This window comes from Hydractinia symbiolongicarpus, chromosome 9 (assembly GCF_029227915.1).
Source record: "Hydractinia symbiolongicarpus strain clone_291-10 chromosome 9, HSymV2.1, whole genome shotgun sequence".
NCBI lineage: Eukaryota > Metazoa > Cnidaria > Hydrozoa > Anthoathecata > Hydractiniidae > Hydractinia > Hydractinia symbiolongicarpus.
This window is the reverse complement of record NC_079883.1, coordinates 24,522,919-24,785,233: the sequence shown is the minus strand read 5'-3', so window position 1 is coordinate 24,785,233 and position 262,315 is coordinate 24,522,919. Positions and strand designations below refer to the sequence as shown.

Below are 262,315 nucleotides of genomic sequence, written 5' to 3'. Positions count from 1 at the left end.
GTCTGTCTGTCTGTCTGTCTGTCTGTCTGTCTGTCTGTCTGTCTGTCTGTCTGTCTGTCTGTCTGTCTGTCTGTCTGTCTGTCTGTCTGTCTGTCTGTCTGTCTGTCTGTCTGTCTGTCTGTCTGTCTGTCTGTCTGTCTGTCTGTCTGTCTGTCTGTCTGTCTGTCTGTCTGTCTGTCTGTCTGTCTGTCTGTCTGTCTGTCTGTCTGTCTGTCTGTCTGTCTGTCTGTCTGTCTGTCTGTCTGTCTGTCTGTCTGTCTGTCTGTCTGTCTGTCTGTCTGTCTGTCTGTCTGTCTGTCTGTCTGTCTGTCTGTCTGTCTGTCTGTCTGTCTGTCTGTCTGTCTGTCTGTCTGTCTGTCTGTCTGTCTGTCTGTCTGTCTGTCTGTCTGTCTGTCTGTCTGTCTGTCTGTCTGTCTGTCTGTCTGTCTGTCTGTCTGTCTGTCTGTCTGTCTGTCTGTCTGTCTGTCTGTCTGTCTGTCTGTCTGTCTGTCTGTCTGTCTGTCTGTCTGTCTGTCTGTCTGTCTGTCTGTCTGTCTGTCTGTCTGTCTGTCTGTCTGTCTGTCTGTCTGTCTGTCTGTCTGTCTGTCTGTCTGTCTGTCTGTCTGTCTGTCTGTCTGTCTGTCTGTCTGTCTGTCTGTCTGTCTGTCTGTCTGTCTGTCTGTCTGTCTGTCTGTCTGTCTGTCTGTCTGTCTGTCTGTCTGTCTGTCTGTCTGTCTGTCTGTCTGTCTGTCTGTCTGTCTGTCTGTCTGTCTGTCTGTCTGTCTGTCTGTCTGTCTGTCTGTCTGTCTGTCTGTCTGTCTGTCTGTCTGTCTGTCTGTCTGTCTGTCTGTCTGTCTGTCTGTCTGTCTGTCTGTCTGTCTGTCTGTCTGTCTGTCTGTCTGTCTGTCTGTCTGTCTGTCTGTCTGTCTGTCTGTCTGTCTGTCTGTCTGTCTGTCTGTCTGTCTGTCTGTCTGTCTGTCTGTCTGTCTGTCTGTCTGTCTGTCTGTCTGTCTGTCTGTCTGTCTGTCTGTCTGTCTGTCTGTCTGTCTGTCTGTCTGTCTGTCTGTCTGTCTGTCTGTCTGTCTGTCTGTCTGTCTGTCTGTCTGTCTGTCTGTCTGTCTGTCTGTCTGTCTGTCTGTCTGTCTGTCTGTCTGTCTGTCTGTCTGTCTGTCTGTCTGTCTGTCTGTCTGTCTGTCTGTCTGTCTGTCTGTCTGTCTGTCTGTCTGTCTGTCTGTCTGTCTGTCTGTCTGTCTGTCTGTCTGTCTGTCTGTCTGTCTGTCTGTCTGTCTGTCTGTCTGTCTGTCTGTCTGTCTGTCTGTCTGTCTGTCTGTCTGTCTGCCTGTCTGTCTGTCTGTCTGTCTGTCTGTCTGTCTGTCTGTCTGTCTGTCTGTCTGTCTGTCTGTCTGTCTGTCTGTCCGTTTTGCACGGGCTAAACGACTAGTATATAAGGAATTGCTCAACCCGAATTTGAATGTGTCAACATTAATTAGCACAAGGCAAACATGCAAGAACATAAATCAGTGTTATACTTATTTATTTGTTGAAAGCTAGGGACAAAATATTAGTAAAGCATTTGTTTAGGACAAAATGATACATTTGTAGCTTAGAAATCTACAAAGCCCCACCAAAATTCCCTCCTCCTCCTAATTCACAGTTGCGGGTGGTAGCTGCCTATGCTGAGCGAGTCTCCAGAAGGGCAACAATAATACAGGCGGTAGGGGATATAGAAACCCTAATTTTGATTTACTTTTGTAGTTTTCTCAACATATTTTGTGAAGGGTTGTAGCTCCATAGATCATCTCTCGAATGCATTTGATTTGAGTGTATTTGAAAACCTGCTTACATAAAGATCTTTTTTTTTTCTTTTGAAATTACCACGCACAATGGGATAGAGTGATATGTAATGTTTTAATACGTCTGGGTAAAACAAAGAAAATGATGCCTTAATTCGCGGTTTATTATTTCGATGTGTCAAAAAATTAAAGCTGTTTTAAAATTTCGATAAAGTGTTAATGACAACATGTTCAACTCTGTAAATTGTTTGTTTTTGTTTCAATAAACCTTTCCCGAATTTCATAAATTATAATAATTATGACGTCATCCAAAATTTTATAATGGTTCTATGCTCCTTAAATAACGAAATTCAGATAGAATATCAAATTATCATGACAAAACTGACGTTTTTAAAGCAATACAATATTCTGGTTAAATTTTATTAAGATTTGAAAACGAAGCTATTCTTGGAAACCTCGGCTATATGAAGGGATTAACTGTAACTTTCAGTTCGCAATTAAGGCACTTAACGAACAGAAATATTTACAAAATTAGGTAATTTGTACTACCTTTTGCTAAGTATCGACCTCTTTAATTGAGTTTGACATAGTTAGGAAATTCGGGAAAGGTCTGTTGTCTACTGTATATTTTTATCGCGCTGTTTGCATGGCTTTAACAGATAGATTTTCACAACTAGTACCGTTATTTTAACGTGAAAATACATCACAAGCTGCTTTAATGGACTTCTCTTTCGCTTAAGAAAATGTCGCAAGTTTATATCCAAGGTGGGCAATGCGAGATATGTGCTATTTATAATCTTCCGGTTTAGAGAATCAACCTTATCAGGCTTATCTAATACTAGTCGGTGACACGTGAATAAATCCACGGGTTCGCCCGTCCTTTTAATTTACCCGTTGCAACAAAGTGGATAAAAATATATCGCATTTGATATTCGTGTTTCCGTAGCACGTCTTTCTAACTTAGCGGGGGTCCGTGCAGAGACAGACAAAAAACGGCTTTCTATTAAAGAGACTAGTCGTTGCCCATCCTTTATATTTAACCGTCGCAACAAAGTGGATAAAAATATATCGCATGTGATTCTGTAACATCATTTTCTAACTCAGCGGGGGTCCGCGCAGAGACAGACAGACGACGGTTATTATTACAGAGATGCATTGGCCAGGTTTAAAATCAAGACTGAAAAACACGGACACTGAATAAAGTATTTTTGGATCGTGTACGTAAAAGGCTATAAACACATTTAAAAATTAAAATCACAGATAACAACTTAAATACTTACTTGAGAATATGCAGTAGAAAATGAAAACAGCATAAAAGTCAAAGTATGTATGCCATAATAACAATACATAAAATAAATTCCTGTTGAAAGCATAGTGGATAGACAAAAACCCTGGTTTAGAAAATCGGTAAACTTCAAAGAGCCAAAGATCAATTTTTCGCTGATGTTGAAAGTGCGCATTTTTAAGCTAACCGTGCACGCTGATTCAAAAATGGCAGAGCGACAAGAGAAAACATTGCATGAGGAAGAAACTTTGTACTATTTGGACGACGATTTTGATAAAAATTTTTAGAAGAAAATGAAATACCAGAAGATGAAATAGAATCTATCGCTGAAAATGTAAGTACTTTTTGTAATTTTTAAGAAAATGCATTATCATAAATTCACGCCTAGCAAGCTAGCTAGCTAACTTTATCTGACTTTTGTCACTAAATCTGTAGCTTTTAAAAAGATCCAGCTAATTTCTTATTCATTTATAGATTGAACCAGGTTCGTTTATGTCCGAAATTTGTGAATTTCTATCCTGAGGCCATTGAGTCTGAGTAAATAATCTTAGAATTTGTATGATTCTGAGTCTACAATTATTCTTATAAAAAGAGTTTATATTTCGGACCGCACAATATAATGTTTTGTAATTTTTCAAGGTACGCTACCTACATGTAATTATATCTTCCGCATGAAAATGTCTTTCGCAGGTGTAAACTCGATCGTTTTTTTTATCTACAGCTTAAAATTCTCATTGAGCTCACTACTTTTTGTTATCACATTCAACCACTTACTTAAATATCCCTACCCCTTTTTTTTTCTTCGACTACTATGACATCCAACTATGGAACAATTATCTCCCGGTATTTTATCGCATCTCGATAGCTACTTGAAAATCAATTTTTGTTCTAGTAAAAACAAATGAAAACACAGAAGTTAAAGTAACCAGAAGCTTTTTGGTTTATATTTACTTATAACACATCGCGATTTCGATGCGGTAGCTGCATGTGGGAACAGGTTATAGCATTATTATTTCCGCACTTACTTAAGCCTGATAATCTTGTTTCATAGACACAAAAATGAATTTATTCACGTTATTAAATTATATGTATGAACAGTCGAGAAAAATCGAAAATATTTTTCCCTTAACATTTTTTGTAATTATGCAAGAATAGCTGAACTTTACGTCTTAATTTTTTTGTAAAATTATAAGACATAACTCTCTTCATTATAACGAAAACATTTTATCTGTTAAAAAATACTTATATATCATAAAAATAATTACTTTAATGATATACTATTCTGAACTTCTTATGAAACTTTGCGTAATATGCGCAATGTGAAATTGAGTTGTGCACGGTCAGGAAAAAGAACAATAGAATAACGTTCTGAATAAGATATGAATGAGAAACTCGAAAGTTTCTAAACTAGGGTTTTTGCCTATCAACTATGTTGAAAGTTTTTCTTGCTTCCTTTTTTTTTTTGAAACATTTTTGAGGGACCTAGATTTTAAAGCAGGCGACGTTGCGCTAAATCGTTTAATAAAAACAAAGTCTTAACCACATAATTGAGAAAAGAGTGGTCACGCTTTTTAAGTAAACTCTACATCAGTTTAATGTCACTACTATCCCCTCACCTCCACCGAGATCCGTAATCATATCTTAACACTGACCACCTAAGTATGCAACCTGAATATGTAGCCGAGATCCGTATTTATACTTTAATAGTGACCACTTAAGTATTTAGCCAAGATCCATTATCATAATTTAATATTTCATATTTGTCTAAGGATACGGTAATACCAATAATCTATTTACTTATAATTAAAGAAAATTAATTCAAAAATCAGATTCCGTACGATGTTTTGCACCCATTCGGATTATTACAAGATAGCGGAGAATTAACACTCGTTGTCAGAACGCCAACCTATAATATCCTGGAAAATTTGAGATGGTGAAATATCTACGGGCCGAAGCCGTGATACAAATATACTGGTGACAGTTCTAGCTGTCGAAAGATGAATAACACTGGGCTTGTTCATGTGTGTCATCCATTATAAGCTAAATTGTCATTCATTTGTTCATTAAATATTAAACGTAATAATTAATAAATTGAAAGAAAAACTTTTAACCAAAAAACTTGTTATAGTAGGCTGTTCAGGTCAAATTTTTCTATGCGCCGCTCGACCTTCTAGCCGTATGCAACGTTTTCTACATTTCTATACGGTTTCAACGAGGGGTCGCGCAACTCCTAACTCCAAGCCATTCTCTAGTTATTGTTATTTTTATGATAGATAGTATAGCCCTTTTTTGTTGCGTTTTTCGGCCAATTTCGCAACAAAACACGGCACAAAGACGGGGGTCATGTATAGGTTTTTTTTCACAATTTCTATCTTTAAAAATCAATAACTCCAGATTGAGACATGGTAAGAACTTAAAATTTTTACAGTAGATAGTATATTTGTAAAAGAAAAAATATATTAATTTTTGATGGTTTATTTTTAGAAATGACGTAATGATGACGTCATAGCTCAAATATTACTACAAATTGCTCTAAAAGCGCAAGAAAGTATACAACAACCAGTAAACAATTTTATAAACTGTAATCTTAACGTTAAACAAAGTTCATTAGAGTGTACGAAATTTCGGACAAGGGTGTAAATTTGCAGACCAGATAGAAAAAATGACGTCATAGTTGAAAAAATCTTTCCAAATTGATGAAAATGCAAAAAAGTTCACAGGAACATAATAAAACACCACAAATTAGTAACTATTCAAAAATTATACAAACACTCTTAAGGAGTACAAATATCTGACAAGAGTGTAATTTGCAGACCAGATAGAAAAAATGACGTCATAGTTGAAAAAATCTTTCCAAATTGATGAAAATGCGAAAAAAATTCACAGGAACATAATAAAACACCACAAATTAGTAACTATTCAAAAATTTTACAAACACTCTTGAAGAGTACAAAATATTTGACAAGAGTGTAATTTGCAGACCAGATAGTAAAAATGATGCTGTAGCTCAAAAATAACATAAAATCAATGTATAAAAGCAAAACAATTATACAATAACCGGCAAAAATGTTTATAAACTGTAATCTTAACATTGAGAGACTTCATAGAAATGTACGAAATTTATATTTTTGCAGACCAGCCAGAGAAAATAACGTAATAGCTGAAAAGATATTTCAAATTTAAGGAAATGTAAAAAGAAAGTCCACAGGAACCACTGTAAAACACTAAGTTGGTAACTATAAAACTTTGACAAACACTCTTAAAGCTTGCAAAATATTTGACAGAGTATAAATATGCAGACCAGATGAAAATGGAACAACTGCACCTTTTAGCACCTAAATAAAAAAAAGAACGCAAAATATTAAGCTACCATAAGTGCTAAATGTTTTAATAGAACAATATATACCACATGTCACAAGTTGACAAAACAATGATCCTCAAAGGAAGAAGTTTTTGCCATAAAAAAGTTCCACGGTTTGAACGAAATACATTACCACAAAAATTTCTTCCCTCAAATATATAACTATACTATAACTAACTATATTCTAAGATAACATAATAACGTCTCCCTTCTCAAAATCTAAAATTATTGGAAAACTCCAAACTGTCTCAGGTTCTGACTCATATACTACATTAAACAACGTGCGTTTAGGATTGGAATGTCGTTTTGCTACACTTAGAATTTCCCCTTTACACCAATATGCATCCTCTTCATCTTCTTCCTTTAAATGATGCCGTATGTGTAAACCAACTAAACAATCAGGGTCTTTGATGAAGGAAGGGAGTTTGTTGCTTTTTTGTTGTTCAGACAGTTTTTTCATCCTTTCTTTCTTGATCTTTTCCATCAGTTCCTTTTTTTGGGTTGCAACTACTTCATCTCTATCTTCCTTCGACTTCAGGTTATCCTTTGTTACCTTTTCTGCAGATGATGAAAATGTTACATGCATGATTTTAACAAAGTTTTCAAGAAGCTCTTCCCAAGACATTTATCATCTCTGTTTTTAATTTTCTTTGATAAATTTCTCAATTTATCTGCCCTCGCTTTGCTATTATCTTTAAATTTCAATTCCACATTTCTAAGTTTTTCCTCTACTTCAAGATAATTGTTCTTTATACGACGATATTCTGCTGTCAACTTATTTTCATCCTTCATTGCTACAAATAACTCGTTACTAAGTTTCTTAACCTCTTTGACTTGTGTGTTGTATTGAATTTCTAATTCTTGAAAATTTTCGCACTTTCTTTTTAAACTTTTGTTTTCCTCCTTTAATTGTTTCATTTTCTCTTTAAACAAAACTTCATTTCTAGAACTAGCCGCATCAATAGATCGCTGATGTGGGGTAATTTGCACTGGAACACTAAACTCAGCTTCCAACAAAGTTTCTATAGCAGAATTAGCTTTCCTTTTTTTCAGACCATTTACTTTCTCTACTAGTCTTTTAACTTTTGTATATAACGCTTTTTCTGGACATGTTATTTCAACACCAAGTAAAACAAATCCATCACTTACTTCTTTAATGCTTTTTTCATTCAATGAAGAAAAAAGATCATAAACTTGTTTATTTTTAATACTCATTTTTAAAGCTGAAAATATATCAAGCGAAACTGCACTAATAATTTTATTGTCTAACATAAGCTGCAAAACTTTTAACCAATGCATATTATTTTTAAAATACCATTCCTACCTAGACTGTGTATTATCTGCCTTTCTAGTTTACGTCAGCAATTATGATATAGCTATACATACTAAACAATGGAATATTTACAAAAATAACATTATATAATCATTATCTCTTCAATTATTATCTAAATCTTGCTTTTTAAAACAGTATAAGCTAGCTATAAAGTAACCTACTCTGACTCTTAGCTAACTTTAGGCCTGGAAAGTTGGAAGAGAGGCGTTTTTGTAAAAAAGAATAATGGTAAACAGTAAACAGTTTGCAAGAACTGAGTGGGTAACAAATTGGTATCTGGAATCAACAAATTTCCAAGCCTAATACTTTAAGTGTTTAAAAACCAAATCACACTAGTAGTAAGCAAAATATACCTTTATCTATTAACCACACAGTGGTATGGAATAATTAAACACAACATCACACACTCCATCTTCTGGTCCACTACTTCGGCTAATATATATATAGCTAGGTAGCTAGCTAGCTTTGGTGCTTTAGTTTAGTAGCTGTGTCTAATGTTAACTGGAATATCTAGCACATAGCCATGATTAATAGCCATCATTCCAAGACTATAAATTATATAATAAAATAAAATAAATAAAAAGTCGAAATTCGTTGTTGCACTGCAGCAAGTCACATAGAACTTTAAGACGGGGGTTCGATATAAACAAAAAATGCTTTTTCTCCAGATTTGTCATGCAGGAAAGTTAGGAATAAGAATAGAAATTGAAAGTATATTTTTAATATAAACTAATTTCAAGTGAGACTACCTGATACGTCATGCACTTTCCTCTGTTTGCGCCAAGTTTACATTTCCCTCGTCGAAATCTGAATACACTGTTGGTCGTTTAAACAAGTCTCATTCAAAAAAACAAATTTAAGGTACTTAACAATCACTATCTGCCCATACACCATCTGTCTTAAGCGAAATAGGTGCCGAATTCGACGATTTAAAATAAGTGCCATCACGCGCAATAACAAAATACGCGTTGCCGTGTGCGAGCTTGTTTTAAGCTGAATTTCCGAACACGGCAAAAAGTCACGTGACTGAACAGCCTAGTTATAGGGTGGTTTTATACTAATCTGTCAGAATGAGTATAATAATTTATATTTCCTATATACTTTGTAAGTTTCAGGATCACGGCTTGGGAAAACCAGAGTTGAATGCCGAGTATAACATTTTTCCGCTCGATTTTTTCGTATTTTGTTTTAAATAGTAAGAATGCTACTTCAAAATGGAGCCTAGTTTTGTTCTTACATGACATTTATAGTCATTCGTAGGCCAGAATTTGGTCATTTTCAAGCATATGCTAAGTATTATATGAAGTAACTGGTTAGGCTATCCTGTGTAAATATTAACTACTAAATAAATAAATAAATAAATAAATAAATAAATAAATAAATAAATAAATAAATAAATAAATAAATAAATAAATAAATAAATAAATAAATAAATAAATAAATAAATAAATAAATAAATAAATAAATAAATAAATAAATAAATAAATAAATAAATAAATAAATAAATAAATAAATAAATAAATAAATAAATAAATAAATAAATAAATAAATAAATAAATAAATAAATAAATAAATAAATAAATAATAAGCCTGAGAAGGTGTTGTGGAATTTTTATGATTTTTATTTCATGAGTAACTTTTCTTAAATCTTAAATAAGGAGTTTACATTCTGGACTGTAATTTTATCGGGTGTTTTTCTTTTTCTATAAGACACCTAAGCTTTTGGTCGATCCTAGACTTTTTTATTTGACCCTGAAAATTTCTTTAAAATATATTTAATTTACAAGGCTTTTTTGATCAGGTTTTTGGTATAGCTATCGAACGATATTCTCTATTTTTGTTTTTCCTTCAAGGTACATGTAGAGATAGGAAAATGTATGTTCACCCCAACTCGTTCCTGCTCCAGGAGCATTTACACCAGATGCTTTGGATAAGAGATGGCAAAAACCCGTCCTATTAAGAGTAAGATTGAACCTCGACTCCCCACACCCGAAGCTATGAATGTTTTTGAACGCAACGAGATGGCGAGGACTCGTCCAGTAGTCAAGAGTAAGCTGCGCGAGTGGTCTGACTGGCTTGTGAACTATATACCAGAGGGTATTAGAAAGCCGGTGTAAAGTATATACGGATCAGCAAAAAATCGCATCCTTGCTCTTTATGATGGAGCTAAGAAGATCCAGATGGTTGAAGTTGAAGAAGAGGCAAGGGAGGATCATGCCGAAGACGAGCAGCAGCCGAAACAAGACTTCACACCTCAGGAACAAATGCATGCTCACCATAGAACCTTCAGAAGTTTTCGCATCCCTGGCATAGATGGTACGGATGTTGATGGGTACTTGGGGATGGTGCGATCACACGTGAAAACCTTGGTTAAGAAACAGGTTAAAGACATGGGGTCTGTTAAGGTGCAGTGTTCCCTTTGGATTTTATGGAAGAAGCCAGTGGAGGGTACCAACGAGTTTATCGAAGTCGATAAGGTCTTCCACAGCAACATGACACCAGTCTTTCAGGGTAGCGTCGTGGATGAAGTGCTGGATACGATGTTTGCCCAAGTCAGAACGCATGTGGAGAACCCAGCGCTGCCCAAAAGTGCCTTTACAATCAGTCAAATTATGCATCTCGACGTAGACTTTCATAAGCTACGGCTAACAAGGGGTTCCTCGTATATCGAAGCACCCAAGTGGATAGCCACCAAAAACGCTATCATTAACGCCGCGAACAAGGACGAGGAGTGCTTGAAGTGGAGTATCATCGCTGCACTGCATCATGAAGAGATAGCTAGGGATCCTCAAAGAATCAGCAAGCGGAAACCCTATGCAGAGCAGTATAACTGGCAGGGCATCGAGTTCCCCACAAGCATCAAGGACATCTCTAAATTTGAGAAGAATAATCCCGACATCGCGGTTAACGTCTTGTACGTGACGGGGAAGACTTTCAATATCCTACGCCGATCTACACACAACTAACGCGAGAAACAGGTTAATATGTTACTCCTCACGGATAACAAGAAGACCCACTATATAGCCGTCGAAGATCTCTCACGGCTATTGGGTAGTGAGACCTCAAAAAGTACGGCAAAAATGCACTTTTGCCTGAACTGCTTGCAAGCCTTACCCACAATCGAATCGCGTGATAAGCACTATAACTACTGCAGGGATAACGAAGCGGTCAAGACCACGATGCCAAGCGAAAAGGAAAAGTGGCTCTACTACAAGGATGGTCAGCAGCAGTTTAAAGTACCCTTCGCCATTTATGCGGACTTTGAATCCCTGCTCGTTCCCATTGCTGAAGATAAGAGGAAGACTAAGACGAAAAAGTTGAACAAGCACGTACCATGTGGCTGGTGCACATATAGCGCTTTTGCCTACGGACCCGTGCCAGACCCACTAACAGTCTACAGGGTGAGAAGTGTGTGAAGAGGCTCGTCGACCACCTAGAGCATGAGGTAAAGCGACTCTACAGCACCTACCAGGACATGTTACCACTAACGGAGGTACTAGAGAGGGAGCAGGACTCCGCTACAACTTGTCACATCTGCATGAAACCTTTTGACAATGACGAGTATAGCCGTAAAGTTCGAGACCACTGTCACTACACAGGGCTGTATAGAGGTGCAGCGCACGCGATTTGCAACCTCAGATACAAGATACCTAGCCACGTACACGTTATCTTCCATAATCTTTCAGGGTATGATGCCCACTTGTTCATACGAGAACTTGGAGAGAAGTTTGACACCCAGGATATTGACTGTATCGCTGAAAACACCGAAAATTACATCTCCTTCCACGTTAAAAATAGGGTGCCCATTGCATGCATGGGACACGATGATGGTGATACGTACAAGAGCATAGAGATCAGATTAAACAACAGCTGTCGCTTTATAGCACCAAGCCTGGAGAAATTGGCAAGCAACCTCATCGGTACAAACACGGCAGTTATGAAATGTCAGCAGTGCGCAGATACATGTCTGGAATTTCAAAGCACCGACGCCGAGTATGTAGCAAGCTTTTGGTGTAAAAATTGCGATTTGAATACCACGAAGCAGCTAGACAATAGCAGGTAAAGACAAACGTACCATCCATGGCTAAATTCATTGAAAAAGACGTCTTCAGGCTGATGCTGATGGTGTATACCCCTATGAGTACATGGATAGCCGGCAGCGATTCGATGAGACGGAACTACCTCCCAAGGAGGCTTTCTTTAGCAAATTGAACATGAAGGGGATCAGCGACAACGACTACAAGCATGCTCAAAAAGTATGGAAGCGCATCACTCCAGAGGGTGCTGTGGTCAGCATGGGAGACTATCACGACCTGTACCTTACTACAGACGTCCTGCTACTAGCCGATATCTTCCAGAGCTTTCAAAACGTGTGCTTAGAGAACTACAAGCTCGATCCTGTCCACTTCTACAGTGCACCAGGCTTGGCATGGAAAGCTGCGTTGAAGTACACAGAAATCAAACTGGAGCTCCTTACTGATCCTGACATGCTCCTGATGTTTGAAAGATGTATCCGTGGAGGCATAACCCAAGCTGTGCACAGATATGCCAGAGCCAACAACAAGTATATGGGGGATCAATACGATCCAGAGGTTGAGTCGTCCTACTTGCAGCACCTCGACGCCAACAATTTGTATGGCTGGGCCGTGCGTCAAGACCTGCTAACGAGAAACTCGTCGCTGACAACAAGCACGGCTACATCTTGGAGGTTGACATCGATTATCTAAATATACCTTTCCTACCGGAGTGCAAGGTGGTTCACAGGGTCGAGAAACTAATACCAAATCTCGAGCACAAGCGGAGGTACGTGATACATATCAGAGTCCTTCATCAAGCTCTAAAACACGGGCTCGAGCTCAAGAAGTTATACAGAGTCATCCAGTTTAACCAGAAGCCCTGGCTGAGGGGTTATATCGATCACAACACGTGGCTTAGAACCGCCGTGAAAACGAGTTCGAGAAGGACTTTTACAAGCTCATGAACCTTTCGGTGTTTGGTAAAACTATGGAGATCTTGAGGAACCATCACAACATCCAGTTGGTTACCAACAAAGAGTACACCAAGCTCGTCATGAAACCAAACTTCAAGGGCGGAAACTACTTCAGCAGCCACCTCATGGGCGTGGAAATGTATGAAGCAGAGGTAACAAGCCCGTGTGTATTGGCCAAGCCATTTTAGACAACTTGAAAATCGTAATGTACGACTTCCACTATGACTACATGCAGCCCAAGTACGACAGCAATCTGCGTATCTGCTATATGGATACTGATTCCTTCGTGTACCACATCAGAACAGAGGATTTTTATCGCGATATTGCTGATGATGTCGAGACACGTTTCGATACGAGCGCCTACAGCAAAGATGACAACAGACCTCTCCCCATCGGTAAAAACAAAAAGGTCGTAGGTCTAATGTAGGATTAGCTTAATGGTAAAATCATGACAGAATTCATCACTCTGAGAGCAAAGCTTTATGCTTCCAAGAGTCTCACGAAGGAGGGCGGCGATCGCAAAGCGAAAGGTGTGAAAAAGTGCGTCACGAAGAAATCCATCACCTTCGAAGACTATTAGCGCTGCTTGAAGGATGGTGTTGACATATACAAAACCTGGGTCTGTATCTAGAATAAAAGGCATCAAATCTACACGCAGAAAGTGAACAAGCTGGCACTCAATAGGTAAAATCCTGATTATATATAGGGAGAATGGAGAATACCTCAGCGAAGAAGTGCAACTCGAGAGGCTCCATTACACCAACATGCAGTCTATGTGGGTTGCAGATAATCAAAAGAAGGGTCGTCGATATATAGCCTAGTTAGAATGCAGTTTTGTGTGCTTGATCGAGTACACAAGACAAATGCACGTTGTGTTACTATTCGTCGTGCTATTGCCATACGCTCTGATCGTGCTCTGTTATCTGAAGTACAGGAGGCTATTAACATCTCTATTCTCGCTTTGAAAGATGCACATAAAGGTAAGGCACACCTCCTACCAAAGACGTGTACAGAAGCCTATATTGACAAAGCAACGGACGAGGTTGTTAATAAAGTGTACTCTGAGTATGTTCAGCGTGAGCTCCATCAAAAGGGTGAGAAGACGGCTAAGGCTCTATCCTCACAGGCTATCAGTCTATATACCAAGGCCGTGGGGAGTATGGTTCATTTGGATAGTGCCAAGGGTCTTAGGCAAGATATCGAAGAGGACCCCATCATCAAGAGTCCATGGCTGACCTGGGGATACTAGTCTATTCAGCTTTTGGCAAGTTTTTGACACCTCTTTTAGTCGCTGCGCATACGATTAATCACACCCAACTCTCAACGGCCAAGGTGGTTGAAGAGAAGGTTAATGAAGATCAAGAAAACAATGGGAAATAGTCTATCAAAGATACACATGGACAATCGTGAACGTTACGAGCGTTTAAAGAGCATGACACGAGATTTACACAAGTTACCATCCATGCGTTATTCGGATTGGTGTAGTACATCTGCTGATTTGGGTGTATATGATACCATCATCATAACACCCCCAGCGGCTCGCTTCCCGCCACACGTCTGTTTTTTAGAGACGAGATCTTATAAGAATTCACTGGAGTACGCGGGAAGATTTGGCCCTCCGGGATAAGTATTCCTTGATGATCAAGATCACAGGTTTGGAATGGTTCTTCTAAGCCTCGGAGCTTAGAATAAAATGGACGAAATTCAACCACAAGAAGTAACAGTCATAACAAAGCCAGTAAAGCACCCAGGGAGAGTCGCGCAAGGTCACAAGTTGGCGGCACTGATGAAGAAGAATAAGTAAGATCTGAAGCAGCAAGAGGGTGCTGTAGAATCTACAGTCAAAACTTCTTCTGGAGGCACTTCTTTCTTTCTTATAGCTGACGAGAGCCTGGATAAGAAGCGTCAACCCCAGCACGAGCTGGCCATCAGTGGGAGACATAGAAAGCATAGTCTCTGGTTGTTAACGCAGTGTTATACGGCCTTGCCAAAGAACCTAGCGGGTACAACTGAAATTGGAGCATTTTTTGCCTTGATTTTCAACTAATAACTATGTCTTGTATCGAAAAATTACGAGAGGGAGAGATGCAGAAAATGGAGAAAACAATCGAGGATTTGGAGCAAAAAATCGAGAACTTGGAAGCGAATAATGAGGAAAGAATTTGGAATCTGTATAAGATGAGTCGGAGGGTCAAACACAACGACCGGATCGCTTTAATCGCCTGCGTCTCGTCGGTGGCTCTTGCCATGATCCACTATATGATGAGATATTAAGACCCGGGTGTTACGGCGCTAGAAGTGTGAGCACAGTCCACATCCGACTGGTTGGAATTACTCTAAAAAGTACAAGATGAAAAATACCGTTGAGTCCAAGATAAATCGTCTTTTTAGAGCCCTTCCAGCCCGTTTTTAAAACACCAGCCAGCAGCCCGGAAATAACAACGGCAATCCTAACGATATCATCATATCACTCGAAGGACTCAAGTGGATGGAGGGTAATACAAGTGACCCCGATATTCAGGCGAGACTGCGAGCACTTATAGATGCATATAACACGACGTCCCGTTAGATGGTGCCCTGGGGTAAGGTACGTATTAAGGTGAGCCACAGGTTCACCTTAGCTGTCAGTATAAATCACGAGCACCGTCCTCGCAACATAATCCCCGGATCAAAAAAAATTACAAGTAGATATGTCTCTTGTAGTTAATTATTTTGAAGGAAAACAAGTGCGATCATTCCCTGTCCAGGGCATAGGTCAACGCATCGTGGCCACCGATGCTTGGAGAGCTGTAGGGTATGAACGAAGGGCTGGGGTGCAAGCCATTCAGAAACATATTCCGGAGAAGTATAAAATGGTATGGTATTTAGATCCAAGTACCTACACCCAGACACGGTGTTACTGACGGAAGCAGGCCTTTATTGCTTCCTCCTGAGGTGTGGCAGACCTGAAGCAGACCCATTCCTGGGTAGTAGAGGAGGTACTCCCCAGAGAAATGCGAAAGTTTACGGAAACCGTTGAAGAACAGCGTCAATCCATTGAGGAAAAGGACGTGACCATCGAAGAAAGATATATGGCCCTGGCACTGCTTAATGATGACCTCGAGGACAAGGATAGGTAGCTTGTGGTGTTGAATGACGATCTTGAGGAAAAGGATCGCCAGCTTGAAGCACAGTGCCAAGAAAATGCGAGACTCCGTGAACGCTACGTGCCACATGCTAAAGATCCTCAAAAGGACAATGTGATTATGATTTATCGTAAAAATAGGACTCCTGATGAGGATGAGTTTCACCACCTCCCGTATTACTGCGTACGCGTACAGAGACGTGCTTTGCCCACCAGAAGAAGATGGTTTAAGGATCAATAACCCAAGTCTGAAGGCCAATAGTATTCACGCGTTTAACAGATTTGCACAGAAGGGGCACGTGGAACGACACATATGCCACTTCAAGCTGTTCGAACAGCTGTTTGACATTGATATCAGGTAAGCGCGCACATGTTTTTTGTGGGTTATAAAAGCCACAATAATTACGCTCACAAGTATCAACTGAGCAAGTCCCCCTGCAGCGGGGGACTTGATGAAATGACTATCTGGCTCGAGAAATTTATCACTTTTTAACATGCTCCGGAGGTACGTCAACACCCTCTGGTACTAGCATCAACTCCCCCGCCACAAAACTACATTCGGGCCCATCTTTCAAATAGTAAAGGAGACGTGTACCTGTCCCAATACGGTCGAGTTTATACGTTTTCTTGCTCCACCAAGTGTCTGTTGCACGTCTTTTAGCATCACCATGCTCTTCTCCGAGCTGCAGCAAGTACAAGTATAGACCATCCTCGGGTAGAGGCTTTTCTTCAGGATGGCCTTCGCTTTTCGTAAGCGGCACATCCTCAAGCTTGATCGCTTTCGAAGGTTTCATACCAATCATCGCGGTTTTGGTGTTGTTCAACCCCTTGCCGATAGTAAGTGTTTAACGCATGTACTACTCTGTTCGTCAGTGACCAACTCTTGCGCATCTTGAGGTTCAAAGAGTCTCTCCGCAAGCACTTTGTTATACGATTCGACAAACGCCGTGAAAGTGTGGTGGTATTTGGTCGTTTCACGCTTTATCTTGACACCTTTGTTTTCTAGCAGCTTGCTCACGGCAGACTTGAACTCGCTACCGTTGTCGCATTGAAATATAATTGGATATCGTAAATTTCCGGCCTTGTATATGTCCCTAAGCATGTCCGCAACCTCGCTAGCCTTTTTGGTTCTCAATGGTCTCGCTACCTTGTACCTCGAAGCCACATCAATGCCCGTGAGTATAAATTTATACGTGTTGCTATACACTTCATCGTGGAGCATTTACAGCAAGTCAAATTGGTGCATTTCGTTGGGCTTTGTGATAGTGAAATGTGCGTAGTTGATGCGCTTAGGGCCTTTGTTATGTTTTAGCCACAGGAATTGATGAGTCAGCTTTGTCCACTTTGCGCAGTGAGTAGTTTGATGGCTTTTCGACCAGTCCAAAGATGTTCGGGTTGGTAATAGATACTTCTTAGTTTTTCCTTCTCTTCTTCTGTGAGGATATGTGCTTTTACTTTCGACATGTTTATTACATGTCAAAAATGTTCCTTACATATACTTGTATACCGCGAAACCGAGGATAGCCAGGGACCCTACGATGAACGTCAGCTCACCGTCTTGTTGCTGTTTGCTTGGTGTGTAGAAGTCGGATAACTTAAGGGTTTTCTCGATCGTCGCGATATAGTAGTCTCGCAAACCCTGATCTAGATTTTTTAAATTTTCGCCAGCTTGACGCTTAAGCTCTCGCTGCTGATTGTACCAGTCGATCTTTGCCTGTCTGTCACGTACCCAAGCTGCCTTGGCAGCCTGGAGTTGTTCGATCGATTTATCGTGCCTCTTACGTGCCTCGCCATGCCCCGACAGCTTGAAGAATAGGAAATTACTTCTTGAGAATGCCAGGGCGTTAATCAAGGCCCCTCTTGCCATTACAGCCAAGGTAGCCATTGTTTATTCTAGTATTCCACAGAGTGGAAGCGCCCATCCAAGATGTTCAACTGCGCATCTCGGAGCAAGTACACATAGCAGCGGATATCCCCACTTGTATCGTCATCTTTCTTGGTATTTTTCTTGCTCATGTGCAGCGTTATACCGTCTGACAACCTCTGTAATGGTCTTCCACTACCGTGGAGACTGTGATCGTGTGTCGCTCTGAAATCAATGAACTGTGCGTAACGTTGGCTGAAGAACTGACCGATGGTTACCTCCAAGTCGTGGCTACCAAAGAGTTCAACGACTTGTTCGAGATGATCCTTGTGTAGCATGGCGTGGCTATTCAGTTCATTCGGCTCACCTTCTACCGTGATCGAGATTTTCTCAATCTTGGGGTTGTAGAAAACCTCATTAACGCCGGAGTAAATTTGACCTTGCCGGGATCTACAAAAAACAGGAGCATACCCTTCAGAGACTTGGCTGAAGAATCGATCTGGAGGTTGTACCTCGTATCAGCTTTCTTCATCGTTATAACCTTGCTGCAGAGTACACGCTCATAGGGCAGGGCAAGACGGCTGTAGCGTGACATCATAGCACTCGCGAGGTCCTCGTTTGTCACTTTATCAAACTCGAAGCAGATGTTGGTGATCTTATAATCAGCATCAGCGGGCTTAGCTTCGATAGACCCTGATTTTGGTGTACCAGCATTTGATGACTTGGTCATATGGTGCGAAGTGCAGTACAAACTGCAACCTGTCATATAAGCCCGCTTGATAGAATGGCAGATCCCTCGTAAATTCGAACATTTTGCCAATTGGGATGCAAAAGGTGTTCCCATAGGCTGCCACGATCGCCTTTTCTTCATCGTTGCTTGCATGGCCGCTAGCTTTGACTTGAAGAGCTCTGGTGGTACCATCATTGAGATTGATGCCCTCAGGAATTAGATTGTTCTCACGCTCAAATTTGGGGAGCCACAAGTCCCGGTAGACTGCGATTACATTGTAGTCGCTAATGTTTTGCACTTTGTGGCCGTTTAAGCTTATGTAAAGGTTTTGAACCAGGGCTTTACCGATGTTGCCTTTACGAAGTGGAGGTGGAGCTGGAGATAAAGCAAACAGCGAGGTATTACGACGTTTTTGAGGAACGAGGAAACCAGCTTCTTTACGATGGAATAAAGCTTACAAAAAACAATGGTGAACTGAGGAAAGCTTCCGCGATAGAGAAGGATCTAGGTGTAGGCCGCCTACAAGACCTGGGCTTTACAGATTATACCAAGCCAAAAAAGGGTTGGGTGAAGAGGCTCATTAACAGGTACGAGAAAGTTGAGAACACCGAAAATATTTCGATGCAATCGTTGGGGGAGATCAGGACCGTCGTCGATGCCACCAATCGCGAAAGAAGGGGGCTTGACCTTAAACTTCAGACACTACAAGGTAACCTGAAAATCCTGACATGCAAGACAAGTTAGATGAAGATGACTGCCTGCTGGATGGTAAAAAATCCAAGATACTGGCTATGCTCCCCACCAAAGAGCTAAGCGCATGGGGAGGCATGCTTACGTGGAGTTTTGATAACCCTGTATACCTTCCCTTGAAAGGCTTCACCGATCGTCTCGAGTTCATGTTGACGGATGAGCATCACCATGATAAGAATGTTTCGTTCGTGGGAATTACGATCAATGAACGGGAACGACAGCAGCTTGTCGCGCAAGGACGTGAAGAGGGTAACAGGAGCTGATAAAAAAACTTGCAGTCTGTACAGTATGTTAGCGGTACTTAGAGGAGCTGCCAGCTTATTCATAGGTCTAATGTGTTGAAAACGCACTAGATGTCCGCTTACTCGATCTCGAGTACTTCTCCGCTGTCTCGATCGATCACCAAATCATCATCATATGCAACACGTCTCTGCTTTCCGGAGAGCTGTCTCGAGTATTGCTCGAGATTTTTCTGCCAAGCAATAGTACAACAAGGTACGCAATAGGGACCGTCTGTCTGTGTCGAAGCGTCCTTATACTTGAACTTACGGATCGCTTCGAGTAGGTCGGCCTTATTCATAGTTGAGTAGTTACGAGCCTTAAATGCTTTCGCTTCTTTTTTCAGTGCTTTAACGTCGTTCTTGTTTGTTTTGGTATGCTGGATCAACCAACATACCAAAACCTCTCACATCTAGTCTAGTACGGCGAAGGATTCGTCATCGTCGTCGGAATGGCTAAGGTAGCGGGAGCCATAAAACTCGACAACCTTATACTTACACTCCTCCAAGTAGGTTTGCATGTAGTAATTTGAACCTTGCCTATAGATGCCATATAGCTTGATGATGGCCTTGCACTCGCAGCTTTGTTTTAGTAGTACTTTTTTGGAATGGAAGTCGGTTCTGACTTTGCCCTCCCACTCCTTCACCTTGGTGGTGATGTACTTACCTTTTTTCACAGGAGGAGTGGTGAAGCAATGACCTTCCAAGGACTCTACCTTGGTCAGGATACTCTCATACTTCTCTAACTACTCGGGGTGGTTATAGATGTCGAATGACATGGTAAGAGAGCAGCCCTCATCGTAACGCGAGGCACCATTGGAATAGAGCTTTTCAGGTGTGTTGATCAATAGAGGGGATAGCTTGTTATCACTATTTTTATAGCCAATAACGAAGCGTTCATCTTTGCCCTTGTTTGCTAGGATAGGGTTGCTTAGCACGATATTTTCAATGTTTACATCTTCGATATTTAGTGGAGTCGCTTTGGCATAAAAGTCTCTTGAGTTAACATTCTCGTTACCGAATTTGAACATCCTTTTATTTTGTGATAAGGGAGTTCAACTAGCATCACGGGAGAGCTGCCACCAATAGACGTGATATACTCATGCCAGCAGTACCAGCAAAGCAGTTTACCTTTTATGAGGAATCTCCGTCCGCAGGAGCATCTGTCGTAGGTGTCGAGTACTCGTTCACAATCATCGCATTGTTCCATTTATCTTATAGCCCGGGGTTGTAAGATAGTCAGTGATCTCCATACCTTATGGTAAGTCCCACGAGGGGCCCCAGGGGCCACGTCCTGGGATCTGAAATGCTCCGGGACATACTCGAGCATCAAAGGCATGCGCCAAACAGCCTCGGCACACATTTCCAGGGTCTTGAGATGATCTGGGACATGCTCGAGCAGATGCGAGTGCTGCCCACCAGCCTCAGCACACATTTCCAGGGTCTTGAGATGATCCGGAACATGTTCGAGCAGATGCGGGTACTGCTACACATTTCTTGGGTATTGAAATGGTCTGGAACATCCTTAAGCGCTCTGGGATATTCTTGAACCGCCCGAGTACACATTTCCTGTGTCTTGAAATGATCCGGAAAATCCTGGAGTATCATCCAGGAGCGCTTCTGCGCTGCCCCAATACACATTTCTTGTGTCTTGAAATGGTCTGAAATACACTGCAATAACATGGGTGCCTCTTGAACAGTCCTGGTACATGATGTCGACTCATGTTTATTTATTATTATATCCCGAGTTCAATTAGCAATCACAACCCTATGGACTTTCCCCTACTCACTTGCGCAATCTCTATTTTTGTTGATGTCAGCATTATTCCCGCTAGTCGCTACTGCGCATGCGTGGGATTTTATCAGTATTTCCGGAATTGTCGGATTATATCGGATTCCGGATTTCGGATTTCGGAAATTGAGGGAATTTCCCTTGTCGTCCGTCGACTGCGCTAGAACATACATTTTCCTATCTCTTATGTAAGTGTTCAAGGAAATGGCGCAATTACCATATGAAAGCTCTTTAGTTGTAAGCAGGGGCGTAGCCAGAAAAAAATTAACCTTAGTCGAAGCATTGACCCGCAGGGTCAACATCGCACCTTCGGTGAGATATTAGGCAACTGGGGGTTTGGGGGGCGTTGTGAGCCCCCCAACGGGTCCAGGGCGCAGCCCTGGAAGCCAACGCCCTTTTACGCCCTTTAAGCACTAAAACGCCATAAAACCGACTCTCTAAGATACACGATACACGTTAAGTATTCTGAACAATTGATCAAAACGGGGGAATAAATGACAACATAAAATACATTACAATATTTATTAGCAAGGTTGTAATCAAACCAGCAATAAGACAGCATAACACCATAATAATGTTTTTTATAGATTGAAAGTTATTAATGCAATAACTAAAATCTTCATTCTTCTTTCTTCATATTCAGCACCAAAATAATGTTTTTTGCAGATTGGAGGTTATTAAAAATATAACCAAATCAAAATCTTCTTTCTTCATAACTATTAACAAAAATTTCAAAAATATAATGAAATGGAACCATGGACAAATTGAATCTAACATGAATGAATGAATAAAAACATGGCAAGGATCAGAGTTTCATACCCAAACCATGAATGAGTGAATCAATCAAATCAGATACATAAATATACATGTATATCTACCGGTCAAAATGACAGTAAAATGGAAAAAGGGGTGTTTACTTAATATTAGGCTAGAAATGGGGTATTTACTTAATATTAGGCTAGAGGTGGGGGTAAGTTGCTTATTTATTTAAATTTTTTATATATAAATACCTTACTTATAATACATCTTAATAAAGATTGAGATGGAAGTTAATCAAAAAAGTTGAAAAAAGAAAATGATTAGACAAAATCTAACCTGCGTGGTCCCTTGGCGGAAAACCTATTAATTATATCTTCTTTATTTATTTGAACACCCAGATGAACATGGAGTAGAGCAAGACCATTAAACCTTTCTTCTGTCATTGTTGATCTGCAATAGTTTTTTAGTCTCCTCATTGCAGAAAAGGATCTTTCACACTCGCATGAAGTCATGGGAATAGTGGCTAAAATTCTAAGGGCCACCTCTATGTTGCTAAAGACTCCATCTGCACGAGGGAAAGCTTTAAGAGTAGCTTCAATGGAGTTTGGAATGGATTCAGGATTTTCTTTTTCCATATTTTGCCAAAAGGTTACCCACACCTCTAGCTCATTTGAAATAGTTAAAGGGTTGGGAAAGTCGTTAAAATAGAAATTTACAAATGTGTCAAATTGATTTTTTGGATTGGAGACAAGTCTTTTTTGCAGCAAAACAAATCTTACTAAGATTTGTTTTGCTGCAAAAAAGACTTGTCTCCAATCTTTACAAAACTTTGGTGGGTGAAACAAAATGGTCTACTTCGAAATTAAACATATAATGTAAAGCTATATCTTATAAAAGCAACAGCTCTGCGAGCTGAAAACAAATATTCCAAAAACATGCAAAATCATAAAATTAAGGTCCAGGCTAGTGTTTACTCAGTTTACAAGTTAGATAATTAGGAAACTGACCGAAAAAGTCTTAAGTAAAGATGGTGTAGCGGACCGGATTTCGTCAAGATTAAGACACAATTTACAATACACAATACACAATTTTCTCCAAATGCGTCAAGTATATATCAAAAGGCTATCCGACAATTCCGTGATCTTCTTCTTAAGAAAGCAGTTGCGTAGCTATAAACACAATATCAACAAGCCAAAGATACACAAGTAATAGCTACAGTTATTTCTAGGATGTTAGCGGTAGAAGCTAAAAAGCTTTTAACTTAATATATTCGGTAATTTATGTAGTCAAATTAATAAAGCACACACTAAGACATTGAAAGTTATTTCACAAGTTTTCAATCAACAAATCAAACGGTGACCAGGAGACCCAGCATAATTTTTCTTGCCACTGAGAAATCGAAATAGTTAAGGTGGGAAAAATTACGCTGGATTGCAAACGAATTTTCTACGGATAGAAAAATGACCGCACTCTTTTATTGTTTACTTTATTGTCGTGAACATTGTCGGAAAATCCTTTTTTGTAATACTTTGAGCGCGAGTGGTCCCACTCACCTGAGCAAACATAATTTAACGTGTTTTAATCTGCTAGGAGAGCGAAGGCAGGTTTCCACTCAAACGAATGTGTAATGTAACAATTTTGTCTGAGTGGAAACCTGTGTACTTAAAAATGACCGTGAAAGTGTAGCGTTATTGAATTTCTGCGCCCGAAGGCGTAGGAAATTCTTTAAAGCCGTCGTTTTTTTCTTTCAGAGCAATTTTTGAGAAAAAATCGACCCTGGGATTTCACGTTGCTCTGAGAGGAGGATAGTTTGGTATAACTGACTAATTAACTAACCCTGTCCTAAATGGTCAATTGCAACGTCACAGATTTAAACTTCGTACCCAAGCTCCCTAAGTACTGGGAAGTCATCTAAATGACGTTTCAGGCCAAAATTCGTATTTGTTTTCGACAAAATTTGGCACAGTTCAACCTCGTCCCCAGGGCATCTTGTATATCTTTTCTGACCCCGGGACGGCGATACGAACATGGCCCTGGAGGAGGCCTCGTCACGTGACCCTCCAATACACAGTATTTCTGTGTGTAATATTTAATGAGATTTGTCTCAATGTACCAAAGTTTTAATATAACCTTGCAGAGCTAAGCGAGATCGGCCTTTTACGTCACAGATGCGTGCGGCGAGTTTGTTTTGATTCCTCTCATAGATAGATAGATAGATGTGCATATTTTACATGGCTAGCCTCACAAATATCGAGGGATATACCCTGTCTATTATTTCCAGGAGGGGCCATGGCGTAGATGGAGAGTCCTAGAGTATTTAATGCTCATTTTGAGCTACGCAGACCCAATTAGAGCCCGCGCTCTACCAGACAACTCCCGGCAACATCCAACGGCCCACACAGTGTGCCATCTTCCCAATTTCCCTCACATGGCTTGGGTTAACCCGGGGCTATGGTAACATTCACTCGCCCATGTTGAATCGCCGTCAAGAGGAATCGAACCCCGGTCTCCCGCACAGAGTACGAGAGCTATAACCACTAATCTACGGCGCCACAAACGCAACACACAAACTTCTCGCATATTGCCCTTGATTGTTTTGTGTAAATGTATAAATATACAATAATGTTATTTAGGCTGCTGTTTACTTGAAGAAATTCAAGCAATTTAGTTATGTGTATTTCACTGAATTGGTTGACTAGCAAGCACTGGGTTGCAAAACTTGTAGCTAGGGGAAACTTGGAAATTAGTAAATGATTTGCCCATCTGAACATAGCACTTCGTTGGTTCTCTAAGGTGCAGATATGGCTACATAATTTTCAAATGTTCGTATCATTCTAGGTGCCCGACTGAAAGTAGCTAGGCAGAAATTTAACCTCATATTAACATTTACATTTTTTATTCATTTTGGCTGAACTTTAGAATTCTCATTTACCGTGAGTTCATATCTGTGTCTGCATTACTGCTTTTATATGATGACAAAGATTTTGCTGTATTTAAACAATACTTAGCTGAAACTGAATTCAACTATGGTGGACTCACTGCTTGCAGTTATATTGGGTGAAAAAGGCTTCAGAAGAGTATTTACTTTAGAAGTATTTTTTTCTTTTACATTTGTGGCCTTAACATTTCCAAAAAGCCACCCATTACTGATAAATTCTGCTTTTTCTTTTCTTAATGACATGTTTTAAAACGCCTTGCAGCTTTTTTATTTTTTACTCAGCAAGCTCACATTTATTTTGTATATACACTTAATTTGCATCTAATTTATACAAAAACAAGGTTTTTTTCTGTTTAAAACATAAATAATTCAAAAATTTTATCAAAAGCATTATGCTGGTTTGAAAATCGAGAACGACAAGTCTGCGTGTGATCTGTTTTCTCGATTTAATGTATAACTGCCTTAATAGTTTAGAAAGAATTGATATACCTTGAGAAAAAAATGTTTCGGGAATAATTTTTTGAGGAAATTATTTTGGGGATTTTGGACCAAAATTAGTTTCATAAATTCGCACTTTTTAGAGCTCATCAAAATTTTGCTGCTGTTCAAAAATCGATTTTTATTGATATATACATCTATTTATTGTTATTATTCTGCTTGGAAAATATTTAAAATGCCAAACTAGCTAACCGTGAAGATTAATTCAGTATTCTCATAAGAGCATCCTATAACAAAAAGATGTCATCAAAGAGACATTCCTTGCAACTAAATTTTTTGTTTACTAGCATAATTTTAGGTTGAATCTTATCTGACATTTCTGAGGTTAGAATAGCTTTTAAAATTTTCTGAATCTGTATCTTGGTCAAAATTGATATGCTGTCAAAACGGCTTATCGGCGTCTTTGAAAAGGGCTAAATTCTGAAACTCAGAATGTATGATGATAATAGAACTATTTTTTGGCTCAATTTCATCAAACCAATCTAAAACCATATCATACCAAATCTCAAGTCAATATTTTAATTTTTACTGAAGTTATGGGACGCTTTATAAACTATATACTCGGTTTAGACTTTTTTTGTGATTTTTTATGTTCACTTCTTTGTAATTTGTATTAAAACTCTTGAGATAATATATCACAGTGGTGAGCTGTTAAATATCTACCACCATCTTCAATACATCCTGGATTTAACCATATGCCTAATTGAGCGCTCAATAAAATTTGATTGAGTTCGATTTTCTGAAATTTCTTCATAGCGTGTTAAAAAAGGCCTAGCAAGAATCAGTTTAAGAAAATCTTCCTACCTTTTTCTCTTCCTCAAAATGGCTTTTTAAATTTTTCATGCCTGGTGTAATTTTATATTTTATCAGATAGGTTTAAAGGTACTCCTTAACAAGTTTCAAGTCAATAACTTTATTTTTTTACTGAAGCTTTTGCAATTTGAATTTTCTTGAATTAGGCCGGATAAATGTGCATTCAATGATAAAATGGCTCCGACGGTTAACCTATTGGCTTTTTATATCTTTTATAGTAACCAAAGCATATAAGGTAATAAAACATGCCCACTAATAACAACCTGATATAATTTAAAACGTAATGTATATATATTTTGTAAAAAAAAAACATTTTCGATACTTTGTGCAAAATTATTTTGTCTATAAAGGACATGGGCGGCAATTTTATGCAACGTCAGTCTTTGCAAAAAGCTGCAAATCAAACCTGGCAACTTGGAAACAAATTGAGTTTCTTTCTTTTGTTCTTACCTTGATAGTGTGTTAGGTATAGTGTGCTAGCTAACAACTTTTCTAGCTTTATTAAACATTCCCAGCTATTGAAATATTGTCATGTAAGCAGTATTACTTTATGATGTCTTATTTTATACTCTCATTGCTTAGTAATGCTTTTTATTAAATTTTTCACTTTAAAAAAAACTTGATACTGCTGATACACCTCCGCCATTTTAAAACGAACAGCTTCCTCCTGTTGGTCACAGACTCGCCGCCTCGCCAAAATGTTTTGTATGACGCAATAATTATTTGACATATCCGCGCCAATCAGGTTTCATATCGGACCAGCCTCCTCCAGGGCCATGTTCGTATCGCCGTCCCGGGGTCAGAAAAGATACAAGATGCCCTGGGGACGAGGTTGGGCACAGTTAACAAAAAAAGTAAGCTGAACATAATGGTGACATCATAATTTTGATTGTTGTCACCTAAATGTCATTTTAGGCCAAAATTGGTCCAAAAATTAAAACTACTTTATTTTCGACAAAATTTAGAAGTTAACAAAAAAGTATGCTCAACATGATGGTGACATCATAATTTTGATTTTTTGCCACCTTAAATGTCATTTTAGGCCAAAATTTGTCCAAGAATCAAAACTACTTTATTTCCAACAAAAACTGGCAAACTTAACAAAAAAGGTATGCTGAACATATTGATGATCTCAAAATTTTGATTTTTGTCACCTAAATGTCATTCACGGCTGTTTCAGAGCGGAAACTAAGACTGCGCATGCGTCAATAATTACGGCCACGTTGAGGCGCAAGATGGCGGGCGCAAATAAAAACAATCATGATAAATAAGTAACTAACTTTTTGAAATCGCTTTTGCATGATAGAATCTATTTCAGTGGATTTAATTTAGTTTTTTAAAGCATTTCAACACGCTGGAAGCTAAATCTTTCTTTTACCTTTGCGACAAGCATGCTGTTGGAGTAATACTGTGGCAGTTTTGAAGGCATACTTTTTTTTGTTAAAATTAACATGGCAACTTGTTCCAACTAATTTTTGGTTTTGTGGACGTTGCGAAGTTATGTGGCTGGTGTATTATATATTTTTGGAAAGCTGAAAGGCTCATCTACAAGGTAAGAAAAACGAAAAAACTGTATCAGTACTTCTGAAAGAATGCTAGAGCGCTGAATTCTGGCAATAAAAGTTAGTGTAAAACCTGAAAATTTTAACTCCCTCTTTGACATAATCTACTGTATGATTTATTGTAGGCATTAAAACTGTTGTAGTTTACTAAGCTAATATTTCACAGAATAACAACACTAAACAACATTCTATATAAACAATTCTGTAACTCTAAATAAGGTTTCTGCGTCTCATACACTACTAACGTAAGCTCGACAAAAAGTCAAATAAAAATGAACTATGCATGTAGTAAGCTAATTAACTGTTCAATTCTTTTTCTTTCTAGACCAGCTGATCCACCTTTGAAATAATGCAAAGACTAAAGGAGCTTGCAAAGTAATGCTAATATGCAGTTAAAGATATAACTAGCTATCTAAGCTGTAAGTCTAAAAGTTATTCTTCACGTGCAATTTTTCTTTTTTTAATTTTTGGTTTTAATTGGCTCGATTCAGGATTTACATTAACAAAATGTTGCTTTAATGTATTTCGTAACCGCTCGACTGGGTTTTTGATGCAGCTGTACCTGCTCGACATCCTGTTGATTTCATGATGCAAGCTTTCTCCACCTTAAAAATGTTATAATTTGACATTTAAGCTAGCTAGCTACACATTTTCTGAAAAATAACACATTTTGGTAAAAAACACAAATTTTGGTGTTACCAGGTTACAAATTTAAGTGGCTGTTTACCTTGTTCGCCATAAAACCCAAATCCAACATTCCATTTTGCTATGAACTCAGTGACATGATCTTCAAGCATATGCAGTTTTGGTGAAATATTAACTTTTGGCCAGTTAGTTCGCAGATGCATCATGAATTTATTAATTGAAATTTCTAGAATTATGTACTATATGTATATTATTCTTTCTTTTTGTTTTGTTTTTGGCACATGAAATTTTAAAAAAAACTTATTTATTATTAAAAAAAGGAACAAGTTTCTCACCTAAAGCCAGTATTTCCTCACATGACAGATATTTTGCCGAATTGTAAATGTTATGAACTTCTGCAAAGTAAGTAAATAACATGTCGTACTTATCCATTTCTAAATTCACACTGTGAATAAGCTGGTCATCATGCTTTTGTGCTGCAACAATCTCTTTAATGCTGGATGTTAAATTTTGGATGTTTTCTTTCTATAAGAGCAAGATTGTTTTTTTAATTTTCTTTAAATATGTTATTTTTAAATTGCTACATTATTGTTAGTATTAACAAACCTTTAGCAATTTATGTACATGGTTGCCGATAAAACTTTGGCCATGGTAGGCCTGACGTTCAACACCCATTTTTTGCAGCGTTTTATCTATTGAAGAAGCACAAGGACCAACACCTAAAATAAGATGAACAAACTATTAAACATAGCTTTAGATTGGAGAGAATATAAGGCTTGCATCATAAGATCAGAATGAAAATTATAATTTTGGAAAGTTTTTTTTCGGGAATTAAATTTCTTGGAATTTCCAGACAAAAAAACATTTGCGAATATCACAAAAAATTACTTAGGTAATAAAAATGATCATACCCACTAAAATTCTTTTGTTGTTTCCCAAGGTTGAGATTTCTAATTCTAATTCTGTGATTTTCTTCTCAGTTTTTATTATACTTTTCTCGTACGTCAGTATATTTCGTTGTAAGCCACCAGATATTACAAGCCAGTTTAACTGATCTTGCTGGTTTGCTAATTTGGCTTTTTCATCTTCCAGCTTTTGCTGCAAGTCATTTGTTTCTTTAAGGACTTCGATGTAGTCACCATAATCTGAATCCAGTTCATTGTCTTCTGTTGCCAACAGCAGAGCTATTTTTACATCATAGTCTTGGCAAGAAGACTCAAACATTTTAAACATCTTTTGATATACACCCAAGGAAATATGAAGACCAGGAATACAGACCTAAAATTAGGTGTTTATATAGATTTTATTTTGGGATTATTAAATCAACTTGCAGTGGAAAAGCATAAAAATATGATGTATACTTGATCAATAGGTATGTCAAAAAATATGTTGTCAATGACATTATAAAATTCTTTCGCATTTTTAGGGCTCCCACCACTTTCACGGAAATCTGCTAAATTTTCTTCAAGTGTCGCCAGTGACCTTTTCTTAAATTTCTTGCGAGTAAACACTGGGATGTTCATTAGTTTTGAGGTAATGTTGCAAAACAAACAGCTGTGACGCCCTAAACACAAATGTTAAAGTATACATATTTTATTAGAAACTTTTAAAAATAAACCATTTTTAACTATGCATTTCCCATATCTGCGTAGTAAAAACCCATTGTTAAACTACAGGAACTTTATGAAGTTGCAAAAAAAGTTCTGTAAAAATTAATTAATTTTGATTATCAACTAGCAACTTGCCCCAGATCTTAAGTAATTAATATTTACCATTTGCACCAGTTATACCATACATTGCACACAGAAATTCGTAGTCGCCATACATAAATACACGGAATATCGACTCTTTATATTTGACTTGTTGCAGCATTTTTATTTGTGGTCAAAAATTAATTAATTTTGATTATCAACTAGCAACTTGCCCCAGATCTTAAGTAATTAATATTTACCATTTGCACCAGTTATACCATACATTGCACACAGAAATTCGTAGTCGCCATACATAAATACACGGAATATCGACTCTTTATATTTGACTTGTTGCAGCATTTTTATTTGTGGTCGAAACCGTTCAAGGCAGACTCTTAAGTTTGTTCTTGTGTCTTTCCCTAATTTAAAAAAAAAATATAAAAAATGTTTTGATTTCTACTTTAGATCACTTAGATCATTTCTACTTTAGATCACAATTAGACATCACATGCATAGAATTTTGGAAATTCCAGTTTTAATTTTTTTTTTTTCATATTTGTAATATATTGCATTAATGTTTGTTACCTTCAAAAATGCTAAACATTATTGTGTTTTCCTTCTTGTTTGGGTTTAGAACATTGCCTGTTTGATATGCCATTTTAAAACTATTTCCTCCATGGTCTCCACCAATTTTAACATGGATCTCATTGTCAGGAATGAAACTATGTTTTACAAGTAAATTGTGACATTCTAGCTTTTTGAGTTGATACAGAATGTGGCCAACTACATTATACAGATACCCCCAGGGCCTAGGTATAACGGATACCCTGTTTCCAACTGATAATTTGGTGAGAGGAGCCAGCTCAACTCTCAGTCCTTGGCCTACCCATTCAGCAGCGACACTTCTTGCTTTTTTTTCTGATTCAATTTTTATGTTGAATGTTTTCAACCAACGTGATATTTCACGTAGTTGATTCCATGGCATGTTTAAATTTGATTTCATTGCTGTGATGTGATTGGCTGGAATAATGACTTCTGTACCCAAATTTTTAATGATAGTATTTCTGTCACTTTCTTCCATAGACTTTAGCAGTGCTGTGGTCTGTTTTGTGACAGATTGGGTTTCTTCACCAGACATCAGATGGATTAACTCCTTGGCTGTATTTGCTCTTTTCCGCACATTCCTTTCACATGTTTCATCAGAAGACTTGCGAGGAATTCTAATGGGTGTTATTGTCAATGGCTAAAATATGGAACATATGTTATTAATTTGTTTTATGTAAAATGTAATATTACTATTAAAATTATCATATTGTTACAGACAATTATGTGTACATTATTTTTAATATAACATAGCATAGTTTTGTATTTTTGTATAAAGTAGTTATACACATTTTTTATATAAGATCACTTAACGATGTAGACGCCTTAGCATTTAGGGTGGGCACATCAAAATTTTAGTAAATCTCCTAATATATAGAATGGTTTTTATTGACCCCCAAAACTTCCTATATTCTGTGACCCCTCTAGCCACTTACTTATATTTATTATTATTTTTAATTATTTACTCTGAACATTTTAAAATTTGTCTTGTTCTTATTATGGCTTGTTTTTTGTATAAAAAATGTGTATAAGAAACATTTCACTGGAATTGTAAAAAAATGATAACCTAGGTATGCACATATATAGACATATACAAAAGCAACTTATTTTCAGTTTTGATTTCAGCCTTAAAATTGCTAAGATCAAAATTTTTTGCTTTATCAGCCGTTTGAAAATCAGTTGCTTGTTAAAAAAAGTCAATGTCAAATCACTTTTACTGAGTCCACTCCATACATAAGTAATCTTACTTGTGAACTTCCACTGGGCAATTGGACAGTTTTATTCGGCAAGTTTGACTGCTGCATTTTTATTCCAACCACATGAGCAATGCATTCTTCTACCTTTTTCGGTACAGGCTTGGAAGGGCTCAACTGCATCATCTCTAGTGTTGTAAATGACAATGCTGGAGAGCATGTGTGCGATTGTGCAGACAGCAGTTTAAATGAACAACCACATGTTCCCTTGACAACTCGTGTGTTTAAAATCCTGGAAATGCACAAACCAGGCGAGACATCCCCGGGTGTTGTTGGGATGCTGCAGGTGGGACATCTATTTGAATTTTCCAACCAATTTGTTAAACACAAGGCACAAAACACGTGGTTACATTGGTTTATCATTAATGGCCTTTTTAAAATATTGCTACACAAAGCACAAATCAGATGTTCCCAGTTGCCTTCACTGATATTTATGTCTGAGAGAACGTTTCCACTATAGTCAAAAAGTTCAGAGGTTTTTCTGTAAATTTTATTAAGTTCTAGGGGTGTCCAAGTTTTTTCTGCGGAATCCACAGCTTTGTGTGTTGGGTTACCACCGCCCCTTCTTTTCATAGGTTTGCCACCTCTCTTTTTTTGTGCACTTAATATGCATGTTTTGCACTCGGTGTCTTTATGTGTATACCATTTAACAGGCACAATAGCGGTAGCTGAGTCACGTTTTAGGACATTACTTATTGTAGCAAAGCACGAGTGACAGAATTTTTTTGGGTGAATGCCTGCCCGATCAGAATAAAAATCAGCTCTGAAAATACTGTCCAAGTTCTTTATGTGCTCTTGGACAATATGTGATCGTCCAGGCAGAGTGTTTCCACATATTCGACACAGCTTGTTCAACCGAGCTAGGTGTAAATCCCCAGTAGCCATCTTGAACTTTAACAAAAATTTTGAAAAAAAAGTACCTAATGTTTGATACAATATCAATTCGTAATGTACTGATACACCTACAGTTCTTTTTTTATTCGTATCTCGTAACTATCTTGGAATGATTTTTATAAAAATTATCTGTGGGATAACTTCGTATCTGAAAATATTTTGCTTTAAGTTGGCATGGTGTCCACAGTCTTCAAAATGGAGGTTGAAAGTTTTTGTTTTGTTTTAGCTAGGCAACAAGCGAATAGCTTTGTATTTGAATTAATCTTATTGGTATAGGACTATATTTTATTTAAACCACTTAGTTTCCAGTCCTTAAGTTGGTTTATGTGATTAAAATGCCTATTAAACCTGGTGCTAGCTACCCTAAAATTTGTTTACTTTTAAGCGCAACTCGCCCCAGTCCTTATTTTAAATTTTTTTTGGACATGCGCAGTCTGAGTTTCCGAAATCTCGCTAGCTGAAACAGCCGTGCATTTTAAGCAAAAATTGGTCCAAGAATCAAAACTACTTTTTTTCCAACAAAAACTGGCAAACTTAACAAAAAAGGTATGCTGAACATATTGGTGACATCAAAATTTTGATTTTTGTCACCTAAATGTCACTTTAGGCCAAAATTGGTCCAAAAATTAAAACCACTTCATTTTCGGCCGAATTTAGCACAGTTAACAAATAAAGTATGCTGAAAATGATGGTCACATTAAAATTTTGATTTTTTATCAACTAAATGGCGTTCAAGACCAAAAACGTTTCAATCGCAAGACTTTCAACCATGAATGATAGGCTGTATTTTTTGTTAGCAATTTCTTTTAAAATGTGAGTTTATTATGACACATTTCGTTTTGTTTGCGTTTGTTGTAAGATATAATGTCACTTGTGTGCTTTATCTTCAGAGCTTCATGCACTAAACCTTTTCGAATGTTTGGCACAAAAACACAACGAATTAGCAGGTTGTCATTAAATATTTTGGTAGCAAGCGGAAAGTTTTAGAGCCCCCAGGGCTTCTTGTTACTTTTTTATATTATGACGTCACACATAATATAATTTATATCTTATATTTTATTTTTTATTTTATTATATCAAGTAAGAAAGTATTTAACCTGAATTGCTTCATCGATTGTATTAAAAAAAATTAAAAATTAAAAATTAAAAAAATAATAAAAATCAATTATTTTAAAAACAACATGTTTTTACAACATCATTTATTTATTTATTCTTTAGTTCAAAAATAATATATTACAGTCAGATTTACGGAGATATATCTCTGTAAATCTGACTGTATTTTCCTAATTTTTGCACGAATACATCCCCCGTCAGCGTAAATTTAGATTTTCAAGTATTCTCGGTTTGGGTCTAATGAAATGCAGCTTATATTTCTAATAAGAAAACAAACTTGCATACGTCAGATTGCCAGTGGACAAAAATTCGAAAGAAAAAAGTACATAAGTGGAATGGGGATAAAAGAAGCTAGTTATACGAAGATTGAAAATGTTAGACATAGGTAATACTATGGGAAAAGATAGGACGTGTGTATGCGGCGAAAAAGAAACTACGGAACATATAATAGATTGTGAAAGAGTAAACTTGTGTGGGAAAAGAAGAGATATCGCAAAGGAATGGTTAAAGGAGACGAACGACATCGGCAGAATGAGATGAACAAATGAATGGATTGAAAAATATATGGAAAGAAGAGACAGAAGGGTAATGAAGCAAGAAGAGTAGAAACAAGAAATAAGAGAGAATAAGAGGGAAAAAAAGAGGAAAAAAAACAATTATTAAAAGAAAGGAAAAGAGAAAAAGGAAGAAATTAGCCTTGTAACTAGTCGATAATAAAGACAGCAATATTATGTATGTCAATATTATGTGTTTTGTCGTTTTTGACTAGGAGCTTGTTGGCAGCAACAACGTGTGTGCTTGAATGATTCAAAGATTCAATGTCTCCACACTGTGGCAACAGATATCGCGTAACGGTGCCTGCACCCGCCACCAAAGAAACACGTGGCTTTCTAATTTGTAACTAACAAATAAATAAACCAATCGGTGTGATTTTAGAGACACGGGGACGGAGATTCGCTGCGTCGCCATTCATTATGGTAGATTGGCTGTGGACTACATTTGGAAATCGCCACTCTTCAAAAACGCTTAAGAAAATCCGAAAAGAGTAAGAGGGTTTTACTTAGTTTCATTGTTCCACAAAACTAGATCCTTGTACATAAAAGAAAAACAACACTCCACTGCTGCCTCCGTTTTTAACTATACCTAATTTCTTGCTTTATGATTAACAAACTTTGATTCTTAGCTACGAGATTTTGCGTGTGGTTGTTTTTAAATGCTTTTATACAAAAACGTCAGCGTTATATTAACTAAAAGAGGAATTTTGTCTGTTTTTCATTGTGTTACTTCGTTTTACATTCTTTTGTTTTTGTCCTTCTTGACCCTGTTAAAAAATAGTCATGAAGGAGGGATATACATATGCATGTAGCTATGGAAATGGTTTCCCGTCGTAGCTATGTGGCAACTCTCAAATAAGAGAACTCAAAAACCAGTTCTTATGTGGGTTTTTTCTGTAAAAGAGAAATTATTTCTGACTTTGGAACTGTTTGTGATGAGGGTGCCCATAAGCCGCATTCGCCGTAGAAAGTGCGGGCGAGTTCGGCGTTTTAAAAAAATTTTAGGTATTTGCCCGAAAAAACCGCATAGTCCTGAACAATGCCCGAAAAAAAAAATTCACCATAAATGACTCTCGAAGAATTATTTAAAAAAGTATAGCTAAAAATTAAAATGAACTAACTATATGGTAGCTAATTTCTTAAAAGATTTTGATAAGATTTACTTAATAAATAACTTTATTACCTCCTTTCTCTTCACGCGCGTTCTTTCAACTGTCGTTCGCCATGTTTATGTTACAAGGTGTTGCATTTTGGGAATGTTCCGGGCGTGTTCGGAAAAGTGCGGGAGGTTTCGGCGGACAACCGTCAATTTAATTCGAACAGTCACCCAAACTCGCCCTTATATATGTGGGTGTTTGCGGCTTGTCAGCACCCTCTTCTGTTTGCGTTTGGCTTGTGGTATTTGGCTATTCAGCGATCCGGTTTGACATCATAACAATTTTTTTGGAGGTGAAAAGTTTTCGTATTTTAGGTGAGGAGAGTGCAGAGCTAAACACATTTTGAAGTTTTAAGAATAATGTTGAGAAGTTTGAGCAAAGATAATTTTTTTGAGTAAAATCTAGCTAGACAGCTAAGCATCATTTCCAGACAGATTTTTATTGTGGTTACCTTTCGTTAGCTAATTATTCTTCCATTTCCACATTTTTTTAGCATTCTTCCCCCCTATGAACTAGGTTTGTTTTCACCCAGTGAAATTTAAAAAATGGCACAAATGCGATTCGTCAATTAAGCATAATGTCAATTATCACTATGGCAACAAAGCTGAACCGAATCGCTGAGTTTAAACAGTTTCAGAGATGTGTGTTAAGCTTCTGTAGTGGTCTCTTGTCAATATCATTCTACCATGCACCTGACCTATTTTTACAGCAATTATATGCTTATTGATATAGATAATGAATGTCTCCTTATAACCTTTTGTATGCTGTTGATTATTAAATTTTTGTTTATATACATTATATACTATATTATATACTAATTATTTACTATTATTTCTAAAAATATTCTATATTTATTTGCGTAAAAAATTCAGTTACTTACAATAAATCATCCAGCAGCCCTTTTTATTATCTTTACAATGTGTCACAGCTTTATGAAGCAATTAACTGATGAACATCGTCCATTTAATTCTCAATGTTTCATTCGATGGCCCGAAAGTGCCATAAGGAGTGCAACAAATGGAACTGATAGCAAGGTTCGGCATGTGCCTGTAATTACTTTCTCACTTTGCACTAATGGCTGCAAAAAAATGCTGTTGTCACTTTTTTAGTGTCTTTCAATGAGATCAACAAATGGGCTCACAATAATAGTGTATTGGCACAAATTAAGTCGTCTTAACACAACAAATATTAATTACAGTAATATTATCAATCTGGTTTTGATAGTACAACTTTTATATGTATATGGGTTTGCTTTTTCAATTTTGATAAACTTTAGACAATTTTTATAGGTGTGTCCCTTATCAATTTTGTAACATCTTGTTTTAGAATAAAGAGTAGAATAAATCATAGCTTCTATGCCCAGTTAGGCCATGTGATCGTCATTTTATAACAATTTCAAGTATAACCATTTTATAACCATTTTCACACGTTAATGTCAAACAAAATATCTGTGTTATTTCAGCAATGACAAGTTTTTGCTCTTGTAGTACTGTCGTCTTACATCCCAACAATATCAAAAAAATTTAATTAAAAGTTTCCATCTTTGTAATCTTTAGATTTCCTTGACTGGAGTGTAGAGAATTTTCTTGTGTGTATATATTATATAAACTAAATGCTTCTTATTTTTATAAATCCATTTGTTTTTCTTGATTATCAATCCTGAGCTTGGTCGCTGTATTTGGAAAGCAAAAACGTGGGGACAATTAGAAGGTCACACAAAGTTTCTGGAAAATTGTGTTTTACGCTGCTTCAATCAACCAGCTCTGGGACAATTATCTTCTCTTCTGTGACCTAACAAACCTCATGTAGCAACATATGAATATCGAAATTTCCCTGCATTTTTGGAAATGTATAGGACAGGACACTGTGATGTAAATGCCCTGGGTCTAATTGTTTCTGACATATTATTGTACATTAAAGGGACTTAAAATCTTTATTTGTGATGTAATATTAAACAAATTTACTTTGCGAAATTTTAAATGTTAATGAAAAAATGTGATGGATTAATATTAACTAAAACTAACTGTTTTGTTTATAGAAAGATGTGTCTAAATATAAAATGGATGTTTTTATTTTTTGTTTGTCAACTTCCAACTGTATACCTTGTTGATCGTGGCAACTTTAAAACTTGCGATCAAAGTAGTTTTTGTAGGTAAGATCTCTTTCCTATATATGTTGTATGCTTTTATTTCTTATAGTCGGACTAAGTTCAAATTTTATGAACAATGCTCCTTTCTCAAGTAAGTAATTGCCATATCCACTGAATTTTGTTTTCATTTTATTCCAATGCGCTTTAATTTGAAATGTGCAGGATTGCTACTTATATGTTTATTGTTTCTATTTTAGGCGGAATCGTGCAATTCAACCTGGTTCATCACCATACGCAATCTTGCAATCTACAGTTAAGTTAGAAATTGGTACCATCTCTTGCGATGTAATCAACACCAATAACAATGTGTCTTTCAAGCTGACCATTGATACTCTCGCTAAAAATTCTGCAAGAATCCGAATAACTGAGTTGAGTCCCATCCGGCCAAGATATTTTGTAGATGATTCTTTGGTGAAAGAACCTCAAAAAATAAAGTAAGTAAAAACCTACTCAGGACATACCCTGACTTGATTGCCTGCTGTGACGTGTGGGAGAAAGAACTTCTGGACTTCCTTTTAATACAATATACAATCTTTTCAATTATTATTACTAGACATATTTGATTTCTCTTTCCCTTTTTAAAAAGATTTTTTAAACTTTATTCAACATGTTTTTTCTTTGGTATTACATTACGAGAACATTCGTCCGAAAGCTGTATTAAGGTACAGGACACCTAACCTCTCCCATGTTCTGGTTGTATTTAACTTACATGGGTGCACACTCCTCTCACAGTATTCTCTGCGACGATGAAGGTTGGACTGGCTTGTGGCATGGTCTTCTGTCTTTTGTTCGAGTCTCAGTATCATGTACCAGTCGAGCATAAGAGTGTCAGCATGGAGGAAATGGGCCGACTTTAATGTTCTCCATACGCTTAAGTCCAGCCTAATGGTCTAAAATCGAATGTAATTATTTTGTGGTCGCAATGAGTGAAAGTAGCTCAAACAAAACCGAAATTATTGTTATTTAAAAATTTCACAACAAAATTACTACGTCGGCAATTATGTCGGAAGTGCCAAATGCCGACGCTAATTTTAAGGTCTGTAGGCTAATCATATATACATGTTACGTTTTAGGTTTATGAAAGAGTCAGAAGATGGCAACTCCCTCAAAGTAAAATTTGAAGCAAATGTTGTAGAAATCACTTACAAACCCTTAAAAATTGATTTTTTCGATTCTGAAGGAGTTTTACTGGTGTCTGTAAACAATAAAGGATTGATGAATTTTGAGCACTACAGGAATAAACAGTAAGTGAATACCTATCATATTTTTATTGTTTTTTTAAAATAATAAAATAATTTTTTAAACATAAAAAAAAATTGACATGGTTATTACACACTTTTTTGAAGCATTTCTTTTGATTGCCAGAATTTGGACCATAAAAAGTTATCGTACCCCTATATATTTGGTCTCATCTACACAGTTTCGAATAATGTTTAGTTTGTTAAATGTGCCACATTAATTTGTTTGGTAGAGTTGCTAACGAAGAATCTAAACCAGCAGAGAATGACAATAGAAATGAGAATTCTGAAGAAACTAAATCAGAAGATGACAAAGATGAGGATGACAAAGAGCAGGATGAACCAGTGAGTTGTGGATTCAACATATGACCTTTCTCTTTGCCGTGTGTACAAAAACAGTCATTGTGACTTGCTTAGCAGTGAATATTTTACTGAGCTCAATTTTTATAGAAGGAGGCAACTTCAAATGAAAGTGAAAAAGGGTTATGGGAGGAAGATTTCAAAGAGCATCATGATTCCAAACCATATGGTGTGTACATTTTTTTCACTATTAATACCTATAAAGAGCTTCATCATTTCTAGAGAAAACACAATCTTCATTTCAGCATTTCTTTTTCTTTTTTTTTACTTTATGACCTTTTAACATGCTTCACTTTCTAAAATTACATCCTGATAGCTACTTTCCCCAAGTTGTTTTCCACTGCTTTATTTTCCAACTTTTAAAATGTTCACAATACTAATCTGTATTGTAAGAGAACTGTATTTAGTATATTTTTTCATGTGACGTAATTTTTTTTTGTTTGTTTTGTTGCATACAAAAAGAATATTGTTTGTTGTGGCAGATATAGATTTCTAATGTCTTGGTTACAGTCATATTGACCAAATAACTCGTGAAGATATCCCGTTTCCACATATTTTCATTGGAGATATACCGTTTAAAGTAGTATTCAAAGCTTTTATTAAAAAACCTATGCCAAGTCAGATTTTAATAAAACTTTTTTTTTGCTTGCTTACTATTAATTAATTGGCATTTTTGCGACTTCTGATGATACAGTTTTACATGTTCTCTATTAAAACAAATTTTGAACTGAATTTAGTTCTCGAAAATATTGCTTGTGATTGTGAAGCTTGGCTTCGAAAATATAAAAATTGATTTGTTGCACAACGGTCACGACTTTATTGGAAACACATGTTGTACAACGAAACTACACAAGAGATGTTGCACAATAAATTTACTGGAAGTTACGTGTTTCTGTGGAAACCAAGCTTAAATTCATAATACATCTGTTTGCAATTACTTATCTTATAAAGCTAAAGTACAGGTTACATTAACTACATTTTATTGTTTGCATAGGACCAAGTTCAGTTGGTTTAGATGTTTCATTTGTTGGATTTGAACATGTATATGGTATTCCAGAGCACGCAGATTCTTTGGCTCTCAAACACACCACGTAAGACACCTTCGAAACGAACGGCAGATTTTTTGATTTTTTTTATGGCTTCCAATTGCATAGTTATTTTTTTAGTAATCGTTAGCTTTAAGAATGAATGTTTAAACATGAGTCAAATCATTTAGAAATAATAAAAACAACTTTTCCTTTAGTGGTGGTGATCCTTATCGTCTGTACAACTTGGATGTGTTTGAGTACGAGCTGGATAATCCCATGGCCTTATATGGTTCAATCCCCTACATGATGGCTCACAATGCGTACAAAACTGTAGGCGTGTTTTGGAACAATGCTGCTGAAACTTGGGTTGACATTGCATCATCTAAGTCTGTGCTAAGCTCGTTGATATCGCTTTTCAAAACAGGCGATATTCCAGAAGTTGATACACACTGGATGTCTGAAAGTGGCATTATTGATTTATTTATCATGCTTGGACCCAAACCTCATGATGTATCACATCAATATTCTACACTAACTGGAACTACTACGCTACCACCGGTATATAAAAGCATGTATTATTCTTAGCTATGTCTTCACGATTCTCAGGCAATGTTATTTACATTTATAGCTACCATTTTAGTTGCAAAGGCTTTTTAGCCATTAGGCGCTGCGAGTTTCCTAAAAAAGCATGTTGAAAATAGCCATCAGTTAATATAAACATGTATTAGAGATTCTGTAGCGTGTTTCGCGCCAAACTGTAAACCATAAGGTTACAACGTTGACTAGTGTGAAACAGTGTCTTGTGTCATCCTATCAACATACAGTTCTATAAACACAAACGACTTTTCTTCAAGTAATGGCAATGACACGGAAAATTGTTGTATTTTTTGTTTTTGGTTTTTGCTTTTTTTTGCTTGCATTGACTTTTCTTTGAAATCGTATCAAACAAACAAAAGACCTGCCAGAATGGTCATATTAACAAGTAGTTTATGTTGTGTTATGTAGGAGCATTCGTTCAAATGCTTTTGATGTAATAACCACTAGATGAATTTCATTTAGATGTTTGGTATCGCTTACCACCAGTGTCGTTGGAATTACAACGATGAAGAAGATGTAAAACAAGTTGATGCCAACTTCGACAAGCATGATATACCTTACGATGTACTGTGGTTGGATATCGAACACACCGATGGTAAAAAATATATGACTTGGGACGTTGCTAAGTTTCCAGACTCGAAGAAAATGATTGAAAACGTTGCGTCGAAGGGACGCAAAATGGTGACCATTATTGATCCGCATATAAAGCGTGAATCTGGTTATCATATCCATACCGAAGCAACAGATAAGCAGTTGTATGTGAAAAAGAAGGACGGTAGTGACTATGAAGGCTGGTGCTGGCCAGGATCGTCTTCCTGGATTGATTTTGTCAACCCAGATGCACGTGCTTGGTGGGCTAGTAAATTTGCTTTGGACCAATATCAGGTATGCAAGCTCACTAACTCACAAGTTAAACGTGCAGGCAATGTTCAATAAAAATTTCTATAAGGATTTCAGACACACAATGAAGTTTGAGTATCATTAATGTAGGTGTGCGGCAATTTTGAACCTGTTCGAATTTAAATCTAAGGTTGGCACTTACAAAAAAACTTCATAACATTAGGCGCATGTGATACTTTAATTACTATGTTTACGGTTTTGCGATTATAAGTTGCATACTAATCGTTGATCTTGTCTGATAGGGTTCTACACTGAATCTCATGACCTGGAATGACATGAATGAGCCATCCGTCTTTAATGGGCCTGAAATAACAATGCACAAGGACGCTGTGCATTATGGAAATTGGGAACACCGTGATGTGCATAATCTTTATGGGATGTATCTTCATATGTCTACATTTGAAGGTCACCTGCAAAGATCAGATGGAAAAGAAAGACCATTTGTTTTGTCCAGGGCTTTCTTTGCAGGATCCCAGCGATATGGTAAGGAATTCTAAAAAGTTAGATAAATAATTTTCACCGTTTGGAACATCCTTTGATTTTTTTTCCTACTAAAGCGAATTTGTGACATATTGTAGAAAGTTACCACATAACGTTTGTAGTGGTAATAGTGACTTTTGAACTTGTTCGTTTTAGGACCAATTTGGACAGGTGACAATAAAGCAGATTGGTCTCATTTGAAAGCTTCCGTACCAATGTTGTTGTCACTTAATGTTGCAGGATTGCCCTTCTCTGGAGGTATTTTAAGTCTTGCGTTATTTTGATAATTTTTAAGATACCTTAAGGGAAGAAATTGTGGAAGAAAAGATTGCGAAGTCAGCTAGAAGTCAGGGTTGAACATTGAAAAGCTCAGATTGCGTGAAACGGAAACAACTTGTGTTTATTGATCTTATGTATTTCCAAATTATTATTTTCAGAGTTGTCGTCGGTTTTTATTTTGGTAATGTTTTGTTAATTATATGACCTTTCATATTTAATTATTTCAAATTTTCTTTTCTAGCTGACGTTGGTGGATTCTTTGGTAACCCAGAACCTGAACTTCTTGTTCGTTGGTATCAGGTCAGAGAAACTTTTTTCATTGCGTTATCGGTTTGGGTTCAGTATCGGTTTGGGAGTTACTTATTGCGACCGTGTTTTACCGAATTTTCAATTTTCTAGGCTGGTGCTTTTCAACCGTTTTTCCGTGGTCATGCTCACCTTGACACCCGTCGCCGAGAGCCATGGTTGTTTGGTGAGGAAAACACTAAACTAATTCGAACTGCAATCAGAAAGCGTTACGCAATTTTACCTTACCTTTACACCTTGCTGCGTAGAAGTTACGAAGAAGGCTTAGCTGTTATGAGGTAAGTGTTGTATTTCGCGACGGTAAGGAGGATATGAGGATTGATTACACCTACACGTCTACATTTAAACTGCAAAAAAAATTATTAAAATTAAAAAAAATTATTCGTCTCTATATTTGTGCACAATTTTATTACTGACCCCCTATAGTGATTTCATTGTTTTATGTCAGCAGGCAAACAAGAATGCACTAAATAACGATGCGGAAATACATGTGCGAATTCCACATGTGTAAATTTTTTCACGCCCTTACGACTAGAGTTTGTATATGTTTAAAAGTCCAGTCATACTAAAGGGAGAATTCCCATTGTTCAAATATGTCACAAAAGGATTATTTTTTGTTTTTAATAACTTTTAACTTTAGGCCTCTTTGGATGGAATTCCCCGAAGACACGAAGACGTTTTCTATGGATGATGAGTACCTATTAGGTATTTGTGATTTTTTGAACATGTTTTCTCATGGTTTCCCTTATCTATTATTTAGTAACACTAGTTGTTAGCCCGTGGAAAATCCACGGGTACGCCCGTCCTTTTTATACCGCATTGCGTGCTTCTCGCTATTGCGCAGCTAAGCTACCATTTTGCGTGACAGACAGACAGACGTATACGGGCATTATAATATAGATTAAAGTGTCGCTTCTATTTTTGTATGATCCTAAAAACATGGAATTCAATGATCTTGTAAGACTACATCCTTTTTTTTCTTTCTTACAGGAAGTGCTTTACTAGTGAAGCCTGTCACAGACTCTGGCAAAGATGATATTATTGTTTACTTCCCTGGAAAGGACACGCAGGTTTTTAGTGAAAATTAGTTTCCTATTTTTGTCGCCGTCGTCGTCTTGTTGCTAATGTTGTCGTATTTTTTGTTGTCGTCGATATTGTTTTTTAAATACCTGTCTTATCATTTTCAAAAACTAAAAATATTATTAATCCGGTATAATTTAGCCTTGGTATGACTTTGACTCGTTCGCAGTACATTACGGAGGCAAATCTGAAGCTATTCCCACACCAATGTATAAGGTATTGTAGTACACCTTTGAAGCAATTGTATTGTTAGTAATAAGTTTAGTGCTGCTGCTGTGTAAAGACATCTAACATGTATACTTATTTTAGCAGGAAGCAGTCAAAAGTAATTCGTCGGCTTTGCAATTTCTCTTCCTGTGTATTTTGTCAACTGTCATAATAATGCGGAAGTTAAAGAGTATATGTTATAATTTTTATGTTTATACTTAGATACCAGTGTTTATTCGTGGAGGAAGCATCCTTCCAGTTAAAGAACGTGTACGTCGCGCATCTTCCCTAATGGTTAATGATCCATACACAATAGTCATTGCCTTAAACCACGAGGTATTTTTCCTATATTTAATCATGTTTCCTTTGCAACGTATATACAATGATGGGGCAGGGTGAGGAAATCACTTCTAACACGCTAAGAACAGAAATATGTAACTTGGACTTTTTAATGCTTACTAGGGTAAAGCTGAAGGTGAATTATACATTGATGATGAGCACTCGTTGGATTATAAAAATGGAGAGTACATCTCTTCCAAGATTTCTATGAGTGGTCTAACTATCACAAAATGGTTAGTCAAATATTATGAATATTTCAAAAACCATGCCTGTTGCCAAAACTGAAACCACTTCTTTTTAGTTGTGGTTGCCGTTAATCGTATTTGTTTTTAAATCACTATTCGGTAGAATAACGTTTTTTTTTTCAATTGTAGGGATACTCATAGCAAATTTAGTACTAAATCTTGGGTTGAAAGAATAATAGTCGTTGGGTTAAAGACAAGACCATCTTACTGCACCATCATGTTAGACAGTAAGTTGTTTTTGTAGTTTGTTTTGTAACACACCGAAGTAGCATAAATGAATAGCTTTCTCTCTTGCTATTTGTTGATAGAGTCAACAGATAGATAGTCGTTTGTCTAGAGGTACATGTTTTTTATATAAGCAATGGAAATTCCAAAAGGCTTAAGGATGCTTATGAAAACTACTTTTTCAGGCTCAGAATATGTTTTATGGCAAAAAGATTTATTGGAATATGCTTATGAAAAACACATAATCTGGTTAAAAACATGCTTATTTGAAAAAAAAAATATTGCATTTAAATTTTGAAGATCAGTAATTACAACCTAAATCTCATTACACACTGGTTAATTCTGATATAAAGAATAAAAAAGAAAAACTGCTGAAGAAACAAAAAACAACTTTATAACATTTTCTTCATAGGCTTCACATAATGCTTAGCACATGCTTAAAAAATGATCAAATTTAAACCTACTGATGATTATAAATGTCATGCCAAAATATGTACCACAACAATGTGATTCAGTAAACTGTAATTTTGTTTTTATTTCAGATGATATGAAAAGTTTGGAATTCACTTACGATGCTGAGAAGCAGCTGTTGGTTATTAAGAAACCTGTTCCTTATATTGATGGTAACTTCACCATTACAATGGGTTGAAACGAACTAGAAAACGTTTTAGGAGAAATTTACTAATTTTTTTAAAGTACTGCCATTTTTCCGTCCTTTTATTTATTCGATTTGATACATATTTTGAAGCTGTGTTTTTGCGGTGTTATGGTGATTGAAAGATGAAAAAAAACTGGACTTTGAGATTCAGATGTGCGATTTTAAAAATATCGACGATATAGCGATGTAAGAATTTTTTAACAATTTTTGTGTATTGTTACTGTTCAATTTTGTGCGTTTCGATGCATGTCAAACTTGTTGTTTTCTTTTCGACGTTGTTTTTTCCCGTCACTTGTTTATAATCTACGCAGAGCAAATATTCTTAACAATGGTGATGGTAATGGTACCATGAAAATTTATAAAAAAAGAAAGTTTGTAAAAAATACCACGGGCCTAGTTGTGCTCTTTATCACATCGTGTAGTTTGATTTGGTCACTAAAACTTAGGTATTAATTAGGTAATAATTTTGTTTTCTTCATAGTTAGCTAGCTATATACTAGTTACCTTTCCTGGTAGCTCCGTGTGCTAGCTTTGTGGCTAGGCACACAAACCACACAGATCTAGCCACAGAGTTGGCTAGCCTAGCCACACGTAGCCACATAGCTACCAGAAAATTGCAACGTTTTACGGTTTGCCAACTTAACTCAACTCTTGAATTGTAGCTAGGAAAATATTTCTTTAAATTTTAGTAAACCTATCTAGTTATATACTTTATTACTTTGTTGGTTATCATAAACAACACAGACTAAAAGGTTCAACTCACGAACCAGGTACCCGATGATTTAGACATCAGATCCCTCCCCTCAAACCAAGGCTATTGTGGTTTTCTCGACAATGTTCGTGATTACAGCACAGTATATTAGCCATTCCGTGTTTTTGTCAAAGTTATGTGCAGGACTTTTGATACAAGGCTCGATGGCTTGGTATTGATAAACTGATACGCAATTCTTGCTTTGATTGACAAACAATGTTTAGTCAGTTAAGCATTGATGCTGTACTACAACTAAAAAGCGAGCACTTTGGAATTACACCATTAACAGTTAAGTTGTCATCGCAACAATGGGTTATAAAGGACCATCTTAAACAATGCAAGAACTACGTTTCGTCTGTAGATGATTTTGATATTCTTGTTCACGGAAGTAACTGCCTTGCACTTGAGGTCAAGGACAGTCCGTTTATCCAACGTGATAATCCCGTATTGAATATTAATATTAGATCAGTTCCTTTGTATTTATTTAATTAGACGTTTTATATTAATTGTATGTAAACATATTCGCTGCAAATTGGTAGGACAATGCAGAAGACTTGATAATGGGTGTACTGAACACGCTGTTTTTACTTCTCAAATATCCAAATGTTGAAAATATTGCTATTTGAATTGTTTGGTTCATTGTACTTTCTCATAAGTAACTGTTCGAATCAGCAATTTTACAAGATTTGGTAACATGGAATTTCCAGAATTTTTAAAATCGATTTCAAGGAGACTCAGTTGCTACTTTTCAAGTATTAATAGTACATGTAAGTGTATAACTGCATGTAGAGTCTGTGATTTTATTCAGATGTAATTGTATGTAATTTAAAAAAGTTAGATATGGCTTAAGGATACAGTTTATTGTCTATAATCGAGTGGGATAATTTGCCGATCTCCCAAGGTATTGGAAACTCTGTGTTGAATAGATATTTGCCAAACTCGTTCTTAGGCATCTTTATCTTTTCGTATGGTTGTCCAGATGCCAGAAAGATCAAGATGCCCTAGAGACAAGGTTGGATATTTTCGGAAGTAACTTTTGCGGTTTTTGTAATGTTGCAAAATACTATTCTCTCAATATGTTCCAATAAGAGAAATGGTCCATGAGGATCTCGCTGCTATAAGCAATCCATAAAAAACTAGTTGGAACTACATGAAAACAATCTCGTATTATACAACGACTGGTGTGGCCATTTAATAAAAATTAAACGCTAAAGTCATCGGAGTACAAATAAACGATGAAACATACCTTCTTTTTTATCAACCGCAAAAGTTTTCTATAAAAAAATATTATGCAAAAGGCGTGATTTTAAGTCGGTTGTGCTTCTTATTAATTTTCGCTAGATATCAAAACTTTAATGTGTCCCGTCAAATGGTAAGTTGATGAAATTTTATGCGTAAACTAAAACACCAGCTTCGTAGCATGACTAAATGCAAAAAGCGGTTGTTGCTTTCTGACTTTTCTGATCATTTCGGTACGCAAATTGGTCGGGTTTTGGAATTAAGTCATGTAAAAAAAATCGCTATTGCTTTGAAACCACTATCTCTTCCATCGGTCTACAAAAGACATAACGCCAAGGGGGGAGGGGTGCTTGACAAGACGATCATAATGACTGATGACTATAATTTGATAGATGTCAACCAGGACTTGTTAGTTAGGCTTTTTATATTTTGATGGCCTGAAGGACGAGGTTAGACAGATGTGTATATTTTACAAGGCTAGCCTCACAAATATCGAGGGATATACCCTGTATATTATTTCCAGTCAGAGCCATAGCTTAGATTGGGAGTCCTGAAGTATTTAATGCTCATTTTGAGCTACACGCAGACTCAATTTGGGTTCGCTTTCTACCAGAAAACTCCCAGCGCAATATGCCTATAAAGTGTCACAACTCTTCCATTTCCTTCACACATGGTTGGGGTTCACACTCACTCACTCACTCGCCCATATTGAAGAGGAGTCGAACCCCAGTCTCCAGCACAAAGTGCGAGAGTTATAACTACCAAGCTACGGCGCCACTGATTTGAATTAGCTAAACAGTTTTCTGCACCATTTATTATTTAGTTTAGTTTTTACTTGTATATTTGCTCTGAGAGTGTGGAAAATAGTAAATTAACAACTTGTTTACGTCTTTTCGAGGTGTTGCGGTCAAAGCAAAATTCAACCTACCTCCTCGATCCCAGGGCTTGTAGCAAAATCTGTGGTTGAGACGAGCGTTTAATCGCGGACTTGTCTGGAAACAACTTTTTATGTTGATTAAGCATTATTTCTCCGTACTTTCCAGAAATTTCGTTACTTTTTGCACGAGACCCCTTTTGATCAAAACATAAAGTGTAAAGTAAAAGGTCTGATTCAAAGTGACAGAAAACGTAGAGGAAACTATAAAAGAGTGACTTTTTATAATTACTATTATGTCGTCCAATCAGGTATGTTTAACTAGCTACACATCATTTTTTGTGTGTAAGAAATTTATAATTCCTTGTGTGGCGTTGTGTGTGCAAAGTATAAAATCGGTAATAATATAATCTACTGATCACTTGACCCAAGAACCTGAAAACGGTTTCATTTCTAACAGAATGGAGAAGGACAGTCAGAGACTGTCTAGACATGCGAAATCAGAAAAAAGGTCTTTTTACTCTTTGGTCAGTGCCCTTGTATTTGGGTCACGACTTTGTAAAATCAATATCGAAAAAATATAATGTTCGTCTCTTCCTAGGTCAGTAAGTCTCAGCTGCATATGATGTCAAGGAAATTTGTTTTATATTGCAGACAATTTCTCATCCACTGCTCACATGCTTCTGACCTGCATAAAAGTTAATTTGTTTCCGACATTTTTGTTATTTGTTTTGTGTTAAGCTACATATTAAACTTATATATAAATATACATTTTTCACACTACTATTTGACAATAACTTCATAATTTTTTTATCCAACACAAAATCCTTTCCTATTCTTAATAGTAGATTAATAAATTTTTTTTTGTGAAGCAAGGAATCGATTGCCGGTCAGTCTGACCGCTCGTAACGTTATCCTGACGGTCAATTAACAAAATTCGGCGATCATTGACTGTTGACCGACCGTTATTTTAAGCGCTGAAGAATTTACAGACCAGATGCCACTTAACTGGTTTCTTTTTCAACTGAGCTACTGTACCACATGTATAATACAACCAATTTTTTCGAGCTATCAAGGTTTAACTGTACGTGGTGTTGTGTAGTGAAACTCTTGTACAGCTAATAGCCTTGTTTCCATGTTATTTGGTCATTGTAAGGACAACTTAGGATAAAATTTGACATAAGAACCTTTCAAAATTATTTATATTTGAAAATATTGGCTAGCCATTTTTTGTGATTTAGTCCTTGATAGCACAACATATCCAGAAGATTTGCTATAAAATTCTTTCCGGGGATCTTTCCGTGTTATTTACATTTGAAAATTATAGCTTATAACTAATAGAAACCATCTAAGCTTATGACATGGTTTTCACTTTTAAACTGGAAGTCAGTGACAAAGGAGAGCACATAGTTATTTATCTGTAGAATAAATCTACTGCCTCAAATGTTACCCCAATTGGGATACCCCAAGTTTTCCATTAACCCACTTTATGCTTCTTACATGTTTAAAATATTATTAAGAATTAACAAATTGCTCATTGCGACAGTAGAATGTTTTAATAACAAGAAATAATTAAGATGTTAAAAACCCAGTATTGTCAGGACAAACCTATCAGTCTGATTAAGTTATTAAAAACTCACACACCACACTATACATTTATAAACTTGGCCAATGGAACTCGGTTATAAGTATAAAATGACATCTGTGCTAGCAAGACTGATGCACAACAAAAAATCTTGATATGGTGGAAAATCAAGGTTGGTAAACTCTTATATGTGGTACAACCAAAAAGCATGGATGCTTTTTTGGGTAAAAATTTGAATTAATTTATTATTCATATGTTTATACATTATTCATTTTTTTTTTTTTTTTTTTTTTTTCAATTTTGTGCAATCTAAATTTCGCACTACCTTAAATAAACTATTCTGTATCAAATTTGCACACAACCAGTTTATGATGTTTGCAATCTGCTCGTTTAAGCATAATTCTTAAACATACAAATAACATAAAGATAACAAATTAGCATGCTACCCACCCATTCTGAAACAGATGGTTGGCGACGTCATCAAAAAACCTTTAAACCCCAATATCTCTTTAACCTTTTGTCCAATCAATATAATCCTACACAATCGCTTGATTAGCATTTCAATGAATAATGAAAGCAACTGTTAAACAAATTTGTGAAAGAAGGTAGGGACATGTGTGGGTCTTTCTTGACCATAGCAAAATTTTTGAGCCCTTAGCCTTTTTGCCCTAGAAGAAGATTGATGGCTGCCTCAAAAAGTAGAAGAATATAAAAATTCCTGTTTGCAAGGTTTATTTTGATGCCCTGGGCAATTTGACGGAACAGAAATTGCAAACTATTGGTGTAAATCCTAATTACATGGTTTTTTTGTTTTGTTTTGTTAACTTTGTATAGGCCAACGAACTAAAAGACAAGGGAAACAAAGCTCTTCAAGCTGAAAAATTTGATGAGGCAATTACATTTTATACACAAGCAATAGAACTGGATGGGACGAATCATGTTTTTTACAGTAACAGATCTGCAGCCTATGCAAAAAAGGGAGAATATGAAAATGCCCTGCAAGATGCCAAGAAAACTGTAGAAATTAAACCAGATTGGGGAAAGGTATTATAATTTGTGCAATTTCAGGTAACATTAACAGTAGGAAAACGTTGAAAGTAATTTTATACATATATGTTTTTTAGGGTTACTCTAGATTAGGAGCTGCTTTGTGTTATCTGAACCAGGAAACCAAAGCTTTAGAGGCTTACCAAGAAGGTTTGAAGAAGGATCCTAATAATGCTCAACTGAAAACAGCCAAAGATGAACTTGAAAGAAAACTTAGTAAGCTATTGCTAGTTACCTAACTTTATGCGTTTCTTAAAAGACATTTTAACCACAGCTTATCCTAATTTGGGACATATATTATACAAGGTTGCCAAAACTTAATTCTCCTCAATTCGCCTATAACAAAACTATATGGTTTGACACACGTTTTTATCTTCAAATTGCATAGAAAAGGTACATGGTTTACAGAAATAATTTGTTCTTCGTTGTTGTAATACCTTAAGATCTCCTCAAATCTTTTTATTTTTTTTCTGAGAATACAGTAATATTCTTAAAAAAAGCGTGAGAATTGTCATGAAAAGTTTTCTAATCTTTTTATATTTGACTTCATAGAAAAGAGTGACAACCCTATAGTGTCTCCTCCAAAAAAAAAATTTTTCCAGCAATAAAACTGCATTTAAACAATTTTTTTCTTCAACAAAGAATTACTGAAACAGACCTTTTTGGTCCTTTATTACGCTAGGGCTAATTGATTTTTGCTTAAGCGTTGAATGGTTAAGAATCAGCATTAAAGAAATCATCAATAGTGAGAAAAGAAAAAGGTACTTAAGATGGAGTGCATTTTCTCCTATAAAGATGGCAGATTGTGCGTGTGCACGCCTAACAGTTTTGATAAACAAAAGACAAAGTTTTTAATGCAAGTATTTTGATTAGAAAAATATTTGTGATTAAGGACTTCAGACCCAACTCAAGATGCTAAAAATCAATGCCCTTGGGAAACATTCTTTTAAGTACATTAATATTTTTAACATCACAAAAGTTAACTTAAAAATGATGCATGTACCATGCTACCTAGAACTTGCTCAGGTCTGTTCGGCTTTTGATGTGCTCCTCAATTCTATAAGTCTATGTTTATTTTATGTGTTGTTGGTTAGGTAATAAGTAATATAGCAAGTTATGGAACATGGATATTAAGTTGAAATGTCTTTTATGTCAACGTATATATAATATCCATGTATGTCAAGTAACGAAGTTTCGTCCAACGCAGTGTGCATCCTCAGACTACAACTGTTTTCCCTGTAACAACAGAATTATAAACTATAAATTAAAAGGATGACACAGTAAACTAATCACCCATTCATTTGGTAAATTAATATAATGGTACTAGTGAGTTCTTATTGAGTCTAGACTTTACTCTTGAAAAAAAGGAGGAATTAAATAGGCAGTACATGGTCATACTTTAAAAAATGATCTGAGATAGCTGTTTTTTTACAAGATCAAATGTTTTTAGATCAACAACCTCTTTATGAAAAAGTTGTGAAGTTTGAGCAAAAAACAAACTAGAAATCAAACGTAAAACTTAGAGGAATGAAACTAAAATTAATCAGTAGTAGCTTAAGCAACAAATTTGTGTAATTCTCTAGAAGTTTTACCATCCAGGAAATAAGAACAACCTTTTTTCCAAATTTAGAAGTAAAATTTATGCTATCGTGTTTGGTGTTACAATATGATCAGGTGATTTAATACAAAAACATCACCTATATATCACCGATAAAATACAGGCTTAAATGCTAATGGACAACCATGGAGCTGTTTAGTAATTTACTGTGTCATAATTTTATAATTCATTATTTTATAAAATCTGTTGTAAAGGGGAAAAAAGTTGTAGGCTAAATGACCACTGTGCTGAGCGGAGCATCAATAATAAGTATATCGTAGAACTTTGTCGGTCTCGTTTTCCCAAGTTATGGATGTTATCTTTTAACAAATTTGGGCAAATACTTGAAATAGATATATGGTGTAATGGTTGTATTTAAGGTCAAATGAATAATCCATTTGCTGATCCCAACCTTGAAATGAAATTAGCAATGGACCAACGTACTCGCGAATTTATGAATGATCCATCATTTTGTATGATGCTTTCCGAGCTCAAAAAAGACGCATCAAAGCTAAGCATGTGGGTCCTTTTTTATTTGATTATGATTATTTTTGTTGTTTTGTTTTCTCATCTAAATTTAGTAAAAAAGCTCTAAAGCTTTCGTTTTTGATATTGTACCTTCTTAATTAGTGTCCCCATCTTTTAGGGTTAGGATTTTTTATTTCTTTAGGCTATACCTTTTTGACCGGGTCTTGGTAATTTAAATTAAGAACTTGAGTCAAATTAACGAGACCTTGTCAAAAAAGTAAAGTCTGTGTTAAACCACCCCATCTAAAAGTTAACATTCTCTTGAATGCAAAGTGTGCGAAGACAGGTTTGATCTGTGTTGATTGATGCTACCTTTACATTGGACGTCTATCGATAAGAACGATTTGTAGGATGAGGGACAAAAAAAATGTTTTTAGGAAAGCAAAACTTATTTTTAAGAATATATGTGCATGTCCTAAGCATGATTTTCTTTAAGAAAAACACTACAATGATAAAACATTACCAGTTCTACAATATGCTGTACTAACGTTCTAACTATAAGTTGTGTTTGTTTTCTTCTAGGTTTGCTAATGATCAACGTATAATGACAGTGCTTAGTGTATTACTTGGTATACCAATGGATTTTGCCAAGAAAGAAGGTTAGACACAAACCTAGGACATTTCTTGCGAGTGTCACAGAATTAAGATTGGTTAGCAAATGTGTTTTTTTTTTACATTTAGATGCTAAACCAGAAGAAAAAAAACCTAAGACGGAAACTAAAGAAACTACCCAATCACCTGAAAGCAAGTTGTCAGATGTGCAAAAGGAGGTATTGGAGTCACGTGTTTTGTGTCATTTTTGAAAATATTTTCTTTTTTAAAAAATCCAAACGTAAGAAAGAATGTCAAAGTCTAGTTACGAAAATGTAAAATAACATAAATTATTTTATTTGAATATCTTTAAAACTAAAATATCTTTATACAAGTTGATAAGCCAGCCGGTTTTCAAGCTTACCAATGAGATTTCATTTCTATTACAAAACATGACATATTTTGCGCTGCGCCGTCATGCATCTGCGCAGCACAATGTCCATTGCACGCAGAAATGCACGCACAAACTTTGAATGTTGACAATTCAAGCAAATTCATTCTTTAAAATCATAAAATTGTGTTATTATGCATTGCAGCACTTAAACGTGCGCCCTAAAGTGACAAAATGATTTTGACTTTTGAAGCAAAACGCACGGCTGTCCCTAAATATTTTGCAACATAGGGCACTTTAATGCGTGCTACCTAAACCAGACATGCTAGGATTTCAGTGGTCTCTAAATTCCAGCGGATTGAATTTGCTATACTGTATATGCCATGAAACGACATGTTTTTTTTATTTACATTGCACTGTTATTATTGTTCTGTAGGCGTTAAAAGAAAAAGAATTGGGAAATGCTGCTTACAAAAAGAAGGATTTCACTACAGCGCATTTGCATTACGATAAAGCGATCGAGCTTGAACCAACCAACATCACTTTCTACACAAACAAATCAGCTGTTTTATTTGAAGAAGACCGATTTGAGGAATGCATTCAACTTTGCGAGAAAGCAGTAGAAGTTGGCCGTCAAAACCGAGCTGATTTTTCACTGGTGGCAAAGTAAGATAATTTATCTATACTAAATACGCTCGAAAAATTAGCTCTCTCAGGATTTATTTTATTATAAGTTTTTTATATAATTGGTTGCATGGCATCTCTAAGAGCTAATTTAAAAAAACTTCTACAGTATAAAATATTAATAAAAAAAAGTTTAAATTTATTTTCTTTCGAAGTTGCGTAAAATGATAGTGTGGGGTTACCCTGCCTAAATCCTGGAAGCAGAGTATGAGGTTGGTTTTTTAGCATTCTTTAGACATGGACATAAAACATGTAACTTCGATCTCAGGAATACGCAATTTGTGAACGACAAAAAAACTCTAAAACGGATTATAAGAAGCCGTCAACTTCAGTCGCTAACTTAAAAAGAAAATGTGAAACTAAACCAAGAATATCTTCTGTTATCAAAAGTATTTAATTCCGCTAAATTTGCCACAACGGTTCTGTTAACTTTTGTTGTTGATATTGTTTTAAGTTTTTTTTTTTGTTTACATCTGAGCTGCTTTATTTTTTCTTCAGACCGTTAGCGAGAATTGGAAACGTATATTTCAAACAGAAAGACTACAACAAAGCTATTGAATATTTTCAAAAGTCGTTATCTGAGGTTCCCAACGACGCCGTGTCAAAAAAGATGAAACAAGCGCAGAAGATTTTAAAAGATGAGGAAATAAAAGCATACATTGATCCAGAAAAGGCTGAGACTGCAAGAGAAGAAGGGAACCAATTGTTCAAATCAGGTATGGGACAGAAAAAAAAACAAGTGAAATGATTGTTTTTCATTTTACTTACTTTGCTCTAAATTTTCGTTAAGTTTCCCCCAAACTTTTATTTTACCAAAAATTCATAAGCGAGGAATTCCTTTATTTGGATGAAAGAATCAGTTAGGATAAATTTTTATTTACAAGGACAAGATTAAATTTTTTTTTACCAGAGCTTAATTACCAGAGGTCCTGAGTCCCCATACGTTTCTCTATTTCGTAAGGCTTGCTTCTTACTAGCGTAAGTATAACAATTAGGTTGTTGTTTTAACGCAAAATAAGAGTCGATGTAAAGAGGGTTTTAAATAAATCTGCGTCTAAATTGCGACACTTTAGAGTAGTTTTATTTGCAAAACTTTTTCGATTAAGACAATTTGAACTTATTTTTACAATTTAGATTTTAAATTGTGTTGTATAATTGTTTTTTCGAAAACAGTTTCGGCATTCGTTTAGGTGATTTTCCCGGTGCGCTGAAATGTTACAACGAATCCGTAAAACGCAATCCTGCCGATGCACGCACGTTCAGTAATCGTGCAGCCTGCTACACGAAATTAGCTGAATTTAGCTTGGCATTGCGCGATGTGGATGAATGTCTACGATTAGATCCTAAATTCGTGAAGGCTTACCTGCGCAAAGGAGCGATATGTTTGACATTAAAGGAAACTGCTAAGGCCAAGCATGCTTACGAACAAGCCCTTGAAATCGACCCCAACTGTCAGGTGAGTTCAACATAGAATGTCAAAAAAAAATACTTGTCGAGCCTTAGCTGCCCTAATACCATATTTTACTGTTTTAATGTGCGTTCAGCTCTACGCTAGTTTGACACATTTGCAACGATAAATAGAGTTAATCTAACCTGGATGTAGGTTCAGCGTGTGTTTGATTTTTATCACCTTTTGAACTCCAACGTACGCTTGTAATAATGCTCCAGTCAATGTAAACTCGCATTAACTCCCGTCGTCAGTTTGGACCATTTATGTTATCGAACCTCACTTTTAAACTAAAACCAGTTTAACTTTCACCAAAACCCAACTTTTTACTTTCTTGACATGTTGCATTAGTACTGTACGGTTAAATGATTAGTTCTCTATTCAGGAAGCACGGGATGGTATTTACAATTGCATGCGTACAAACAGCACGTTGAATCCGGAGGAGCGTCGAAAACAAGCAATGTCTGATCCGGAGATTCAAAGTATTTTAATGGACCCAGCAATGAGGATGATTTTGGAACAAATGCAAGAAAATCCACAAGCTGTGGCGGAGTATGTTGTTGTTTTTGTTGTGGACTTAGTTGGTTTTTCTCGGAATTGTCGTAAAAGTTTATGTTCGCGAAAGGTTGCGCTCTTGTTCTACCTCAATCGTAATAATTTTCGCGCATATTAATTTTTGCCTAGCGAAAAAAAAACTAATTTTGCGCGCCTTAATTTTTGCCCTTATCTAAATTCTTTTACAAATAACAAGGAGGAAATAGTTGAATAGTTAAAATTTGTAAACGGGTAGGTGTAATCGCGTTGCCTTTATTTTAACTTATTTTGGCGTGTAATACGTTTCCTGCAGTACGTTTCTCGCGAAATTTTGGCATTAATTTTCTCGCGAAATTTCTGCACTAATTTTCTCGCTACTTCATAGCCAAATCAAAGAATTTGTACGAGTAAAACAGCGCGAGAAAGATAGAGTTTACTACTAGCGAGTTATATGTCATTCTTTTGTTTCAGACACATGAAAAATCCCGCAATTCGTGAAAAAATAGGCAAACTTGCCGAGGCAGGCATTTTACAGATGAGATAATTCAATCGTTTAACCAAACGAGATGTGTGAAAAAGGTGACTACAAAAACAACATTCGTGGTAATGTCGAAGATCGCGATGAAATTTCCCCTCTAACAACTTACTGAAAATATTTTACTGTTCTTGTTGGTGTAAGTCTGTTTATAGCAAATACAATGAAATTGATATAATCTTCTTTTTCGATTTTTACGCCATTTCGACATGCAAATCTCTTGCGACAGATTGAGATGACGAAGAAAGTCAGAGTAAGTTATAATCGACGTTACGCTGTAAACGCTTGAATTATACAGCGCATCCTAATAAATCTTTTAAAGCCATCTACAAACCGACAGAACAACAGTGCAATAGAAAAATTAAACAAAAACACCATTTCTATTCAGTCCTTTGTCATGGGGGATGTTGGGGCGCATATTCACTTTCGTGCCACTCATGAGGGACGGTTATTTGAGGAACTTTACCATATTTGCATTAACGGAAAAAGAAGGAAAAATATAAATTACTTAAAGTTTGAGTTTTTGCGTTTTTCTGAAAAATAGTCCCACAAACCAATTTGCTTGTATTGTTTAAATCATCTCTAAAAAACCGTCAACTTCCAGCATTGTTTTATGAGCGCATTTAAAAAAAATGCGCTTATTTGAGTAAAAAGAGTATGTTTTATGGGCTTTCATGAATTTCTTTATTTTATGACGTCATGGATGTTTTTGTCATGTTATGGGATGTTTTTGTCCTAACTGCATCCCAATGAGATAACAAATATTTTTTTGCTAAGTGACAATACCAAGTAAGCTAAAGTGCTTTTGGAGAAAAGATGCTTTTCAGGGATTTACAGAGCCTAACCCATTCCATAATTGGGCTAATTATCCAGTACTTGAAAGTATACGTTAAATCTTGGAGAAAAGGTTGCCACGCCTCCTTAAAACTCCTCAATTCTCCTCAATTTTACAAAGGCTTTTTAAAACTCCTTAAATCTCCTTTTAAAGTAGATTTCTAACTGCCTTCTTATTAATTCTCCTTTTACAAAACTATATTGTTTGTCATACGCTTTTATTTTCAATGTTGCAGAAATAATCTTTACTTGCGTTACTTTGAACATTTCAAATATTCTCAATTTGTTTTGGAAAATATAAAAATATTGTCACAAAAGCTTTAAACTTTTCATTGAAAGTTATTAAATCTGTTAAAAAGATTACCTCTGCTCAGAACTAAAGCAGAGCTTCTTCAACAGCTTTTTCTATCACTTTGCGCATAATTTTAATAAAACTAATTCGTTTGAGATAATCAAAAAAATGTCAAACAGCGAAAGAAATTCTGTTTTTATTTACGATACATGCATGGATGAACTTTCAATATGAGGTTATTAAGTTTACACAGCGTGTTAATGAATTTGGTATAAACACAAATTGAAGTTTAATTAAGCATGCAGAAGAAGAAAATAAACGTTAATGAACGCTATCGTTGCGCATGATATATGAAAATTAATGTTCACTAATTGATATAAACGAAACTAATTGAATTTAGTAGCTGTGCGCCGATTTTCTCAACGCAGTAAGAATATTTTTTTTATAAAGATTTTTGTCATGATTTTCGTAGTGTTTTTTTATATCAAGGCAATTTTGATATTATGGATTTAATACTTTTTGTCGTTCTGTTTTGTTTTTTTATTTGTTTGTTTCTTTGTTTCGTTAGTTTATGTCTTACAGTAATGTGTTTGTCAGGCAAAACGCTTTTGAAACTTCTTTAGGCTGCCTGTGTACACGAAGCACTGAAAATTTCATCTAAGGAATGCAGTGATGCTCGTTTTTCCTTAATTTTTGGATTGACATTTTTAAGGGTTGCGTACTATATACTCGCTATTTACCGAGTTGGCTATGCATCCTCAAAACTCTCTATTAGTCTGTAAAAATAGCAATATTTGGGGCTTTTTTCAGGTATCGTGTAATTTGGTTACTCAAAACTTCTTTTAAAAACGTTGCTAATTTAACAGTGATCAGTGAACGCATTATACAGAAATATACGCCTTGTTTATAATTGCAACAATTCCAACTTAATTACTTTTTTTTTTGTAATTTTGTTTCCCGAAAAAGGGTATACTTTGTCATTTCCCACAAAAATCAAAATTACCGGTTGTAATAAAGTAGAGACGTGAAAAACCTAAACGACCTTTAAACACAATCGTGGACAAAAAATAATAAAACCGAACAGCTAATTTTGAATTTACCACATTGGTTGTTTCTATATTAGGATCGTACATTTTGTACTTGTCAAAGTTTACAGCGGAATTACAACTTCGGATCTTATGTTATTTTGTTAAATCCATACACTTGAAACATGTTATTTACTGCTGACGCCAACGCGACCATTTTTTAAAGACCTTTGTGGGCCGAGACGTTAATTATTTCCCTGTGCGGGCGCGCTAACGAATATTGCGAATTTAACACCCAGTCTACCTGGCTTACCAGCTGCAGAGTAGCGACCATTTCACCGGTTTTGTCTGTCTTTAAAAATGACAAAAAATGCGTCTTTTCATTAATTTCGTCCATGATTGTAAAACGTTTTATTACAGGGCAAATAAATACAAACACTCCTTCTTTCTTATCTGCTCAGTTCCTTATACCATTCTTATTACTTTTTAGGTAGTATATAAGTTACGTTAATTCGTGCAATTTTCGCGCGGGTTTACACTTCGCGCACTCCTTTCAGGCGATATAAGAACGAACACCCAAATGTATTGAACACCTTTTAAAATAAGGTGTATGAAATTTTAACTTTTTTTATGAACGGATCGTTTTGCATGGTTGATTGGCTCTCAAAAGCTTCATAATTTTTAGGTTTTCGCTAAACAATAATAAGCAATGGGGAAGAGAACAACATCAATAACACGTTCATTTTATGCACGCCCTTCTTCCGCTCTACCATATTACTTCTTTCTACTTCCGGTTCACTGGATACATAACACCCTCCCCACTTTATCTAATCTTTAATTCCATAAAGTTTTACTGGCTGTCTTATGCGTCTATCTTGCGTGGTGGTATGCGATTTCTGATCCCCACAATATCTTAAATAATGGGATTGACAATTTGATTGTGTAAGTTTAAATCCCATGATATATCCTCATTTGCTTAGCGTAATAATATGTTTTTACGATTTAATACGAAGAGGTAGATGTGTTTTTTTTTAATTTCTTGCCCATCAAAAATTACGTACGTTCGATCGGAGGTTTTAATTTTCCAGCACCGGAAATCCATTTTGTTTATTTCGACAGTTTCTAACGTGTTTTCGGTAATTTCATTTTATTTAAAATTGCATTGTAATTTTGCATTTGTTAATTTCATCCCCTCTCGGCTATTTGTACGAATTTCTTTCGCCTCGTTTGAACATGGTTGATTAGTTGAAGATCCAATGTGTTTAATGCCATTCATTGTCATAAACTCCTGAAATTTCGTAGATGTTAAAGCAGTAATCCAAATTAAGAAAGCCTTCCCTTAAAACAGCTACCGCATACACTGTATTGGTGTTTTTAACTATATCTACTTCGATCCATTTGTTGTGACTATCTACAAGGATAATGTAGTCCTTCCTATAAAACCATAAAAATCGACATGGACCCAGTCAAATAGATTGGTTGGCCAATTCCATGGGTGTATATGCGCTTTTGCTGGTTCCTTTGTGATTGTGCACTCAGTGCAGTTTCTCCTCTACGCATTGTATTTTACTTAGTTCTTCACTGTACGATTCCAGGATGACTGCTGTGAAGCTATCTCATTATCTGCAATCAGTATTGTACCATATGATAACGCGCAGTCCCCATAATAACAATTGTCTTCAATTGATATTTTTTTCGTTTTTCGTAATTAATGTTCTAATTCTAGGTTATTTTCTTTTTTATTATCAGGCCATGTTCCATTTTGGTAGCACTCCAAAACGAGTTTTAAATTCTGTTATATTTTGATTAATGTTGATATTTAATTTTATGATTAATTTTTGGGTGAAAAAAAGGACCACGAAATTTTAATCTTAGAGAAACGCCCGGTGTCGCATTACAAAAAGACAAAATATGCGTATTATTAATTACGGTGCACTGCCCAAACCTTTTAGGCAGCCTTTACATAGAGCTGGCATGGACATGGTGACAGGGCAAACCCCCTTCCCCCTACACCTTATTGCCTTGGATAATTGCCCCTATTTGCGTCCCAATTTTTCTGACCAAAATTTTTAATGATTTTGTATTCAAATTTTATGGAGCCTGAGGAAAAAATCTTCTTAACTCGAGCTAGTATTTCATTTTTGTCTAAGTTCAAATTAACGAGAGCTTCTCGTAAGTCGAACATTCGTTAAGTTGAACTGTTTTCTCTGGTCTCTTGGAGGTTCGAGTTACCGGGAGTTAACTGTACCCGCTTTTGCATTACACCTTTGTATGATACCTTATGTTGCTTTCGTACCACTACAAGATGCTGAAAATGCATATATTTGAGCCAACACATTGATTATAAGTAGATAGAGGGATAGGTACTTTGGAGATGCTGATAAAGTTTTCGACAATCCAAGGATACATACATTGGCCGCTATTGTACCAATGTACGAGTAACGCCTCGACCTCGTTTGCCATAGGACTCTTTTACACAACAGATAGTGAGTTACCTCGCACGTAAGTTCTTAAACGTGTTGCTGGTCAATATTGTGGATTTATGGTTTCAACGTTATTTTTGTTAGATGAAAAACCGCTTTCTTTTATTTGAAACTTTATTTTTGGGTATTCTTTTCTTGCGAATTATGCGAAACATTTCAGCTGAGTCAGCAAAATATCTCCGAAGTTTAATCTCTCGCTACGCTGTTTCTTGTTTATAAGAATTAAATAATTCGACCAAAACCTTATGACTCTTAATGATTCGTCAAAAATGAGCCTACATATTATTAAGTGATTGTTAAAGACCCGCAAAATTTTGTAAAGGAAACGTGAAAAAATTCGTTTTGAACAGCTTGAACAATAATTAATTTTTGCTAGAAAAAAGAGCTTATTGGATTGTATATTAAACGACGCACCCTTCAACCATGTCGATGTCATCCTATCCAATATAGTCCTCCGTATCATCATCGAAGGGTTAAAAGCATGGCAAAATTATCAACAAGAGCGTCTCTTTACATACTTTAAGCCTCATGGTGATTCTTTAAGATATCCCTAAATTTTAAGCCTTGATATTCTTATAAAAAGAATTCTTATAAAAAAGAAACAGTGTATTGGGGATAAAATTACCGGGAATATATTTTTATGTTTTAAGAAATTACAAAAAACTTGATTAGGCATCTTTTTCCTAAAATAATAATTACTTCCTTTACACTTTATCAAGACGTGAAAAAAATTCGGGTGTCAGTTTGTGGGATTATCCAAGGGCAAAGCTTCCCAAATGTAAGTTATCTGGGACGGGGAGAATACTTATTACAATGGAAAGCGGAAATTTAGCGGGGTAATTATCCAAGGGGGTTTGTCCTAGGTGGAAATTTTTCAGGAGGGCAATTATGCAAGGAGGGGGGAGTTATGCAAAGTGAGAATCTTCCAGGAAGAAAATTATGCAGGGGGAGGGTGGTTAGCTTCCTGGTAAATAGCCCCTTAGTAGCTTATCACCCCCCTTCCTCCCTTAAGGCCGTGTAAAACTCACCATTACTGATCATATGCTTGTCACTGTCTGCTCATCGGAATTACACTTTGATTGAGAATTTGTCGAGTTCGAACTTTGCGTTTAAAAATAATTAAGGTACACACAATTGAATTGAACAAATTTAATAAAAAAAAACTGACACACGATCAAATTGGATTCGACAAAGAAGAATCAGGTACTTCGTTTACTAACTTGTAGCAACCACAAATGAAAGATTTCTGTTCATTTCAAAAACAAAAAACACGCTTTGGTAGTTTATGTTTGTAACAACTGAAATTAGCTATTGTTATATTGTTCAAAGCTGATCACCACCTCTTCTCACGTTTGTGTCAGATTTGAAATTGCCTGAAAGCCACTCTTCTTCATTTCACCATTGACATCGTGCACACTCCTCACCTTTTGTGTATGAGATAAACTGTCCCATTCGGTCCTTTCAACAGATCTCCGATACTCTTTTATCCACAGCGACAGACTTGGATTTGCTATTGATACTTCTAGAACAATAGCGTACCATGGTTAACTTTGCCAACTTGGTGTCAATACTAACATGGTAACTTTCTTTCTTTGCAATGATGCTATCATGGGGAATGGTGGAAACGCGTATGGAAATAGGCTTGACTGTGATTTTTTAATTGTCACTTCCTGCATGCCGAAGCCATAACTAACAAAGCAGAAAGCTATATAGAGGAAAAAACCAATTTATAGGGACAGTAAAAGCCTGAAGATCTTATTCGATGGGAAAACTACTACACGGTAGACAGTTCCACAGACAAACAGTGTGAGAGAAAATCATTGATGAGTAAAAAATTTCTTATGACGATTAGGAACCGTGAAAAGATAGATGTTGGACGAGAGTCGAATGTACTGTATTCCATCAATTCTGTTGCTTCCAACATCAAATCTCCAGGATATGAAAATTAGAACCTAGTGAGACGATCCCAAATTATACAGATATATTTCTGGTACAATATTTGCAAAAATGCGTCAAATTCGATCAGTCACAAAAATTCATTCTACGAAATTTTCAATACTTTTAAATCGTAAAAAATATTTTCTTTCACACTTTCACAAAAATAAATAAAAAAAATTCGTCCATTATGAGTCAACGCAAAAATTTAGTCCTTAAAATAATACCTTTTAGGTCTTGATTGCAAAAATTTATGGTTTTAAGGTATTAAGTGGCTCAAAATATACTCTGCAGCAATTGTGATCTTTTGTTGAATAGATACTACCCAGTAATCATGTTTAGTGTTTTACTTTCATTGGTTTCTCACTGAATATGACCAGGTAGACCATCTATCAAGATGATCTATCAAGAGATTTTTGTCCATTACTATTTTAGTACTGACAGGTCTTTAACCACTAGCTCTTGTGTTTGCTACACTTATTCACCATTACTCCCATGATGCTCTATCCGTTTTACCACTACTTGTGTTGCGAATGAAAATTGTCAAGTCTGTGAATAATACATCCAGGTATCTCAGTCGCCCAATACTCCTCTATCCGATTTACTGGTTGTATTAATAACCTTAATAAAAATTGGGACATTAATAGCGTGTGTTCAGAAACACAATCACCCTGATATTTGTGTGGAATTTACATACGTTTTGCTAATATTAGTTAAACCCGGACCAAAGCATATGCAAAGGAACCTGTACAAGTGTCTTTGCGCAATTATTCTTACCTCTTTCTCTTCTCATCATTATTTTGTTTTATCAGCAGTAATCTCCCTTTAGCTGGCAATTTCTCTCAGAAGTTGTTTAATTACTGGCTTCATACTAGTTACTCTACAGTTCGTTAAAGTTAGCTACAGTTTTTTGGCGCTAGATGATACTACAAAACCATTTCTCTGGCACTTTTTTTTTTGATGTATTTCTGAAAATGTCTTCAGTTCGTTCCTAAACATGCGTTTTTTTCACTGGCCCTGACTTTGAGTACATCACGTTAAGACAGTATTGTGAACTTATCGCGTTCGGTGTTAAGAGAATTTTTTCGCTATTTTATAGTAAAAAAAATAAATAAACAATTTTGCTATCTCGCATACTATTACCAGTAAAAAATGTGTTATTTTAAGAGGAGATAAAAAAGATTATTGCCTGATCATTGCCTAGCGCACTTTTTTTTTCCTTTTTAAGTTGAAAGATGAACTAAAGCTGTGGCGGGTCGCGCTTGTGCAGCTTAAATATTTAGCTAGAATAAAGCTGGGATATTCAGTTTTTTTGATTCAGTTTCTCCTCCTCCAAAAACCTTACAAAACTCTTCGATATAATGAACTCTCAGTTTAGGAACCTTTTTGCAACAATAAGCTGCGTAACCTATTGTTTGTGTTACTAAAGTCATGAAAAAAATAAGGAATGATGGGGATCGAATAAAGACCACGTGATTTAAAACAATAGATGTGACCAATCAGCTAGTGTGGCTAGTATTTGAAGAAAAATCACCCGCGACCCAGTGTTTCTCTGCCGGCCTCTTTTCTTGATCGCATTATTGTTTGATGGGAATGGATAACGCTGGTTTTTCTCGGTGAATTCTACGCAAATCTCGAAGTATACTCGATCACCCAGTATAGCAACATTTTTTCTTGCGATTTAAGGCTATTTAATGATGCACATATTTTTCCATTAAAATTCTATTTTTGTTTGTTAACGCGGTTTTTCAAAATTCGCGTTAATTTAATGACCGTTATTTAAATGCAGTGTTAATTTAAAAACTGTTAATTTTATGACTCGTTAATTAAAATAATGTTAATTTACTGACCTTTTTACAATATATAAAAGCCTAAAAAGCATAAAAAATACAATTTTTCTTTTCCACTATTTCCTCCTCATTGGACGATCGCTGACGGTGTTCTCTTTTTCAGCGATCTTTTTTAAAATAACTTTTGTATCATCTTCATACTCTGATTCAAGTGGAAAATTAACTGAAAGCACTTCTTCTTCCAAAATTTTTAAATTTTTAGCATTGTTTTTCCTAACAACGAAAATTTTCATTTCGATTTCCAAACCGCCTTGTAATACAGGAGACCGCTTCACTAACGTGGTTTCGACTGTTTCCGTCATTTTTGCATCGTGTGATATCGCATATTTTTAAATTCGCGTTAATTAAATGCATTTTTGAAAACAACCTTGCTCAAACGCGTATTTAAATGCCTTTTTCAAAATAATATCATTGAACCGTGTTAATTTCATGACCGTTAATTTAATTCGCGTTAATTTCATGACTCGTTAATTTCATGGAATAAGGTATTCATACCACGTCATTATTATAAAGCGTGTTTTATGACTCCTAAGGTATTAAAGGTTGACAATTTTGATGAAAGTAGCAGACATTTAAACTTGCTCATTTAAACATATGTAAGTTATTGATTCAAAACTTGCTACTCAGAGCTTCAAAATTTCGGTGTTTCGAAGGAGGGAAAATACAATTTTTCGTATCCTATACAATTGTAACCACCTCCTCGAATGGTGGTGCATGTATATTTTAAAATATATGAATATATATATGAAAATAAATCTACGCTGACCTTTAACACCGACCCGTCGTTTAATGGATCCCCGGTGTGACAGCTTTATATTTGTCGAGCCGTTGCTTAGAAATCTGTTAATATCAGGGCATTTAATTAACAAATGAAAATTCTCACAAATGTTTTGATAGACTATGGAGGTATTTTTACCTCCGCGGATAGACATAATTCGCGAGGATTTATCATTTTATTACACTGCCATGGTAAAATCAATTATTCTGAACATAAAATAACATTTTGTCAGAGGAATTTTACAAAATTATATTTCAGCTGTTGCCGCCAAATCGCAAAAGTAATTTTTTGCAAATCAAGCAACCCACGAAGATATATTTTAACTAATAATTTGGAAAGTTAAGTAACTGAGACCTACCCTAAATAATTTAACAAGCAACATACAGAACAGAAAAGAATAAAGAGACGGGCATTTTCTAATTAATAAAAACATTGAAGCGCAAAACCTAATTTAAACATTTCACTTAAACAAAATTTAAATATTTTGCTTGACAATTTTCTAGCAACTGAGGCTTGAATAAAAAAATGAAGCCAAAAAAGTTGGTACATCAAGGTTTTGCATCATTATGTATGGATCTTGAATTTTAGATTATGAAAATATGGAGTAAAATGTGCGGAGAAAAAAGCCATTACTGTTCTGAGCCGAAAAATGCCCTATTTTAGTTAAACATATCTATCTATAGCATATTCAGAACCAGTTTTAGAATGTTGTCAATAAAAGGGGTCTTTCTTGAAGAAAAGCCTCTTGAGAAGCAATTTTTTAAATTTTTATAACTCATAAAATTACAACTGCAATCCTTAATATTTAAAGCTATCTTCTTTAACTTACCCACTCTTCTATATTCTCCTAGTATCCACCAAGCATTTTATCGAGCTTGTATGTATGTATTTGCTGGTATGCCATTTTTTTTGCTATAAAACGAATTGGATTTGGCAAGAGGAAATACTCAACCACATAAAGTCTCTCTTTTATGCATTTGCAGCAACGAAGGACTATTTGCTTTTGGGATGTTCCAGAAAATAAACGTTTACATCTCTTTATAAACTTAATATTACACAACAGGGAGAAAAACATCACATGACCCAATTCTTATATAGCTCCAACAATTTTTATTTTCAACGACAAAGAAGATCAATGAGTAGAGGGTCGTTTTCTATCGTGCTGGGTGAAACAGTATTATTTTGGTTACAAATTAAATCTTTCTTCTACTTTCAACAAAATATTACAGTATAAAGCCAAAACAATCTATATTATAATACCCGTATACGTCTGCCCGTCCGTCCGTCTGTCTGTCACGCAAAATGGTAGCTTAGCTGCGACGGGAGAACCCGTGGATTTTTACCGAAATACCGAATATGCTGAGCGTGGTGGGTATGAACATCTACAATAATAAGTGTAAGAGAAGATGATAAAAAGAGATAAATGGTAACACCCTAAAATAGGATTTAGAATATTTTTTATTGAAAATTTCAATAATACTAAAGTTTAAGCCCTACTGGAGCAGTATTTTAGGAGTTATTGTGGAAAAGGGGCAGGGGGGTGGAGGGGGGATTACCACACCCCTGCCCCACTTAAACAAGTTTACACAAATTTAAGTTTATCAGAGGCAATAACGAAAAGAAGAGGTAAAGAAATAGAACTGGTATAACCAGTACTATAGTCTATTTCTACAATTTGTGTCATTTTTTATGTTCTTAATTTGTAGGGTATTGGTCAATTTTGCTACTATTTTCGCAACTTAAGTTTACTTACATAAGCTTTTTTCGTACATAGGGGATGTTTAGCTGGCCCAGTTAACCGAGCTGACTGACTTGCGGGCATGTTTTTAGTTTGTATTATGCGCACAAAATCTATCTCGATTAGGTTTGCTGTCTTTGAACAATAAAAACAAAAACGAATGGAGAAAAAAAAACACATTTTGATTAGGCGGGTTGACTCGATAAAATGTGTTTACATTAACCCCGCCGTGCCAGTCTCGCCGTATTCAACCGAAATCTCAATGAACTGAGCCTACTCGCTTTTCACATAAAAAAAGTTTATTAATAACAAAGGTTTATTGGAGTAGGTGAGATCGCCGATAGCTTAGCCAACCTGGACCAACTCACCTTATATAAAAACTCAAATATTAGCTCAAGCGCAAGCACCAAGCATTTATATTTTTTTAACCGTAAATCTGTTTTTAACAATTTTCGAAATGACATGTATATTCTACAGACTAGATCAGTTTCGCTTCATAACTGGGACTGAACTGAATTAACACTGATTTATGGTATTTTTCATGGAGACATTTTAGAAAACTCGGAGAGAGGAAATGTAAGAAATTTTTGCAATATTTTCACAAAATTTCTATAAAAAGGTTTTAGAGGTAAAATCATTTTTTGGATTTGTCGTTTAGCATTGTGTCTATGGGACGAATTTCTGTAACAATATAAACACTTAATTTAATTTTTATTCATATTGTCCTAAAAAAAATGATTAGCTACCGATAAAAACTGGCACAGTTGGACAAAATATAATTTTAGTTCGATTGATGTTGATCTCTTCGCACTTGAGCCGCCATTATGGAGTGACCAATATTTTTCCCATATCAAGCAAGATTGTCTGTTTACAAGCTTACTGTCATTGTCTTAAAAAGAATAATTTTGAGAATGTTGAAAGACTTGAACTCGATTGCTGAAACGCATTGTTGTTGTTTTTAGATGTTTTTTTGCGATGCGATGTTTTCTTTATGATGATTTGTTGTTTTTATAAGTAAAGCCCTGTGTAAAGTGTCGCACAGAGTCCAAAAATTAATAAGTGGGAAAGAATCTATAGGGGGGTGTATGGTATCTATAAAATCGACATTTAAATTAAGATTTCACACCCTACAAAAAAGGGAATCCCCTCTCACTCTTTTACTGAGGAATAAATAACACGTTGGAAAATGACCTAAAAAGGCTTAAGACTTAGCCTCACACGGGTTTTTAGGCCTAAATTTACTTGTAAATGCTGTGAAACATTATCTTTCTTATTTTTATATTTTTAGATACCGAATAATGAATATAAAAAAATAAGAATTATAGCATGATTTGTATATATTCATCGAATGAGAAGAAACCACATAAAGCTTCACATTCTTCTTCTATACTCCTCACAGTATGTGTCGTTGCTATCTTCTTTGTGTACATCTTCAAAAGGGAGACTTCGGAGTTGTTGACATGTTTCGCCCGACCAGAGTTATGTATATATACAACGCATGACGAAACAGAGGAAGAAAACAGTTTTTCAGAAAATGTATTTTTACAAACGTTTCCTAAAATAGCGAACGAAGACAAGAGGAGTAAGATATTAATCTATTCCCACGCTAGATCAGGATCGTCTTTTTTAGGCGAAATCTTCAATCGACACAAAAATGTATTTTACACCTACGAACCGCTGCATGCGTTAAATATTTTTGCAAAAGCAAATGTGTTCCCAGCCTACGAATATCAGCGTAAGGCTGTTGACACACTTGATGATTTATTTAACTGTGATTACAGTAATCAGGATAAATACTTAAATTTCATTTCATACCCAGAACTCAGCAATCCGCATTTTCGTTTGATGAGTAAAGTTTTATCTTCGCCGCCATTATGTGACCGCGTGGTAGCACAAAATATTACGGAAGCCGAATATCGTAAACATTGTAAATTGTTAGTTCCATACGTGGTCGAAAACTTTTGTAAACAGAAAAACCATGTCGTTATTAAAGAACTTGTTCACCGAATTCCTTCTGGAAGTTTGTCTGGCTTATCGAGACTGTTACTGGAGAGTTCATTCAAGGCTATATATTTAACTCGAGATCCCAGAGCAATCATATGGTCCCTGGCTAAAATCGGATGGATTGGTAAGCACGATGGTAGTTTTGCTGTATCTGTAAAAGCTGCAGTGAAGAAAGTTTGCCAAATTTTTGTAAATAATCACGCCTCTTTAACACAACTTACTCCAGTCACTCACAAGAAATTAACAGTACTGCGCTATGAGGACTTGGTTAGCCAACCTGTTGACGTGGTAACAAAACTATTTGACTTCTCACAACTGGAACTGAATGCAGATACAATTGACTGGGTGGTCGAGAATACACATGGACAACTAGACAGCGACAATACTAAAGAAAGTTTCTCAGTTTTATTGAGAAATGTGTCGTATTCGTTGAATTCGTGGAGAAAACATCTCTCCTTCGCAGAAATCTCTCTCGTACAAAGGGAATGTGGAGACACTATGAGGAAATTTGGTTATGTCCTGTTCTCTTCACCTGCTGAAGTTCAATATATGCATTTACCAGCTTTTACCAATGATATACCCCTTACAAATATTATCATGATAAAATAGATGAAAATGGAACTGCGGCCATTCCCTAAAGTTTAAATCTTATTCTTTTAAATCAATTGGTGGCGTTGAGTTTTCTCTTTAATTCACCCTTAAGTCACGCTAACAATTCTTTGTATCCACACAATGTATTTAATGGTAAAATTGTAAATTATGAGTTGTCAATCTGGCGCACCTCTAAGGGCTTCTCAACGCCTATGATATTCTGACATGATTGCCAGAGTTGCCACTTTAGAATAGACGTAGAAGAGCCCTGGGAAATGTATTGTTGGACCTGAGGTGTTCAGGTTATAGCTAATTACTGGCAACTTCATTTAATTTTAAACTGCTGGAACCATCAGGTTTTTTATTATAATCTCATTACATTATATTGTCTCTCGTCATCGCTATGAGCGAGGGATAGGGGGTGCGCTTTTAGTATGAACTGACCCATTTGTAAAGTGGAAACTAGCCCTAATACGGACAGTCAAAATGAATAAAATAATCAAATAAAGGCTGCCAGTTCCGTAAAGTTCCATTTTCAACTATTTTGACCTACAAACTTTGAGGGTATTTTTAACGAATATTGCCCTTGTTTTTTATGTCGCGTACATGAAGAACAAAACCACTCATAACAACAACAAAAACAAAAACAACGAGTAGAAAGGAAAACTATGTTTCGAGCACTCCTAAATACTTTATTTGTACAGACTTAAGGGGGTATTATCATTTGCGAAGCAAAAAAAAATTTAAATCGCGCGTTTAATTTTTGTATAATAGTAATGCTAATGTATTTCGCGCGTCTTAATTTTTCGTGTAATAAAGGGCATTATAAATTAATAAGAAACTTTGGTACAGACAAGGTAGGGACGATGTTCTAATGCACTGAACTGAAAAGCCATTTTCTTACCCACATTCAATCAAAAACTTAATCCTGTAAAACGTATGTTGAGAAATTTCGTTTGTTTTTTTAATTAGTTGTTTTTGTTGTTGTTGTTCACGCGCGCACTACGTAAGCGTACAAAACAACACACGTCACTAAATATCTGAATGTTCTTATTCTTGAACACCTTTTTAAAAGGTTTAAAAATGTATATAGATTACTGCATATTTTTTATTAAAGAAAACACGATACATGTCTTTGTCTTTGCCCTAGGGATGAGGTTGCCCTTTAGTGCTGTGAATCAGCACTAAAAGGCATCCTCATCCCCAGGGCTTTCCCACGCCTGTCATGTTCTGACAGGAGCGTTCCTTTTCAAATATTATAGGCGCAGAAGAGAATAGGAATGAGGTTGTACTAGAGGGATATATATGAGATAATAGCTAAAAATGGGTAAATCTGCACATCAACTTTAGCAGAAAGTTATGTCGCAAGAAGGACGCACATGGATTTTGTCTCCTTGCCTTACCTACGGCATGTGCTAAGATGTTGGTCGAGTTCAACCCAGTGCATCTTCTTTTCTAACATCGGACGGCGATACGAACATAGAAAAGAGACAACAGGCGCAGGGAACGAGGTTGGATGGAGTTATTGTTCGGCAAGCAAAAAGAGGATCAAGCCCCACTCGAATAATCAAATGGGAGCTAATGTGCAGATTTATCGCATAAAAATAGGTTCCAATGAAAGCTAAAATAAGAAGGTTTATGCTATTGATTATCTTTAGAGACTTTAAAATAATTTATCGAAAAAAAAATTTGTCGTCCCAAATTTTTGACTACTCTATTTTGAAATTGTTGTGTACCTGTTTTAACTCATTATAACCTTATACACCTTGATCGGTAAATTTTATGGAGAGGGACACATATTTTGAGGTTAAGGGTAAGTATGGCTGTTTTAACTTTAGAAAAAGATGCGCTTGGGACAAGAATGCTAAAATGAACTGAAGCAGGTCCTCGTCCACAGGATCTCTTGGCCAAATAAAAGGCAAATTGCCCTGGGAACAAGGTTGGATAAAGCGAGCACTGAGGACAGTAAAGAAAATGTTTTTGGATTATAAAGGAAATTTTTATGTAGTGAAAGCATATACAAAACTTAAGCTACAATAGTCGCCGTTTTTTTGAACACCAGTCACGAATATACCGTTCTCAAAGTTTTTGTACTTCCCTTAGATTCTGCTAGAATAGATACCAGTTGACACGAATACCATTATAAGTCGTATTCGTTATTTCGAACATTTCTTTTTTCATTACTTCAGAGAGATGTTATCAGATAAAGCCAAAAAATATTGTGTTTTCTTTCCAGCCTCAAAATTGTTATTAATGAATGAGAAATTTATCTATTTATCTAATTTATCAGAAAATTGAAAGGTCCCTAAGTTAGGTTCCGTACTTTACTCGCTGAATATATTAAAAATTATGTTAAACCTTTACGATATTTCATCTTCAAATCCCGAAAATTAGTCGAACTTTCAATGCCCCCCTTCAATTAGAAGGTTCGCGGTAAGCGGCGACTACTGTGTTAAAAAAACGCGACTATGAAGTAAAGTAACCAACACCCGACAACATTGTTGTTGTTTTTTGTTACATATAAAAATACCATTTACAGAATGGCATTTATATTACTACACAAAAATTGAGAAATAATAAAAGTCTTCTGTAGAGTATGAAGTATGAAGTTTACTTTAATCTCACATCAATTCGAACTTGAACTTTTGTGTAAAAGAATCGACAGGTCCTGGAGACGAGTTGGACTACACTACTAATACCGCTGTGTTCTTTATACATGTAGCATGTCATATAGTTGTTTCGTCTTCAAACCCCTTCTCTGACCAATGGATTTTGCTCTTCTCACTAAAACCAAACAAAAAAAAGTTTTGTGTTACGTATTTCGTTCCTAGCCTTATCAAAATATAGTACACAACAAAACATACACCATTTTCAGATGTTGTCGATAGAATTCATGCCAAGGAAGAAGTATTCCGGAAAATAATAAGAATGACTGGCTACAATAAATAGTCGGCTAATTCGTAGGAATCAGAATTTTAGAGGTGGTGTTTGTGTGGGGAGATGGATGGGGAAGAACCTTTTGCAAAATAAACTGTTTGCCGTTGCAGCCATCAGAACTAACTGTATTGTACATTTGTATTGGAATGAATATTTTCATTTTTGTGTAAAGATATAACTTATCTTTTATAACAGAATAGGGTACGAAATTTGTTTGGTTTCTTTCCGAAACATATGAACATCAACCTGAAGCCTGTCAACGCCTGGAAACTTTACAAGATACTAGTTGGTGGCCAGTGGAATAATGTACGCGTACGCACGTCCTTTTTACGCCGCATTGCATTGGTCTCGACGGGCATTATAAAAATCTATAAAAGCAGACCCAGAAACGCTTTTGAAACCTTTCTTGCTGAGCAAACAAACATGCGCTAATAAGAAATTTTTACGTTTTTTTAAAAAGGATACGAATTTAAAACAAATAAGTACTCGTTGATGAAGAATTGGACTTCAAGTTTCACAATAACATCTTCTGCAACAGTCAAATTACGGACGTCAGCGTTTTCGTTCAAAGCATATGGCTTGTTATTAACTGCTGTTACGATTAGACTTTAAGAGGAATATGCGAAAAATCTAATCTAGAATCTTATGTTTAACATGAACGTGTGGTTTAATCTCTTTGCTGAGGCTTTTAGATGTCGTGGCTGGAGAGAGAACTTTCTGCGAGAAATACTTACGTTTTATCAATTTTAAGTAATACCGACATGACAATGACACCAACAAGGACAAATATCTGCAGCATGAAAGTTGCCAACAACACAAGTGCTCCAGTTATATCTAAAAGTAAAAGCACTAAAGTTCAAACCAGCCGCCATTTTGATTTTCCTTTGTTTGTTTTTTTTGTCTCCACGGTGATTTCAACAACCTTATTCCGAGTATTTTTTGTCGTTTTGTGGTACGTGGTTGGCGCAGATTCTCTTATGATGAAGCTAACACGTTTCCAGTCAATCTTTCTTCCCGATCAAAATATTAGTCACGCGTACTAAGAACTTCCTAATATTCATTTGGTTATTTGGTTATAAGTCTCATGTAATTCTATTTAAAATTTCTATAGAAGTGGTCAAGAAAAACCAATCTCGTTCCCAGGGCTTCTTTTTCTCTTTCTGATATGTGGCTGGCGCGAAAGAAGTTCTTTTGCGTCAGCACGCATATCAGAAAGGGAAAAAGAAGCCCTGGGGACGAGATTGAAGAAAAACTTGTTATTTTGGAGGAACAAGATTTCAATCGAGAAAAGAGTTTGGTTTACCTCTGCTGTCCTGTGAAAACAAAATCGTAACAGTTTCGTTTACATGCATCGTCAAGTTTGTCGGTGCCGTCAAATTTGCCATCTGAACTTTTGATCTCCCGTTTCATTTACAATTAATGCTCTTCTTCCTTCTGGAGTAGGCCTGCTGAAAAATCTTCAACTTATGTTCTTATGCATTTCAATTAAAAAAAATCATCACTAATTTTTATTAAATTTTTACTCAATTTTTGTTTTTTATTTATTTGTGAATTAAAATTTTATATTTATTATTACACATAATAATACATTAAGAAAATTAGAAGTCAATTATTTATAATGTAAAATAAAAAATCTACTTTGACTTTCTTGTTTGGGGTGCAACTTCCTTCCTAGGACCTTCTTCATTTTTTTCTGCTGTCCTCATCATTTAAGATGCGAGAAAAAAGTATTGAGGAAAAATCTGATTTTGCTGATGATTTTAGTGGTTAGTCTAAAATAAATAAGATTAAAAATTTTTTTCATTACTATTATTGTTTTATTATTATTATTATTATTTGCTGCTTTTAAAGGTTTGTAACTTTACCGTCATTGTGGTTCTAGAAGTGACGAAGATAATTTTTCGTTAAAACAAGTCTGTAAAAAACACCGGGATGAGTGACTAATGTTTTTTGCCGAGAAAAACTTTTGACCGACTTTTTTTGCGATCAATTATTTATATTGACTTTAATTTTCGCCCACTTTTCTTTTGCTTTTTTTGTTGATGTTTTCTTTGTGCATTAAGAATCAAAATAACGGAAAAGTAAGAGAATACATTTCTTTGCATGTATTTTTAATTTTTTAAAAAACTAACAGGAATTTAAATTTTAAAAAGTTTCCTCAGATTTTGTATGGTCTAGCATTTATCAGTCAGTCCTGAAAGAGACACAACGCGATAATTCTCTATTCAAAACCACATTATTCAAACAAACAATGCGGAGGAGGCGCGTCACTGGGTTTCAGTTCTTTTTGCGTGTTTCTCGCGACCGATTCTTTCAGTACAGAATCCCGACAATTTCACTTTGTTTGTCGAAACTGCAATAATATAAGTTATTTACAAGTAAATGTTTTTCATATGAGCAAATCAATTTCCAGTCTCAGATTTGTAGGGAAAACTCAAGCTAGATCTAAATGTGGACACGTTTTTCATATAAGCAACGTTTTAAAAGCAATGACACACACACAAATCGAAGTTGACAAAAAAACTTTTCAAAAACTCATGCAATTCAAAAACATTGGTTCTTGGTTTAACGTTTTTACTATTTCGCTTTCGAGGATAGCAGCTGTTACTTTCCAACTCCTAACTATTTAAGCTAACTTACTACATTCGACTAAGTGATTTCTACGTCATTAACAAGTTTTTTTTACTCAAATTCTTTTTAGTAAATTTGCCTTCGGGGGATTATGACGCCTTAGCAACTGAGCCATTACGCCTTGAGTAACAACGTTTAATTCGACGGTTTTAATATTAATCTTTTGTAAAGCCGGTTGGCGAATTATGCCGCCAAACGCAAAGTAATTTTTCGAAGCCAAATACTTTTAGAATTTATTTTAATGATGTGTAATTTACATGCGAGATAGTTTATGCAACTCTTGCGTCTTATTTATTCTTGCAGCATAAAGTCTACACTCACATAAACAAGAATTCAGAAATAATTTGTGTTTATCATATGTTGAACCACTTAAACATTCACTAAGTACTGCCACTGGTGACAATATTTAATAAAATACGTGCAATGAATTGCGAGAAAAAAGGGTTAGTATCTCTAAAATAGTAGCCGTTTCGGAATAAACGGCTTGATGACGTCATCAAAAAAATCTTTAAACCCTAATATCTCTACAACCATTTGTCAAAAGAACATGATCCTATACATTTTCTTGATCATCGTTTCAAGATCTGTGCGATGAAGGTAACAGGTATGTAAATTTCTGAAAATTTTTTTTTGCGTTTTAACGGGCCATTGCTGACGTCAGCAAAATTTTTAAACCCTTTTATGTCCTTTGTCGTTCGTAGAAAAGTTATGATCCTATATATTATTTTGATCAGCGTTTCAACCTCTACACGTTCAATGAATAAACTAAATTTAGCCAATTTTTTTTGGATTTGCAATGCTGACGTCAGCAAACCAACTTTTTCAATGTCCTATTGTCTAAGTGGATTTTTTCACGGGTCTTTATCGACTAGTTGAGAATAATGAGGATAGCATTTGTCAAAAAAGTTAAGTTAAGTTACATCCTAGAGAAGAATTTACATAAAATGTAAAAAGTAATTTTTCCATTGTTACTGTTTTTAACACTACAGATTGTGTGATTCAGTGTTGATGTCGTTTTAAATAACCTAAACCTAAAACCTAAACTTAAATCAATGTTTACATCTGTTACCTTGCCGTTTGAAATATATTCGATTCTTAAATTCGAAAACGCTGCATTGTCATCTTCTTTGATTTTATGCCTGATTTTCTTGATTATAAGTTTGGGTTTGTTCTTTTAATATTTTGGATTGAAATATTTCGGTAGATATACAATATACCAAATGATTCAAGTTTTTATATTTCTCTTTTATGTGTTTTTAACTATTAATTTCTTATATTTTAAGTATAACTTTGGACTGAATAGCTGATTTTGTATGACATAACGAGAAATGTTGGATTTTTTTTAATGTTTGGTATCCCTTTTTTCCCTGGTTACTTCTGGAATGGCAAAGCAAGTATATAGTTTTAGCGTATTTCGCTTTTTACGTAACAGTTGTTAGACGCCTTAGATATTTTTTGACATTTACCATTTTTATTTTATAATTTTTTTTTGTTGCACATGCTTATATTTTTAGATGTTTTGTTTCAGCGGTTATAAACATAGAATAATGCAGATTGTGAGCAACCTCGATACTCTTTTTGCCATCCCGTTATAAAAGAGACAAAGAGCCCGGGGTCGAGGATGAATTGTGCGGTTTGAAATTCAAATTACTGTGTTGTATGTTTTGTTTGGTATCCCTTACATCAGTTTAATGAGAGATTCAGTGGATTCTTCCACGGGAATTCAGATAAATGTTAATTTCTTATATTTTGTGTAAAACTTTGAAAGGGTTGCTGTATGCAATAGACTGAATATTTGATTTTGGTATGACGTGTTACAAACTGTATTGACAAAATATGATGTCTGATATACTTTTCCCTGATGTACTTACGACAAGGCAGAGCAAGTATAATTTTTAGTATAATTCGCTTTTTAGGTAACGGTTGTTAGACGCCTTTGATTTTGTTGGACATTTTGCATTTTTTTGTTGTTGTTGTACCTGCTGAGATTTTCAACGTTTTGGTTTCCACGGGTATAAACATAAAGTAATGCAGACTGTGAGCAACCTCGATTCCAGGGCTTTTTCTCTCTTTCTTCCGTCCCGTTATACAAAGAGACAAAGCGCCGAGGTTGGGCTTTTTTGTTTGGTATCCCTTACATGTTGTCAATAAGAGATTCAGTGGATTCTTCCACGGGAATTCGGCTAGTCTATATAATAATACGGAGCTTCTGTCTGTCTGTCTGTCTGTCTGTGTGACTTTAACGAAGACGATACATTTTTACCACCCGAATGCGCGAGTTTTTCGAGTTTTTTTTTTGTCAATATCTTTTAACGTCAATATCTTATATTAAATTAATAAAGCCATTACGATGCACTTCAAACTTTGAGGCCAAATAACTTGGAAACGAGGTGGTGACGTCAATGATTTTTCACCGCGTGGGTAACTAGGGACCACCTAAGACCAATTTGGGTAATCTTCACAAACCTGGGTCCTCGAATCCATTTCGGAATAAACGAATTGATGACGTCATCAACAAACCTTCCAACATGATCCTATACATTTTCTTGACCAGTGTTACAAGATCTATGCGATGAAATAAACAGGTATACATTTTTTTTAAAAAAAATCAGGGTTTCACGGGTCTATGCTGACGCCAGCAAAAATTTTAATTCCTGATATCTTCTATGGTGTTTGTCGAGAACATATAATCCTGTACATTATTTTGACCAGCGTTTTAACCTCTACACATTAAAGATAAAGAATAAACAAATTTCGCGATTTTTTTATCTGCACTGCACTGCTGACGTCAGTCAAACATCTAAAACAACTTTTTTATTGACCTTTTGCCTAAGTGGATTTCTCCATGGGCTTAATCGACTAGTCTGTAATAAAATTCGAGAAGTTTAAGGTCAACCAAACTCTTTTCTAACAACATAAAGCTACACAAAGAGGAAACAGCTTTCGGAGAAAAGGAGAAACTCTTTTTTGACAGAGTAAGGCATGTTAACGCCCTTTTCTAAAAACTATCGAAGGTATTTGACACGCACCAAGACTTAAAGAATCCTTCCTTTTTCCTTGTATAAAACCTCATGAAAGTTAATAATAACTACCACCCCCACTAATAAGCGCCCCTTTTAGAACTGAAATTTTGCTAAGTACCACCTATCAGAAAAAAACGTTTAAAACAGGCAATCTTAGGCAGTCTAAGAAAAGACCCAAGATGAGCTCAAACTCATATGGGTATAGATGTGGAAGAAAATCTATAAATTTCCCCCATAAAAAATACTTCGACTTTTTAATAAGTGTCCTCCTTTTGATAAGAGCTCCCTCTACTGCGCCTACCCCCTGATTTCTTTAAAACGCTTCTTACTGTACGTGCGAAAGCTAGTCCATAATATAAAAACTTGATTCTCCTTAGAATATTCGGAAATACAGTATATCCACAAAAAGAACTAAAAGAACTATTTGAAAAGACGCAATAATTCACAAGATAATACAGATAAGAGAGATATAAAAATAAATACATTGAATAAAGATTAAACAAAAATGGCTATATACAAGAAATAAAGCAATGCACAAAAAATATTAAAAAATAAGTCCTTCTTTATAAAATATTGAAACTTATAATTATAATATAGTTTTATTCTACAAGGATTTTATCCTAAAATGGTTGTAAATTCATAAAAGATACATATACTCTGATATATATTTTTAAACAATAAAAATAAAATTCAAAAAATTATATCTGTTATTTATATACTATAAACCAGACCTTTTGTCTTTGAATCCTGTTTATATGAAACCTAGATCTTGAAGAAATTGTAATACAGATGTTGTTTGTAAATCTGTATAACAAATCCTCGCATTTTTGTGCTAAATGTAGCCTAGACAGTTTAAGTCGAATGTACTTAGTCATTTATGGTGTACATACACTCTAATACTAAGTAAGCGAATAATAAGAATGCTTTTCGTTACATAGCAACATCTTCAGATATACCTGAAGATACCTCAAGATGTTACTATGTAACGAAAAGCTTTGTTAAGAATGAAATATTTTATTTCATAGTGTTTTATGTTACTATTTGCGTTTGGCTTTTGAGAAATGAAGTCTAATAAGTCGCATGTACTCGGTGATCCATATTGTACATACAGTCTAATAAATCGTGACAATAAATTCTTGCAAATTCAATAAATTTCGCAAATGGTGTGATCCAGAAAAATTTCTTTTTGCTAAAATTTGTGACATGAAAGAAATATACTACCTCTAAAAAAAACCTGGGTCTGTTGCTGATATAGTGTTAAAGGTCGGTTTTCATTAACACAAAAATTCTTAAGCAACTATTCAACTGTTGCTGTCACAAGTTTATTGGAAACACATTTTTTACAACAAAACGACACAAGAGATGTTGCAAAACAAATGTTGTAGAGACAGAAGTTTTTCTATATTTTTCAATGATGCACAACAATACAGACTTTATTGGAAACTGAGCTTTTAATTAGATTATCCTTCAGATTCTTTGTGAACTAGAACGTTCTCAAGAATTTAATACATAATTTAATACATAATCTACATAAACTATATAAATTATATAATTAGGGTATATTTAATTTTCACTTATCAGATGTTTTGTCACCCGAACAATTTCTTCAAGCATGTCAATATCTTTCTGTAGCGTATCGTTCTTTTTAATCAATTGTGCCGTTTGCAATGTTATATCCAATATGCCAGCCCTTTCTAAAGCCGTCATTGTATTATTGTATTTTTTCTCTTTCTCCATAGGTCGATGAATTTTCCTTTTAGATTCATTTGTATTAGGAGTATTTTTCTCTTCTTGTTGAACATGCTGAGATGAAGGCATACTTGTCTGTTCTTCAAAAGATGATAAAGAGGAGGTTCCTGACTGGGAACCCAAAATGTTATTTTTATCCCTTCTGGTGAAATTTCTCTTCCTTGAATTTTTATCTAGTGCAAATTTGTGTGGAGTGGTATATGTGCCTGGCTGCTTAGGTACTTTGTGATGAAGTTGGTTAACTAAACTTTCACTTTCAGATGATAAACTGTCATGTTGTGAGTTTTCTAAAAACTTGTTTTTACTACAATAAAGTCTAGTATTATCTACTGCATTCAAGTCTGATTGCTGGGATGATGGCATTTGAAATTCAGAATTGTGATTGATTTGAGTTGTTGCCTGCTGATTTTCTTGTGAATAATAATTTGAATTTTGCATTGCTGGTGATAGCTGGTTATATCCCATTAAATTCTCATCACACCTGTGCTGCGAAGGATGTTGCATCCGAATTGGCAAATTTAATCCCCTTTCATAGGAAGCATTTGTTATGTAACTTCTGTTATGTGAATAATTTTGTTGAAGCTCAGTCTGTTCTTTCTCTACACTCCATTCATCAATATCACTACCAGACATATAATATTGTTCTGCATTGTTTGTAAACGTAAACAATGCTTCTGGCACTGGAAGCCATTCTGTTGTATGAGATCTTAAAGCACAATACACAATTTGAAATCAAAAAGTATTAAAAACAAACAAACAAACAAAGAAGAAGACTTACGATTGTGGGTAAAAATCTGATGAGTAAACTTGCTCTGAAGATATTGTTCCATTGTTGCTAAACAAGTGCACTTGGGATGTTGATTGGAGATCATAATCAGAATTATTTGTGTTCCATTCGTTACTCTCTGGACCAGGTGAGCAGGATTCTTCCATTTACTTTAACTATAATATAAACAAGAAACCCAGGGGCTTTAACATCATCATCATCATCATCATTCTCGGCTTAACGTCCGTTTTCCATGCTGGCATGGGTTGGACGGGGTATATTAATGACCCTCTTCCAATCTGATCTAGACTGTGTTAGATCTAAACTCAACTTCCTCTGTATCAAGTCTGTCCTTATAACCTCCTGCCAAGTCTTTCTCGGTCTACCGTATATATTAGTATTCCAGCACTGCATTTCAGGAGGTTTTGCATATATATACTAAATTTAGAGTCTAAGGTGAACCTGTAGCCATTATTAAATACAACTTTAATAACCACAAAAATTGCTTCATTACAATATTTCTGAGCTAAATAGAAGGCCTGGCATAAATATGCCATAAGTCCAACACAAAGTTTGGAATAAAGTTAAATTTGCTTTATGATCTTTTTATTATATATAATCAGCCTATCATAAAAGATCTTTGTTAAAAGCAATAACAGGTTTACACACATTAATTCACTGAACACATATGCTGCTGTGGCACTGAAGCTTAGTGGTTATAACTCTTGTTCTTTGTGCAGGAGGCCAGGGTTTGATTCCCCCTTAGCAGAGATTTAAAATGGCAAGTGAAGAATATTACTATAGTCCCGGGTTAACCCAAGCAATTGAGGACATGGCACACACTGTGTGGGCCATTTGGATGTTACAGGGAGTTGTCTGGTATAGCGTTTTGAGTAACTTTCTTGGACAACTCTCTTTTTCTCTTGTTATAATGTGAATGCAAGATGTGCATTAGGTCAAATTAACTATTTACCCTGGTTTTATATGGCATGTTAATTGCACATAAATTAGCGAAGTGGCTACAAGTACGTGACCGTATTTTTACTTTTCTTTGCTAGAAGTACGGCATTTACGTATTTTTACTTTCTTTTGCTGGAAGTACGGCACTCGCGTATTTCTTTTTTCTAGAAGTCACTTGGCCAGCGGGTTGGTTGGAGAGTTAGTGGACGATAAAAAGATATTTTCTTTTTAGGGTTCTCTGTACTAGGAGCTTTTATTTACATCTCTACAACTTTGACTACGTATGTTACAAGGCTGATTATATGTTTTCAGGCTACGGTCATGTTAAGAATATTATCAAGAAGATATGATGCTCATATTAGTCAAAAAACTAGAAATTAAAAAAAGGTTGCGTAGCATTTTGCAAGCCGCAAGCAAAATTAAACTATCCATTACTTTGTCCCTAGCGCTTCTTGTTTCTTTGGCGCTAACATCTTCCGAAATACATCAAAATTGAATATCATATAGAAGAACCCTGGGGACGAGGTAGGAAAATGAACGCTCTGCAGAACAATTCGTTGCACAAAAACAGGGTTTTTTTTTCGTATAGACTGCGCGAGTATTTGATGTGCGTGGGATATTCTTTTCAAAATGTGCGAGAAAATTAGATTACGCGAAACTAACAAAAACGAATAACGCGTGTTAAAATTTTGTACCGCCTTTTCCCACAGAATGATAAAAGTAAAGAGCGCAATACGAAATTACACTTTTAGCAGTATTCCGAAAGATATGTAATACATCGAGTTGTACAACCCGCAGAAGTTGGTCCTAACGTTAACGATTTCGTAAATGACCTTACAACAAAACAGTATTTTTTTCACGTAAAAATACCGGCAGTAGAAGCTGCAGAATCTGCTGGAACGAATTTCGAAAACTCACGGGAAACAATTAAAACAAAAACAAACAAATCAAAACAGTTTTTTAACTTTTCAAGATTTATTAAATAGCTTAAATTTGGGCAGAAAAACAATAACGGTTTCGCCTTCTTTTCGCCACACACATTAGAAGATTACATCACTCACTACCATTGTACACAATCTAAAAGAAAAAGAAAACATTTTCATATAGTGAAGCTTCCAGTGCCTTTAAGGGATGGTCAAGTTAATGGAATTGAAAGCACTGTTTTTCATCTCATAAATAATTAAGGCTAATTCAGAAAAGTATAAAAGAAAAAAACTAAACAATTTGGCAACTTTACTAATTTTATATGCAAAGTTCCAACCATACCAACAGTTTCCAAATCTGACAAAATCATTTTAGAAGTGTAAGTTTATTGTATTGTTTATTGTCCTAGACCCATTCAAAAACACATGCTTCTCATCATTCAGGTTTTTTTCAACCAACATTAATGTAATCACCCAGAGGAAATTATAATGTCTCTTGTGTGTGTTTTAGAAGCTGAGTTCACAAATACAAAAATATTACAAGTGCTTAACTTTGGCAATCATATTTTGCAATCAGACCCTTTTAAAAACTATGCTGAATCATGTCAATTATTAAATTCAGCACTAATAGAAAAGCACCTTGGATAGGATTCTTTGTTGGATGAATAAAATGACTGACAAATGGTTTATCGTGAATGAAATAGTAATTTTTACACAAATAATTCAAAAAATAATGAACTTTGCTATGTGGTTGTTCTCAAACACACGTGGGCGGTGGACAAGAAACTGTGATGTAATTTCTCTTGGCCTATTATTCCTGAGGTATACCAAGAGAATTATTGCGATTCTCAAAATTTCGATAGAAAAAATATCATATAAAATCAGCGTAAAGTCTAGTAAAAAATGCAATAAGTACGGCTCGTACCCCCCCCCCCCCCCCACCACCCCCGGATTTTGACCCCCCCGTCTTTTGGTCCAGATTATACGTCCCTCGAACTTGAACGCACATAGAGGAATATGCCGTGAACAAGAAACGGTAGTCGGCATTTTAGACACGTATATTTTACAAACCTAAAATATGCCTTATTTCTTTGTATTATAGCTAATTATTGTATAAGTAATTAATTAATTATTTTGCAATTTTGCTTCTAATACTATTATAGTTGTATTTTAATAAAAAATAATAGTATTAAAATGGTTTTCTTCTTTTGAAATAATTTATTTCTAGTCCTGTTTCTAATCGACTTTACTTGTGTATTTTAAGCTTTTTTGTTGCTGTGCTTTTTCTGGAGATTTGAGTTGGAATGGAAAGCTTCTGTGTAAGGTACCCTTTTCTAAAGAAATATTGAAGTATATTGTACAGTTATAACGCTCCGAGCTGTGTTTTATTTTACTGTTTCTAAGAAGATGTAAGAATACAATATTATCAATTTTAATTGGTTTTATCCAAATCAGGGTAAGGCTTAATCACACGAAAGGTAGTGTTCCGTACGAAATTGACCCGTTGTACTAGGTTGGTCATTCTTCGCGCAAGTACGAAGATGGGCAATTTTGTACGAAAATGGGCATTACAATTGCTGTACAAAAATTAGGCAACGAATAATTTGGTTTAGAAATGAATATCTAAACATTGTTAATTACATTCAGTAAACATAATAATATCTTAAATATTCTCTGAACGTTAATTTTTGACCATTATTTAATGATTGTACCAACTTCGTACAACTTAAATAACTGTGTACGAGGTTGGACCAACGTCACTTCTTCTACTTAACTTGAATTTTTCAGACTCGAACCAACTTTGTACAACTACTTAAAATACCAAGACACAGATGAAGACTACTATATATTATCATTTATGGTCTTTACATCGCTTTTTTTTTTGTTTACTCGATCAATAATTTCCACCAACAAAAACTGAATGCGGTTTAACGATAATCTCCCTATATCGAATTCGTATGGGTACTTCATCCGAAGGTAATTGGTGATGACTCCAGTTGGCTCTGCAATGTTCGAATCTTTCATCAGTTTTTGAAAAAATTGAGGATGTTTTTTCGCCAGTATTTCGTTATAAAATACTGACCTTTTTTGCAATATCTAAATATAGATCGATATAATATTACGCGGTTAAAGGATATACCAATATAGGTCTCATTGCATAAATGTTCAGAAGGTCTCTTTCAAAATTAAGAAAAATCCAAGCCGAACTTAAGATATTTTTTTGGCCTCGATAATACCTATTTCCTTGATTTGTGGAAAACGGAATGTGTAATTGCTCGGGAACAGTAGCCATGTCTATTGGGTCAATATCGCCTGCAACATCAACAACTAATAGTTGGGCCTTGTATATTCTGTTTCCGTTACAATATCTGTTCTTTATCCTATGGAAACAATAACATAATTAAAAAAATTAATAACATTTTTAACATCGAATACGAACATATTGGCGTACGAAAGAAAATTCGTCAGATATGTTCTAATTTACTTTCTTTCCACAAATTGATATTGTTGCTTCAAGAAACCACTTTTGGACATCATGGACAAAGGAACTTTTCACTGTTGCCGAAGGAAATGTGTTGAAGCAGGCTCTCGATTGTTTCATGCTACAATGCGGACTGTTGCAAGCTGACTCCACAATATGTTCCATGAATGGCGCAACGAAGTTTTTTATCATACATTCGTATTCTGCTCCAAAAAATGACAAGCATTGGTTGGTTGGTGTTATTTTTCGATAAATAGCAGTATGAAGTTTAGCAGCTTCATAAGCACCGTTTTCGTTTTCACAAACATAAAAAGCTGTTGTATGTTTTGTCGGTAACTTCATCTGTTATACTTCGTCTCATTACTATAACTGCTTTTAACACTGCCATCCATGTATCTAAAGCGCAAGTATTATGGAATGTGATCATTTCGTTCTCGTATTTAATTGAGCCACCAAAACTTCTTAAACGTAGAAATGTTTATAAAAAAAATAATTGTGACTTTAGTTTTTAATGTTCTTACATCGGGAAATGGAGAGCACAAAACATCCGATATACCAAGTGTAGGATAACTCATCACTTGGAATTTTTTTCTTTGCAATCTTCTTTTCATAGCACGTGGAACGTTGTCTATTCTTCCACATAGAAAATACACCATTGTTTTATAAGTTTAGTCCTTTTAACTTCCAACCATTCCTGAAATTTTTCTTCCGTGTACCTCTTTTCAATTTCCATTGTGCTGAACATAAAAACACGCGTTAAAAGTTTTAATGTAAATTTAAAAATGTGCGTTCGAAAAAGCACTCGAAAAGGTCGAAATTTACCTACCTTTTCCTTTATCGAAATAACTTATAAGGTTAAAAAAAATAATATATTGAAATTTTTTGCGTTCTTCTCCGTTCTCACTCAATTATTAACAAACAATGTTTACAAAAACAGTTTCGTACGAGCCGCGCAAAAGCACTGGGGACAAGGGTGATTTGCAGGTTTTTCGCACGAAAATTCAATATGGCATTAGAATTCAAATGTCACTACCATAAAAACCATAGAAAGGTTAATAAAAAAAATCAATAACAATATCATACCTGATATAACCTTATTTGAATCAAAGAGATCAAATTTATACTTGCGAGCACTAGTCCCATTTTTCAAAAACATCATTGTTTATTCTCTGTTAATATAAAACAAAGTATAAAAATATATATATATATGTATATATCATATTCAAACTTATCATACCATTTGCATAAAATTTAATGAGATCCAGACAGGAGCCTAATCTTCTCGCCTCATTAGTATTTTTCCAAAGAGGCATCCAGATCGTAAAACGAATGTGTTTTTTTTTAAAATGACTTAAAAGAAAAGAAGATATTTCAAAAAAGTTATTTTTTTATTATAGAAGTTTCATTTTTTGACGATATTCGCCGCTGTACGAAGATGGTCAGTTTTGTACGAGGATGGTCACTCTCAGCGCTGCTGCAAAAAAGCCCAACTTCGTACAATGAATGACATCGTACGGAACAGTAGCTCGCTAGAGCTCTGTTTTGTATAAAAGAATTGAAAGTAATTTGTAGAATACATATGGACAAGCTGTATTACTATCTAACTGATAGCCAGATATAGGAAAACCTGTAGCTAGGGCGCAGACAAAACAAATAGCTCTGAGTGCTAGAGTGAGCCGACCAACCGTTTTTTATCACAGTGTTTTATTTATTATATAAGTAACCTGTTACAGTAATTAAAAAAACGTGCAGGCGTTTTTGGGCAAGTTTAGCGTTTAGAAAAAAAATGAAGTATTCACCCCCAAAAAACCAGCATAGACTATAAAATAAACTATGTGGTAGCAAAGTTCTTAAAAGAACTGTTTTTGATGGTTTTTGATAAAATCTACTTGATAAATAACTTTTAAACTTTATTAACTCCTTTCTCTTTTTCCAACTATCGTCCACAAGGTATGTTACAAGGAATTGAATTTTGGAAATGCTCCAGGCAAGTTCGGAAAAGGGCGGGCGGTTTTTAAAAACAACCACTAATTTAATTCAAAAAGTTGCCCGAACTCGCCCTTATATATGTGGCTGTTGACACCCTCTTATTTTAGAATATTCTCAGGAATAATAGACCAAGAGAAATTACATCACAGTTTCTTGTCCACCGCCCACGTGTGTTTGAGAACAACCCACATAATTTTTTAAATTATTTGTGTAAAATATACTATTTCATTCACGATAAACCATTTGTCAGTCATTTTATTCATCCAACAAAGAATCCTATCCAAGGTGCTTTTCTATTAGTGCTGAATTTAATAATTGACATGATTCAGCATAGTTTTTAAAAGGGTCTGATTGCAAAATATGATTGCCAAAGTTAAGCACTTGTAATATTTTTGTATTTGTGAACTCAGCTTCTAAAACACACACAAGAGACATTATAATTTCCTCTGGGTGATTACATTAATGTTGGTTGAAAAAAACCTGAATGATGAGAAGCATGTGTTTTTGAATGGGTCTAGGACAATAAACTTATTTAATTTCCCTTGGCCTTGCATCAATCAAATTCTGAAAAAATAAACACTTCTAAAATGATTTTGTCAGATTTGGAAACTGTTGGTATGGTTGGAACTTTGCATATGAAATTAGTAAAGTTGCCAAATTGTTTAGTTTTTTCTTTTATACTTTTCCGAATTAGCCTTAATTATTTATGAGATGAAAAACAGCGTTTTCAATTCCATTGACTTGGCCATCCCTTAAAAGCACTGGAAGCTTCACTATATGAAAATGTTTTCTTTTTCTTTTAGATTGTGTACAATGGGAGTGAGTGATGTAATCTTCCAATCCGTATGGTGAAAAGAAGGCGGAACCGTTATTGTTTTTCTGCCCAAAATTGAAGCTATTTAATAAATCTTGATAAAGTTAAAAAAACTGTTTTGATTTGTTTGTTTTTGTTTTAATTGTTTCCCGTGAGTTTTCGAAATTCGTTTCAGCAGATTCTGTGGCTTCTAGTGCCGGTATTTTTACGTGAAAAAAAAAATTGTTTTGTTGTAAGGTCATTTACGAAATCGTTAACGTTAGGACCAACTTCTGCGGGTTGTACAACTCGATGTATTACATATCTTTCGGAATACTGCTAAAAGTGTAATTTTGTATTGCGCTCTTTACTTTTATCATTCTGTGGGAAAAGGCGGTACAAAATTTTAACACGCGTTATTCGTTTTTGTTAGTTTCGCGTAATCTAATTTTCTCGCACATTTTGAAAAGAATATCCCACGCACATCAAATACTCGCGCAGTCTATTCGCAAAAAAAAAACTGTTTTTGTGCAACGAATTGTTCTGCAGAGCGTTCATTTTCCTACCTCGTCCCCAGGGTTCTTCTATATGATATTCAATTTTGACGTATTTCGGAAGATGTTAGCGCCAAAAAAACAAGAAGCGCTAGGGACAAAGTATTGGATAGCTTAATTTTGCTTGCAACTTGCGAAATGTTTCGCAACCTTTTTTTTTTAATTTCTAGTTTCAAAAGAAGAAAACCGTTTTAATACTATTATGTTTCATTAAAATACAACTATAATACAATAATTAGCTATAATACAAAGAAATAAGGCATATTTTGAGTCTGTAAAATATACGTGTCTAAAATGCCGACTACCGTTTCTTGTTCACGGCATATTCCTCTTTGTGTGTTCAAGTTCGGCGGACGTATAATCTGGACCAAAAGACGGGGGGGTCAAAATCCGGGGGTGGGGGGGTACGAGCCGTACTTATTGCATATTTTACTAAACTTATACTTTAACCCCTCGGTCCAAACTTATTTGTTTTATTAGAAAAAAAATACCCCAGCTGTATGTGCAAAAATATCAGTCCTATTTCTTTACGCTGATTTTATATGATTTTTTTTCTATCGAAATTTTGAGAATCTCAATAATTCTCTTGGTATACCTCGCGTGTAGCAAACGTGCTCCACAATTTCGCTTCGCTCGCAAAGCTCAATTGCTTCGCAAAAAGAACATTGAGGCTGCAACGAAAATATGTGTACCTTTGTCAAATAGTTCAGCGTTAATGTGGGGAATGAAGAACACAGCCACTTTATGCATGTGTCTAATTGTGATTCAGTAAACGCTGCACTATGAAAGTAATGTGCCAGATGATATTTTTTAATTGTTTCGTCGCTGTGACGATTGAAATAAAGATTATGTCTCCAGCTACCACAGTTGCCCCTAAAGAAAATTTGTTAGTTATTATCTTACATTTATTTTCGCATCGGAATTTTTTATTATGGAAGAATAGTAACTACACTCACTTTCATTCAAATTTACCTGGCACACTTTTCATTTCTTCGAGTAGCTGTTGTACATTATTTCGGCCACTCTCGTTGTTTTTTGAGCTCATGTTATGAAGGTCTTTCAAGATAACATTTTTCCCACACAGATTGGAAATATGGTTTTGAATTAATTTTTTTGGCTTTCACTTTTAACATTTGTAATGCCTGCAGCGAAAGGTTTTCATCAAAACATTCCTGTAAGAAAAAACGGAATACTTGACTCGCCGCAAGTATGATATACGGTCGGATTTTTTTACAATTTTCATACAATCAAGGTGACTTACTTTAGTTACAGGATGATTATGTTCTCCTGTAATTGATTTCACATACAGTTTTTGTCCAGAACTTTTTACCCTCACTTTGATAAGGTATGTACATCCCATTTTGAAAGTTCTAAAATTTATAATTCAGAAGGTACAAGTAATGGCAAGTGCACTGGTAAAGAAATAACATAATCTAGTTATCCCAGGTAATAATTAATAAGTTGCAAAAAAAGTGATAGTAATGTAATCTTTTCACAAAAAATTATTTTTAAAACGAAAATTTGGATAGCAATATATATAAAAAAACTTGCGCATTATGTTTGCCCTTTCCAGTAAAGGCTGATTTAAATTCTCCCCCCCCCCCCCCCCCCCCCATGAATGCAAGCGTAGTCTATTTCTGCATACTTCAACTCTTCCTTAAAAACTTTCTTGCTAGCTCTTTTTGCTGCACTTTCTACTGATCTTGAACTTTTTACATACAGTTGTGTAAAAGTTGACTTTTCATGCTCGTTAATAGCTTTTAGCAATTCGTCAAAACTAGAAAACTACCAACATTCATTTTCAATAAATTAATTTTTTTAATCAACAGCAATTCTTTCACTTTTAAATAACTTTCGAGGAATGCTATTTCGCACCTTCTGCAATATTCTCCACGCCACGCACAATGGGCGTCGGCGGTGATTTTATGTACGCTGACCAGCATTTTACGCATTCACGTACTTGTACCTACTTCGATAAATAAGAGAGTCATAGCGTGTCATAGCTAACTAGGCTAACTAGCCTTAGGCCGTCATCAAAAATATGTTGTGTTCGCGTCCTCCGACCGACTCACTTTTGGTAATAAAAACCCGCATCGGTAAGTCAGAAAAAGACCGGGAAAAAATTTCGCGAGATATTTTTCAAAAAGAAAATTTTTTCCGCCAGAACTAATTTATGTAAAATTGACAAAAACTCGCGAAAATTACTTTCGGCAAAATTTAATTCCTTTAGGGCACTCCTGTGGCTACTGACAGTTTACAGGGCGGCGAAAAATGGTCTACAAACGATGTCGAGTGGCGCTATACTGTCTTGGCCCTGGGAACGAATTTGTTTGCTCTGATCTGAAAATCCCAGGAAAAAATACGCCCGACCGCCCGACCGACTCATTTTTGCGGGGTCTTCAGGACGCGAACACAACATATTTTTGATGGTGGCCTTACTACCTCATCCAAAGAATCTGCCATTATTATTCAAGGAAAAATTATTTGCCTCGATGTCTAAAGTTTTCTAAAAATTTAAGTTGTCTACAAATTTTATAGCCATGGAGGAGAGGGTTTATATTTTTTTGCAAAACTTGATACCTTTATCCCTTTAATATGGACCTTGAATTCGGCTCTCTGGAGTTGATACCAATAAGTTACGGACGTATATTAGAAATTGGAGGAGTAAGCTTGTGAGTGACATTACCATCAGTGATTTATAAAAAAGGCGGCTTCTGCAGTAAAGAACCTACACACATAACATAATTATAAATCCATGGAAATCCAAAGGCTTTTCATAGTTAAAACTGTTGTTCTTTTTTCTTATCTCCAAGAAATCTTCTTTTGAAAATCCATTTGTAGGTTGCGAATTCGTAAGTGTGTGCTTGACTTCTTTTTGGCTTGTTCTTTAAACTCACATAAGAAAGTACGTTTTTCCCAACCTCGAACCCAACCCTGTAGAGTTTTTTATATGAAAATGATCAAAAACGCTACAGGCCCTGGGCGGGTTCGAGGTTGCATTTTTCTGAAAGTAAAGGAAGTGGGTCACGAGATAAGGAACAAAAACGAACAAGGGAGAAAATTTCAGCGGCTCCCTGTTCGAATCCCGCTCGCTACAAGGCAGTATGTTAATAGTTCTACTTCAACATAATTGACACTGGGCACTGATTATGCTCACCCATGATATTGAAATGATTAAAAAGTTAAATTGATAGAATGACAAGGATCTTGCTGAAATGAACTTTAAGGATATGAAACATGGTTTGACTCTTTAAATTTTCTGAAAATCTGCTTTGAAGATATTTCTTATTATAAAAAACGTACAGATATAAAAAACTAAAAAGTTAAAACACTTTGTCTCTTTTATATAAGTTAAATACAACTCATTGAAACAGGCTTCTTCATGTTAACCATGGATGCAGATAATGTGTGTAAAGAAGTAACAGGACTGTTTTTTTTTATTGCAACAGTTAAACGTAGAAAGAACTAAATGTAATTAATCGACAATTCTCAATTTGACTTCAAAAGCACCCAGTGTGGATCCATCTCCATATTTCATCGTAACTTTTGAGGTTACCTTCATCTAAAAGAAAAAAGAAGTGAGCATAAAAAATAATTTTTCAAGTAATTCAATGACATAGAGAAATCTATTAGGGGTCCTAAATTTTGAACTTATTCTTATCCGCAGCAATGTGGTGAAATTACTGAATTGTGCAAATCTATCAGAATTTTACAAATCTATGGCTCTTGAAAACCCAGTAAACGTGAAGCAGCAAATAGATGTGTTGTTTCTTGAGAGACTCTCTTGCTTTGTAACAACCTGAAACCCGCTCCCGGGGCCTTTTTCGCTCTTTTAATACGAAGATAGCGCGAAGAAATTATTTATTCGCTTCTACTTTTTATATCGAAAAAAGCGAAAAAAAGCCCTAAAAACAAGGTTGAACATTCTTTGGAATTCTAAAATTCCCAATCTCAATCCCATGACCTGTATCCCTTTGCATATCGGACGGCAAGACGAACATTTTTCGTCAGACATCAATAAACGCAGGGCTGATGAGAGAAAAAAAAACCTAGGGACGAGGTTGTGAATTCCTGATTTTCTTATATAGCATATTCTTATAAAAGAAAAAGCGTGTAACAGCTTGAATTAAACAAAAAGATAAACGAAACAACATTACCTTTGGATAATGTTGATTGATCGGTAGAGACATTGTTAGTTTTTGCAGAATTTTCTTGTTATCTTTCAGTGGACATTTACTGCCAGATTTACAGAAATCATCTTCTTCCACCGACATTGGGATACAAAAGAAGAAATATCCACAGACTGAGAAGGTGATTTTTTCTGTGTTCTTTCCTTTCAAGTCTGAAAAAAGATTTAGTAAAGAATACGCTACCTATTTGGATTCATCAACAACATGGGGGGATAACATTATGTGTGACAAAAGGTTTTGCTTGTAGAAAAAAACAAAAAAATTAGAGCGTAAAGTTCAGGAGAGAGGATGCACTAGCTTCAGTGTTACAATTTATTCTTTCGCGATCTGCACAAGGATGTGTTTTCGCCTACTGATTCACATGTTGAAGAAGTGAATGTGAACTGTAATCTTCTGGATAAAAGATCCCGAGACGAGTTTGTAAATGTTAATTGATATTACGGAAATATATTTTTTTTTAAATATATGGAGAAAATTTTTTCGCGTCTCGAAAATGTTAATAAACGCCCAGGACGTTAATTAGAACATTTCTCGAGAAGAGTTATGAAAGTCATGAAGTATTAAGAAGAAAGAAACGTACTGAATAAAAATCCGAAGCAAGAGAGAAAAAATATGTTTAATACACTACTTGTAATAGATATAAATCAGCAGTTTATTTCACATTGATTTCCAGGGCGAAATATACAATGAAATTTCAGCAATTGTTAAACAACCCGCCTTCTACGTTTTTCAAAAATTTGTTAAGTGTGAAAATTCTGTTTTGATATCCGAGACTGCGCGAAAATATGAGGAAAAAATTGCCCTGGGAACGAGGTTGGATCATATATGCAAAAATAAGCTATTAACAAATAATTAAGATGTGGTTACATTAGAAGAACCTCTCTAAATCGGCATCTCATTCTACTCTTCGCCAAAATGGGGTCCCATTTACTCGTAACAAAAACTGTCGCAGGGGACAAAGTTTTCCATATAACACTAGTTAATTTTTTTTTCGTAGTATTTTAAGAAGTAAAATCGTATTTTCGTATTATTCATGTTAACGTCGTGCCTGTTTTCTTATCCCGCATTTAATGTAAACAAGACCTGCAATATGGTGTAAAAACACCTAACACAACTTGAACAGCAGCCTCTTCCAAGAACATGTTAGATATTTTTATGATTGTGGCGACCGTTTATACCGACTGATAGCCTTGTGGTAGAGCGTTCGCTTTCAGTGCGGGAGGTCTAGCGTTCAAACCCCGGCCGAGTCATGCCAGAGACTATAAAAGTGTGAATCTATCCTTTCTGCTTAGCGCTCAGCATGAGAATAGGATTGATATCTTAGGCGGTTGTCTAGTTGGGCAATTGCTGTGCTTCCACCACGGCTTTCGTAGCTCAAATGGGAGCTTTAAATGCGCTAGGACCCCCTTCGCATGACCCTCGTTGATAGGAGTACCAATAGAAACTGAAGAGGCTATCCTGGGTAAATAATAGTAATAATAATAATAATAATAATAATAATAACATAAAATAACAAATGGCTGATGTGGCTAACCAACCTCGTTTCTAGGGCGTGCTAAATTTTTATTCGTTTCAACAAACCGGCTCCTAGAAACGCGGTTAGCGCCTAACATTTATTAGGAAAATAATAAACAATGTATTGTTACAAACATTAAGCACTCTTGGCGCGAAAATAAAAGAAATTGCGTAAAACAACTGATGACACTTGCTAATATAATTATGATTATTATATGATGACACTTGCTAATATAATTGAATTTTGTTGCACCAACCTTCTATTTTTGTACTTAACCTCTTGTAATGTTTGTTAGTAGGTGCGTATTTATATCGCAGAGTCTAGCATACGAGATAACGGCAAGACAACTTCAATAGACAAAAACATATCACATTTTCCATACCACATTTAAAAAAATTGAGTGGTGCAATATGAAGAAAACTTGCTCAATAAAAATATCATTTTTGAGCTGGTCAGAGGGGCGTTTCTTCTGAATAAATTACGCGAACATCTAGGTTTTGGTGGTGAGAAAGCTACAGTTACATTGTGGAGAAAAAAGAAAATATGTCCTGGTAACAAAGTTGATTCCATACTTACCAATTGCTTGCAAATATATTGAAATTCTCGTTTCTGATCCACGAATGATTCCGCATCTTTCAATGACCGTATCGTTACCAGGATTTCCGTCTACTTTGCATTTAGTGATATCAACTTTTTTAATTACTACTCCATCTTTAAATAAAAATGGTAGCAAAGTTGTGTAAACAAGTAAAAAACAAAGGCGGTTGAAGTCCAACTACTAATGAATACTCTACACCACCAACTAAAAAAATACAAAATTGTTAAAAAAAATGAATACATACGCTGTTCAAGTACATTAATCTCAGTTCTTCTAGCTTTTGATACTGCAAGTAGTACAGTAAAATATACAAACAAGTATTTTAATAACGCCATTTTAAAAAATGCATAAGATAAAATAAGCTCTGAATCTTTTATGAGTGTTGTTCACTATGCACCAAAAATCCCTTGAAAAGTTTATTTTTATTTATTTTATCTCCAATTACAAATATTTTGCTGTCCCGCGACCCTAACCCTCTCAAAAAACAACATAGGCAGATGTCTCTATAAAGAAAGTTGTTGTACTTATTTAAAAAGCGTAGGCTCAAATTTCAAGAATAAGAGTAGCGCTTGTGGACCAATTTAAGATGACAAACCATTATCAAAACTTCTTCGGAGGTTTTGTATAATGCGCGTCTTCTTACCTTGATGCAATAACAAAATAACCGTAAGAACAGGGTCGGGGATCTATAACCATTTTACAAAATAAGCAAAAATACCTTACGATCAAAGTTTACTTTCATAATATTTCAATGTATGAAACTCCGCGTGGTTTTGTGACGTCATTGGTAAGATGAGAATTTCTTTGTTTAAATTGTTTATTGTTAGTAAGTTGCGATTGTATCACCTAAAATCTCAACAACAGAGCTACATTGTTACAAGCACAAACAACAACAACAAAACTAGGCGGGTGGCCATCTTACTGATTACACATATACATATTTGTTACCAAAACTTTTGTTTTCAACCTCGTCCTTTTGCCGTAAAAAAGAAGAAAAAAAGACCTGGGTTTGAGGCTGCTTTTGTTCTATTTTCCATTAAGTGTTTAATTATTTTGTTTCACAAATTCTAGGACCTCTTTTCGCTTTTTTGATATCGCTTCTTCTTCGCGCCGTCCCCTTTATGTTCCTTCTTCGTATTATTCGAAGTTTCAGACATGATATATGGTTTAAAGGAGAGAAAAACCTCGCAAAATTTTGTTTTATCTACAAAGGAATTTAGACTGAATAACATGTTCTTAATTTTCAAATCTCAACCTCGATGTTTTTATAGACTATGTTTATGAAAAACACATGTGTCTGTGCACGTTCTCAAAGTGCACCACTTACTTGGATTGACGTGGGTGATATTATATCTCAAATAATACAAAAATCTCCGTTTTAAGACACAGGAAAGAATTTGTGACTGTTGGACGTTTATACAATCTCGTTTTCAGGGCTGTTTTTTGTCGCTTTCTGATATACACAGCTGCTAGCTATCAGAAAGATAGAAAGAATCTCTGGGAACGAAATTGGTTAACCAAACAAAACAACAAACAATTTTTCAACAGTCCTGTAGCTCCGCACAGAGTTTTCTCTTTGTCTCTGCTTTAACGGTAAATGTTTTAACATAAAGTGTTTTAGTAAGTGTGACCCTTCCTAATTTGTATTTATATATTTCGTCCTCAAACAAAGACTACTGTGTAAAATGGGTTAGAGGTGAATAGCTTAAAAATGCGAAGAATTCCATTTGTTGCTGTTGTTTAAAACTTGATACGCCGCCATTAAAGTTTTATAGTTCACGGAAAGAAGTTTTGCTTGACTACCACCTCGTTCCCAGCGCTTTTTCCCTCATCAGTGCATCTCCGCACAGAATCAGATCTCGTTTTTACGCAACAACAAGGGGAAAACAGGCACCGGGATTGAGGTTGTTTGACTACAACTAAAACTATTCTGGTACATAACAAACAATAATTGTGGAGTGTTTTTCTCAATTTCTCTTTTGTTAAAACTTGAACAATAGTTTTAACAATTCCGTTTGTCTTTACTATGAAATATAAATAAACTTCCCGGTATATGTCGGAGGGACAGTGACTTGATTGAGCCTTTAAGCTAAATTCACACTGGATAAAAGTTTTGAAATAGAGGAAAAAGCATAACTACCCAAAATGTTGCTCTGCTTTGCTACGCAGAGCTGTTCAGAAAAAAAAAATTAAATTATCAATTTATTGGTATGTCCAATAATTATCTACAGGAGTTTGACTAAAAACTTCGCATTATAGACGAAACTTTTTTAAAATTACCTATTTTTAGATATAATGTCAGACATGTAGTTTGTAATATTGTAATTTTATGTTTTGCTGCGCGGTCACACAAGCGTGTCCGAGCGAAGGGTGGCAATAATACAGAGAACTTTTGACTGAAACCTGTGAAACGACACGTGAAACCGAGAGTTATCAGAACCAGAATTTAATTTACAAATTTTATAAAATTTATAAATCAGGATATTCATTTCATTAATGGTTTGTAACAATAAAAATTAATCGTGGACAAGTAAAAATATAAAACATGTAAATAAGAAATGACCTTTAAGTTAATATTCTTGCTACTTAATCTCCAAGTCTTGTTAATGGGGCGGGGGTGGGGGAGAAGAATAACTTGTCTACCTAATACACACTGACAGTGAATAATAATATCTGATAATTATATAGTTGTAGATATTAAATAGTTATGAATATTGATATGCCTATAGAAAATGGTGTGGATGAATTCCCATTCAGATTTATCATGACCGCTAAAATTTTAAATGATTTCTCTAACGACAAGAAAAAACACTTCATTTAAAGAAGGCAAAAACACAAAACACTTGTCTTGAAATAAAATAAGTGAGAGGGACATGAGAGAAGGAATACGCAAGCGCTTACCTGATCGCAGCAGTGTTAAGTATGTCTGCGGGATATTCGGCTGGATAATATTTTATTTTATTTACTTATTGCTCGGTGGTATATGTATGCTATATATTGAAAGGGATAACGATTCACAACTCAAATCTGAAATTCGCAAAAAACTGCTTGAAGTTTTGAGTAAACATAATTTAACAGCTAATAGTACGGCAACGAAGGAAATTATTAGTGCTGTTATACATGCTTCAGATGCCGATGCTATAAAAATAGAGAATATAAGCGAGGATGTAGATCCGTCATGGAATATTGCAGTTGCTGTGTTTTTTTGTAGTACAATCGTTACTACAATAGGTAAGAACTCTCCTAACCTCGTTCCCATTGCTTCTTTTTTCCTGTTAATAGCCGGCACACAAATCGGACTGAGACCGGCGTTGGTAACAACCTAGCTTTTCTGAGGAATTTTTTGAAAAGATAATAATTAAAAAGGTATCTCTAAATAAACACAAAAATAACTTACTCTAAAGATCACCGTTTAGCAAAAAAAGGTAGCGCCAAATTCTTTCTCGCCATTTGAAGTTGGGTTGAAATAGCCATCATAACTTATGTAGCAAAGAGGAGGTATTTGAAACCATATATTAACTAAAAATATTGCAAGATAGTCCTTAATCGTGCTTAAATCTTACAGGTTATGGCAACTTGGTACCAGTTACCGCGAATGGAAAGGTATTTACCATTCTCTACGCCATTGTTGGTATTCCAATCACTGGTTTTGTTCTCGCGAGAATAGGGGGTGCGTTACTCAAACTGATTGAAAAATGCGATGCATTCCTCGCCTCATATATCATTGCCGTCATTGGAAAACTAGTAAAAGAGGAGAAAGTCAAGATATATGTTCGCTTTACACAGTTAGGCATAATCGTGTTCATTTTCGTTTGTTGTTTCTGGCTCATTCCAGCTGCCATTATGACTAAAATCGAAAAATGGGATTTTATGACAGCCGTGTATTTTTGCTTTATCAGCATTTCTACCATTGGTTTGGGTGATGTTGTGCCTGGGACATCACGCACATATATGAAAAGTTTTGGATCGAATGCAAAGGCGGTTACTATACAGGTAGGTTCTGTTTTTGCGTTGATAATCAACCTCGGCCCTAGGGCATCATGTGCCTTTTTTAACAACGGGACGGCGATAAAAACACAAATACTTTAATTGTATGTATGGCGAATGCTCGACCTTAATACTTAGCCTTTTTTATCCAGTTACTGGGTTATAAACTTGACAATTGAGGAACAGAATTAAATAATGACTAACTTGACACTGATGAAGTTATTTTGTGTTTTTTTGTTGTTAGTTAACTGTGATGCTGTACTTGCTCATGGGGCTGGCTGCTTTATCAATCATCTTAAATTTAATCGGTTCCGTTTTAAAAATAATTGCTGACTCGACATTGAACACGGCGGGAAATGTCGTTTCAAACAATAGTAAAAAAATTCTCAGCATTGTGACAACAAAACCTTTCCGTAGCAACAAAGTGACGGCAAAAAATGAAAAGGATTTGACAGAAAAAACCGATGTTAACTCCCCCTCAGACGTTTTATACAATGGTGATGTAGATGAACCTAACACTGAGTATCCGGCAGACATCTGCAACGACGAAAGAGATCATGTTGAAAATAAGCGCGCGAGAAATGTAAAAAAATCAGTGTTTGAACGCATTATGGAAACTGACTTACTTCAAGGAAATTCAGAGCTGCAATTAAACATTGCAGTGGAAGAAAACACGGACGAAGAATACGTTGTAACAACAGTTCACGAAGAAAAATTTTTTGTAGAAGTTGGCGTGCAGACTGTAGAACTAGCTTTGTAAGAACACTACACGAGAAAAACTGAGCACACAACGCACCTATCCAGAAATGCACAATTTTGGTGCCAAACAAAATTATCGATATTTGGCATGCAATTCAGAATAAACGCCAGTTCAGTTTAAAAATTGAATATGCTTCGCATCTGGCATGTTAAAGTGTGGCAAATTTAAAAAAAATACAAGGCTAGTTGGCAAAACAACATTTTCGTGTTTACGGCTAATTTTAAAAAGACAAGGCTAGTTGCCAAGACAACATTTTCGTGTTTACGGCTGATTTTAAAAAGACAACCCTAGTTACCAAGACAACATTTTCGTGTTTACGGCTTTACTATTACATAATTACCTGGTCACAAGTACCATACATAGTATAAATAATTTTATGAGAGAATGAATGCGTTTAACGTTTGCAATCCAACCACGTAGTCAACTCCACTCTCCACATACGTAGGCACGTATTTTAAGCCAATGAGTGTCAAAACTTCATTGTTAAAATATTAATTACAGCGGTGCAGAGATATACATTAAATTATTTTAAGACATCAATAGCTATTTAACATAAACACGACCGTTTTCTTCATGGTGTTTTGTATACCAGATTTCTTCTTAAGGAAGGTTATAAGTTTTCTTATGAGGTTGTTGTCTCATTTCAATTCAAATTCTTAAAAGGGTTCAATTCGAAGAGATTGAACCAACACACAAGCCTGCTTTCACCATTAAGCAGGTATTTCAAAACTGTTCTGGAAAACGAAAACATTCCAACAGCTTCTCTAAAATATCTTTCAACATTGGCGAAGAATTTTTAACGGATTCAAGAATACTCTCTAACGCATTCCAGAACACCCTCCAGCGCATTTGAAAACACCTGCCAAAGCATTAGAGAACACCCTCCCACGCTTTTAACATCAGCAAACGCTATTCCTTTTTCTTTTTCGCAACGGGTGCAAATGGTTTATTTGTAGCGTTGCTTTCTGCTGAAGCCGCAATCATTTGAGCTATTGGTACCTGCTCTGGCGACTCGACTTTCATGCTATTCTTCAGTGAAGTTTCGTCTACCTGCATTTTACCAGCGCCGCCATTTTCTCCGTTTGTAATTCCATCTGCTTCTATGGCAAAAAAAAATAAATATTTTTTTACTAGGCTTGTTTTCAATAGGAAACGTCCAAAAAGCATTACTAGGTTCAAATAGGGAAGGTGCAAAAGAAGAAAAAAAAGTATCATCAAACAAAGTATTTTTCGATTAATGAAAAAATTCACAAAAAAACCTCAAAGGTAAATCATGAATGCAATTATTTTACTGGACAGATCCGCATACCGAAACGCAAATGTTAAATTAGCTTATGTATTTTCGTGTTTAACATATTGCATGTGCGTTTTTTCAACAAAAGAAATTCCGGATGATCATTTATTAATCCATCAACTTAGTATGCACCTTCATCTATCATTGGCGCACTTGCTCTCAATTCGTAAAAGGATGTGAAAGGAGAGGAGAGTATTCAAAAGGGTAGTATGTTTAAGGGGCAAGGAGTACTTAATGGGGGAAAACAGTACTTAGGGGTGAAGGGTATTGAAAGGGAGTAGGGGTATTTAAAAGGGTAATATTTAAGGGGTGAAGATTTTTTTAAGGGAAAGAGGAAGGGAGAGTATTTATTTAAAGGAAGAGTATTTAAGGAGTGGTTGTTCACGGGGTGGATTTATGTGTCTCCACTAAAAAAATTATTGTAGAAAAAATAAGGATTAACTCCTTACCACCTCCAGTCGCTTGTCTTGGCTAGAATAAATGAAACAAAAAAGAATTAGCGCCTCAGTAAATAATAACCACCAACAAAAAATCAGATGGAATTTACTGACTCCTGCGTAACAAGTCTGAAAGAAATAGGGGACAGAAAAGAAAGACAGAAAATTAGAGCAGGTAAAAATATTCCTACATTTCATCAAATTTTAGGCTCAGATTATGCTTAGTACATTTTTATCGTGTTTGGGATACGAGTATGAAGTAAATGAAAGCTTGTTAGAAGATCTAGACACATGCATTAACATAATTATTTAAGAAAGCGACACATTTGATGTGGATTGTAAATCCTAGCCTCACATTCTTATGAACCATATTCTTGTATAAGTTGAGAGAAAAAGGGACTGATCAAAAGACGAGTAACACGTTTAACGGTACACCATTCCCTATTTCTAACATTACTTGCACCTTCCTTTTTGTCCATAATAAAATTTAGACTAAAGGTTTATAAACTATAGTTACATAAAAAAATAATGACAGTTGGGATATCTTGAGGTTCAAATCCTTAAAATCACAAGCACAAAAATGTTTCTTATGATCTTCTTTCATGGTTTTAATCAGCGTAGCATTAAGTCATGGCTACAATGCATGCAGTAAACAAAGTGAACTAACAATGGCCCCAACATCCACCATCTTACCTGGACAGTTTTTGGCGGGAATTTTTGCGCAAAACCAGCGAGAAGTAGATCCACACGTTGACGTTGAAACACTGAACTGGCTTCAAGAGCTTTATTAGCCTTTTTTTCTTTTTTTAAAGCGTCTGCTGGTGCATCTAAAAAATATAGAGACATGTAATAAGTGACTCATTTTAACTATATCAATTGGTGAATTTAAAACTTAAAATTTGAATTTAAAATTATTCAATATTTTCACAGTACACCAAGATTAGCGCTTAGTATTGTTGACTAACAAACTACTACCTGGTTTCGGCCACTAGTAAGTAGAAGTTGCTGGTCAATTGTACAGTTTTGAAAATTATGTTAAAGAAGCGTCGGTGGTGCTAATTTTGAGTAATGTTAAAGCAGTTACAATATAATATAATTATATGCAAATTTAACTATAAATGCGCCTATCCAATTAATATGTACCTTTAAACTGCCACCAATATCCTTTTGATGGGCTGTATCTCGAGTATGACTGGGCTAAAAAAATATCATTAATAAAAATTAATAAAAAAATATGCAAATAAATCGTGAAATCTCCTGCTTTATCTTTGTGTTACCAGCACTCTTTTATATCAAATCTATGAGGGTTTATAAAAAAAGGCTTTTTTAAATCCTAACCTAGAGAATAAGCATTATAATGTAAATAATTGTAATATTTAAATTGATTACCAACCTTCTGCAAATGCAGACTGGAGTTTGCAAACTGTTGATAACTAAAAACACAATGAGAGGGTCACATAAACAATAGAAACAAAAAATTATGTTTTAATGCTTTTAAAGTAGTTGGTTTACAATTATGTTAATGGGAGTTTTAAATGTACTAGGACCCCTTCACAGGACCCTCGTTGATAGCAGTACCAATAGGAACCGAAGAGGCTATTCTGGGTAAATATTTTCAATAATAACAATAACAATAATAATAATTGATAATTCTTTTTAAAACAGAGCTTTTTGACCATCTTTCGAAATGGCTAAATACACTGCTTGTCAAATTTCAAAACCTTTCAGCTACGAAAGAAATCAAGAACATAGGCCATGGTGACATCAGCAAGAATTATACCAGTGTGAGGTTTTAAACCCAATTGAATAGCTCAGCACTGATGATCTGAAGTTCAAATCTGAACTATGAACATTGTGAAGGCCATAAATCATTGATGTTTAAAACTCAACAATTATTTCAATATTTTTTTACACACAACTGTTGCGTATCATCGACAATACAGTAATACTGAGATAAACTAAGAAAAACCCTTCCTATTAAGAATGAGCTCAATCCCTTACACATTTCAGTAACCTTTTTATATCTTGAACTTTTTATGCCAAACATATCCTTTTAAGAAACCAGCAAATGTGTTTGACTTATGCTACACAAAAAGCATTAATCAAAAACAAAAAATATCAACAAAAAACATACTAGTCGCGAATTTATTAAAGAGCCAACATCTGGGGCTTGGTATACAACACCAGCAAGGACGTAGTAAAATGCCAGAGGAGTTACTAAAGAAATGTTTTTCTTGTCCATCATAAAGTTTAAACGTTGTTGGGTTGATAGAATACATTAAAAATACAAAAATTAGGTTTGGGTACTATTTTAAAAAGAAAAATAAGTTATAATGAAGTTCTTAAATAATAGATTCAAATTATACATTCATCATCAAAAAGTTTTGATGTCCCATAACCAAACAAATTTACCTTGATTTGGTGAATGTCTCATCTGCTTTTTGATGACATATAGAATCGGATCTTGTGCATGAATGAGTTCATATTCAACACCAGTCATGTATCTAAGTAATTGAAAAACAACAAAAAATATGGAAAAATATTGTTGCCTTTACAGGTCAAGCCAACAGCAATCACAATACGAAAAAAATCTTTACATTGACATTATCTAGCAAAAAAAAATTATAAAAAATTAACATAGGAATGTAATATTCCGTTTTCGAAAATCAGAGGCACTAATAACTGCATTGATATTTTCATGTCAACTCGTTATTTTACTGGCTAAAAACAGCCAATTAGCATAAAACTTCCTCATTTGATCTGAAATATCCTTATGTGCATACAAATAAGAAATAATAGATGTACTATATTATTTTGCATTCAAAAACGGAAAAAGAACTACTTTACTTATATTTAACTATCTGAATATCAATTTCCTTGACTTGTACCTTCTATTTTGATCGATTTTGAATGCATTATACTTAATATAATTTAAGCAACTTGTGCTCAAAAAAAGAATATCTGCATAAAAAAAACTGATTGACATTTTGAGAAAACTTACTGTAACTGTCCAGGGTCAAGCCGTTGCATTTTCACATGTTCGTTGTTGCATGTTTTATCATAGAATGTATTGCTTCGTTGACAAAAATAATCCAACACATTGTCTGCATTTAAAATTGGTATCCAAGCGCTGTCGTGCCAGGATATTGAAAATTTATTGTCACTGGAATTTGCTGCCATAATTATACATAGGTCTAAAAACGCTAAAAAAAGACAATATTTTAAATGTCAATTAAAACTTCTATAAAAAACAGGAAGTTTAAAATGTTAATATGTAACAATATATATATTAAATACCAGGTTAAGATATTTCATCTACCTTTAGGCAAAGAAAAGTTGACTTTTTGTCTTAATAAAAGCTTTGGAGCTTTGAAATGCTGTGCACTTTATCACTGATGTATTCAGAGAGGATTTGCTACCGGTTTACCAGTATAGAATCCCAAATTCTTATCCCAAACAAATAAAAAATGCAAAGAAAAAAAAAATAGTAAATTAAGTATATAAATATAAGCTCTAAGTTGTATGTTTTTCTTCAGCAAATTTGCGATCCTTTAAAACGATTAAACTGCTTGGATTTGACGTACATGTGATTTGTAACATTTGAATGTTTTGAATTCACAAGCCATCTTTACTCACTCGGCCATTTCAAAATAACTTGAGTGAACAATAGCTTATGTTATAGACCCAACGCTACATCTGTGATCGCAAGCTAGCGAACGGTTTCCCGTCGAAATCAATACAGCCCTGGGGACAAGGTTAGTAATCACAATTTTAGTAGTCGATATTTGTATGTTTTCAGTGTTCAAACACGTGTATAACATAACATTTGTTTCACGATTGATAAAAACCTTTTTCAATGAACATCTGTTTTTAAAAAACAATTTGAATTACAACATTCCCATTGGAATACATTTCAAACGATAATTGTTCCATGATTGTTCTATTATGAAATTGACAAAATTTTTTATTAATTGCATTCTAAAAACAAAAAATATAAAACTATGTAATAAAATGCAAGTAATAACTGTACAAAATTTTGCTGTTTTGAGTGCCTCATTTTCCGGCAATCTGGGGACCTTAAAACCCAAAATTTCCCCTTCCTCACCAACCATAGTTGTGCGACACAGAGATATGAACCTAAGCGAAAGTTGGGTATAAGAAAACGGTAGTGCCAAAAAACCTCTGGATACGTCACTTTTTATGGACAATTAGAAAACAAAATTTGAAAATTTCATATTAGTGTTTTCTTTCCAAGAGTTAAAAAAAAACTCATGAAGAATCATCCAGTCTTAGTAACAGCAGGTAATTTGGGTGAATGTGATAAACTTATATATGGCTAATTAAATTATAAATTCCACTGTTCTTGTGATATCAATAGCAGCATAAGCCTTATCTTTTGTGCCCACAAGGACTATGCAAATAAATGTATATAATATTTAAATGAATTCCCTAGCCTTCTGCAAATTCTGCATGCTACGTAATTAATTTTATAGTTTCCGGTTAACGAAATCTAGGATATATAAGGTCCTTTTTAGCAAAATCACAAATATTTTTCTCCAGACAAACACACTATGAGTAATTGTGCAATCAGCATGTTTTTTAAAGAAAAATCTGAAAGAATCGAGCATTTCAATGGGAAAGAAAGAACTCTAATACAAGCACTAGATTCCATAAGAGTTGAAGCAAGTTATAAAAATATGCTAAAGTGTCAATGTCATTAAAAATGTTCATACGCGTTTTGCTCTGACTTGATTTTACAGGGGAGTTAAAGGATATATCTAGTCCCATCAGCAAAAGTAATGGAGAAAAAGGTGTCAAATTTATTGATTTTACAGAGGGTGTTGATGGATATATCAAGTTTGTTTGCCAGAATTCATAATGTGAGAAAGAGTTACAACATTTTGTTCCTGAAACGTGATGGTGAAAAATGTTATCAGATTTATTTCTATTAATTTTTTTCTAAATAACAATAAAGAGAGAAAGCATTTTTTAAGAAAAACTGTGCTGAACAAGAGGACATTTATTTAATCAACTGAGTTCAACTTGCTTTGTCTGTTAGTGTTTTTTCTTTATTGCACATTTATTTGACTTTTAATCATTTTTTTCACCCATCAAAATAGACCTCTTATGGAATTTCGTGATTATAACAATCATACTCAAAGACCTCACAGCATCCTAAGCTGATGGTAATCAACAAGAGAGAAAATTGACTGCTGTATGCAAAAACACAATTTACGTGCAATTACACCGATATTGATATCAAAATTACAAAACTACAACTTCATGACAAATATAATTTAAATATTCAATATTTTGATTTAGGTAAAAATCATTAAAATTATGAACTATTCAAATTTTCAATAATTCTAAGTCAGCAATTTTTAGGTGAAATTCGGCAATTCTCTTCCATGGCAAACTGTGCTTAAAAAACTACTTTCCGTCCTCTTTTAAATGATTGTATCCATTGCTCATAAAATTCGCCACAAAAATGCTGACAAAATGGATTATGTCAAACTTAGGCTTGTTTCAACATTTAAAGAATGTTCAGTAGTACAAGTAGTTTTTCAACTTATATGATTATGAATTTTATTTACTTTTCCTTAAAAGTTACCAGTTCCATTCACCTGGAATATAGCAGCAAATGGAAAATATATATAAATTTTTGTCTATAATATCTTACATAAGCATAATTTAAATATTTCCTACTTCCCAAATTTGGACCAGTAACTTTTAGTGCTCATGAAGCATAATTGCAAGTTATTTTAATGAAAATTATAAACATTATAAAAGATGTAAACAATTGTATTGCCAAATTTACTGCAAAAACAAAAACCTACAAAACGGTTTAGTTGCTCTTTTTTTAACTACTTTGCATTCCAGTTTTGTGATTTTCTTCATTATGGAAACCCATAAAAACTTTTTACAAAAATATATAATACTTGAAAAATACCATTTTTTGGCTTGTGAAAATAAATATATATGCATAAAATAAAAATTAAAATCATGTTTATCTCTTGTTAACAGATAATTTCTTTTTTCGTTTCTTTCTTTTTTTTTTACTCAAATTACCCAAACTTTTTAATTTTTCTAGTTTAATTCATTATAAGTAAAGTTACAAATTCTAAACACAAATGGGATAAGTATGATACATAATATAAACAATATATAATATGTAATATAAATATATTACATATAAGTGCATTTTTAAGGAATTGTATATATATAATAAAACAAATTCAAAAATTAATAGTGCAATGTTTCCAAATTAATTACCAATCGACATAACTAAATTTAAACTTAGTGTAAATCTCCAGACGATGCAGAATCAGCCACATTATTTCTGGAATTCTCAACTTTAACAGAAGCTGAATAGTTTACACAAGTTGAGTTGACTGTGTCCGGCATTTTCTCTAAGACAGGACTCGAGGGATCACTTAACTTCATCATTAACTCCTCCAATTTTTTTGCTTTTCGTATTTCATTTGCTTGGATAATGGAGTATAGATGTTCAGTTAATGACTCCTTTTGTTCTTTTTTATTAAAAAAATCAAGCTTCGCAGCTACGTATTCACTTTCAGCTTTTTCGTATCGTTTTTGAGCTTGTGAAAACAACAGGCATGACTCATCAATTTTATTACGTAGTACTTCAACATCAGTCTGCAGTGATTGGTCTAGATGATTTAATTGTTTTTGAATATCCTTAAGTTTCACTGATTCATTCTGTGTCTGTTTAAATTTTTGAAGAAGTGCTTGCTTTATAAGTTCCTGCTTTTTCTTGTTTTGGTTTTCAATTAGTTTTTGTTTCATCTGTAACTGTTCCAAGCTCGACATTTCTAGCTCAGCAACTTTCTCATCTGAAAGTACAATGACATCTAACTCTTTCTTCGTGGTACCATCACACTCTTTAACATTAACTTCACCAACACTTTTGCTGGCTCGAATTTCATTACCAGGGTCCTCCTTTTTTTCCACTTCAACATTTTCTTTGGCTGGTTTGGGAGCATTCTGTATTTTTTTTTCACGAACTTTTTTTCTTTGTGTTTTTCCAATATTTGATGTTTTAGGAGTTTCAGTTTGAACAGACATTTCATTTTCACCTTTTAGCCTTTCCAGCTCCTTGTCAGTAAAGCCACTCCAACCTGACATTTTCCTATAAAATGAGGGTTAAAAAATACACACTCCACCGATCCCCACCCCTTTATTTTCCATGGACCCTAGTTAGGTATCTCCTATTACGTTTTAGGGCCTATTCTCTAGTTTTACACCAATATCATATTAGCAACGCTGCAGCAAAATTTATAATTTGGAATGATAAATATGGTTGTGCATGGTGAGATGATAATCACTGATTTCAAATAAAAAACCACATGGAACTTTTCTGAAAATGCAAGCTGGCTCTCTGAATTAGGAATGAACCATGGCGCCAAAAAAATGTTATTGTAATCATGTTCACAATGGCAATTGTCAAAGCTACCTTATCTATTGCGAATAATAGCTAACTTCAAGATAGTAACAAGATAACATAGGAAAAAAATTTAAAACCAAATATTACTTTACACATAAGAACACAACAATGATATCACTTAAGACTTTCCAGCAATTTTTAATTTATAGGTTTACATCACACAAAAAATGTAAAAATGCTATAAAATTTTTAAAAGAACCTGCTCACTTACTATCGATAGGAAAAAAAAGCACACACACAAGAAATGGGGCACACGCGATTCTAAAATATAACAATTTGACAAAGGTTTAGTGTTCTTTTGGTTATTGAGCAGTCTTATAAGAAAATCTAAATTTAAGTGCAAAGTCTTTTTACGGACTATGAAAATATTTAAAGTCTTTCTCGGCATTAAAAATATTTATTTAAAATTCATTATGTAGGAGGGTGTTACAACAAGCTTATTCTACCTTGTTTTTATTATATTTCCTAAATGTTTTCTAAAAGTCTTGCAGTATTACATTTTAGCTAGAGTAATTTTAAATATATAATATCATAAAGAAGGAGGGTGTTACGACCATTATGTGTCTTGTTTTTTACTTGTATTGTAAATATTTTAGTGGAAGTAGCTAATTTTTGTTATAAATCACATACAAATTTAAACTTCTGTTTAACCACATAACTATTTTTGTAATTACAAAATTATCGCATCGCGCATTTCAGTTTCATTGGTACAAATTACCATGAACAAAGAATCAACTGCAAGTGGCCTTACCAATGGTGGTCCTAAAGTAACATTATTGATTCACCTTGTTTAGTATAATTGTAGATTGACATTCAACCAACAAAAAATAACACCATTGATTTTTTTTAAGTTTTTTGCTTGATATCAATATTTTTTTGTTTCCGTGAAAACTAGGGTTGGTTGGGCCCGAAAATAACTATTGAAGTTGGAGTTACTTATAAAAAAAAAAAAGTTGAAATGTAAAGTAACAAAATCCCTTTGTCCCTGTACACCGCACACAGGGGTTGCTGTTTTGGCATGTAGAACAAGAGTAATACAAGTTCCAGCAAAGTTCACAGCTGAGACAGATCGTTTTGTGACAGGCGTGCAATTACACATGCGCAGGCCCCCACACATGCGCAATCGCCCAAGCAACTCTTTGTTTTCTTAATGTCTGTGATAGCTCTCTTAAATTATTGAAATTACGAATCAAAGTCAGCAAATAATTTATTTCTTATTAATTATACTAAAAGCATCTTTTATATTAATACATCTGTACTTTGTGTCTTGAAAATGGTTGCACCTCATCCTCATTTGAAACCCTTGGGATAACTATTAACAAAAATCTAAGACCTAGTGACCTCATTATATTGTATGGACTGAGTCAGGAGAGGTGGAAATTACAAGAAATAATGAATAGAACCCTTAATTAGGAGAGGGGTAAAAGATTAATGGAGGGTGCATGATAATTTGTAAAAAAATAATACCAGCCAACAAGCACCCATCAATTAATAACAGATTTATTGTGAGAGGAAAAAGCGTTATTGTGGTTTTGTAGAGTATAAGATTATATTGTAAAGGTCTGTCTATGAGGAAATAAGTAAAGGTAAGGGATCGTCTCAAAATGTTTGTACGTAGTTCGTATAATTCGTATCAAAAACTTCGTATCGATTTTTTAAATCTTTTGTATCATTTTATTTTTAATACAAACTTTTTCGTAACATCAAAATTACAAGTTCGTATAAAGTTCCTATCATTTAAAATAAAGTTTGTATGTAGTTCGTATCATTTTAAAGAAGTTCATATTGCTTAAACGAAGTTCGTTTATTAGCTATAATTGGATTATTATCTCAAGCCTTTATATTAAAATTTTTTTAACAATTATAAACTTCGCTAATTTTAATTGGACTTATTATCTAAGGTCTTTAGGGATCGTCTCCATGGCATTGTAGAAAGCAAAAATATCGCCGTAGATCGTTTAAAAATCATGAAAACGGGATCGTATAAAGTGAGAAGATCGCTGTAGATTGTTTAAAATTTATGAAAATGATATCGTAGAAGCTAATAGATCGCTCTAGATTGTTTAAAAATCATGAAAACGGGATTGTATAAAGCGAGAAGATCACCGTAGATCGTTTAAAAATCATGAAAACGGGATCGTATAAAGTGAGAAGATCGCTGTAGATTGTTTAAAATTTATGAAAATGATATCGTAGAAGCTAATAGATCGCCTTAGATTGTTTAAAAATCATGAAAACGGGATTGTATAAAGCGAGAAGATCGCCGTAGATCGTTTAAAAATCATGAAAACGGGATCGTATAAAGTGAGAAGATCGCTGTAGATTGTTTAAAATTTATGAAAATGATATCGTAGAAGCTATAATAGATCGCCTTAGATTGTTTAAAAATCATGAAAACGGGATTTTATAAACAAGAAGATCGCCGTAGATCGTTTAAAATTCATGAAAACGAGATCGTAGAAAAACAAAAAAGTTCGCCGTGGATTGTGTAGATTGAACCTATGAATACGCAATTTTGCTAGTTGTTTCAAAGAAGTCAACCTTGTATATTTTGACTTCTTTTGTTTCTGGTTTCGTATTGAAATAATTATGCGCAATTACACCATTACTTTTGAAGTTCATTTCTAGATCGTATAGCAATTCACTTTGTTCAGAGTTTGTACCATTTCATAACTTTTATTAAGTTCATATCAGGTATTAAAAAAGTTTGTATAAACTTCGTTTATATTTTTTATCTTCGTATGACATTCGTTTAACGAAACGAAGTACTTCGAAGCGTTCGTATAATTATACGAAGAAAAAAAACATACAAACATTTTGAGAAATTATATTCTTAAATTTACATGGTAATTATATGTAATGGTTATATAGATAGCTTGCCAATGTTCAATTTTGCATGTGTGCAAGCATTTCTGCAGGTAGAAAATATACAACAGACCACAGTCAGTCAGGGAAAACAGCAAATTAGGTTACGTAACCTAATTAGGGTATCATCGACGGGTCAAGGAAATATTTAATTCCTGCCAGAATAACCTAATTAGGATATCATCATACAGTACAGTCCAGATGTAAGCGTACGCGTACGCTCAAGTTTCACACCTTTTTCTCGGAGGCGGTAGTTGTTTGTCTTTTGTTCTTATTAATTATCTTGCGAGTCTTGTAAGTCATTAACTTGCGCGTAATAAACAAAAGATTATCGAAGAAAAAATAGCTTATTATAACTGCGCGTAACTATTGTTAAATAGTGTTAACATAACTATTCCCAATAGCATAATTGCAAATGTTATCAACTCTATCAATGTGACACGAAGAGCCATTGTTTAATATTTTTATTAAACAATTGTTTTGCGTGGAAACTAAATAAACTAGCGAGAAGGCATTGTTGGTTGCGCAGGTTAAATAAAGCTTCTAAGCGATAGAAATTATTATATTTTAACAAAGATTGAAACTTTAATTTTAATAGAAATGTTTTTTTAGATTGCATTTTAAAACTTTAAAAACGAAAAACGGCGATAGAAATGTTTTTTTAGATCGCATTTTAGAAGTTTAAAAAACGGAAAACGGCGATAGAAATGTTTTTTTAGATCGCATTTTAAAATTTTAAAAACGAAAAACGGCGATAGAAATGTTTTTTTTAGATCGCATTTTAAAAGTTTAAAAACGAAAAACGGCGATAGAAATGTTTTTTTAGATCGCATTTTTAAAGTTTAAAAACTAAAAACGGCGATAGAAATGTTTTTTTAGATCGCATTTTAAAAGTATAAAAACGGCGATAGAAATGTTTTTTTTAGATCGCATTTTAAAAGTTTAAAAACGAAAAACGGCGATAGAATTGTTTTTTTAGATCGCATTTTTAAAGTTTTAAAACGGAAAACGGCGATAGAAATGTTTTTTTTAGATCGCATTTTAAAAGTTTAAAAACGAAAAACGGCGATAGAAATGTTTTTTTAGATCGCATTTTAAAAGTTTAAAAACGAAAAACGGCGATAGAATTGTTTTTTTAGATCGCATTTTTAAAGTTTTAAAACGGAAAACGGCGATAGAATGTTTTTTTTTAGATCGCATTTTAAAAGTTAAAAACAAAAAACGGCTATAGAAAAGATTCGTTATATCACATTTTAAAAGTTTAATAACGAAGAGCGGCGATAGAAATGATTTTTTAGAAAGTTACAGAACGAAGAACGGCGATAGGAAAGCTTCGTTAGATAGTGTTTAAAGTATTTAAAATGTTATCAACTCTATCAATGTGACATGGCGATCCATTGTTTGATAGTTTTATAAAATAAAAGATTTGCGCGAAAACTAAATAGACAGCGAGATGCATTGTTTAAATCTTTTAAGAGATAGAGCTGTTGCGCTGAAAAAAAACAAAGACAATGTTTTTAACAATAAAATGTAGGTTATACTATAAAACGTCAAAAGTTATATTTTTAGATTTTTTCTTTCTTCGGTATTAAAATTTAATTTGTTTTTGAAATCTTATCGCGAAGGGAAAAGTCCCGAACGTAGGGTTTTCCCGTTTGCGTTGCTAAACGTTGCTTTTTATAAAAAGAACTTTAAAGTTTCGCATGTTAAAAAATATGTTTCGACGATAAAGAAATATTACTAAAAGTTTTAAAAGTAGCATTAGTTTTTTTTTAAATATTTAGATCATTGCATTTCTTGTTTTTTAAAAGAGCTTGTGTTTTTTAAATATATCAGATTAAAATCGCGTTACTATAATTAGTTTCGTTGTTAAAAAAAAATTAAAATTCAATAGCCTTCGCGTTTAATTTTTTCTCGCGCAGAGTATTGTTTTTAAACAATGTTTCTTGCTATGCTTTTGTTTTTTACACGAAGCAATTATTTTCGCGCAATTTGAAAGGAACTCGCTATCCTATTGTTTTTTTTAATGAAAGCAATTATTTTTGCAAGTTGAGCGTACGCGTACGCTTACATCTGGACTGTACTGTAAGCTAATTAGACTATGTGCAAAATATTTTAACAATTTTGGTCAATATCTCTTAGTTCCGTCGTACAAATGCGACAATTTTTTCGAATATCAAAGTTTTGAAATTTGGCTGCACAAAGAGAGTGAAATAAAGATGCGGATAGCACGTTAACGGTGATTGTTTTGCTTTTAAAAAAAAATTCATAGCTAAATTAGGATAGCATAGCCAAGTTAGGGATCCCTCTCCTAATTTGGTGAATAGCCTAATTAGTTTATGATATCCTAATTTGCTGTTTTCCCTGACTGACAGTAATCAAATAAATCTTTTAAAGTGTTTTAAGAAGAATCAGAAGAATATAGCTAGCTATAATTAAAATTTAATTCCAGTTCCTCTTGGATAAAGCTACCTAAAAAATTCTACTCTTCATTAATAGCCATTTTACCCTGTGCAAGTCCTCTTTTGTTTACCTACACAAAAGTGCACATATACATGCCTATATTTATTCTTAAAATGAAATCAAAAGAACCAGCTAGCTATGTCACAAAGTGGTCTTTAGAGATGAAATCCTGCATGATATTATTTGTTAACTTTGCTTCAGGTTTTGCATCTGTGTGGCAGGAAATATTTTGAAAACTCAAATCAAATAGGGGGTTTGCACCACATTTGCCCACCACACCACACATTGACGTTTCTGGGATGAGTGCATTTCAGAACATGCTTGGGTAAAACACTGCTAAGAAAATTTGCTCACAACTGGCTCCGCTGTGGCTAGGTAATTTTCTTTAAATTTTTCTAAATATGAGAAACCATCTCTCTGGCGTTAGCTCCCAGCTGCAAAGTATTTTAGAAGAAGAACAAGACACTGCTTGTGCCGCCATGAATATACGCAATGGACCAAAGGGGACAAATGTGTAAGATTTGAGGAAAAGATGGCAGCCGCGTTTGCTGGAAAAAAACCTTATATAAATTGAGAGCGCGTGTGCTAGGGGTACAATGTGTGTTGAATTGAATTTAGTTTTCATCGCATCCCTTGCATAAATGACTCTTTTGTATCTGTTTCTAGTATTACTAGAGTACTAGTTTTCCCAGTTCAAAATTCGAGCTTTTCAAGGGGTTAGATGGTACTAGATTTGCTACGATGCGTTACAAGGGGTGCGAGGGGGTGGTAACATCCCCAGCAGGAGCTTTGCATAACAGCAAAGTGAAATGACATTACAACTGCCCTCTAGAACATTAAACTTCTTCTCTTTAACCAATCCTTTCTTGACATTATTTGAGAGAAAAATATATGGTGGAAACTTCTTTTGAACAATTAAAACATCTTGAGTTAAAAACTTTAATTTTTAGTACTTTTATAAAAACGAAAAATTCCTTTACCTCCCTTCCCTTCTGCTGGCACTACTCTTCAATATTGGCTATTTATTTAGCAATAGGTGAACAATGATAAATTTTGCCGGGCTTTTTCTTTATGTTCTTAATCTTTCTGTGCTGCACTACACATTATTAATTTACTAATAGAAATCGATTTGGCGCGTTCGAAAAACGAGCCTGCGTTTTTTTATGTATTTTTATGTATTTTTATGCACAAAAAAGAAACCACCCTTAACACACAACAAAGGATCATTTGTATATAATTTAAGTCCTGGATTAAGCCGCCAGAGCCGTCTGAACCAGAAAAAGAGAGGGGTATCTAGCGTTGAAAAAGGGGATTTATTCTGGAAAAGAGAAAAATGTGGTTTCTACACACAGATGTGTAACAATTGTTCAAGCTGAGAATGTGCTAGGCCCAACACACCTCTCCAGCCCAAAAAGGGTGGAATTGCTTGTCCAGATAACAAAACCACAGTAAATTCCTGCAAAAACAGCAACCAGAACCGTTACAACAAATCTGTTTTCAGCTATAGCATGCCCTTTTTATTATATTTTATGCTGATGGTTGCATCAATGCTGAAATAATCTTGTGCTCTTGGTCATGTGTTGTGCAAATTTAGTGTAGTTGTTTCACAATTTAAATATGTGAATTTATTTTCATTTGTTCTCCCCCTCTGCTTTTTCGTCAATTGTGATCATTCAGACTGCTTATTCTGTCATGATACTGTACGTCCACTGCTGGTTCTCTAGATAAGTTTAAAGGGGAAGTTAACCCAAAAATTATTTTTTGATATTTCATTCAACTAGTCCATAAAATCATGAAAATATATAACTTAGTTCCTGAATGTTGTGTTTTCTTTATGAACTAGCTGCTGTTTCGCCTCCAAGAATTGTCATTTTTTTGCGCAGCGCATTTTGTACCGATGGTCTGGGATCAAACAACGAAAATGACGTAAATGTGTTCAGAAACAAAAATTTGAGGTCAGGTATAGAAAAGCTTACTAGAATAAATTTCTACTGACATTATTTCTTCAAAGTATCATACGTAGTTTAAAATATTTTAAAACATGCTTGGAATAAATATTTATTTATTATGTGTGACAACAGCGACAAGAACTCTTGAATTTGTTGGCTATGCCAAAGCATGCAAACAAACGGAAAGTTTTGTTGCAACACTGGAGTAATTTTCCAAGGTAAAATAAACCAAATTTAATTAAGCAAAAAATAATATCTTTTCGAATATATTTTCTTCAGCTCTTTTTTTCCTCTAAAGTTTTTTCACTGCTAAATATTTTTCTAAACTTTTTAAAACTGCTCGTGTTGTTACCACAGTCTAATTTGGGTTTTTTGTATTGTGTTCCATCACTCAAGCGCATATTCAGAAAAAACATATATGACTTATTGTGAGATCCATCAGGGAGTTATTTATTTAATTTTTATTTCTTATTCAGAGAACGAGTGAATCACATAGTTGGACGATTTCAGAACGATTTGGCTTTATAAACCAGTGTTGATGACAACCATTGAGGTGTATAAGTAACAAGAAGAAAAACGTTTTACAATAAAAAATAAATTCAAAACAAGAATCTTGTTTTTGTGGTGCATACAGTTTCTGTTTTTTCTTGGCCTTGTACAGGTGCGATGTATTTTGGTACGTTGCTAAGATCTGGAACAGCCCATTCTTCTTGAGAAGACACTAAATACTCGACTTCCTCTACCAAATCTTCTGTATACCTCTTATCTTTTTTTGTCGAAATTTTTTTTACTACCCAGGTGCCAGAAACCTTCGAGTATTGGTGTTTAAACCGTGATTTGCCATCTTTCGTTTATGCGTGCTTTTTAATTCGGCTGTCGTCTTCACTGAGTTTGGTGTAGGCACACTTCTTGTAATAAGTGTTTCCTTCCCAGTGATGTCTATTACTTACATGGTGTAAAAGACTGAACCAATTTTCTTTACCCTCGGATGATGCACAGCACCGACAGGTTGTAAATCACGGGCACTTTTTTCCCCGCTGAGCTTCACTAATTTCTTTCTTATGCTCTTACTAACGTGCCATATATTAAATTGATGATTAATGTCATTCCGCTCCTCTTTTAAGTATTTCCTTATTTAAATTATGTCGATCGGTTGTATGGCTGTTAATGGATATTCCAGCATTACCGACACGCTCTAGTACTTTAATCATCCCAGCTTTTTCCATCCGCGATGAATTTTCCACTTCTCCCACATGTATCACATGGAAAGCCAAAATTTCTCCAGATTCCAAATTCATAAGGGTGTATGTACCATACCTCGCGTTATAACCCGGTGAATCACATCTCCCGTCGCCTATCAAATCAAGTTTATCCTCAGCATCAAGACAGCTTTGAAAACGAAGTTCCCTGTGTAATGTGTACACTTTATGGACAGCCGGAAAAAGAAAATGTTTTTGGATTCGCGAAAATGCGACTTTTGAAATAAACTTTATCTTGGAAATTTTCATAAATTCCTGAATTCGCTGGTAAGTATTGCCTGTTAGCTGCTGACACGAGTAAATTTACATGAGGTTGTCGCCGAATAAAAGGTTGCAAGCACCACTTGTGAGTGTGGCCAGCTGAGCATATCATATGTAAGATCAGCTGTGTCCCAACGATTATGGAGTTGGAAATGCTTACCGCTTTCATGCATGTGAAACAACGCAGTAGTGAAAGTATGCAAGACCAATGTACAATAAAGTTACTTGATTTGTAGTAATCAGTGAGTTCCCCAGATTCATTTTCATCACCATCATCACTTTCACTCTCCGTCACGCTATCCGGGTGGAACAGAGAATCTTGGTCATCATTGTACACGGATGCAGCTGGGTCGTCGTCATTGTTTTCCACGTTTCTTTCTTTAAATAACACAGTATGCATTTCAACTGTCACATGGAGTGGAAATGACATCATGGTGTTGCAACTCTTGTTCTTAAGAGACTTCTTCCTGGGGACTTTTACTAACAATGGTTTCTTGTGTGCTTGTAAGTCGTTTACTTCTACTGTTGAGATACCTTGAAAACAGTATTGAGTTTTCTTCAACTGCGTACTAGCAACAGCATTGACACCTTTATCCACAACATCAGGTTCAACTTGAGCAGTAAAATGTTGATATCTGTCTGAAGACACGTTTGCTTCGGAAAATGTGTCTTCGAGTACTAACTCTACCACCTAAATAATGAAAAGGCTGTGGAAACAAGTTTGACAAAATACAACATTTATCTTTTTTATGAGTGTTTTTCAACCTCGTCATCAGGACTTATTTGGCTTTTATATTATATTTACCTGTTTTTTCTCCCGTGATTTTATCCTTTCTTCTATGTGTTCTCGTTTTTTACATTCTGACGTGAATATAAAGACTGTTGGTACAGCATCTGACAACAATCTTCTACTCGGGTGGTACCAAGTAGTTCCGCCTAAAACGGCAAGTCTCGATCACGTTGTATGTTTTGCAACCATTTCTTGCGCAAGGTTTTGTTGTTTCTCGCTGAAGGAACTCTGTGGAAGCTCACATCTTTTTCACAAGACGATCTGCTTGCACATCCGAATGCTGAACAGTTGGGCATGTTTTATTTATGTAAGAATTATAATGTTATTAAACGTATTGCTAGCCAATCGACTCAGACATAAAATGAGACTTTGTAGCTTTGTTTATGAAAATTGCTTTCTGAACACATTTACGTCATAAACCGCGCTAGATCCAGTTTCTGAAGGGGTAGAGATAGCGGTCGTAATTTTCAGAGAAAGAGCGTGAGTTTTTAACTTTTCCTGTTAGAAGTTTGAAATAAAACTTGAACTTGTGTTCTATGAAATATCAAAAAAAATTTGTGTTAACTTCCCCTTTAAGATCAAACACAATTAACTATGTTTTGCAACTTTGTAACTGCAACTAAATTTGTAGCAAACTGTTGAAAGTTTTGTTGTTTTTTATGTAAGTTATAGTCCATGTCACATGCAATTTAAGCTGTGCCACCGAGATGTCTACTAAAAACAGTTTAATGAAATTCCTGTTTATGCTACCCTTTTGGCTTGGCTACCCTTTTTTACATTTTCTTTGTATTTTAGATAACTGTTACTTCTACCATTTTACTATTTATATGCAAGCTAACTTAAAATGGAAGAAAATGCAGACTTACTTCTGAATGAAGAAGCAGTGTTGTTTGAACAAGATCAAATTTCTAAAGAAATAGAATCTGCATTTTCAAATTTTTCGAATGAACGTCCGTTTGATTTGGAACAATGCACTGACATTGTGTTATCAGCACTTCCTGATACTGTTTTGTTAAAAATTTTCAGCAACTTAACCCACCCAGAGTTGTGCCATATTGCTTTGGTGTGCAAGCACTGGCTTTGGGTGGTTTATGATAGTGAATTATGGAAGTTTGTAGATTTCAGTAGATGTAATAAAGTAGATGAAAAAACTATTATACAGTTGATACAATCTCGCTTATCTCCTTTACTCAAGACATTGGATTTATCTAATTGCAGTTTCTCACCAAACATAGTTCAAGAATTAACTAATAGTTGTCAACAGCTTGATACTCTGGTATTACAGAATTGTGATTTAGCAAGCACTTTGGAAAACAAGTTAAATTGTCTTTCTGTTCCTGGGAATCTTACGCGATTAGATATTCGTAATTTTAAAGCAGGTTTTCAGTTTATGCACGTTATCTTAGAGGCTCAAGATATGAGTCATTTGGAGTGTTTTGGATTTGGAAACAACCATTTTTGTCCTGCATTCACCAATTTTCAGACTATGTTTAGTAAAATGCATGCCTTAAAAATATTAGAATGTGTTGATTGTGAATTTATCAGTGATTCTGAAGTGGTTATCTTTGCCAAGACCTTGAAAAATTTAGAATCCCTTGTGTTAAAGAATTGTAAAAATTTGAATGGCTCGTCATTGAGCCATTTAATAAATGGTGCTAAGGAATTAAAATCTCTTAATTTATCTGGTACTGGAGTAAATGATTTAGCACTTAGTAATGTTCCATGGGAAGCAAGTATCATTGAAGAGTTTGACCTTAGTTTTTGCGATGAAATAACATCAGCAGGATTGATTGTATCAATACCAAAAATGGATTTATTGGAAAGTTTATTGTTAAGTAACACTGGAAGAGGCAAAGCTGTAACTGGTGAAGTATTAGAGGCTGCTTATTCCGTAGGAAATTGGAAACACCTGAATGTGTTGAGCTTACACTTTGCTAATCGCTTATTTAATCAAGCCTTTTCATTTTTACAAAACTGTTCGAATTTGCAGTGGCTTTCACTACGTACATGTTACCGCATTGATTTTGAGTGTATTGCAGCTAACCTAAAGTTCTTTCCAAGACTTCTTGGTCTAGAATGTGGCTCATTATTTGCAACAGGGAACAGCACAAACCAATGGATGCAACTTCTTCAAAGTATCAGTATAAATTGTAAAAACATGAGACATCTAGTTTTATTAAAATGTGTTGGTCTTCCTTTATCTAGAGTCACCGAGTATAAAAATCTACTTTTGGGTTGTTTGGAGACGATGAAAAAATTAGAAACTATATCAGTCCTCTATTCTGAGGAAGCTATTTATAACCTTTTTGAAAGTTGCGTAAACCTAAGTAGCAGTCGAGCCAGTGTTAAAATGTCTTCTCCTGTGCCCGTCATTCCTCCATTCAGGCACAGCTTAGACTCAGAGATTAACAAGAGCAAATTCAGAAAATATTTTGGTTACTGATAATTCTTTAATTTTGTTTTTTTCAAATTATATAAATTTGCTTGTGAAATTAGGAGTGTGCTACCTTACTACTGGGTAGAGAAACAATGCATTAGCAAAAGTGCTGTATATTCAGCATTTGCACAGTCTTTATAATAATAACCTATTTTGTTCAAAATGGTAGCTGATTGTAACTTTGTGCTACAGATGCTTGAAATAGCGATGTGCAACAGACAATCTAAGGATTAACAGACCTGTGGATTCTTCCATGGGCTAATGAATAGTATATACGTAATTTTATTTTAAGGCAACTTTGAATGTTTAAACACAAAGTTGTTCTAAAAGTGCATAACAAAAAAAACTCAAGCCTGCTTATCTTACTCTTCATCTAATTATTGATTCAAATCTTGGCTCATAAACCTCTGGAACTCCATAATTGGAAATTTACTCTTTCTGACAACTCATTTCAATAGGAAACAACGAAACAATATTCCAGATGCATTAAGGAATTAATAATACTTTTAATATTTTATAACTTTACTGCTTTAGTAAAACAACAAGAGATCAAATTCAAATGAATTTTCATTAACTTTTCTGTTTGTTTTTTTGCTTGTTTCCTTTGGATAGTGTTTTGAACTTATCTGAGATTTCATGTCACAGTAACACACGATTGGACTTTGTGAATGTAAGATATCTAACATTGTTTATGGATTTATATGGATTTTAAACCCATTGCCCTTGTTATGCAGTAAAAAAGTTTAGATTGCCAAGCAATTTTACTTAGCACATAAGGCCTAAATAAGATGTACAATTTCACAACGCAACCCTCATTTTTGTTTGTGTATATTGCCTAACGAGCATGCTAATTCTATGTTTGATAATATTTTATTTTTTAATTATTTTTTATCCTGTATAATAATGTATATTTTATTAAAAAAGAGCAATTTCTAGTGGCCAAACTACATTTTGTAAGGTTGTTGAAACCACATTTTAAGAGGACTTGGTGAGCTGTTAATAATTTGAATTTGCTTCAGAGCCAAAACACTCAATCAACTCTATAGTAATCGCATGTCAAAAATGGTTATGACCCATGATTATTGTTTTCATTGTTGTGTATGGTTATTGTTAGTGGTTAAAATATGATTAAATAATAAGGTGTTGTAAAAATAGGTTGACTTGCGAAAAAGATATTTTTTCTTTTGGTTTCTTACATGTTTATTATGTATAATTTCAAGTTTTGTATATCATAAATATTGCCTCCTGGCTAATCTTTTAGTTTCTTGTTAAATTTGTTTTAAATAATTGTGATTAAAATTATTCTGTATTTTAAAATTTTGTTGTTGTTGAATTTAAGGTATAGTTGACTCCAATCTTAATAATTGAAAATATAAGAAAATGTTTCCTTCTCTTTTTTTATGTTATTAAATAAAAAGTATTTGTTTCATTTTATTTTAAAACATGTGCTTACATGTATGTATTGAATTTGATTTTGTTTTATTTATATCTTCTCAAATCGTCTTATATAGGAGACATAAAATAAGGACTGCTGAAGTTAAATAATAATAATAATAAAATAAAAACAGAACTATTGTAGGATTTTGTTAAAATTTGCCTTTTGTTGATCCTTTCCTTATTTCAAAAAGATTCAGTAAACTCAATAAACTAAGCATGTGGCAATTTTCAAATTGGCAACGGTAAAAATTTGTCTTATGCCTTAGAGATCTTGCTGAGAGATCTAGAGATCTATAATTACCAGGTATATTTAATCACATTTGGCGGCTATGAAAGGCAGACGAAGTAGAAAATAGAATTAACAAGAGCACAATTTAATTTAAGAGAACTTTTTCTCTGTATCAATTTGTTGTAAGTATTTAAAATCGCTTTTTGGTAGGTTTCCTATATTGTTTTAACAGCAACATCAAAAAAATGCTTTCTGAAATCTTAGGATGTTTGTGGAAGGAGATTCTGACCCCTCTGCCAACTATGCTTGAAAGTCATCCTCCAAACTTTATAAAAGGAATTATTTAACATAGATATGGTGACTCGATTGTTAATAACATGTAGGAAAGAAAATATGAAATTCACCTAATGGCATTTTTGATCAATACTGATAGTAATGAGAAAATCAGCTTACCTGATGGTGAAACAGAAATTGGAAGAGGTCCATTTTTAAAAGTGAGTACGCTCTCTTTGTTTGCGAGAGGAAGAGGGGATTGTGCCATGCAAAACTTGGTAGACGTGATAGTTGTAATTGCATTTAAGTCTCTGTATTGTGGATAAAAACATGGTTTTGTAGCACGATGAAAAAGCTGTGTAAGTGTTTTAAAATTTAGATGTTCTATTTGGATAATGCTTCTGACAAACATGATTTTTAGTAGTGGTTATCATAGTTTTTATTTTCAGACATATTCTTCTTCATTGGCAGCATTGCCATTTTGAAAATGTTCCAACTCATTGCAAAGGGCATAGGTTGTCAATCATTATTTTTCCCAAAAGTTGTGCTAATTTGATTTTGGACTTGTTAAAGGGGAGTTACCTTTGTTAATCATTTTCTTATTTTTAATTTGTAGAAAACATTCCCCTGTATTATATATTTATTTAGGTGACAGATAAACGAGTTTCCCGTTCCCATGCCATTGTACAAGTAAAAAATGGTGAATTATTATTAAAACCTGTAAGTTATCATATGTGGCTACCATTGCTTTTTGTATGCTTGTCTTGATTGTATGTCTGCCTTCATGTTTTTTTGGGTATTTTTATATTTGTTTGTGAGTTGCCGAGCTTCAAAAAAATAGGTGTGCAAAACACTACTATGATCCCCATTGCACTAACGCATATACCGTAAAGTGCAGCTAAAATTTAAGCATTCAACATTTTACAAAGTACCCAAAAATAGTATATAATTAGTAAAAAAACCTTTTATTTTGTGTTTTTATGCCAATTTTTTTTATCTTTTTTATTTGAACCAAGGTACACAAAAACCCAACATTTCATTGTTCTGCTGGTGATGATAAATATCATATTCTGAAAAAAGATGACTGGAAACAACTTCTTCATGGGGATTGCATATCTTTGCTGCCAAATTCTCTCTTCTTCACTGTAGAAGTTACACAGGATAAAACACAAGCATATAGCATAGATGAGAATGTGGAAGACAGGTTATTTTTTGAATTTTAATACTAGGTGACCACCAATTCTAAACATTTCTTCACTAAATTTACAATGAGCCTTAAAATTATAAATTCATCTCAAAGCCCTTTAAATTTTCACTAGTTTCCCAACTTTGTTGTATCTATTTATATTTATGGAATTATTCCCGGAAGTAAAAATTTTGGTTTAGTCTGATTGATTAACTACTATAGATGCTTGATTCAATGCTTAATCAGGGCAACACGTTTGTCTTACGAAGAGTGAAAATTTACTAGTTTATTATATAATTGTTTCCTGTATTTTTTTGTGATAAAAATATAAAGAATTGCTTATTCTCTCAATAGTGCTACCACTAGTGTTGATGTCATCACAACAAAAGGTACATTTTTACTCTGTTTGCCTGTCTGTCTGTTGTTATAAAAAAATTGATTTCTAGTGGTATGATTATCTCTACTGTGTGGCACATTATGATAATATATCTTTTCCCAAGCTTTCAAGTTGAAGTTAAAAGAGTTAAGTGATAAGAGATTATTGAGAAATACTCCTCAAATTTTTGAAAGAAGTGAGCTGATTTATATGTACTTGTTTTTCGAAAGATTTGAATAATAGATTGACAACCTTGTGTTAATAAATACTTGTATATCTTACCCTAGAAATCAATGAAATGTGTATGTCCAATTATTTCTAGGTGACATGAGTTTACTGCAGTCAACAACTGCTTTGACTACAGTTCCCTCTTCTACGACAAGCAACTCTTTCGTAAGCAAGACAAGGACATTACCTAGTTGGATGCTTCAAACAGAATCATCTCAACCAAAGAAAAAACCTAAACCAGCCAAAAAGGCTACAAAAGAGAGAGGTGTGACAGTTTGTGTGGTTTTCATGAAAGCAAAGGAATCACACAAAGCATAAAATAACAGACTATTATCCATTTAAGATTTTGCAGAGAAAAACAATGTCGATACCATATTACTTAAGATAAATGCCTAGGGCGTTTATTAAACTTTTTTTTTTTTTTTATTCACCAAAACATTGAAAATAGGGTTTTATGAAGATTGTTTGTTGAGAATTCCAACCTTTATTTTGTTTATTGGAGGGGATTTCTATTAGAAAAAAATATGGTTGTCTTTTAAAAGCATTCCAGTAAAAATTAGTGTAATTAAAGATAATAATATTTGTGTAATAATCAGTGTGTTATTCCCTCCAGTTTTCTCCATTGTAAATTCAACAATCAAATTGGTTCATTGATTGATGCTTTATTATAATATGTTTTAAAGTTCTTACAAAATTTAGTTTTAGTTTTTTTTGAGCGAACTTGTTGCTGTAGCTCACTATAGTCATCTACCAATATATATGTTGATCTGGCTAATTCAACTGAATGATGAGATCGTCAGTTGATTACTACCGTCATCGAAGTTTTAGGCCCCGTCCTAGCACGGACTAATCAATAACTCCTTGTAGTAGTAAAAACGGGTGGGAATAACACATTGATTAGTACACACATGTGTCAATATAGTGTTACCCTAACCCCCTGTGGAGGGGATTCGAAATTTCAAAAATAATTTGTAAAATTGGTTTTAGTTTATGAAAATTTAGTAACGATTTATTTATTTTGTTTTGAAAAAAAATCCTTCCTGTTTCATTCCATATCATGCTTAAAATTGCCATGCAAGGGTGACTTCACACTTTATATTAGGCTGTTTAGGAATGCACCCACGTGGTCTTTTTGTACCTTTATTTAATCTTAGATTCCAGTCCAAATGAGAAGGTTACAGATGTTACTTTAGGCGAAGATAAAATCTCCATCATAAGTAAGGTATTAAAATAAACTTTTTATGGTCTGGTACAAAACATTGTTATATTGACTATATTTAATGCTAGATTTTTATACAACAAAAATAGTGGTGTTTTATTGCATCAAATGTTGCTAGAAAGCTACAAGGCGTATGTTCTTGAAAGTTAGTTTTTTGGAAGGTTGTTAGTTCCTGTTTAAACCTTTATGTAACTAGACATACTTATGCAGCTTCAATTTGTGCTTTAAAAATTATTTTTTTTGTTTTTTTATTAGGAGCAAGAACAGATTGTTTCATTTTCGACAACAGACGCGAGTATGAGTAAAGAAACTGCTTCTAATGTTGCTGCTCGAGAACAACAAAATCCATCCAAACCTGTTTGTCCGTATGGCTCACAATGTTATAGGTATGTTCGCAGTTTTTGAAAATACTATGTGTTGGAGTAGAAACAGTAATACATAACAATAAAAAGTGCAAGAAATGTCAACCCTACCGTAGTAGCTGGTACTAAAGAGAATTATTAAGTGCAGTGACTTTTGATGGATGACTGTACTCTGTCAATACAGCGTTCGTTAATTAGTCGTATTAGATTTGCGAAACGTTTCTCCGTCGTACTTATTATTTCCAGCTTTGCTATTACGGGTGTATTTATAGAACAACGTAGTTATTTACTCTGGGGGGAGCCGATGCCAAGTCGGTAAATTATACGAGATTTGCTGTTTCATGTTTAATTATTTCGTGCATGTCTAGCACTAAGTAATAATTTACTATACAGGGGTTTGTAACCAAGTCGTAAACATATATTGCATTTTCTATTCTGTAAAAATATTTCGTACATTCCGTGGTATCATTTTGATGTACAAACAAGCGAAATACAGCTTTTATTGAAGAGGAGTTTCCTATCAGTAGGTAGGAAGAGGTAGGACCAGAAAAAATACTAAAAAAGAGCTTAAATACCAGACCGAAATTTAAAAAATGCAAAAGTTTACTCTGTCTGCTCTTTGTTTAGAAAAAATCCTGCTCATTTTGTGGAATATACACATTCAAACGCTGCTAATGATCAGCCAACTGACGACGATGATAAACCGGAATGTGAATACGGGACATCCTGTTATCGGTACGTGTTGATTTTTTTTATTCTGTTCCTTCACCTCGCAAAAACGTGTTGATTTTTTTATTCTGTTCCTTCACCTCGCAAAATCTGTGTCTTATTGTAACGTTATAATATTTTACAGAAAAAATGCACAGCATTTGATTTTTTTTATTCTGTTCCTTCACCTCGCAAAATCTGTGTCTTATTGTAACGTTATAATATTTTACAGAAAAAATGCACAGCATTTGAGAGACTACAAACACACGAAGGATATTGGTAACTATTTTTATTTTTGCTATTAACAAGACACTAGCTGTCCACGCCAATAGGTTTTCGATTCCTCTATACAAAATATCGTCTTAATTGAGTTTTCGTGATATAGCCTTCTAATAGCTAATTAAACCATCGTCTAAAATTATTTCCCATTTGTGAAAAATGCCGTCGTTTTGCCAGTCAAGAAGAAAATCACGCTATAGCTTCTTCCCTCAAAGAAGGCACCTTCAATTCTCTTTCAACAGTTAAAAAAAAACACTTTATTTGGCTAGTTACAGACCTTACGAAACAAGGACGTTGCCATCTACGACGGAGAAAATATTTTCAGATCAGGATAAACCTCAATTGATTTAATTTTTTTAATTTTAGATGATTCTGACGAAGCCAATAGACAAACACGTCAACGTACAGCTTCCACAAAAAGTAGGCATTTTTTTGTACATTTCCCATTCTTCATTTTTTTTATGCTGTTGTTGTGGTTGTGTTTGTTGTCTGCGTGTAGCTCCACGCCTATAAGAGAGATCAAACAGGGAAGCACAGAATCGAAAAAGTCTTGCTAAGACATTTGAGATGGAAAGCTCATATTCACTCTAAATCAGTTCTTTCTTAGAACAGTGAAACTTCATTGTTTGAGAGGTTATTTCCTGTTCCCTGCTTATGCGGCACCCTGAAAACTGATCATTTAGTTTTATCTTTCTTTTAAATCTCGCCGGAATAATTAAAGAAAATCAGTGTTAACTATTTGATATCTTCTACGTTATCGCTAAAAAGTATCGGACTAAGCTTTCGTCAGACGAAATTATTTTCGAAATCAGGCTTAGTCTTTTTTAACTATCGAAGATATATATATATATATATATATATATATATATATATATATATATATATATATATATATATATATATATATATATATATATATATATATATATATATATATATATATATATATATATATATATATATATATATATATATATATATATATATATATATATATATATATATATATATATATGTATATATATATATATATATATATAAACACGAAGTAATTTTAACACAAATTACAACAGAGTGCTCAATGTGTAACAGAGCAGTTATATTATTTTTATGTTTTGTTTTCAAGAAAAAACTACATTAATTTTGCTACTTAAAGTTTCATGCTTCTTAGCAATCTTCAGGCAAATGATACAAATTATACAAGTTGGTACTAACTAAAGTATAAACCTTTTAATTACGTGATAAAACGTAATAAAACAAATAAATACATTGTTCGTTACAGTTCATTTCAACCATTTCAAAGTAAATTTGTTGCGATGGCGACATTTGTTGATAAGTTCTGTTCTTTTATTTAACAGTCCCTTCGGTTCAGCTCGTACAATTGCTATTTTTTCTGTTAGGCACAAGTCACACGTGCGCGCTCCTGTCTTATACGGCATTGCACGTTTTTCAATACGCACAGTCGGAAGTCCTTGTTATTTGATAAATCATCGACTTGGGTTAAAAAAGGAAACGTTCTTTTCGATGTAACAATGGGTTCATTCGGGTGCCTAACAGAAAAAATAGCAATTGTACGAGCTGAACCGAAGGGACTGTTAAATAAAAGAACAGAACTTATCAACAAATGTCGCCATCGCAACAAATTTACTTTGAAATGGTTGAAATGAACTGTAACGAACAATGTATTTATTTGTTTTATTACGTTTTATCACGTAATTAAAAGGTTTATACTTTAGTTAGTACCAACTTGTATAATTTGTATCATTTGCCTGAAGATTGCTAAGAAGCATGAAACTTTAAGTAGCAAAATTAATGTAGTTTTTTCTTGAAAACAAAACATAAAAATAATATATATATATATATATATATATATATATATATATATATATATATATATATATATATATATATATATATATATATATATATATATATATATATATATATATATATATATATATATATATATATATATATATATATATATATATATATATATATATATATATATATATATATATAATTATTTATTTGTTTATTTACTTATTTAATGTAGAAAAAAGCATTATCGATAGTCGCAGTGACGACGACGGTGAACCAAACACTTACGACTATGACGACAGCTTTATCGATGACGGCATGACGTCATCAGAGAGTTATGAAAATGACGACGACGATTCCGATTTCAACCCCGGTGGAGATAAGGAAAGCGAGGATGAAGATATTCAAGAATTAGTAAGCGAAGCAAAAGAGTTCGTAAACAATCGTAAAAGTTAAGTTTACCGAGAGACGCGTTTACGATGTGACGTCAGCAAAAGATGCATATGAATTCAAGAGAATAACTCCTTAACATTGCATAAAAATCTTGCTAAATCGAGGCTAAAGGGAGAGTGTAAACCAATAGAAATGCGAAATCATGGTAGAAGACAATAGGTTGTTGTGATTGAGTCAAAATCACCAATCTTCTCTCGTTTCTATGTGAGACGAGCCAACTATTTTGTTACTGTATTCAAAAATGTTATTATACCAAATAAGCACTTTTTTAGTTTCAGTTTTTAGCTTTATTTTGACATAAACAAGACACAAATTTTCACGCGCTTGTTAGCAAAATATTTGTTTTTTTTCGCAGTTTCATAGTTATTGAACATTAATTACTCAAGAAAATAAGCAAAACAAAAAGTCACAGATATGCGCATGCAACAGGTTTGCCTTTAAACTGTCAGAATCTCTTCCTTTAATTTTTCTCAGGATTTTTTCAACCTTGCCGAACGATGTCGCTGTTTACAAACAATTCCTTCTTTTGAAATGGTACTCCATGACAGATTGGGTTTGCGCGCACAAAAAAATGGTCGCGAAAAAACTAATTGAAAATTTTCAGAGTATGTCACTTTCTATAATTTTTAAATTTTGTTTCGACCTGAACGAAAATTCCAAAAAGTTTCTTATAATACCTCGAAAATGTTTAAAACGTGCAACAAATTAAAATTACTAGCGCAAATCGGAAAGAAAGTTCGCGTGTATTTTTTCCTATCAAAAAACTAAAATACGCGTTGTTTTGATATTCCTGTGAATTTGATGAGGTGTTGACAGTGGCGCTATGCTTCCTCTTACAAGATAATTATTTAAACTTAACCGACGAAGCGATTGATCGCAACGTGTCTTTATTTTTACTCTTTGCACCGACTAAATGCTTTTAATAGTTTGTTTCGAAAAGAAATATATTAGGTGCGCTCTAAAAAATAATGAAGCAATCCCGTTCTGTATGTCGAGTATTTGCCGTAACAAAGTTTGTTTGTTAATTGTGAGACTTCTTTGTCGCGTATGTTGCCAAGGTGACGTATTTTATTTGGACGACGATATTAAAATGACTTGCTTTACTTGGATGACGATATTGAAGCGGAGTATTTTTGGACGACGATTTTAAAGAGACGCAATTCTTTTAAAGAGACGCAATTCTTTTGGACGACGATTAAAGTGACGTAATTCTTTTGGACGACGATATCAAAGTGATGTTATTATTTTGGACGACGATAGTACATTGACGTAATTCTTTTGGACGACGATATTACATTGACGTAATTCCTTTGAACGACGAATTTAAAGAGCAGTCGAAAACCAAAGCCCGTAAGACTTGTATTATATTTACAATCTGTGTTCAGATTGGTCATTGTACTAATTGAGAATAAAACTAAACATTCTCATTCCCTTGTAAGGAAATGTTAATTTCCTAAAACCAAATGTTTTAGCCTTGATATCAACAACCCGGCGGCCTCTAGCCTCTGCTGTCTTTACATATCTATCTATCGAAGTAATTTTAAATATTGCGCCCTGTATAGTAGCCGACGGACCTTTGGGCCCGAGATAAAAAGTTTTCCGCAATTCTGGGAAATAAATGGTAAAATGCGGTAATTTTTTATTCAGTACCCAAACTTAGCTAGAGAGCCTTTTGCATTGACAATACTTAACTCAGTCAGTAGGCTTTATCGCACTATTAAACACGACCACTTTAGGATACGATCAGCGCCAAGGTTCATAAAAATCTGAGATTAAAAAAAAGTTATTGTGCTAAGGAAATGAAGCTGTGTTATTTTGTGAAGTTATCTTACTTGGAGACGCAGAGAGATTTTGACGGCTGTATTCTGTTAAAGCAAGGTATATTTCTAAGAACATTGAGCTATTAAAATTGTGCAATACCGATCTTTAAATACCTGCTTATTGACATGTCTCCTTTATTGTCCCGCGTGGTATTTTGAAACATTTTGTCTGTTTTTATTTTGTTTTCTTTATTTACCTTAAAACTTTACGACAGCGTTTTGTTGGTCATTGTTGATTTTATAAATATGAGAATAATCCTTATATGTATTTTTGTCTTGCTCGATGCAATAAAAATTTAGACTTGACGTCGATTGGTAACCCTGTTTGAAGCGTTTTAAAGGCGGGAAAAAGTGCGAGAGATTTTGACTAGATAATCAGTAGCCGGGGAAAAAATTGACTTGATAATCAGTGCCAAGGGTTGATAATCCGTGCCAGAGGAAAAGTTTGACTTCATAATCAGTGCCAGGGAGGGGGAACTTGACCTAATGTTGACAGACAGGAGAAATAGTTGTGTTCACATCACGTATTAGGTTGTTTGAAGTAACTCAAGAATTCAACCTCGTCCCCAGGGTCTTGTGACCCCTAAGCCGTATTAAAAAGCCAAAATGCCCTAGTAACGAGGTTGTCATGAAGTAACCAAGCAGGCTGGATTTGTATTGAACTCTTTATCTGTGTTGGAAATGCAATCAAACCGTGCGACGCAATCTATTTTGTTATAGCTTTTGTCGTTCCACAGTGAAAGGTCTTTATTTATTTCAGGCTTATAAGGTCACAATGTTAATGTCGGTCTCAAAGTTGCTAAGAATTTGCTTAACAGTTAAGTTCAAATTTTTAACCTTTCCACTTCCTTTTTTGCACCTCGATGTTATTATTTAGTAAAAAATTCATTGTTTTAAAAACTTTTTTTGGTTGCTGGTTAGATAATCTTACGTAAAGTGTCAGTTGTTTGACTTTTTAAATTTTAAATCTGCTTAGTTACGTAGCGGTTTAGTCTTTGAGCCAAATCTCAGCCCCAAAAGTATATTCTATTTGAGCAACATACACGTGCGTGTATGTTGCCTAAATAGAATAAGCAATAATTCTGCTCTTTACAATAAATAAATACAAATTTACTAACATTAAGCTTATATGGAAAAGATAGCAATTGTCCGCCAGTGTTTTCTAAATTTCAAATTTTTTGTGGTAGAATCAGTCACTCTCTATCTAAAATAGGGGTAGTCTAAAAGCTCGGAATTCAAACTGACAAATCCGAAATGAAGATTAATTCCTTGTTTACCAAAATTGAATTGTACTTTTATGGTGATGATTTTAAAATGTCCTATATATTGACCAAGAACATAAAGCAATTAGAAGCAGATTATTTTTAAATTGGATTTTTCTATTACCGTATAACATCTGAATCTTTCACTTGATCACGTTGGTATGTACACATAGATTTAAATAAAAAGAAAAACTAACGAAAATCACGTGATAAATATTGTATAAACTAATCAACTTTAATGGAATATTTTGGTATTTTTAGAGATAAAAGATCTACTGTATAATACTTTCCAATCGTGCACATTTTTCCCCGCGTTTTGATCAATATTCCTGTAAGTCACTAAAACCGAAAATCCGTACTCATTTCTTAATATTTTAAATTAGAGAGACTGACGTATATCACACTTCTGATTTAAAACCAAGAAGACCTTAATTGCAAATCAAAACGCCTGGGGCGGTATATCTTGCTGTTAAATTAACTTTAACCTCTCAATTTAGTCTAGGCTAAACGTTATACTTATGAGTGACATCGTGATTTTTAAGAAATTGCATCGTTTAAATGGGTTGGCTTTTTTAGGATTAGCAAGGCTTTTAGAGAAGAATTGATGACGTCATCAACACGGTCAAGGTTTAAGTTGTCAATCAATCTTCAAAACCTACACATCGAATAACAAATCTAACCCTTTTTACTTTTGCGCTTAATGTACCAACAATGAACCTGTTAGTGCTTATAGTATCATTTGCTTTATCTTGATGGCGGTGATTTAATCAAGTGACTAAACCTATCATGGTGACATCAAAGAAAAGAGCTACATTTGGCGGCTTAACACCGCACTCAGTGGAATCCTTTATCATGTTTTTCTTTCCGCCTAAAAATAATTACACCAACTAGGGAATAAATTTCGACGATGCGAATCCTTCGTGCTTAATCAGTTTTTTGTTCAAATTTAGCTCTCAACTTTATTTACTCTAGCATTAAGTAAACGATCATAAAGACATAAAAGTGCGTTGCGTGAAAAAAAAAGAAAGAATTCAAGTTTGTTTTCTAAAGCACTAGTTTTAAACAAACATGAAAGAAATTGTTTTGAAAGAGTTATGTTAACTTTAATATCTTTCTACTGATCCTATTCTATTTGTTGTTAGAAAAATAAAACAAATTTGGAGCATGGACTGTTTTGTTAATAAAACTCTATCCAAGATAAACTGATGTAACAAGACCCTAAACGTTTTGTAAACACAAAAAGAACGGTAGCTATCAAGAAGGAAATAAAGCACTAGGGAAGGAAGTTGAGCTAGCACAGAAAGAAGGTAAGCTGAGGGTTTAATTGACAGGTACTTTGTTTTTGACTTTTTTAGAATGATTTTGTTTTTTTTGATGATTTTTCTTATAAGAAGTGTAAAGAATCTTTGGACATTCAAATTTTTTTCCATAATTTTTCTCAGAACTTTTTAGAAATAACCAAGTATTTCTTCATTACCTTACGTCTATAAAAAAGTAAAAAGAATTATTTAGTGAATTTCCTTTAATACAAACTTACGTAACGCCTCTATTGTGCTTCTTGAATTGTTCGAGCTTATCAAAACCTTGCTCCAGTAAGAAAAAAGAACGTGTGAGACCTGGAGTTTTGACGAAAATGAAATTTCCTTGAATTTAGTGACACAAACCAGTGAGCATCAGGCGGCGTGACTTTGTTTATACTTTTATAAAAACCTTTCTTGCATAGGTCTAATTAAAAGACCAGACTAAACCACGATTAAAAAAAAACATTTTAATGACTTTTTACCAGAAGTCTTTTGGTCCTCGTTCTAATCGACTTAACTTTCGTTATCCCAGCAAGGCATGGTTTGGTTTAGGTAACTTTCTCGTAAATTGAGCATAACAACGGATATTGTTGGAAAAAAAAGGATATCAACCTCAATCCCAGGACCTGTTGTCTCTTTTTGCATATCAGAGGGCAGCTCTAATGAGAGAAAAAAAGCCAACGGGACGAGGTTGAAAGAATTTTGGAAAAATATTCGCTTTATGTGTACAGGCGGTTGATACTTAAGGTTAAATCCAACGACATTTACGCAGTGCTAGCTTATATACAGGGTACTAGGGTAAGGTTACAGGAATACGAGGCTTAAAGTCCACTCCTCATAATTCGCTACAAATTATAAACAATAAAAAGCAGTGTATTAGTTTAAACTTTTCACAACTACGTGTTGTTGATGTCCAGTCATGTGTCAATTAGTTTAATCACTTCGTGTTTAACTGTTGTGTTTATTTTGCAATTATAATGTTATTAACATGTGGTTGCTAATTCTGTGTCTGTTGGAATAAACAGAATGTCTTACACATGATGTACGTGGTTTGTACGCTTGTTTTCGTAAAATGAATGAAAAAACACGTGTGAAGTGGTCTAAACATAACATGAATTTATCATCATATGCGACGATTGGATCAAGTAGTTACGAGTGGGCTTTTAAACAAGGCGCCTTGTAAAATCAAGATTAAAATAATTTCAAAATGTCAAAGAATGAATGTAGTTAAAACTGATCTCAATATAGAAGACTCTGGATGTCTACGCAACTCAAGAGATGAATTTCGGACGACCAAAACATTAGAATTCGCGTCACAAGATCAAATATAGAGAGAGGGGTTTTGATATGGAGGGGATGCGATAGTAAAAAAGGCACCATAGTTGGGTGCTGAGAAAAGATTTTACTCCAAAAACACACTGAAATCGCTTAAAATGACTTTATCTAAATTATGGGGAAAGAAGGGAGGAGGGCTAAGACCTTGTCCCTCTAATTCGTTTCTCTAGCCCCGTTGTTTTGATCCACAGTGTACTCTCCATAACTCGAAACCCTTTAACTCGAACCGCTCTTTAACTCCGAATTTTTACGCACAGAAGATTTCCTAATAAATTCTCATAATCAACTCTCTACTACTCGAACCCAATAACTCGAAAATCTCCTTAAGTCAAACAATAAGTAAGTCAAACAGTTTTTTTCTGATTCAAATATTTTCTACGTGTGTTCGGCTTTTAGTATTCTCGAAAATTTCAGCCTTTTCTCCGTATTTGGAAAAGAAATGATGGAGTCTCTCAAGGATTTGAATGATAATATTAATTTGACCAGTAAACAAACTGTAATTACAGATTTTTTCATTACAGAATAAATTTAATCAACTGAAATAAACTGTTTACGACTTCTTCTCATCCGTAAGGTAGACAATTACTCAAATACAGCGTTTTCTTTCAAGGGGCTTATGTATAAAGGATAAACTTGGCAAGTTTTCCAAACTCTCCATTACTCGAACCGCTCCATAACTCGACCGATTTCTGATTCCTTGTGAGAGTTCGAGTTATGGAGAGTCCACTGTATATCTTTGCACCTGAAATATGATAAATTCGAAAAACTTTTTGATTAAATTTTACGACTTTTGGGTTTATTGACCTGAAATTTTGTACATCAAGTTTGAAACTTGACCGTTACCTACCTCTTTTAAAGTCACTAGTTCAAGTTAATTATTTCTCTCTTTAAAGAAAGTATTTTGATCTAGAAGTGACTATGAGCATGCTAAACTAAAACTTGCGTTATATTTTCTCAAAAGAAAAATTTTCTTCATTCCCAGCGAAAGATTGCGACATTTTGTTTGTGTTGTGAGTCAGTGAGATGGCGTGCCCGTTCAAGGAACACGTAAATTCATGCCCCTGGGAACAAGATTCTACTCGTCGCAATTTTGTTGAAATGATATTTTTAGGAATTTTTCTGTTTTTCATTTAGATATTTCTGATTTTCATAATGAAGTCCATGGGCTGTTATTATTTTATTCTTTCAGTGGCTAAAGATAAATAAATTTAATTTGATTTTATATTTACCAATATACGATAAAATGAGATTAAATTTACTATTTTCATGCAGATTATTTAATTGAAACAGTTCACACGACTCGCTCATTACTGCCAGTAAAATATAATTTTAAAGGGTCAGAACTTACAAAATATCTAATCTGTACTTCCTTCAATTTCTCACTTTTAACTTGTTTTTTTTTAAGGGTTGAATTATTTTGATAGGGGGATAAAAATGTTTTTCTCTCAGGCGGATAAATTGTAAAACAACTATTCCAATTTAAAAATTTCGGCAGACTTTTAAAAAATACAGTTAAATGTATCGTTCAAACGTTGAGGGAGTTAAAAATCATTGGAAATGGCAAAAAGAATCTTCTTTGATTCCTGGAAATCATCCCGGAGTCTTTTGCCTTTAGTCAATTGTTATCTCCTATGTTAATACCCGTATTCTTTTCAAAATGGTAGTCGAACCACGACTTTGAGTTAAGGAGGCACAAAATAGCGATTCCCAGGCTATGCACGAGCCATAATCTGAGGACAAGAATATGTGCGCCCAGTAAACACATGGATTATTTTACGGGTTATCGATTTTAAATTTGAATTTCTCAAAACACTCTTCATTCTTTTACTTTAGGAGAAAACTTAAAAGATTGAGTCCAACCGTCGCCTGTCAATTGTTCTAATGCTGAAAAAAATGCTTTAAATTCAAAATATTTCGATGTCTTTTATTTTGTAAGCACTTTAAGTACATCTAGTTAGAATGACATAAAGAAATACACACGAGACATTAATATCACAGAAAATTTAGTAGTTCATACCACCTACGATAACATAACATTTTTATTTGTTTGCTTTCTGTCTAATAAATTATTTAAATTCGTCTGTAGACTCGCTAATACCACAACAAAGAAACACCGCTGGTCTATGAAAATCACCAAACGCACGTTTTATTTGTCCCCTTTTTAGTTTCGTGACCACATATGCTGGCATGTAATAACGGACCTGCCTTTTCTTTTTTTCTTTCTTTTATTTCTTATATCAGGGTGGGTAATTAATCATTTCTCAGTATTTTTGGTCATGTGGGATATATTTGCGTCCGACCATTCATTGTTTTACTGTAATGCTTCAAAAAAACGCGCTCTTTTATTTGACCCTCCCCCCCCCCCCAATCAAACACCTCTTTCTACTGATTCTGTTTATTTAAGAAACGCCCCTTCTAGCAGATACCCCTTTAAAAAACGCCACCTTTAGTGGGCGCCTATTTAAAACAATGCAAATGTTGACTTATACTGATTCTTTACAAATAATCTATTCAAACACGGAAATTCAAACACCGATGTGTTTCATTGGTAACAGAAAAATACAAATTTAGTTTTCACTAAGAACAAAATAAAACGGAGCGAATACTTTATTTTGATTGGCTACATGCTTATTATTCTTTTGTTTTTATAATTTTTTACGTTCTTGTTCACAAGAATTTCAACTTACAGTTTAGATCGTAACGGAACATTTTATCAACCAATCGGATTTCAAAAAATCACAATTGTTCGTTCCGATGCGTTTCCTTTCCTTTTTGATCGGAATTTCTCCTTTAAACACTTCCTTCTTTCAGTCAACCCCTCGAATAGACACCCTTTAATAAACGCCCCATGGAAGCATTATAATAAACGTTTTTATCTGATGTAGACTCAAGACACTTATAGGGCGTAAAAACTTTGCAAATCAATCGTTTCTGAGTCATGATAATACACTATGACCCAAGCCAGACACAATGCAATTTCAATGGCTCCCAAAACAAAGTTTCTCGGATTCTCGAGTGTCCAAAACAGTATATGTAAACTATTTTAACCACTAGTCTTACAATATGTTTATCATTTCTTCATGTTTTTTTTTCTGTTTTTTAATTTTAGGTTTTTGTGTGAGAAAAGAGGTTTAAGTAGATAAATATGACTGTGTAAGACATCCGTTGATTTGATTAATGACTAATAATTTGTTTTTTGTGAAGAAATAAAGTTTACACCCATTTACAAAACAGGCCAAACATATAAACGGAAAAATGCATTGATAATCTTTATTTTTTTTACAGGTTGTATTAAACTGAAGATGAAACTGTATCAAATCCTCATCATAACTTTCCATTTTGTGGTATTTCTACTTCAAAATGTTTGTTTACAAATGGAAAAAACGCAGGAGACACCAAGTGCTAACCGTGGTAAATTTACAACTAAAAGTCCTGTGAAGAACAAGAGAATGTTAAAAATGGTAGAGCAGCGATTTATGAACTTTCTTGGCGTGAAAGGCGCTCCTACCAAATCTTTAAACAAAGAACTGAAAGTACCCGAACATTTACTGAAGTTATATTACAAATGGTCGGATGACAATTTTAAAGATTACGATAAAAATAATGCAGACACAGCACGAGTTGTCTATCACAGTAGTCAGTATTTATTTTATTTACCATTGTTGTTGCATAAGTTGTCTCAAAACACATATTGTTCATTGCCTTAGTATTGTATTAGTAAAAGTTTTGTGTGCGGTTAAATTTTTTTTAGTAGTGACCGATACATTCCCTTTGACTTATCAAAAGTTTAATGCTTTTGATCAAGAGACATCAACTAAGTATATGTTGACACAAATATAGAAATGTCACTAAAAAGTGCCGTAGCCACGCCAGGGAAGAGAAAACACCCAACCACTTCCCTTTACTAGCATCAAGATCTCCCTGAGCAAACATAACTAGCCTCTTCTTTATAAGCATTCACTGTCTCTTGTTTTTTTACGTTAAGTTTGCAAGTCAGTCCCGCCCTTTACCACTGCAAAACAAGAAGCTAGAAAGTAGAAAAATGGTCCAGTGTTATGTACTAACTGTCTTTTACCATAGTTGAAGAAGATAACGATGAACGGAGAAGTTCACACAAGCAAAAGCTTCACTTTAACATCTCAGATATTCAGCGAAAGGAGAAACTTCATAGAGCCGAATTACTTCTTTTTACTGAAAGACGTAACAATAAAACCAAAACCAAAAATCATATATGTATATATGTCAATAATACAAATAACATAATCCACGATCATCCGATAATAAGGAAAAAACTTCCGGATAATAGACTTGGCTACGCGAGTTTTGACGTAACATCGACGGTAAACACTTGGCTAAACAAATCCATCGAGAATACAGTTTTAAACGTTAAAATTAACGAAGAAGATAACCATCGAGTTCATCTGCGACAACGGCGGGACGTCAGTTCTTATGAATGGCATAAGAAACGTCCTTTGTTGGTCATCTACACGCGGTCAGAAAACTTACGCGATTCAAAGACAAAAAAGGAACGGAAAAGAAGAAATGCTTATCATATAAAACTTAAAGATTACAAAAAACGTAATGAAACGCATCAAAGGGTGCGTAGAGAAACATGTCGTTTGCGGTACTTAAGGCTTGACTTCAAAACATTGAATTGGAATAAATGGATTGTGCTTCCAGTCGGCTATAATATAAATTATTGCTCAGGTGTTTGTCCAAGACCTTTAGCACCTCACTTTAACACAACAAACCATGCTATCATACAAAACTCTATCATAAGCTTGGATCCAAGTCGAGCATCTGCATTATGCTGCGTACCGACAAAGCTTAAAGAACAAGCCTTCTTATACCTAACGAGTGAAAATAAGCTGATTCTCAAGAATGCCGTACAAATGACTGCAGAGTCTTGTGGCTGTCGTTGATGAGAGCTCTGTGTACAACCTTCATTTCTTATAGGATGCTCAAATCATGAAGAAATAATTCCTATGTATGAAAGTGAGTAAAAGAGAAAAGGACTTTAAAAATCCAGAAAATAAGCAAACAAAAATATATTTATTTTTAATTTGATACGCATGTTATAACAGTGTTATGACCAATCAAAACAGTGTTTTCGTGGCAACACCGAAATATTAAATATATCACAGCAAGATTTGGTACTATTTTGACTTACATAGCGTGGAAACAAAGTTGCTTTGTTTGCGTAAAGAATATTCACAATATTTAAAAAGAAATTCACAAAAACACAGTATACATGTCTGTACAGCCTATAAATTTTAAATACGAATTTATTGGAATTTCGAATGTATCTGAATGTCGACCTCCAAAATGTGAGTTTCATAAACAAAGAATTAAAAAATCTGTTCTGTAGAGATAACAAGAAACGATTATGACTGAACAAATGGAACATTTACTAAGAAAGCGTGTGCTATAACCACTTCTTTAGAGACTTCGCTAAAATGACGAAAAAACTTCCTCACTCGAACAATGATAATTTGCTTTGCGTTAATCTACTGACATTATCTTTCTTAAAGTTTATCAAAATGTTTATTTTACAAACCAGATTTGAAAATAGTCATAAGTATGGCTTTGGCGCAACCGACAAAGTCTCCCACCAAAAGCTTTGGTTTCAAGTGCATGTCCAGTAGAGTTTTCGCACATTTTTCTTTTTCTCTTTTACTGTTATAAATAATTATATCGTTGTAAAGATTATATTTTTAAAACTCCAGTATTTATTCGTATTAAAGAATTAGATATTTAGAATGCTAAAAGTTTTGTTCTGTATTTTTTAAATGTTTTAAAATAATCATAATAATTTTTACTCTCACCTCTTTATTATTGAATTTCCGCGCCCGAAGGCGTAGGAAATTCCTTAAAACCGTCGTTTTTTATTTAAATTTCCGCGCCCGAGGGCGTAGGAAATTCTTTAAAACCGTCCTTTTTTTCTTTCGAGGCATTTTTTGAGAAAAAATCGACCCTGGGATTTTAAGTTCATCCGAGAGAAGGATAGAATTGGTATAACTGACTAACTAACTAACCCTGTCCCAAGTGGATTGCAACGTCACAGATTTAAACTTCGTACCCAAGCTCCCTAAGTACTGCGAAGTCATCTAAATGACGTTTCAGGCCAAAATTTGGCACAGTTAACAAATAAAGTATGCTGAAAATGATGGTGATACAAAAGTTCGATTTTTTGTCACCTAAATGTCATTTCAGGCCAAAATTTGTCCAAAAATTAAAACTACTTTATTTTCGACAAAAATTGGCACAGTTAATAAAAAAAGTATGCTGAACATGATGGTCACATCAAAATTTTGATTTTTTGTCAACTATATGCCGTTTAAGACCATAAACGTTTCAATCGCAAGACTTTCAACAATGAATGATAGGCTGTATTTTTTGTTAGCAATTTCTTTTAAAATGTGAGTTTATTATGACACGTTTCGTTTTGTTTGCGTTTGTTCTAAGATATAATGTCACTTGTGTGCTTTATCTTCAGAGCTTCATGCACCAAATCTCTTCGAATGTTTGGCACGATAACACAACAAATTAGCAGGTTGTCATCAAATATTTTGGTAGCGAGCGGAAATTCTTAGAGCCCCCAGGGCTTCTTGTATTCGATTTGAAAACACACGCGTAAAGTCATTACTACCAAGTACATTCCAAACCTCGTTACTGATGGCAACCTGCCAGGTGGAGTCGAAGGCAGGGTATTTGTATGTCATATAATTAGGATATTTTTGGCAATTAACGCGCGTCTTCCAAAATTATAAATGGTGTCAATGCTGTTGAAATAAAAATGCACGTGTGTTTGTTTTTAGTTATGCATTAGCTATCGCTATCATAGCCTGGCTGGCCTGACGGTTGGGGCTCCTCTGAGAAAAAAAGAGAAAAAACGTCTACCTAGCTACGTGTATTTTATGTTATTTTGTCACCTCTGAATAATATTTCTATAATGTTATACCACTATCGTCACGTTGCGATGCAGATTCCAAAACCAAGTGGTAGCTAGCCATACATTCAAAATTAAAAAAAAATATTTTGTGAACATTTGAAATGATGACAGAAATGATGTTATTGTTTGCGCTGGGCGGGACCTGCATCATATTTGATATTAGTCATATTATATTTATTTTGTTCTGTTCCTAATTGCATAATAATGAAACCAATGCAACTAGCTACTATACCTCAAAATCAATATTGCCCCCTACAATCTTTTAGAACATCCCAGGATAAAATTGTGGCTAATCAAAGTTCTAAATAAAAAACATGTATGATGAATCATTTATATACTCCTTATTTTTTTATGCACATTGCTGTTTTTAGTAGCCTCTTCCCCTGAGGCTCTTTTTCACTTTAGAACTTTAGATATTTGCTTTCCTCCAACCTTGGAGGAAAGAATATGTATTCTTTCCTCCAAGGTTCAACTGACCGGGATCTTGCTACTATCAAAAAACCCATAAAAAAATAAAAATGTGTTCATATGACAACCGAGCCAGCTCGCTTGCGAAGATCTTGCTTGTTTTTACAGAGATCTTGGTTGGGCAGGATGAGGACCAACTTACTTTATTTTTTAACATGATTAAGATTATTTTATTTAGAGAAAGGATTTTTTTTCTTGTACAGAAATGCCAAAAATATTGAAGGTTTAACTTTTTTGTCAATTTACATAACCATTGGTGAAAATAATATTAGCGTATAAACAATTATGGACACTTTATTTCTTTATTTCATGATGTTATGATTAATAGGTTTCTTTCGATTCCCCTCGCTGTTTCATACCAAAACAATGGATTAAAAAAACACGCTTCTCTTCGCTGATTTTTGGTTTCACGCGACGAACTTATTCTAACAAATCATTTTATATCTTATTAATCGAGGTAATTATTATTTTTTTTATTATTATATAAAAGGTATGCTAAAATAAAAATAAAAAATGGCAGATTTTTAGCGACCCGGAGTGTGTTTTTCGGCCTCTGGAAAAAAATGTTATGGCAAAATCACGCTTTTTTCTTATAGTTTGTATATGTGCGCAATATGATTAAACTTAAAATATGGTGTTATTTATGAGCTCTCCTTCTGTACATCATTTCTTTTTATGATTTTATGTTATAAAATCTCTTTTTGCTTCAATACCATGTATTTCGCATTATTTTAGCCATTAAGCTTTGGTGAAATGGGCCCGAAACAAAAATACAAAAAGTGGTCTGAAGAAGATTTAAGTAACGCCCTAGCAGCAGTTAAGAAGGATGGTGTCACAGCCTTGAAGAGTCGGTGCCGTGAGATTCGTCAGTTGAGGACAGTGTAAACGAACGTAGCCGATAGCAAGCGGACATCTGGTATTGATAATACAAACAATACTTTATACTTTAATGTTTACTTTAATGTCGTAGCACTTTTTCATTGAGAGACCTATACCGAGTAGATAAATGTACATGTGACAATGGCATGTCATTACATAAGGCTCAAAAATAATTTGGCGTTCCAAAACAGACTTTATCCGTCCGAATTCAGGGAAAGTATAGAACGACGAAGGCGGGAAGGAAAACAGAAATGACACCGGAAGAGGAGACGATGTTAATTCATTATATCAAATACATGGCTTCTATTGCACATCCGTTAAGTATATCAGCAATAAAAGCTCTGGCATGGAACATCGTTGAACGAGGCAAGGGTACCGGCGGGTTCAACCGTGTCAGTGGTCCTGGTCATACTTGGTGGGACAGCTTCAAGAAACGTCATTCGCGAGAAATTACCCTGCAAAAACCCAACAGCCTCGACAGAGGACGTTCTTGAATGGCAAATGTGACTGTTATAAAACAACACTTTGATCTTTTAAAAATAACATTGGTTGATTTTGATATCCTCGATAAGCCAGATCGAATCTTCAATTGCGACGAGTCAGGTATTTCCATGGATGATCGTGTTGGAAAGGTTGTCTTCTCAAGATCAACTAAGCGCCCCTACTATGAGAGCAAGAAAATAGGGATCACATCACTGCCCATGTTGCTGTATCAGCTGCTGGAGTGCCGTGGCCTTTAATGATACAGTACAGTCCAGATGTAAGCGTACGCTCAACTTGCAAAAATAATTGTTTTCATTAAAAAAACAATAGGATAGTGAGTTCTTTTCAAATTGCGCGAAAATAATTGCTTTATGTTAAAAACAAAAGCATAGCAAGAAACATTGTTTAAAAACAATACTCTGCGTCAGAATAAATTAAACGCGAAGGCCATTGAATTTGTATTTTTTTTAACAACGAAACTAATTATAGTAACGCGATTTTAATCCAGATATATTTAAAAAACACAAGCTCTTTTAAAAAACAACAAATCCAATTATCTAAATATTTAAAAAAAAAATAATGCTACTTTTAAAACTTTTAGTAATATTTCTTTATTGTCGAAATATATTTTTTAACGTGCGAAACTTTTAAAAGTTATTTTTATAAAAAGCAACGTTTAGCAACGCAAACGGAAAAACCCTGCATTCGAGACTTTTCCCTTCCAGATAAGATTTCTAAAACAAATTAAATTTTAATACTGAAGAAAGAAAAAATCTAAGAATATAACTTTTGAGGTTTTATAGTATCACGCTACATTTTATTGTTAAAAACATTGTGTTTGTTTTTTCTAGCGCGCAACAGCTCTATCTCTTGCCAACAGCTCTATCTCTTGCCAATGCCTTCTCGCTAGTTTATTTAGTTTCCACGCAAAACTTTTGTTTAATAAGAATATTAAACAATGGCTCTTTGGGTCACATTAGAGTTGATAACATTTGCAATTATGCTATTGGGAATAGTTATTTTAACACTATTTAACAATAGTTACGCGCAGTTATAATAAGCTATTTTTTCTTCAATAATCTTTTGTTTATTACGCGCAAGTTAATGACTTACAAGACTCGCAAGATAATTAATAAGAACAAAAGACAAACAACTACCGCCTCCGAGAAAAAGGTGTAAAACTTGAGCGTACGCGTACGCTTACATCTGGACTGTACTGTAATTTTTGAAAAGGCTTTCCAATCCGGTCCTTATGCTAGAGATGGTCCTACCAATGCTCTATAAGCCTATTCACCAAAAGGCTACATGGACATCAAGCTTTTTAAACAGTGGTGTGAAAAGCTGTTTATTCCTCAGACAATACTGTTGATTTTGGATGGCCACAGCTCTCGTCTCGACATATGTACTGTTTGCCCCCTCACACAACCAATATACTCCAGCTATTGGATGTGTTGATTTTCAAGCCTCTAAAGGTGCATTTCTCAAAGATAACAGATAATTTAAAGCTTGTAACCATGGGCCACACTGTTCCACTGTGTGTAAAACGAATTTCACTGCGATATTTAAGGCAGCGTTTGAAGATGGACAACAGACAACAGCATTTTTTTTTTATTTCGTCCTCTCCGAATGAAAACAATACTGCAACCTCCACAACACCAGCAGTACCAGGTTCTTCAACAGGCGCATCTTTTAATTCGTTGCCCGGTGGTTCTTTTTTCTACACCAGTAATACCTTCTACAGATGCTTCTACTCCATCGCCCTCGTCGATTGCAACAACACCAACCAATCTTCTCACTGCAGCAAGCCCTTCACCTCCACTCCAACAAAACCTGTAAATCCTCACGTTGCAGCAGGTATTATCCCAGCGTCTTCGATTGATGCCTTTATCTTTCCAGCGCCAAAGCCTAACAAACAAAAGAACACCAGGAATATTACTAAGGCGAGAGTTCTCACAAGCGACGAGCATCGACAATCGTTTCGAGAGAAAGTGGAGAAGAAAGAGTTGGAAGAGAAGGCAACAGAAGAAAGGAAAAAGGAGAGAGAATGAAAAAAACTAAGTAAAGAAGCTCTGCAGTCCGAAAAGAAAGGTAAAAAAGGGTTATGTTGAAAACCCAATCTGTGCGACAGAAAAGAACAATGATATCGTTCGAAAGTGATGACAGCGAGTTGGATGACAGCCAAGAAAATAAGATAGTTGAAGAGACGGAGAGTGAGTACGAAAGTAGTTGCGAGGAAGAATTTGAGAGTGAGACGCACTGTGCTATCTGTAAAAGGTCGAACCCACCAGTCGCTTGCAACAAAATCATCTGGATTGGCTATGATAAGTGCTTGGCATGGTTCCATGGCATTTGTGCAAGAACTACAAAGACGGAATTGTCAAGTGACACATGTTTATGTTACAGTTATCAATTTGAATAAAAAAGGAAAATAAAAAATCTTGCTTTTTTAATGTTTTACCATTTCCTGCTAATGATCTGTAACGACTAAAAAATATTTTGTTAGGTCAATTTTTACGTGTAATTACAGACACTCAAAAGTAATGTTTAAACATTCACTTCCAGTAGGAATAAATACAATATACCTGCTGCTGACCCTCTAAATACAAAAAACAGTGTGTCCGTAATTAAACATAAGTGCTCGGCTAAAAACAGCAATCGTGGTGAGACAGGTCCAATAATCATCATTCTCGGCTTAACGTCCGTTTTCCATGCTAGCATGGGTTGGACGGGGTATATTAATGACCCTCTTCCAATCTGATATAGACTGTGTTAGATCTAAACTCAACTTCCTCTGTATCAAGTCTGTCCTTATAACCTCCTGCCAAGTCTTTCTCGGTCTGCCTCTGGGCTTTGTGTTCGGAAAAATGGTTCCAACGTATAGCCAATAGATGAATCTCCCGTTTAGAGCCATGGGTTCATTATTTCGATGGATTTTGTTGCGGTAAGACGCAGAAGAACATAACAGTATCCGTAATTGTCAGTTTATACGCTATATATGCATTGGAACAATAAAATTAAAGGTTACCTCTCTTGAAAATAAAGTTAACTGCATATTAAAGATCTTGATAGGTTGTCTAGGAATTTAAAATTGATTGGTTCTTTAGAATTAAGACTAAGAAGATTCACTAATTATGCATGATGTCATGAGTATGCTCTGCGTAGGTGCTATATTTAACTTTTTTGACAAGCCATATATATAGAGTTTTAAATGTTTTTTTGCCGTTCACTTTGACGCGTTTTAAACATTTTACAAAAATTTAAAAATTTAGTTACCATAATTATGCTCAATGCTAACTCATGACGTCATAATTTTGCATAATTAGCACAACTTTTAAAGGGGCTACAAACTGGTTAAAATGCTCACATTCCGTATATCCCGTGCACATATTAAAAATCTGGCCAACGCGTTTTGCGCAATAAAAAACAGACCAACGCACTTTGCTCGCTGGTTCAATATTTTTTTCCGAAAAGTATATTACAAAGAAATTTTTCAGCAAGACTCATTCTGGATGAAAACATGACCAAGGCTGGAGAAGATAAAAGTTCTAGATATATCTATGTTCGAGTCTGTAAATTACATACATGCCGAAAAAATAGCCATTTTTGTTTTTTGCCGCCTTCAGCTTGACTTTCGTGTAAGTCACTAAAGTTGAAAACCAACAGCCGTTCCGTAGCCCCTTCAATACAAAGGATCAAGAATCTTTTATTTGTGCTCAACTTTATTTTTCGCAGGAGGTAACCTTTAAAATGTTCGAAAAGAACAACATTATCATCAAATTTTATTTTTGTGTATTTATAGTTATTTTGACAAAATAAGCATTATTTGTAGCTTTTTCATGGATTAGTTTTTTTTTGAAGAATTCCTTGTAATTTAAATTAACTGGACCAACTCGCCTCATGTGAACAGCCCTTTAGTTATTAGTATTATATTCTCGTCCCTGATTATTTTTCCTAAATCATTAACATTACGAATATAATATATTTCGTAAAACAATGTTACAAAATTGCATTGATTTTTCAAAAGTTGGCAACATTACAGTGTTTTTCTTGCATTTATTTGGCATATTTTTTATCTGCATAAATAATAACTATTATTACTTGTGCAAATTTGCCATTATGTTTTCAAAACAGCTCGGGCATGTGATAAAAAAGGTATATTTAAATAAATGTTTTGGCTTTTTTGGAAATACTAGATCAGAAAGAGACTAAGAATTATTGAATTCTTTTTATAGATATATTTTCAATATAAGCAAAGTTTTTTATGAGGTGTGAGGACTTCTTTAGTATTATATTAGTTAAACAATGATTCAGCATAAACAATGAATATTCTATAAATGTGCCAAGTTTTATAAATTAAACATTAAGTATCCTCCCTTTCCTCCCCACACATATATGCATACTCAAGAAGCCTGTGTGTTAATAAGGATAAGACGTTTTGTGCAAGTATGGAAATATTTTAGGATGAGTATAACTTATAGATTTGTGTTTCAATTGACTTCAATGAAGACCTTGGGAAGATGTGGAAGTTTTGCGGCTATTAAAAGGTTAGCATAATAACTTATTATGGGAAGTAATTATGATATATAACATTAAACGTTGGATCTATCATTTTAAGGCCTGTATAGTCTTTTAGCTAATTGCAAAGGATCTAGTTGTGACTCAAAATTTGGGCTGATCAATTTAGATTGTCACAAATAAGAAACTTTACCAAAGAGTGTTTTTCTAGTGTGAGAAGAATAAAATATTTTGCCAGATGAAATAGCAATGTTTTTTAGCTTTTAGTAAGAATAGGATTCAAACAGAGGTGAAGATCCTGATAACAAGTTTTATCCAACTTTAGTGCTTGTGGGTGTTATATTGATTTATTCTGGTCTTGACAGTTTAGAGTTTAGAAAGAAAAGCCTATTAGAGATACACCTTAATAATATAAGGCAACCTGGCTAAATGCACCTCAGATAAATTTATTTCTAATAAAGATTGGTTTGATTTTATTGGATCTAATATAGAATTTGTATAATCTTCTGAAGTTTATATAAAAAAAATCTCTTTAACAAGCGAAGTCCTTTTTGAAGTTCTCTGTGAAGTTTCGGCATTTTATGAATGTTTTGCTTATATATAGCAGTGTGTTGTTAACAATTTCTGTGATTTTACTGAGTAAGGTTGATATTATAGAATTTTTTTGCTAAAAATAAAGAACATTTTTGGTTACAAGTCATTAGTATTGCCTAAACTTTGTTTAGATGCTATCATAATGGGAACTATGACGTGGCTATTGTTGGTGGTGGTATTGTTGGTCTAGCAACAGCACAAGAGTTGGTTGAAAGACAACCAGCCTTGAAGTGTATACTATTGGAAAAGGAGAATGTTTTAGGTAAATCTTATGAAGATTTTTAAATTTACCTGATTAATTATCTGCTTAAGAAAGTTAAAACAAAATATTAAAAAAATACCTTAAGGTTGAAAAAAGTGCTAATACAAAACAGTGTGAAATGTAGCGCATCTTTCCCCTTTTTTAGCTTAGGGTGGACTTAATTAGTTTGTTGGCAAGAATAACAGGAATTATAAAATTATTCAGTGCAATTGTGGGGGTTTTATGCGACACTCTTAGCAGTATTATAGCATTGGTAACAAATCCAATTATGTTTTTAGTATGAACGAAAGTAAATTTTCTTTCTGTATTGTGCAAAATTAATTGGTGAAAATAAATTGACAAGTTAATGTTAATTGCAAAAAGTGGAGTAAAAATAGAACTAAATTGATAAACAAGTTTAATAACTTCAATCAATCTCACAAAAATAAAAATTAAATATTTTTTAATGCAAAACAATTGATAAATGAAAATTTGAAGATAAGAACTATTTTTAGCTATTGTGACTTTATTTCAATGTCTACTCTATTTAGCAAAGCATCAAACTGGTCACAACAGCGGCGTAATACATGCTGGCATGTACTATACACCTGGCTCATTGCGAGCAAAATTATGTGTCGAAGGTCTTGATTTAACATATAAATATTGTGATGAATACAAAATTCCTTATAAAAAAGTTGGAAAGGTGATTTCCTTTTTCGATTCTTTTTTATTTCTTTATCCTTTTTAATGTTTTTCAGTAAGTGTTCCTGCTCTAAGTTCAGCACCTCTGATAAACACCACTTTGGTCCAAGTCTAAGAAGAAGCGTTAATTGGATATTTCCATAAAAGAAAATTTTTTCAAACCTTTCGTATATTAGCAACATTATATCTTTCTCGCATTATAGAAGTTCAATTTTAAAATAGATCTGTTGTTGTAGGTTTTTATTATTGAAGAAAAAGTAAAATCTTCTGATTTTTTGTTACCACCCATTCACTTTTTAATATTCACCCTTTTCAAGAGTGCTAGTAGACCACTATAGTATAGTAGTTTTATATATTTAGAAGTTAATTTATTTTTAGTTAGTTGTCGCCACGTCCAAAGATGAAATTCCATACTTGCAACACTTGTATGACCGTGGACAACAAAACAATGTGTCAGGGTTATCTTTGATTACTGAACATGAAATAAAACAGATTGAACCGTATTGCCAGGTAAATTGGTCATTATTAGCAAGCTGTGCATGTAAATATATAGTCGTAATGTTTAGATTTTGTTTATAAAAGAATATTTTAAGTAAAATTGGTAGCACTATATCCAAAAGGCGGACAACATATTGGTTCAGGTGTCTGTCATTTGTTTTGCTGGTTTTGTTAAAAAAATTAAACAGATCATCGCAATTGATAATTTGCTAAAGTGATGAAATGACAGGGCTACTTGTTTTTTACTTTGTGCTAATTGTAAGACGTTATTGATAAATGCTGATATGGTAAGCAGAGTTTACATGTCTTATTAGTAAAGCATGATAGAATAAAAAAGATCCCGGTTTTGCCAAAATTCTTTTTTATCTTATGACTGAAATGTTAGATATTTGGAATGCAAATAGACTGAAATGAGTAACAGTTTGCTCTGGATTTAATCATAAATATTGTGCTCATTTAAAATGAAATTTTTATAGGGCGTAGCAGCGCTACATTCACCAAACACTGGTATAGTTGACTTTGCAGAGATTGCACGAAAGTGTGGCGACGTGTTTACAAGTAGAGGTGGCACAATTGTTAATGGTTATGAAGTTAGTAAAGCGTTCTTTTAGTTGGTTTTCAAGGGTTTTTTAGTTTTAATTTGGATCGCATTTAGCATTGAAATAAAATTTGTTACTGTATAGCTATTACTCTATGTCAGCTCTCGGGTCAATTTTTTTGAGACTTATTTTCCCACAGTTTGACCCAAGTTAGTACCAAATTTTTTTATTCTTTTTTTCATAAGCAACCAAGCTATGGCTGAGGTTTGTCAAAAATTATGCAACCGCGAAGCATCTGGTCAGGCTGAAAATTTGAAAAGCAATTGAGACTTCATCTACAAAACAGTTCTTGAAAGTCTTTCTCTAATAAATAGTAACATTATTGTGCAAAACCAGCAAGGGAAAACGAAAGTCTAATAAAAAATTTGTTTTTAAGATTCACCCAGCTCATGCCAGTTAGAATTATGCAGCCTAATAAGGCTAAATAAATCTACAGAGAATGAGTATTGAACCCAGGCCCCTAGACTTAAGATTACTTTTTAATTGCTAAACGTATCTTGCCCACATTAAAAATTATGGAGTTTTACAAGTTCTCCTATTAAACTGTAAGCTGATCTGTCCACATATTTTTTAATCACTTCATTGCTGTGTGATTTATAGGTTACTGATCTTAAGTATTCTTCGTTGGCGGAACAAGATGAAAAAGGTTCGATACAATACAATTGTGGAAAAAATATTGAGACGAAGGCAGGAAAACCTCATTATTCAAAAAAGGACAAAAGTGTCAAATAGTCAATGCTCTGCAGCCAGCAGGCTACTTTTGCACACACGTAGGCCAGGCAGAGAGCGTTGAAAAGGTGTTAGTCACATTCTTTATCACGCTCGCACACCGACCACAAAGGCCCCGTAATTCGTGAATAATGGCCTTGCTGACGTCAGCAACAATTAGCACTTTTTAAGAATTTAGACTTTGCCAAATAAAGATGTCCTAAGTCCACTCTAAACATTGACAAGTTCAAAATGTGTGAATCTAATATAGAAAATAACCTACGCAACTACTTGTGGTGGCGAACCAAATTAGCTGTCTTGTTTCAACATATTTTGTCCACGATTGTACGTTACAATACACCCGATCTGTGTCAATGAAAAAACAACAGCTTGTACAAGCCTTGCTATGAGACTCTTATGTGCTTGTGATTTTTTGCTTAAGTAATTGATATTTCTTTTTTCTAGGACATGCTTACCCAGTCAATATTCATGGTCTGGACAAGGTAAGGTAAGATTCCAGAAAAGTAGCTAATGTTAGCCTGCAATGTCGAAAATCCTATCCTGGTTAAAATAACAAGACAATTTGTAAACAAAATTCTCACTTGAATCTTATCTTTTTGGGTGTCAAATTGTTAAATTCTAAATTCTATATGACTTGTAATAAGTGTATCAGTTTAGTTTTCTGTATAGTTAAGTGTAAAGTTTTACCAAACAATATTTTGCTTAAATAAAAAAAATTAGTGTCCTATAAACCCACAAAAGTTAAATTTTTTATTTGTATCTCAACTGTTTTTTTTTTGTTTGACTAAATTTTTGATTTTGTTTCTTCTTGCAGCCTCCACTATCATGTCGTTACGTCATCACATGCAGTGGCTTGTATTCAGATAAACTAGCTGCTCTCACTGGATGCGACAACGAACCGAGAATTGTTCCTATTCGTGGAGATTACTTTACATTGCGGCCTGAGAAGAACTATCTAGTGCGAGGAAATATTTACCCAGTGAGTATGTCTATAGTTACCACACCACATGCCCTCACCTGTTCTTTTATTAAATCTAAGTTTGTGTACCGAAAATTTTGGCAAGGTTTTTAGTTTCAGTGACATAATCGCAACCGAATTTAAATTCTCTAATATCACCCAATTATTTGGGCGTCGCCACGGAAATGTTTTACTGAAAAAATCACCGGATACTTTTTATCACCAAAATTCTTCAAGTGTAAATGTAACTTTGCTAAAGTCATCCAGTACAGCGCTTTTTTTTCTAATTTTCTAAATTTGCTTTTAGAACGTACCGTGTTGGCTCATATTAATCCTTTTCTTACTAGCGTTTGTTTCAATGTTATAGCGAAGATGAGGTCTGTATGGTAGTGCTTCAATTAGAACGCCATCTCGAATATATACCTGGCTTAAACTAGAAATTTATTATTTTCACCAAAAATGGCGTCCATTTGAATCCGTAGCATTTTTCATTCCAAGTCTAACTAAATCAGAATTTAGGATAAACATTAAGATTTAAAGTTTGAGACGAAGTAAAGTGTTAAATTATCAAGTCTTGATAATGTAACACTGTTACAAACAGCTTTGCATTTTTATTTTTTTATTTTAAGTGAAGTGTTTTTTAAAAATACATATGTTTTTTAGATTTTATATTATTTAAAATTAAAATACAAATACAGTAATACAAATATATATGGTTCTGAAATGAATGCTTCCCTCAAATAAACGTCGGTACATACGATCGAAGCATGGCGGTATTATACGAGTTGTCAATAAAGTCCTGCGATGGCGTAGAATCGGCCTCTGTGAAATAGTGCGGAGAAAAAGTAGACAACGTTGCCTTAAGGCGTAGTAAAAATTAATTGTATAAAATACTCACCTGTATATACTGCATTTCATCATGCTTTTTGTAATTTCTTTAGGTGCCAAACCCACAGTTTCCGTTTCTTGGTTTTCACTTCACACCAAGAATGGATGGTAGTGTGTGGATGGGACCAAACGCAATTTTGTCTTTTAAAAGAGAAGGTTATAACAGATTGGATTTTGACTTGAAAGACACAATAAATTCTCTCACATACAGGTGATTGGCTTACTCTAAGTAATACGTGAAGTGAGCGCCAGTACAAATATCCGTTTTTTATATACGGAGCCCTAATTCTTCGAGCGCGTTGCAGTTCCTTGAAAAAATAGCATTTTTGAGCCTCAAATTTGCCATTCTTTTTTTCTGAATTTTTAGTAGTCCGTTTTTTAATAGTATAAGATTTTTTAAGACCGCAATCTCTCTTGTGTAACTTCATTTGTTGCAGCTTTCAAGAAAATTTTATAGTCGTGTTACAAACAAATGATATTATAATGCGATATGTTTTGTCGACTTTGTTGTGACTTTTGTTGACTTTGTTTTGAATTCTCGCGGATTTTTTTCACGGGCTAACAATTAACTTATAATAATAATTACTCTCTCACACAAGCACACACGTTCAGAAATTACTTTTTGTAGTAACTTTATACCTTATGTTTTTTAGAGGATTTCAACGTTTGTTACTAAAGCATTGGAAGTTTGCTGTTACCGAACTTCTCGACACTTTTTACGTTCAAAGAATTGCTCAGAGATTACAAAAACTTGTTCCAGAAATTGAGCTGAAAGATCTTCAAAGGTAAATCCTCTTTGAATGTACATGTTACTTTCGCCTAAACAAGTAAACCTTAGCACTATTTATCTTCGCGCGGTTAAAATGCACAATATTGTTTTTATCTCGAAAGATTTGATGGGTTTTTTTTTCTTCAGTCAATTTTGTTTTAAATATTTACCGATTCATTCTGAACCCCACATTTTGGTGGAATTTGATGGGTTAAGATACTAAGTATCGCATTAGCGTTTGACCTTTCCATCCGGTTAACTGGTTACATGGTGGCCACATGTCAAAATGGGACCAACCTCTATTGCGATCTGGACTAATTGGCAAATTCTCGTTCAACAGGACGTTTGACAATATATTTATAATGAAATCTTCACAAAATTCCTTAAAATTTTAAAATTCCATTTCTTCTTTTTGAATATTTAGAGGTCCATGTGGGATTCGAGCTCAAGCCTTGGATCGTGATGGTAACCTTGTCGATGACTTTGTTTTCGATTTCGGCGAAGGGCAATTGGGAGAGCGTTGTCTGCACGTGCGCAATGCTCCCTCCCCCGCCGCAACGTCGTCTCTTGCAATTGCCAAGATGGTGGTCGGAAAATTTCAGAAAGAGATTTTACGTGGAAATATTTAGACGGTGTAATTGAGAAATACTTGGATTACGAAGAGGATGGAGCAGTTCGTTCCAAGTAAATTCAAATAAATGCTGTCGCTATGCAGTCAAGTTTCTCTAAAAGGATTACTTTAAATTGAAAGACTAAACATGAAAATAAACTGAATTTAGAATGTAAAGCACATTGTACATTCTTATAATAGACATTGTATTGTATGGCCGTGCCGTAATCATTAACTGAGGGAGTATGGTAGCTACCCGTATATACAACCTGTCATAAGGCCTGTTTTGTAAAATTGAAATTTTTATAAACAAAAGTGAGGCGTACATGCTTGTTTTATATTACCTGTATCTAAAACAGTCAAACCTAGCTGAATCTGTATTTTTTCAAGATATTCTATTACGACTTTTGAATTTCGCTGTTTTAAATGTATAATCAAACAAACTTCTCTTAAGGATTTTAGCTGGCCGGAGCTTCTTGTGTTTTTTTGAACGTATTAAGCTAATGATGAATATCGATTTGCCATAGTTTATGTTTTTTTGAAATTTTATATTCCGCTAACTTCCCCTTCCAAAACATTTTCTGCTAGAAAACCCATTTCTTACACATAGTTGATAAACTTTTGTTCGTTTCATTCCAAATCAGATGAGACCAGTGATTTTTGTGTTGCTTATGACTTAGCTATGATATTAAAATGGAGATGGATGGTCTAGGATGGTAGAATGTTTTAGAAGTTTGTGGAAAACTCAATGTCACCTATATACGTTTTTAAAATCAAGTTTACTAATGTTAAATCGTTTATATCTTCTAATCTTTCATGTTACAATCATACTGTTGGCTGATTTTGGCCTAAAGTTTTATTGTAAAATATCTGTTGAAATTAACAGGGTTGTCACGCCCTTGAGTCCTAAATAACCTAAAAAAATAAAGACCCTTCTAAGATCTCCTCAAGGACTTAAATTTTAGACCCAAAATATTGATTTCTACTAAAATGTAAAATTGTGTTCATATTATGATATTCATATGATATTCATATTTTTTTTCACATATTAAAAAATGAACTAATATGCATTTTCCCAAAATTAATTTTCGCGAAACAATTATGTTGAGATATTAAGTGAAGTTTTTTTTTCGCGTACGAAACATTTTAAGGTTTTTTGCAAAGTATTATTTTCACGAGTTTAAGGTTTCATCCGCAATTTTAAGTTATTTCAGTCCTATTTATTAAGATCAGGCAGCCATCAGTGAACTTCCTCAGATCACTGAGGCTGTTGATTTAATATTTGCCTTGATAATATTAGACTCAGCTGCACATTGTCGAATATTTTTAAGGCCTTCTTGATTATTAGCAACTTTTTCTGTCTTTCTAAAATCTAAAACCTCTTAAAATTATAAGTTTTAAATCTGTAGCCACCTTGTTAGATGCCCACACTTCATTTTAAAAAATCTTATGATGAAGTCTCTAAATTTTTACAGTATTTTAACACTTTCTGAACCACGAGACACTTCTTAATTCTGGTTAAAGCTATCCAAAACCATCTTCGTATGTTTATTAAAATGTCAGCAAGTAAAAGATGATTTTTTAATGAATTTGTTTTAGCAATCCACTTTCTTTAAACAAACACATCTCTACGTCAAATAGACTTTCACTATCGCTTTCTTCGCTGCTCGATTTATCAGTATCGTTTTCTGCGACAGTTGTTTCATGTTATTCATCCTCCGACAGTAACAACTCGAGTTTCTTCTGGAAATGCTTCTTCTATCCAGACCGTTGTTCGATCAGCTTGACATCCAAGCCTGGTGACTTCTGATATTTGCGACCAAGCAACATGCGTTGATCTTCACATTTTTGACACGAAGTGCCTCTTGTAGCATGCAATAAAAATGTTAACTGTGTGGTGGTAGAAGCGTAATATCAGGTACGTTTAGGACTCGTATAAAAGACTTCTGCTGAGATTTAAACTTCAACCTTGATATTCATTGAGTCACACATGCTTTTCTAAAATGTGATACGTTTTTTTCCTCAATCGAATAGGACAAAATCTGAAAAGAGTTGGACGAAGCGTTCTTTTCTGACCGTACATTTCGAACTAAATCCTTCACCTTTGATAAAAGGCTGATGTAATCAACGCCAGTAAAAGAACGAAAATCCAGTAGTTCATTTATTATTTTCATATTGTGATATATCGTTCAAGCAGAGGGCTATTTGATATTCCCCCATCTAAGATAGATCCAAGGACGTTAACATTTCCCAACCTTTTCCCCAGAGTATCTGTGGTCAGTGACGAATATAAAGAGACAACAGGTCTTGGGGGATCGTGGTTGGGCATTTTCACTACACAGTTTTTTTGTTTTTTTTATTATTATTTTTTATCAGAAAGTGTAAAAAGAAGCTCTGGGGACGGGATTGTATATAACAGATATGAGAGTTATTGTGTATAATGACAACCTGTTATCCTGATTGGTTTAGAAAAGAGCGGGGAAAAAATAAAATTACGCGCTAGACATTGAAGGCAAGAAAAGTCGTAAACAAAACCTCAATCTTCATTTTTTTCAATTCTTCTAAAGTTTAAATACCGACTGACGAAAAAAATGCTAAGACCTCGTCCCCAGGGTATCTTGCTTTAGTGAAACAAGCCTTTAAGTAAGCGAAAGGTGGCTCTGACATCGGACATTAAAAATCTTGGAGGAGGGAGGATGCATTCAAATGGACGGTTGAAAATATTTTCTACATATATTTGGAATTTGTACAAATTTTTAACAACCAAACTTCTGCTCTGATAATACAAAAAATAAAAGGATTCTGCTGACCACGCTGTTTTTTTTGTTGTGTTGTCAGTTTTTTAAAAAGTCATGAGATACATATTAATATTTTATTTGTATTTCGTCATCGTATACGAATGCGTGTATTATTGGCTAATACTAAACTCTTTGATTTGCTTAAATTTCGTTCCTTCCTATTCTCGGCTCACATTTCTTATACAATCATCCGTCATATAAATCATATTGCTCGCCGCGTCCTGAAATACACATTCTCAGTAAGTTGAAATTAATTTATCACTCGCCCGCGAGTAATTTGTGTTTGTCTTTGTTTGGACTTTGAGCTGAGCCTGTACTTTCATTTTAGCCAGGAGACGACGTGTGCTTGTGTGGCTCGTTTCTAACTATAAAATAAGAAAAAAGAAGTATTTTTATTTATAATTTAATCAACATGAGTGAAGTACAAGAAAACGTAATTTCTGAATCAGAGAATAATGAAAACACAAAAGTGCACGATGAATTTCAAGGAGAAGATGAAGAAGAACGTGAAAATGTTCCCACTTCATCAACCGAGGTTGTTGAAAGGATGGCCCATGAAGGAGTGGAAGAAATCGTTTCAGACGAGAATGAAGATGGTTCTCGTGGCATTATAGATGGTTTTGATACGGATACTAAACCCACTTTGACAAATGGTTCAACTGAAAATATTTCATCTGTTGTTGAGGAAGATCCAGGATTTCAATCAAAACCTACAGGTGAGAAAAAATATCCTATTTCTGTAATTTACCATAGATCTTTATTGATTTAGCAGTCCTTGAAATAGATTTTGTGAGCTTTTTGTGTGTTTACATTTTTAGCGGCAGCTGAGCATTTTTTGCTCTGCCGCGTCAGGGTAGTATTTGCTTGAAAAACCCTGCTTAGACCCGAACAATGCCCAAAAAAAAACTGAAACTAATGACTCAAAAAACTATGAAAATTAAAATAAACTTGGTGGTAGCGAAGTTCTTAAAAGAACTGTTTTTGATAGTTTATAATAAGATTTAATTGATCTTCAAGCGCTTTCTTCCAAACTATCGTCTGCATTGTATTTTACAAGGAATTGCATTTTGGGAATGTTCCGGGCGAGTTCAGGAAAGTGCTGGCGGTTTCAAACGACAACTGCCAATTTAATTCAAAAAGTTGCCCGAACTCGCCCTTATATATGCAGGCGTTTGCGGCGTATCGGCACCCTCTTCAGGGTGAATTGAGGTCTCTTTCTTTCAGTCCATTATTTACATACAAGAAAGTGCCATTATTATAAGTGTATTGTTATATGTGTAGGAATTAGTCTATAATCTATAATAGTTTAAAGCCTCAACAACAAGGACAGAAAGAACCCTTAACAAATGCGAAAGATCCAGGGTAATTCATTCCCTTTCAGGTTAAATTTCAAATTAGAAAGGTACAAACAGGTATCCCATGATCCAGGGATCAGATCCCCCAATCCAGGCATCAGATACCCTGAAACAGGGATATTGCAGTTTTCATGCGTTTCTAATCAGAGGTAGTTTGCTGCATAGTTCAGATCAACTAAAGTATCTTCATAGATTTAACAGTATATACCAATTTAGATTTTTTTGGTCAGGTTGGCTGAAACTGAGATCCAATTTGTTCGACATATATTTGAAATAATCAACCTAAATATTAGGCTTGACAAACATGACACGTGGAATTTTTGCGAGTTATATGTTGATTATTTATTGTAACCAATGCTGGCTGTGCATTCAAAATAAAAAAAACTAGAGCAGATTTATGCAGCCGAGCTTGGTTTGAACTGGTATATTATAGCACTAGTCGATAAGGCCCGTGGAAATATCCACTTAGGCAGAAGAATAATAGAAAAAAATAGGTTGTTTTAGGTTGTTTGCTGACATAGCAGTGCATGAACAAAAAAAGTTCTGATATGTTCTATTAAAAATTAAAGCTCTGTTTTTAGTCCCAAAACACATGACAATTAGGTGTGTTGCATTACTCAACTCATGATAAAGATTACCGTTTCCCACAAGCAGTTGATAACATGTCTAACATCATTTTGTGTGCACAAGCTGTCATACCTTTCCAGCAAAGAGTATTATAAAAATTTTAAAAAATATGTTAACTATATATTAAAATTAAATTAAGAAAATAAAGTAGTCTGAAATAAAAAGTGGGAAATTGGGCATAGTAAATTTGTTGTAGAAGCTAGAATCCATTTTTTTCATGCACCACTTACAATAAAATAAATGTTATTCTATGCCCTTTTTTTATAAATGTTTTGTGTATAAACCATGTTCTGTCCATTGCCAACAGGATTCCATTTTTTAATACTTGTGCCTTATTTATCTGCCCTTTCACATATGCTTGAATTAAAAAGCTACCTTAAATTTTATCTTCAATATGTCTATTTGGCCAATCATTACAGATAAGAAATGGTAAACAACGAAATACTGGTGCCTGAACAATACACTTTACTTTGCACAGTTTAGCAATGTATAAGTGTTATTAGTTATGAATTATTAAGAATTAGGAAATAGTCATCATAACTTATATGGAGTTCACACAAGATGTCTACAATTGTTAAAATTACCAAAGCGTCAGAAAAATGTAAGAAATTTATTTGTCAGAAATGTTTAGGTATTTTTAGTTTAAATGGTTTATTTTTTTTTTTTATATTCCATCTTAAAATAAATTTATCACCCATTTCAAACCTACTGCTATCAAACTTGTTTAATCCCATCTGTCGGATTGCATCCACGCACATGGGGTATTTAAAGTATGGTTTTCAGCAAATTTAAAACTTAGAAGTCCCTTACTTCTAAGTTTTAAATTTGCTGAAAACCATAATTTAAACTTTAATTTGTTCTTTTAGTTCAGTTACATATTATTTATGGTTTGTGATTTTGTGTGTTTTAAAACTACTTGTGACATATAAAATCATTTACTTTTCGTGATTCATAAAACCTTTCTTATTCATGGTAGTGCAGATAAAAAACTTCTTTGACTATATTTTGTTTAAATTCGGTAACTATAGTCATTGAAAAAAGGACTAATTTAAAAGGTTCACATCATTTTTCATTGCCATTAGTATTTCGAGTTAAACTGGTTTGGTTTCCTATCAACAAAGTTTTTAGTTAGTGAGTTACAGAATGTGCAATGTAATCAAGATCTTTGTTGTTAGGGTTGAAATAAATATATAGAACATGTTTCAAGACAGGTTTATGCAAAAATATAGTATAAAAAATTAATGTTTCTTTTTAGAAAACATCTGCTCTCTTGATTAGGATATTAGATTAACTACACATGTGGCATACCATTCGAAACCTCTGTTGTTAAAATTTGACAACTCTTAATTTAAAGTAAGGTGTCCTTAGCAAAAGCAGTAAATAAAGGATTTCTTTTTCTGTTCAGCATTTTTGCGTAATCTTTTGTGCAAAGATTTTTTTATATAATTATAAAAGACAGTTTTGCAGTGTGTAAAGCTCCCATTTAAGCAACAGAAACGTCATTAATTTCTGTCCAATCAGCCTAAGGTAAAAATTGCAGCTGCGATCTTTTAAAAATAAGGCAAGTGTTTTACCAATTCAGTCAATGATGCTAATTTTTAAAGTACTAATTAAGTGTTTTTGTAGCCAGCAGTGTAATATTTTCATTATATCTGACGTTTTTAATGATGAATCACTTGACCAGGCACTATTTTTTTTCTGTAGCAACTGGCTAATGCGTTAACAAATAAAAACAATATGGCCATAAAAGCTACAAACTGACTGTTTCAGAATGTCTCACATCTTAGCTCTTCATAGAACAATAAAGCAACCTTGTTGTTTGATGGAGTTCAATTTGGACACTATTTTTCCATAGTGCCTGGCTAATGGCTTATAAGCCAGTTTATAGCTGTAAATAATTTTATATATATATATAAAAATGTAAACATTTTGAATGGGATCAACATTTCACCCTTTTTAAAACATTACATTGTTGACCAGCGAAGATTGATAATGAGGCACCCACTTATCACACTGTTATGGTGTCTTAAAGAGTGTTACAATTACACTGCTTCTAAAATAAATCGAGAAAATGCTTAAACAATTAAATAAGGGAATGTTTTAACACAATTATTAAATAATAATAATTATGACTTGAATATAAATTTTTCATATTCGCGGTTCATTTGTTTCACTGTGTCCTACTATGCTTTTGATCAGTGTGGTATCCTATTATGTATTTGACTTAAAAAGGGTTCCAAACAGGTGAAGCTTTTAGCTCAAAATATATAAAAAATGCATTACCTTTCTAACCAACAGTTGTCATGTTAAAGTTATTACTTGTTTTCTTAAAAACTTCGCTGTCCACCTTCATCTTTGTAAATTTTTTAAGAGTATCATCAAGTCTTCTTTTTTCGTTATGCAACCTGTGACAAAGCATTTGTGTGTAATAAAAAGTGTGAGAATACTTAAGGGGTAGAAAGTAAAGCGGTACATAACTCAAAATAAGCAAAAACATCTTTCTCTACATAGGGATGTTAGCAGGTAAAAAAGACCTTTGTTATGTGAAGAAAACAATAAAAGCTGAATGCGGTTATCAATTATATTTGAAATTGGAAGTCACTCAAACATCAAAGTGTTATCTGTAAGCAAAAAAATGTGCTAAAGTTTTTTTACATTATTGCTAAAATTTTTTATAATGGCAGCAATTACAAATTTCTTAGTTGAAAGGGAAAAAAATTCATGTTATATTGAATTTTTGTTATATAAAGTAAGAATGTTACCTAAAAAATGTTTCTTATCAAAAAATTCTTCTAGAAACATACTGTCTTTTATATGGTAATTATATTATTTTTACTGGATCTTCTTGTAGGGACCACTTCACTTATGTGCAAATCATGTGTAAGAGAATAAACCCACTTATATGTGTAATCCATACTAAACAGGCTAACTGCTCTTGAACATCAAATTAACAATTATTATTTGCAAAATTTTAAGTTATTTACTAAAAGGACTAAATTTGGTGTGAATCAGGCTATAGTTTACCCATAGGGTGAAATATTGGTCGTATTGGTTGTCAATCTATTAGCACTTGAACTAAAATAATGCAATATAGGTAATTGTTTTACTTATGCACACTGCTAGCATGATTATAGCAGGAAAAATTATCACCGTAAAGGACGATAACTATAAAATAATCATAATAATTGTATTTTTGTAATAATTTAATCTCTGTTTTTTTTAAAAGTTACATATGATCACTTTTATCAGCTATAAGTTAATTGAAAACTTACATTTAAAATATTTACGTTTGCTCCATGCATGCTACTGTAATTTATTTATTGTTGTGTATATTCACATAATTTATTGTGTATGTTTGTTTATAGATTTAGTCTCATTAAAAAGCCCGCTTGCAGTCTGGATGGTTGAAAAAAATGTTAGCCCAAAAGGTAAATACCATAAGGGTTAACAGTTTTTTATTGACTGTAGTGGTTAAGTAAACAATCTTATCAACTTTCTGTTTAGTCATGGACACTATATACTGGAAAGACATCAAACGTACAGGATGCATATTTGGCGGCATCTTGTTTCTGCTACTCTCGCTTAACTGTTATCCGTTAATCAGCGTAGTCACTACATTTGCATTAGGATTTCTGTGTGTTTGTTTTCTGTACCACATTGGGATGACAGTGTTTAATGTAGTTCAAAAGACAACGGCAGAGCACCCATTCAAGTATAGTTTTTTTCCTCTTTTAATTTATGCACTCTATGAATATGCAGTTATGTTATTTACTAGTGTACTATTGGTTTGCAATATTAAATTATGAACTTATTTTATAGAAACCTTCTCGAGCAAAATATTGAGATACCTGAGGAAGTGGTAGGTGCACATAAAGTTTTTAAAAGTGCTTTAAAATAAATTATATATATTTTAAAATAATTTTTTTAAAATATATAAATATATATTTTAAAAAAATTTGCATCATAATGTTCCTTTTCTTTTAGGTATCTCAACTATCAACCAGTATTTGTAAATTTATCAATGCAGAAATTAAGTGTTGTCAGCGTTTATTTTTGATTGAAAATTTGTTTGAATCAGTGAAGGTAAACTGATTGTTATTCTGTCTATCGTTTTACTATCTTTCTTTAAGTTTTTCATTTCTCTATAATATGTAATAGCTGTATTTTGTCTGCCTGTTGGCAAAACTGGGTCATGTGATAATTTAAGGACCAGAAGTATAAAATGAATTTTTTAACAAGTTAATGACTGGTGTTGTTTTAGTTTGGTATAATCTTGTGGCTGGTTTCTTATGTCAGTTGCTGGTTCAGTCTCTTGACAATGATCATATTGAGTAAGTTTTCAGATAATACAGTCTGGGTGCACAATTCACAAGTTGTTTTCAAAAGTAACGAACCAATGTATATAAAAAAAGGTATTTTATTTAAAAAAAATCTGGGCTTGAAATTTGCTGGTATTCCTTATGTTAGTTCTTGCATCACATGTCTTCTGTTAAATATTTATAAATCTGTGAACAAAACACCCTGTGAAGTGTTGGTTTACCAATGACTCAGAATTTTAAACAAAAAAATTAGGCTATTTTGTTCATTAATTATGCATCACTATTATCCTGCAATGCTTCATACGGAACATAATGAAATTATAGACCTGTAAACATTATGAATTTAAAGCTGTACCAGAAAAAAATTGAAATTAGTTAAACATTTGTTAATCTGTTCTAGGTGTCATTACACTTTTTACTGTACCAAAGTTATATGAAGAAAAACAGGTGTGACTTTTTTGATGTTAGCAAAAATAAACTTTTAATGGCTTATTAAAAAAGAATACATCTTCACATAGAATCAAAAAAGAGTTTGTTGTGGTAATAGATGTATTGTTTTAATATTTCAGACTGAAATTGATCGTTGCTTCTGTGTTGTGAAAGGAAAGTTATGTGATGTCACGAAACAGTAAGTAGATTTTGCGTTAATGTTGTAAAAGTTTGTTTTATAACTTCTGAGAAGGTTAGTGAATATGCTAAATGCATGTAGAATTCATAACAAACAATAAACTGTCTTGTTTCTCACAACAATGATGTTTTTGTTAGGTTGGAACAGAAGGTGCCAGAGAAGTTTAAGAAGTATTTATGCAAAGACAAGAAGGAATAAATCTCGGTTTATTTTATTAATAAATTGTAGTTTAAAAAAAAGGGGGTTATGTACAGTAATACATTTTCATTGCTTTTTAAAGCATTTTTTGTTACTACTACATTTTTGAAATGATTTAGTTAAAGTGAAAATCTTGACTACGCATATACGTAGACACACAACATATATTTTAATTTATTGGTCATTCTTTAACACCACTTACATACAAATTGTACTGTGCTAATGGCCTTTTTTAGCGTGAAGAAAAATAAAAAGTCTTACAGACACAGAGATTTAATCCTACGTTAAAAATAAATTTCTACAAACATCCAAGTGTTACCTGTTTAAGTCTACCATGTTTAGAGATAATTTAGCATTGTGTACTATTAAAATTTTAAACAGAAATATTGTTTGTTGTAGTTTATTCTGAGGTAACATATATATTATTCAAGCAAAGGAATATAGTAGAAATATTTAAATTTAAGTTAAAAAGAAAATTCTTTTGTTTTTATTTGTTTTTTGCAGTTTGTTTATTTCTTTATAAAGGAAAAGTTTTTTTTTTCATTTCATATTGATGTGCTATGTAATCCCTATGCATGAAAAGAATATTTTAATTTCCCTATCTTTGTTTTTTTTCTTGTGTTAGCTTGATGTGACAGGCACCCCTTCTTATCTTTACAAAAAGCTGTACTATTTACTTTAATGTTTTATGTATACGAATTGTCTTTACTATTTCTTGAAAAAGACATGAAAATGATGTGGCTTGGGGCTTATTATCTGTTAAATAAGCAAAAATTTTCAGTTAAAATGTATATTAAACAAGTAAAAAATCGGCTTTTACAACCTCTGGTCTTTCATCTGCTTGGGTGAATGGTGAATTTGGGTCAAGTGTGTTGTAAATATGGAGATTTTTGGTTCATTGATTTTTCTTAACAAGTTTTTTTTTTGGAAAAATTCTTGAGTAGCATCCTCCGCTGCATCTAATGTTGTTGGAAAAAATTTTATGAGTATGATTTACAAAACGTGTTAGAAAATGTGAGGAAAAAAAATATGCTAGTGAAGAGCTCCCAAAAATGACTGGTATTCTCAAGAGTAGGCAATACAGAAGTTTTATGGTTTATGTTTACATAGTAAAACTAGGGAAACATCTTAAATTGTTTTCACTTGAATACAGTTAGTTTGTTGCTAATCTGAATCTTTTGAAGAGTCAGCATTTCATGATCAGTAGAATCATGTTTATCATTGTAGGGAGAATCGCTTATCGTATAATCCTCAGCTATATTTTAGAAGTAAATATTTTTTAAAAAAATCAAAGACACTTTTTTGCAACTGTTCAGGACTGATTTGATTTCTAAAAATCATGAGTTTGTATTTTTGTGTTATCTAAAGTTTTACAGTTAACTATTGTTTTTATATAACAACAAGTTTCAAGAATGGCTAAGTTAAAGTATATCATATACTCGTTAGTTCCAGTTGTGTCCATACTGGGTGTGCTTGGACTGTCGTGGCTGCTGGCAGCATTTATTGAAATATACACACACAATTTGACAATGCTGAAAATATTTGATCAATCTACAAAATATGAAACTAAACATAAAGTTGCTCAACCACCTTTTCCAGGAAACAAAAAGAACAATATATTCTGGTTCGTGCAGGTATTCTTTGTTTTATTTATTATTTATATTATAATACCCATATACGTCTTTCTGTCACGCAAAATGGTACTGCAAGTAGCTAGTCACAGGCAATGCGGTAAAAAAAGGATGAGCAAACCAGTGGATTTTTCACAGGCCATTAACTAGTTTTATATAAGAGTTGGTAGAGCAGTTTTTTAAGATATTAAAAAATAAGAACGACAAAATCTACGACATATCCAAATACATCTTTCAGCAAGCTTTCGCCAACGCCCAGGTTGGCATGTTCACACTGCTTCTAAATTTTATTTTACAAGTTAGAGATAAAATACTAAACATAATAGGATATAATAGGAAGAAAATAGAGCTATTATAATAATTCTAAAGACATAGATTTAATAGTTTTATATAATTCTGTTAGGATCCCAAAACGAAAAAAGATGTCAATCTTCTGTTGTAAAGCTTGGCAATAGGGAAGAATATATCAAATACTAAATTAAGGTGACATCATAATTTATGATATACCAATTAAATTTAAAATCATTAAAGTGAATATTAAAAAAGTCTTTTTAAACAACATTTTTTCTGTCTATGCCCATAACCGAGGGGTTTGCAGTAAAACAGCAGTCGGTTTCTTCATACTAACTGTTTTGTTTTGTTTTTTCAGTCAAGTAAAAATGTTGTGTCAACCAAAAAATGATGTATTGAACACTGGAAATATTTTAAAAATATCCCCACTTATCTGTTCAGTCATTGTCATTGAATAATATAGATATTATCATTTAATGAATAAGCGAGGTTAACCTAGGCGACGTTGTCATCAACGGGCAATAATCATAATCATCTTTGGCTATTTATTAGTTGAGGAGATAAATAGAGGATCGAAATGATAATATTATTCTAGAACTATATACCTAACGTTCCCATTCTAATTTTTAATTTTTTTTTTCTTTGCTAATTGTACACATATTACACAAATACTTTACTGTAAGTCCTCGATTCTTTAGTACGAAACAAACTTTTGTATTATTATTTATAATTGTTTTGTTTTTTATGCATCCCATTTAGATCTCAGATATTCATATCTCACAGTTTCGTTCTTATGGACAAGTAGAAGATTTGTTAAAATTTTGTGAAACAACGTTAAAGAATATAAACCCTGAAATAGTCTTGATGACAGGTATGTGAGAAGAATATCAATCAAAGCGAAAGCTTTTATTTCGAAATCAATTTTTCCTACTCATTCATCTTAAAGTACAGGGATTTATGAATGCCATGTGAAATAAAACACAATTTGATTTTCATTCAATGCACATTAAATGGTATTTAGGAGACATAACTGATGCAAAGGATGTCTTGAATATTGGTTCTTCCCAATATACTGAAGAATGGGAGACTTACTCATCCGTTTTAAAGACATGTGTTCATGAAGGTCTCACATGGCTCGATATTCGTGGAAATCATGGTAGATTTTTTATTTTGTTTACCTGACAATCTTTGGCGGTCATTGCAAAACTAATTTAGCAGCCTATGTTACTGTTACATCAACTTAACAGCTCTCTGTTGAGTCTAAGGTTAAATTTTTCTACGGTCCTTACTGCAGTATTAAAATTTTAAACTAAATCTTGTGTATAAAACGCACTTAACATCCTCTAAACAAACCTGTTCTTCCGTTAGATGCTTTTGCTGTCCCGTCATTACATGGAAAACACGACTTATTTAACAAATTTGCTTCCAGTAAAAATAAATTTGATGATTCATACGTTTATCAACATGTTCATGCTACTACATTTGGAAATTATTCGTTCAATGGTGTGGACTTTGCACCAAATCCAGGACCTGCTAGACCATTCAATTTCTTTGGTGTTCCTGACCAGGTACTTCTTTTATATTTGGGTGTGCAAAATGAACTTGGAGTAGTTATCATTAATTTAACTTAGAAATAAGTAAGTTCTTAAGAAAGATTGTTCCATCACTTTTTTGGATATGCAAAGTAATGAAGCTGAACTTTTGATATTTGAATTCACATAAACACTAGGCTGGATGTGTTTTTTGAGCATTATATGTAAAATGCCTTATGGTGGTGGAATTTGAATGTGTTATTTATTAGGAAAATAATATTACATGACCTAGATAAACAAATAAATGAAAAAGGTTCTAAGAAGCTTAGAGCTTACGTTACACGACAGAATAAGAAGTTGATTTCATATGGACGAGCCAGGAAAGCTGTCTAGGAATTTATGAAATATTGCCTAGAGCTATTACTGTTTCATTTAGAAAACAATAAATCGTCTTCAGGAGATCTCAACAACTAATAATAATTACAACGCGACGATATGGTTTGGACATTATCCATTATCAACAACTACAAAACCACACATTCTAAGGAAATTGCTATCGTGAGTTGCTGTTTGCAATTTTTTCTATATTGATATTCCTCTGATAGAATTAATTAAGATTGTTGACTTAAATTAGTCTGTATTTAAAGGTCTATACTTTACTTGCTAAGAAATACGTTGCCTTGCAAACAAAGCATGTATTTATGGCAGGTTTGCAGCTAACCTGAAAATCATAGAATTAGGCAATTATCAGGTAAAAAATCAAAAGGACATTAGGGTAAAGTACGGTTGTTACAATGAATACATACTATCCATTTAAAATATTTACTTAAAAAAAAAAAGAAAATCTGTGTTCTACCAATCAGGTTTTCCTTAAGTAAATTTCAAAAATTGTTATAGATATATAGAAGTATATCGATATGTAAAGGTAAATTTTCTCATATAACTAGCTTTTACAAAACGTTTTTATTCTATATTAGTTCTGGTATCGTCTACCTATGTGGCCACCTGCATACTCTTTTGGGTGTGGTCCCACAAATGCATGCTATTCATACGGAAGGCTTGCTTGAATTGGAACTTGGTGATTGGAAGGAAAATCGAAAGTAAGAATGCTTTTAAAAGAATTTTTTCAACATTAAAGTAGGTGATATATCCAGGACAAAACCTGCAATCTTTTGATACCACAGGTGGAAACTGCCACATACCTTTTTTTTAAGCTGTTCTTCTCCACAAAGATATAGTCTACTAAAGTATTGCTTGCGGATTAAAATGTGCAGCTATATAGTCCCCGCTTGCTTAAAATTGCGTGGAGAAGTTCGTGGAGTGGAATTTCACCTAAAAACCTTAAACTTTGACGCACGTATATGCTAACAAGCATTATTAAACTGTCGCATGTTTTAGATATCGTATTGGTGTGTTTGACCACGACATGTTCTCCTTCGCTGATGCGACATATTCTTCGGATGAACATGTTGTTGTGTTCACAAATCCTGTTGATGCGAAGTATATGGTACCTGGAGAAAGCTCCTATTTGAAAAGTAGAAACTCCACACATATAAGGTGGATATTTATTACATTAACATTATAATATGTTCAGACAAGGTAGTTTATTTCGAAGTTTGCCTCTACTTCTATATTAGATTCACACATTTTGAAGTTAGCAAATTTTACTTGTCAATGGTCAGAGTCGACTTAGGATCTTAGGCTATATTTTTAAGTCCAAATTGTTGCAGACGTCAGCATGGCCATTTTTTACAAATTCCGGCAGTGTACAGGCGTTCTAGAGAATGTAACTAGCAACTTTTCAACGCTGTCTACCTGTCCTATGTGTGTGAAAAAGTAGCGACCTTGCGGCTGATATTTAAAAAATGAGGAAAAAACTGCCTTCGTCTCAAAAAGTTTGTCCAATATTGTAGTATGAAAAATGGAAATTACACGAAAAAGGGTGGTTCCCTAAATTAGTTTTACCAGTAAAAATGTTAAAGCGCTCCTGGGAACCTTCTTATTAAGAATGTTTCTGTTGTAAAAATATGGAAAATTATTTTCCAATGCAATATCATTAGTTGTTAGAAAATGTTTCTAGCGAGCTCTCCAATTCACGTCACGCTGCATCGTTTTTTAGAACTTAAGTTTAGTGTGAAAATGATTTTTATTTTTAGATTTCTTTTGTTTTCTGACACACACATGCGAGCAGTCCAAGTTTATGTTGATGATGCTATTCTGTGTCCTCAAACGGAAGTCATTGACAATCTTCACACATGCAGATGGTCTCCATCGAAATATCAGAGTGGAGTGCATGAAATCAAAGTTATCGTTGTAGTGAGTTCTATTAAAAAACTGTTACTTCTTCTTATTCTTCTCTTTATTGTGTTGCGTCAAGATCTTCCAATATTTTTAACAAAGCGCGGTATATTGTTCAAACGCAACAGCCAAAAATGGTAGCGCGAGTATTGGGGCTTTGCGTTGAAAACAAAAATTTTTTATTGATAGAAGACTGCTGTTTGCAATGCGAAACACTGTCTGGCCATAAAAACTACAAAGTCTGTTTGCACAACTTTTTTGAAGATAAATTCTGTTAGTGCTTAGTTTAGTAATTGCACCAGTATCTTCTTTAATGTTCTCAAAAATATAGAAGAGTTAAACTTTTGTTAAGAAAACTTTTATAGGTATTTTTTTTTAGAATAAAGAAAAGAATTCGACTGCTACTTGCACGTTCTCACTGGATGGAACACGTCCACCTTTAAGTTTTCTTTCTGTCATTATACTAGTGACTGACTTTTGTACCATGTCTCAAATGGTCTACCTGGTTGCTATCTTCACTACTATCCTGTTTCCCATGCTACTAAAGAAATGCGCTCATCAGTATCACATAGGTATGGTGTTGTTTCGATTCGATGTGTAGTGGAACGTTTTGTTTGTTATGTATAAGAAACTTATCCAAAGGAAGCTGAGTACTAGAACCCTGTAACTTTTTAAGAAACTTTAGTGGGTGTGGTTTATTTATCCTAAAAAAAGAAAAGAAACAGTCTTGGAACTTAAGATGATGCACTGTTAAAATATCTGCTAGATGGTTTTAAAGAAAGCGTTAACTTTATCGTAAATTGTAGTTGTTTGTTTAAAAAAAGCGTTAAATTTGTCGTAAATTGTAGTTCGTTAAAGATAGCGTTAAATTTGTCGTAAATTATAATTTTTCGTTAAAGAAAGCGGTTATCTTGTCTTAAATTGTAGTTGTTCGTTAGTTAAAGCAAAGTTAAAACTTAGTTTTTTTACTAGTTTTTTTGATACGCACAAATTTCAACTAAAAAAGGTAACACTTGTAACACGTGTAAAACGGATTTATAACAAGTCTGACAACATGAACAAACAATTTTTTTTTTCGTATTCATATTAAGTTCGTCTTTTCTTTAGATCTGTGTCGAAGTTTCTTAAAGATGGTGTCACCTCAGATTATATATTTTGTGGATTGCGATCGTGTGTTTTGGCCGTTGATTTACTACAACTGTCACTTAAGCGTCGGTAAGTCTATTCACAAACACTGATGAGATTTTACGCAGATGTTCAACCAAATGCTTAATGTATTCGCCTTTTAAAAGAACACACTATCCGGATACTCGAATTATTATTACTGGATTGATAAGTTAACTAAATAAAGTATTGTTTCTAGTTAGCGCGTGCACTTCTGTAAAGAGGTATGTATTTTGTAACGTACCTGGAAAAACTTTGAATTGGTGCAATTTAAAAATCATAGAGTAATCTTTAACCCACTTGATAATTTGTTTTCTCTTCCATTATGGCTTAATTAAAAAATATTTTTTATATTTTATATTCTTATATTTATCTATAAAAAAAGTTTTAAACAAACGATATTTTGAAGGGTGTGTTTGTTTTTTATTATGTTTGATTATTCACATTGTTTTTTAAAAACATTTATTTCGACAGGTCCAATAAGCGTTGGTTACTTTATTCCTGATCAACTCGGTGTGTTCTTTTCGTTTGGTCTATACTCAGGAGGGCATCATATACCTGGCTCGTTTACTTATCTCTATGTTGGAGCACAAGTATGTAGATTTCATGTGTTTGTTTGTTTGTTTGTTTGTTTGTTTTGCAGATGTAAGCTTCTACTGTTGGCCAGCATATTTAACTTTTACTCCGCATTGCAAAGCCATAAAGACGTCAACTTATTTTTTTGTAAGAAACAAGCAAAGATCCTGGTAGTCTGAATTTCTTGATTATATCGTGGTTTTTCGCTAAAAAGGGGTGATTTGTCAAACAACATATTGGGGCCGCAAGTGTTGTCTTTTTTTGAAACTTGTGTGTATCATATATATAAACTAGTAACGAACAGCTACAATTTACGACGAAGGTAACACTTTCTTTAAAATCGTGAAAAGGGAGGAATGTCATTAAGTCAGTGCAAAACCTCAAACTACCAAAAACCTATGCTGTCTGTGCTTTTAAAGCCAGCAACAAAAGTTTCTTAGAATTTTAGATGTTTTAGTACTCGGCTTCTTTTAAATTTCTTTTAAAAAAAGACGTTGTAACTATCCTTTATATATCTCTTTTAGCTTCTTTTGTACAACGCTTTGATAATGATCTATGTTGGCGAACTTCTCAACAAAACTACAGATATATCCCTCACTAAACTATTTTCCTCAAACAAGCATCGAACAAGAACAATTTTCTTTCATCTTCTGCTGGTATTTTTAATTTGGAATCAATTGTCGTCTTCTTACATGTTTTATGTCGCTTATGGAGCACTGTCGTGCGTCATTAATCCTGTTAAGACGTGGACGATGCCGTTGTCGGTGTATTTAATTTACAAAGCAACTACGTGTAAGAGGAAGAGGTAGATGGATATAAGGTTAGATGGATATAAGGTTAGACGGATGTAATGGTCACGTTAGACGTATTTGACGATAATTTTTTAGTGAAAGAGAACTTAGTTGCGTCATGCATACGAAGCTGATTGAAGGTGATTTAATTTATCTTCTGTATCCGACTTTTATACCTCTGTTGCGCGGCTGACGCCTTTTATGCGCAATAGAAAACCTTATAGTATCTTTTTAACGAAAATTTAGCTTTAAAAAGACAACGTTGAAATGTCTTTAAATGTTTTGGATGTAAAACTTAAAAAGTTACTTACTATTGAAGCGTTTATAGCTGCTTCTTGCGTTTAAATTTTGGCGCTCTATATTATCAATTTCCATTACATTAAAGATGGCAGCGCTTTCTGAATTTTTATTGGTTGTTAAAAACTTTGTCTGTCTGAAAACACAGTTGACTTGTCTTAACTTAAGTCAAAACACAGGCGCCGCAGATTTACAGAAATAAATCCAACGCAAAGATATTAAATGCTGGGAGCTAACCTAAGAACGCCTGGATGCGACGGACTTTTTTTTTCTTAGATTTTTAATTATTTAAAACAGTACCTGAACGTTTTATCTGAGAAGTTTTCTTTTTTTTTTTGACAAGCCATAATAATTTTTAAAATCTTGCATACCACCGTATTTGGCCCGTGTAAATAGTGCTGTGGGTAACGTTTTGGTATTAATTATACTTGAATAGCCGTTAACCCGTGGGAAAATTCACAGGGTCGCCCGTCCTTTATATATTGTCTTTCGTGTTTCAGTAGCAGGACCCGTCTTTCGCGGACAGACAGACTACGGCTATTATTTATACTTAGAATTTTATTTTACATACTGATTAGCAGGACTAATTTTTATTTATTTTTATGTCTAGATTTGAAGGTTGAGAAAGTTTTATTTTCCTAATATATGAACTATATTTTTGTTGATTTTCACTCGCAACAGAGAAAGTTAGATAATTGTCATGCCTCCTTGAAACTCTTGAATTTTTTTAAAAAAATTAAAACTTCTTAAGTCTCTTTTAAAAATAGGTTTTTTAACAACTTTCTCGGATCTTATTAATTTTAGTTTACAACCTGCCACATGTTTTTATTTTCATAAGCTCTACATGGATACAGCAATCATTTCTTCACTGGTCAACTTAAACCTCATTTTTAAGGGAAATGCGTCATTTTCTCCATTAAATTCTCCTCAAATCTCTTCAAAATTTGACTCTGAATAAAGAGCGGCAACTCTGAAGTACTGGTTAATGTCTCTTAATATTTTTTTCGTGAAATTAATATGCATATAAATGGATATCATTTACATAATTTGCTCATAGTATTTTCTTTAAAAAATCGTGATACTAAACCTTTACATGACATTCGTTACTGCACGTCCTTGTTATTTTGGAGTTGTAGATGAAACAGTTTGTAAATGTTTTTGTGATATTATCGTTAAAAATGTTTTTCCGATGTGTCTTTCATCTTTTGAGAATTTGACAATCCAAAGCAACGTTTTTTTATCAAGCATGATGCATGAAAAAATTAAGTGAATTTTTTTGTATCCTTTGTCCTTTGTTGAAATTCATGTGTTATAAATTAGGTTGGACTGCGATAAAATATAAAACAAAATTTTTGTTTCGCAAGTACCAACTTTAGGCAGAGATGGTGTAGTTGTAGCGCATTCGACTTTTAATCATAAGGTTTCGGGTTCGAGTCCCCACTCTGGCGCACTTTATATGTAGTGTTGTCAGCCCATACCCTAAAAAGTTCGAACTGTTTGAAGGAATACTGAAGTAAATTAAGCCTAAAATTAAACTGAACGCAACCATCTTCACCGGACCACTTATCTGCATCTTGTGTGGTCGTTATATAGAAGTCATGTTCACAAACTTCTGCCGCTTTTCGCTGGACTAAAGATTTCGCTTTATGGACCAATAAACAAAAGTTAAAAGCGACTCTAAATGGTATGTTTACTAAGAACCAGAAACATCGGGATTTCGAAAAGTGTCCGCTATATGGATACTCTTCCCAAAGTGAGTAATATCGCCTTCCGAAAACCTGCTCTGAAGTTAGGATATAGTGAAATAGACCTTAAAGGGTAATTTTTAGGAGAAGACAATACTATCGCAACTATACTATCTTTGATTCAAAAAATAAATAAAACAAACAGAAGACTTACAAAACAATTTCAAGATTTTTTTTTGTCTCAGAGTAGATAATTTAATATTTTGAAGCTATAACTTGTCTAAGGAAAAATTAGACAAAACTTCTTACAAGAGCTGTTTTATTCATTGTTGGACGCTATACAGAGGTCCATTTTAGGGGTTAATGTAAATTGGGACCTTGAAACGACGTCCGCTAAAGGGGCGTGCCCACAAATTGTTTGTTACATACGGTTGTTGTTATAACAGTTTAACCGTCATTTTTTAAGTTTTTTCTTATTCTGGCAATATATGAGTCAAATATCGTTTCACAAAATCAGCTTCATTTTTGTAGCATGAATTTGTATTTGCTTTGTCTTTATTTGTTGTCTCTCATTTTACACTTCTTTTTGTTTCCACCATGATAGATTGTCATTCTAACGGTTCTTATATTTCTGGACAAACTAACATGCTTCCAAGAAAAATACATCATGTCCGACCATATTGTTTTTCTTCAACCACTTCATGCAGCCAATCCATCCGTCATTGCATATTAACATGCATAAATATCCACACACGGAAAACGTTCCGCGGACTGGACCGGATCAAACGAAAACAAAGCTTTGCGCATGCCTCTTGTTATCTTACTACGCAATTGAAACAGAAAACTGTTCGGTCTGAGAAGCCAGAAGAAAGTTGGAATGTTTTCAACTTTTTGTCTGGTCTGCGCAGCAACTAGCATTTTTGACAAGCTACAAAAAATCAAGTAATATCAACAAACCAATGGCAGCAACTAGCACATGGTTTTTATCCATATTATGTTGTTGTTATTGTCGTAGCAACGTAGAAAATAATTTTCGCTCTCCAACATACTGGAACAGAACGTAACAGGATGGAACAATTTTTTTATCGTTATCCGGCCCGCGGAATGTTTTTCGTGTGTGAATATTGGCCTTAAGACTGGTTGGTTTCCAACACCAATACATAACAACTAGCTTCTATTTGTGTACATTACGTCATGGTCAACTTTCATTTCCAGACCTTTTTTCAACAAATATGCTTGTCTCTTACAAAGGAAATACCGTTTTCTTTCTCCGTCTAATATACTGGTCACCCCTTCCTGTTCCTTCTCTTAGGCTGTTTGAAATAGTTTTTGAAAAAGCTTTTTGAAGTAGCTTTTGCGTAGAACCCTTTTTTCGCCGGCTGGGTTTGTCATGCGGTTTTACCTCTGGTAATGGTGGAAGTCTAATATTCTTTTTTTCGTTCTGCCATTTAACTTCTGCTTTCTTTCGATATGAATGCGAAATTTCGTCTGAAGTGATTTGCAAGCATTGGTGAATGTATAATAATGAAGGACTCGCGTTGAAATCTGTTTTTATTTCCTGTGTTGATAAAGGTATTTTAGGAAGAACAAGTCTTTTATTCATAATCTCCAAAAACATCAAAAATCTTTATGCCTCACCTAAAATATAAAAAACAAAAGTAATACATCAACAACCTCGTACCCAGGCCAATTTTTCGCTTTTTTGATATCCGAGATATCTTCTCGCCGTCCGAGATTGTCAGAAAGAGAAAAATAGGCCTGGGGACGAGGTTGGGGTTATGAAAATGATAGATCAGTCTATCTACCTGTTGAAATTAAAAATGACACAAAACTCAAATCAGGTACGACTTTATATGAAAACTAAAGATCTTGTATGAGATCCAATGTGTTCGCTGGCGTACTAAAATCGAAAATAAAAACAAAAACAGTATATATAAAACTTCCATATGAAAGACAAACATCAACTTCATGTTAGTTCTTCAAGCAGCAACCAAAAGCAATTAACCAGCTGTCACTGCTATGGACAAGCCATCATCTAATTAAAATATAGCGTAGTAAATCTTAAAAAACACGACCACACATAAACAAGCAGTATATATAAAAGCTTTGACAAATCGCCCTTCATGTTATCTCAAATTGTTTCAATAATATTCGTGTAACCTTCGATTAAACTTGCTGTCAACAAAATAATAAATAGGAAAAAAACGACTTCTGATAGACAAAGCAAATTTTCTTTCCACTATATTTTGATTACTTCATATGCCAAAGCTCTAAGAATATTTTGTATTGCGTATTTTCGGTTATCTCTGTGCAGAATAAATATACAGAATAAAATATAAACCGTTACGAATTATACTAAACTGTTCAGACCTCCTCCATTTGAAAAATTATATACTTTTTTATTCCTTTTGATTTTATGGACCAAATCAAACATTAAAACCTCCTGTAATGACTTCATATAAATTTGTAAATAAAGTTATGATTTAAAAGTAACACTCCAATAATCTTTATGCGTGTCGCAAGAGTAACTTTTCTTTCTTTCCCACACTTTTTGTTAAAAATAAACATTAAACCCTTATGATGTCATATTGGTAAACCGATAATTTGATATACCCCCTGCTGAAAATTTATTTATATACGTTTTTCCGTTACATAATACTTAACAGGGGGTAAGCAGATTTCTGTTTTAATCAAAGATATAATTACGTGCATTTTTGCTATCGTAACGTAATTTTTGCGATAAGAAGTTTTCGCAAATTCGGAAAAATTTGTGATTTTTCAATTTGCGAAAATTTCTTCTTGCGATGTATATCGAAGTCATTCAATCTAAAATTCTCTGAAATTATCAGATTCGCAAAAACTCAGTAGTGTTCCTTCTCCAGGCTTTTTTTCTCTTTCTGAAGAAAGGAAAAAAATAGCCCTATGGACGAGGTTGATTTTCCTAGTATAAGCTGATTAGGAATCCGCGTATTAATAAGGGATACTGGCAACCTCGACCCAGGCTTTTTTAATCTTTTTTTTATAAAACGGGACGGCGAGACGAAATTCTCTGTGGCCTTCCCGATATCAAAAAGAGAAAAAAAACCTGGGATCGTAGTTCATTAGTCCGTGAAAAAGCCCACCGGTATTTTGTGCATACTTGCCTGTTATTATGAAGTATTTAAATTACTCTGCCGGGGGTCTGAAATAAAGCGAAGAAGATATTATCCTCTCTAATTATCCTCGTCAATAACAATCACATTATCACACTTTTGAATTTGAAATTGTGGAAATTAATTGCTGCAAAAATTACTTACCCTAGGGTTATTTTTCGCATGGTCAGTTGTGGTTAATAATGATACGGCTTACATAACATCGTCAAATACAAACAATTTGGTTTCCCGGCCAGTACAGTAGAGTCTGCAGATACATGCTCTATGTCAAATTCTACATCACATTGCATTCATTTCTGAACTTTCACGGGAACATTTTTTAAAAAAGTAAAAAAGGTTGGCCAACTGTTTTTGTTATGGCGGGTAACAACGGGTTGTAAACTGTGATTTTATTTCAGCTAAAGTTGTCGAACGCGGGGTAACACAGTTACTTGTGGGTCCCCCGGCTAGTGTATCAAATGTCACAAAATTAGCGACAATGGACAAGAAAAAATGCTCTTGAAACGAAATCATTAGACCTGGAAAAATTTAGAGATGTTTAGAGCTAGCTACATTTGTACAAACAAACATGTGTTAACTGCTACCATCATTGTTATTAAACGGCTTAGTAGTTATGTGCCAGCATGTGCTTCGAAAAACTGTGAAATTTTTACATTTTTGCGGTTGATAGAGTTCATTTTAACCACAGAAATCAACGAATATACAAGATTTTTAATACCTTTTTTAAAAACATACAACTACAATCTGCATCTAAAAAATACCACAGAATTTATTTACATGGCTGGAAACCGCAGAATTTCATGACTGAGACAATAAACTAGCTAAAAAGCTTCATTTTATCCGAGGATTCAATCAGCATCAGAGTATTTTTACTGGAACTATTTATTTTAAAGTTTCTTGCTGATTGAATAGACATTATCAAATTGGCGTGTTAATATACTGAAGACGTGTCTAAACCATTACAACAGCACCCTTAACTGTAATGGCCGCTTAGTCCTAAAAAATGCATCAACTTGGGTAAAAGATTGGTTTTTGATCTGAAACTTGTTTAAGGTGTTTCTAGACTAAACTTTTAAAAAAAATTCAGTATTTATGCATTTTTAAAAAAAGAAAAGATTTTTAAAAAAAAGTTTTTAATTTTAACTATCTCTCATTTACAATCTGCTACTTAATTGCTGACAACGCGCAGGGAAAAACAACAATAAAAACTGCAAGTTTGGCGGATATGAGGGGTCTCGGAGGATATGTGTGTACTGTATCTAATTGTAACAGAGGTCAACAAAGACCACAACAAACTGTCTAAGACAGTTTCTCGTAAATGTAGTGTGGTCAACAAGGATCACATAAAACAAACTGTCAATCAATATAAGTAAAACAAACTGTCAACAAAGACAGGTTCTAAACAAACTGTCAACAAAGACAGGTTCTAACAAACTGCCAACAAGGACAGCTTAAGATTGATAGTTCATGAATAGCAAAATATTACTTAAGAATACCAGCATGAGTTTAAAATACACAACACACCCCCTCGACCCTGTCTTTCAGACCACATGAACGCAAAGTAAATATATATACAACGTATACAAAATATATACATCTCCCGTGTATAAATGTCCTAAAAATATTCACATTGAATAAAACCTAATGAACTTAACAGTAAAAATGCCCTGACGGGATGGGTGGGCGGTAAAACCACAACTACTGTTGGCTAGCACGAGCGAAAGAGGAATCGTGGAGCGAGACCGTGACTAAAAGAGCCGAACGAACAAAGTGAAGATTGGAGCCCAGGCCTGTGAAACTAAGATGGCAACCACAGCTACGCGCTACCGTACTAACGCCAGTCCATGTCGTTTAGCAATTAACTAAAGTTAAGTAAACTTAACTACCTTTAATTGCTGACAACGCGCAGGGAAAAACAACAATAAAAACTGCAAGTTTGGCGGATATGAGGGGTCTCGGAGGATATGTGTGTACTGTATCTAATTGTAACAGAGGTCAACAAAGACCACAACAAACTGTCTAAGACAGTTTCTCGTAAATGTAGTGTGGTCAACAAGGATCACATAAAACAAACTGTCAATCAATATAAGTAAAACAAACTGTCAACAAAGACAGGTTCTAAACAAACTGTCAACAAAGACAGGTTCTAACAAACTGCCAACAAGGACAGCTTAAGATTGATAGTTCATGAATAGCAAAATATTACTTAAGAATACCAGCATGAGTTTAAAATACACAACACACCCCCAAATTCCCCCACACCACCACACTTGACAAACTATACAAAATGAAGAGGTGTGGTGACGCCTACGAGCGCCACCAACTAAACTATAACAAAAATGAAGAAGGTGTGTGACGGCTCCACCCACGAGTAGGTGGCCCAGCGGTGCATAGACTGCGAGAAAGGCCAATGACCTGTGCATCATCGAGATGTAGATAGCGTCTATAGGCATCACTGGTCCACCTGCCTAAAATCTGGATAGTGCTGTCAGGCACCCCTGCAGATGCTGCTGCGGAGGCACCACCAATGCGAAAGGAATGTGTATTAATGTGTGGAATATTAGGCAAACACGAAGCCAGGAGGTTTACTATGTCCTGACGAGTCAAAAATTTGAAGTCCTGGTAAGTGAAGAGTGGCCACCCTGGGCCGGGATGAACCGCTAAGAAACGGCGCATACACTGAACCGGGCAAACTGCGTTATTGTTAGCGCCAACCCTAATCTGACAACCAACACGAAAGGGATCTGTTTTAGACGACCGGATATGAACCAGCATGACGGAATTGTCTGCGGAAAATTGGATATCTCCAACCAATAAATCGGTGGATGGATCGAAGTGACGACTGGATTGATAAGTGTATTCAGAGCAGCGCAACAAGCCAAAGAAGGCCAAAGAGGTAGCAGCTTTGAAAAGTAGTCGTTCATATACTGTAGCTTGTAAAAATTGAATACGGTAATGAATTAAACACAAATTCTGATATGTAATTGGGTGCCTGCGCGGCCGGGTGAGACGAGCTCCTTGGACTCTTTTAATTCCTCGCAGGGTGTAACACAAGCGACTCATGTCTGCTATTCGAACATAGTTGCCGGCCAAGATGGAGTGATATTGCAAGCCTGAGATGTAAACGCGAATGGTAGTGTGAGATACGCGTTGTGCCAAACTAGAAATGTAGCGAATTAGAATATCCTCGTTCAACGGCCAGAGAGGATGAGACCACCTATAACAAAATCGCTGATATGAGGCAACACCAGTGGAATACGTGGCCCTAGTAGTGGGTGCCAAAGCTTGAGATTGAAAGTACTGTGAGGCTATACTAAGATGGTCCAGATGGTTGGCTCGATTGGTGTGGGTGACTCGTCTGCGGACTGAAGGCGTTGTTTGAATCGACGAACCTGTAACCGAGATAGAAGATCAGCTGCAATATTAGTATGTCCAGGAATATGTTGAAGCAAAATATTAATGTTCAACCGCGCCGTGAATAGAAATAAGTGGCGAATTAACGACATGATGTGTTTATCCCGAGATGTGCCTGAGCGCCACACATGAACTATGGACGCGTTGTCTGTGTAAATGATGATCTGCAGATTACGCCATTCGCGACCCCACGTCCTAACCGCTGCTACAATTGCGAAAAGCTCCAATATATTAATGTGAAAGGAATGAAATGTTGGGGGCCATGGAGCACAGAACCAACTATTGCGAAAAACAGCACCAAATCCTACCCCTGATGCATCCGTAAAGAGGCTAAGTGAAGCGGCTGTGATTGGGTCCCCTTGAATAAAACAGACACCATTCCAGCTAGGTAGAAAATCCACCCACCATTGAATGTCTAAGCGTGCCTCCCCATTTAATGTGATATGATGATTGAGTGATGCAACGGTGGTAGACAAATCAATTAACCTACGGAGGAACATTCTGCCTGGCTTTACCACTTTGGCAGCGAAAGATAAAGAGCCAATCAAAGAAAGCAATTCTCGTTTGGTGCACTTCTTCCTACCAGACCAAACCAATAAAGCTTCGTGCAACTCCCTGTACTTATCCGCTGGCAAGCGAATGATTTGTTGCTGAGAGTCGATCTCAATGCCCAGGTAGGTTATAGTTTGTGAGGGTCCTGTGGTTTTTTCCTCCGCAATAGGGACACCCAGTTTAGTGCACATAGACTGAATAGATTCCAAGTAACTATTTACTTCTGCTGCCGACCTCCCACAAAGGAAGAAATCGTCTAAGTAATGGATCACAAATGGAATACCAAGCACAGTGAGGAAGATCCAACATAACAAATCTGCAAAACAGTTAAACAAGAAGGGTGAGGAGCGGCTGCCAAATGGCAAGCGAGTGTCCACAAAGTAATAACCCTCCCAACAGTAGCCTAATAAACCCCATTGAGCTGGTTTAACGGGGCAAAGGCGAAAAGCATGTTTGATATCAATTTTGGCTAAAAATGCTGTGGGACCCAACCCAGACACCAATTTTAGGGCATCGTCGAAGGTGGAATATCGCACTGAAAACTCTTCTTTGCATATGCCTTCATTAATAGCATTGCCTCTAGGTGAGGAGAGATCTAAAATTATTCTGTAAGAACCGTCTTTCTTAGGTACTGCACCTAAGGGTGAACAATGCAGAGGCGTAATTGGAGGGCTTAGAAAAGGTCCTGAGGTGTGGCCTCGCGCTAATTCTTTAGCAATTGCCTCCCACACTGATTGAGAATTAGAGCGTGCAGATAGTAGGTTGCGTGGCCGGGTAGCTGTGCATGGGCCATGAAAACCAATGTCAAATCCAGAAGACAAACCAGAGATAATAAATGACACTAAAGACTGACAAGGGTGTTCCCTTAGCAATCTTTCAAAAAGAGCAACATTGACAGGACATTGACAAGACACAGGCAGTGGATTTGGATTAATATTTGCGGACAACGGAGCATTGTGAGGCAGGATGGGAGTCGCCGCAGTGTTTGCATTGGTGTGCGAAGCGACATTGTCGGTTCGTACAGTGACCCTGTGCGTTGAAGTATCGACAAGTGGCGATGTTATCGACCTGTCCGACTGCACCTGTGTCAGCCCTACTGAGGGTCTGCGTGGCTCGAAAAGGCTGTGTGGCACGAAAGCGCTGTGAGGCGCGAAAAGGCTGGGGGGCACGAAAGGGCTGCCCACTATATGCTAAATTTGAAGGTGCTGATTCGTTCCCAGCTGCTGACTCAGTGCGAAGAGGGCAACTTGATGCAAGATGTCCATAATTCCGGCACCGAAAACACATGACCTGCAGTGGGGCACTTCGGAGATGACGGTTATAAAGATCGTCATCTACACGGTTCCATGACAAACCAGAATCAAAAGCCATTTGGTACCTAAACATGCGATCGTATGTCGACCATGCTGTAAATGTAAACTGTGAGGCGAAGTCACACATGATAGACTGATAGTGTAAAAGCTCGGATGCACGATGTGGAAAGAAAAAGGTGAAGCACCGGATAAAATTATTCCATGCTAACATCCAAGATGAAAAGTCACTAACCTTAGGGCGGTTTGATTGCTTGGGAACTAACGCAACTGACGGGCTAGACCCACCGAGAACCTTAAACGTAAACTCGTCTGAAGATGAGGCAAAAGCAGGCAGTAAGCTATCAAAATTTACATACTCACCTTTTTTAACCTTGTCCAAAACGGCCTGAGGAAGTGCCGGCAAGGGAGCAGGGCGCGCTGTGGTTGCAACGGAAAACCCAACCTGGGCTGGACGAGGAAGACCCCCCTGTGGAAACTCACCCCCTTCAGAAAACGGCTCAGACACAAAATGGTGTACAATAGGAGTCTCAACAACAGAGTTAGTATTATAAGTGTCACCTGTCGCTTGATTTTGCTCTATTATGTCAGGAGCTCTTCCCGCGAGTCGTTCCCCCTCGTGACCCTCGAAAAATCGTCGCAATTCTCCTCTAATTAACTCTGTAACCACAGCTGTTGTAAGGATGGGCGACTCGACAACGTCGGTGGTCGAAGATGAAGATGCCTGATGACCAGTCAAGACATTTGAAGACACAACTGTAGTTGACTCAACGCCGGTTGCTGTGTTGGTTGGCTGGCCGCGTGGGCGGAGTCTGGTCGACCTCGTGGCCACGTTGATTGATGGAATAATTGGGGCCATACATGATGTAGTGGTCACCGACGTAGCTACCACCGAATGTGGCGGATTGTAGAACGAAAACAGGCGACGAGCAAGTATTTGAGGCGATCCTGAGTCAATTAAATTTAGTGCATTGCACACTTGCGGAACCAATTAAAGGATAACAAAAGATTAAATAAACCGATTAAAACCACAACTACTGTTGGCTAGCACGAGCGAAAGAGGAATCGTGGAGCGAGACCGTGACTAAAAGAGCCGAACGAACAAAGTGAAGATTGGAGCCCAGGCCTGTGAAACTAAGATGGCAACCACAGCTACGCGCTACCGTACTAACGCCAGTCCATGTCGTTTAGCAATTAACTAAAGTTAAGTAAACTTAACTACCTATAACTTTCTTTATGAGGAATGCTGCTGTTCGCTACTGGTACATACTAATATTTCCAAAGTTTTAAAATATAAAAACAGAGTAACTACATGTAAAACAATTTCTGTGTTTTTATTTTATTGATGTAGCTAACGAACTATTTTTGCAAGATTTTCGTAGGGACAGCTTGTGACATATTCACAACCAAGAGCTTACAGTAGTGTCTAATGTGGGGTAATGTGTGACCTGAATATATTACAATCAGTACTTTTGGTCTTAAATTTCCTTCCCGTGTACCTTGTCCATAAAAGATTTGTTGAAAATCTTTATACTGATTTTTCTTTTATAATTTTCTAATATAATTTTCTTTTAAAAAGGCCTAAATTTAAAAAAACTCAGAAGTCTAGCTAATGCAGCTAATTTATTTTCTGTGCTAATTTCTTTATATCGATCTATGGTTTTCACCAAACATTTCGGCAACACTTATGCCGCAAAAAAAATGATAGAATGAAATCAAACCAGTAAATAATACAAATAAATATAGAAATAAATAAATGAAATATTAAAAAAACACAATCTATTAATAAAATTTGTAAAATTATTGTTTTACAGCAAGAATACATTTTTAGAACTGATCCGAAAGTAGAAAAATCAGTTTTTTGGTGTACGATTTCTTTTACAATCGATACAGCTGTCCCTACAAAATATATGGCAAACTACTTGATGTATTAATCAACAAATTTGTGCTATTTTGTACACAAGCTGTCCAAAAAAGGGGGTAGATCCAAATTGTTGATCGTTAATTGCAGCTCTCCATCTGTTGAATTCTTTTCGCTATAATTGATGTGCCGTCGAAAAAAAGAGGATTGAAATGTTTAAAGATTTACCGAATAAAAAAACCACACAAAAAGAATAGTGATTTCCTGTTTAATATTTAACTTATCTTTACAACAAGAATATTAATATTTAACAAGAAATAATATATTTACAAAGATATCTCAAATTTATACATCTAGTTACTTATCCAGTAAGATATGTACTCGGTTTGCTAGGAGCGTTGTCTAAAATTTTAATGAAAATACCTTAAGGTAGGAATTTTTTGGATTTGCACAAAAATCTGAATCAGGCCCGAAAGTGAATACAATTACACTATTTTTTTTATAAACAATTTCCATAGTGTGAATTTAAGTTCTAAGTATAGTTTGTCAGAATAAAAACTCTTGCAACTTCAACTTTCAGTGAAACTTTGAATGGATATTTTGCAAATTTTAAATTTTCTGAGTCGTTTTTTGACTCATTTGAAATACTTTGAGAAAAAGAATTAGCTATCCCCAACTAAGCAATAGCTAAACATTTTTTGAGGCGTGTCAAAAATCAATTGTTTATAAAAAAGTGTAGTAATTGCAAACAGGGACAAGCCCGAAAATGAATAAATCGTAATTGACGGAAAAATTATTTTTTTGAATTTCTAACTTATTGGCTCAAAAACTTTGTCGACCCAAATTATCGTCATTTTAGGGCCAAATTTTTAGAATGGCAAAAAAGCGTTATACTTGGATTTACAGACATACCACCATTGCCAGAAACTTATTGCTCATTGAACAAAATAAACTATATAATTAATGCACTTTGGCTTTGTACAATAATATTCACCAGGCCAAATCTTCGTCAGCCTAAATTTTCTATTACCCTCTCAAAATTTCGACACTTTGACTGATAAAATTTAGACAATTTTTTATCTTTTAAAAAAACTACTTTGTTTGTGACGTGAAAATTTAAAGGCGCGAAAATTTGTACAAATCAGGTATATTCAAAACAATGATGGAGTTCATGTCTTTTTAGATACAATACATTACAAGCTCTGATATTGTTTTTAAAATGTATATTCTAAGAATTTATCCTATGCATAAGTTTATATCTCCCTCCTTCCCTCGCAATAGCGTATACCATACCTCTCAAACTTACTATAAATTCGGTCACGTTAAAAAATACTTCGTTTTTGTTGCGTTCATCTTCGACTTCAAATATTTTGAAATCTCTAACTCTCCAATTTTTTCATCCGTTTGATAAATTTCGCAGCAGCGCAACAAGCTTAGTTGTTCTAACGACATACATCCTAAAAGAAAAGAAAAATAGAATAAAAATCCGCCGAATTTTTATATATGTAACATTTTAAAAGCATTACGAGACTCCAATCCAGCTTGAAGTAATCAAGTAAATACAAAAAATAATACTAAAAATGGCAAAAACAGGAATTATAAAAACAATTTCCGAAAAATATTTTCATTTAAAGTTACGCATCTTCATCTTATAAAAAACGTCAATAACGTAACGTTTGTTTTTCGGATGTCACACAAGCCCAACTATGCTAGCTAATATGTGAATTCAGCCTACCCAATAGAGATAACCAAATAGCAATATGTGAGCAATGGTTGAACCTGTACATGAGAAAATTTCATGTTGCATTACAATGAGTGTTTCATTTTTTAATGAAACCGCAACAACGTTCTAGTAAAAATGAACCTAAAGGCGCTAGCGAAGGGTATGATGAGCACATCCAAACAGACTACAGCAAACAAAGATTCTCCCATATTTTCCCAATCCATACCAAAGCAATAAAAAAGAGGAAAAGGAACAACACAAAACGAGAACAACCTGCATTTGTTATCAGCACCTCTTTGTAATTCTGTTCACTGTTCGTAGATGCTTCCGTATGATCTCTTTGTGACGACAAATTCCATTTATTGTTCAAATGGCCATTAACAGTTTTCGACCACTCGTTCATCGATGGTGGGAAAAAGTATCTTTTTCCATTGAGGAGAACTTGTACCCTTCCATTTCTCGTTGCAATCCACGGGTGACTTCGATAAGTTTCGACAAGAAATCCGATATCGCATCTGTTCATCGGATTCAGCTTCGCAAATGTTTTAGCGTTTCCATCGAAATCAACCCAGTACAGCGTAACGATTCCATTGGTTAGATTCTTGAAATTTAAGAATGACTTTACTCGGCTATGTCTGGACTTAATTCCTGTCGGGACTTTGATCCGATATTTTCGTCTTTCCATTATTGCTCGACATGAGTGGCTATTAAAAAGTAAACAGAAATTTCAGTGTAAAATGATTTGTAGTTCTAATATCTTATCTATTGTACATACAAAAAATTAATTTCTAGAGAAGCAAGCTTTACTTACTAATCGCAAAATTTTCATTTTTCAACATTATTTGTAGTGCACTGATATTTTATATTATATTATTGCTATATTTTTTTTTAAAAAATATAGCAAACCAAAAATTACTATTGAGGGATAAAGCGCATTAATATTTCTCAGCCTAATTTTTTCGTAAAGACTCAGATATTATCAGACAGTATTATCATAATTTTAGTCCCGTAAAGTTTTTGAATGCAAACTCCAAACCAATAGTAAATAAAAATAATAATGTCAATTCCCTAAAATTTTAACCACCCTTAAATTCGAGATTTGCTTATCGGTTAAAAACTTTAAGAGCCAGCTCAAAATTGCGAATATTTTGTGGATTTTTTAAACGACCATTTTTTTGTGAAAGTGTTGAAAAAGTCGAAAATACGTTTTTTATTTATTGTGTATATACAGTATATAATCAAAAATTTCAATTTTTTTTTAAAAATCACAAGCTCTGCAGAAATAAATTTACTAACATTTAATATCTGTCTTATTACCTGCATGCTATAAAGTCTACAGTTACGTAAATTTTGAGAATACTTTTTATCCTCCCCTTATAATCCTCACAAAAACTCCTATTTCAGCCTCAAAATATGCTTACGTTTAATGTTCTGTCATCATTAACATTTTTTAAACATGGGTTGGACGGGTTGTATTAATGACTTTCTTCAAATCTAATCTAGACTGTGTTAGTTCAAATTCGTCTACATCAAGGCTGTCCTTATTAAGTCCTGCCAAGGCTTTGTCTCAGGAACTAACAAGTACACCTTCTTATCACTTTTAACTCTGTCCAAATATCTCACTCCAAGATCAGTTTCAAACTGCAGGGTCACACTCCTGGTTTCAATGCTATTAATAGTGACTTTAGACTTTGCTGCATTCACTCTCAATCCTTTCTCTTTTAGGCCTTTCTTCCACTTCTTAGACTTTCAAATTAATTTTCCAATGATTCTGCATGACAACTAAACTATCTGCATACAATAATGGGACACCCTGTTCTACTGCATCACAGGCAGACATCCTCATCCCAACCAAACTCAGTGTTAAGCAACTCTGATAATTACTCTTCCAAGGACGTTAACTTTTCCTTCTCCTTCGTACTAGCAAAAAATACCTTCATTATATATACACTTTCAACTACAACATCTTGATTAGCCTTCTTCATTTGCCTTGCTATATCAAACACAGTTACGCTGGTCTTTCTTCTCAACACATCTGCAAATCTGTTTTTCTCTGCTGAACTTGCCTTATGCACTGCTTATGAGCATAGTGTTTAGCTTCTAAGTAGATATTTCTACTACTAAATAACCTTCACTCTTGCCAAAGTAACTAGTTTAACCAAAAGAATAATTTCAATGAGAAAGCACATTCTTGGTACTTTCTGTTTGTCGAGTTTCGATGTAAATTAGAAAAGCTGCGCATATTATTATTTTTTATTTTTTTTTTGACCTGATACGCATCAAGGGAGACTCATTTATTTTTTCTGAGTTCTCAAACTTTCTTGAATTTGCCATAATTGTTTTTAAAAGGCAAAAGAACACGTTTTATTCAAAAAACAAAAAACCCTCAAATGTAAACAGTGTTGTGTGTTTGATTAAGCATGTGGTATTAGATGCAGCCTCTTCAAGAATCCTAGTACATAAACAAATTTTTAAAAAAGATTGTTGGTGGAATCATTCGCACTATGTCTGCAATTATGCTTTTTTTCAGTTATGTCACTTTCACGATATAATGCTCAACTTCAATTTATTGAGGAAGTAATGCTGACATCAATTCTGTGTTTTTCTAACTTGATAATAGGCTTCAAGATACAACATTGGTGCTTCACTACCACTAAAATGGTTTTTTTATATTTTTAAATGAATGTTTTATTGGTTGAATTTGCACTACAAGGATGTTTATACCAGTTCCCTGACTGGTTTAACAATATGAGAATGCTGATGCTATTCATGGTGATGCAGTGTGCCCACTCCAACAAATATGAGTAATACAATAAAAATAGAAAAATAATCAACTAAAAACTACATTTGTTACTTTAAAAAACCACATGAAAAAATATTAAAAATACATTTATTGTGATTTATTGGCAGTGATGGAAAGGTGCTGTCAACAAACTAATTTCTTATTTTTTAACTACCCTAGCTCTTGACAACCTGAAAATTTCAAAAAATATAATAATTATATATAATTATTAAGTTCATCTTCATACCCATCTCCAATCATTACTGAACTATTGCCACACATTAAGAATTGTATAATTTTCTGACTTCCTTATGTAGTTTTGACTAATATACCCTGCATCTTTTCATTTCCTTATTGTTTTATTCTGTAAAGTGTGTGTGTGCAGCCATAAGTCGAGAAATTGTTCAATTGCCTGTGGTCAATGAGTCTGATATGAAACAAAGGTAAGGAACACTGACCAAGATACACATGCTCAAAACCAATATCAGCAACCTTAAACACAAGAGGAATCTGCTGAAAAATACTGTATGGACGTGAAAAACCATTGCATATTTTTACATTTTTCACAGCTAGCATATACCAATCAAATTCCGTGAACGCCTTAATTCTGTTATTTCACCTTTTTCTGTAACTTTTTTTTACTGGCAACAGTGGATGGTTATGACATAATATTCTGAGTCCTATGTCTATGATACCATATTACCATTTTCACCGGCACCGAAACTTATGTACTTTACAAAACAGAAAGCCTGGACATCACTGGGGTAGATCACAGATAAGAAGATTTTCGCGCAGTGGGGGTATGACATTTTAATCTATTGTTATCTTTGTAATCATTTATTAAATACCAAACAAACCTATACTATTATGAAACTAGACAGGGTGAAGAATATTTTTAAGAAAAAAATTTGGTTACCACCTGTGCTCTCCTCCACAGATTCCCTTTGGCAGAGATGTCAACCCTATTGATATGCTTTGCGGGTGTAATTCTTAGAATAGAAACTCCGTGAGGCACGACCTTGGTTTGCGCAGTGGGGAAAATGAATTTGAGACTTCTAGATTGGGGGAAAATACCTTTTCCAGGCTTATTTCTAAAAAAATCTTGCTCTCACATATACACGTTTCATCCTTATATCAAAACACGCTACAGGCACTGGGATCGAGTTGCTCTCTCTTCTTCAGCGTTCAAATGTGGTATTGTGAAAATAAGCCTCACAATTTTTAATAAAATTGTGTTATTTTTCTTTCAGTTTTCTCATAGTCTTATGTGACTAATGTTTTCTCGACGAAACAACTACAACGTTCACAGAAGATTAAAGTTTTCAAATTTTCTATAATTAACAGTTCTAATTCGAACACGTTTTGAAAAAAAAAAAAAAATTATTTTATATGTATTTAATGATAATAGAAACCATGCTATCTCAGGTAGCGAAAAAGATGAAACATTAATTACCTTTGTTTTAAACAAAGTTCATTAAATGAGAATATTAATTTCCAATATCGTCTCTGAAAAAGAGCCCTGGGAACGAGGTTGGTTAATTTCTTCATTGTTCTTTATCACGAATTGCCACCACTGAAATATTTCGTAATCTCTTTTCAATTTTGCGGGTGCAATGAAAGTATTATTCTATTCGAAACAGTTTAAACTTGCTCAAAGTCGCAAAGCAACTAAGCAATGAAATATATTCCTGCATTTTGAATGACTTTGGACAAGTTTTTATTCTAGACTAATTTTCTAATCATAACTGCGACCAAATATTATTCTAAATGCGCGTGAAACTGGTGGATGCAGGTGATTCTATCTATAACTTTTTAATCGGGTGAGGATACTGTGATTGTGGGTGTCACCCACTCGATACAGGTGAGTTCACATATCTGCTTTGGTAATTTGCTTCACCAAGTTTTCCTAATGTTACATCCGGTCTTTGAGCTTCAAAAAAAGGTACATGGCGATGTTCCAAGCAGCAACTAGCTCTATCAGAGACAAGTCACCAAATAGTGCAACCATTTTAATCATTAAATAGACTTACTCAATTTCTTTTTCGCTCTACCCTTGGAAAGTTGTTTCAGGGATGGCTTATAGTCTGAACAATAAAATTATGTGAAGAGTGGAACTGCCAGATCGCCGTTAGAGATGCTTGTTTAGATAATCACGTAGCTAGGATGGCATACGCTAGCTAGCTATAGACGTTTCTGAATGTTTACATTTTCCACAGTAATCCTTTTCAGCTTTACAATTATGTGGCGGGCAAAAGAATGCGGGCGATAGGTTAAGCGAGATCCTTTTCAGTCTGGTTCTTCGCACAAAAGTATCATTACGACTTTATATGAACATATTTCAATCAGAAGGTATCCATCATCTACACTCAATAATAGTTTAAAGCCTCAAAAATGTTTCCATAAAAAGAAATTGGCTGATAAAGACCTTTCTTCAGCAAGCTTCCACATCTTTCTACCTGCCAGGCAGTTGTTAGAAAGCCAGAAGGGCTTACTGCAGAAAATGTACACATTTAAAAAAGTCTAAGACAAATGTCTTTTATCCAGTGGCTTTTAAAATAAAACATTGCTACCTAAAAGTTGATTGTCAATGGCTCTTCAGCGATAGATGCTTAGACATTAAGGCTGTTGTAAGCTATATGGGTTAATAATTGTACTGCAAAGCCATAAATAAGTCATTTGTTAGGCTCTAGCTTATAAATAAATTTAATTTGTTAAACGAATTTTTTAGTTAGCTATACATAAAGAAACTGGCTGGCAACAACCGCCAGTATTTATCTAAATACTGTGTAGGAGTAGTTACATTTATCTTACATGCTACAACATGAACGCAACCACCAACGATCATCTTTATAAAGGAAATACTGCACCACCGCTCTTATTTGGGCTAAAGTCTGAGCAGTTAAAATTATTTTTCCAGCCCAACAGTCTTCCATGGCAGATATTTAAAAAAAAGAAAAACTCTTCGATAAATGTTTTACCTGTTTCATAGCACGTTCGATTTTGTATATATAGCTAGCTCTTGGAACAAACCGATTTCTTCGCCAAGACAAGACGGAAGAACACGCACGTTTTTTGTTTACATCAGACGCACCATTATGAATTTATTTCTACGAAAGAACGACTCATTGACTGGGGCGATTGGTTTATAAATAGTAATATTTACACTTTTATGTTCCCTTATTTTACAATTAACGCTATAAATAATTTTAAGAACTTAAATCGAAGAAATAATACCGCTACAGGTAAATTATTTAATTAACTAATTTAGAGCCTAAATAAATTAAAAATATTGCGTGCTAAGTCCGCAGTTTATGAATAACAAGTTATTCATAATGGCCGTCTCAGGTTTCATTTTCACGAGTCGCCTTTTCTTAGCAGTAAATATTGTGGCATTTTTATGCTCTCTTACTGAAGAGCAATTCTGTTATAAACCAACTGCGTCCAACATGAACACAGAAAAGCGTTCTGAATATATTTTTAAAGAATTCTGGTCATGGAGGTTAAGAAACTCACCAGAATTTGCAACATCTATCGGTGTCCACGATCACGACGATAGACTTGATGAAATGTCCCTAAATTCGTATTACCGAAGAAAGGAAGAAGCACAAAGATTTCTAGAGCAGGTAGAAGAATTAATTTCCGTATTATCGACTGCAGAACATTATCCGAAACTAAAGCTAAACATGGATCTACTTAGGGCTGATTTAAATCAATACCTTCAGGGTTTGAGATATCGACCATACTTATGGCCTCTCAATAGACTAGAAGGGCCCCAGCTTGACTTTCCGAGATTGCTTTCATGGATGAAAACAGACACTGTTTTGGATTATGAAAAAATAATCACCAGAATGCAGCTATTTTCCCAACAAATTGACGAAACCTTGTTTTTACTAAAAGAAGGGATTCGGACAAAACATGTTATGCATCGGATATCTGTGGAACCACTTCCAGAGCAATTAAGAAAAATGGCCGAACAACCTGTCACTGATTCGCCACTGTGGAAACCATTCAAGGAAAAGCCAAGTCAGATAGAGGAACCAGTTTGGTCAAAATTGACTAAGGAGGCAAGAAATGTCATCAAGACGAGTATTTATACAAGTTACAAATTGTTATCAAATTTTATTGCAACAGAATACTTGAATAACACAAGACCTGAAATTGGAGCTTCTAGCTTACCAAATGGTATAGAGTATTACAAAGCATGCCTAAAGTTTCACACTACTACGGATTACACGCCTCAAGAAGTTCACGATATTGGGAAGAAAGAAGTAGCAAGAATCACAGGACGAATGGAGCAAATTAAAAACGATGTTGGATTTAAGGGTAGTCTTGAAGAGTTTCGATCATACCTAAGAACGGAGAAAAAGTTCAAATTTACCGATGCTAAAGAAATTGTTTCGCATTACCAAAATATATCTAAGATGATTAAGGCTAAATTACCCGATTTTTTCCTAAAATCGCCAGTTGCAGAATTCACAATAACACCAGTACCTGCTGAAGTTGCACCAACATTTCCTGGGGCCTACTACTTAGCACCTCCGCAAGATAACAGTCGTCCCGGCACGTTTTACATTAACACCTACCAACCAGAAACCAGAAATAAATATGAGGCAGTGTCTTTATGTTTACACGAAGCGGAACCCGGACATCATTTTCAAACAGCACTAACAATGGAGTCAGGATCGCTTGTTTCATTTCGACGGTTTATGGAAGACCGAAAGTATTACGAACCTCCAGGACGTTTTGCTATGAACACGGCTTATGTAGAAGGTTGGGGATTATACTCTGAATATCTTGGAGAAGAAATGGGATTGTATTCCGATCCTTATGATTTATTTGGTCGTCTTTCGCACGAAATGTTGCGTGCGTGTCGTTTAGTTGTTGATACTGGAATGCATGCGCTTGGATGGGATCGCGATAGAGCTATCAACTATATGTTGGAGAATACGGCGGCCGATTTACACGATATCACTTCCGAGATTGATCGTTACATTACGTGGCCTGGCCAGGCGTGTGGTTATAAAATTGGTGAATTAAAATTGAAAGCGTTAAGGAAAAGAGCTGAACAAGCAACCAAAGATAAGTTTAATCTTCGGGAGTTTCACGATTTAATTGCATCAATTGGAGGTATGCCTCTGGATATCTTAGAGAAGGAAATTGAAACTTATATCAAAGAACATCTTTAAACATTCTTTTTACTTGATAGTCTTGTTACGATTTTACCATTGCAGAATACATAATCCAGCTGTATCAAGTTGAACATTTTACTTTAGGCGCTTAAAGATTGATCTTCGAAACTTTTTAGGAGGTGGGGCATGCACTACTTTTTTACCTTAAAGTCAGTTGTAGTAAAAAGGGGCCATTCAAAAATACGTAACACCCCCTCCAAGCCTCCCCCCACTCCTTGTAGCGCATCGTAATAAATATAGTACCATCCACCTCCTTGTTACGTAATATTTCGAATCTTAAGACCTCATCTATTCATTTCCTTTGGTACTAAAAACCTTCACGTAACTAATATTCAGGTAAATTAAGACTATTATGAGAAAAAGATATAACAGGGCCATTTACACACAAAATGCTATTTTTAGTACTTTTGCTGAAGTTCAAAATGGATGTCGAAAGATTAAATCTTCCAAATAACCTTGAGAAATAGTTATATTATTAGAGACACTTTTAAAGTATTCTTCTAAAAAATTCCGAAGTTTTAAGAAAACGTCAACCTTAAGGTAATTACGAGACGTGATATATTTAAAAAAACAATTCTCTATTACATAACAAAAGAGCTCAGAGAATTGCTTGGGTAAGTAAAAAAGTATGGCTTGTCCTACAAATGGAAAGGGTGGCGCCTTCCATATCTTTAAAAGCGAACAGAAGCCCTAGGAAATGAGGTTACTTCGCACCAAGTGTTCAAGAAAAGCAAATTGAACACTACACAAACATGAGATTGTCAATTCAAAAAATCTAAGGAAATGGTTGTTCTCGTACCAACTATGAAAGACATCGATTGCTTGTGCAGACTTAAATATGTAACCAATTATTTGGTGGTTTCCTGTAGAAATTAGTGAATTTGTTGGATATAATCCCTGAAAATCAATGCAACATGTTTCTGTTGATTTAAAACTTACTTCAAAAGTCCCTGTTCTTTTCAACGAAGTCTTGATTTACCCATATTTAGCCAGAATGCTCACATGAACATTGTGACAAGTCTGAAATAATATATGCTTGCACATCTCCCATGGTCATGCTTGAAATATGCTGATAACATGTACGTTTATACCAATCGTGCTGAAAAAACCTTCGCGAATTGACTAGAAGAGCATTTTCACGAACATAACCTTTCGCGAATGTAGAATGAATCTACTATCTTCAAGATCAACTTCTCCTAGCTAGTTGTCACGATCGTTCAAATAATGCTTTTATGTATGAAAGGTGACGTAAACTGAAAAGTTTTTTACTTTATGTATGTGATTTGGTTTTCCTGCAATCCTAGTTCAATTTCCGCGCGCTTTGCGAGACGAGAAATTATTTGATTTCTAAATCCTGCCCGCTCAGCATTTTTTGCAAAAGTTGTTTTTTCTTACTATAGATTTTAAACTTATTTTTTTCATCTTATGAAATGTTAGAAATAGCTAAGAATTTAGCTGAATATGGCCAAACTTGTTTTCCTGACTTGGTCCTGAAAATCTTTTTTCTTTAAAGTGACATTGCTGCACACTACATACCTTTATTGTCCGCCATTTTGAATGTTGTACTACGTGTATTTTTATGCTTTGTTATCAGCTACCTAATAAATTAGTGAAAGTAGGGACTAAAGCGGATATTGGGTAGGAAAATGTGTACTGCTACTGTGTATTGCCTTTATGTTCCTTCTTCTTTTAAAGTTCGCCTCTTGACACACAGTACGATCGATTTAACTATGCCCCAACATTTTGGCGGAGGTTTTTAAAGTAATATAAAGCAATTACTCTATGTAGCAAACACCTCTTCGCGGACACTTTTTAAGGAAATTACCTTTCCGGGAATTTTCGCAAATATGAATAAATTTGAAAAATGGCCTTAAATTTGCGGAAGTTTCTAATACTTTAGGGAAAAATATTAGCCACCAAAAGAACTTTCTTCACTTATCTGACTAAAACTGACCCGTTAAAAAACGAGTCAGTGCGTTCGCAGTTACTTATGGTCTTAAGTTGGTACAGAATCAACTATTACGAAAAGAGTCCCGTGCTTTAAAAACCGTGTCGTGAGATGGGACAGACCCAACTGTGCCCAAAGGAAATTTTAGAAATGTTACATAATGGGATAGGCCCAACTATTGACAAAGGACACTTGTGAAAGACTCTCATAAAAAGGGACAGGCTCGACTGCTGACACTTGACACCTTTCAGAGATAGTTAAGACATAGGTCAGTCTAAGGACTCCAAAATTAAGGTTAACCATTATAAGATTGGATAGACCCAACAACTGACACACATTGTTTTAAATTTTAAAATATTAAAGACAGGCCAGTCTCAACTGTGGAGGATTAAAGAGGTTGAACAAATAAACTAATGATCAATACAAATACCATTTTATAAATTCAGCTTTTCTTAAAATTGGACAGACTTGATAAATGGAGATTAGTAGTCCAGTTGGTAGAACGATTACTCATGTCCAAGTGGTTGTGGTTTTTATTTCAACATAATGCTTTCGTTTAGTTGGGCAAAAATTTAAAAAAAGGTTTATGTAGCTCAAATGAGTTTTGAACACTCCAGAAGTGCTTTCCTGCCCCAATCGATCATGTCAGCCTGTGTTACGAAAACAAAATCAACGCTCTGGTCTTGCACCAAGAGTTGCAAAGTTGTGTTGTTTTTGCTACCCACGAAAAACTTGAAATGCATGACTTGATTTAATGTCAGCTGGCTATATAAAAGATGGCTGTATAAAAAAATGAAGCACTTCATTGGAAGTAGTTTACGTTAAACACACAGACTTGATGTATGTAAATACATTTTAACGGTATGTCACAAGTTGGTCGTGGCCGGTCAATTGACAGGGCAGCATGTCAAAAGATGGACCACCGTGTGCACCACCATAATGAGAAAAGTCTTATTGAAGATGGGCACACACGAGATTATATGTGTAACCAACCACGACAACAGGTTGCACTTAACTAAATTTTAATGCAGAAGTTAAAAGGATATTTTTCTTCATAAATATTATTCTACTTACAAATACAATTAAACAAGTTATATACCACAAAAACAAAAATATATCATAAAAGGTAAACACGGATCAACTTTCTGAGCATAATCCGAATTTACAGACAACAGTTATGAGAGGGCTACTTTGTTTAAAAATGTAGCAAAAAAATTCCTTTAATTTCCATCTTTATTTCACTGTTAGATAAAAACTATCGACAATATTGTCCAGACCAATAAGACATACAATGGTAAAGTAAAGAAAAATATAGTATAATAAATAAAATCTAAATTGATCAAAATTACCTGTTTTAAGTACACTACTTTTTGGTTCACTTCAAGGTGCATTTTGTTCCTTATGGCAGTTAACAAACACGAATGCAAAAACCAGGGCAAAAAAGTGAGAGTGATGAGGCCAAAAATTTCCACATGCAACAATTTATACTTAGAGATCGAGTCAGCTTGATTTGGATGAACGAAACACACTGCAAGGCAAAATCACAACCGGGATTACCTCATGCAAAACACACACCCTGATCTAAAATGCAGCTACAAACTTTCTTTCTCACGTATTCGTCACAAAGGTGGTTGGTAACGATGTCTGCAGTGTAAGAACAGCCGCTTCACGTTTTGTTCGACTGAGAAGCAACGCTGCTTCTAAAAAACGGAAACTAATGACAAGTACTGGTAAACTGACAGAAATTGGGTCCAGTCATGCAAATAGGATTCATCTGTTCTGGAAAGTACTATCGTCAAGCAATGAATAGTTTCACTTTTAAGACGCGTACACAGTCCTCTTTTCTACCACGCCTGGCAAGAGCGTTTCAAGGAACAGGAAGCAAAACAAAAAATAAAAAAGGAGGAGAATTAAACCTTCTTCATACCTTCATATGTGTCATGATACGCATAGTGGAGATACAACAAAAACAATAGATGGACAACACCAACGATAGACCCAATGGTCATTCCCTGTTGTCTCGACCAAGTTCGACTCACATATACTCCCAACTAAAAAACATATTTTAACTTACTTCCTTATATAAACAAAGTTTTGACAATAAAACTTATGAGATAATACAATTACGAAACAAAACATGTGTGCTACACGGCTTTTATATTTTATTCTTGCAGTATTTTTTCCCTGGAACACCTCCTAATGTCTTCCGAGTGAATGCATAGAAAGCTCAAAAACCAATTGTTAAAATGATGCATAACGTAAACTACTAACTCTCCTCTTTATTTATTTATTTTTTGATGCTATCCAACAATAGAAGGAATAATTTACCGACGCTACCGAACCTAGGTGTAATTATTGCAGTTGTTTTGAATATTAATACATTCAGCGCAGGACCTTCTGCACAACCTTGTCTAACGGCCACCGTAAAAAATATTGTGTTATCGCAAGTTTGCAAGATAATTTATGTAATCAACTAACCATTCGAAGAGACGACAAACCACCAATCACAATAATCGCTAAGAAAAATACACCATGTGTTGTTTCGTGTGTCACCGTGGCCAAAAAGATGCAAATGCAATGACTAAACAATGCATAGCCCTAAACCCAACATAACATGTTATTAAATGCAATCCCATCGTTAGTAAAAAAGCACCGGAAACAAAAAGTTCGTTCAAAAAGAAGATTGATATTCTTATAGTGGGAAAATAAAATTAAGCTTGACATAATTGTAGAACATGCCCTAATAGTTATTTCCTTACGTAAATAAGGTGATTTCTTTTAGCCTTGGTATGCTCACAAAAACTCATTTTAGACACAAAGAATTATGCTTACAAAAATGTTGATCAACCGTTGGCTAGAGATTAAGGCAAGTTTTGTCACTATTCAAATAGTCGAATACTTTGAAAAAGACTTTCGAACGTTAATACTGCGTATTCAGCATCAGAAAGATGGTAACATTTTTAAAAGCATGCAATAATAGGTTTTCTGAGGTCTAGGAAGAGCACGTGGAAAGACAGAAGCTAATACAAAAGAGAATATTTTACAAGTAACTTACCGTCAACGACACGATTTGCAGTAGAGTGATATGGGCGTTACATAGATACGCCATGAAATAATATAACGAGGAACCGCCCAACCAATATCCAAAACAAACTCCAATTGCTGTCCCCATTAAAGTTCCCTCTTGCTGAAAATCAGAAAGAATTCACGTGTAAAGATATAAGCAAACGTAACGAAGGAAAATTATGTCCTTCCAGTTCTGTGAGTTTAAATTTGGACTGAAATATACAACTATTTTTTGATTGGAATTATTTAAGACCGCCACACGTTTTCAACACCATTTGTCATGAGGATAAAGTACTCTTCCACGATTCATATACTTCAAACATACAGTATCTATCTGCATTAAACAAATAAACTTTATTTACTTACGACAGTATGTCCACTATGTTTCATTGAAAACAAAAGAAGCGCGACTAATGTGAAAACAACCATGATAGGTCCATACAGCTCCCCAGCAACAGTCTATGACACATAAAAGCAAAATAACGAAAAATACATCAATCATTTTAAAAACTTAAACTTTTTAAAATTAGGTTCTATCCAAGATCGCGTCAATATACAATAAACTATAAAGGATAGGGGTGTACCAGGACACTTAAATTAAAGATGTATCTGCTTCATTTACAGCAGCTACTCATGGACACACTCACACAGGTCCTGGAAACACTGCCGAATAATACGAGCTCACATTAGGCTGAAAATTGGTCGTACACAACATTTGACAGTCAATAATGAATCCACAAACACTTTAATATTATTTATAAAATTCCGAGCTTTAGAATATTCACCTCTGAAATAATTTCTCATAAATGCTGATGTTAAAAGTGCAAAATGTATCAGCAACAATTGTGTCAAATAAATATACACTTCTTCACAGTTTAAGTTGTACGTTCATTTTCTGTATTGAAAAAAGGAAGTAAACAGAGTAAACTTTAATGAGGCTTTGACCATGAGCATTCTGAATATTTCTCATTTTCTGAAAAAATAATTAGTCTCACAGCATGAAAATTAAGATGTTATTGCCAGTAACCCTACTTAAAACATATGTGAATGAATTTATACTTTTCTTTTCAAAATATTAACCAAAAAAAATATTCCACTTTTTTTCATCCCACAGTTTACTTCCTTTTTTCAATTCTCAATAAGTGCATTGTAACAAAACGAACAAAACAATGGTTAGTTGAAACTGTGAACTCGTGTATTAATTATACTTAAAAAAAGAAAGATACCTGAGGTTTTAATGGTTTTCTGGGTACTAGCGACTGTGCCAACCTAAAAACAATGTATGTTTGTGCATGTAAACAATACAAAATATGATATATGACTGCTAGACATGTTTGAAACCCAAACACTTTACAATATGTTTACTATGTATTAAACACGTTACCTAATCAAAATATCTTTGGGCTCGACATCGAAATATGGACGCAACACATCAATGTTTGAATATAAGTCAAAGAAACGTCTTGCTTGAGATTTCCCAGCAGCCCACACCTGTGCAGATAAACATGAACAAGACACAGATAAACAATAACACTAAAATGCAAACATGCAACTAACACCAACACTATATGCATGTCAGTAACACTTAAACATCTTAGTTAGGTAATTTTCTTATTGCAAAAAATAACCTAACTAGTGGTGGCCTAGTGTTATTTTCTTCGAAAGATAATACAGCAACCACGTATGGTAGGGTCGATGGTATACAAAGCTGTGTACTTAGAACAGTTTGGAGGTTAATAGCATCCGTAGCTTGCATGAGAACTTTGCCCACACTTATAGCATTCCTTCGCAGGCTCTTTTAGGAAGTACTGAATCGGTCATCATTAAGTAATAAAAATAATAATTACCTGTCCTCCGACTTCCTCCACTATTTTTGATCGCATTGCTTGCATAAAATCATCCTCAGTTTTTGCAGCTCCACCAGAACCAGATGGAGATTCTCTTCCAGATGCAATTGAAGGTGACTCTGAGCCGAGCTCTATTACTGTGGTTGGTTCCTGGAAATATATATCAACAAATATGTGTTTTACAACATGGACAAAAATAACTAATGACTGTAATTAAGAACCATGCCAGTGGAAATTGTTTTTCCTGCATTAAAGACGCAGTCAGTTTATTTTTTTTTGAGTACAACACCATTTATTTTTCATGATATGCTAACTCTTAGAGGCAGTAACACAAAAACTTCCAAAAACAGCATACAAACCTTCCAAAACATCTTTGCAAAGACATGTTTAGTATATACAGTACTCATCATTAAGCTTTTTCTAACTGTTCTTGATGGTATAGACAGGTCATTTAGAGAATGTCTAAATTACAAACAATCTCTTTTTGTAGTCTTCCCCAAGTATCAGTTTAAAAAAATTGATGCAGTCTGAACATTAACATAAACCACAAACCACAGATTTTTTGTAAGAAATACAAGACTGGATTTGTCTGCGCATGCTTCTTACATGAAGTTGAGAATTTTAAGAAACTTTTTTTTTCTGTAAATATTGATAGAATTGCACAGTAATACCAAGCAGCCGTCCATAATATATTTTTAGTGCATAGCACCATGAAACCTAACCACCCATCTATGCACTAACAAAGAAATTCTGAATTGGTCAGGGAAATCACTGAAACCAGAAAGGCATATGTGCAGGTGCAACTAACTTAGAAACTGTATGTTCCATAGTTTAAATAATGACAGCTGTCAATTGAGTGTGTTTTGGTTTAATTGTTCACTTTATCAGGAATGTGTGAAATGTTTGTAATATACTTTTATAATATGCTATATATATGGCAAACAATTTTCAACTAAAAAATTTTTCATATGGTATACCTAAACTTAGAGTATAGAACAAAAAGGCCTGTTTTGATGCATTTCTGCTCAACAAAAAAAAACTTTGCATTGCATACTGTCCAATCTTTGCATGTACTAGCAGAGCAAATCTTCTAAACAAAACTATTTCGACTTTGTTACGGTTGGCCATTGGACAAAAGAACAAAATGAATTAATGTTCTTTATTGCATTGTTTTTAACAGTTTTTAAACAAAGTATGCGCTGTAGTATAACCTTCTACAGTATTATTTTGACAGTTATAAAGCAAACTATGACATCGTATTAACCTCTAAGTTATTGTTTTACAGTTTTTAGGCACTTTAGTACACCGCATTAGCCTTCTATGGTCTCGTTTCTGCACTTTCCAAACAAACTATAGTGATGTAGAGCGTGACAAAAGTTTATTTATAGTGCATAAACTTTTCTTATAAAAACCTGTCTTGTAGAAAATGTGTATCTTATATAAAAATTATTCATGCAAGTCTTTTCAGGTTGACATCATGATTACTTATGCAAATACATAAAAGCAATGTATGTAATAAACAATATATTCACATCATATTCTAAACATTTAAGATAAGATGCTAGTTGAAGACAATAGATTAGGCAGAGAGAAATTACATCACAGTTTCTTGTCCATCAATCGCATGTGTTTCAGCACCCATTAAATAAAGTTTATTATATCCAAAATTTTAATTATTGGCATAAAAAAATCCATTTTTCTTATAATATATAATCACTTATCAGTGATTTTCATTATCTTCATCAAATGGAACACTTTTTGTTTGAGTGTTATTTCGTTGTGTGTAGCTATGTAAGATAAATTGTTATAACTTTGTTTACTTTGATTATCAATCTTGAGCTTGATTTTTGTATTTGAAAAGGGCTTGCTGTAACAAATTGAATGTTTTATAGTCAGGCTGTTACTTTAAACCACTGTGGTCAACATATAATTAAAACTGTCTGATACCATATATTTGTGCGGCCTGCCTTATATACAGTTTTTTTTTACTCAAGTTTGAATCAAGTTCAATCAAATTAAAAGAAAAGAGAAAATAATTGAATATTTGAAGCAAAGTTGAGCTCTGAAAGATAAAACAGCTTAAAAAGGACCAATTATTTCAAAAAATTACAGAGTGAAATTGAAAAAAAAATTGCATAAGAAATTTTGCATATTTTATGTGAGACTCAATAGGCCTGGAACTATTCTTAAAAACATTAGGCCTGACAAACATAACACATGATAAGTTGTTTTGCAAGTTCTATGTCAATATTTTAGTGTAACCAATTCTGGCTAAGCATTCGAAATAAAAGAACTAAAACCCATTTATGACAGCTGAGCTTGGTTTGAATCAGTATGTAAAAATACAAACATTTCTCGATCGCTGTTAACAAATATAGTTAAACAAAATCCCTAGATCACATAATTCCTGGTTTGTAGGTTGAGCCAAACTGATTAAGGCGGGTGTCACAAATATGTGGTGTTAGAGTCATTTGAGTCCCCAAAATAGAGTCGGTGAGTTGGTGAAGAAAAAATCAATAATCTTTAAAAAAATTGTGTTCAATTATCCAGCCATAAATGCCCATAATTATACGATATTTAATTAGAACTTGAACGTCTCGGTTTTTTGGTGCCATTTTGAACTAGTTCTCAGGACCCTAGGTACTCACGGCCAGAATTTTAAAGCCAAGCACCATAATAATGGGGATACTGGCTGTGGAGAAAAGAGTATAGAAGATTTTTTGCTGCTCTAGTTCTTCTGACTCCAAATTTAGAAACAGTTTATGTTCTTATATCTGACTATACAAACCTCTGGTGGCAACATAACGAATAATGAAATTTTCCTACATGTGTTTTGTTTTCACATAATGTCCACAACAACGAGGGTGTGATAAGCCGCATACGCCGTAAAAAGTACTGGCTCAGGCGATTTTGGCGTTTTGAAAAAAACTCAAGTATTTGTCCGAAAAAAACCGCATAGACCCAGGCAATGCTTGAAAAAAAAAGAAGAAAAACAAACACTAATGATTTAAAAAAATATAACAATTAAAATAAACTTACTATGTGGTAGCGAAGTTCTTAGAAGATTTGTTTTTGATGGTTTTTGATAAAATTTACTTTATAAATAACTTATTGCGCCCCGCCGAAGGGGCGCACAGTGTCCTTGTTTTCTCTAAAGATTTGAATGCAATAAAAAATGTTTATCGAGATTCTTTTGTTATGCTAATATGGAGCTTTGTAATATGAAGCTTCGTTTGCCTCGTTTAATGTGCATAAATGTCGCTGCAGCCCACGTGAATTATCTTCAAGAATAGATTTGTTTTTGTCTGAACAACATTGTTGCTAAACCTGTTAACGGTAAGTAAGTAGAAGGATTACTTATGTCTTATTTGAAATTAAACTTAGGACGGTTCCTGGCGTTTATCTAAAGGCCGCAATTTATGAATGCGTCGAAATTTATGACTGGGAAGTTTTCTTGTGCCGTTGATACATTCTTTGAACTTTTTATTAATGCTGTACACGTAACTACTTTCCTTCTTGTAAAGAAGAATGTTACATGTTAAAGTTGTTATCTGATGTTAAGGTACATGTCAATTATCTCTAAAGATTTGACTGCGATAAAAAAAGTCAATTAAGAACAGAACATTTCGTGTATATACTGCCATGACTAAAACTGCTTACATTTTGTTGGTCTTGCCTTCCTGATCTGGCTTGTCGTAGTAGCTTTACTGATTTACTAGGGAGCTAAATACCATTTTTAAATTCTTCTAAAATTACTTTTACTAGCTAATATATCAAGCTAGCCAGCAAGCTAGCTACACAAAATAGTGCTTTGATTACCTTTAAAAAACCTTTGTCCTGCTTTGCATAATTTTATCAACAAGGGTGCTGATAAGCCGCATACGCCGTAAAAGTTAGGGCGAAAATATTCAAATATTGACTCAAAAAAACCCGCATAACGCAAAAGATGTCCGCATTGTGTGTTACAAGGAATTGCATTTCGTGAATGCTCCGAATGAGTTAGGGAGAGTTCGGGAAAGTGCGTGTAGTTTCAAAGGACAACCAATAATTTTATTCAAAAAGCTGCTTGCACCGAACAGGCAAGATGAACTGATAATTAGCCAATAACATGATAGTTAGCCGTTGCAGTATAACTATACGCTACCCACAGTATAATTGTTGTTACAGGCTTCTTTGTGTTCTTCACTTTTCATGTTTTTACTTGAAATCAAAAGAGTGTCCTGTTAAATAATGACATACTGCTACAGTAACACTATCTTCTTAGCACAAGCATTTCTTGTACCTATTTTTGGTTTTAATTAAAGTACAACTTTATTTGGATCTATATAAATATAGATGGCTATGGGGAGATCAATAACAAAGAAAAGTATGGAAATTTAAGTCAAAAAAATTTAAATCGTAAAATTAGCTGTATGAGTGGCTAATTATACTGCACATATATAATTATTCTGCATCGGCTAACCATTCTGTTACTGGCTAATTATCACATTTCCTTGAGTGCCTAATAGCCAGATATTTTGTTGAAAAAAATGGACCCTAATTTACTTGAAAAACTTTCTTGACCTTACCTAAAGTATCACAATATATTTTTCTAAAGTTTCTTAGAAAAGACTTGATTTTAAAAATCCCATGAAAAGACCATCAATTTATTAAATTTGACAAATTTATTAATTGTGTGTTTACTGTATTTTTGTTTCAACTTGTTGAATTTAATTTGAACTTTCAAAAGTTAGATATGTTCAACTTTTTGAATTTGTCAAAAAAGGATAATAAACAATCAAATTTGTTCAATTCAATAAATCGATTTCGACAAAATAAATCCTGTATTGTCCACAGGTTTCAAAATCATGGATTGCCTGCTTACTTGTTTACCAATGATATGGAAAGCCAGCTTGATTAAATTTATATACATATATTTATATAATATACCTTGTGCATTACATGGCATTGGTTTGTATCTTTTTAATAAATTCTCACTTCAAATCAAAGAGGGAGACAATAATTACACAACCTGGTATTAATTCAGTTCCTGGTAAGATTGTATTCTTGTTTCTTATTTTTAAATGTACTTTTTTTCAGATCAACTGTTATCAAACCATGCACCATCAGCATTTTCGAAAAATCTTCAACAAGAGTAAATTTTAAAGGATTTTATTGGTAAATTATTGAGTAATAATTTATTGAAATTGAACTTGTTCACAAGTTATTATATTCGAATCGTCAAGTCCATACATAACAATCTGTATCCTAGAATTTCAAGAATTTTTCAGATCAGTTATAAAAATATCCAGTTAAAGTTTTTTAGAATATATATATATATATATACTATATATATGTAAAAAAAAATTCTTATTTTTTATTTATTACGTTGTATTTTAGGTTAGTGGCAATAATAATTGAGAATTAGGATACTTATGATTTGTTTACCCATTACCCATTGTTCTCCTTTTTCAAAGGCTATACTTTTCAGAATCTTCCAGGCTAATGACGAAAATCTTCAAGTCGCAGGGCTTCTTAATTATAATTTTTCCCTGGGCAATAAGCTTTCCACAAGTCTCCATTCGATTCTGTTCTGCATTTCTGTTATCATACCCGTTATCACGCAGTTACATAAAACATCCACCATTTTCCATTATAAATTTCAATCCTGTTCTAAATTCGTATTTTTTAAATTGTTATTAGCAATTCGGGGCGCATTAGTGGTAACTATGGCTAGTATATTAACTTTAGTAACTTGTATGGTACAAGGAATCACATTTCAGGAGGCAACCACCAATTTAATTCAAAAAGTTGCCCAAACTCGCCCTTATTGTAGTGCTTGTCTCGCTAGCCGCCACTTTTTATCTGCCATATGTGTTTTTATGAAGTCTTACACGGCGGCAGTGCCTAGTTCTGCATCTAAGAGTTTAGTTAAAGTGGCTGCTCTTCATCTAATTTATGATATAAATAAACATCATCAAATGCCACAATTATCGACTTATACGTGCCCTCTCCAGACACTTATATATGAGGGTGTTTGTGGCTTTCTGCACCCTCTCTTCCACAACAAAAAACTGTGATGTAATTTCCCTTGGACTTAGGCCGTCATCAAAAATATGTTGTGTTCGCGTCCTCCGACCGACTCACTTTTGGCAATAAAAACCTGAGTCGGTATGTCGGAAAAAAAACGGGAAAAAATTTTGCGAGATATTTTTCACATAGAAAATTTTTTATGCCAGAACTAATTTATGCAAAATTGAAAAAAAACTCGCGAAAATTAATTTCCGTAAAAATTAATTCCTTTGGAGCACTCCTGTGGCTACTGACAGTTCACAGGGTGGCAAAAAATGGTCTACAACTCATTTTTGCGGGGTTGTCAGGACGAGGGTGCCGATAAGCTGCATACAACGTAAAAAGTGAGGGCCTTTTCGGGCGAGTTCGGTGTTTTGAAAAAAATTCAAGTATTCGTCCGAAAAAACCCGCATAGGCCTGAATAACGACCAACAGAAAAAACAAAAAACAGACACTAATATGATTCAAAAAAACTATAAAAATTAAAATAAACTTACTATGTGGTAGCAAAATTCTTAAAAGAACTGTTTTTGATGGTTTTTGATCTTCCCAACTATCGTCCGCATGAAGATAGTTAGGAAGATCAAAAACCATTTTTCTTCAGGACGCAAGAGGGTGCCGATAAGCCGCAAACGCCCACATATATAAAAGCGAGTTCGGGCGACTTTTCGAATTAAATTGACGGTTGTCCGCCGAAGCCGCCCGCACTTTCCCGAACACGCCCAAAACATTCCCGAAATGCAACACCTTGTAACATAAACATGGCGGACGACAATTGAAAGAACGCGCTTGAAGAGAAAGGAGGTAATAAAGTTTATATATAAGTTATTTATCAAGTAAATCTTATCAAAAACCATAAATGACAGTTCTTTTAAGAGCTTAGCTACCATATAGTTAGTTCATTTTAACTTTTATACTTTTTTAAATAATTCTTCGAGAGTCATTTATAGTGAAATTTTTTTCTTTCAATCATTATTCAGGACTATGCTGGTTTTTTCGCGCAAATACCTGAATTCCGAACTCGCTTGAAAAGACGCACTTTTTGCGGCGTATGCAGGTTATCGTCCAGGACGCGAACACAACATATTTTAGATAGTGGCTTTAGAGATCAAACAATTAATCATGTGCTAATACTTTCCCCATTTCTCATAACTGTTAAGTTATGGTGAATGAAGTGTAGCTAGCTAGCTAACTATATTTAAAATCATAATTTTTTCAGCAAGGTGGAACCCCCCAGCAGATAGAGAGCTGTTTCTAAAGATAATCACGCAATGGAATTTGTGGTGTAGTGAGTGCAAAATATAAATTAGAGTTTCCTACATTTTGTAAAAGGTCCCAGCTTGATGTTGAAGACTCGCTGCTGTCAGTTCTATCAACATAATTACTTTGTTTTGAAGCACTGTTGCTGCTTAGTAAGTTTGAATTCGAAGCGGTGGTTGCCATCTTGGGCCGTTTTTCGTGGAATGGTTTCGTGTCAAGTCGACACAAAAATTATTCGCCGTGCTTGTGTCATTACACAGCCCCCAGCCCTAATGCGGAAGCACAAATTTAAAATGTAGCGATTTGTTTACTCAAAAATCATCAAGTTAGTTTTATTTCAAGTCACCTAAATTTTTGTAAACTTATTTTAAGAGACCAACAATTCTTTTTTTTCCTTCGACGAATTTTTAAGCGACGCGAAATATACGCACATTTTTTGCTAAGCGTCAGTAGTACAGCCGGGTCTTGGGGAAAGCTCCTGAAGCTTGCGCATAATGAGCTATTTCAGCATATTACAACGCATCAGAGTGGATTTTTTTAAAAATATCTTTTTCTATCTGGCCTTACAGGGTCAAACTAACAATCAGCCTTGAGGATAAAATTGTCTACCCATGTGTATACAGTTGCATAATAAGGAATTAGGGATTTTAAGCTTACATTTTAAAATTTCTATGAATTTCCAATTTTAACGCGATTAAAAGCACACGGTAAAATTTGTGCACGGTTTGTGCTTTGCTTGCATTATTCCTTTTTTCTTAGAAAAATAAGGGGATTGGTTCGCAGCAAAAAGACCTGATCAAGCGAAAATTATATTTAGATTTCGAAACCGATATATACAAAGATGGTATCCTCATGTTGTGAAAATACAAATCATCAGACGGAAAAACATAATAATGTTTCTTGTTTGATGTTAAAAATTTTGTAATATTAAGTAGAAATGGAAGAAATTTCAGCACATAATTGTGTTACTATTAAAATCAAAAATTTTCTATCAACATGGTGGGTCAGTAAGGTTCTTAATTTTAACCAAAAAATACCAGCAGAAGAAAGAGGAAATAATGTTGATGATGGAGACAGTGATGATGTGGTGAAAAAATATGCGCTAAAAGTTAACGTACACCTACTTCTAAAGTGGATAAGAGGGGAAATATATCTTCATGAGAAATCTAGTAACAAAGAAGATAACTTGAAAAAGGTATAAAACTGTCTATTAGCAAGTCTTAATAATAAGTTTTCTTTCCTGCGTTTTTCTGCTTTTTTGAACATTTTGCATATATCTTTGCAAACCGTTCGCCAATTCCACTAATTGCTTTCCTGGCTTTGGCTTTGAAATGAAGATAGTTGGCAATGTCAATATTCTGTTTTTTGTCTTCTCTGAGATAATGCATATACAGCATATATATTTATTTTTCCCTGCGACGTGAATGGTTAAAATCCATTATTTAAAACAACAAATAGTGCCACACAAGGTTTTGGCCATAAGCTAACAATGTGTGATGCAAATAAGACCATAATTGGTCAAAACTATCTGCAAAATGGACAGATTTGATTCACATAAATATTGTATTGCGAAACGCAATGATTTCGACGTATTTACAACAGAAAATTTATGTTCGCCTAGTTAGACTATGGGTAGCCTAATTAAACTACATCGCGTTGCCTAACTAACTCGCCTAAGTAGGTCATGCTGCCTAATTAGGTGTTTACCCTGACTGATATATATATGTACATACTTTTTCTCAACAATGGGTATGTATTTTTGTATTGAAAAATAGACCATTCACAATAAAAATTTTTGTGAATTATATCTGATACCAGTTCGCGAAAATTGATTTTCATCAAATGTCTGAAATTGACTGATTCGCGAAAATATATATTAAAAAATGCATTTTGTTTTTTGCCTTGCAGAAATAAGTCTTCACAAAAAATTAATCTACTTAAGGTATATTAGACAGACAACCATTTGGTGCTGGAGTCATCCAACCAACTCTTGATCGCAACTTTTGACATAGAGGAGAGGGTGCCGGTAAGCCTCAAACGCCTTCATATATAAGGGCGAGTTTGGAGACTTTTTGAATTAAATTGGTGGTTGTTCTCCGAAACTGCCCGCACTTTCCCGAAATCACCCGAACTCGCCTGTATAGATTCCAGAAATGTAGTTCATTATAACATACCATGTCAACAACAGTTGGAGGAGAAAGGAGTTAATAAAGTTTATCTATAAGTTATTTATCAGGTATATAAATCTAATCAAAAACCATCAAAAACAGTTCTTTTTAGAACTTCGCTATCACATAACTAAGTTTATTTTAATCTTTATAGTTTTTTAAATGATTTGTGGTGAATCTTTGAGTGTTTTGGGTCTATGCAGGTTTTTACGGGCGAATACTTATATTTTCTTCAAATCGCTGAACTCGCCCGAAAACGCCTGCACTTTTTATGGCGTATGGGCTTACCGGCACCAAACAAACACGTTTGCCAGCCCACAGCAGTGGGTATTTTTGGTAAAAAGGAAAGGTCGTTTTCAGTTTTAATATTGAAGTTATGATTTAAGATGATTTGTACGATGCAATTAGTTGTACAAATAACTTGAGTTGGATATAATAAGTGTATGTTATTTTAACTCAACTGTGAAAAGGTGTATTATGGAGTTTCACTTTAAAATGTCAGCTGTGAGTGCCACTAAAATAGTGCCCCAAAGCCCCAATTAATGATGCACAAGTTATCATATTTAATATTGTAAGTGTTTCATGGTGCACATCATGGCTATGTTTTTTGAATTTTTGGGCCTGCCTTACATATTTAAGGGAAAGTTTATCTCTGAAAAAGCTAAAAAAAGACCAATTATTTTAAAAGATTACGGAGTAAAATTAAAAACATTTTACATAAGATATTTGCATATTTTGTGTGAGTTAAATGTGAGATAGAGGTAGTGAGTATTAAAGAAACATGAACATAACCAAGTGGGTATCTTAATAAATAATAGCACATTATCTGAATGAAAAGACCATGGGATGGTGTAATCCAGTGTTTTTAATTGCTATATGAGGTATTTTCCAATTGAAATTGAACCTAAATTTTTCCAATTCCTAACAATGCTAACTATTGGATTCAGAATATGGCACCAATTTTGTTGGATCTACTAAATAAATAAGATTTCACCATGCTATGTCTTCTTAAAGATTCTAACAAAAGACCCAATTTGGATACAGCAAATTTTTTTTCTGAACTACAGAAATCCAGAAATTTAGAGAATTCCTAAACTACACATTGAAAACCCTGTGTTAAAACTAGTGAGTCTGTTTCTATCAATAACAATATTCGCTGTTCAACAAAAGTCAATCTAGCTGAGCCCAGTTCATCACAAATGTAAATCAATCATTTTTTCTTATAATTCGTACTAAAAGACTTTGAATGCAATAAAATATTTTTGAACTTATGCCACATATGGTTGTTTTTTTAATTATTGTTAGCATTTTAAAATGAGGTTAATTGCTACCATACCAAAACAAGACATTTGCAACATGTTTATTTATTTTTCCAGCTGCTGCACCATGATGATGTATGAAGTGTTCTGATAGTTACAAAATATAAAAAATATCAATCATAAACAATAGAAAAATTCATGAAACAAAAGTTTTAAAGAAATTAAATAAAGTAAAGGATTATGTTGAAAGAAAGGTTATTTAAATTAAGCTGTCCTTTTAGGTTAACTCAAACATGGTAATACCATGGCATGACATGATCAAATCATAAAACGATGTAGCATAATCACATTCTATGATCTTTAATAGCATATGGATGAAGTTTGTTAATGTGTACATCAGTAATATTTGATTTCCTTAAGTGCTTAGTTTTTCCAAGTTTATAAGTGGCATTTGGGGAAATGCCACTTATAAACTTGAAAACTCTCCTACCTTTTGTAGGGTGTATTGGGTGATTCTTTTTTTTTTGAAAAATTTGTCTCTTCCTATTTAATTAATTCCTGTATTCCTTTTTTATCATCTTTGCATGATAATTACAATTTCACAATACAATTTATGGAGGCAAGTGAAAATTAAATTTTTGTACATGTTTATCTTTAGATAATACTTTTTATCGAAACTGAAGAGGATCTTATTCATATGATTGCATTGACTGCTGAGTTTTACAGAATCATGAAGGAGACATCTGATAAACCTGATTTAAAGAAAGAACTTCAAGAAAAAGGTAGTAAGAGATATTGTTTGCTGCTTGTAGTGGAAACATAAAGGGTATCAATTGTGAAAAAATCAGTTTGAAAGAATATCAACTCTCAATAGCAAAGCACATTTTATTAAAACACAAGCTTTTTTGTTTTGCAACAAACTGGTATAAACAATATTTTTTGTTTACATTCAGAAAGTATTTTTTGCCAGTTGGTTTTAAACTGTATAAGAAGTACTCTGTGAGAATTGTATGTAAAAGAAAACCTTGTATTGCCAGATTTAAATTTTCCACCTAAAATGAAATAAAGAAAACAATACATTGATCACTGGAAATTGAGGACATTGTTATTTTCGGGCAAATGTGCTTCTGAGAATTAAATTCCAAATTTCTATGTGCCTGGGTTTTTTTTATTATTCATGCTACTTAATTCCCTAAACAATCCAAAAAGTGTTGTGGTTTTTAGTATTAGTACTATCTTCGGGCCTCCTTTTAAGTCACTATGCTCATTAATCTTCTTTTGATACTTTAGTGATACTTGACAATCACCATCTTTTTACTGTCTAGTTCAATGTTTTTTGAAATTGTGTCCAAAATCTTTGTTTAAAATGTTTTAGTCTCGAATTTTTTAATTAAGTTAATACATGTATGATTCAAAGTATTCTTGTTGGAAATTTGGAGCTTTGCAAGTGTTACGAATGTATGTTAGTTATTTGTTTCTCTTCATGTTACAGAAACATTTTCAGAAGAGGAGCCCTATTGGCCCAATCGTTGGGTTGTTCACATTGAATGGAAATTTAATAAGATTCCTCCAAAGGTGAGCTGTGTATCATTCTAAACTGTTTGCATTTCACCGGATTAAAGATTGTATAATCGATGAATAAACAAAGAATAGAAAAAGTGAAAATAAGTATTTTTGTGTGTTTTTAATAGTTATCTCTCTCTTGTTGTTAGATGTGGCATCTACGTAATGTTGAAAAATTGGATTTATCACTGACTTACGATGAGTCACGCAGACAGGATGAAGGGAAATTCAAAAAACGGACATCCCTTCCACATTATATTGGTGTGTTCCGGGAACTAAAACATCTCAATCTAGAAGGAAATGCATACGATTCGCTGCCCTCAACTTTAAGACTTTGCCAAAAACTTGAAGTGTTGAAACTTTTTAATAACAAATTCCAAGCTCTTCCTCTGTTTCTTTTGCACATGCCGAACTTGAAAGTTTTAAGCCGACATGACAATAAATTTGACTTCAATATTGACCATCCATGGCAACAAAAGTTAGTTAAAGGCAATAACGATACGCAAGACATGCATGTCCGTTCATGTATGTCATTGCGCATGTGTTCAGCGGTATCTGTTGTAAAGTCTTTGCATGTCTCGAATGTTGATAATTTTGATTTGCTGGGCGTGCCACATACGTTGGTTAAAATTTTATTTGATGCTCTAAATATTGTTAATTGTTGCGATCATTGTGGTAAAGGTGTACTCAGAGAGGAATGTAAGTTGATTTGACTCGTCTTGTAGTTTTTTTATATGTCATGGAATCATGGAAAATTATTTTATATTTTCGAACAAAACGTTTTCGTATTTCTTAATAGCTCCTTTTTTCATTTTTGCATTTAAAAATTTGAATAGAATTTATGAGATTTATGCGAGGAAAAAATTATTTATTTTTTATGAGTCTCTAGGGTGTGCAGAATATTCTCGAATCAGACGGATAGATTTTTCTATCAACACAACCAACCATAATCGCAAGTGGTTTTATAATAAGAATGTTTTGGTATACTTTAGCCTGGCGCTATCAGAATGTGATTGACTCGCTGTTTGGATATAACCATATCCCTTTATGTGGTTTTGCATGTTCTCACGAGTGTGCAGTGAACGCGAAAGAATCGTTTTCAATGAAAAATGAAGCGTATTTGAAGAAAAATCAAGCGGCGAATGTTTATGTATATGACATCAAGATAGAGGACTGGGTTGGAGATCATTCTTACAAATTTCGAAAGAGACATAATGGTAGGTTTATGAGGACTATGAGAAGAATGAAGCGCTTGTTTACATGCTAATTGGGAGGAGTGCTTATAAAAAAGCATGAACAAGTTACGAGAATATCTTCTACCAGTTGCTGTGGCGGTGGAAGATCTTACTGATAACATTCCTTAGTTTTTATTTTTTAATTAGAAGTATCTTTTTAGCGCACGAATACAGCAAATGATCAACAAGCTAATGAATCGAATACAAGAAATGATTGTTTTGTTTTCTTCAGCAACAATCTTTTTGATCAGTAAGCATAGATAATGTTAAAATTGTAATCGGAATGATGGAATGTTTGCGTACGTACCTAAATTGAGAGACTGCCAGAGATAGTTTTTGTGGCTGCTTTAAAAAGAGAAAACTTTGCGAAATCTTGTTAGATCAAATTAAATTTCCAGATGTGCAAACGAAATTGGTAATCAGATTGCGAATTATTCTCAACATACGCAAGCACAGTAAATTGTCTTTAAGATCAATTTACGTGATTTTAAAGCATTAGAAAAAGCTGTTAGCGTTTTTTTAGGGGGGGGGGGGGGGGGGTGGTGGGTGGGCACTTATCTTGTTTTTCGACTAAAATTGGACAAAATATGATAAAATTAAGGAAAAGAGGAAATATTTGATCTGGTCAAGAAGAGGTCAGACATTTCATGATCTTCATCGTGTTACTGTGCCCTTCAGTTTATATAGATTGGAAAGTGTCCTTGCGTTTTAGCAGTTTTATAAGTGTATTTAATTGAAGGTGCTTATTGTTTCGAGAAAATTGTCTGAGCAATATTTTAAAATATCGTCAAATTTAAGTTTTCTGAAAACTATTCACAGTTTTGTTATTTTTCCAACTCTGTAAAAATAATTGATTTTTGTTTTTTGTATTAAACATTGTATATATATATATTTGTTAAATTATTTAAATTTCGCGTTTTATAATTACATATTTTGTGTTTATTATTTTGAAACATTTTATACACTAAAATTTCTTCATCCAATTTTTTTCTTAAACCGATAAAATAAACCACCTTAAAGAGTATTGTTTGTGTTTCTTGTTGGTAACCCAGTACCCATTCTTCTCTTTAGATCAGTAGCTATGAAAATCCTAAGCAACCCTAGAAGGAAGTTGTTAGAATCTTGCTAATTTTAATATACTTGCCGTTCATTTTATTGCGATTTTATAAAATCAACTGGGTTTTTTTGCCTGTCGGGATGCGCGTATATTATGCAGAACCATTTACCTCCGTGAGAGGACTGTGTAAACATTCACAACTCGTACAAAATCAGCTGGATTTCTTGCTTGTGTGTCGGGATGCGCACATATTATGCAGAACCATTCTACCTCCGTAACAGAACTGTGTAAATATTCACAACTCGTATAAAATCAGATAGAGTTAGTGTGGTTTTTTGTACTTTAGCCTGCTAAATAAAAAAATATCAGGAGAGATGTAACCAGTTATGGTTATCGGACAAAGTCAGACAAAATTAACTATTTTTTTTGGATGTGAGTAAAATTATGTCCGATTAATAATTTTGTCTGACTACAATTTAGTCCGACTAATAATTCAGTCCAAATTTTTATTTTGTCTTCTGAGAGCTGTTAAGCTGGTAAATTCTATATTTACTTCTAAGAAGTAATGACAAAAAGGTGTGAAAGTACAGAAAATAAAACAACATATCTTTACAGCGATAAAAGCCATTCTTCGAAATAAACTTTTATCCCTACCTTCTATGTGATAAAGCATGATATTGTGATTGAGAAAGTCTGATTAATTAAATAAGAGCTTGTGGTTGTCTTTCTTTGAGAATTGGCCTTTTGAATGTTACGCGCATAGTAAAAAGTGCTTTATTAATTTTCACGCTTCACTCATGTTGAAATATTTCACGGCGATTTTTTTTCGTAAATGAACTATTTTAGGCTTTTTTGCGAAGAATTTTTTAACGACTAGTATATTTTTTTATTTTAATATATATATATTTCATGGCTATTTATTGAGATTGCTCATATCACAGAGACTGACCAACTCTAAAAAGAAAAATACTGAGCAAAACTAAAACATTTCAGTCATTTCTAGTAATTTCGCGAAGATATATTTTTCGCGAATTGAACTTTCCATGATTTTTTGGGCATACAGATTTTCGCGAATATGGATATAATTTGCTAAAACTAATATTTGCGAAAATTAATCAACTCAAAATAAGCAACGGTTCATTGAGTTTGATCTTGTTTGGCGCACCAGCCTAACTGAGCACGTAAACACGTAAATTTTGACAACACTTAAGTAGATCGTCAAGCCGAAAGTAGGAACAGTTGAGCCTGTGAAAGAATAAAACTTAAGCAACTTCAAGCCAACCAAATAGAGGCTCAAATAGACCTGATCGTTAATGTTCACGAGGCTCAATATGACAGACAATATGATTTGCTGCTATTAAGGAGATAAATTGGTTCTAATATACTTATAAAGCGTATTCCTATAAAAGAAAAGCGTGTAGAAAATGAAAGATGGCTAAAACAAACCACCAGTTATTATTATCATTATTTTTCCAGGATGGCTTCTTCAGTTTCTAATTATACTTTTTTTAATAAGGATCCTGCGATGGAGGTCCTAGAGTATTTAAAGCACCCATTTGAGCTACGAAGCCGTGCAACTCTATAATCTGACTCTACCAAGGATTGAACCTATAATCTTCAGCACTGACACTCAGTCACAAGGGTAACAGACGGTACCAACCAATAAACAACGTTGAGTTGAAGAATCGAGGAAACACCTGATCAACAGTAATTTTTTTATTAAAGTTTTTTAAAACCAACAGTGTTCGATATCGCTTTTGTTCGCCCCCATCCCCCTCCCCCCAAAAAAAAATATTGAATTAAACTTAGTTCTTAGTACGTTATGAAAGAAACAACAAGCCCAACAACACATTCTGTTTAAAGTTCCTGACAGCCAAAAAAAAATTATTTAACATATTTTTCGGATTTACCATAAGTTTCGTGAAAAAAGAATTTGTTTCTCACTTTATGGCGTTTTTTAAGGGTTTGTGTAGAGGAGACGTAAAATAAAAAATGCTGCAGTTGAATCGTTTTTTAAAAAGGAAATAAATTTTGTGAAATTTGCAAGTAGCATGTTTCCCATTAATTTTCGCGGGAACTAATTTTCGCGAAAATTAATTCCCTTTAGGTTTTTTTTTTTTCACATTTCTCACTGTCCACTGAGAGAAAAACGAACTTGTTTATTCATAGGCCGGGGTAAACCATTTTTTGTGATGTTGGATGAAATGTTGGTTTGCACATTTTAAAAATATTTTGAAAATTTTGAATTCTGATAAAATAATCGGAAGGAGCATGTATTCTGCCGCCGCCATGTTTAGTTTGAAATGAATGAGTAGAGCATGTGCTAATGAATGAATGAACATTGTTGGATAAAGCTAAGGTTGGATGTTACGATTAAACGCTTTTGAGGGCATCCAGCATTCCAACATCTACAAACTCTGTGAAGTCCGAACGTTAAAACGTTCGAAACATCGTTCAAAAACATTTGAATATGTCAATGCAATGTTTACAATTCAAATTCGTCAATAAAAAACTTTTTTATTTGCAATTAAGCCCGGGGCAAATCGATCAACATTCTCGGCCGACATTCTCGTCAACATTTCTAGCAACTACATCCTACTGAAACGTGGCCATTCACTCTCTCTTTTTTAAAATAGCTGCAACATGTTTATTGCTGCCATTGGTAAGAGATGACGATGAAAAAAAGAAAGCGAGGCCGTACCAGAAAATGGATTCAAAGGAAGGAGTCTATGATAAGCTCGTCCAGGAGCTAAGGGCTTAAAATACAACTAAGGGCTTAAAATACAACAATGGATTACAACTCATTCAAACACCTTATACAGTTGATCGAGCCTTATACAGTAGAGTCTCCATAACTCGAACGGCCAGGGAGAAAAGGAAACCGTTCGAGTTAAGGACACGTTCGAGTAGTAAAGATTTTCGAATTTTTCAAATTTTTTCGCTTATTTGCCTACCAGATGAACAAAAACAGTATATTAAGTACGTAGTCTTACTTATTGGGGGTTCTAGGTTGGTGAAATACAAAAACAGAGCGTTTTAGTTGCTTTTTGCTCAAATTTTTTGAAAAAAATCAGTTATAATTGATTGTTTACAAGTATCATCATAATCTCGTTTGATGTTTTTATTTAAGTCCTTTAGGGAAGCCAACATTTCTTCCCCAAATTTCGAGAAAACGCTTAGGTCCTCAAGGACGGTGATTGCTGAACGCACTTGTTCGGCCGTCGGTCTTGAAAGATTATCCTCATCCTTGTCATTGTCATCTTCTTCATCCTCTTCATCTTCCTCATCTTGAGTTCCAGTGATATCAGCAATGATGTCAGCAGTTTTTAGACTTGTATGGGATGTGCTCACTTCGATATCGAAATCAATGAAATCCTCAGCTGATATGGTAGAATCGATATGGTCAGGAAACCTTCGTTTTATGTACGAAAGATCAGCATCGAGGGTCGGGATTGGGTCCTCTTCTACCTCGCTACTGGCAAGGTCTTTTGAATGGATCGTCATCTTCGTTGATGGCATTTTTAGCATCCTTCTGGGAAATTCCTGATTTCCGAAAACAGTTGGTAAAGGTTTGGTTGTCAATATCGTCCCACGCTTTTCTAAGCATGAACATAGCAGCAAGAATCGAGAACTTCGGGATAGAGAGGTTCCATGCAAGTTATCCTTCATCTCAGAAAAAAAGTCTATTGATATTTTGCAAAGACAACTATCAAAGCTATTGTAATATTCATAAGATTTATATAAATTTAAATATAAAAGTATGTTTAACCAACCTGGTTTTCCATTATAGCTAGCCACCCTTGTGAAGCTTGAAACGACTCAACACCCAGTTCTTCTGCGAACTCAAGAGCTTTCTCCTTCAGAATCACTCCACTTATCGGAATATTTTCGCTTCTCACCACAAGTAGCCACTTATGAACAGACTTGTTCACATCTTCAAATTTTTCAGCTTTTGATCTCTTAGAGATTAACCCTTTGTTAAACTGTTTAAAGATTATTTTCTTATTTTTTTTCCACGTCGACAATGTGCTTGAGGGAATATTGAAAGCTTTTGCAACATCCTTTGGAGCAGTTCCTTTTTCAAGCTCTTTGATGGCACTGTATCTTATTTTACAGGACTTGTTATCGGCTCTACTTCTTTTTGACCCTTCCACAGACGCCATTGTCAGATTGCTATGAAATTCTGTTTTTGAAAATTGGTTGAGAAAGCGTTGTCGTTCGAAACACAAACAAAACATTCGAATCACGCATTCTAACAATATAAGGCCCACAACACACGTAAACATTAAAATATGAAAATGATAAAGAGTTAAATGATCAGGAAAATTTATCAATTTTTTTCAAAATGCCACAAAATTCGAGTTATGGAGTCAAAAACCTTCAAGGGACAAAATAATCTGTTCGACTTAAGGGAACATTTGAGTTATGGAGGTTCGAGAGGTTTTTTTATGAGAGTTTATTAGGAAATTTTCACGGTGCCAACGAATTCGTTCGAGTTATGGAGACTCTACTGTATCACACTGCAGTGGCTTCCGCTATTTTTAAAATGAATATATTTCTATGTTTTAATCTTATTTTATGCAAGTCGTGTATACACTCGAAGATTCGTGTTAGAACATTCAAATTTGCAATTAAATAATTCGAAAATACTGAAAAATGTTGCCAGAAATGTTGATGGCTATAGCAAATCGTAGCAACATACAAAACTCATCAACAATGTTGATCAGCATTTATAAAAAAGTTTATAAATGTTGATCAACATTTTTAGACGTTTTTTTTTCTTCGTCAACATGTTGATACCCATAGCAAATCGAGTCAACATTTTCATCAACAAATGTTGACGGGTAATGTTGCTCAAAAAACATTTCATCAAACATTTTGTTTCTCTGTTTGATGGAATGTTTGAAAAAAAAACTTGAATGTTTGAAATAATCAAATTTTCGATTTGTGTATTTTCATCAAACAGTATTGATGCAGTTTAATAGTTTTTATTTGCATCTTCAAAATGGTAACGCATGTTGGTCGTTTTAAACGAGTTAGTAGATTTTGAAGAGGAAAAACCCACACGAGGGAAAACAAAGGAATGGGTGTAAAGAAGAAGACAAAAATGGATTTTATTATAATATTTTTCACGAACTAAAAATGGAGGACTAATTCGGTTTCACGGAGATGTTACGGATGGACCTGTCCGACTTCGAATTTATCTTAGGAAAGCATCACTAAACAAATTAATAATTCAAACGTATGACGTTCGACAAATAAATAAAAACGTTTGAAACTCGAAATGTTTGATGACAAAATCCACCAAACTGCTCAAACATGTTCTGGAACATATTTCGTGAAACACCATAAACACAATTTTTTTCTTCTTAAAAAAATGGAAAAAATGCATATACACAAACCGATCAAACATTCCATCAAACATCAGAAAATGTCGATGTGTCGTGAAATGTTTGATCGGTTTGCGCTGGCCTTAAAAAATTATATTAGTTATGGTAACCAATTTATAAATCTAAATCGTAATCAACAGACAAAGGCTGTTGACAAGCAGACTGTTTTCATTCTTCACTGAATTCACTTTAAATTATTTTGTAACCTTTAATCAATATGACACAAATTCCCGGCCAACTTGAAGAACAACCTTGTTCCCAGGGTATTTTGCCTTTTTCATTAATTTGATAGCGGCCGCTCTCCGTAATAACAGCTCAGGGACTACACAAGTTTGTTTGAAGAGGTCGTTTACATAATAAATAAATTTCATGGCGATATCTTGTTCCAAGAAAAACTTTGTGGGGGCAGCTTATGTTCGATGCATGTGCAACGAGCCAATTTACCACAGAAATGTTTGCGGTACTGCTTTGAAAAGTATTTCGTAAGTTTTTGGCTAAAGACACGCGCCAAAATTTCAAATATGACATACTCGAGATCGACTCACCATAGAAATTCCAAAGTATAGATTACCCCATATAAAGTTTAGGAAAAAAAAAATTTGAAATTCCAGTGTGTCTGCCATTCTTCTTTAACACCTTCAGTTTTTTGCTTTAATTTTTGATCTAGGTTCTTAAGCATACTGATACAAAGGAACTCACTGGGCACAATTAGCTGAAGTTGTTGAGAAAAATTATAAAAAAGCAGGAACTGCCCAACTAGTTGGAATGGTAGTAGTAGGTTGCAATCCAACCAATTACTACAGTGTCATATATAACTATCTTTAGGAAGAAATTTTGGCGGGAAGAAAATTTAGTTTAAAGTAAACTTGGCGGATACTAAAAAAAAATTATTTGTCGGACATTTAATTTTTGTGAAAACCACCAAATTCGCTAAATGTACTTTCCTTCAAAATTTCTTCCCTTTAAACAGAACTCCTTATGCACATATATCCTGCTAACGGTGCAGGGTGTGATTATAAAGACATCTTAATTTTAGAATTTCCAATTAGCCTTTACAGCTGTCAAGTTCTTGATTGTTGTGCGTCACACATAGAAGGAGGTCTAACAATTTTTTTAGGAGAGGTTTAAGAAAACTAGAACCGAACTTTAGTTATGACATTTATAATGGTTATAAATAAGATGATTGAATAACAAGACTGGAAATTTTGGCGGGTATTTATTTTCACAAATTTGTGAGTTTAAAAGATTCACGCCAATTAATAAAAACAACGCTGGTTGTTAAAGAAAAAGAATGCAAAGTGGATTTAATAGAAGGCGGACCTTATGAGATAAACATTTCCGACGTCATCGAATCTCAAAAAGAAATAAGCATTGTGATAAAACTGCATCGAAATTAGCGTTTGTAATTAAAATTGCCACAATTTTTACCGACAGTACTTTTCAGCTTCCTGTGTTAAAATAAGTTAGCATCAAATATGTTGCTAGGCGGGAGTTATATATGAGTCAGCATTTAAATGAGAAGAAGAAAAAAATCACGCCATACATATCTCTAATAACATCACTCTCATTACAGCTAGTTCTCAATTCTCTTAAAAAATACAACCTCATTCTCAGGGCTTATTCGCTTGTTGATACATGGCTTGATACGTAACTTTGTTTCAAGGACATTATACCTTTTTTATTAATTTGATAGCGGCCACACCGTAACAACGGATTGGAGTTCACACGACCCTGGAACGAGGATGCTTAAAAGTATTTATTTCACGCCAGCACGCATATCAGAAAGTGAAAAAGGAGTACTGGGGACAAGACTGCACGAAATATCATTTCCATTACTCCTTTAAAGGAAAAACATATCATGTAAGTGATTTGAGAAGCATCAAAATACGTTAGCGGCTATTTATCAAAACAATAGACATTGTTACCAAACTTTCTAATAAGTTTGGCACAGCCTTTCCATTAACTTCTACAAGCCATTCTAGTTCTCAATCATACATGCATACAGGGAAGTAGCGTATTCCATGTCATATTTGCTGATCATTCTTCGGTTGTCTTTCTTTAGAAGAATACTGCGCTGTTAGTACAGTACAATATGCGGATTATACTAAGGGTTGATGCAAAAACATTCCACCACGTAATCCGAGAAAAGGTAAAAATCTCCTGCCAGGTGACCTATTGTCAAAATACGCGGACGTGACATTAGTCACACTCTGCTATTGTATAGCTTAGATAATATCAATATACAGTGATACCTCTCTTACAAAGTAGTTGGATCAAGCTAACATAAATTCAAAGAAAGTGTTAGAACTTTCCCAGAGAGGTTTTTGCATCACACTTTACAAACAAACCAAATTCATCCCCAGGGTCTTGTGTCTCCCGTGCTGTTATCCCTTGGAAATGATGTTGGTGAAAAGTGTCAATACGTTTAGTGTTGAGGCTTAGGTGCAAACCACACACACGTTTTTTTTTAATAAGCGACACAAAATTATAGCTCATATCTTAATGTCGTGTAAGCGTCTGTATTCTACAGGCACAGTTGTTTCTAACGGGTTGCTTTTCGGAATATTAAATTCAAGAGTTTGTTTGCTCAGTTGGGCTAGTGCAGCGATTTAAAATGAACTTCTGTTTTAATCGCGTTCGTAGCTGCTTAAGTCTACCATTACTTTTATAAGATTGTTGCTTTATAATTCTTGCTTTCTTTTACACTCACTAAGGCTGGCTGTTACTTTCAAGTTGCTTCGTTTGAGCCGCATACTGCTTGCAAGATGGTGTTTATTAAAACGCGTTAATAGGCCCAAATTTTTTTTCAACTGCAACATTTAAACATTCCAAGCTAACTGGTATATGTACGAGTTGTTTTTAAAACAACATTAAGGTTAAGAAATCAAAGTGTAGGCGGTTAGAGGAAATAAAAATAATGCTTCGTACATTACAAGTTTATGAAGAGGATTTACATTTTACTTAAGTGCAAAATAAAAATTCATACAATAGAGATTATAGTAAAGAGAAAAAAAAGATAATTCATTAGCTCCTCATTTTTTTCTTCAAAATTGTAAAAATGTACAAGAACTTTAATTAAAAAATATAAACCATCACCATTAGCTGGCATGAGTCCTGGGAACGAATTATTGGAAATAATCAATAGGCCTGGGAACGAATTGATGTAAAGCATGTGTCATTTAAATAATCGGATTTGTTCAGTGTGTTTAACAAGTACGCAATGGTTAAAACTACCACAATATTTACTCAAGAATTCTGGAATACCTTCATTGATGACAGGCGCTTTTAATAACGTAACCAAAACACAAGGAGGTCTGTTCTCATGTAAACACAGCATGAAAATTTTGATCCTCTTGTAAAATAAGAAGTCTATACAATACAAAATCCATTATATGGTATTTTCAACGAAAACATAAATCAACTAAATTAAAAAGAAATAAATAAAAAAAATAAACATTCGTCTTATTTTAAAAACTGATTTTAAATATATCTCATCTAACGTCAACTATATTCTATTGTAACAAATATATATATAAGTCAAAAAACAAAAAACTGTCAGAGTTTGACCACAACATTTTATTTAAACTTTACAAACAATAGGGCTTGAAGCTGTGTAATTATTACATTGCGTTTCAAGGTTACTTTTGAGAATATGATTTTGGGTTAAAAAACCCCATTATATTAACCATAATAATTAACTAATAATCAAATAAATAAATATGAAAAAATATAATTTGGAAAAATTATTGTATTCACAAAACTAAACATCGAATAGAAAAATAATCTGTATTTCGAAAATCACATTAAGTTCATAATTACACCCGTCTCTTATTGGGCTGGTTACAAGAGAGGGGAAAAACTTAATTCGCGTTATTTAGCGAAGAAATGGTACTAGCAAAAAATGAAACTCGTTGCTTAACATTTTAAAGTGTCGTAACATGCACTTAGTTGTTTTATTGGGTGGGTAAGTGGCTGGGGTTGTCAATGGAGTAGTTGGCAACTTACCACTGTACGAGGTCAAAGGAAACTTGGCAAAAAACGCATCCTCTGCACAAGTCTTTTATATATTAACCACGCCCGACAATTTTTTTTCCCTTCCCTTCTCCAGAACCAAGATGTTTACGGTCCTGCTAATATAAAAAAGTTTGAAAATATAAATAGAAGAAAATCGTCATATCAACATCAAAAACAACGTGGAAACACCACGCAATAAATCCCAAAAAATGGAATGAATAAAAATTATAGTCATATAAAGGTCATAAGGGTCAAAATAATTGCTATGAGAGCAAGTCAAAAATGCTATAAGAGCAGGTCAATTTATACACATTGGTCAAAATAAAATAAGTCAAAAAAAAAAATAGAAGTCAAAAAGCCGAGGCAGAGTATAAGTGTCATCTAATATATAATAACTGTGCGTCAATTGGATAAAAAAATATATATATCGCCTTTGGTCACAAAAAAGCGCGTTAAAATAAATAATATCAGATTGAATCTACAATGATTTCGAAAAGTTGTCATAGAAATTTAAAAAATCAGATAAAGCATAATTTAATAATAGTTATCATTTCCTAACATTCCAAAATATAGACCTTTGAAAACAAAGAACCAAACTCAACGAAACACTTTGTGAGAGATTCTCTCGTGTTCCAACAAATGATGGCGCATTCGAAACCTCTTATTGCACAACGTGCAAGAATGCGGACGCTCACCGGTATGCAACATAATATGTCCCTGCAAATGATGCTTCTGTCGGAACCGCTGATTGCAAAAATGACATTGAAACGGTTTGATACCTCTGTGTATCATCATGTGTCTTTCTAATGCAGCTCGCTTCTTAAAAGTTTGAAAACACTCGGAACATTGCGGCCGATGTTCATTATCATTAGCTTTTGGTTTAGCTACTTCTTTTGGACGAGGTTTTATTTTCTGCACTGCAGCAGGAGCATTCTGGTAAACTGGAAAGCGATGAGAAGTCAAGTGTGAATGCGAGTCAACAGTTGCACTTGAGGTGACTTTCAGAAGAAGTTTTGAAGGCTCGGACTTTACTTCAGGTGACAACTTGATAGACTCTTCATCTATAGGTGAAGTTCTTTTTTCTAAATGGCTGCCACTTCTAGAATCTGTTAGTATATAGTGGACGCGACCATGTGACAGTCTGTCACCATAAGCAGTAGAAGTACCTTCAGCAACTGCGTATCTCATCCCAGGCTTAATGACTGAATAGCTATTTTGAGAAGATACTAACGGAGGTAAGACATGTTTTTTGCTTAAAAAAATAGGTGATATGCTGGATGATGGAGTATAGTTGCTCTCTTCAGATTTTATTACTTTATGAGAAAAACATGCATCATTTTTCCGTTCTGTATCCTTTGCCATCGTCATAGAATGTATATTTGAAATTCGGAGCACATCATTTGAATAATGTCTTCGTTTTCTTTGCAGTCCGACAGAAGCATCAGTGTTTGCAGAATCGTTTGGTCTGGTTGGAGAGTTTGCCTGCAAACCCTCAGCCTAAAATAAACAAGAAAGGTTCAAATTACAGCATTACTCAATTTAAGGTAAAAAATGAAGAGTCTTATATGCTTGAAAATGCTTAAGTACACAAGTTTACACAACAGATTGTTCCTGAAAAATTGGATTAAATTTCACAATTTGTTAGTGGAAACAGTAAGCACGGCAGAAACAGATATCTTATCAAGTTATATTATTATTATTATTCTAAGTATCCAAACAGAGAAATTAACAAATCTGAAAAAGGAAACACTACCTGTAAAGCAACAAGAGGCTCCCCCTCTTCACCATTTACAACATTATCACTATTCTCCTGGATTATCATAACTGGATACTCTTCAACTGTACTCCTTCGTGATGCAATATCACTACTTGGAATATGAACACTTAAGTTTTCTCTTTCATCGCCAGAAGAGGAGTGGCCATTGACGTCATCACTTTGTGTGTTCACAGAATAATGACTCGGTGAAGTGACATGGTTAACTAACTTTTTAGGCTTTCCCTTACGCCTTCCAGAAGAAACTGGTGGAGAAGGCGACTTTAAAAAGTCTCTTTTTTGCTCTGCTTCTCCATTCTGACTAATGTATCCATTCATTTGTTTTGCATGGTCAATATTTTTTACCTTAAATAATTGAGAAAAGTAAGTATAGATATTTTATTGGAACACTAAATTTTTATTCATCATATGTGGGGATCTTTTTCAGTGATACTTTCCAGTGTGACCTTAAAAAAAGAGACTGGGACCTAGTTATCTAATAATCAATTAAATCATGACATAATTATGTGCAAAAAATCTTGAGGCTTACTTTAAACCAGAACTCTTCAATAATTCTTTCACAGGCAACCAAGCAATCCTCACGCTCCCAAGTATCCTTCCAGCGAATTTTATAGTAACGACAACCATCCTGTTAAAAAATGTAGTGTAAGTGTCTTCATAAAGTAAAACTCTAGGAAAATAGACTGATGAGTCAATCACACTCTGACAGCAAATAACAATGGAATTTTCCTCAGACATGTTATTAATTTTCTTGAGGATGTTGGAATGTAACCACCGTCGTATTAGATACATAATGACTTTTGTTTAGAACATCGGTCATTACTTCCATTCTTAATAACGCCTCATCCAATATCAAAGGTGTAAAAGAAATGTACACATACCAAACCACTAGTTTACTTTATGATCCTTTTTTTGTTCCTTAAACAAATATATATATATAAAAGTTGAACAATCCATTTTGGATTGTATCATTAAGGAAGTTGTAGCCACACATTTAACCTCAAATTATATTTTATACAAAGGATAAACACATTCATTCAATTCAAAGAGCTTGTATATTCCACTTCTTATCAGGTCCACTAGACAAAATGATATTCTTAAAAAGATAAACTTCTGATTTAGAATATCACACTCTTTGCTAAAAATGTGTTGGATTCTTATGTGGTTCTTATAAACCTGTTTTGTTACCATGAAAGTTAAATAAGTCCTTAGCATGTGACCACATAGATGACTAAAATTATATTTTCAAACATAGGCAATACTAATATTCGCCTTACACATTACATGACCTTTAAACAATACCAACCCAAATTAACAATACTAAGCTTCTGATAAGAACAAACCAATTCTAAGGTTGTTCACTGATACTATATATCCACTTTTTTTAGGGAGGAACTTTAAAATTAAAGAAAAGAATTAAGGTTTTGTGATAAGAGTAAAACAAGAGAAACTCAAGTTTTATCAAAATATCAACTTATTTTGCATTTCTGTTTAATAATAGTACAGATGTCCTAATCAATAACAATTTTTTTCAAATAATTACAACTTTAGCTTAATGATAGCTGATAGCAGTGTGGAATAAGCAAAAAATTTTTTACAGAAAAACAATATTTGTTACTTTAGTGACTTGTGACAGTTTAAATTTTAGTACAGTTGTTGTCTGTCAAGTATTATTCACTCTAAATTTAACATTTGTGAAAAAAAGGCTACAAATATTCTTCTCTATCACAAGTAAAGTAAGGAATTAAGAAAAACATTAGTTACATGATTTATCTAATATGGAAAACAGCAGTTTTATATGATCAGATAGAGCCCATTACATAGAGGGAGAAATTACTTACTTTTGATTTTCATGTTTTATCAAAATTCAAAAATGCAACAACAAAAAATTCTACATTATACAATACATGTAGTGAATTATATTAGCTAGCTAGATAAAATGCACAAAAACCACACTTTCAAGGATTTCAAGGCAGAAAAGAAAAATCACATACAGATACATATTTAACATCAAATTTTTATAATAATAGCCATGGGCAAACATTTAAGGACCAGCAAGACTGTGAAAAAAAACAGCTAGTATAAAGATATTCCCTATAAAGATTAGAACCCCCTAGAATCCCTACATTCATATTGTGTGAAATATTTTCAAAGTTTTAGCCACAAGAGAAGGGTCAACTTTATTTCATCCATTCACCCTTAGCAAAAACATAGCTAGCTAGGTGTACGTGCAGTGAAACAAATTTTTTGTTTTGTTAAAATTTTATAGCTAGCTACTTTTCAGTTTTCAATATACATTCTGCTAGTCAAAAAGGCTTACCAAAGATTTTTCTATAATCAAGATAACAAAAAAATGACTTAAAAATGGCTTTTAGGTTCCAAAAAGCATCCCAGTTGCATATCCTGGAAAGTTTGCTAAGTTATTAAAGAAACATAACGGTTTTAACACATGCTACAAAAATTGCTGTGTCGTAGAATGCAACCTATGCACACATGGCCAAAAAAAGAACTGATTTCTCATCCCGTACGCGTAATTCAAAAAAATCGAATTACTCAAGCAAACTTTACTTTAAATTACATGGTTAGATAAAATTTAGATAATAATTCTCAAAACATTACCTTTTTAACACAAGTGTCCAAAACTCTTTCGATACCGGATTCTTTTTGGAAAAATTGCCTGGAATTATCTTGGTCGCTAATCTCCTCTCCAAACGCCATTTTGCTTTGTGTGTGCGCGTTTGTGCGGGACCCTCTTATAACCTTGGTCATACTCCAAAACCACAAATCAAAGCTCACGGCTCTCCTATTTATAACATTTAATCAAACGCGGGGGGAGACAAAGAAAACAAAGAGAAAAGGAAGTTGCTTCATTTACTTTTTTATGATTAAATATCAATATGCTTTAAACAAAGGATTTGCATGTTATTATTATTTTTTTTCATATTCTTTTTATGAACATAACAAACAACAAGAGCTGGCAAAAATTTTGGTCGACAACTGGAAAAATCTTCTTGATGCAAAAAAAAATATATTTTTTATTTTAAGAAAAGCAATTTAAATATTATAAGCTTTTTTAAGGATTTATATGATTTTTTATGAGTTAAACAATTAAATGCCCGGTCCACACATGTCAAAAGTAAAAAAATCATTGGATTTTTCCTAAAAGTGAAAAATGAAAGTAGATTACATTGAAATTCCAAAATATTTAAAAAAAAAGGATAGAAAAAGAAAAATTACGAAAAATTCTTTCCTTACAGGTTCGTCACAAAAACAAAACTAATTTATTTTGGCGCGTGTGTACAGGGTATAACTTTAAGATAGTCTCACCACGTGATTGCCTGTTGGGTATTTTGCTATAAACATGGTTGGCATGAAGGCGGAAAATCTAATGGAGTGGGGGCTTTTCTTATTATTCAATTAAAATAATATTTGATAAACGACTTAAGAAAGAGGACCTTATTCCGTAATCAATGAAGCTAAACATGGGCAAAATTTGTGTGTTTTTAAAATGTGTGCGCAGAAACGATAGCATGTACGTTTCAAATTTATTTTCAATAACCTAAGGCTCTCGCGTTATGCAAACTGAAAGCCTCGCTCAAACATTTCACAGACTGTGTTTATTTAAACATCAAAAGAGTTATTGAGGCAAATAAAATATATAATTTGTACATGTACATAAAAAAAAGAGAAATGCGAATGAGATAAACAGAGAGATGTCGGTAAGCGATAACACAAAGAGAGTTTAATAAGTGAGGTTACATTCGCAACAAAAGCATCAAAAAAGATTAAAAATGTGTGAGATATACGATTTTAATTAATATTAGATCTTTACACGTTTCTTCTAAATAAACAAACTTTTCAAGGCGGTGTCTTTCACTTTTGTGAGCGTAAAAGGACGCAAATCAATTGCTCGTGTGGCTGGCTCACAATTTCTCACAAACAAACACGTAATTTTAACTCATCAAAATTTCTTCATAGCTTTATTAAATTCGACCCCTCGCCAAATATAATAAAAACGCTTTTTAACCTTTTGCCAAAACACTTTAAAATTGTAAATACCAATTTTATTTTATAAAAGAGGAATATAAGATGCTTGAACTTCGTTGTTTTTATAGGCTACTATGTTATAGAAGTTACTTGGTCTTCCTTCGCTAGAAAGAGCGTAAGAGAGAATTTTTCTTCGCGAGAGAGTGAGAGAGACTCGAATATATGAAGGAAGTATAGCTAAATATAACATAGTGATTCAGCGAGCACGTAATTACTCTGTTTATAATGATACTTATCAAAATTATTTTTCTTCTCCATGAAGGACTCCAGCGGAAGTCGTTAAAGGAATTTGAAATAATGTTAACGAAAGGAGACACGATGAGTCGACGGAGGCGCTGACAACCTCCGCAATAAAATTCAAACCTAGGTGGATTTTCTACCAAAATCTCAGTTTTAATTCAATCAGTGATGGCGATGTAGTATTTACAGTATTTTTGAAGCGTAAAATGATTTCTTGGAAAAGGGCAGCAATATTATTAAAAATGCAAAAAAACATTTAGCAACAGTAGCTATAACCACGGCAACAGTAACCATAGCAACAGTAAGGACAACAAAGGATGCAATATAAATTTTTTCTCTTGTTAAGTCTTCAAATACGTCGTGTCAACGAGTAGCCAATAAATGTTATTAAAAGAAAATTTAAGTTCATTGAAGAGTTTCCTTTTTAAAACAATAACAAAGCTTCTGTGTTTGAACTCGATACGATTTAACTGTAGGCGAAAAAATTTCAAGTACGTCCCACACCCTCCTTAAATAATTTTTTAAGTCTTAGTTTCGAGCAAACTTAGGCCCCAGGTAAATTTGGTAAAGATGTTTATATTGTCTATTGGAGCGTCATATCAATCTCAATAAATCAATGCTGATTGTAACAGGAATCATTCTTATGGCTAATATAACCGTTAAATAATTTGTCAATTTTAAAAAACTACAAAACAAAAGGGAAAAAGGAAAAAAAAAATACAAAAATACAGAAAGATGATATATTTCACAACAAGAATATTATAAAAATTAGATATTTACATTTTGCCTAGGACTAAAACAGCAGAAGGAACCAACCCTAATTCTTTCACAGTTTTTGACATATCCGACTCAGTAAATGTTCTCCTGGGAAACGTCGTCGACAGCGAGGATGGAAGATTGTCGTCATTTCTGTTATCAGATATATGCTGCCGGACGTCATTGAGAGTGCTGTCGGTTTTAAAGTTAGCATTGAGTGACGAACCATTTGTAAGACGAAACTACAAGTGAAGAAGAATAGAGATTTTATGCACAGCATGAGAATAATCAAGTCTTTAACCTTGCTAAATACTGCTTTATGTGGGTAAAAGCCACCGACAGGACTCCGGACTAAATTTACAGCTGGGAAAGCTGCATAAAAACTTTCGTGTCCTTTACATGTAACGTTCCTAGCAACTCTTTTGAATGTTCTAATTGTGAGATTATCTATTTGCGTCAACGAAAGCAGAGAAAAATTTTTATTTTGAATGAAAACCAGATTGAGAACAGCATCTCGAAATATAATTTCACTTATCCGGGAAACAAAAAACATTCAAATAATAGGCATTGTGAGGGAATTATATTTTGAGCTAATTGCCGCAAATTGAGTCCGGTATTTAGCAAAATAAGTTGGCGCCGTTGTATCTCTCGAAGATTGGAGTGGAGAGGAGGTAATTGCGCGTACGTGACAAACTATGACGTTCATGGACGGAATCAACGGTATGTGTAATTAAACACCGCATTAAACACAATACGCTATCGTTCAAAACAATTCCATTTTAATTAAAATTCCTCTATTGTGGAATAAACACTCCCATTTTTTCGCAATGCGAGAGCTGTGAAAAAAGTTTCCCGTTGTTGTATTTATGTAGGGTTAGCACGAATTAAACACATCCTTCCCGTGTGAAATTTTACTGTCCTATCGAAAAAACTGAGTCTTTCCTTCTTGGTAACATGACGCATTTGTAATCGTTTCGAAGCTCTCCCTCAGATCCATGGTAAAAATAAAATAAAAAATAAAAAACAAAACATGCGGAAGCATAAAAAAATGTCTCAATTCAGTTACTGTAATTGAATACAACAACAATATAACAACAGATGATGTACCCGGTATACAAATCCTTAACATAATTCTGAAAAATGAAAGGTCCTTAAAACACAACACACGTCGACTTTTTTATAATCCGCATGAGAGAGTTGGAACTAGGGACAAAATAACCCTTAAAATAACATTACAAACGTAAAAATGTTGACCTATTAGCATAACGTGCAATCTTGGTGTTTTAAAAAACATCGAGGCACCGTTTATATGAGACCAAAGTGAATTTCGAGGTAAGCAAAATTCCATACCACAGCAAAAATTGGGGTTGAATTGCTTTAAGAAGGGTGGTTCGCAAAGGGCCAAACCTTTTGTGATGTTCGTGATTTTTTAAGCAGCTGTACTAATCTAAAACCGTTCACTGGTTAAGTATTTACACGAGAATCTCACGGCGGTTTGAAATTTTAATTGGATAAAAACTGTAATAGTACTAATAAACACACCGTGGACCGAAATATTTCAAAGCGGTCAAAGTTGAGTAAATATTATTGTAAATGACCCTCACGATAAGAATTAATAGTTTTTTACTTTGAAAGTTTTCCGATATTTAAGCAGGACAAACGCGCTAGAAATTTACGCGGGAAAAATATAAATAAAAAATTTAGGTAATATATCTGAGGTTCTAAAGGCATGTTGATTTTCAGGGGAGTTTATACCTATGGGAGAGTATTCTGTTCAAAACACGTGGAATTAAAAGCGCGGAAACCAAATGTTTATCCCTGTGCAATCTAAATAGACGTTTTGTATATAAGAAACTGACTCGTCGCCTTCGAAAATATTAAAAATCTTTTGCTAGTTGTGTCCTGACAAATCAAGACTATCCAAAAATTATTTAGTATCTTGTATATAATGTTGATGAGAGTAATGTTCGATTGAATATCTCTTTTATAGGGCCCGTCATAATTAGGAAACTTGTTAAGAAACTTTCTTTGTAAAATGATTTCAGATTTTAGGATATTTTACTAAATGGTCGTTTGACTGGTTCCTTATAAAAAAAACGTGTAGATCTATATATTTAAGAACATGGTACTTTTACCCTGATTTTTCTTATATGTTTAGCCTTAAATTGTTCTTATTATGATTTTTATTTTTAAATTATTCTTAACTTTTTATTTTAGTATATTACAATATTTTTGCGGGAACGAGTTCGCTAAATTACGACATATGATTCTTTTTTTTAAACTCTGTTATTATTTTTCAATTAATATTTTTATAACCTCAGGGTTCCCAAGCTTTTTTCAAAACAAAATTTGAGAAATTTTGAGGCCTTTTAAGGAGATTTTTGAGGAGCTTAACAAAATTGAGGAGATTTGAGGAGAAAAACTTACACTTGTGAAAATGAAGAAAGACACAAATTGGCAACTTAATATTAAATAAAACTAGAATATAAAATATAAAAGAAATTTCAAGATTTGAGAAGAATTGAGGAGACCTTTTGAATTTGAGGAGATTTGAGGAGTTATAAGGAGGCGTGGGAACCCTGAACCTTGAATGAAACGACACAACATGTTTTTCTCTGTTTTCTGCCATAATTTTAAAGTTATTTTAAAGTTTTCTGCCATAATTTTTGGCATATTTCAACATTAAATACATAGGCATAAGAAAACCGACAAACAGAACCAAGAGACAAAAATCGCAAAGGCTAAAGCATTTCAAAAAACTGCAAACAAAAAACAACCCCTTTTTTCAAAAATATTTATATTTCAAGGTTTTTCTTTTTACAATGTGGAAATTTAGTTTTTTAAAGATTTTAAAGATAGGTCTAGCAGACACCCTTGTTACTCCTGCACCAATGTCTAATCACTATCATTGTCATAAATTTTAATTTTCTATTTTTCCTGGAGGGAAGACAATTACTTCCTAATTTGTCACTGTTTTATCTATAATTTACTAATCTATTAATTAACTGATGTGTTCAAATTACAATCATCGTGTATCATCTACATGAAATTTCTGGTTCACTCCCGGTTTAAACAAAAACTAGTTTTAGTGGGCAAGAAAACTAACAAAGTGTAATGCAAAATACCAAAGCGAACTATAAGAAGGAATAAGAATAAATATAAATAAATAACCCTAATAATTAACGAAGAACATTCCGAAACAATACTCTTAAACAAGTATGGTCACAACAGCTGTAAAACAACAACAAATGACATTGGCTGATATGCAAAATAAAATAAATTCTGTAAAGAAACAAAATACACAACGTTCTGCAAAATACCAAAACAATTTTTTTCCTTTAAATTGTGGGAAAAAAAACGGAAACATAACATCAGTTGATTGCAAATCAAATGAGTAATTTTTTAACCACTTCAGACAGATTTTGAGCTGACTCATGAACTTCCTCTCTCACTCTTTCAACAATTGCGATGAAACACTTATAATGATCAAGCCATTAAAACAAAAATACTAACAAAATGTAATCATGACGTCAAGCTTGATGTTTACAAAGGTTTTGCGTTATTTCAGCGGTTAACTAATTTGCGATCTTAACCAGCTTATTAACCCCAGAGGGTGAATAAACTGTTTATTCTGATGGTGGGTTTCATAACCTTTCACCATGGCCTGGCTGAAGCTGAGGAAAGTGCTCCAAACTTTAATTATATCGACCTTTTGACATTTTTTTCCTACATTTTTTGGCTCTAACAACTGCGTGGAAAGCAAAGTTATGCAGATGCTAATAAAAGCGGTGTCGTTTTCAGTCCAATTCTTCGCATAAATGCATCGTTGAAGTTTCTATTATTATTATTATTATTATTATTATTTGTAAATCTTTAAAGAGGATACACGATTCAAAGATATCCATACAAATACACAATGGACAATGTTACTTCTCTTCAGAAAGCAATGCATCTTTTTGGTAGGACAGCTAACCACTCATTCCCTAAATTTTGTTTTGCAAACACATTTGGCTTAAATTCCTAAATTCTTTGATGTACAAGGCCGATTTCTTCGAATTTCACAAAAATGGATAAAATGGACTCAAAACACTTAGCATAACTATGTCGCCATCAAAATACTTGTTTCGCACTATTTTTAAGGTAAAGATATGCTAAAGTTTTCAAATTTCTTCACCCTATAAACTACTGATTGCATCAGTTATCAAGTTATTTGACTAATTTCCGTTCTTGTTTAAAATCTGACGCAAATATTGAAACTGTCTGATAAGAATGTCAGAAAATAATCAATATGTGAACACACTTTCTCACGTTTACAAAACGAGTACCGAATTTTGTGTGTGTTTCAAGGGCGGGGATTTACTCTTCCTATAAGTTAATTTCTGTGTATTTTTTTGGTTTTTACTAGTTTTATTTGCAGGAATCTCTTAAAAACAACCACTTAGAGCCTCGATATTAGTTGAAGTAAAGAAAAGGTCGGGTAAATTTGTTACTCTCAAAATTTAGCTATTTAAACCTCCAAGTTTCTGAAGACTTTCTTTTAAATTTTAATACTGAGTCTCGCGTGTTTTAATGACGTAACAAAAGGAAAGCATCATTCCTGAAGGAACCACAAATTGTGTTTTTTTGTTCGTTGATTAGGCATGGTCAATTCACCAGGGAGATTATTTAACATTACATTAAGCAAAACTTACATAACGTAACTGATAATATTGGAAACACAGCGAATTGGATACGCTTCCTGCCCAAGAAAGTATATGCAAACATTTGTGGTCCAAACTTTTTTTCGGAAACATCAATAAATTTTTGGGAAAATTTGAGACCCGGGATAAATCTACTACACCATCTAACTTTTGATATATAGCGACATATAGTATTAAAACTACGGCAACGACTAATGACGTGACAAAAGAGTCTTGAGTGCAGTTTTTTTTACACACAAGATGGTGTATGTTATGTTTGCAATTTCCTACACCTCCACTTCAAAGTTTACGGTAAAATACGCGATTTTAGATCATGTTGAATTGGAAACTCTGTGAGCCAAGATGGACTACTCGTTCTTGGTAGCAAAGAACAGAAGCTATTTTGAGATATTTAACGCCATCTTGGCACATTATAGGAATTATAGACTCTCAGACAATATACCGGCTTATCATTCATGAACTGTTTCTAAGCAGCATAACGCAATGTACAGGTGTGACGGATTTTATCACTTACACATTTTAACTGCAAAGTTGTTAGTTCAACAGTGCAAAAAGAACCCAAAAATTATTGTCTTTTAAACGGTCAACAAAAATCCTTAAAATATCATTTCCAAATAACTACAATTTTAAATCACATCCCGAAGGAAAGTTATTTATTGTAACAAGCCCCTTATTGCGATCATGGTAAAATTATTTTTGTGGCCTCGCTTTCAAGTATTAATGCCTTGTTTGTATGGAGCGCCGTTTCTTTGATAACATGTTCCTTGGGTGGCTTCCCAGATCTGTAACTACGACTTGAGTTGCTGACCATTTCCGCTTTCGATAAAATTTAGCACAGTAAACGAATAAGACTGCTCAAAACGATAGTGACGTCAGAATCTTAAATTTTTGTCATACTGATACTAATTTAGGCCAAATTTTGTCCAAAAATAAAAAATGTTTTATTCTAACACTGAGCAAAAAGGAATGCTAAGCACAATTGCAACAAAGTAAATTTTTTTGTTGTTATCATTTTTAGGGAAAAATTGGCTCAAAGTGAAAAAAGACTTCTTTTTAATAAAAAAGACATTGTCAACAAACAAGTATACTGAAAATGATAATTAAGATATATTTTGTGCCCATGTAAATACCATTTCAGGCGAACTATTCCATATTTTTACATCCATTCTCGCGGTATAAAATATTTAAATTCAAATAGAGTACACTTTTCGATTTCTAAGCCATTCCTAACCCTCGCTGAAAATCTTTTCACATCACACAGTACTATGTGTTTATACATGCCTGATAATACGTATCAACACTTTTTTCGACATTCTTAATGCTATCTTGACAATAATAAACATTTCTTAGACATTAATATCTGTGGGTAAGGTTATTTAGCACGCAAAATACTTAGTCTATATTGTGCTGTCATCAATCCAGTATTCGTCTTAATGGCTATGCAAGCCAAGTATTGTGTACTAATAAAATCTAAAAACCCTTACGAGTTATGCAGTTTTTTTTGAAAATCAACGCACTTTTTGGTTAATATCGAGGTATCAACAGTCTAACCCCTTAATAAGCTTTCAACAAATTCAACTAGATTTTTTACAAGCTAAATCCTCCTTTTCTATCATAGCAGTTACTCAAAAAATAATACTCTTAATTTACTGAAACCTGACTTTCTGGGAAACTAATCACTCCCCTGAATTTAGACTCACTAAGCCGAGATATATACTTTAGACGCTATGAACACTGAAAAAGCATTGCTTATGGCGTTGCTAGGGTCTTAAGCCTAAATATGACAAACAAAGGGGTACGGTTTGGTTAAATCGCTATATTTAGCATAAACATTTACTTTTTAAAAATATGAAAAAAGCTTCATTTACCAGGTTACAAGATGAGTACCTATCAAGACATGAAAATGTATGACTTTTGTAGGAATAATAAAATATTGAAATATATGACCAGAATCAGTGGGAGAACTGCTTGGGGTTATAAGACAAAAAGAATTATTTACCTGTATCCTACAAGTGTCATACTCTTTCTTTGCAATATGAACTTGAGGAGCAGGTTCAGCTGTTTTCACAGGACTTGGTGTAGTCTAAATTAAAAAAAAGACTTCCCTGTCAATAGAATGTGAGGTTTACAAAGCATAAAAAAACCAGGTGAAAATGGTTTAGCAAGGGGACTAATGCAAATGTCCAGATTGTTTTTAATTCGAGAAAATATTCCCAAATAAAGCATTTTCAAAAAACTTTTAACTTAAAATCAAAAAATTAGGAGTGAGAAATATTGACTGACTTTTTTTTCTGGTCAAATTTGCAATTTGCCCCAACAGTAATGTTTTAACGTAGCAGGAACAAAAAAGTTTTATTTTTATTTTTTGAGAATCAACTTTCCAGCTTTCGTAGATTAAAGGTGAATATTTTTTTCTATAATTCACCGGAACTAATTTTTGTGAATTTGCCAATCGAACTGGCCTTCCATCTTGAGTTTAAATCCCGGTCAAGTCATGCCAGAGACTTTAAAAGTGTGAATTTATCATTTCTGCTTAGCCTTCAGCACGAAAATAGAATCGGTATCCTAGGCTAGTTGAATGATTGTTGTACCTACTCGGTTGCGTTATATGAATTCGTAGCTCAAATGGGAGATTTAAATGCACCAGGATCCCCTTTGCAGGACCCTCGTGGATAACTATAATTAAAATTCCTTACTTGTGATTTGGCTTTAAAGTCAGCTCTATCTTTTGCAATCTGCTCTTTTAATTTTTGTCTGCAAGAAAATAGTTATAATAAATATAAATTTTCATCTTGCTTCCCATAACAAAATGTGACCTATAATTCTTGTTTTTTTTAAATGATAGCATAACGTCACATATTATTAAAACTTATTCCCCACAAAAAGTTATCATTGTATGCCATCAAGCAATCTGCTCATAAAGTAAAGAATTTTACATTAACTCAAGTTCCATATTGGACCAAATATTTTACTCACATTTTAAACAACCTCGAAGAAAATATTAGACAAAACATCAAAATTTTTTGAAAAATTATGACGTCATTAACATCTGAGATTAACCCGATAATTAGGAAAAATTGGATTTTCTGGCAATTTTAACCATTTTATTGTATGAAACACAAAGATTGCATGTAACAGAAAGAATGCCGAGACAAGCAAATAGTTATTGTTACCAATTTGTTTCCTTTATGACAAAAACCTATCAAAAGTTGCAGAAAGGTTTTAAAATTTGCCACACACCTCCATCCCACCCCATGATCCCACACGCACACATAATATGCTTAATAGCCCCTGGACCAAAAAAGGCCAAACATTTTGGCTGTGAGATATTTACTATTTTTTTTCAAAATGACTGGAACTAAATAACAAGCTGACTTTTAACCAAAAAGTTTCTCTGACCTAAGCCTTTTTTCTTCTAATTTTTCTTTTCTTCTCTCTTCAGCTAGCCTTTTCATTTCTAGTTGTGCATGCCTATGTTAAATAAAAAAAATTAATATTCCAATTTTTATTATTATTGTTTATTTTTTTGTTACTAGCTACTAAAGCAATAGCTACTAAGGCAGTTATGGCTAAACAGATTTCGACTAGTTCTCAGGACAATTAAGCAAACTTGTGCTGTGAAAGGAAATTAGAAGAACTGGCACACAGATGTACGACATCAGAACACAACATTTTAACCCACTTACTCTTCTTTTGCTTTTGATATTTCTTGACCAGTTTTTCTTCTTGTTTTTTCACGCATCTTCGCTTGCTTGAAAAAAAAACAAAAATTACATCTGTAAGAGAAGTATATACATATAATATAAAACGTTTACTACAAAAGTTCAACCTGTTTCTCTTCTTCTATGCGTAAATTTCGTTTTTCTTGCAACTTTTCTTGTAATCTAGGTTAGAAAGCACATAAAATAACATATTTATATATTAACATCACTACAGATCGTATCCATTTCAAATTAAGTCAATATAAATCCTAATTTAAACCTAGTCCCTGTCGTGAGGATATTTTATGCCCAAAAATCCCAGTAAAAATAAAGTGAAATTTCCCTATTTTAAAATGGTATCCAATAATGTCTTCCATAGTAGTGAATAATTCAGGGTTACTACTCTTTATTCAAAACAAAGTTTGGGAACTTGTAAAAATGAAGGAACACACAGACTGGCATCTCAATATTTACTTACAAAAAATAACTAAGAAACTTCAAATAAACAAAACACAAAAAGTAATGTTTGCAGGCCACAGCAACCACAAATTGTGGTAATTCTAAATAAATAAAAAAAAACCCCACCTAAATTAAGAACATTTGAGGAGAATTGAGGAGACCTTTAGAATTTAAGGAGATTTGAGGAGTTATGAGGAACCCTGAAATTGTACCTTTGGCGTTGAGCCACTTTTTCTTCCTCTGTTAGTGGTTTGATTGCTGCAGATGACTCAGCAAAATTTTGGTGACCAGTTCTTGCTGCGTGTGTCTAAAAATATTGCCATGGAATTTGTTTTGCTTTACATTAATGAGAGGGAACTTTTAAAAAGTTTTAATTTTTAGATTGGTTTAGTCAATTTAGTTTTAGTCAAATTGGTTGTTCGCATAACAGAATATCAATTAGTCAATAATATCAATTTTGCAAGGTTGGTTTATATTATTGACCACACTGTCAATTCAGTGGAAAAATGTAAAAGAGTTGACATATGAGTTTTGATGATGTCAGCAAGGAATAGCGAACGTAAAGTTTTTTTTTTAGAAATTTGTTTCCCCGTTACCTCTATTGTATAGAACCACAAACGCCTACGAAGAAAATTGTCTACTTTCAACAAACGGTTGCAGATATATATTAGGATTTAAAGTTTTTTAATGACGTTATCAACCTGTTTGTTCTGTAATGGCTGTGTTACCAGTTACCAGGTCCCTAGACACCCACGTAGAAGATGACGTCAGTAATTTCCAGTTGTTCCAAGTTATTTGGCTCCAAACTTAAAAGAGCAATGCCATGGTATCACCATTCTTAGTTAAGGTATTGACGTCAATCTAATGTACTAACGTTAAGGCTTTGTAAATGACAAAACAGTTTTATGGCCAAATGTTTTATAAGTCGGTAAAAAAAATTTTAAAAATATTATCCATCTTGGTTGTTACAAAGTTATCGTATTATTATATGAGATGTATAATTTCTAGGTATAGTGAGACAAAATAGATAAATTTATTTCATGGTGCCTACGACAATGGCATTTTGTAGTGGAAAAATAAAAGTTAAAAACAAAAATAATAATCTTATGTGTTTCACAGTGATTATAAAACCTGTTCCTTATGATACTCAAGGTCAGTGCTTTGAAGTGGTCAAGCATTTAAAAAATAGTTAACTTGCAGCGAACTTTAACAGAATGGCTGATGAAGTTAACACTATGGCTTTTCTTTACAAGTAAAAATTTAATTTTTTAACAACAATTGAAATTCAAGAATAATCAACCGTAACAAGGATCTTGCTCTGTTAACACTGTTTATTTTGTTAACAAAACTTACTGAAGTCTAAGTTTATTTTTCATCTGACCCACTGTGACATTTTCTGCAGATTTTGGATCATACTTAACAACAACGAGGAGACATAGGAAGCCAAAAAGAAAAATATAACTAAGATTTTACCTGAACATCAGTTTCGCTTCTTAACTGTTTACCACAGCTAAATGTAAAAAAAATAAAATTTTCGTCAGTTTAACGATTTTCTGGATAATACAAAACACGCATCTCCTTTTATAGGCACATTTTATAAGCAACCAGTACAACCAGTGGTATAAATTTCATGTGTGTGACACAAATTTGCTATTCAGATGACCCATATAGTAAATGCTTAATTTTACTCCTTATCTTAACTAACCACACTTAGGGTAAATCAAGCAACTTACTTATGATGATAAAAATAAGCACAGTTTCCAACCCTTTAAATTTTCTCTCTTTTATTTCTAGGTTCTTTCTAAAATGCTGATTTAATAATTTTTGTTTAGTGCTTCAGGTGAACAGATTACCAATGGTAATAACAGAACAAAAATAATTATTCAATAAACTTACTCCTCACAAACTAGTGATAGTGCTAACTGAGAAGCATCGCCTGTACCTGTTCCGGCTGCTGTAGGTTTATCAGTAGTTTCTGGATCCACATTGGAGCCAGTTTTCTCTGGTGTATCTGGTAATTAACAGAAAGATGAGGTATACACAAATTATTACGTGATTGTACCATACCTTCTCTTCATTGAGTTAAGTAAAAGAAACCTCTCAAGTGACAAGGACTTTTTAGGTCTGATGTACTGATTTTATTTTAACATTTTTTTACCGTTTTGTTTTTAATTGTATGAAGCAAAAAATACATCACAAAACTGTAAAAAAGAAAGTATTTTTCCTATGCTAGAATAGAAATAACTTTTAGCTGTTAACAAAGACTAATTCCAAGTAAAAGGTCTGGTCAAAAATAAATTATCTCCTTCTCAATGCTCACAGTTTGGTACATGGTTTATTTTCTTTTTTTGCTCAGTTAAGAAGTTTCCAATTTTAGAAAATATTCTAATTTTATTTTTGGATATATTACTATGTTATGTCGTTTCCTCTCATTTCCATTCAACAGTTTTCCCTAGTTTTTATGCTGTTTTATTCTTATTTTCATGCTGGTTCTTGGTTTCTTAGTTTCCTATGCCAGTTAACGAAATAAAACCTATGGTAATCTCTCATCAAAATAAACAATGCAACATTTACTATACAGAAGAAAGTCTTTCTGCTTACCAGAGCTTCCACTTCCTAGTACTTGCCCACTATCTTTATCAGCAACAGGATGACTAAACAACCTTTAAAATTAACAAAATCTGTGTTGAAATCAAAATTAAATGGCATATAATACAAATATTTTAATATATGTGCCCTTTATCTTCTTTTTAAGATTTGTTGATGCAAAGTTTGATAGCTGTAAGGCCAATATAACATGAATTACCATTCAATAGCTGGCTGAATTCCCTTGTTATTTGTAGCATTTAAAGCCTGTTCCCTAAAAATAAAACAAAAATACACTTAATGTTAAAAAGTGTACAAGAGGATTCACCACAACACCATATTATGACACAACAAAAAGTTCAACAAAAAATTAAGAAAGTGTTTCTTACACTCGTTCCTTTGAGAATCCCATTTCAACTAAAGCATTTATATCTAGATGATTATCAAGAGAATTCATTATTTTATTCTATAAAAATAAAAAGTCAATAATGTAAAAAAATAACTTGAGAGAATTAATTTCTGCCAAATTTAGATTTTCTTTACTTTGTAAAACATTTTACACCATCAAGTACTTAGCATTGTAGATATGTGAATTTTAACCTTTAACCTTTCGACAATCTTTATTTTATGTCTCCTATGTAAAAAAGAGTTTTTTTTTCAGAAATTCACGAAATTTAGAAATATTAGTACTCGCCAACTTTTGTATTCTCACAAAAAATAATTCTCAGAAAGGTAAATAAAGGTTATACATTTTGTATAATTTTGTATTTTGTAGCTTTAAATTTATGCTAGACCTTTGTTTTTTTGGCAACTTTTTTTGGTGGTATCTCAAATACCACTAAAAATAGGATTTTGTGTATAACATTGCTCCTATGTCCCAACTTTAAAGTAACACATAATGAAAAAATTAAGTTTGACAAAAAAAGAAAAGAAAAACAATGCTAATTACAAAAATATTTAAGGCAGTATATTTATCTTGCATACAGTTTGTTGACTGCTAAATTTTAACAACAAAACTTCTGACTGTTTGACTTTAAATGCATTTTCTTAAATTTTCTGGGTTTCCGGCTGTTTCAATTTGTCAAACAGCTGTTTTTTGTCTCATCTGAACTGATAATATATCTGAACAACTCACTTAGCTCAGCATGTCTAGAACATAGTTTTGTCTGAATAAGCATAAATCTTACGCAATGTCCCAAGCAATGTATATTAATTTTTTTACATATATTTCAGTTAAGAAAAGACTTTTTTCACAAATTTTATTAAAAATAACAAGGACACAGTTGATCGTACTAATGTCACCAGAGTGGAGCCTATCAATAAGAGGAGAGCAATTGCTTTTGCTCACGCAAAGGCTTGCCCAATTCTGAGAAATAAGAAACTAGCTGAGCCATTAATTGCTCCCCCAATTCTCAAAAAAGTTTTTCTGGCTGAGCAATATCACTTCATCTCACATAAAAATCAATGTTCTCTTTCTTATTATTTACAGTAAAAAAAACAAATAAAATATATAAAAAAAGATAAAATAAAATAGATAAAAAGACTTTGTGATAAAATATGCTTTTATAAACTTATTTTATTTATTTAGGTTGCTCGCCCAATTTCAATTAATGTAACCTTGGGGGAGCGATTCATTGCTCAGGTGTTGTTTTCTTATTGATAGGCCTGCAGAGTGTTTAATGTCACAGCTTTGTGCAGTCATAGGTAGTAAATGTTTTTAGTGAACACTTGTGTTGACAATACAATGTACTCAATTCTACAAGGTAAAATAGCAAAATATACACATCATCCCAATAACAAAAATGCACATTTGATAATTTTTCCTTTTTTATTTTGTTTGTTTTTACAGGACAGGTCCTTAAAAAAAGCGTTAATGTTTCTTGAAAGATGGACCTTTTTACCTTTATTATCACAATAAGAAACAATCTTGCTGATATGACATCAATTTGATCCCAATAACATTACTAAAATAACTTTTTTTTATTTGAAATTAGTTTTTTTGATATGTAGTCCACATGTCTACCAAAAATCAAGGCCCAAGGATCAGAAATACAAGAGAAATTGACGTATATTGTCATCCAATTTAGTGCAACTTGCTTAAAACTAACTAGATTGTGTGGCAGGTAAGCAAGTCAGAGCAATGCTATACATCTCTGATGGTACTGTGATTTAGTTATTGCTGGAGAGGAGGAAGAGCCAGCTGTTAGGATAAACTACCCTAATACATTGAAACTCTTTATTACTTATATTTAAGATGAAAACATAACTAATTTCAAGTATATGTGACATTCCTTTTAATTCCCATGACATCAGTAACTTAAATTTTACCATAGAATATGTTTAGTATTAGACATTCTACAACTGTACCAACTTCCTTCACTTAAACGAACGTAACTTAGGAATTATGGCCTGTGGTCACTTTATGCCACCTTTATGGCTACACAGGCTGTAAAAATGCTGGTACTATAGGGTTAGCAAGAGATTGTATATAGGAATAATCATGCAAGTAAAAAAAAACTAAATTTTGTGAGAAAGGCTCTTTCAGGTACTTAAGATCAAAAACTGTTATCATTTTACAAACATTTATGAAAGATACGTTTAAATATTTCCATAAATATTAAGAAAACAAGTTATATACACCTGATAAAAATTTTGAATTTTAAACAAAACTAATAAAAAAAGTGGAATCATGGTCAAAAGATAAGAAAGATATATGTTCAATAGAATAAAAGAAAAGCAAAAAAAAAAAAGGCAACTAATGTCAATTAAATCAATAAAAAGGGAAAGGGAGATATGAAAAGCATTAAAAAAAGAGGTTAAGTATTTCAGAAGTAAAATGACAGATTGAGTGAATTTTGGTGTGGAGGAATTGCATGTTCATCAATAATTGATCACATAATAACATTTCAAGCAATAATTATTATGAAAAACAAATCCATGTTTTGGGGATGCAAAAACAGGCTTTGATAATTTGTGGCTATACGATAGATTCAAGAGCTGGTGAAAGGTTAAATTAATGTAGTTAAACAGTTTATTAATTATGCAGGTGCCACTCATAAAAATTATATACATGGCCAAAGATTTGTTATGTATCAAGTGGTACAACCAGCATGACAGTAGTAAAATAAGTTATGCTATATTCATGCGGTTTTTAAATAGGAAACCCCATATCTAAAGACAAAAAAATGGATGCAGGTAGCTGAAGACAAAATAATGGATGCAGGTGGCTAAAGAAGGTGGAATCAATGGTAAGAAGGATGAGGATGCTATAAGGGAGAAATTCACCAATAATGTGCAAAAAACAAAGAATATGTTAATTAAGAAAAGAACAGAAAAAAGAGGATTTAAAAAAAGTTAAAAAAATGGGAAAATTGACAGAATACAAGTACTTGGGAGTGTGGTTCAATGAAAAGGGTTGAAAGTTGGTTGAAATAATAATTGTTCCTGCAATATTGTAAGGTACTGTAGCATGGATTAACTTTAATAAAAAAGAAATAGAAAAGATGCATGAAACACTTTCAAAATGTGCACTATGAATACAGAAATGTACACCATTCTTTAAATACCAATGGAGACTGGTTAAAGGACAATTCAGCAAAAGAACTGAAGAAAAGAAACTGTTACAGCAAATAGTAGACTGGCTGAAAAGACATTGGTAAAGAGGATAATAGAAGAGGATTTAAGGAATGATAAACAGGGAACATGGATAATAGAAGTGATCGTGATTTAATGGTGAAGTACGGAATTAACATGGACATAGAGGAAACATAAAAAACGAAGAAAGAAGAATGGAAGAAAATATTCAAGAAAATAACCAGTGAAATAGACAAAGATACCAACCAAAAGAAGAAACAGAGATTGGTATAGAAAAATAATTATAAAAAGAAGAAATATATTAAGGAATTACCAACAATGGAAAAACAAGTTATTATAGCATTGGGATAAAATGTTGGAAGTGTTAGGAAACTACGGCAGACAGCAGGAGAAACGCATAGTGTGATATAAAAATGATACAGCCGAACAATTGTTTGAATTTAGAATGGTAAAAGACAATGAATTATGGAGCGTTTGACAATTAATAGACAAAAAAAATGACATGGAAGTGATGAGACATATTATAAACGTAGTATTAAGTAGGGAGTGGGTTCATATATTAACATAAAGTGTCATTGAAGTGTCAATCTTTTACAATAAAAAGAAAATCATTTTAATATAACAGAAGATTTTGCTGGTATTATTAAGAATATGTTAGTTAATTTTGTCATAATAGTCAATATGCACACCTGAGGTAAATTCATTCTTTTTCAATAACAACATCAACTTTGTTGCAGAATCTATCGGCTTAACAATAGTTCCTTCTCTAAATAAAGTTTTGAAGATATTACTTAGATCCTTATTTCCAGCTTCATTCATTAACCTTTTAGCCATATCAGTATCCATTGGACCTGGAGCATAATTTAATGTTCGTATTGAAGGACAATCCAGGTTCAAGTTCTGCATAAACATATCCATGCAGGCCTTAACCGAACAGTACAACCCTATGCTTGGCATTGGATTTAGGGCAGCATGCGATGATGTGTTGATCACAAAACATCTAGAACTTTTAAAATGCTTACAAAAATTGGATACGATGTAAGACGGAGAAATAACATTAATGTTGACAACGATTTGAATATCGCAAATGTTGTCATGATCAACTAAGGTTTTCGATACGTCTCCAAGAAAACCAGCATTACTAAAAATAAAAACATGTTTAAACTCTGTGTCAAGTGTTTCTAGATACTTTTTAACAATATCTTGCACTGCTTCAGGTGTTGAAAAATCAATAGTGCAGAGATCAAAGTGAAATCTTTCAGGTTTAAATGCAGTCTTCAGTGATATTTCTTTGGTACTTTCAAGACCAGAATTATTTCTTGCCATGAGAAGTATTTTCGATCCTGATTCTGCATTATGTAGAAGTCCTGATTCCTGGAGTAGCAGTTGCGTAATTGATCGACCAAATCCTTTACTAGCACCGGTAACCACACAGAAACATTTACCATCATATGTATTAGCCATGATTTTAGCTTACAATCTTAAAAAAAATTAAATTTGTGCTTTTTATTTTTAAACCAATATTTTAACATTTTAGACACAATACACAATAAACTCCTAGAACAATAAAAAGGATTAATTTATTTACTTATTTATTGCAAACATAGAATTACAAAACTAAATGTAGCTTAACACTAATATAACATTCTGAAAACAGAATAAGCAACAAAAATCAAGACATTTTTTAGTTTAATGCCATAATAATAAACTCTTCATCTAGATTAAGCAAATAGAAATTACAATTTAAGAAAAAACAAATAAGAGTTCTAATTTTGGTCAAAGGAAATTCATAGTTTAAAGGAGTGGGCCATAAATTTATAAGTTAAAAATTTGGATTTGCAATTTCTGCCGGATGGAAATTAGCTTAAAAATTTATGGCTACACCACAAGAGACAGTATCTCATTGGTGAACATAGATAACTTATTATCTGGACGAAGTGTATAGTGTAGATGCAAGGGTAACTGAGAAATTATTGGAATTGAAACTAATACAATTCTAGCAATTTACGTTATAATACACATCAGCAAAAATTGCACATATGAAATTCTATTTTCTATTCTGCTTTGTTAACACATTGCCATTTACGTTGTCAATTTCTTACTGCCGATTTGAATTAAAATGGCTGCTAATTTATTTGCATCAGAAAAAGTTAACATGAAACTAATTGAATCCTACTGGCAATGCAGCTTTTCTTAAACAACACTTGTTTACATGCTGCACACATAAACTTACTGATGAATTCAATAAATGTTTTATCCATAAAAATTGTAATTGCACTTAATAAAGAATCGAAAATGGAAAAACTCAATAATAACATAAAAAACTTAGAAATACAGAATTGCATCAGCAGTTACAATGTAAACTAAAATATTGCTGCGAGGACAGAAAGGAAAGAAAATAAAACAACGTTATTATATTATACGCCGATTTTTTTTAAGTAGACAACATAGTATAATTAATAGTATGATTAATAACTTTTGTAAATTTGTATAAATAAATCACATCGGATCTGCATCTCAAGCAAGAGAAAAGGATTCTTCAGTGCAAAGTCAGAATAAAGTTCATACAACTTTTTTAAAAATCCATCTATGTTAAGGACACATGCATCTGTTAGTACAAGAAACTTGACTAGATAGATGCGTACAGTGTAACTTATGTTAATATTATGGAAGTCTTATGTTGATTGTTCTTTCTATGTTGTAGAAAGCATAATAAGTGTTTCAACATATACATAGCAAGCAAGCAAGATAAGTAGAAGAAAGAAGTACAAGTGACTGAACTCACAAGGTAATGATCTATAGCAACTCACAATGGTAGCAAGCGTTTCGTGAGTGACACCTCTGACAAGATTGTTTGGATGACACTGGATATCTGAAGAATTGAAAGTTGAATTGGGTCCAAGATCACGCGCTGGGAAGTATTATTTTATTTCTTTTGGGGAAGTTGCATCAATTGTTTGCTTTAAAGTTAATTATCTGTTATGTCATCGTTGAAACAACCGCCTACGTTTGATCCTGGTAGGGGTGACTGTTATGCGGATTGGAAATCGGATGTTGAGATTTGGGAGGCCTATACAAAAGACAATAAGAAAAAACGAGGGCCAGCAGTTTATTTAAGTCTTCTTGGTGATGCCAAACAAGCAGTTAGATCGCTCAAGGTTGGGGACTTGGCCAAAGATGATGGGTTGAATGTTTTGATAGCAGAACTGGATAAAGTATATTTGAAAGAAGAAACTACAAGAGCATTTTGTGCAGTGAAGGCATTTGTGGAATTCAGAAGAGAAAGTGGAATGAATTTTACAAAGTTTCTGGTGGAATTCAACAACAAGTATCGAGAAGTTCAGAAATACAAATTGGATTTAAACGATGGTCTACTGGGATATTTTCTTTTGGCATCTGCAAATTTGTCTGCCGATCATGAAAGGTTAGTCAGGGCCACTGCACAACTCACCTTTGATGATATAAAAGATAAACTTTAAAAGGTATTTGGTGAATTTGGTGGTGAAGAAGACGATGAAGCTACTGGTGTTTTACCCGTAAAAAGTGAATCATGTCTGTACACAAAATCAAATAGAGGAAGAGGACAGGGTGCAGTCCGGTATAGAACAAGTACAAGTAGAGGATCATACCAACAAAGTAAAGGAAGAGGGAATGGTCAGGCGAAGAAGACTAATCCAGCAGATAAAGAGGGAAATATCATGAGGTGTCATGAGTGCGAAAGTACAAAACATTTTGTTTCCGATTGTCCACATAGGCAAACTGAAAATGCAAACCTGACTGTCCATCTTACTTTGGTTGCTGGCACAGGAAATGATAAAATCCTTTTGGATACCTTGGGCAAAGGTATTCTCGATACGGCATGTACGAAATCTGTCGCAGGTGAAGTATGGGTAAAAGAATTCCTGGACACTATGGAGGAAAAAGATAGGAAATTAACAGAATCAAGTAAAAAGAAAAGCTGGTCACTATTTCGATTTGGTGATGGTAAAGAAAGTAAAAGTAATCACATGTTAACAATTCCTATGCTAATTGGAGGAAAAATGGTACAAGTTGAGGTTGATGTGGTGGCTAACGAGATTCCACTTTTGATAGGCCGACCAACAATGACTGAACTGGGGATGGTGGTTGATACGAAAGATCATAAAGTGACTATGAATGGCAAGACGTTTAGTTTGGAGTTTAACACTACTGGTCATTATGTGATTCCTGTGAGTCAATGGACGAATCAAAACTGCAATGTGATATTGCATCAAGAAAATCTGTTTGGAGCCACAACTCAGGAGAAGAGGAAGAAAGCAGAAAAACTTCATAGGCAGTTTGCACATGCTTCCAAGGAACGCCTACTAAAGTTGCTGAAAAAAGGGGGTTGCCAAGATCGAGAGTTCATTGATCAAGTAGAGAAGATATGTGATGGCTGTTTATTCTGCCAAAAGTACAGAAAACCAAAGCCAAGGCCAATCGTAAGTTTTCCAAAGGCAAGTGAGTTCAATGGCTGTGTTTCCATGGACTTAAAAGAAGTTGTTAAAGGAAAAGTTTGGATATTACATTTAGTTGATGAAGCAACTCGATATACAGCTGCATCAGTAATAGAAACCAAGAAAACAGATGTTGTTGTGGAAAGAATTGCTCAAATCTGGTTTGCTTACTTTGGAAGTCCAAAGAAGATGCATAATGATAATGGTGGAGAATTTTCTAGCGAGGTAATGAGAGATCTACATGAGAAATTTGACATAGAGACAAGCACAACACCCGGGGAGGCACCATACAGTAATGGCATGGTTGAAAGAGGTAATGTGTTACTATACGAAACGACAATGAAAACAAAAGAAGATGCTAAATGCAGTCTGAAAACAGCTTTGGCATGGGCTGTGTCTGCAAAGAATTCCTTACAAAATTGTTTTGGGTTTTCTCCTAACCAGTTGGTTCTTTCCAGAAACATTACCTTTCCTTCAGTGACGACAAGCAAACTACCGGCACTTGATTCGCGGACAAGCTTTGACGTTGTTAGAGAGAATCTAAATGCTTTACATTCTGCTAGACAGCAATATATCAAGGCAGAATCCTCTGAAAGGATTAAGAGAGCCCTGAGAAGAAACGTAAGAACATATGTTGAGGTGGACTTCAACATTGGCGAAAAAGTATATTACAAACGAAAAGCAAAGAAGGGATGGTCTGGACCAGGAAAGGTTATTGGTAAAGAAACCAATTTTGTATTGATACGACATGGTGGAGCGTTTTATCGATGCCATCCGTGCCAATTGTTGAAGGTACAGCCAAATGATTATGAAAGACAAGTAGATGTTGTTCAGGAAGAAGGAAATAAGAACAATGGAATCAAGGGAGAGAAGCATGTACAATGGATTGAAACTGAAATGGATTCAGACAGTGATGATGAAGAAGATGCAGACAGTGATGATGAAGAAGATGCTGAGGCTGAGAATGAAGAAGATGCTGAGGCTGAGAATGAAGAAGATGCTGAGGCTGAGAATGAAGAAGATGCTGAAGCTGAGAATCAAGAAGATGTTGATGTTGAGAATGAAAATGAAGATGGAGGTGAAGGTGAAACTGAGAATGAAGATAAAGATGAAACAGAGAATGGTATGGGACATGTGACAGCTGAGACTCAAATAGCTCATACTTCAACAAGAGAGGAAAATGTAGAGAAGATAGGAATGCAAGATGACTCTGAAGTACAATTTCTTAAAAAACCAGTTCAGAAGATTCCAGAAGAAGAGAGAAGTGTGATTGAAAATGAAAAAGTGAAACAAAGACAATAAATCATCAGTCAAGTGAAAAAGAAGATGAAAGTTCAACAAAATATGCAGATGAGGAGAAACTAGAAGTTCATAAACCAAAACATGATAAAACAAAGAGAGAAAGTGTTGGATGTTCGAAAGGAGGGGAAAGGCTACAAAGTAATAAAGAGAAACCAAAGAACAATACACTGATTCAATATTCCATCGACAATAGAAAGATACATAAAGCTAGAGTATTGTCTAAACAACCAAAGAAGGTTGGAAAATGGAATGGTTGGGTGAATGTTCATGTAGTGGGGCAGAAAGAGACAAGCTCCGTGGACTGGAGTCGTGTACAATGGTGGAGACAAGTAGAAGGTGAGACAAATCAAGTTTTAGTACTTTCTAGTGTGGATGAGAAGAAGCAAGACGTGATTAAAGCAAAAGAGAAGGAGTACAACAATCTGCTAGAAAATGATGTTTTTGAAGTGGTTAAAGATGTAGGGGAAAAAGCCATTTCAACAAGGTGGGTAATTGAAAAAAAGTGTAACCCAGATTGCACAAAAAGAACTAAAGCACGACTTGTAGCAAGAGGCTTTGAGGAGCAGTTGGTCGATAAAAGAGTTGATAGCCCTACAGCAAGCAGACAGTCATTGAGGTTGATATTTATGGCGGCTTCTACTATGGAATGGGAACTTCATTCACTAGATATAGCTGCTGCTTTTTTACAAGGCAAAGAGATCCAGAGGAAAGTCCTTGTCAGACCACCTAGTTTTTTCTCAGAAGATGGAAAAGTTTGGAAATTAAAAAGATGTTTGTATGGGCTCAATGATGCACCAAGAGAATGGTATAATAAAGTGGAAGAGAAGCTGACTGAGTTGGGTGGTAAAGTTAGCCTGTATGACCAATCGTTATTTCTTTGGCATGAAGATGACCAATTGGTTGGAATTATTGTGGCTCATGTTGATGATTTCACATATTGTGGTACATCAAGGTGGCATGAAGGGGTAATGGAAGAAGTTATGAAAGAGTTCAAAATAAGTAAGAGGGGAAAAGGAGCGTTTAAATATGTTAGACTCAACATAGAGCAAACAAACGAAGCCATTTTTGTGGATCAAGCACAATATATTAAAAGCCTCAAGGAAATTCAAGTTAGTCCAGACAGGAAAAAGAGTATAAAAGACACACTTGACGAGAATGAAAAGAAGGAATTAAGGTCAGTGTGTGGACAACTGTTGTGGGTCACATCACAAACTCGACCAGATGTATCTTTCCAAGGATGTATGTTGAGTAATTATGGAAAAAAGGCAACAGTCAAAAGTTTATTAGAAGCCAACAAATCCATCAAAACTTTGAAGTCAGAAGACGTGAAACTTGTTTTTTCCTGGACTTGGTCATCCAGATGAAATCAAAGTTGTTGCATATGGAGATGGCTCGCACAACTCCCTACCAAATGGAGACTCGCAAGGAGGTCATATTGTGTATTTGAAAGGAGAAGGAAAAGTTGCTCCCATATCATGGAAATCCAAGAAATTGGATAGAGTAACAAAGTCACCTTTGGCAACAGAAATATCTGCTATAGCTGACACAGCTGATTATGCTCATCTTGTTGCATCTATGTTCAAAGAGATGTTCTGTTTGGAGAAACTTCCCATTGTTGAACTGATAACTGACAGCAAATCTTTGAAAGACAACTTGGAAAGTACAAAAGTGGTTGAGGATCCCCGACAACGCGTTGATGTGGCAAGATTGAAGCAGATGGTAAAGCTTGGAGAGATCCAAGTGAAATGGGTCCCAAGTGCAAGACAACTAGCTGATAGCCTGACAAAAAGAGGTGCATCCACTGATCAAATCTTGAAGGTTTTGGCTTGTGGCTCGCTTTAATAAAGCAAGAAGAAAAATGTACATATTGTAAATAGAAGACGTTGATTATGTTTGGATGTATGTTGTTTCAACGATGTTGTGTTAAATCTGGTCCTTTTTGAAGTAAAGCAATTGGTGCAACTATTTATTTCTGGGGGCCAATGTTGATATTATGGAAGTCTTATGTTGATTGTTCTTTCTATGTTGTAGAAAGCATAATAAGTGTTTCAACATATACATAGCAAGCAAGCAAGATAAGTATAAGAAAGAAGTACAAGTGACTGAACTCACAAGGTAATGATCTATAGCAACTCACAACTTAAATGAGCTGGCTTTAAGGTACTGAAGATCAAAAATTGTTATCATTTTACGAAAGTTATGAAAGATAGTTTAAATATTTTCATAAATAATATGAAAAAAAATTACATACACTAGATAAAAACCTGCTGATAAAAAGGTATAGCTATGTATAAAATTGTATGAGTTATGAAGGTTATATAAAAATCTGTTACTTTAAAACATTGAAGTTTTATTTAAATTTATAGCTATAATTATTTTTAACAAAAAAAAACCTAATGCCTTTTTGTCGTAGCAAAATGTATATTGAAAAATTTTTAATATAACAAAAAAAATTTTCTGGTATAATTAGGAAATTGTTAGTTCAACTAAAGTTTACATTTTCTTTCGTCATTATATTCAATATGAACACCTGAGGTAAATTCATTCTTTTTCAATAACAACATCAACATTGTCGCAGAATCTATTGGCTTAACAATAGTTCCTTCTCTAAATAAAGTTTTGAAGATATTACTTAGATCCTTATTTCCAGCTTCATTCATTAATTTTTCAGCCATATCAGTATCCATTGGACCTGGAGCATAATTTAATGTTCGTATTGAAGGACAATCCATGGTCAAGTTCTGCATAAACATATCCATGCAGGCCTTAACCGAACAGTACAACCCTATGCTTGGCATTGGTTTTAGGGCAGCATGGGATGACGTGTTGATCACAAAACATCTAGAACTCTTAAAATGCTTACAAAAATTGGATACAATGTAATACGGAGAAATAACATTAATGTTGACAACGATTTGAATATCGGAAATGTTGTCGTGATCAACTAATGTTTTCGATACGTCTCCAAGAAAACCAGCATTACTAAAAATAAAAACATGTTTAAACTCTGTGTCAAGTGTTTCTAGATACTTTTTAACAATATCTTGCACTGCTTCAGGTGTTGAAAAATCAATAGTGCAGAGATCAAAGTGAAATCTTTCAGGTTTAAATGCAGTCTTCAGTGATATTTCTTTGGTACTTTCAAGACCAGAATTGTTTCTTGCCATGAGAAGTATTTTCGATCCTGATTCTGCATTATGTAGAAGTCCCGATTCCTGGAGTAGCAGTTGCGTAATTGATCGACCAAATCCTTTACTAGCACTGGTAACCACACAGAAACATTTGCCATCATATGTATTAGCCATGATTTTAGTTAGAATCTTAAAAAATATAAATTTGTGGTTTTTATTTTTAAACCAATATTTTAACATTTTAGACACGATACACAATAAACTCTTAGAACAATTAGAAGGATTAATTTATTTATATATTTCTTACGAACATAGAATTTTACAAAACTAAATCGACACACTAGCATTGTTAAAACAAAATAAGCAACAAAAAATTTAATACAGTAAACATTTTTTAGTTTATCTAATGGGATACTCTTTAGTACAGATCTTAAGTAAAGATTATAATTTGAGAGGAAACACAAATACAACTTCTAATTTTTGTTAAAGGAAATTCATAGCTTTAAATGAGTGGCCTGTGAATTTTTAAGTTAAAAATTTGGATTTGAAATTTCTGCCAGATGGAAATTACCTTAGAAAATCTATCACTACTCCACAAGAGACATTACCTCAACCATACATGTAGATAACTTATTATCCTGAAGTGTCTAATGTAGATTCTAGGGTCATCTTAGCTTATGCGTGAAGACATTATCATTATTTAACAAACTTAAAATTATAAATTTGCATCAGCAGTTACAATGTGAAATGAAATTTTGCTGCAAAGGATAGAAATAAACCAACATTATCACATTACATAGATTTTTTTAAGTAGACAACATAGTATGATTAATACTTTTTTCAGTTTGTTCAAGTAACTTTTGTAAATTTGTATCAAATAAATCACATCGGATCGGCATCTCAAGCGAGAAAAAAGGATTCTTCAGTGCAAAGTCAGAATAAAGTTCATACAACTTTTTCAAAAATGCGTCCATGCTAAGGACACGTGGATCTGTTAGTACAAGAAACTTGACTCCAGTAATAGATTGCATACAGTGTAACTTGAATGAGTTGGTTTCTAACAGTTCAATACCTGATGACTTTTCTGCTGGAGAAAGTTTGCAGGATATTGCAAAAAGTGAATGGAACATAGATGCTAACATAATTCTCTCGTTTGTGCTTAATTTTGGCTTTCCAAAGCGAAGTGTTATAGGAAACTTTGATTCATCATTGAGTAGATTTAACACTGAGGTACCATCGTGCAACACTTTTCCATTCAAAGTTTCTCCATTAACTCCTAACAATGAATGTCCAACTTTTACACCATCTTTTTCACCAAATAAAACCACAAGTTTATCATCAACTTCTTTTAGCACTAAACCCAGTGGATGTTTAAATGTTTGTTCCACTTCATTTTCAGTATAAGAATAGTCCCGTTGGTAAATTAAACCACCTGCCTTGTTTATGACGTAAACACTGTACAAATATCCACTCATATTAAATACACTAAATGTGAAACATTGTTATATAATCCAACAAGCAACCTATACAAAGCAGTTCTTTTTGGCTGATCTAAATATATTATGTGCATGATTGTGGTAACAAATTTACAGTACGTGCACAAAGGCATAAATATTTGTCATTAAATAAAGGCAAAAAGAAAAAAATTTGCGTACTATCGAGGGAGAAAATTGATGCTTCAGTTGTATGTGCCGGAATGGAAAAACATTTTTCTTTGTTAAGAGCAAAAAGAAGAATTTTTTTTATTATCTAAATAAATATGGTCAACTTAATAAAACAACTAAACTTTCTCATTTTGGAACTAGGATCAATTTGCCAATTTGTAAACTTTGAGAATTTACATTAAGGCAGAGGCTTTTTAAAAATAGTAAAATACAAAATAATATTTCATATTATATTATGCATGTCATTGTAACTGTATATCTCTGTTAGGGTTATTTACTTTACACGAAGTCTTTCCGTCACTGGAAATATCAGAACGAAACCGAGCTTTCGAAGTTTATATGGAGGCTCAATGACGAAAACCGTGCATTTTGGATTAATTGGTCTGTTGCAATGCGCGCAAGTCAATACAAATATGGAAATAAACGTTTTGTGACCTGTGTATATCTGAAAAAGTTTTCATCCTACACTCTGACCCAAAGGAATTATTGAATAAAAGGAACGAACTGATTAGTAAATGTCGGCACAGAAATAAATTCGTCATCAATAATGTGAAGTATTTGCATATGTACATAGTTAAAATTACGGATGTTTTAACATATAAACAATTAAAAATGATTATGTACAGAATTTTTACATTAAAAAATCTATTGACAATTAAAAGTGTGGTAAATTAGCAAAAGAACAACTAAACCGATCATTGCTTAAATTAATGACACTGCAACGTAGCTGGGAGAAAGAAAATAAATAAATCAACAAGTAAGAGATAGACATTTAAGACACACTTACGAATACATAAAACAGTCCCCACCCATTCCAGCTGGACAGAAAACTTCAATGTGTACACATTGAAGTTTTAAAGTACAGCTGATATCCCCGGAATGGATGAATGGGAGACCATAACTTAGACTTTATCAGCAAGCAATTATCCGGCACATAGAACCAGGTTGTATAGAAATCAATCATTAAAATATGAAACCTCACAACATCCTGGACTGGGTCTTATAACTTAAATGCACAGCAAATGCCCACCTCCATCTAAGCCGTATAGGTTGTTTCCATCCGCCCAAGACCCTTAAGATTTTTACGTTAAGATTTTCCCAAACTGTACCGTATTATCTTCAATAAAAATTAAATCAAATCTAGTGTATATATGTGAGGAGGCTAATAGTGTAACATTTGTTTAAGAAGATGCCGCTACGGCAGTTACACTATAAAAGATAAGCGGAAGAAAACGTTAGAGTGCACAAGTTCTTTGAGAGCCTAATTAAAGGGACCTGTGCACTATGCGAATATAAAGGAAAGAGTAAGTTTGTATGTCATATTGTTAACAAAAAAACAACAGTGGAAAAGAATAGAGATAAAGAAGTAATAATAATAATAATAATAATAATAATAATAATAATAATAATAATAATAATAATAATAACAATAATAATAATAATAATAATAATAATAATAATAATAATAATAATAATAATAATAATAATAATAATAATAATAATAATAATAATAATAATAATAATAATAATAATAATAATAATAATATATTATAAAACAAAAGTCAACAACTTTAACAATTTTTAGTACCTAAACAGGAAAAATTACAAATTCATGCTTTTTCTTTAAATATTTTGAGAAAAATTTTGACCTCTTTAAAAGCCCCAACACAGGGATCTTTTATATATTGATGACTTAAAATCTGTCATCAATTATCACCATCCATATGCAGATGATAAAATAGATATGTCATCCCATAAAAACTTGGATACTCTTGTCTCTCAGGTCGACCTCTGGCTGAATAATAACAAAATGACTATTAATACGGGCAAAACTGAAACAATCTTTTTCGGCAACCACAGGCAGTTAAAAAAACTTGAGAACAAAACTATTAACTATATCTATTGGGTATTCCTTTGAAGAGGAGCGAAAAAGTTAAATGTCTTGTCTTATTTGATCAAAAATGCAATGGAAAGAGCATGTTAATGACATAAATAGAAAAATACTAATTAAATATTCTAAAATTAGAACCATTACATCCTGTTTAACACCTTACAGAAAAAACCTTTTAATTAACGCACTTGTCATGCCATATTTCAACTACTGCTCCTCAGCATGGGTTTGTGCCACCCAAGGTAAGATTGGAAAAACTAGAAAAACGATTAAAGTGTGGCTGTACATTTCTTGGGAAAGAGAGAGAATATTCACTGAATAATTTACTTATCAAAAACGATGCCATATTAGTTTTTAAAGCCATTAATCACATTGCTCCTGATTACATGTGCCCAAAATTCCTTTTAGCAAAAAAAATGTCATAATCATCAAACAACAGGAGCTTCAAAAAACAGGATCACATTTCCCTTGGTCAACACAGAATTTGGCAAAAAAGCCTTCCCATTTAGAGTTGCAAAAGCGTGGAATAATCTTCCAGACCAAGTGACCCGTAATGGAAGTCTGTTGTGGTTTAAGACTTCCATCTCTA

At 34.1% G+C, this 262,315-nt stretch overlaps 27 protein-coding genes and 1 long non-coding RNA gene across 36 annotated transcripts; 13 read left to right on the top strand and 15 right to left on the bottom strand.

Annotated features, from left to right (window-relative positions):
- Positions 1-5,516: 5,516 nt before the first annotated feature.
- LOC130657012 (uncharacterized) lies at positions 5,517-8,734 on the bottom strand. Its single transcript, XR_008985047.1, has 3 exons — positions 8,501-8,734; positions 8,105-8,299; positions 5,517-6,392 (listed from the first exon to the last, which is right to left on the bottom strand). It is a non-coding gene; the product is annotated as an uncharacterized LOC130657012 (long non-coding RNA).
- Positions 8,735-27,567: 18,833 nt separating this feature from the next.
- LOC130657379 (uncharacterized) lies at positions 27,568-30,374 on the bottom strand. The gene is made up of 7 exons (XM_057460363.1): positions 30,267-30,374; positions 29,856-30,058; positions 29,406-29,772; positions 29,101-29,213; positions 28,830-29,019; positions 28,577-28,720; positions 27,568-28,454 (listed from the first exon to the last, which is right to left on the bottom strand). The coding sequence occupies exons 1-7, from the start codon at positions 30,364-30,366 to the stop codon at positions 28,282-28,284; spliced, it is 1,290 nt and encodes a 429-aa protein (XP_057316346.1). The 5' UTR covers positions 30,367-30,374; the 3' UTR covers positions 27,568-28,281.
- Positions 30,375-34,541: 4,167 nt separating this feature from the next.
- LOC130657376 (neutral alpha-glucosidase AB-like) lies at positions 34,542-46,104 on the top strand. Of its 3 annotated transcripts, none has more exons than XM_057460359.1 (20): positions 34,542-35,093; positions 37,958-37,999; positions 38,106-38,342; positions 38,982-39,152; positions 39,380-39,491; positions 39,597-39,675; positions 40,501-40,597; positions 40,750-41,092; positions 41,594-42,016; positions 42,274-42,514; positions 42,668-42,769; positions 43,032-43,090; positions 43,190-43,374; positions 43,737-43,801; positions 44,087-44,166; positions 44,318-44,392; positions 44,606-44,719; positions 44,846-44,955; positions 45,097-45,194; positions 45,735-46,104. In XM_057460359.1, exons 1-20 carry the CDS (start codon positions 35,023-35,025, stop codon positions 45,839-45,841), a joined length of 2,811 nt encoding a protein of 936 aa, XP_057316342.1. In that variant the 5' UTR covers positions 34,542-35,022; the 3' UTR covers positions 45,842-46,104. The 3 variants fall into 3 exon arrangements, with proteins under 3 accessions (XP_057316342.1, XP_057316341.1, XP_057316343.1); XM_057460358.1 differs by lacking the exon at positions 37,958-37,999 and adding an exon at positions 37,798-37,911; XM_057460360.1 differs by lacking the exons at positions 34,542-35,093; positions 37,958-37,999 and adding exons at positions 36,381-36,386; positions 37,797-37,911.
- Positions 46,105-48,866: 2,762 nt separating this feature from the next.
- Positions 48,867-57,771, top strand: LOC130657377 (stress-induced-phosphoprotein 1-like). The gene is made up of 11 exons (XM_057460361.1): positions 48,867-49,025; positions 51,134-51,343; positions 51,424-51,562; positions 53,324-53,462; positions 53,994-54,070; positions 54,153-54,241; positions 54,830-55,059; positions 55,576-55,793; positions 56,268-56,533; positions 56,910-57,076; positions 57,530-57,771. The coding sequence occupies exons 1-11, from the start codon at positions 49,011-49,013 to the stop codon at positions 57,600-57,602; spliced, it is 1,623 nt and encodes a 540-aa protein (XP_057316344.1). The 5' UTR covers positions 48,867-49,010; the 3' UTR covers positions 57,603-57,771.
- A 463-nt stretch (positions 57,772-58,234) lies between these two features.
- Positions 58,235-72,249, top strand: LOC130657378 (carbohydrate sulfotransferase 1-like). The gene is made up of 2 exons (XM_057460362.1): positions 58,235-59,146; positions 69,817-72,249. The coding sequence occupies exon 2, from the start codon at positions 69,855-69,857 to the stop codon at positions 71,139-71,141; it is 1,287 nt and encodes a 428-aa protein (XP_057316345.1). The 5' UTR covers positions 58,235-59,146; positions 69,817-69,854; the 3' UTR covers positions 71,142-72,249.
- Positions 72,250-80,127: 7,878 nt separating this feature from the next.
- On the bottom strand, positions 80,128-82,642 carry LOC130656886 (uncharacterized). Of its 2 annotated transcripts, none has more exons than XM_057459829.1 (2): positions 82,242-82,642; positions 80,128-82,085 (listed from the first exon to the last, which is right to left on the bottom strand). In XM_057459829.1, the coding sequence occupies exons 1-2, from the start codon at positions 82,394-82,396 to the stop codon at positions 81,278-81,280; spliced, it is 963 nt and encodes a 320-aa protein (XP_057315812.1). In that variant the 5' UTR covers positions 82,397-82,642; the 3' UTR covers positions 80,128-81,277. The 2 variants fall into 2 exon arrangements, with proteins under 2 accessions (XP_057315812.1, XP_057315811.1); XM_057459828.1 differs by having other exon boundaries at positions 80,130-82,169; positions 82,242-82,641.
- Positions 82,643-93,196: 10,554 nt separating this feature from the next.
- Positions 93,197-96,644, bottom strand: LOC130657449 (uncharacterized). The gene is made up of 4 exons (XM_057460433.1): positions 96,479-96,644; positions 96,213-96,347; positions 94,088-94,272; positions 93,197-93,492 (listed from the first exon to the last, which is right to left on the bottom strand). Exons 1-4 carry the CDS (start codon positions 96,567-96,569, stop codon positions 93,406-93,408), a joined length of 498 nt encoding a protein of 165 aa, XP_057316416.1. The 5' UTR covers positions 96,570-96,644; the 3' UTR covers positions 93,197-93,405.
- A 2,181-nt stretch (positions 96,645-98,825) lies between these two features.
- LOC130657441 (potassium channel subfamily K member 6-like) lies at positions 98,826-101,366 on the top strand. The gene is made up of 3 exons (XM_057460424.1): positions 98,826-99,465; positions 99,800-100,227; positions 100,466-101,366. Exons 1-3 carry the CDS (start codon positions 99,108-99,110, stop codon positions 100,979-100,981), a joined length of 1,302 nt encoding a protein of 433 aa, XP_057316407.1. The 5' UTR covers positions 98,826-99,107; the 3' UTR covers positions 100,982-101,366.
- LOC130657446 (mediator of RNA polymerase II transcription subunit 6-like) lies at positions 101,287-105,939 on the bottom strand. 2 transcript variants are annotated; one of them, XM_057460430.1, is made up of 8 exons: positions 105,714-105,939; positions 105,125-105,216; positions 104,847-104,929; positions 104,106-104,145; positions 103,856-103,909; positions 103,406-103,539; positions 102,725-102,746; positions 101,287-102,081 (listed from the first exon to the last, which is right to left on the bottom strand). In XM_057460430.1, exons 1-8 carry the CDS (start codon positions 105,890-105,892, stop codon positions 101,891-101,893), a joined length of 795 nt encoding a protein of 264 aa, XP_057316413.1. In that variant the 5' UTR covers positions 105,893-105,939; the 3' UTR covers positions 101,287-101,890. The 2 variants fall into 2 exon arrangements, with proteins under 2 accessions (XP_057316413.1, XP_057316414.1); XM_057460431.1 differs by having other exon boundaries at positions 101,287-102,078.
- Positions 105,940-107,928: 1,989 nt separating this feature from the next.
- LOC130657445 (RAB6-interacting golgin-like) lies at positions 107,929-115,993 on the bottom strand. 2 transcript variants are annotated; one of them, XM_057460429.1, is made up of 2 exons: positions 115,860-115,993; positions 107,929-109,862 (listed from the first exon to the last, which is right to left on the bottom strand). In XM_057460429.1, exon 2 carries the CDS (start codon positions 109,856-109,858, stop codon positions 109,010-109,012), a length of 849 nt encoding a protein of 282 aa, XP_057316412.1. In that variant the 5' UTR covers positions 109,859-109,862; positions 115,860-115,993; the 3' UTR covers positions 107,929-109,009. The 2 variants fall into 2 exon arrangements, with proteins under 2 accessions (XP_057316412.1, XP_057316411.1); XM_057460428.1 differs by lacking the exon at positions 115,860-115,993 and adding an exon at positions 109,959-112,538 and having other exon boundaries at positions 107,929-109,926.
- Positions 113,229-149,418, top strand: LOC130657447 (uncharacterized). Its single transcript, XM_057460432.1, has 2 exons — positions 113,229-113,331; positions 146,324-149,418. The coding sequence occupies exon 2, from the start codon at positions 146,673-146,675 to the stop codon at positions 147,318-147,320; it is 648 nt and encodes a 215-aa protein (XP_057316415.1). The 5' UTR covers positions 113,229-113,331; positions 146,324-146,672; the 3' UTR covers positions 147,321-149,418.
- On the top strand, positions 120,471-123,958 carry LOC130657440 (F-box/LRR-repeat protein fbxl-1-like). The gene has a single exon (XM_057460423.1). It carries the CDS (start codon positions 120,609-120,611, stop codon positions 122,205-122,207), a length of 1,599 nt encoding a protein of 532 aa, XP_057316406.1. The 5' UTR covers positions 120,471-120,608; the 3' UTR covers positions 122,208-123,958.
- LOC130657443 (aprataxin and PNK-like factor) lies at positions 123,904-131,049 on the top strand. Of its 2 annotated transcripts, XM_057460426.1 has the most exons (12): positions 123,904-124,049; positions 124,220-124,361; positions 124,789-124,860; positions 125,157-125,344; positions 125,681-125,715; positions 126,025-126,195; positions 127,085-127,152; positions 127,405-127,535; positions 128,139-128,246; positions 128,452-128,498; positions 128,865-128,918; positions 130,555-131,049. In XM_057460426.1, the coding sequence occupies exons 2-12, from the start codon at positions 124,275-124,277 to the stop codon at positions 130,773-130,775; spliced, it is 1,182 nt and encodes a 393-aa protein (XP_057316409.1). In that variant the 5' UTR covers positions 123,904-124,049; positions 124,220-124,274; the 3' UTR covers positions 130,776-131,049. The 2 variants fall into 2 exon arrangements, with proteins under 2 accessions (XP_057316409.1, XP_057316408.1); XM_057460425.1 differs by lacking the exon at positions 123,904-124,049 and having other exon boundaries at positions 124,113-124,361.
- LOC130657444 (protein decapentaplegic-like) lies at positions 134,852-142,258 on the top strand. The gene is made up of 3 exons (XM_057460427.1): positions 134,852-135,161; positions 139,776-140,126; positions 140,571-142,258. Exons 2-3 carry the CDS (start codon positions 139,793-139,795, stop codon positions 141,410-141,412), a joined length of 1,176 nt encoding a protein of 391 aa, XP_057316410.1. The 5' UTR covers positions 134,852-135,161; positions 139,776-139,792; the 3' UTR covers positions 141,413-142,258.
- A 231-nt stretch (positions 149,419-149,649) lies between the features above and the next one.
- LOC130658035 (L-2-hydroxyglutarate dehydrogenase, mitochondrial-like) lies at positions 149,650-156,768 on the top strand. The gene is made up of 11 exons (XM_057461059.1): positions 149,650-149,816; positions 150,513-150,643; positions 151,174-151,325; positions 151,703-151,834; positions 152,299-152,412; positions 153,022-153,067; positions 153,595-153,632; positions 153,965-154,129; positions 155,050-155,207; positions 155,650-155,781; positions 156,190-156,768. The coding sequence occupies exons 1-11, from the start codon at positions 149,665-149,667 to the stop codon at positions 156,392-156,394; spliced, it is 1,425 nt and encodes a 474-aa protein (XP_057317042.1). The 5' UTR covers positions 149,650-149,664; the 3' UTR covers positions 156,395-156,768.
- Positions 156,769-158,090: 1,322 nt separating this feature from the next.
- On the top strand, positions 158,091-166,901 carry LOC130658040 (reticulon-3-like). 2 transcript variants are annotated; one of them, XM_057461064.1, is made up of 10 exons: positions 158,091-158,293; positions 159,502-159,889; positions 164,521-164,583; positions 164,660-164,867; positions 164,975-165,014; positions 165,140-165,238; positions 165,417-165,486; positions 165,875-165,921; positions 166,044-166,102; positions 166,240-166,901. In XM_057461064.1, exons 2-10 carry the CDS (start codon positions 159,586-159,588, stop codon positions 166,298-166,300), a joined length of 951 nt encoding a protein of 316 aa, XP_057317047.1. In that variant the 5' UTR covers positions 158,091-158,293; positions 159,502-159,585; the 3' UTR covers positions 166,301-166,901. The 2 variants fall into 2 exon arrangements, with proteins under 2 accessions (XP_057317047.1, XP_057317046.1); XM_057461063.1 differs by lacking the exon at positions 158,091-158,293 and adding an exon at positions 159,261-159,412.
- A 146-nt stretch (positions 166,902-167,047) lies between these two features.
- Positions 167,048-176,070, top strand: LOC130658032 (transmembrane protein 62-like). The gene is made up of 12 exons (XM_057461054.1): positions 167,048-167,934; positions 168,982-169,093; positions 169,244-169,378; positions 169,591-169,790; positions 170,191-170,312; positions 170,732-170,854; positions 171,153-171,311; positions 171,911-172,070; positions 172,432-172,624; positions 173,160-173,267; positions 173,691-173,809; positions 174,317-176,070. The coding sequence occupies exons 1-12, from the start codon at positions 167,713-167,715 to the stop codon at positions 174,599-174,601; spliced, it is 1,938 nt and encodes a 645-aa protein (XP_057317037.1). The 5' UTR covers positions 167,048-167,712; the 3' UTR covers positions 174,602-176,070.
- A 625-nt stretch (positions 176,071-176,695) lies between these two features.
- LOC130657861 (uncharacterized) lies at positions 176,696-185,852 on the bottom strand. The gene is made up of 3 exons (XM_057460854.1): positions 184,974-185,852; positions 178,371-184,873; positions 176,696-178,203 (listed from the first exon to the last, which is right to left on the bottom strand). Exons 1-2 carry the CDS (start codon positions 185,850-185,852, stop codon positions 183,026-183,028), a joined length of 2,727 nt encoding a protein of 908 aa, XP_057316837.1. The 3' UTR covers positions 176,696-178,203; positions 178,371-183,025.
- Positions 185,853-186,597: 745 nt separating this feature from the next.
- Positions 186,598-194,330, bottom strand: LOC130658043 (uncharacterized). Its single transcript, XM_057461067.1, has 3 exons — positions 194,171-194,330; positions 188,851-189,281; positions 186,598-188,311 (listed from the first exon to the last, which is right to left on the bottom strand). The coding sequence occupies exons 1-3, from the start codon at positions 194,290-194,292 to the stop codon at positions 188,172-188,174; spliced, it is 693 nt and encodes a 230-aa protein (XP_057317050.1). The 5' UTR covers positions 194,293-194,330; the 3' UTR covers positions 186,598-188,171.
- Positions 194,331-194,658: 328 nt separating this feature from the next.
- LOC130658033 (uncharacterized) lies at positions 194,659-196,609 on the top strand. The gene has a single exon (XM_057461055.1). The coding sequence runs from the start codon at positions 194,671-194,673 to the stop codon at positions 196,543-196,545; it is 1,875 nt and encodes a 624-aa protein (XP_057317038.1). The 5' UTR covers positions 194,659-194,670; the 3' UTR covers positions 196,546-196,609.
- A 2,921-nt stretch (positions 196,610-199,530) lies between these two features.
- Positions 199,531-210,940, bottom strand: LOC130658039 (protein YIPF3-like). The gene is made up of 9 exons (XM_057461062.1): positions 210,781-210,940; positions 203,410-203,559; positions 202,947-203,053; positions 202,789-202,831; positions 201,929-202,021; positions 201,552-201,683; positions 200,975-201,094; positions 200,424-200,547; positions 199,531-200,196 (listed from the first exon to the last, which is right to left on the bottom strand). The coding sequence occupies exons 1-9, from the start codon at positions 210,901-210,903 to the stop codon at positions 200,105-200,107; spliced, it is 984 nt and encodes a 327-aa protein (XP_057317045.1). The 5' UTR covers positions 210,904-210,940; the 3' UTR covers positions 199,531-200,104.
- A 604-nt stretch (positions 210,941-211,544) lies between these two features.
- LOC130658036 (uncharacterized) lies at positions 211,545-217,156 on the top strand. Its single transcript, XM_057461060.1, has 5 exons — positions 211,545-211,915; positions 214,806-214,929; positions 215,640-215,722; positions 215,860-216,409; positions 216,703-217,156. The coding sequence occupies exons 1-5, from the start codon at positions 211,658-211,660 to the stop codon at positions 216,975-216,977; spliced, it is 1,290 nt and encodes a 429-aa protein (XP_057317043.1). The 5' UTR covers positions 211,545-211,657; the 3' UTR covers positions 216,978-217,156.
- Positions 217,157-221,766: 4,610 nt separating this feature from the next.
- On the bottom strand, positions 221,767-222,165 carry LOC130657859 (major centromere autoantigen B-like). Its single transcript, XM_057460853.1, has one exon. The coding sequence runs from the start codon at positions 222,163-222,165 to the stop codon at positions 221,767-221,769; it is 399 nt and encodes a 132-aa protein (XP_057316836.1).
- Positions 222,166-226,412: 4,247 nt separating this feature from the next.
- Positions 226,413-231,980, bottom strand: LOC130658034 (myoneurin-like). Of its 2 annotated transcripts, none has more exons than XM_057461058.1 (4): positions 231,800-231,980; positions 229,710-229,808; positions 229,160-229,626; positions 226,413-228,903 (listed from the first exon to the last, which is right to left on the bottom strand). In XM_057461058.1, exons 3-4 carry the CDS (start codon positions 229,496-229,498, stop codon positions 228,004-228,006), a joined length of 1,239 nt encoding a protein of 412 aa, XP_057317041.1. In that variant the 5' UTR covers positions 229,499-229,626; positions 229,710-229,808; positions 231,800-231,980; the 3' UTR covers positions 226,413-228,003. The 2 variants fall into 2 exon arrangements, with proteins under 2 accessions (XP_057317041.1, XP_057317039.1); XM_057461056.1 differs by having other exon boundaries at positions 229,160-229,525; positions 231,800-231,976.
- Positions 231,981-234,193: 2,213 nt separating this feature from the next.
- Positions 234,194-246,193, bottom strand: LOC130658037 (UBX domain-containing protein 1-A-like). The gene is made up of 12 exons (XM_057461061.1): positions 246,059-246,193; positions 245,890-245,943; positions 245,685-245,746; positions 244,980-245,094; positions 244,557-244,593; positions 243,296-243,390; positions 242,753-242,807; positions 242,610-242,674; positions 242,323-242,394; positions 241,620-241,677; positions 240,923-241,006; positions 234,194-234,465 (listed from the first exon to the last, which is right to left on the bottom strand). Exons 1-12 carry the CDS (start codon positions 246,124-246,126, stop codon positions 234,244-234,246), a joined length of 987 nt encoding a protein of 328 aa, XP_057317044.1. The 5' UTR covers positions 246,127-246,193; the 3' UTR covers positions 234,194-234,243.
- A 3,515-nt stretch (positions 246,194-249,708) lies between these two features.
- On the bottom strand, positions 249,709-252,759 carry LOC130658042 (sepiapterin reductase-like). Its single transcript, XM_057461066.1, has one exon. It carries the CDS (start codon positions 250,725-250,727, stop codon positions 249,918-249,920), a length of 810 nt encoding a protein of 269 aa, XP_057317049.1. The 5' UTR covers positions 250,728-252,759; the 3' UTR covers positions 249,709-249,917.
- A 4,318-nt stretch (positions 252,760-257,077) lies between these two features.
- LOC130658041 (sepiapterin reductase-like) lies at positions 257,078-258,809 on the bottom strand. Its single transcript, XM_057461065.1, has one exon. It carries the CDS (start codon positions 258,409-258,411, stop codon positions 257,527-257,529), a length of 885 nt encoding a protein of 294 aa, XP_057317048.1. The 5' UTR covers positions 258,412-258,809; the 3' UTR covers positions 257,078-257,526.
- Positions 258,810-258,955: 146 nt separating this feature from the next.
- LOC130658044 (trafficking protein particle complex subunit 4-like) lies at positions 258,956-260,814 on the bottom strand. The gene has a single exon (XM_057461068.1). The coding sequence runs from the start codon at positions 259,644-259,646 to the stop codon at positions 258,978-258,980; it is 669 nt and encodes a 222-aa protein (XP_057317051.1). The 5' UTR covers positions 259,647-260,814; the 3' UTR covers positions 258,956-258,977.
- Between the last annotated feature and the right edge of the window lie 1,501 nt (positions 260,815-262,315).

Coding starts and splice junctions, on each gene's coding strand:
- LOC130657379 (XM_057460363.1), bottom strand. CDS start 30,366: ATGCTGCAACAAGTCAAATATAAAGAGTCGATATTCCGTGTATTTATG. Junction 28,721..28,829: donor TGAGGAAATACTGGCTTTAG/GTGAGAAACTTG, acceptor ACATAATTCTAG/AAATTTCAATTAATAAATTC. Junction 28,455..28,576: donor TGGGTTTTATGGCGAACAAG/GTAAACAGCCAC, acceptor AACATTTTTAAG/GTGGAGAAAGCTTGCATCAT.
- LOC130657376 (XM_057460358.1), top strand. CDS start 35,023: ATGGTAGATTGGCTGTGGACTACATTTGGAAATCGCCACTCTTCAAAA. Junction 42,770..43,031: donor AGGATTGCCCTTCTCTGGAG/GTATTTTAAGTC, acceptor TTTCTTTTCTAG/CTGACGTTGGTGGATTCTTT. Junction 43,802..44,086: donor GGATGATGAGTACCTATTAG/GTATTTGTGATT, acceptor TCTTTCTTACAG/GAAGTGCTTTACTAGTGAAG.
- LOC130657377 (XM_057460361.1), top strand. Junction 53,463..53,993: donor GACGCATCAAAGCTAAGCAT/GTGGGTCCTTTT, acceptor GTTTTCTTCTAG/GTTTGCTAATGATCAACGTA. Junction 57,077..57,529: donor AATCCACAAGCTGTGGCGGA/GTATGTTGTTGT, acceptor CTTTTGTTTCAG/ACACATGAAAAATCCCGCAA.
- LOC130657378 (XM_057460362.1), top strand. CDS start 69,855: ATGATTTGTATATATTCATCGAATGAGAAGAAACCACATAAAGCTTCA.
- LOC130656886 (XM_057459828.1), bottom strand. CDS start 82,396: ATGGAAGAATCCTGCTCACCTGGTCCAGAGAGTAACGAATGGAACACA. Junction 82,170..82,241: donor TCAGATTTTTACCCACAATC/GTAAGTCTTCTT, acceptor TTGTGCTTTAAG/ATCTCATACAACAGAATGGC.
- LOC130657449 (XM_057460433.1), bottom strand. CDS start 96,569: ATGGCGTTATTAAAATACTTGTTTGTATATTTTACTGTACTACTTGCA. Junction 96,348..96,478: donor GATTAATGTACTTGAACAGC/GTATGTATTCAT, acceptor TTTTATTTAAAG/ATGGAGTAGTAATTAAAAAA. Junction 93,493..94,087: donor TCAATCAACATTATCCAAAG/GTAATGTTGTTT, acceptor TTTTTCTTTTAG/ATGAAGGTAACCTCAAAAGT.
- LOC130657441 (XM_057460424.1), top strand. CDS start 99,108: ATGAGAGAAGGAATACGCAAGCGCTTACCTGATCGCAGCAGTGTTAAG. Junction 99,466..99,799: donor TACAATCGTTACTACAATAG/GTAAGAACTCTC, acceptor TAAATCTTACAG/GTTATGGCAACTTGGTACCA. Junction 100,228..100,465: donor CAAAGGCGGTTACTATACAG/GTAGGTTCTGTT, acceptor TTTTGTTGTTAG/TTAACTGTGATGCTGTACTT.
- LOC130657446 (XM_057460430.1), bottom strand. CDS start 105,892: ATGGCAGCAAATTCCAGTGACAATAAATTTTCAATATCCTGGCACGAC. Junction 105,217..105,713: donor CTTGACCCTGGACAGTTACA/GTAAGTTTTCTC, acceptor TCAATTACTTAG/ATACATGACTGGTGTTGAAT. Junction 104,930..105,124: donor GAGACATTCACCAAATCAAG/GTAAATTTGTTT, acceptor ACATTTCTTTAG/TAACTCCTCTGGCATTTTAC.
- LOC130657445 (XM_057460429.1), bottom strand. CDS start 109,858: ATGTCAGGTTGGAGTGGCTTTACTGACAAGGAGCTGGAAAGGCTAAAA.
- LOC130657440 (XM_057460423.1), top strand. CDS start 120,609: ATGGAAGAAAATGCAGACTTACTTCTGAATGAAGAAGCAGTGTTGTTT.
- LOC130657443 (XM_057460426.1), top strand. CDS start 124,275: ATGGCATTTTTGATCAATACTGATAGTAATGAGAAAATCAGCTTACCT. Junction 124,362..124,788: donor GAAGAGGTCCATTTTTAAAA/GTGAGTACGCTC, acceptor ATATTTATTTAG/GTGACAGATAAACGAGTTTC. Junction 128,247..128,451: donor TACGGGACATCCTGTTATCG/GTACGTGTTGAT, acceptor AATATTTTACAG/AAAAAATGCACAGCATTTGA.
- LOC130657444 (XM_057460427.1), top strand. CDS start 139,793: ATGAAACTGTATCAAATCCTCATCATAACTTTCCATTTTGTGGTATTT. Junction 140,127..140,570: donor ACGAGTTGTCTATCACAGTA/GTCAGTATTTAT, acceptor CTTTTACCATAG/TTGAAGAAGATAACGATGAA.
- LOC130657447 (XM_057460432.1), top strand. CDS start 146,673: ATGTACTGTTTGCCCCCTCACACAACCAATATACTCCAGCTATTGGAT.
- LOC130658035 (XM_057461059.1), top strand. CDS start 149,665: ATGCATACTCAAGAAGCCTGTGTGTTAATAAGGATAAGACGTTTTGTG. Junction 150,644..151,173: donor GGAAAAGGAGAATGTTTTAG/GTAAATCTTATG, acceptor TACTCTATTTAG/CAAAGCATCAAACTGGTCAC. Junction 153,633..153,964: donor ATATTCATGGTCTGGACAAG/GTAAGGTAAGAT, acceptor TTCTTCTTGCAG/CCTCCACTATCATGTCGTTA.
- LOC130658040 (XM_057461064.1), top strand. CDS start 159,586: ATGAGTGAAGTACAAGAAAACGTAATTTCTGAATCAGAGAATAATGAA. Junction 165,487..165,874: donor CTTGACAATGATCATATTGA/GTAAGTTTTCAG, acceptor AATCTGTTCTAG/GTGTCATTACACTTTTTACT. Junction 166,103..166,239: donor TTATGTGATGTCACGAAACA/GTAAGTAGATTT, acceptor TGTTTTTGTTAG/GTTGGAACAGAAGGTGCCAG.
- LOC130658032 (XM_057461054.1), top strand. CDS start 167,713: ATGGCTAAGTTAAAGTATATCATATACTCGTTAGTTCCAGTTGTGTCC. Junction 169,094..169,243: donor TGAAATAGTCTTGATGACAG/GTATGTGAGAAG, acceptor AATGGTATTTAG/GAGACATAACTGATGCAAAG. Junction 173,268..173,690: donor CAACTGTCACTTAAGCGTCG/GTAAGTCTATTC, acceptor TTATTTCGACAG/GTCCAATAAGCGTTGGTTAC.
- LOC130657861 (XM_057460854.1), bottom strand. CDS start 185,852: ATGGCCCCAATTATTCCATCAATCAACGTGGCCACGAGGTCGACCAGA. Junction 184,874..184,973: donor TCCGAAGTGCCCCACTGCAG/GTCATGTGTTTT, acceptor CTTCAAATTTAG/CATATAGTGGGCAGCCCTTT.
- LOC130658043 (XM_057461067.1), bottom strand. CDS start 194,292: ATGGAAGACTGTTGGGCTGGAAAAATAATTTTAACTGCTCAGACTTTA. Junction 189,282..194,170: donor TTGCGTTCATGTTGTAGCAT/GTAAGATAAATG, acceptor ACTTTTTAATAG/CCACTCATGTCGAGCAATAA. Junction 188,312..188,850: donor GGTGCTGATAACAAATGCAG/GTTGTTCTCGTT, acceptor CTTTTCTTTTAG/GATGTATGTCGTTAGAACAA.
- LOC130658033 (XM_057461055.1), top strand. CDS start 194,671: ATGAATAACAAGTTATTCATAATGGCCGTCTCAGGTTTCATTTTCACG.
- LOC130658039 (XM_057461062.1), bottom strand. CDS start 210,903: ATGGCAACCACCGCTTCGAATTCAAACTTACTAAGCAGCAACAGTGCT. Junction 203,560..210,780: donor GCTGGGACCTTTTACAAAAT/GTAGGAAACTCT, acceptor ATATATTTCCAG/GAACCAACCACAGTAATAGA. Junction 201,095..201,551: donor TGCAAATCGTGTCGTTGACG/GTAAGTTACTTG, acceptor TGTTGGGTTTAG/GGCTATGCATTGTTTAGTCA.
- LOC130658036 (XM_057461060.1), top strand. CDS start 211,658: ATGGAAGAAATTTCAGCACATAATTGTGTTACTATTAAAATCAAAAAT. Junction 215,723..215,859: donor TTAATAAGATTCCTCCAAAG/GTGAGCTGTGTA, acceptor TCTTGTTGTTAG/ATGTGGCATCTACGTAATGT. Junction 216,410..216,702: donor AGGTGTACTCAGAGAGGAAT/GTAAGTTGATTT, acceptor GGTATACTTTAG/CCTGGCGCTATCAGAATGTG.
- LOC130657859 (XM_057460853.1), bottom strand. CDS start 222,165: ATGGCGTCTGTGGAAGGGTCAAAAAGAAGTAGAGCCGATAACAAGTCC.
- LOC130658034 (XM_057461056.1), bottom strand. CDS start 231,949: ATGACCAAGGTTATAAGAGGGTCCCGCACAAACGCGCACACACAAAGC. Junction 229,809..231,799: donor TGGACACTTGTGTTAAAAAG/GTAATGTTTTGA, acceptor ATTTTTTAACAG/GATGGTTGTCGTTACTATAA. Junction 228,904..229,159: donor AGCCTCTTGTTGCTTTACAG/GTAGTGTTTCCT, acceptor TGTTTATTTTAG/GCTGAGGGTTTGCAGGCAAA.
- LOC130658037 (XM_057461061.1), bottom strand. CDS start 246,126: ATGAATTCTCTTGATAATCATCTAGATATAAATGCTTTAGTTGAAATG. Junction 242,675..242,752: donor GCATAGAAGAAGAGAAACAG/GTTGAACTTTTG, acceptor TTTTTTTTCAAG/CAAGCGAAGATGCGTGAAAA. Junction 241,678..242,322: donor TTAGAAGAAAAAAGGCTTAG/GTCAGAGAAACT, acceptor ATTTTCTTGCAG/ACAAAAATTAAAAGAGCAGA.
- LOC130658042 (XM_057461066.1), bottom strand. CDS start 250,727: ATGGCTAATACATATGATGGTAAATGTTTCTGTGTGGTTACCGGTGCT.
- LOC130658041 (XM_057461065.1), bottom strand. CDS start 258,411: ATGTTAAAATATTGGTTTAAAAATAAAAACCACAAATTTATATTTTTT.
- LOC130658044 (XM_057461068.1), bottom strand. CDS start 259,646: ATGAGTGGATATTTGTACAGTGTTTACGTCATAAACAAGGCAGGTGGT.